A 243793-nucleotide genomic window follows, 5' to 3' on the forward strand; every position below is an offset into this window, starting at 1 on the left:
AAACCTTCTCCCCAGTGGTGTGGTGGAAAGACCAAGAGTTCAGGAATCAAGGACCTGAATGCAAATCCTAACTTTGCCTCTGAATAAGCTGTGTTACCTAAGACACAGTATATAACCTCTCTAAGCTTCAGTTTCATCACCTGTAAGGTGGGGTTAAATAAAATTTACCCAATAATTCTGTAATGATTAAAAGACAGGGAAAGCCTCCATCAGCAACGTGTCCACTGTGGAAAGTCACCGTCTTTCCTCTCCCAGTCCCCCTGGTGAGGGTCTCCCCAACATGCTCCCAGTCCTGCATCCCTGGAAACAGAAACCCAGCCTCCCTCCGCCTCAGACCCCCAACTGCGCGAACCTCGGGAAAACTTGATCTCGGACTTGGCCGACTCCATCCGACTCCCCCGCCCCCGCCCTGGTCCCCGCCCCTCCCGGTCCATAATGCCTCTCGCCCGTTTGCAGGTCGCGTTTTCCGTAATAACCTTTAATGCGGCTGGCCGCGGCCCAAATGTTCGCGATGGAGCGCTGGGCCCCGCGCATCAGATGGACGATGAAGTGTTAATCATCCCCCAGGGAGCAGTCCCGCGGAAAGTCGTCATTAATTTCTCTGAATTACACCAATTCCGAGACATTCTTTATGGACAGACAGTGCGGGAGACAGTTATATGACAGGACTTGCTGTGCTAAGCAGATGTGGGAGAGATTGCGTCGCCCCATGAATACTAAACAATCGCTCGGAAGAAACCCCACCAGCTTCTGCTCTCAGAACTGGGAAGCCGCCCAACACACCCCCACCCTAATGGGCACACCCAGCAGGTGCCTGGGGCTGGAGCAGGGAACAGGATCGCACCCCTACCCCAGCTTCTTAAGCGGCCTACTCAACGCCCCTCCAGAGTCAGGCCTCAGCCTCAAAGTGGGAAGTGGCTCTGAAGGTCTGCTCCTCACCTTCCTGGGACCCTCCAAGGACCCACAAACACCCTAGCTTTCTGTATCACAGCCTTTGCTCCCTACATTCCTTCCAGAGCCTGACCTGCTTTCTGAACTGCTGTCTGTCATCCCCACTCTGAGCCTCCTCTGGCTCTCCTTCCACACAACTCAGCACCCTAACCATCTCTGAGCTTCCATCAGGCATTGCCCCATCCTGGTTCTTCCACCTCCCCACCCCACCCCATATCTCTCTACCACTCCATCCTCCTCCATATGCTCCATCACTCCACCTCCCCGTCCATCTCCAGCTCTCTGACACTCTCATCCTACCCACTTCCCGCTCTGCCCGTCTCCTCTCCTCGCTCACCTCCCCAACCCGATAACCTGCTTCTCTTGCCTACCTCCCCAAACCACCACCTCCCAGGGAGGTCTGCTTTCGCATTACCTCCATCTCTGCAACCTGCTGCATTCTACCATTTTGCCCCATTTCAAGTTATTGCCCCTACATCTGCTTTCACATCTCTGCCACTCTTCAGAATCTAGAGGGGAAGGGAAAGGTTCAGAGCCGAATAAAACCAAAGTCCGCATCCCCAACCCCCCACCTTGCCCTCCTCCCTCTCTTCCTTCTGGCAGACAGGACAAGTGTAAATGAGAGCTTAAGAGACTTCTCCCCACAAGTGAAGCAGTGGGCGGGAAGTGGGGGAGGTAGAGGGTGACCAGGGAAAAACCTGCCGAGGCAATTCGGTCACACCTGAGGGAAGCCCCGCCCACTAAGGCGCGCCCCGCCCCCTCCTCTGCGGCCTCGCGAAGCCTGGCCAGCCCACAGCTCGCCCCGCCCCACGTCTGAAAGGACCCTGGGCATCGCTGGGACCTCGGTCGCCCAAAGCCACTCCTCCTCAGGAGAAGGCAGAAGGCAAAGGAGGACTGTTCCCCCCTCAGGTGGTCCCACCACCCTCGCCTTCACTCGGGCTGCAGGGAAGAGCCCCCCGCTGCTCCTAGCTTGGGATTGGGGGAGAAAAAGGAAAGTGCGCAGCCTCTGCGCCTTTTCTCCTCGCAGATAATTTATGTCTGAGAGCCGAGCAGATGGCGGGTAATTTAGCAATTACCGTGTGCAGGAATAGGACTCGCGCCTCCACACGGAAGCCGCAGCCGCATCTTCTTTTCTGCCCGTTTTCTCTATTCTGTCTCCCCTTCCCCACTCCCGCCACACCTTGCTGAATCCCACCGCTCAAGGGGAGAGGATATCCTTCCCTTTTCCTCCTGACCCCTTCCTGGATCGGGCGGAGGATTTCTGCCTCAGGAAACGAGGAGAGCTGGCTGCTCCCTGGAAGTTCTTCCGCTCCTCTCACCTTAGTCTTTCTTGCTGCTATAAGTGACCATATTGTCCTGGGAAATTGTGAGGCGCTCTCCCAACCTTCTCCCCTCCCCCTGTTTCTTGAGGTTTTTCATGGTATTTCTTCCAGGTATCTAGGTTCCACATCCCAGGCTTCAGAAAACACTTCTGGGCTCTTAAGATAGACCCAGGAGCTGAGGAGTCTGAGTCTCTGTCTGCATGGGCAGCAAGGGGGAAAGAAGGCAGTGGTTATGAAGATGAGAATAAGGAGAGGGCCTTTTGGAGTTCTGTGCACACAGTGAGCGTGTAATAAGTGTGAAATGGCTGATTGAGAAGCTGCACTTAGTGAGCTAAGACTCACTAAGGAGGGTAGCCTCCTGAGGGAGGGTAGAGGGGACAGGAATGAAGCTGGAAGGGTCTCAAATGTCTCCTCCCTGTTCCACTCCCTTCCTCTCTGGGCCACCTGGAGAAAGGATGCTCTAAGACAGGCCCCGAGCCTGGAGACCTCACTAAGCTGAGGGAGCTGTCCTCCCCTCCATCCACCTCCGCCAGCCCAGCCCAGGACTCCAGGACACCCACCACTGAGAGCCCAGGCCACTGTACCCCACATACCCTCTCTTCAGCCAGGGCTCCCAAGTCTGTGACCCAAACCCTGCACACCAGCCTGATGCCCCTATTCTGGCAGAACCTTAGGTGACCTCTGGGCTCTGAACAGCTGGGCTCTTGGGCTTTGAGACACCCCCACCATCAGCTCCCCCAGATCCTCCTCATTCCTCGACACCAGAGGAGCACTAATTAATTAGCGTGTGCAACCAGCCATGGGCACGATCTCGTTACCCACCACAGGGACCCGCTGTTAACACACCAGACCCCTGAGACGCGGGCACACACTAATTACACAGCCAGCAGCTCAGCTAATCACAGCTCCTAGTGACACTGTGGCTCACAGAGGAATCTCCAGCTTTTCTCTCCACTCCCCACCAGCTTCTCCCCACCACCCCTCCACCCCCTCCACTTCCCACCCCCCCTACCCCCTGCTGTGCTCCTGCCTCCTAGAACAGGAAGCTGGAAAGGAGGAGGTAAAGACTGGTTAGAAAAAAGTTGAAACTTTCTGGAAAACAGGAGGCCAGCCATGGAGCAGCTGAAGGGAGAGTGGGGATGAAAAGTTGGGAGGGAAAGAAAATTTTCCTACTAATCACTTTGGGCTATAAACAGCCACTGTGAAATTAGTAACTACAGCAAGAGAGAGTGGTGGTTAGACTATAAGAAGGACTTCCTGAGAAGGTGCTCGGGTAGAATTGGATCTGGGAGAGAGCAGCTTTCCCAGAGGCAGGACACGATGGCCACTGAGGTGGAGGAGGATGGGAGAGAGGGGCAGTTCCAGGAACTCAGGTATTGGACTCCATCCTGTCTCCAGTTACAGTTCAAGGGTACAGAGAGGAGGCTGCCTCACTGCAGACACAGATAGACGGCTTCCCCACACACACGTCCCATTGACTTTGCCATTCTGCTGTCACTCCACAGCTTCTCCAAGATTTAACATATTGACTCTTCGAGCTGCAGAAAATTGAATTTTCTTCATTACGACTGTCTCCCGACAAAAGCAGCTCATAAATTCTCCCATCTTTTTCAGGCTTCCCACCCCCTCACCACCCACCATTTCTCGAGGGGATTCACATATTTGAACACATGGTTCACATAGGTGGAAAGACAAGGCATAACCAGCATGCTCCAGAGACATACCTCCCACCAGGACCATCCCTTACTGCCCATGACCAGAAGCGGCCTACACCCAGGCCAAGCCGTTATGCTCAGGACAGAGGGCGCATGGGTTCCAAACCAGGGTCCAAGGATGTGATACTCAGTGCCCCATTGCGCAGATACAGTTGGTCCATGCCAGGGGTCTAAAAGGCCCCATGCCTCTCCGTCACACATGTACTTCTCCTGTACCCTGACAGCACTCTCACAGATGTCATTCCCGCAACAGATTCATACAGCCTGCCATGCAGTATTCACGGCAGGTTCACATCTGCGCTGCCTGGGCAGAGCTAAAAGTCCCTCCCCACAGCATCAGAGCCCTGTGCACGGTCCCACCAGGGCATAAACCCACAAGCAGGAAACATGCACCAGCTCACATGATTTGCACAGACACAGAAAGAAGGGGAACATCTCCCAGGACCTAGTAGGGCATCTTCCTTCACACCCAAGCAACCAGTGCTGTCTCCTCCCAACACTGCCCCAGCCCATCCCTACACTAAGGGAGTCCTCCATGGACTGCAGCCTAGTGTCCACCCCAAGGTCCAGATGACCCTTCCCACTATGGAGGGTGGGGTTGACACTGGTTTCCCATTCAGGGTGCTCCCTCTCCATCTGATTTTCCTTCACTTTGGCCCCAGCAACAGAATTGGGGGAGGGCAGGGCAGAGTAGTAGTTCCTTTTGATACCTGTGCCAGTCTGGCAGCTGAGGCTATAATGGATGGGCAAGAGGCCAGGCTGATGGCCAGCACCATGTGGCTCATGCCCAGGGCCAGATTGGGGCGGGATGTAGTGGGCTGGGTGCCCAGGCACTCCACCCTCCAAAATGCCACACAATCTGTGAGAGGAAAGAGACAGAAAGAGGGACCCAGATAGATACAGACAAGGACACTCCCTAAGACCAGACTAAGCCAATCTCTCCCCTCATCCTGGCCCCTCAACAGCTGCTCCCTCCCCCACAGCTCTGACCCAGGCGAAAAGGGAAGTTCCCCTGAACTGGCAGGAGGGAGGCCAGCCAGTTCTTTCAGGTAAAACGAGTCCAACCTTACACAACAAGAATTAGGGGTTTGGGGTGCAACCAGAAAAGAGAAGGACAATTACCAAATTAGGAGAGTGGTTGAGACTTGAAGGGGGAGTCTTTATGCATTTTTATGTGCGCTAATTAATGTGCAAATGTTATGAAGTGCAGAAGAATATTTATTGTCTTTGTAATCCCAACCTGCTCCTAATGGTATTTACACATACACACACACTCTTTATTTCATCTATGATTGACTCCTGTTTCTGAATTTCTGAACCACCCTCTGCCTTCTCCTTTAAGAGCATGTCTGGAGCAACAGAAAGATTGCCAGAAAGGCCTAGCTCCATAATACAAAGAATGACTCTCTGGAGACCAGTAAGTATTTCAAACCATCTATGTCCAGAAGGAGAACAAATTCCTCCACCCAGCCTCACCCTGACACCTGCTCCTTCCAACAAGTTCCCCATCTCAAGGAGGAACTCCCATCTACTGAGCCAAGAACCTGTGATTAGTCATGACTCTTCCTTCTCCCTGGCTTAGGGATAGGACAAGGAAGATTTTTTAAGCTAAAAGTCAAGCTTTTTTAGAGTCACATTCCACTGGCATCCAAATGACTTCAAAAATCAAAATGTCCTGCCTACCTCTCCTTTACCCTCACACCTTGTCCATGAAACCTCCTAAATAACTTTTCTGGGCTGCATCAGATGGTAAAGAATCTGTCTGCAATGCAGGAGACCAGGGGTTCAATCCCTAGGTTGGGAAGATCCCCTGGAGAAGGAAATGGCAACTCATTCCAGTATTCTTGCCTGGGGAACCCCATGGACAGAGGAGCCTGGCGGGCAACAGTTCATGGGGTCGCAAAGAGTTGGACACAACTGAGTGATTAACACTTTTTCACTTTGAGGTATGCTGGATCTTAGTTCCGTGACCAGGGATGGAACCTCTGCAGTGGAAGCACAGATTCTTAACCACTGGACCACCAGGGAAGTCCCTTAATAACTCTTGAAGCTACCCACTTGGCTCCATTCTCTCTGGCAGATGAGGAGCTCTCAGCAAGATGCCTCCTTACTGCCTCCTTACTGCTTTCCCAGGCTCCGGGGTTAACCCTCTCTATTCTCATGGCACTGGGGAGGCCCAGGAAGCTTAGAGGACATTCCCACCCACACAGTTTCCCAGAGAGAAGTATTTTGAAACTGCGAGAAAGGTTATAGAATTGTCAAGTGCATGAAATCAATGACTAAAATTTTGACTGTAACACAGCTTTGTTTACTTTGTAATAGTGTAAAAATTTTCAAACTTTTCAACAGAGTATAAAAATCATAAAAACTATAGAAATAACTCCTTCTTGAGGGGAAAAGACCACTTGTATCACTAGTCACCTTGGGGCCTGATGCTTCACCAACGTTTGAAGTTCTTCCCAGAGGCTTCTTTTCTTCCAGGACAACTCTTACCAAATCTTGAATGTTGACTCAACCCCATGTTGATGCAAAGTGGAAATGGCACATGGCTAAATTTGACCCCCAGCCCCTTTGCAGTGAGGTGAGGCCATAGAACTGGTTATCACCAATGGAATATAAGCAGAAGTGATGTGTTACTTCTGGACTGAAGAGGTTAATAGTAGTTATAGTTTCTCCACATGGTTTCTCTTCCCCATCTGCTTGCTGGATGACACCTGGGCAACCTGAGGCCACATAGTTAAGATAACAGATCCACAGCATGAACAGATCCAGATTCCCGAGTTACTTGACCATAGACATCCACATTGGACTATGTGATACCTAAGTCTTTATCATGTTAAGATGCTGAGATCTGGGGGTTGTCTGCTACAGCTGTTTTATCTAAAGTACAAATTAAGGTAACAAGGCTGAAATAGCAAGAAACCAGGCCTAAGGCACCATAGAATTTGCATTGTAATGGACGTAGAAGGTAGAGGGGAGCACTTGGGATTCAGAAATTCTTTATTTCGGGAGTGTGCTTTGCAGCATGCAGAATCTTAGTTCCCTGACCAGGGGTCAAACCTGTGATGCCCAAAATAGAAGCGCAGAGTCCTAACCACTGGATCACCAGGGAATTTCAAGGATTCAGAAATTCTTGATTTGAATACTATACCATCTCTGTGACTCTGGTCAAATTAGTGTTTTAGTATTTTTGAGCCTTGGCTTCTTCACTGATAAAAATTACATAGTAATAAACAGGGGCTTCCCTGGTGGCTCAGTGGTGAAGAATCCATCTGCCAGTGCAGGACACATGGATTGGATCCCTGATTCAGGAAGGTGCCTTGGAGCAACTAGACCTGTGCACCACAACTACTGAGCCTATTCTCTGGAGCCTGGGAGCTGCAACTACTGAATCCCACGGACCCAAGAGCCTGTGCTCTGCAATGAAAGAAGACACCACAATGAGAAGCCCACACACTGCAACTAGAGTGTAGCCCCCGCTCACTGCAACCAGAGAAAACCCCATGCAGCAATGAAGACACAGCACAGCCAAAAACAAATAAATAAAAATTTTAAATTACATAGTAATAATACAACCCACTTCACAGTATTGATTGTGAGGATCAAATCAGTCCAAGAAGGTAAAAGGCCTTTGAAACCAGAAAGCTACATTGTCATTGGCTATTATTCCAGCTGTTGACACATAATCCTTATTTTAAATGTTTAATAAATAACTATAAATGAATGAGAATAAATGTATAGGTGAGTTCTCAGAGCCACATCTTCTCACCACTAATAAAGGAAGGACTGATGTGATGTGACATGAACACTTTCAGATTAGAGTTGGTCTGTGCATCAATAGAGTGAAGGGGAGCTCCAGGACCTGAATATTACCGAGAACCCTAGACCACCCTTCCACCTATCCTGAAGAAATAGCGCCAAAGAACTAAGAGGACAAAAGAAAATGGGCCAAGGGTCCTAAAAAGAAGTCCAAACGAATCCAACTTTGCCCTAAAATAATGCTAATATTTTCCTGCTGGTGTAGACTGATTGTGTCCACTCAAAATTCATATATTGAAACCCTAAACAGCAATGGAGTATTTGCAGATGGGGCCTTTGGGTGGTAATTAGGGTTAGATGAGGTCATGAGGGTGGGGCCCTCATGACGGGATTAGTGCCATTATAAGAAGAGATCAGAGAGCTTGTCTTTTCTCACTCTCTTCCATTTGAAGACACAGTGAGAACTCAGCTGTCTACTCAGCAGGAAAAGAGTCCTCACCAGGAACCAAATCAGCTAGCACCATGATCTTGCACTTTCCAGCTTCCAGAAACATGAGAAATAAATTCTTGTTGTTTGTGCCACTCATTCTATGGTATTTTATTATGGCAGCCTGAGCAGACTAAGCAGCAGACTAAGCAGACTAAGACACCTACTTCCCACAGAGTCCACAGTTTGGATACACTAGTAACAGCCTACAATGTCTGATGCACCAGCTGCTTCTGTATGTTTGTAAAGCACCCAGCAGAGCGCCTGGCACTGGCAGGCACTCAGTAAATACTAGCCATTATGATTTTCTGAGAAAGCATCTTGTTATAATGGAAAAAGTATGGGTTTCAGAATAAGATTGTTTTTTGAGATCTTGAGCAAGTTACTCTCAGAGTTTCAGATTCTTCATCTGTAAAATCTGACAGCATCTTGCAGGGTTTTGTGATGATTCAGTGGGTGAAAGGACTTTCTTACACCGTAGGCACTCAACTAGTGGTAGCTCCTCAAAGCATTCCAGGAGTACAAGACTACCTTCCATTCAACATTTATTATGTATCAGGCACTGGGCTAGATGGAGCAATGCCAGAGTTAGGACTTTTACCAAAGAGAAAAGAGACTTTAAACTTCAGGAATATAGGATTCATTTTGTAGCAGCTCCTTCCACAGCCTCTAGAAAGCCTCCCCAAGAGCACGGCAATCTTCCCCCAGCCCAGTCAGAAGTCAGCCTGTATTCTGAAAACACCAACAGTCCCAAGATCTCGCAACCTCACTCAGAAGGATTCTTCAACCCCTACAACCGTAATTTCCACTGGTCTTTTTTCTTTTTTTTTTTTTTTAAGGTTGCACTTGGTCTTCACTGCTGTGCACAGGCTTTCTCTACTTGCAGTGAGCAGAGGCTACTCTTCTTTGTGGAACACAGGTTCTAGGCGCACAGGCTTCAGTAGTTGCAGCTCAAGGGCTCTTTAGTACAGGCTCAGCAGTTGTGGCACATTGGCTCTGTTGCTCCAAGGCACGAGGAGCCTTTCCAGATCAGGGATCAAACCCATGTCCCCCGCATTGGCAGGCAGATTCTCATCCACTGTACCACCAGTGAAGTCCAAATTTCCACTGGTCTTCACAATATTATTCCCTTTGTTAAAAAAGTCTCAGTGACTAACTTCTTACTCCTAATGGGAATCAAGTCCAAATCTCTTAACCTGATGGAAAAGACTAGCTACTATAAAACATAAGGCCCCAAATGTTAGTGCTTTAACAAAATAGAAATTGATTTTTTTCCTCAAGTGAAATCCAAAACACATGTTCCTGATTCAGTTCAGTTCAGTCACTCAGACCCCATGGACTGCAGCACCCCAGGCCTCCCTGTCCATCACCAGCTCCCAGAGTTTACTCAAACTCATGTCCATTGAGTTGGTGACACCATCCAACCATCTCATCCTCTGTCTTCCCCTTCTCGTACCACCTTCAATCTTTCCCAGTGTCAGGGTCTTTTCAAATGAGTCAGTTCTTCCCATCAGGTGGCCAAAGTATGGGAGTTTCAGCTTCAGCATCAGTCCATCCAATGAATATTCAGGACTGATTTCCTTTAAGACGGAGTGGTTGGATCTCCTTGCAGTCCAATGGACTCTCAAGAGTCTTCTCCAACACCACAGTTCAAAGGCATCAATTCTTTGGTGCTCAGCGTTCTTTATAGTCCAACTCTCACATCCATACATGACTACTGGAAAAACCATAGCTTTGACTAGACAGACCTTTTGTGGGCAAAGTAATGTCTCTGCTTTTTAATACACTGTCTAGGTTGGTCATAGCATTTCTTCCAAGGAGCAAGTGTCTTTTAATTTCATAGCAGCAGTCACCATCTGCAGTGATTTTGGAGCCCCCAAAAATAGTCTGTCACTGTTTCCATTGTTTCCCTATCTATTCACCATGAAGTGGTGGGACCAGATGCCATGATCTTAGTTTTCTGAATGTTGAGTTTTAAGTCACTTTTTCACTCTCCTCTTTCACTTTCATCAAGAGGCTCTTTAGTTCTTCTTCGCTTTATGCCATAAGGGCGGTGTCATCTGCATATCTGAGGTTATTGATATTTCTCCTGGCAATCTTGATTCCAGATTGTGCTTCCTCCGGCCCAGCGTTTCTCAGGATGTACTCTGCATAGAAGTTAAATAAGCAGGGTGACAATATACAGCCTTGACGTACTCCTTTCCCAATTTGGAACCAGTCTGTTGTTCCATGTTCAGTTCTAACTGCTGCTTCCTGACCTGCATACAGATTTATCAAAAGGCAGGTCAGGTGGTCTGGTATTCCCATCTCTTGAAGAATTTTCCATAGTTTGTTTTGATCCACACAGTCAAAGGCTGTCAATAAAGCAGAAACAGATGTTTTTCTGGAACTCTCTTGCTTTTTTGATGATTCAGTGGATGTTGGCAATTTGATCTCTGGTTCCTCTGCCTTGTCTAAATCCAGCTTGAACACCTGGAAGTTCACAGTTCAGGTACTGTTGAAACCTGGCTTAGAGAATTTTGAGCATTACTTGACTAGTGTGTGAGATGAGTGCAATTGTGCAATAGTTTGAGCATTCTTTGGCATTGCCTTTCTTTGGGATTGGAATGAAAACTGACCTTTTCCAGTCCCATGGCCACTGCTGAGTATTCCAAATTTGCTGGCATATTGAGTGCAGCACTTTTACAGCATCATCTTTTAGGATTTGAATTAGCTCAACTGGAATTCCATCATCTCCACTACCTTTGTTTATAGTGATGCTTCCTAACTTGACTTCCACTTGGCCTCACATTCCAGGATGTCCGGCTCTAGGTGAGTGATCACACCATTGTGATTATCTGGGTCGTGAAGATCTTTTTTGTATAGTTCTTCTGTGTATTCTTGCCACCTCTTCTTAATATCTTCTGCTTCTGTTAGGTCCATACCACTTCTGTCTTTATTGTGCCCATCTTTGCATGAAATGTTCCCTTGGTATCTCTAATTTTCTTGAAGAGATTTCTAATCTTTCCCATTCTATTGTTTTCCTCTATTTCTTGCACTGATCACTGAGGAAGGCTTTCTTATCTCTCCTTGCTATTCTTTGGAACTCTGCATTCAAATGGGTGTGTCTTTCCTCTTCTCCCTTACCTTTCACTTCTCTTCTTTTCACAGCTATTTGTAAGGCTTCCTCAGACAACCATTTTGCCTTTTTGCATTTTTCTTGGGGATGATCTTGATCCCTGCCTCCTGTACAAAGTCACAAACCTCCATCCATAGTTCTTCAGGCACTCTGTCTATTAGATATGATCGCTTGAATCTATTTCTCACTTCCACTGTATAATCATAAGGGATTTGATTTAGGTCATACCTGAATGGTCTAGTGGTTTTCCCTACTTTCTTCAATTTAAGTCTAAATTTGGCAATAAGGAGTTCATGATCTGAGCCACAGTCAGCTCCCAGTCTTGTTTTTGCTGACTTGTATAGAACTTCTACATCTTTGGCTGCAAATTATATAATCAATCAACCTGCTAATTCCTGATTAGCAGACAGTTCTTTGCCAAGTAGTGATTCAGGGATCTAAGTTCCTTCCAACCTGTAGCCCCACCATCTTTAACGTTAACCTTCGGATCACTGTGCATAAGGTCCTATGCATGAAGCTAAAAAGGAAAGAACATGAAGGGTCTCCCTTGGGAGGTTTCATAAGCCAGGTGGGAAAGTGCAACACATCAGAGAGAAACCAAAAAATGTGGTCCATCTTTAAGTCCAAGAAAAAGAAGGAAAGAGATTCTGATAAATACATAGGAAGCTCTGTTTTACCTGGCATTCAGGGTTCTCCACACCCTGGCTTAAACTTACCTATCATACTTGATACCATTACCTAGACATGTGCATTAGTCAGCTTTGCTGCTATAACAACCAATCTCAAAATCTCAGTGACTGACAGCAGCAGAGATTTATCTCTAACTTATGTACATGTAGGCCAGCTCTTCTCATCAGGGACTCAGGCAAGAGAAACAGCCCTCATATGGAACATGCCCATTGTAGCAGCAGAGAAGAACAAGAAAGTATAAATTCACATGCTCAAACATGGCATGAGTCACATCTGTTCACATTCCATTGGCCAAAACATGAAAAATAATCAAGTCCAAAGTCAGTGAAATGAGGGGACTTCCCTGGTGGTCCAGTGGCTCCATGCTCCCAAAGCAGGGGGCCCAGTTCAATCCCTAGTTGAGGAACTAGTTCCCCCATGCTGCAACTAAGAGTTCTCAAGCCACAACTAAGACCTGGTACAGCCAAATACAAAAAGTGAAAAAAAAATTTTTTCAGTGATGGCTCCTGGTTTAAGGGTTCCTGAGTTTTTGTTTTTGGTTTTTTTTTTTTTTTTTGGTGAAGAATTCTTATTTTTAATCCAAGTATTGACATCAAAATGGTTGAGGGCGGGGAGGCACCCAGACATGTCCTATATGATTGAAATGTCAAGAAATGTCAAACAAACAAACGTGTCATCGCTTAGTCGTGTCCAACTCTTTGTGACCCCATGGAATGTAGCCTACCAAGCTTCTCCATCCATGGCATTTTCCAGGCAAGAGTACTGGAGTGGGTTGCCATTTCCTTCTCCAAAAAAAGTAAATATTAAAAAAGCAAAGTCAATAAGATGAGACATATACTCCATCTACAGGAGATACTGCAAGCCGCATGGCAATGGGCAGAGGAGAAAGTAAATAATTTCAAATAATAAAGTCAATCTAATATGGCCATCTTCCACCTAGAGTACCTGACAGACATTACTAATTAATCCTAGCACTCTTTCCTCAGAATCCTCAACTCAACATTTTAGGCAGTCATTACCAATAATGTGAGTTTGGAGGGGAAAAGGTGTAATTGATGTGTAGTTCTCAGGTGACTTCCTTGCTGTGCTATGCTTAGTCGCTCAGTCGTATCTGACTCTTTGGGACACCATGGACTGTAATCCCCCAGTCCTCTGTCCATGGGGGTTATCCAGGCAATAATACTGAAGTGGGTTGCCATGCCCTCCTCCAGAGGATCTTCCCAACCCAGGGATCAAACCCAGGTCCCCTGCATTGCAGGCAGATTCTTTACCACCTACCACGGAAGCCCATGTGACTTCCTAGGCTCCAGAAAAACTTATACATTCCCACTGCTGTATCTCTGCTTCAACCTGGCATAAGCTTATCCTTTTCAGATTGCATTCAACAAAATTTACTGAATACCTAGCACACTACCTGACACACCTATTTGCTGAATTAATGTTTCACATCACCTTGCACCGTGTACACAAATGCCCGGTGAACACTTGTCCACTGAATAACAGCACTGTTCATTAGAACAGAGGGAGTTAGTACCCCGGGAGTTCCTAGGGTGGTAATATGGTGTATTGACTAGTTTTGCTTGAATCCTAATTCTACCACTTACTAGTTGGATGACCCCAGGTAACTCCCTTAAATTGTCTGTGCCTCAATCTTCATCATATGGAAAATGTAAAATGGGGATAATAATAATGCCTATATATAAGACTGTTGTATTAATTGGAAAAATCCTTATCATGGTTTCGTTGTTGCTATGTTCAGTCACTAAGTCATGTCCAGATCTTTGCAACCCCATGGACTGCAGCACCCCCGGCTCCTCTGCCCTTCACCATCTCCCAGAGTTTGCTCAAATTCATGCCCAGTGATGCTATCTGACAATCTAATCATCTCATCCTCTGCTGCCTCCTTCTCCTTTTGCCTTCAATTTTTGCCAGCATCAGGAACTTATCCAGTGTCGGCTCTTGTATCAGGTGGTCAAAGTATTGAAGTGTCAGCTTTAATATCACTCATTCCAATGAATATCCAGGGTTGATTTCCTTTAGGATTGACTAGTTTGACCTCCTTGCAGTTCAAGGGACTCTCAAGAGTCTTCTCCAGTACCACAGTTCAAAAACATCAATTCTTCGGCACTCAGCCTTCTTTACGGTCCAACTCTCACATCCATACATGACTACTGAAAAAACCATAGCTTTGACTATACAGACCTTTGTCAGCAAAGTGATATCTCTGATTTTTAATATACTGTCTAGGTTTGTCATAGCTTTCCTTCCAAGGGGCAAACATCTTTCAGTTTCATGGCTGCAGTCATCATTTAAACACATCGTAAACACCAAATAAATGAAGTTATTATTTCCAGCTCCAGCTAAAACTGAGTTTTCCTATAAGCCTTTATTCTGGGTGGAAGACAAAAACCAAGAACAACTGAGACTTGAGTCCCTGGACAGGCCTCATTCTGCATCCACCCCAGGACCTTGAGCATCTCAGCAACCAGCAGCTTGTTCCCTAACTCATAAATCCTGACTAATGACACAGACATGTCACTTAAATGTTTGTGAAGCCCAATGACTTATTGTTAACTGCTTGGACATCTTCAGATGAAAGGCACCCAAGGGCAAGCACCAGATATCCTTATCAGTCATAAAAGCAAAATACTACCCTCAAACTTGGAAAAGGCAGAGGCTCCATAACAGTGAACGAGAGAATTAAAGCAGGCACCCAGAAAGCGCAAATCAATTCTTAGAATGTAATTCCTTTATACAGAGACAGAAACAGAGAGATCATTCTGAATGTCTCAGAGTATTGGAGGGTCCAGAACGCACAGGGGGAGCAGTATACCCAAGTCTTTAACAAAACTCCGGGTGCGGAAGGAGTGTGAATCCTTCACCTCTCCTAAACAAAAACAGGAGCAACAATATGTCTCTTATCCTAAATTTAAGCCAGTTAAGAGGCTTGGGCAAAGTAGTCCCCTAAGTGATTTTTTTTTCTGAATTGTGGCCCGTCCTGAACTATGCCAAGTTTCCTTTCCAACGTGAACTTCATCTTCCCCCCTTCTCCCCCAACCACCACGTTACACAATGGATCCTCCTGGACCTAGAGGCCATTCCAGGGATGCCAGGCCAGGATTGTATTGGCAGACCCCTGGCACTGAGACCTTAAAGTTGGGGGGAAAAAATCGTCAGCGGTGCCCAACATATAGTTTTTGCAGGGGCTGTCCCTGATGTTTAGGCAGAGAAACGACTGCCACAGATATTAGCTTCCTATCCGATAAATGGTAGGGTTGCCGTGCTGTAATAGCAAGGACACTCGGAGTCGTGCAATCCTACCATCTCATAGCTTTGATACTTTAGACCGGTTCCGTAACCATTCTGGGCTTTGGCTTCTTCATCTATAGAGAGTTGATAACAAAACTTCCTATCTCACATGTTGTGTTAAAGGTAAATGAGAGAGGAAATAAAAGTAAACAACAGGGCATACCCGAATGCTTCGGCCGGCTCTAAAGTATCATACCAGGAGCGTTAGAGCCGTAACTCCTCCCCACCCCCTAAACACGCACGTTACCAACTAGCAGTCGCCACTAATATAGCCTGCCCCCTCCCAAGGCATCTTGGGCCTTGAAGTCCTTTGGTGGCCACACCCTCGTTGGCTGCAGTGGAAGTGAGAACTACGCCTCCCAGGATGCAGCGGTAAGGCAGCCACCACGGCCGCCCTCTACTCCGCCCTCCTTGCGCACAGCCTCCTGGGATATGTAGTCCCGGTTCTGCGCCGCTTCAGTAGGAAAAAATGCACAGGGGAACCACAAACCCCAGAAGCACTCGCGCCCACCCATCTCCCTCCCACTCGGAGTCCGAGTGCTGTTTTTGTTGTTGGTGAAAGGTGAGGGAACAGCTGATCCGTCTGTGGGGTAAGAAAACTTGGCCTAATTTGGGGGCGATCTTATGGGGGGTCACCCCACTTTCCAATCTGTGAAAGGATCATCTAAGGGAACCGTAGAAGGGGGAGCAGGAGCGTTTGAGCGTTAACACTTTCCGTACTGGAGAAGCCATCCCCACTGTTTCGGGAGTTCTTGGTCTCATGGGGGGCCTGATCACGGGGGTTCCCTCTGACGGTTCTTGCCTCCCTCTCAATCCTTCTCTATAAAGCTTGATACGCTTAAGGGAACTCGAGGGAGGCTGAAATCTGCTCGTTCTCGGCCCAGCAAGACTTGGCCCCACAAACCTTCCCTTTCCCCTTACCCCCTACGCCGTTCCCCCCGACCAGTCCAAAGGCCTTCACTACGCTGGATCCGTGGGGAGGGAAGCCTTCCAAGATGTAGAATGTCAAAGAACTCTAGAGCCCTACAGCGTGGTGGGGGGATGGGGACACCACTCCCCCATGCAAACACCTGAATCCGGCTACACGTACACAGCTTGGGTGCCCATAACTCTCTTTCAAACCTGGGGGATATTTCCAGCTGTTATGAATTTTGTGGGGAATATTGTCCTGGGTGCACAGGACAATGTCTTTGAGAACAGTTCAGCCCCTTTTAAGAAAGCCAGAATTGTATTGAAGGGGAAAAAACATAGACTAGTTTCCATTAGGGATTTTTCAGAGATGAAAATAAAGAGACGCCTCTTGTTGTCAATTAAGTCTCAAGTTTGGAGGGAGAAGTAGCTCCTTTTTATAGAGCTGGCCCATCTTCCTTTCTCTACTGAGTTTCTGTCCCCTTTTAAAGTCCCTGCCCACCTGACTTAAGCCTGGTGTGGGTTTGTGATGTTTGAGGGTGTGCACATGACTAGTGGCTGTGGTTGGTTGGACGCCCATCATTGTGGTTGACACAGGACTGAGTTCAGTGGGCTGGAGATGAGAGTTGACGAGGGCCATCTCACAGTCCTCCGCGCAGAATTCTCTTGATTATTGTTACCTTTCCTCACTCTACCCTCAGATTTTCCAGTGAACTCTCCTCACCCAACTTAGAACACCTTTTCTTCTTAATCCCATCCTATAGCATGCCTCCAACTACCAGTCCAAGAAGATGGAAGGGTTCAGACATTTAGAATTGAGGCTAAGGGGAACAGAGAAAATGAGGGGGAAGGGGAAAACTGGAGATGGGTTAACAGTCAAACCAGTAGGTTTCAAGCCCTGCTCGAGACCTGAAGAGAAGAATGTGAGGTTCTTTTTGAACTGTTTCTCCTCCTCACAACATTATGTGCACATTTCCCCATCTCAAGGCCCCACACTTCGAGGCTGTCCCTACTGGGGGTGGGGCTTTTCTGGCTCCAGGCCCCCACATTCCATCTCCCCACAGCACCACGTTCCTGCTGAGTGTTCCACCTCACCCTTGAAGCAGCCGCCTCCAGAATTCTTTACTTTCTGGAGTAATAATTGAGGGAGAGAACCTGTATTTCCTTTCCCTTTGTCTCTTGGATGAGAGTACAGGCTATTATTATTATTATTATTATTCATGGCATGAGACAGCCAAGAGATGAGAAGAAAGGGTGAGAGTTCACAGGCTTCAGGATTGGTCAGCCACATTCCAGCTCCAAAGACTGATTGTTACTTTCAGAGATGGTTGCTGTTTTCAGGTGTCACAAGTCATTTCTGGATACAGCTGGAGTGAGCAAGGAGACATGCTCAGGATGAGGGGGCCCCCCCCGCCTCAGCTGGAAGTTGAATCTAAGAGCCAGAAGATGTGAGGGATGGGGTGAGGAGATGGAGGCTGGAGAATTTGGAATATTCAAGGCTATTAAGAGATGGAAAAGGAAGGACTAACTGAAGGAAGCAGAGTCTAGGGTACTGAGGCTTGGTCAGTGGGCTGTGAAAAGGGAGCAGAAATTAGATCTTAATTCTAGGAAAAGTCTATGACTCAGAGGGTGCAGTGTGATACAAGATGTGTACCAACAGCAAAGGCCAGACCTATGCCCTAGAAGCAAAGATTGATACCTTTAAAGAGTCCTGTAACTCACAGGGGTTGGAAACCAGATCCACCTTCATCTACAGGGGCAGAGGCTGTGGGTGGGTAGGGACAGAGTTGTGGGGCAGAGAGGTAGAGGGGAGAGACTTTTTAGGATATTAAATCTTTGTTTCACAGGAGGGCAGATAGCTCGAGACCAGAATGGAAGAGTCATCACTAAGCCGGGCACCATCCCGGGGTGGAGTCAACTTTCTGAATGTAGCCCGGACCTACATTCCCAACACCAAGGTGGAATGTCACTACACACTCCCGCCAGGCACCATTCCCAGTGCCAGCGACTGGATTGGCATCTTCAAGGTATCCCTAGGTCCCCTTCGGGCTCAGGTTTATGGGCCATGAGTGGTGTGGAATAAGGGGAACGACTTGGTTTCTGGATCCTCAACCTCATAATGATGAGGAAGAAGGGGAAAGGATGTCAGAAATGGCAAAGGCCATCTGTGCAAGCAAAGCCCACCTCCTCCCTATCTTAACCTTGCTCTCTCCTGACACATTAGCATCCCTCCATTTTCCCTGTCTCTCAGCATCCTTGCCACAGCCACACCATCCTGCCCGCCCCCCGCTCAGCCCCTCAGCCCTTTGCACCATCTGGACCTGGGAGGTGCCTCACTACATCCCTCTCCCACTGTGGGCTCTGACAGGTGGAGGCTGCCTCTGTCCGGGATTACCACACATTTGTGTGGTCTTTGGTGCCTGAAAGTGTTACTGATGGTTCTCCCATCCATGCCAGCGTCCAGTTCCAAGGTACAGGGAAGAGGGGAAATCGGGAGGGAGGGGTCAAAGGGATGGAGTTTGGAAGTGGGTAATGGGCTCACCAGATATATTAATAGAATCATGGGAACAATAAAGGGCCAATAGCCCTGCCTCCTGAAAAAAAAGGAGGGAGCTCCTCCTGTGGAATTAGGAGGTAGGGAAGAGGGAAAAGTGGCTTCATATATTAACAAGAAGATGCTCATTAGATTCTGAAAGCTTCAAATCTCAGCTCTAATACTTATAAGCTGTTTGACCTTGGGCAAATTACTTACCCTTTCTGTGTCTATTATCTTAACAGTAAAAGGGGATGCCTGGCTTACAGGAACAATATGAAGATTTAAAATGATACAGATAAAGCTGTTAATACAGTGCCTGGCACATAATGGGTACTCAAAAAAATGATAACTAGCATTGTTACTAGGTTTCCCTAGTGGCTCAGTGGTAAAGAATCACCTGCCAATGGAGGAGATCTGGGTTCAATCCCTGGGTCGGGAATATCCCCTAGAGGAGGAAACAGCAAGCCACTCCAGTACTGTTGCTTGGGATATCCCATGGAGAGAGGAGCCTGGCAGACTATGGTTCATGGGGTCGCAAAAGAGTCAGACATGACTTAGCAACTAAACAACAACAGCATTGTTGTTCTTGTTGTTGTTGTTATTAAGGAGGGTAGGTTTGGGCAAAAGAGGAAAGAGGGCTAGGCAGAAAGGAAGGAAAGAGTATCCCAGGGATCAGAAATAGCCTGTGGGAGATGGAGAGGAGAGAAAACAGTCTATAGAACAGGGAGCAAGAGACTGGAGCCAAAGACAGTGGATAATAAGACACACCAAGGGGAAGAGGGTCTGCTGAGCACCTGAGGGCCTGGCATCATATTGGGGTCCGGGGTCTGTACTTTTCCCCACAGCCAGCTACCTGCCCAAACCCGGAGCCCAGCTCTACCAGTTTCGCTATGTGAACCGCCAGGGCCGGGTGTGTGGGCAGAGCCCCCCTTTCCAGTTCCGAGAGCCACGGCCCATGGATGAACTGGTGACCCTGGAGGAGACCGATGGTGGCTCTGACATCCTGCTGGTTGTCCCCAAGGCAACTGTGCTGCAGGTGAGAACAGAGCAGCAGGGCTGTTCTGGGCGGGGGCGCCCCCTCCCGCTTCACCCCGCCCTGGCTGTAGCCTCAGCTGCAGACCTCATTGGGGGGTACACAAAGCCTTGCCTACAGGAAAGTCTCAGTCCAACACAGTCACACACACGTAGGATAGGAGAGCAGACCACCCACAGGCCAGCATCACTCAGTATTTCCTAAGAACTTTTTGAACCTCCTTCTCCTGGGGCTGCATCCTTCCCTGGGCTCTAGAGGAAGATGCAGAGGGTGGAGGGAGGCCCCTTGGGGAAGGAACATTCCGAGGGAGGGAAGGATGAGACCCACTTGCAGGATGAGTGAGGAGGGAGAGCAGATCGGTAGGGCCCCAGACCGGTGGAGCAGCTACCCATGTGTGGCCCTTCAGCACTTGAAATATGACTGGTCTAAACTGAGATGTTCTGTATGGATAAAATACACACTGGTTTTTGAAGACCTATATTAAAAAAAGAATGTAAAAGATCTCAGTAATGGTTTATATCAATTCCATGTTGAAATGGTAACATTTTGATCGACTGGATTAGATGAATGAATTCCACCTGTTTCTTATTATTTTCCTTAAGCGTCTACTAGAAAATTTTAAGTTATATATGTAGCTTGTATTATTTTTCTATTGGACCAAATAGAGAAGGATTAGGGAGAGGAGGCAGATGTTAGCAAGGAAGACTTCCTGAAGGAAGGGGAAAGAGGGCCTGGTGGGGAGGACGTCCATGCCCCCGACAAGAGGACAGGCCTGAGGAAGGCTCAGAAGGTGGAAATGAGTAGTTTGTGATTTACACAAACTCCTGCCCTCTGGAACCGTCTAAACTTACGGAATCACCAGAAGGATGGGAAGAAGATGCTCATATCTTACATAAGTCAGCGGTGGGTGAACTCCTACCCAGTTGCTGTTTTTACATTCATTTTTCTCATTTAAACCTTCCAGCAATCCAGGCTAGGGGATCACATGACAGATGAGGAGAGAGACTCAGAGAAATTAAGCACTTTGTTAAGAGTCACCTAGCTAGTGAAAAAAAAAACGTACTGGAGATTTAAACGCACATCTGTCTGACTCCAGAATAAATGGGGTAAAATTAGGGGAGCCATCCCTTTTGTCTGTGTGGATTGAGAAAGACTTCTGCCAGGTGAGGAGTTCCTGCTATTGGTGGGCAAAGAAGGGGCAAGGCCTCAGGGAGGAAAGAGAAGAGGAGTGGGCAGTTAAGAGTTTGGGGAGCCCGTGTGTGATGGGCGATGGGCAGGATTTGGTAGCACACCAGGCCTCCCTGACTCTCCCCTTAATAGCCTGTGCTGTTGTAACTTCCCCACCCTGACACCATCTGCAGAGTGGTGGGGACAGGACCTTGGAATGGGCGCTTCACAGGCAGAACCCAGCTTCTCATCCTGTCCCCCGTAGAACCAGCTGGATGAGAGCCAGCAAGAGAGGAATGACCTGATGCAGCTGAAGCTACAGCTGGAGGGGCAGGTGACAGAGCTGAAGAGCCAAGTGCAGGAGCTTGAGAAGGCTCTGGCCGCAGCCAGGCAGGAGCATGCGGAGCTGGCAGAACAGTATAAGGTGAGAGTTGGGCCGGTGGGGGGAAGGTCCTGGCTGCCCATCTGGGGTCCAAAATCTAAACCCAGTAAAATGAAGACAGTGAAAGGGAGATGTTAGTGGGCTCTTAAGATGGTTCTGGCATTAAAGATACAGGCTGAAGGGGTCAGAAGTAGTAGTAAACTGGCTGTGATGGGAGACTTGTCCCAAACTGGTAGTGAGACTCAGTTCTCTGAGTCAGAGGAGTGCTGAGATAGGGTGGAGGTGGCCATCTTCACTGGAAGGGGATGTTCCCTTACAGTTTCTTCTTCAAGGAAGGTGACCGGGTAGAAGAGTAGATAGTCAAACTTAGGAATTCTCCTTCTAAGCCTTTAGTCCACGCATTGCAAGGTGAGTCTCAGCTTCTCTCTTCTTCTTGGGGAACCTTAATCCCAGGGGCTTTCCCGGTCCCACGGGGAGCTCACAGAAGAGAGGGACATCCTGAGCCGACAACAGGGAGACCATGTGGCCCGCATCCTGGAGCTGGAAGATGACATCCAGACCATCAGTGAGAAAGTGCTGATGAAGGAGGTAGAGCTGGACAGGTGAGGGGACCCCTTCCACCCCCATCACTTCCCTTCGCTTCCTGGACCCTCGAGCCTCAGCCTCCTGTGTCAGGCAGGCAAGACCTGCCTGCCGGTTTCTCTTTCCCTTCTCAGCCCCACTCAGGGTATTCCAATTCCTAAGCTATCTCTGTCTGCCAAGCTCTCTTCCATCTTTCCTAACCTATTCTGTATTCCTTACCTTTGGAAATAATCATTAGTATTTATTGTGCAGCAAAGGTGAAGCAGGAGCTAGGAGTGCAGGATTTGGAAGAACGGAATGGATAGAATGTTCCAGGCAAGATAAGAGAGGATGGATTTCAGATTTTACTTCAGCAAAGCCTAAGATTAGACTCTGTTCTCAGTATTAGGAAATGTTAGAACTGGTGATCCCGAAATGTTATGGGATCTTTGCCCTGAAAACAGGTACAAATCAGAATCTTAGCATTGGGAGAAATGTAATGTATTTAAGAGGGTATGTGAGGGAAGATCACTGCCTCAGAAGGTGGCCTCTTTATCACAAAGCTGTCATTTGTTTTATCTCTTGTGTCATATTTACTCTCCTATAGCTTTCCTGATTGGTCCTGGTTTAGACCTCTGGAGCCACATAGAATAAATTTCTATCTTCTGCTAGACAACTATTCTCTCTACCAGATAGCACAAATATTGGCCACCTCCCTTGCCTCTCCTTCAGATTTTCACCGGGAGAAACACTTCTTTCATCAAATGACATAATTAAGTTTCCTTCATTCAGTGCTGGTAGATTTAATATCTTTTTAAAAACTCTTTGGAGAAAAGCAGCATGCTATCCAAGACCCAGAGTAAAAAGTGAGTTGGCCCCTAAGGCCTCTTCAGTCTAGGATGTGTTAGTCTTGCCCCAGGGAGATACTAAATGTCTAGATTCTAAATCATGGAATAGAAACGTTGGGATCAAACCAAGCATCTGGAAAAGATCAGGGACCGTCTAGACCAGGGGTCAGCAAACTGTGGCCCACATGCCAAATCCAGACTACCACGTGGTTTTGTATAGGCCACAAAACCAAGAAGGGTTTTGACAATTTTTAATGGTTGAATAACAAAAGAAGAGTTATATTATGTGACATGTGAAAATCAGATGAAATTCAGATTTCAGTTTTCATAAGTAAAATTTTATTGAGACAGCCAGGCTCATTCATTTACATAGTGTCTGGCTTTTTCCACACTCCCGTGGCAGAGTTGAGAGGTTGCCACAGAGTCCACACAGCCTGTAGAACCTAAAATACTTACTCTCAGGCCCTTTACAGAAAACACCTGCTGACTTCTGACCTAAATCAAAAGTTTATCATTAATGATGACTGGCCCCTGTCTACGAAAAAGTGGATTCCAGTCTCAATTGAGTGCAAACAACTAGGAAGTCATCAACAGAGCTTCCCTCAAAGTGATACACAGAGGGGAAAGAACAACTGTCTATTCCTAGACTGTGCTCTAAAGCCAGCAATCTCGGATACTTGGGGCTTAGACCTGGATTATTTTGTGTTGGGAATTTGGGTGTCCCAGAGAGGTGGAGCTCTGGGCTAGACAAGCCCCAGCAGAAGAGCTAATGACAAAGTCTGAGTCTTTGTTCTTTCTCTGGAAACTGATGAGTCACCTGACATTGTGTCCACCACTCACAGGGTTAGAGACACGGTGAAGGCCCTGACTCGGGAACAAGAGAAGCTGCTTGGGCAGCTGAAGGAAGTGCAGACAGACAAGGAGGAAAGCGAGGTAAGGGCTCCAAGCTGGTTTGCCTTTTCAGTTGTCCATCCGTTGTTTTACTGTAAACTTACGTCTGTAAATTCAGGTGTATAACATTTCCTTATTAAATGATGAAAGCAATTAGATAATTTTGGTGGATACCAAACTTTGAAATTGGAGGTTGTGGATGACTGTTTTGTTGGCCTCAGCAGCTCACCTGTTTAAGTATCGTGGTGGTTATACAGTATTGAGTACACCTTGAGTCTCACATACAGACCAGTACAAGTGATCATTTTTAAGCTTCTGCCTTGCAATCTCAGTTCACTCTTCAGGTCAATAGAAAATACAGTTGAAACTTTATTAAGAGGTTTTCACAAAAATGAATTAACCTGGAAGCACATGTCAGTGCTTGGGGATCTCCAGTGTGCTAACATGTGAGTCTATGCATTGTTTTCCAACATAATTTTTCATAATTTGGAAGAAACTGAAATCAAATATTTAAGCTTCCAAATGGCTTCATCAGAACCCTAGGCTTCTGTGGGAGATGGTCTGAAAACCACTTGCTTAGCAGTGAAGAGTAGGTAGAATTTGAATGGACAGAGATGAGAGGGAGGCCATTCTAGGAACAGAGGAAGACATGAGCAAAGGCTTAGAGTTGAGAATACACAGGGCAGTTGAATGTGTGGGTAAACAGTTTGAAGTAAGACCTAAGTCAAATTGGAGAGGTTCTTGAATTTAGTCTTTATTCTATAAGCAGTGAGAGGCATTGATGATATTTTAAGTAGAGGATATGTTGTACTTAAAGAATGTTCTTAGAGACTATTAATCTGGGAATCCCTTGGCAGTCCAATGGTTAGGAGTATGCACTTTCATCGCTGAGGGCCTGGGTTCAGTCCCTGATCAGGAAACTAAGATCCTACAAGCTGCATGGCATGGCTAGAAAAAAGAAGACTATGAATCTGATTGCCTTGTGAGATTATTCAGTGATCCAAATGACCAGAGCCTGAGCTAATGTGGTCATTGTCATGGTGACAGCAGAAAAGGGAAAATGGCTGTGAACAAGGTGAAGGATAGAGAAGCATCCTTCCTATGGGCTGCTAGGAAGAGAACAGAACCACACATGGCACCAAGGTGTCCAGTCTCAATGACTTGGGAAGTAGTACCATGGACAGAAACAAGAGTGGCAAGGATGGGGGTGGAGTGGGAGGAAGAATATGGCGAGTGTAAGAGCCTACATGACATCCAAGTTGAGTTTCGGTCTGAAAGGGGAGCAGACATGAGGCATGGGATGCCTAGATTCACATAAGACAACCCCAGGCTGTGCCACTGGAGATGGGACGTTCAGGATTGAGTTGTTTTGTGCTGCGAACCCAGGAAGGGCTGGCCAGGGCTGAAGGCTTGAGTTTGTGTTAAATCTGAGGAGTGGAACCTTGGCTTTTCTCATCACAGAGGTCCATCTGCCCGGTCACCCCAAATATATATTCCCTTTCCTTACCTCCTCTCCACCTCCTCCAGGCTGAGCTCCAGATGGCACAGCAGGAGAACCGCCGCTTGAATTTGGAGCTGCAGGAGGCCAAGGGCCGGCAGGAGGAGCAGAGTGCTCAGGCCCAGCGACTGAAGGACAAGGTGGCCCAGATGAAGGACACCCTTGGCCAGGCCCAGCAGCGGGTGGTGAGTGAAGCCCCTGGGCAACAGGAAGTAGCGAACGTTCCAGGGCAGGTTGTAAACAAATTGGGGGAAAGGCATGGCTCAAGACTAAAGAGCCCAGTCCTGAGATCCTGATGCCACGGGGGAGAGGAAGGAACCCAGTTGTCTTCCTGGCTCAACAGATGACTCCTGGGAGCCCTGATTCCATCTCCTCCTTTCTCCCGAGGCTGAGCTGGAGCCCCTGAAGGAGCAGCTTCGAGGGGCCCAGGAGCTTGCAGCCTCGAGCCAGCAGAAAGCTGCCCTTCTTGGGGAGGAGTTGGCCAGCGCAGCGGGAGCCCGGGACCGCACCATAGCCGAGCTGCACCGCAGCCGTCTGGAGGTGGCCGGAGTCAACGGCAGGCTGGCCGAGCTCAGTCTGCACTTGAAGGAAGAAAAAAGCCAGTGGAGCAAGGAGCGGGCAGGGCTGCTGCAGAGTGTGGAGGTAGTGGGATGGGGGATCTGCAGGCTCCTGGACACTACCGCCCCCACCTCAGTGTGGTCAGATCCCCTGGGGGGAGAGAAACAAGGGTGAGAACCTTCATGGACTTAGGGGTGGGGAGGGCCCATGAGGGAGGTATTTCACTGTCCCAGTATGGCCCCTCCTTGCAAGGAGTGTCCAGTTCCTGATCTTCATAGCACCTCCCTTTGTTAACATCTTGATTCAGATACATGTTCCAACCTAGGCCCCAGCCCTGCACGATACCCATTCCTACTCAGCAAGGCGCCTTGCTGTCAGAGCCCTTCCTTCTTTTGGGGAATGGGGAAGGCAAGAAGGGAAGATGTCTCTAAATGGCTCCAAAACATTCAGTCCAATAAAGAAGAGACACAGTGAGGAGTGGAGCTGTTACCAGGGCATCCCTTACCCTTACCCTCCGTTTGCCTCTTCGGCACCTCCAGGCGGAGAAGGACAAGATCCTGAAGCTGAGTGCAGAGATACTTCGACTGGAAAAGGCAGTGCAGGAGGAGAAGACTCAGAGCCAAGTTTTCAAGACTGAACTGGCCCGGGAAAAGGACTCTAGCCTGGTGAGGCACCCAGCCTCCCACGAGCCCCAGGCGAGGGCCTCCCGGGGCATCAGCGCCCCTTCCACAGCCTTGGCTGTGGGCTCAGAAGCGCTGAGCACTCACTTCCCTGGTGGGCAGCATTCCACTTGCAGGCCTCCCCTCCCTCATTGGTCGGAAGCCTGCCATGTGCCTTTCTGCTCTTGGCACACATTCTGGGCCCAGTGGGGATGACTCAGGAGAATTCTAGGGTGGCCCTTCTCTGACCAAGGCCTCTGCACCCCAGTCCAGAGGCAGTCCTCCCAGTCCCCACTTGGGAGGTGGAGGCGAGGACTCAGGTGAGTCTCCTGCGGTTGAGACGGGGCACTCGGAGGAGGAGAGTCAGGCCTCCTGTGTGTCGGGGCAAGCGAGGAGCGAAGGCATGAAGAGTCGTGTTTCCATGTTGTGGTGTCCAGGTTCTAGGAGGCACATTCTAGTCTCCAGATTCCATCTGGCCCTTTCCCCCCAGGTGCAGCTGTCAGAGAGCAAGCGGGAGCTGACAGAGCTGCGCTCAGCGCTGCGTGTGCTCCAGAAAGAAAAGGAGCAGCTACAGGAGGAGAAGCAGGTGAGAGCCCAGAACCCAGCCCCTGGATGCCTGAGTGGAGGGCCCGAGGGCTAGGAGCTTGGTGTCTTCTTGTCATCTCTTGGCTTAGAGATGGACATCAGTAAGAAGGGCCCAGAGGCTAAAAACGGGACCATGGCTCCTCTTAGAAGCCCACCTGGCAGGACAGAGGAGGGTTGCTGGGGGAAGAGGGTGGGCGTTGGGGGTGGGAATCAGCCTTAAACCCTCCCACCCTTTGATGAAGGCATCAAATTCTGAGGAGCTCAGAGATCACCCTGGACCAGGGGAAGGCTCTGTGGGGCTGTCTGGTTCATACCTTCTCAGCCTCTCACACTTCTCCCCTCTTCCAGGAACTGCTGGAGTACATGAGAAAGCTGGAGGCCCGCCTGGAGAAGGTAGCCGATGAGAAGTGGAGTGAGGACCCTGCCACAGAAGACGAGGAGGCCGCCGTGGGGCTGAGTCTGTACACCCGCAGTCTTGTGACCCACCCCCCCGACCCAGCTCTCCCTCCCCGTGTTGGGAAAACACCATGTGCCTCCCTGGGAGCAGCCTTTGCCCTCCGTGTTTTGCCTTCTTCCTTCCCAGACCCTGGTCCCCAGTTTATTAACTATATTTCTCCTCCAGAGAAGCCAGAGCTGATACAACCCTCTTTCTTCTCTGCCTGCTCCCTCGCCTGCAGGCTGCCCAGCGGCTCTGACAGACTCAGAGGAGGACGAGTCTCCAGAAGACATGAGGCTCCCACCCTATGGGCTGTGTGAGAGTGGAGACGCGGGCTCCTCCCCTGGCCCGGGGCCACGAGAGGCTTCTCCCCTGGTGGTCATCAGCCAGCCAGCCCCCATCGCTCCCCAACTCTCAGGGCCAGCTGAGGACAGTAGCTCAGACTCGGTGAGCAGAGAGGAGAGACTGAACAGGGGCAGGGACAAGGGGTAGGCCCAATCCCAAGTGGCCCAGCCTCCAGAGCAGCTTTAGCTTCCTGCTTTCTTTGGAGGAGAAGAGGCAGGCCCAGGCTGTCTTTAAGGCCACCCAGTAGACACCACCCCAAAACCCAGTCTGACCCAATAGCTCACTGCTGCCACCCCCTCTTCACATACCCGTTCTCTTCCTGTGCACCAGCCCGCATCCAAATGTGTCTCCTGGGACTTCCCTGGCAGTCCAGTGGCTAAGATTGCTCGCTCCCAATGCCCATGTTCCATCCCTGGTTGGGGAACTACATCCCACATGCCATGATTAAGACCCAGTACAGCCAAATAAATTAACAAACAAACAAAAAAAACATGCTTCTCATGCCCCACTCTTACTACAGCCCTCTGTTAACAACCTCGGCCTAGTCTGCTCTTCCCTTACCTGTCCCAGCACTCTGCTCCCCCCGTCTTGGGACACTACCCCAAGACTCAGCACTATCCCTTTGGTGCCCAGGAGGCTGAAGATGAGAAGTCAGTCCTGATGGCAGCTGTGCAGAGTGGGGGTGAGGAGGCCAACCTGCTACTTCCAGAACTGGGCAGTGCCTTCTATGACATGGCCAGGTGAGTGCTCAAGGGGGCAGACAGCAGGGAGGATGCCCGTGGAGAGGGCATCCAGATGAACAGTCCTCATGCCCTTCCACCCCTCCCCCTTCTTGGCCCCAGCTAAGAAAAGGAGGTGCAGTTGTGTTGACACAGTGACCCACCGCCCCAAATCATTGGTGCCTTCAGGCAGTCCTCCCCCATCCTGTCAATGCACGTGCACACTCAGAGGCCCTGCCTTTCGCTGGCTTCTGTGTTGTTCTAGCACCATCTTCCGTGGAGCCCAAATTGCCCTGCATCCCCTCTCTCCTGCCCCTACCCTTTCCCCAGCCACCAGGTAAGTGCCTAGGCTCTGTCAGGGGTTGAAGGGAGGTGACCAAGGCCCCCAGGGACAGGAACAGAGAGAAGACTGGGGTCCAGCATCCATCTGATCACCCCTTAGATGCTGCCGCTCCTCTCTGACTCCCCTGGTCAGTCCTTTGGGTGGGGGATTCAGGTATCAGATTGTGCCCCCGCTGCCTTCCCTTTTCCCCCCGCAAGTCAAGAGGGGAAGGCAGGGAGGCAAGAGAGGTTTTATCATCCAGCCCCCAGCTTCGCCTGGATATGAGAATGGGCTCAGGGCAAGGAGGAGGTGATGCTGTCATCCTTCCAGGCTGGAGCAGGAAGATGAAGGACGATGTCAGAGTCATTTTCAGCCTCATTAGGCAGCAGACGGAGATGGAGGGAGGAGAGCAGGAGGTTGGGGGAAGGGCTATGTACCAGAGCAACCATCAGGGACTAAAGAAAAGAGGGCTCGGGGGAGCCGGGAAGCTAAGGCTTCCAGTGCTGTGGGGAGAGGGACACTGTGAGAGGCTTGGAGAGGACATTAGGAACAGGGTCATCTGGAAGCCCACGTGTGTGGGTCCCTCTCCCTGAGGTCTGAAAGCCAAGAAGGCAGCAGAGCATGTTGACCCTCTCCTTTCCCCTCTGTCTTTCTCTAGTGGCTTTGCTGTGGGTCCCTTGACAGAGGCCAGCACTGGGGGCCCTGCCACCCCGCCATGGAAGGAGTGTCCTATTTGTAAGGAGCGCTTCCCAGCCGAGAGTGACAAGGATGCCCTGGAGGACCACATGGATGGACACTTCTTTTTCAGCACCCAGGACCCTTTCACCTTTGAGTGACCCCACCCCGCACTCCCAGTCCACACACAGACACACACTTACACACATGCACACACTCACGCATAGACATACACTTCGGTTTCATGCCTCTTTTCCAACGCCCTCGGCTCCATGATATTCTGTTGCCTGACAACCGCTCCCATGTGGTTTCATCCCAGGCTCCCCAACATCATCCTCTCCCAGCTGGCTCTTCTGTCCAGGCAGGAGTTCCTTCTTGGAAGTAGTGGCTGACTTTACTCCCTGAAAACGGTTTTGGAGGAACCAGGATGGAGGAGGCCTTCTCTAGGGGGAATGGAATCACCCCCTCCTGGCCCCGGTTGCTTCTGTTAGTCACACCAACCACTGCACCACCACCACCACCACACACACTCACACACTCACACTCTCTGATGCCCCAAAGCCAATTCCTGGGGCACACCCCCACCCCTTTTGTTCGGGGTCTGTGTTTGTTTACCTGAGTTTTCTCTGGGGCCTGCATTGACATCATGACTTCTTTAGGTCTCTTCCGGTTCTGAGCTTCTCTCGTTCCTCCTCCTGTTCCCCTGCTGCCTTCCGTACCCCAGCCCAGCCTTTTCCATACCATTAGATATTAAGTTTGGAGGTTTCTTTTTTATTTTTGAGGTTTTCTGTACTTTATCTCCTGTCCCTCTCCACCACCATCCCCCAGGGTCCTCACATGGAAAGAAATAATGTACTTGTGCCTTCTCTGAGGGATGGGGGAACAAATGGTCCCAGGTGTCCCCACTTGCCAGCCCTCTCTCGCTCACCAGGTCCCCCCTCAGCAATAAGAGCTCCCCCCCATTGCCCTCCCCCTGCCAGTAGTTGAACAAATATATTTATATGATATGTATAACTATTCTAATAAAATGTGTTCTTATCATGAGGTGTGACTAGAGAAAAGACGCTCAAGACCTCTGGCTCTTAGACCTCGGTGGAGGGAAGAGGGAGGGAGGAAGGGCCCCCCCACCCCCAGCCCCATGCCTTAGGGAGGAGGCTGGCAGTATTTTTCCATGATGCTTCCATATGCTGGCCACCAGTGGGAAGTGAGAGAGGAACGTTTGTCTCAGATGGGGGTCTGGTTGGGGAACACTGCAGTGCCGGAGGGGGCAAGCCGACGGGGAGGGGAGCGTTGTTCCGAGGTGGAGCAATATGGGACCTGGGATATGGGCTGAGGTGTGTGTCTTGAAAGTAGGGTGAAGTTTCCACCACTGAGACCTTTACTCTCCAAAGCAGCCTTCACTGTACCCGAGCCAAAGGACAGACATTACTCCCAATAAGAGTACACCTCTTTGAGTATCAGCTTGGTAAAAAAATGTCCTAAACCTCCTACCTCCAGAATTATTTGAATTTCTCCCAACCCTGCCTCCCTCTCTCCCTCTGTTGCAATCCTCAGATACCAGTATGCACATGCAGACTCTACAAACACAAAAACACATTCATCCACCCTAACCAGCTTCACAGGCTAGACAGACACACACGCAGCATCATAAAGCATGAATTAAGGACCCACGTGCTCACCAAGGCTCTCGGCAGTACCTGGCATTAGCCGTGTCTACAGCCCACTGTTCTCCACTCCAGTTGCTCCCTTATCAGCCACCCTCCATTCCCTTCAGGGCCCATGGATGGGCCACCCCCACCATTCCCTCTCTGCATCCACCTGAAACCTCCTTGCCCACCCCCTTCCAGCCCCACCTGGGTGACATCTTACATCCTTCCTTCTCTCACGTTGCTGTCTCCTAGCAACCCCATCTCGTTCCCTGAATCCCTTCCAAGGAAATTAGAGATAATGGATCTCTCCTCTCTCCATCTCTACTCCTCTTTATTGATCCTCCTTTAATGAAAGTTAATTATAACAATGATTTAATTAATAGAATCCCTCTCTTCCTTTATTGCTTCCCGTATTAAGACTATTAATAAATACGAGCTGGGCTGACAGAGGCATCCATCACCCGCCTGGGATTCCCCCAACCCTCCTTTTTCCCTCCCCCTTATCCCCTCCCTCTCTTGGCCTATAAACTTGCCGGGGTAGTGGGGGTTAATCAGAGAGGAATTATGAGCCAACATCCCCAGCAGGAGGTGCATTTAATGAAATCACTTGTGATTTATGTCTGGGGGAGGTTGGGGAAGGAAGAATCTGGAACCCAGACATCCTGCTTCTAGAAGGGTACCCCCCCCCAGTGCAAAAGAGGAGGAAGGGAAGCAGAAAGAGGGACCCAGGGCTTTACTGCCACCCCACAGCCCCTGCAAAGCCACACACACCCTGGCAGGAGCCACATGGGTAGCTACACAAGGCCATTGACACAGAGGCTGCCAGACGTAAAGTGCTTCCTAGGAGTGTAGTGTAAGTTTCACTCTTTCCCACCTCCACAGCTACATAGGTCATTTTCATCTCTTTCCCTTCTCCCCAGCCCAGTTCTGCTTCACCTTCCCAATCTACTCCGCACTTTCCTCCTTCATGAGGCCCCCCAGTCCCTCATCAGACCCCTCAACCTGGGCATCTAGAAATTTCCAGCCCCTCCTTTCTCTGCCCTTAGTATGTTTTCTGGTGTGCAGTCTGGACCTTCAGACTAGGAGTTCCCTGGAAATGTAGAACAATTTCTCTTCCTCACTTATGATTTGCCTACCCCAGCTGCCAGTGCCTGACACCGGGTGCTCAGGGGAGAGCAATTGACTGCACAGGCAGGGAAGGAAGACAGCTGGGTTCCCATCAGAGTTTTCTCCTACTCACGGTGTGGTATTTGGCAACTCAGCCTTCCTACTGTTCCCCTCCTGTAATGGATCGTCTGTCTTCCTCTGCTTCCCAATACTCTTGCAGAAAGTGATGGACCTGAATGGGCTCAGACCAGGTAGCAGCAAATAGGAACTCAGGTGTCAGTATTTCGTGAGGGATGAATGAGTCCAAACATCACTCCCCCCTTACAGAACCTCAGTGGCTGCCTGTTACCTACAGGGATGCAATGTGTGCCAGTCGGGGCACTTCACCAACTCGCCTTTCCATTTCCCACCCTACCCTAAGGAACCCTGGACTCCAGTTTTACAGAACCACTCCACAGAAATAGGCACTGCTTTTGTATGCCTCTGAGCACATGCTTTCGCCTCAAAACACACCTCCTCGTGAAGCCTTTCTTCATCCCCTTCATTATCCTCTGAGGTACCACATGCTAGCACTTTGTCAAAACTCACTATATCGTGTCTGCAAGTTTTTCTTCTCTCTCGATGATAAGCAGCTTGAGAGAGGGGGTACTTAATTAATCAAGACTCGAGGAGACAAAGCTTCCTGTGGATAATGACATGGGGGCTGAGTCTTAATCAATGTGTACTTGTTAGCTTAGTGTGTGCAAGGCAGACAGGACAAAATGGTGAAGACCGAACTCACTAAGAAATCCCAACCTTCAACGCTAAGAAATCTTGATTCTCACTTAACTCTGAATTGGATTGGATGTGACGTGGGAAGTGAAGCTGGACAGATGGATCATAGACATCTACTTGTACATATCCTCAACAAATCCTCACTGAATGCCTACCATGTGCTAGGTGCTGTTCTAAGCACTAGGAAGCTGCATGAACAGACAGGAATGTGTACGCTCAAAGAGCTTACACTCTATTGCAAGATCATGAAAGTCCAAAGAAACCAATTAGGAACCCACTGTAATAACCCAGGCTACACCATTGAGCCCAGAACTAGGGAGTTTCCTGGTTGTCCAGTGGTTAGAGCTTGGCACTTTCACTGCAGTGGCCCATGTTCAATCCCTGCTTGGGAAACTAAGATCCCAAAAGCTGATCAGCAAGGCCAAAAAACAGTGAGCACTGAACTTAAGCAGTGTCAAAGAGGAAAAGAGGCAGAATTCTTTAGAATGCAGAATTAGTGGGACTTGTTAATAATCAGATGTGGGAATTGAACAGAAGTCCTGTTGATCCCAGGTTTCTGCTTTCAGTGACCAGATAACCAGTGATGCCATTCACCAAATTAATAATACAAATGAAGAAATAATACATTGAGGGGAAAGGTTATCAGTGCAATTTTGCCTTGTTGAATTCCCAGTGTCTTCAAGATCTTTCAAAGGAGACAGGACTCCAGTAGACAATTGGATAGATATTTAAGTCCAGAGCTCAGGAGAGTTTAGAGCAGAAGACAGAAACTTAAGATCTTTGTAAGTAAAGATGATACAAGTGAAGAAAGATTACCCAGGCCTCCCTGAGTGTAGAGTGAGAGGTCAGAGGACAAACGGCAGCACTCAGGAGACCATCAACATGGAAGAGAAGGATGGGGAGTGCTAAGCCACGGAGAAGAAAGAAGAATCAGAGAGGTAGGAAGCAACTCAGGGGAGGTGAGTCAAGGAAAAAGGCCACAGCAGCAGTGCAACAGAGAAGCCAGGGAATGCTTCCCTGGAAACAGCTGGTTTGACAGCCAGGAGGTCACTGGCAACTCAGCAAGAGGCACTTAAGGAGAGTGTTGCAGGTAGAAGTAATTGTACAATTGGACTTCACAGAGCCTGAAACAGATACCCTGCAATAGATATGCCATTCTTCTGACCCATGGGAACTGGGGACATGTCTCTAGTCTCACAGAAAAACAAGGACTCCTAAGTCAAGGTGTAAGAACAATCAAGAGTGGGAACCAAGATGTCTGGATCCCCCATCAAAGATTCTGCTGCCTGTGGCCAATCAAGTTTAGGCACTCTCTAAGCCTGCACTGCCCACTTGGTGGCCACCAACCACATGCCACTATTGAACACTTGATTTTTTAAAATTTCTTTTGTTTTTTGGCCTTGCAGCATGAGGGATCTTATTTCCCCAACCAGGGATAGAACCTGTGCCCCATGCAACAGAAGTTTGAGTCCTAACCACTGAACCACCAGTGAATTCTCCACTAAAACACACTTGAAATGTGACGAGTATCGACAGATTTGTCAACTGCAAATCGCATAACAAATTTCACATTTAACACCAAAACGAAACAAATTTAAAATAATGTTATATTGACTGCATGTTGAAGGGATATAATATTTTGAATAGACTGGGTTAAATAAAATGCATTATTAAAGTTAGTTTCACCTAGTTCTTTTTTAAATGTGGCTAATAGAAGGTTTTGGGCTTCCCAAGTGGCACTAGTGGTAAAGAACCTGCCATCCAATGCAGGAGACGTAAAAGATGCCAGTTCAATCCCTGGGTCCGGAAGATCCCCTGGAGGAGGGCATGGCAACCCACTCCAGTATTCTTGCTTGGAGAATCCCATGGACAGAGGAGCCTGGTGGGCTATGGTCCATAGGGTCGCAGAGAATCAGACACAACTGAAAGTGACCTAGCACGCATGCAGGCACTAGATTTTAAATTATGTATGTGACCCATATTAAAGTTCTACTGCACAGCATTAGTCTAAGCTCTGCCACTAAATAGGACCCCTACAACATGGACATCCCTAAATTCACCCAGCCTTCCAACAGCCCTCCTAGCAGAAAGAGAAATGCCTGGAATCCCAAGATTGCATTCTGTGGGTACTTGTATGTCTCATGCTCCCAATGCCAACATCCATGGCAAGAGATTCTAGTGTCCAGTACCCCACCTCCCAGTTTCTCTGTGCCTGTCCCTTCTTCTCCAGATAACAGTTGATAATCAGATAAGAGCAGAAATGTCCTATTGTAACTCTCAGAAAAGTAGATTTTTTTCCCCCACCTAAGAGTCCCAAATTTCTCTCCCAATGTTAAATTTAAAAGCCATGTCTTCTGTTTCCTCCATTTCTCAACTCCTTCTTTGCCTTTCTGAAACCTTGGAAATCTCTCAAACTGGTAGAAACATAGTGTGGTAGCAATTACCAGGATTTAGAGATCTCTAGGAGAAGGCAATGGCAACCCACTCCAGTACTCTTGCCTGGAAAATCCCATGGACGGAGGAGCCTGGTAGGCTGCAGTCCATGGGGTCGTGAAGAGTTGGACACGACTGAGCAACTTCACTTTCACTTTTCACTTTCATGCATTGAAGAAGGAAATGGCAACCCACTCCACTATTCTTGCCTGGAGAATCCCAGGGACGGGGGAGCCTGCCGTCTATGGAGTTGCACAGAGTCGGACACGACTGAAGCAATTTAGCAGCAGGCAGCAGATTTAGTTTGCCGTATTTCCTAATTACGTGACCTGGAGTGAAACACCTCATCTCTCTGAACCCTTATCTGCAAAATGGATCTGTGATGATTATATGCGATCAGCTGTGTAGAACACCTTGTGCAGAGCCCTGCCCACAATAGTTACTTTGTAACTTGGGGTTTCTCACTTTGCATCTTACCCCTGAATATCTGGAGAACTAGGAAAAGAAACAGCAAACTCAGTTTCATGTATATGGACTAACAGAATCTTAAAACCAAAAAGGGGCTTAGAGATATATTTCCAGCTTCCCATTCAGTGCAGAAATTGCCTGGACTCCATCCCTCATTGGTAGTCATCCAACCTCTGCTTAAACGTCTCCAGGGGCCATTCACTGGTTCACTCAATAAACAAGAACAAGGCACTGCGGGAGCCACAAAGAAGGGCAGACACAGCTCTCACTGTTAAAGAGCCTACTTATATAATAGCAAAAAGGATAGAGAAATTACTATCACATAAAATAAATGTTAGTATGTGCCAGTCAAGGTGCATACAGAGCCAACAACCTTACAGGTTAATATATGTGCAACAAAGTGTAGTTCTAATGTTGAAATCCCTCCTAAATCCCAGACCTCAGTGTTCCCATTCATTTCATGGAAAATGAAGCAAGATCCTTCCACATTAGATCTTAGGTCATTTGCTTTTTTTTTATTATTTTGTTTTTGGCTCTGCTGGGCCTTCATTGCTACATGCGGGCTTTCTCTAGATGCAGCAAACTGGGCTTGCTCTCTAGTTGCACTGTGTGGGCTTCTCATTGCAAGGGGCTTCTCTTGCTGTGGAGAACGGGCTCTAGGCATGCAAGCTCAAATAGTTGAGGCATATGGGCTTAGTTGCTCTGCTGCATGTGGGATCTTCCCAGATCAGGGATCCAAACCGTGTCCCCTGCATTGGCAGGTGCATTCTTAACCACTGGACCACCAGGGAAGTCCCATGGGTCATTCTTAAGGAGGACACTTTTTGTAAAAACCTTTAAAATTCCAGGAGGGTGTAAACATGGAAAAGGCTAGAACAGATAAATGGTAGCACAGGTGTGGGGAGAACTGCAAGATCCTCCGGCCTCTTCTGTCTCAGAATTTCTAGGAATCCCTAGATGTCGACCCTAGATGTACAGTCCCTTACGTACTACCAGCAATTCCTGTCCCCCTGGGAAGCCCTGTACATCCCCACTCTCAGAGCTCATCCAAATGTCTTCCCGTGTGCTCTTTTTTTCTTTTTCATCCCATCCCTCTTACATTTTTTCATCTTTCATCAGCATCTCTATGATTTTCTTTGTGTCCATCTCTGCTTCAGTCTGTCCCTCTCATTATTTTGATTTGGCGTATCTGGTATTCTCAAGGTCTTTCTGTCTCTCAGTCTCCCTCTCTTTTACTCTTTCATCATTCTCAATTTCTTGGTTGGTTTCCATTTTCTGTCTCTGGCCTCGCTTTCTCCCCAGCTGCCGCAAAGCCATAAACCCAGCCGGCCCTGCAGCAGGCAGCCGCCAATCACCGGGCTCCAGGAGTTGCGGGGAGGGGGCTGCAGAGAGAAGGGGGCTTGGAAAAGCTGGGGCGTTGTTGCTACAGCATGGGAGGGGAGAGGCAGAAAAGAGCAGAAAGATGCCACTCCCAGAAGGCGACCACGGCTTTCCTGCAGGGAGCAGACGCCTGACCCCTCTTTCTGTTGGGAATCAGGGTACCTGGGTCCTTCCCCTGTACTCCCCAAATTGTGATTTCTCATCTAAAACCACAGGTCACAGAGCACTTACTCCACCAGAGATTTGCCTCCTCCTTCATTTTTAGGCTGTCCCAAGATGATGGAGCTAAGGGACCCTGGGAGTCTCAGGATGTTTGGGACATACGTTACATGAACATTGGGACAATAAGTGGATGATCAAGACATGGTGCTGGGAAGGCGCTGAGAAGAGGCAGGCTCTTAATTGGCCACGGGCGAACCAGAAGGTTGGGCAATCCAGGCTCCTTACCTGCTACCTGCATCCCCAAAGCAGGACTGACAGCCTGAAACTCTGGTCCCTAGTCAAGGCTGGAATTGGGCAGTTTAGGTGCTATATAAGGAGCAACTATCCAGCTCATCAATAGGAAACTACAGGGCCTGGGGAAGGGGAGGGGTGCTAGAAAAGGAAAGCAGAAAAGAGGAGGGATTAGCGAGAGATTTTAGGAGAAGACAGGAGGAACATTCCGTTCTGTTCGGGCCCAGCGAGTGGTAATTCCTGGTGTGCCGGCGACCCCTGCTGGCTGCGCACCTCGCTGCCGGGGAGAAGAGAAGGAGCAGCCGGCTTCTGTGGGTCCCAGCGTGGGTCGAATAAGACACTGCGTTTTGTGAGTGTATCACTGTACAGCGGTCGCAGTGCCTGTTGCACCACCTGCGATTATATGTGGGCACCCCTGGGTGATGGCAGTAATGTGACCGAGCACAAAAGTCACAAAGTTCACGCTTTGAACTCCTGGCTCCCCCTCAGGGAGTCCAGACTGGAAAGGGGGAGGTCTCTGAGCCCCACAGACGCCTCACTAACGTCATGTCAGTGTGTGAACCCACTCGTTGAGGCTCTGCGGGCATCAAAGTAAAATTTACCTGTCCGAGTTTAGGGGGGAAAGTGTGGGCTTACCTAGGTTAAAATCCTGATTCCCTGTACTAGCCATCTAACCTCAGGCAAGTTACTTAACTTCTCTGAGTCCAATTTCCTCACCTGAAAGGCATGTTAATACCCATCTCACAGGGTAATTGTGAGTGTAGCCCAGTGCCTGGCAATGGAAAGCGTTTAATAGATGCTAATTTTCTGCCTCCCTTTTTCTTTACCTCCCACCCCCAAGATGCGGCAGGGATTTCAAAAGGCAAATGAACTGAGGATATTGTTGACACTGATGATGGTGGTGGTTTATATTTACATCACTCACGCAAATCATTTTAAACATTTTTAATACGTGGCTTTTTTCCTTTTTATTAGCCAAGCACATCATGATCGTGTTTTATTGGGATAGAAATATCCTGATGATACGGCAGGTACGTAGAAGGACAGCCTTATGAAGTGATAACAAGGCATGACAAATCTTTCTTTATTGTGATACATTTTCATTACTCAGGTTAATCAGGAATTACCCATTAGAACAAGGGCTTAAGATAAGTACATGACAGTCATCTGTGCAGATCAGAATCTCCTGATTTTCCAATGGGTATCTAATTGTTATTGCTGTTGTGGGGGGATGATTAATGCTTTGATTGAACTGGTCTTAAAACATTAGAATAACTCGAGATACAACAGGCAGTTAGAAACAGTATATTCTGAATTTAAAAGAGGATGGATTTCAATTCTACTGAAAAAATGTCTATCCATTACAGCTGTCCAGTGACAGAGGGCAAACTGCTCATGAAGTAAAGAGCTCCTTCTGGGGAGAAGTACTGAAGCAAAAGCTGGCTGATGCCCTGGCAGGCTTACTGTGAAAGAAATCTGGGCTGCAGAGGGAGCCTGGATAAGAGGCCCCTTGAGGTGCCTCCACGAATACACTGCCGTGCATAATGAATACTTAGCTCTGTAGAAGTGTTGTCCCAAATGACATTACTGCCATACCCAAGGCCATTGTTTGTCACCATGGGGTGGGATGGAGGGATAGTGATAATAACAACTATATGCTTTTCCTGTTCAAGACTGTTCTTCCCAAGGAAAGTCAAGATTCCAGATCGTTCCCTCTTTAACCATCCCCACATTCCTCTAAATCTTTTTTTTTCTATCTTCAAATATCTTAAAGAAATTTTTGCTTTTTTAAAAAAAAAAAAAAAGACTTTTTTCATCTTTTAGTTTTCTGCCTCCAAGAGGTGGGCAAGCAATAGGTGGGGGCAGAGGAGGAAACAAACATTTATTGAGATCCTATTTAGTGCTACTGTCATTTTTGCGTTTAAGAAAAGTGTGTATCTGCTCTCATGCGGGTTAAACGTGTGTATATGTGAGTTAGTCGCTCAGTCGTGGCCAGCTCTTTGCGACCCATGGACTGTAGTCCACCAGGCTCCTCTGTCCATGGAATTCTCCAGGCAAGAATATTGGAATGGGTTGCCATTCTCTTCTCCAGGGGTTCTTCCCAACCCAGGAATCAAACCAGGGTCTCCTGCATTGCAGGTGCATTTCTTTACTATCTGAGCCACCTATAATCTTTTGTAAATGTGATGGGGCCACACATTTTTTTTTTTTTTTTTTTTTTTACTCCAGGCTTCTCTGTGGGATTTTGGTTATCCAGCTGCCTGTGGGAGTATCTGTATGCAACTCCTCCAAGGATTTCAATTCCTCCTATGTGTACACAGGAGTTATTCTTCTGGCTTCAGGATCTTTGTGCAGGACACCAGCTTTGTCCCTATCCTGGGCACAAGGGTGTTACCATATCAGGACTCCTGCCTCCTCACATTCCGTGTGTGCATGACTTCCTTTTCCATCTTTGTCACAGTGCACACAGATCCCTGTGCCCAAGCTCCGCCACATGAAGCCATGTGTGTCCCACAACCCCTCCTTCCACCTCTGTGAAGAGTCCTTGGCACCCTCCCTTCCTGGCCACCCCCACTCCCCACTTTCCATGCCAGGAGAGATCTAATTACACAGAAATTAGTACAGAGAAGGATCGTTTGCTTTTATGGCATCAGCGCCAGGGCAGTTGTAAATCTGGGGCTGCTGCTGCAACCACCTCTGGGCACTGTGCATGCTGTAGGGGGGCTCTCACCTCTGTACCCCACTTTGCTCCATCTCTGCCCAGCTGCCCAGGGCTCTAACCCTGCCCAGGACCCCAGAGCCCTATCATATACCCCTCTCAAAAGGAGGAGGAGACCTGTGAAAGGGGAGGGGTCAGTCAGAAGATGACACATACTAGCTGCTCAGTAAATGTTCCCTGAATGAGAGAAGGGTTAATCCTAGCAATGCTAACCACCACTAGGTACCCAGCTCTGGTGGCCAAGGGCTGACTATTCCTACTATTCCTACTAAGATTTCTCCCAAAATATTTAACACTCACTAGAGAGTCTTCCCCACCTTCTTATAAACTCAGATGAAGTTTATGGGCCATCTTGGCTTCCACTTTAGAGCTCTTGAACTCCTTCTCAGGTAGTATCAGATAATGAAAACAGCCCAGTTTACTATCTAAGTGATCTTAATTTCCACACACATACACACACACACACACACTCACCTGAGCCTTGGTTTCCTCATCTGTGAAATGGCAGTCATAAACCTACCTTTCAGGTTGTTGCGAAACATCCATGAGAAAGCACTGAACCAACAGGAAAGTGGTCTACTAATTGCTATTATCACCACTGATTTCTTGTGAGCTAACGCTTCCATTTTCTCACCACCCTTAAACTAGCCTTTATCCCAACCAATGCTCACACAAGTGCCACCACACAATTTGGCTCAATAGGGTATGCAGGCAAGGTTGTGTTCAACCTAGAATGAATGTTTCTTTGTGTTATGAGTCTTGTCTGGACCCAGGGGTGAGGACAGGTGACTCCCACAATCCTTGGGTACCTGTAGACACTGTTTCACCTGTAACCAACTTTCTCCAAGCTCTTACCTTGACAATGATTATTTTGAGCTCCATTATTCTCATGGAAGTTATGAATTTGTTCCTTGGAGTACCTGTGAGTACTGGGTAGAAAGAATCAAGGACTTAAGGAATTAGGAGAGAGCAGGAACAGGGGAATCAGGGTGGTGACAGAAGACTTTAACCCTAAAGAGGGAGTAGCAAAGACAGAAGCCAAAGGTCCAGGCTTCCAACTTCCTCCCAACACAGTCTCCAAACCTAGGGACTTGGGGCCTCCTCCCTCTGTTCTCTCCTACTCTGATGTCTCCAGCCCAGGGCACTCAGTCAGGAATTTCTGACTTTCTCTCTATATGGATAACCCTGGAAAGCTCTAAATGGTGTGTAGGCCAAGAAGTGAAGGCCAAAGGAAGGAAGGGGTATTCTGCCTTTCTCAACCCAGGTCTGTGCAGATCTCCAAGCACCATTTGGACAAGACCCCCAGTTTCCATCAGTCAGGGGCAGGGAGAGCAGGCTGGAGAAAGCTGAGGCACATCATTGTCTGCGTTCGGCCTCTCACCCCATGATCTGCGTCCCAGGGAGGGTGAGGATTCGGCGTGAAGGGCAGAGTGGCGAGGGGATCTCTGGCCCCCGCCTCCCCCCACCCCCAACCCCAACTCAGGCTGCAGTCTCTCCTCGTTGTAGCAGAGCGAGAGCAAAGGGACGGGCAGTAAAGATGAGTGATGGCGCGGAGACAAGCAGAAATACACCATCATGAAAATGCTAATGACTCCTTGCTCTCTTTCTTTATGGTTGGAGTAATACAGACTTCAATCATAAAAACAATCTCCCAACATTTTAATGGGCTCCATCATGCCCGCACTTGTCGGTATATTTGAAGAATAAATCACCCTCCCCTCTCGGAATGAATTCGCTGTCAAACTCGGCTCCCTCGGAGAAAATGGATGGGGAGCGAGGATGGAGGTTTTTTGGGGGGGAGGTGGGGGAGTCCTCTCCCTCTCTAACTCCCTTCTAAACTAGGCTTTAGACTGTTGTGCGAGGCGCCTGGATCCTGAGAGGGAGGAAGGGGGCAATTGGGAATTTGGTGGAGCTGAGCCCGAAGGGAGGGTTTGAGGCAACAGGGGGCAGGGACTGAGGGACTCTACACGGAGAGAAGCCGCCCCTTGGATGGACATGGAAGCGAGAAAGGAGCAAAAACTGTCATAGCATTGGACGGAAGGGGCAAAATCTTGATAGAGAACCGAGAGAAGGCAACAAAAATGCAAAAAAGCATACAAATTCGCCTTCTTTTTTGAGAATTTCTTTCCGACTGAGCCTCAGACAGAGGCGCTGAGGGGAAAGTTTGAGATATCGCTTTGGGGGAAGAACAGGGAGAGAGGCAGAAAAAAAGCCCCGGAGTTCTGGCTCTGAGCTTGCAGGTTTCAGTGCAGTAAGCCACAGGTCCACGTCGCAGAGAAGGCGCTGAGAAGTCCCCTATCATTCTCATTTCCATACAGGTGGCCGTCAGCCAATGAAAACTTAGGATGCGCTCACCGCCAGCAGCCAATCCCAGTGAAGGATGAGCCGAACTGCTAGGCCTAGTTGCATCTTGATTGGTTGTGATGTTGCTAGGCAGAAATGAGGTCCCGGAGATCGCTGCGGGCAAGACCGGAGAGACAGGTGGATATGAAAATATCTGCAAACCTAGACTCTTGGATTGTCATTTTTCTTCCTGAGCTCCTTCATTCTTAAAGGATTAATGGGGTCAGGGGAATCACTCTTCCTTTTCTCCTCCGCAGTGGGACAGAGCCAAATAGTTACCGTTTCCCCAAAACGCCTTCAGAGAAATCTGGCTGCTTCGAAGGTCTTCTAATCCAAAAAAATCCTCAGGAGGTATTCCAGCCTCATACTCAGTCTTCCCATTTAGGAAGTCCTTTCTGAGGCCTACCTTCAAGCCTCCCGGCTGTAGTTTGTGAACCATTTTCTCTAACATGATCAGGAAACGAGAAATCCTGTCCACGTTCTTCTTTCACACCGCAAGACTCAAAGAGCAAGAGATTTCCCTACAGAATGGCCCCTCCACCACCACCCAAGGATGCCCTGCAGACCGCGCCAAGGTCGAGGCGGCCATATAGTGGCTATATAGTGGCATTCTCAAACCTGTGGTTTCTGCATCTTTATTTGCATCTCATTTGCATCAATGCCGTTCTCCCGCTACCCCCAAACTCAACCGCCTCTGCCCGGCCTCGGCCCCCCTCCCCTCCACCTTACATCTGCAGTTCCCTCTCCATGTGCCTGACTCGCCCCCTCCTCCTCACTCTACCCCCTCTCACCAGTCCGCTCGCCCCCACCCCGGTGCACCCCCGCCTGCAGCCTCCGCTGCTGGAGACCGGGCTCCGGAGCCTCCCGCGGCTCCTGAGTCACAGCCTCCCGGGAGGCAGGAGGGGGCAGTGGGGGGAGCGGCCGGGGCTGCCGCCGGGAACTGAGAACCCGCTGGTCTGAACTAGACCGTCCGCGAACAATATGCCACCATTTAAATCTGAACGCGCGCCAGCCGCCGATTGTGATGTTAATTCGGGGATGATTTAGGGGGGCGGGAAGGAGTTGGGACTGGCCGCCTCTCTGTCAAAGTGCTGTCCGGGGGCTTAATACTTGTAATTGAAGCTGATGAGGACTCTGTCTGTTTCCACTGATAAAAAAAAAAAAAAAAAAAGCAGGGAGGGAAAAAGAGCAACTAAATTATGGGGCCGGGAGAAAAACATAATTAATCAAAGGTTTGAACTGTCGCCGTGTTCGAGGCCCAGTAAATCTCGCCCGGCCGGGGCCTATTGAGGCCGGAGGATAAATCTGAGCCGACCGGTGTTTGCCGCCCCTTTCTGTTTGCCTCTAGGTTTGCACGTCAATTAATTCGATAATTGGATTTGAAGAGCTATCAGGAGATTATCGAGGGGGAGCTAGGAGGAGTGGATGTGGAGGAAGGGGCCCGGGGATGGCAAGGAGGAGGCGAGAGAGACGGCGAGATCGGTGATGGAGGGACGCAGAGAGCGGGCCTGCCCAAAGAGCACCTCACCCAGCTCGCCACCAGGAGACCCCGGGAAAGGCAGCCCGGGTGTGCGTTCCCTCAGCCACGGTTCCCAGCCCCGCTCGCGCGCACCGCTCCCTCCAAGAAACTTTCCCAAATTTTCTCAGTACTGCCCTTGTGCCAGCACTCGTTTTCCAGCTCTTTCCTCCATTTAAAGCCGTGGGTGCCCCTGCGTGAACTCGTTTGTCATTGTATGTTATGCTGGTTTGTAAACAAAGTTTAAGTGTTCCCTCCTCTGGTTCATCCCTTCTGACCCAGAGATCTGCCTCCCAGGAGGTGGGTACCAGGACGTCCCTTTGAATCCTTTTTAAATGACAAAACAGGATTTTTGTCTTCACCAAAATTTCTCTCCCACACTCACAGTTAGAATTATAACCTACAACCAAAGTTAACTTCTGCTTAAGGAAGACATCTTTACAAACCCATAACACACACAGGAATACATGCAAAACTGACAGAAGCAGAATTTTTCAGAAATTAAGCCCTTCAATAACCTCAGGAGGATACCCAAAGGGGTGCATTCATCTCCTAGAAGAAAAGTGATTCTCTCTCTGTGTTGCTTTTTAGGCTTGGGTTTGGGTTTGGGGAGTGATCTTGATTTGATATTTGGGAGCACGAGAAGGTCAGAAGAGAAATGAAGTCTGCCATCCATTCTGTGTGTTTGTGTGTGTGAGAGCAAGAGAAAGGGAGAGAAGGGGTGGGGTGGCCGGGGGAGAGATTGATTTCTCTTTAGGAGATATTTGTCCCTGTTCTCTGTAGAATTTTATGCAGGGATGGAGAAGGTTGGGGGAAATGCATCCAGGAGAACCATGCAAATGATTCTGGAAAACAACAACAGGAGGAAATTGGAGGCAGGGAAGGAAGTGAGGGCAGGGACATAAAAACCATCCTGCCAGGTTGCCTGGGAGTAAAGAAGCTCTTGGAAAGGACACTAGTAGGCACCCCAGTCAGAGGCTGCCCTGGTGAGAACAACACACAGCTACTCTTGATTCACGGACGAGAGAGGCTAAGCAGGGGCAGCTGAGTCAAATAACAACATGAGGGGTACAGCAAGCCAATTTTTATTTAAGCATACCAATTTAAAACAGTGATGCCAGCTAACCAAGCACAGTTGTTCAGATAATTATCCTTTGTCTGCATACAAGGGAGGAAAAATTCCAGCTATGAAGGGACAAAATGGAGGATTTGAGCAGCTTCAGTTTCTATGTGGAGGCTCCTCAGAGAAATCGACCTTTCAAATCCACTCATGCCTACTCTTTCATGATACCTGGTCTCAATCTCTTGCCTGTGTTGATCAATCTCCACACACAGAAATGAATCAGACCTACCACCTTCCTTTTGATTAGTGCCTGGTTTTGGCTGTGTCCTCTGAATGGATTCATGATAACAAGCATCCTGAATACTGGGAAATATTTTTACTTAACTAGGAGTTGAGGGATGGAGTCACAGGAAGAAATTGGGCTCAAGGGTCCTTCTGCAGTTCTATAAGCTGCAGCCATGAACCAAGACATTCAAGAAGTCATCAAGGTCTTCATATATAATGTCTCAGAAAAGGATGCTCCAGTTATGAATAACACAACATCACAAGCTGCCTCTTACACACTACGAGGAGATGAAAGATGAGATTTAGGGGATCACAACCAGATTTAGGCAATTGATACTGGTGGAGAAGCAGAGGACTTGAATTCAAAAGAATAGGCTTTAAGATTGGTGATCAGAAGGGGCCGAAGACCAGAGAGCTGAGATGATTTCTGCAGGTCACACAGCAAGCATACAGCAGGGCGGGCTGAAGAACTCAGCTCTCCACTCTCCCAATTCATCGCCTGGACAGCACAGACTTCCTAGATTCAAGTTCTGTCTTTTCTTGCTTCCTAGCTGTGCCTGAGTTTCCTCTTCTGTAAAGTGGGATAATAATCATATCTACTTCATAGGGTTGTTGTTAGGATTTAAATAATTCATGTAAAGAAATCAGCAAAATATCTGGCACATAATCAATATTCAATAATTACTGTTTTTTATTATGAAAAATGGACACAGTTCTCATAATTCACAACCTGAATGACACAAATTGGCAAAAGGTATTCACCAATGCCTGTAAAATGCTTTGTGTTTTAATCACTAGGCCTTAAGGAAAGGAGTGAACACTGCCTTGAAAAGACATTAGGCTCTCTGTTTTGATGCCTCTAGAGAGCACTTCTCCCCTCAAACGAGTCTCACACCTTTAAGTCTGTGAGAACTGGTTTCATATAGGAGGGATACACCTGGAACAGCTTGCAGGGTTGTTATCCAGTAATTTCATTAATTCATTCATTCATTCATTGAATGCCTAGTCAAAAAGCAGCATAGTTCATCAATTCATCAAACCTCTACTGAGGAACCATTATGTGTTCAACACTTTTATAGGCAGTTATTAAACCATGAGTCCATTACTAGCTCCACTAGTGAAGAGGAAATATATATATATATTTCATTTTTGTATCCCCAGCACCTGAACCCCAGTTTAGGCACATGGTAACTCAATAAATGTATATTAAGTGAATATATAGACACTATGGGAAATGGAAGAGAAATAGAAATATAGTTCCTTCCCTTAATAAGCTTAAACCCTTGTTGAGGAGACAAGACTTGCACACATAAAAGGATAAGTGAACAGGACTTTCCTGGCAATCCAGTGGTTAAGGCGTGAGCTCCCACTGCAGGGGGCAGGGGTTCAATCCCTGGTTGAGGAACTAAGATCCCACAGGCCACTCTGTCAAATAAATAAATTCTAAAAAATTAAAATAATTTTTAAAGGATAAGAGAACAAGACTAAACATATTAAGACCATGAATAAATTCCAGGTGATATAGACCAGGGGCTTTCCAGGCAGCACTAGTGGTAGAGAACTCACCTGCCAATGCAGGAGATATAAGAGATGCTGGTTTGACTCCTGGGTGGGGAAGATTCCCTGGAGGAGGGCATGGCAACCCACTCCAGTATTCTTGCCTGGAAAATTCCCCTGGACAGAGAAGCCTGGTGGGCTATGGTCCGTAGGGTCCAAAGAGTCGGACACAACTGAAGCGACTTAACCCAGCACAGATACAGACTAGGGAGCTCAGAGGAAGTGGGGAGGGTAATACATACCATGGAAGGAGTGAGCCTGAAATAAAGAGTAGAATTTAGAACAGCTGAGACGGAGAGAAAGGGCATTCTAGCTGCAGGAGTAGAGAGAGTGACAGCATGTGGTAAGAATCTATGCATGTTACACAACAACACAAGATCAACTTAACGAGAGGGCCAGTCCATGTCTGAAAGATGGAAACCATCTGTGTTTTCAACCATGTTTCTCTGACCATTTTCCTGGTCTCCAAGAAATTATGTTTGGATTTTCTATTATTTTTCTTTTTCTTTTCACACCTTCTTCCCCTGTCTTAACATGAAAACCGAGAATCGAAACAGTAACCAGCTGCTACTGTCAGCAAAACAAACAGATTGTAAAAGCAATTACGCTATTACCATTTCTCATTCATCTACACACAAGACAACTGACTCTCCCTCTTTCCCCCACATGGCCCCAGCCTGAGCTGGGATTACTGCTGCCTAGATTGTTACTGTTTCCTTTATAAACTCCTTTTTCTTGGACCCACTCCTCCCAGAAAAAAAAAATTTACCTGGAACAAACTTCATATTTTCCCCAGCCTCCATGATTAGTTTGAGGGAAAGTGGTGATGAGTGAGAAGAAAACTGTAAACTGGGGAGGGGGGAGGGGGCATTAAATACCAGGTGCTCTGCATATATTATTGTTATTTAATTCTCACAATAACCCTATGAGGTAGATATTACTATTGCCATTTTACAAGAAAGGAAACAGACTCAGAGAGTTTGCCCGGGTTCAAAGAAGAGTAAATAAACATGAGAATACAGGTTTGAACCCAGTCTGTATGATTTCAGAGTCTATGCCCTTAGACCAGGTAAGAGGGACCTCTACCCTGGGCGAGTTTTAGAGGGTCTCTTCCTCTTGCAGGGGGAGGATAACTTTAGGCCAAGGGGGTGTGCCTACCCAGAGCTCAGGCCTGCCGACTCCTAGAACATGCTCCAGTAGCCAGACTGTCCTGCCAATTTGCCCCAAGCCGACTTCCAGGACCTCTTCCTGGGGTTTGATTTCCTGAAAACACAGAAGGAGCTGCTGGAGAGCCCAGCACCAGCCTTGTTGGTGTGGAGTTTAGAGGTGAGGCTGCCCCCAGCACGCACTTTGGTGTGAGGCCCCTCAGGTAGTGGGATAGAGCAAGGAACAGAGAGAGAACCCGAGGTCAGACTGAGGCTGGAAGAGTCCCAGGATTCTAAATGTAAATCTTCCAGCTGATATTGATATATTTGTCAAGATAAGAGGGTAGAACATGTTTTATTTAACAGTTTGTTAGCTTTGATTTATAACTTGTACATATTTAGACATTTGGTATGTAGGCTATATTTTTTATCTTGCCCTGGGCCTCACAAGTATTAGGGGTTGGCCTGCTCATCTCACTCTAACCCTCTGACTCTTTCCCAATCAGGGAATGGCACCCCAGTGACCCAGGCCAGGGAACTGGGCGCTGTCTTCACCTCTCTCACCCCCTTCATCCCCCATAACAATCAATCACTGAGGCCCATTGGTTCTTCTTCCTAAACCTCTTGAGCTCTGCCTACTTTTCTCCATCCCGGCTATCACCTCAGAGTTCAGGCCACTAACATCTCCCACCTGGATCCTAATGACAGCCCCCTAGAGCACTCCCTGTCCCCAGTCCTGCCCCCTCTCATCCATTCTGCACACTAGACCTACAGCGATTTTTCTAAAATGCAAATCTGAGCTCATGCTCTGGTTTAAATGGCTTCTGGCTGCTTTCTGGATAAAACCCAAATGGCTTGAGTTTGATGTTCAAGATCCTTCAGGATCTAGACACTAACAACCAGTCTCTGCACCCTGTTGCACTCACAACTATTCATTCTGACCACACTGAGTTTCTTGCCCTTTGTGGAAGAGACCACTTATCCCTCTCTTCAAGCTTTGTCCTTACTGCTCCTTCTCTGTGGAACATCCTTCTACTTCCTCCCTTTCCAGGTTCTTTGAGTTTCTTGTAAATGTCACCTTATCTTGGGAGCCTCCCTTGACTACTAGTTCTCAGGACTGAAATATATGTCCTCCCTATGCGTTCCCACAGCATCCAGTGCTTATCCGTCTTAAAACACTGTCAAATTGTGTTGAAATTATTTGCCTTTTGCTTCCCTATATTCCCTGATAGGCTAAAGCTTTTTAAGGGCAAGTACTCTATCTGATTCACCATTCAATCATTCACAAAATTTCTTTTGAGAGCCTGTTAAGTGCCAGGCACTTTTCTAAACGCTGAGGATACAGTGGTGACAAGGTCTCTCAACTAGTGGAGCTTATCTTCTAGTGAGGAAAAAAGCAATAAAAATAAAACTATGATAAGTGCTAAAAAGAAAAATGAAGGAGGATAATGAGATAAAGAAGGGAAGATGGAGGAGTTTCCTGGTGGTCCAGTGGTTAAGACTCTGCGCTTTCAACCATCTCTGGTTCTGGAATTCAGATCTCACAAGCAGCATGGCCAGAAAGTTAAAAGGGGCTGGGGAGTGGCGGCTATTTGAACTGACCACCACTGGGGGTGGTCAGAAAAGCCCTCTCTAAGGAGGTGCTATTTGAGATGAGACCTAGATGAAATGAGAGAGTGAGCATAACCTAGGAGAATGATCCAGGTGGAGGAAACAGCAAAGGTGGTTCCGAGGGGAGACAAGTAAGTGTGGTGTGACTGAGGGTCAATAAGAGCCTAGTGTAGCTGAACTCTGAAATTTTTTTCTATGAGAACTGGAAAACCATTGGGAAGCTTTAAGTTGCATGATCTGATCTACATTTCAATAGATCACTTTAGCTGCTTATTAGGTGGTGAGTAGACCATGGCAAGACCAGACTGGAAAAGGCAGAACAGCTAGGAGGCCATAGTAGTGGTCCACCAGGAGATGTCACTGGCTTGGACCCAGATAGATCTTGGAAGTGGTGACTGGTGAGCAAGTGTGGAATATATTCGTATTCTCAGAGTCTAGCATGACGTCTGGCTAGACAGTCAATAAATAGTTGATGAATGAATTAAGAATTAATTAATCCAAATAAATGAGGACTCTGAGCTGGAACTGAAATCATCCATCCTTTAAGCCTCTACTAAAATCCCAACCCTGCTAAAAACTGGAAGTAGACAGCTGATACTGACAAAGAGTCAGGACTAGGCTATATATATTTGTTAATTCCTAAAAATCCACAGGGAAATGACAAATAACCCAATAGGAAAATGGGCAGAAGACATATATGAATAGGCATTTCACATAAGGAGAAGCATGAGTGGCCAATAAATATATGAAAAGATGCTCAACTTCCCTAATAATAAGGCAAATATAATTAAGTATAAATTCAAATCACCATTTTATATCCAATAGATTGACTAAATACCAAAATTGGTAAGGATAGGGTAGCAAGCAAAACTCTTATATACTTTAGTAGGCATAAATGTTGGAAAACAGTTTGACATTATCCAGAGAGGTTGAAAAATTCATATGCTTCAACCCAGCAATTCATATATATGTACCCTGAAGAAACTCTTACCCATGTATACTAGGAGAAATGTTCTGAGCAGCATTGTTTGTAGTGGCAAACAGCTGAAAACAATCCTAAATACTCTTCAACAGGGAAATTAATTGACAAATTGGTGGGCTATGATATAGCAATGAAAGTAAACAAACTATAGCTACCTACATCAGCTTCAGTGAATCTTAGAAACATAATGTTGAATGAAAAGAGTAAGTAAAGAAGGATACAAGTAATATTATATCACTTTTAGAACAGTAGGGGGAAAAGACCAAAATAAGCAATATGGTAAAAATATGAGGAAAAATCTTGAAATGATAAACATAAAAGTCAAGGATTACTTTACTATAGGAGAGATGCATGTGTTGGGGGGCGGGGGGATGGCTCAGTGGTATTAGTATTTTTTTTTCTTTTCCTAAACTGGGGGTCATCTAATGGATGTCTATTTTATTATTATGCTTTATAATTTATATTAAAGTCACCTCTGAGGAGGCAAGGATTTTTGTCTTATTTTATTCACATCTGTGTTTCCAGCACCTAGAACAGCACCTGGCACATAGTAGGATCTCCAAAAATATCTATGGCATAAATTATATTCATTAATCGCATTCCTTTATGTAATTCAAATACTTTAAATTTTCTTAAAAGAAGAAAAAAAACTACTTTTTAATCATAGTGCCCCCTTGATCATTCTAAATGGAAATCATACTGCTTCCTCAACTCCTATAACCCATATAACCCATTAAACCTTGCTGCAAGTTATAGTTATATATGTACATGTTTTTCCTAGTGATTATTAACTTATGAAGACAAGGGACTGTGCTTTCTCCTTTTTTATTCCTAATCACAATATATGGTACAGCACCTTACATACAGTAGATGCTCAGTTAATACTGGTCGAATACTTAAAGTCACAGGAGGTGAGGGCAAAACAGGCAGAACAGATCTATGCTATTTACATTTAAAGCCGAAAAAGAATTCAATAGTCAGCAAGTGTTTTCCTACAATGTGCAGTTAAGAAAACTGAAGTCCAGAGAGGTGAACTGATTTTTTTCAAAGTCACATAGTTAAGAACGGTCCCAAATTTAGGGCTTCCCTGGTGGCTCAGTGGTGAAGAGTCCACCTGCCAATTCAGGAGACATGGGAGTAATCTCTGATCCAGGAAGATGCCACATGCCTTGGAGCAACTAAGCCTGTGGGCCACAGTTATTAAGCCTGTGCTCTAGATCTGCGGAACCGCAACTCCTGAGTCCACATGCTGCAACTACTGCGCCCATGTTTACTATAGCCTGTGCTCTGCGACAAGAGAAGACACTGCGACGAGAGAGTAGCCCCCGCTCTCTGCAACGAGAGAAAACTGAACAGCAGTGAAGACTCAGCACAGCCAAAAATCAACCAATTAATTATGTTATTTTTTAAAAGATATTCCCACATCTACATTCAGATCTCTAACTTTCAGTCTTAAGCTCTTTACAATGTATCAGAATGACCTTTTTCTTTTTTTGATTGGAGTATAATTGCTTTACAATATGTTAGTTTGTGCTGTTCAAGACAGTGAATCAGCTATATGTACATACATATCCCCTCTCTCTTGGACCTCCCTCCCACCTTGCCCCTTCCCACCCCTATGTCATCACAGAGCACTAAGCCGAGTTCCCTGCGCTATACAGCAGGCTCCCACTAGCTATTTCTTTACACAGGGTGGTATGTGTATGTCAATGATCACAATGACTTTCATTTTCTGTTTTGTCTCTGTGTGTTCTTTGGCTTGGGAGACAATAAATGGCAGGGACCAAATCTGTTCACATAAATACTTAATCATAGTTTCTAGATAAATACGTAGAGCATGTATAAGTTCACCTTATAAATTTAAAAGAACTTAGGTTCTTCCCAGCAAAAACTTGTCTGGCCTTCTCTCACCAACGCTTCCACTGATCCCTGTCTTGGAATCCTGGATAACCATGACACTTTTTCTTCTTCCATCTACTGTTTGGTTTTTTTTTTTCTCCAAGAGTAGGGAGGTTTACTGATGGCTCACAATCCTGTTATTCTGGGGAACTGATTTAGCAAGAGAAAATAGAAAAGTCCATCAGTCAGTGCCTACCAGTCCCAAAAGCTTGAAATTAACAATCTCAAATAAATAGAGGAACATAGCACCCAAGAATAGTCCTTATGGCAGTGTAAAGTTACCACCAGCTTTAGAAAACAGACTGCTTATCAGAAAGAGAATCAGGAGAGTTAATATCAGATGGAACCTTACGGATCACCTACTTCTCCCCCTGATTTTTCCAAATGGGGACACTGAAACTTTGACAGATGAAGTAACTTGCATAGCTACTCAGCTAGTTAGTAGCAGGGCTGGGACCAGATTCCTAATCTCCTGCCTCCAAGACAGCTGTTCTTCCCATGCCACACGCTGGCAACATGTGCCTCTAACAAAATGCATCATAAAGTAGCCTCCTCTTAAACCACCAGAAATGAAAACCAAATTATTCAAATCCATCCTCTTTGGCTATTTTTTTTTTTCCTTTCATTTCTCTGTGTCCTAGTCTCTCTCTTTTTACCACTCTTCTGTTTCCCTCTGTGAATCCTTCTCTCTGTTTGGGTTTCAAATTGAACTGTAGCATGCCTGCATGACTCTCTTGATTTTTCTTCTCTAAGCTATTGTTTCCAGTCCAAAGGCAAATATGCATAAACCAGTCAAGACTCTTTCTTGGTGACCTTTGTGGAAAAAGAACTCTCAGAATTTCTATATGAAAGGTGCTGGACCTCCCTCCTAGCCTCTCCAGTCAATTAAAATGAGTCTCTGGCCCCCCTGAGGGTTGTTAACCAATCCTAAGAAAGAAAAGATCAATCTCATTTCACCATCATCACTGTGCAGGGAGGTGGCTAACCAGTCAGAATCTGCCACTAACAGTCCTTAGAAAAACTGGCCAATCAGGCCAACCTTGTTACTTGGTCTGGTAGGAAAAGAAAAGGATTGATTGGAAAGGATAGTTCTGGCTCCACACCCTTTCCTTTCTGGACCCTAGTTTTCCCTCAGTAAAGTGAAGGAAGAACCCTTTCCCAAGCCCTTGGTTAAGAAAATCCCTAGACCCTTAGCTAATGTTCTCTTGGATTATATTTTGCTGTCTTCAAATTCACCCCTCTACACATACCTCCAACCACTTTTTGTAGTCTCATGCCTCCAGGTTTAATGTCTGGTTGCAAATCTGGTAGCCCTGGGAATTCTCAGCCCTCCCCACAGATCCCCACCCACTAACCTGTCAAGTAACTCCTTTGTGTGATTTATGTAGGTAAAAAAGTTCAGAAAGCCATAGTTGAGTTTCTTTCAGGGGCTATCATTGCAAGAAGCTGGCAATAAAGTCTCTAGGAAGCAGAGCAGAACTGAGCTGCAATGCTCCCAACTATAACACTACTACTAACACACACACACACACACACAAATGTTATTATATTACTAGCATTTATTGAACAGTTACTAAGTTCCAAGCTCCTTGCTAAAAGCTTCAGGTATCTCTGCACAGTCATGTTGGCTCTTTGCAACCCCATGAACTGTAGCCCTCCAGGTTGTTCTGTCCCTGGGATTTTCCCAGCAAGAATACTGGAGGGGGTTACCATTTCCTCCTCCAGATGTCCTGACCCAGGCATGGAAACTGCGTCTCCTGCATTGGCAGGCAGATTCTTTACCACTGCACCACCTGGGAAGCCCAAAAGCTTCATGTATATTATCCCAATATTTGTTGCTGAGCAAGCATTATTATCGGGCTTCTCAGGTGGGGCAATGGTAAAGAATCCACCTACCAAGCAGGAGACTTGGGTTCGATTCCTGGGTCGGGAGGAACCCCTGGAGAAGGAAATGGCAATCCACTCCAGTATTCTTGCCTGGAGATATCCCACAGAGTAGCCTGGCCATCTACAGTCAAAGGGGTCAGATGAGACTTAGTGACTAAACGACTATGAAGAATTATCATTCCCAAATTACATAAAAGAAGATAGATATAGAGGGGTTAAACAGCTTGCCCAAGGTCACACAGCAATTTGGGAAGCCAGGTGTATGAATTCAGAGCCTACCACTGAACGGAGGTAAGGGAGAAATAAACATATCAGACACAGGCTCCTTCTCCAATTCTCCTTTGGATTGTTAGAGATATCTGAGAGGGGTCTAAACTGTCGCAACAAACAGCTGCAACAACTGGCTAGTGGTGGCGGCTCCTACGAGCTGTGGAAGTTTTGCCCTGAGGATGTCCAGCCGCGGGCTAAAAGGAATTCAGTGTGGGCGGGCTTGAGGTGTCTGGGGACCTCAGGAGATTTATTTTTTTGCCAACTGCTTCCAGGCATGAGGTATCTTAGCTCTCAGACCAAGGATTGAACCCCCACCTCCTGCATTGGAAGCTTGGAGTCCTAACCGCTGCACCGCCAGGGAAGCCCCCCAGGAGATATTCTTGTAGCCTATTTTTCCTTTCTCCTCTGAGCATCTCACCCTGTGCCTGGCACCGCTTGGGACCTGGTAAATACCTGTTGAGTGATTCCCAAGGATACCAGTTCCATTTCTCACCTACCCGCAACCTCACCCCGAGTCAACAACTGGAAATGGAGAGCGATCTGGGCATTTCAGGGGAACCAGTGAGATTCCAAATTCTCGAGCTGGAATCTTAGATTTAGGAAAGGCGGGAAGTCTCCCACCCTTCTCCTCCTCGCCCGCTTCTCCGATTTCTCCCTACTCCTTCCCCTCCCTTTCAGAAGCTCAGGGCCATAAAAATGCAGATGGAGGATCGGTGTGAAATAACGGGCCCATATAAATCCCTCTGCCGCCCGCCTGCAAGATGGATTGGCCGCATTGAAATTCCTCCGCGAGGATAATTAAACTCGGGGCCTCATCCGGGCAAAATTACATTCCTGTAATGGCGTCGCTCGGGGTCCCGGGAAATTGCTCCGTGGGCTTTCAGCGGCGGTTTTTATCGCCGGCCGGGGTGTGCCTGGCTGCGGCTCGCCTCTCCTCCGGGACCGTAAAGCTGCTGCCGTGATTTATCCTCCCCTTCTCCCAAATCCGATTAAATGGAGGAGCTCGGGGCCGGGGCGCCGCGGGGCCCGGGAGCCGGGAGGGGGCGGCGGGAAGGACGGGGCCAAGGAGGGGAGGACAAACGGCCCCTCAGAGGGTGGCGGATTTGGCTTTATTTACAGCCGCGGCCTTCTTTTAATTTTTTTATTTTTTATGGGGGTTTGGTGAGCTTTCCCCGTCTTTCTCGTGCTGCGTTCAAGACGATGCCTGGACGGCCGAGGTTTGGACGCGAGGGGAAGTGGGTAGGCCTTGTGGACCTCCCTCCAAAGGAACAGGTCAGACCTATCTGGGACATAAAGCAGCCTAGAAGAAGAGGTGAGGGCCAGGAGGCCCCCTACTTTCTCCCATGGGGAAAGGACGAGCAAAAGGGGAAGAAGCTGAGGGGCCTCCATAAGAGCACGTCCTGGGGGTGGGGGACTGCTTATCTTAACTCGTGTAGATGAAGCCTGAGCAGAGGCCCTGGCATGCCTGGTTTGACCTCCCAACCTCACTGCTGGTCTCTGATGCCCTCTATTCCTTGACTGTCTCAGGCCTCAGGAAAGAATGCTTAGGGTCAGGGCTCTCGAGCCCTAATCATCTTTAGCCCCTATCTTCTGATTCCCTGATGCTGATTTTCTCATAGTTGATCACTGGAATAAGAAGAGGGAAATAAAAGTGAAGCCACTAGAGGCTGCTACTGCTGCTAAGTCACTTCAGTTGTGTCCGACTCTTAGCGACCCCATGGTCCGCAGCCTACCAGGCTCCTCCATCCATGGGATTTTCCAGGCAAGAGTACTGGAGTGGGGTGCCATTGCCTTCTCCGAGCCACTAGAGGCAACTGGGGCATTTTTCTGACTATCCGCCCATTGAATCCATAAATCCTGGGTCGGTGGCAACAGGCGTCGGGAATCCTGTGACCTCATTTTCCTTCTGCTAGATTTTGGACATTGAACCCCATTTCGATTGTATGCCATTTAACACTGAAATTCTGGACAGTTGGGTTTTCTTCTCACCGCCCCCCACCCCCCCCCCCCCCCCCCCCCCCCCCCCCGCAGTGTGATCGCGCATGCTTGGAAAAGAGAAGCAAATCCAAGATCCCAGCCGCTGTGCTGAGCAAACCGCAGGCCACGTTACGGATCGGCTTACACTGCGGAGTGTCCTCATTTCTCAGGCTCGGCCTGCAGTTTCTCCTCTCAGACGCCAGGTGGAGTGACTGGCTGGCTACCGCCACAGAGCTGGCAGGCGGCGCTGTGGTGCCTGGGCCGACCCTCAAGTTTGTGATCTCTCTATCCTTGGCGGAGCGACTCTTTGGTCCGGGCCGCGCCTGCGCTGAGCCTCCTTTTCCTATTCCCGCCCCTCCCCGCCCCTCTCTGTCTTCTCTGCACTGGGAGCAGGTAAGGCCTTGGGCCCTCGCGCCCGTGTTGCGCCGCGCACGCGCGCCGGGCGCCCACCTCGCGTGGATGGTCTGAGGCCCTTACCTTGCGTGCTCCCACCTGGGTCCTCACGCCCTCCCTTGCCCCCGTATCCCCGCGCGTCAGGGCTGCCCCTTCCTCGTGCCGGTGACCTCCAGCCGCGCGGGCCTGGCGCCATCTTTGATGTCTCGTGGGGGGGGGGGGGGGAGGGCGCCTGGGAGCTGTCGAAAGTCAAATCCCAGAGTGCTCATTTTACCTGTCGCTTGCAAACGCTCTTTTCTCACCCTTTTGCCCTTTCAGAACTGTCCCAACCCCCAGACTCTCCCCTCTAATTTCTCCTTTCTCTTCTCATCCTGACTCGTGCTTTCCTTATTCTGAAACCTCCAGACTTTTGGCCCCAGGATCTCAAGTGTCGAGCAGTGGAGATTGGTGGATTGTCTAAAGCCACCAGTCCCTCTAGGCAGCACCCCTCGATTTAAAAAGTAAACCATGAAAGTGGTAGAAATGAACAGCACAGCCAAAGCACCCCCTACCTTCAGGCTGTGGACTGGGAGAGAGCTATAGCAGAAAAGAGGCAGGCTTCTTTGGTACCGCGTATCGTCTCCCAGTGACGTTCTCTTCCTTCCACTGCGGTGAAGCGGAAAAAAACAAGTCGTGGGCTTTGTGAAGGTTTTCCTTTAGAGGCAACAGGCCTAAAAAGCGGAGGGGCCAGCATGGGGTGCTACCCACTTGCCAGGTTTCCTGTCAAGGGGTTTACTGAGAGTCCCCAGACTCTGCCCTCAAGAGGAAAGGGTTAAGAAAGGGAACGATTAAGTAGCAGCCCTGTAACTCCCTGGCTGACCTCCACTGAGGAAGAAACCCATGAACCTGGGTAGTGCTGTTCCCCAAGGTGATATTGGTTAACAAGTGCAGACTTGGCCAAGTTTAGGTGGCCAGCAGAGGGATCACCGCTTCCTGCAGACTTCCTTCAGTTCCACATCAGGCTCTTCCCATATGTTATTTCATTTAATCCCTCTAAGAGCTATATTTTAAAAATGATGATATTGAGGTTTTGTTGCCTTGGGGGAAAAAAGTCTCCTTTTTTTAAGCTTAAAAGAAATTTTGGATTTTTGACCTAAGAAAACCTGAACAACCTGGCAGCAAAATTGGGTTAGACTTACATATGGGCAGAAATCAGAGTTCCGGAAAGGACAAGAGTTGAAGACATCCATTAATGTAAAAGTAACATTCTGGAACCAGAAGTTAATCTGGGAAAGTATTAGTCCAGCTCATTCAAGGAAGTGTCATTTAACAGGCCTAAGTAATCACTGAGTATTTCAACCTGTAGCATATTAGAAAGCGTTAAGAGTGAGAAGAGTTCAAATTCTTATTCTACCACTGCCATAGTTTTAAAACTTTTTAAGACCACGCTCTCCAAGTACCTAAGAATCATTTGGGAAGCTTCACTGAAATATAGAACGTTATTATTGTTTAGTCTCTAAGTCATGTCCCACTCTTTTGTGACCCCATGGACTGTAGCCAGCCAGGCTTCTCTGTCCATGGGATTTCCCAGGCATGAATACTGGAGTGGGTTGCCGTCTCCTTCTCCAGGGGATCTTCCCCACCCAGGAATCGGAATCAGACGCCTTATCCATTAGGCCCCACCCAGGAATCGAACCCGAGTGTCCTGCACTGTCAGGCGGATTGTTTACTGCTGAGCCACTAGGGAACCCCAAAATAGAGTACTTGGGCCTTATTCCCAAGGAGAATCTTGACCCAGAAAGCCTAAAGGTGAGACCGAAGAATATGCATTTTTTGTTTGTTTGTTTGTTTTTCTTTCTTGGCCACAGTTCATGGTCAAGGGATCTTTGTTCCCTGACCAGGGATCCCTGCAGTAGAAGTGCAGATTCTTAACCATTCCACCATGGTGGAAATGAATACTTTTAACAGTCATTGCTAATTAGAGTAATGACAGATTTCCTCCTTGATCTGCCTTATCTGGTTAATTAACATAGGAGATAAGTGTTTTGACAAATGCTTCCTCAGTCTGTCAGTTAAGTAGCTTAGTGTCTCTTTGCAGCCCCATGGATTGCAGCACACCAGACTTCCCTGTCCATCACCAGTTCCCGGAGCTTATTAAAACTCATGTTCATTAAGTCAATGACGCCATCCAACCATCTTATCCTCTGTCATCCCCTTCTCCCCCAGCCTTCAATCTTTCCCAGCATTAGGGTCTTTTCAAATGAGTCAGCTCTTTGCATCAGGTGGCCAAAGTATTGAAGTTTCAGCTTCAGCATCAGTCCTTCCAGTGAATATTCAGGACTGATTTCCTTTAGGATAGACTGGTTGGATCTCCTTGCAGTCCAATGGACTCTCAAGAGTCTTCTCCAATACCACAGTTCAAAAGCATCAATTCTTCAGTGCTCAGCTTTCTTTATAGTCCAACTCACATCCATACATGACTACTGGAAAAACCATAGCTTTGACTAGACGGATCTTTGTGGGCAAAGTAATGTCTCTGCTTTTTAATATGCTGTCTAGGTTGGTCATAACTTTTCTTCCAAGGAGCAAGCATCTTTTAATTTCATGGCTGCAGTCACCATCTGCAGAGATTTTGGAGCCCCCAAAAAATAACAGTCTATCACTGTTTCCATTGTTTTCCCATCTATTTCCCATGAAGTGATGGGACCAGATGCCATGATCTTAGTTTTCTGAATGTTGAGTTTTAAGCCAGCTTTTTCACTCTCCTCTTTCACTTTCTTCAAGAGGGTCTTTAGTTCTTTGCTTTTTGCCATAAGGCTGGTGTCATCTGCATATCTGAGGTTATTGATGTTTCTCCCGGCAATCTTGATTCCAGCTTGTGCTTCATCCAGTCAGCATTTTTCATGATGTACTCTGCATATAAGTTAAATAAGCAGGGTGACAATATACAGCCTTGATGTACTCCTTTCCCGATTTGGAACCAGTCTGTTGTTCCATGTCTGGTTCTAACTGTTGCTTCTTAACCTGCATACAGATTTCTCAGGAGGAGGGTCAGGTGGTCTGATATTCCCATCTCTTTTAAGAATTTTCCATGGTCTGTTGTGATCCACATGGTCAAAGGGTTTGGCGTAGTCCGTAAAGCAGCAGATGTTTTTCTGGAACTCTCTTGCTTTTTCGATGATCCAGCGGATGTTGGCAATTTGATCTCTGGTTCCTCTGCCTTTTCTAAATCCAGCTTGAACATCTTTGACAAATCTTTTGACATGTTTTGACAAACGTTTCCTGGTAATTCAATAAGAGGATTGCTAGAGGCCCTTTCAGAGTCTTGGCCTTATGCACATATCTTCCAAGAGTCTTTTTTTTTGGGGGGGGTGGGTGGCTTGGCTATATGGCTTATAGGATCTTAGTTCCCCAATCACGGATGGAACCCATGCCCCCTACAGTGGAATCTCAGAGTCCTAACTACTGGACTGCTAGGAAATTACCCTGATAGTCTTAAAGGGCAACATTTTTAGATCCAGGAAGTGAAGGCTTGAGAAGAGTTCCTTTTGGATAAGAGACTGAGGGGAAACTTGGGCAAAAGATGCTGGGAAAATTCATCTACAGTCCCAACTCGTGAGGCTATGGAAGGAGATAACATGTCTTAAAGCTGGGACCAAGTGGCTTCTTGTTCAGACCAAGAGAAGTCACTTGATTATAAGGAAATATTGGAAATTGTGTGGAGGAAATCCTGACTTCAGGGTTCTCATTCCATCTCTGCTAAGACTTGAGGTCAGTTACTGCTTTCTGGGCCATTTAAGTTTTCCAGAGCACCTACTAATACAGCTGTCTTTTGATGAGCAAGAACAACACTTACACTGCTGCTTCTGTAATTGCAGCTTTCCTGCCACAGCCCTCCATCCCCTGAAAATGTACGCTTGCGCCAAGTTCGTCTCCACCCCCTCCTTGGTGAGTACCCACCTTTCCCAAGAAAGTTTTTAAGGAGAGGTGTTTTGTCTTTTGCTTCTCAGACCTTATGCTTCACAGTTGGGCCCTTTGCCTTGCTAGCCTGACGAGACAGTGAATGCTTCCTAGGCGTTCCTTGCCTTGTGTCCCATGAAGGCCAATTGATTTTTCTCATGCAGTCATAACAGAAGAGCATAAATGAGCATCTAGGCTAAGATCAGGTTATTCCTATCAGAAACACTGTGTCCTTGTAAACTGGAGCCCTGCCAGAAATGGTAAACATGAAATAAATTGCCTAAGTCAGACTGAGTATGCACTGTGTACAGGATTTTGTCCTGAGTGTCAGAGAGCTATAGCTAGGAGTTCCTCTGGAAGCTTAAATTTGGGTGGGAAGCTAAAATACACATAGGAAAAATATTTGATTCAAAAGCAACAGGATGGAAGAAATGAAAGAGTATTTGATAGTGGAGGCAATCAGTTCATTCACTCATAAGTGAAAAGGAGTGATGCTGTTAGTTGGTATTATTTATTGAGCACTTGCTGTGCCTGGCATTGAGTCTACCAGTTTATGTACATAATCTTATTTACTCCTCCAGTCAACCCTGAGATATGTTATTCCCATTTGATAGATAAGAAAGCAGGCTTAAAAAGATTTACATGACTTGTCCTAAGATCACACAAGTCAGATAGAGCTAGGATTTGAATCTAGTTATATATGACTAAAGCCTTGGCTGTTAACCACCATGTTGTCTATCTTGGAGACGCTGGCTTGGAGTTAGAAAAGACATCCAGGAGGGGGTACATTTTCAGTATAGGTCTTTGTGCCTATTTTCCAGAACAGTGTGTTCAGGGAAAGATGTTCCAGTCATTCACTTCCTTCTAATGAGCTGGCCATTACCAGTATATGTGTAGATTTTTTATTGAGTGAAGTAAATGCTTTAAATGAATGATTCCAGATTCTCTTTTGAGATTCCAATTTAAGTTCTAGTGAATAAATGGGGCATCTCAGTAATAATTTGCAGTAGTTCTAAAACTCCTCTCCACAGCCTTTCTTGACCTTCTTGACCTTGTATTATTCCGGCTAGATCAGGAGAACCTCTACACTATTGAGCCGATCACTGTCTGCAGTGGTGGTAAGACGACCAGAGACACTGACAGATGAGGTACCTTACGAGTGGGACTGGACCTGTGGGGAGGGGTGAGGGTGGGGATGGGGTGGGGAAGGGAGGGTTACCTAACAGAACCAGTAGGGGGAGTGCTGAGGACTCATGATACCATATACAATGTGATATATTCCCTAATGTTCCAGCTTTTGCCATTGGCAGCACATGCCCCTGTGTGCTGCTTGTAACTCCCATTTTACTTGATCTAGTGTACTGACTTGAGTTGGGAGCATGTAGCCCAGGAAGATGATCTCAAGGCATCAGGAACAGGCTAGGGCTGTAGTCTTCCATTTCTAGACTGTACCTGAGTCATGAAGATATTTGACATCCACCTCTTTCATTTAAAAGTTCTGCTTGGCAGTAGAGTTTTCTGGGGAGTTAAAAGACTATCTATTTGGAGGAGAAATGATGGGAGAAAGGGATTAAATGGTACCGAAGTTTTCCAAAGCAAAAAAAGGATTTCCTAAAAACTTTCTATCTGCTGCTTCTTCACAGAGCCACAGCAGCTTGGCAGCAGTCCCCCGTCCCCTGACCACCTCACTTACTCCTAGCCGCAGCTTCCAAACCAGTGCCATTTCAAGGGACATCGACACAGCAGCCAAGTTCATTGGAGCCGGGGCTGCCACAGTAGGGGTGGCTGGCTCTGGAGCTGGAATTGGGACTGTGTTTGGGAGTCTCATCATTGGTTATGCCAGGTAAGATGGGCCCTCCACTGGCTCTCTGCCGTGCTTCCACAGGTCTGGGCAGAAATATTTGGGGTTCTGGAGCTGTAGTATCCTATACAGTAGCCACTAACCACATAATGGTATTCAGATGTAAGTTTTAACTAAAAATACACTGACTTAAGTTTTGTACATTTTCAGTGTAGCTCAGCAGCCACATGTGACTCGTAGCTACCATTTTGGAAAGTTCTATTGGACAGCTTTGGTTTAAAGTAGGAGTCAGCAAACTAAGGCAAGAGGTCTGTATTTGGGCCTGCTTGGTTTTGTATAGCTGAACTAAGAAGGGTTTTACATTTTTAAAGGTTCATGAAAATAAAAAAGGTAACAGGTTGTATGTGACCCGCAGAGCCTAAAATATTTGCTGTCTAGCCCTTTACAGAAAAAGTTTGCCACGTCCACCCCCCAGTCTAAAGCCTCAGCATAGTGGCTCTGCTACTGTTTTTCCCTGTCCCCGGGAATTCCCTTATCACTCCTGGGAAAACTGCTTCTGCATCCAGCCCCGGTGCTCCCTGACATTTGGGAGTGTTTGGTCCCCAACAGCTCTGGGCAACTCAGTGTTAGAGCTAAATTAATCCTTCAGAGACCTGCAAGTTCTCTCAATGTCTTTGGGGAAATAAGTTTATTTTTTAGGATTTGTATGAAATGAGAAACTTCTGTGTCCACAATTCTGTTAAAAGCTAGTGTTGCTTCACTTTATCCATCAAGTCTTCTGGAGGTGACAGTAAGGGAAATAGAAATTATATATTGATTTTCAGAATTAGGAGTCCTTTATCCCATTTTGACTCATATTGTCTAAATATGACGCGCCCCCCCCCTCCCGCCCCCAGGCGGTTTGCAGCCCAAAATCTTTTGACTATTTTGAAATAAGAGAAGTTATTTGTCCCTCTGATGTCCTTGTCCACTAGAATAGTGTTTTTCTAATTGTGTTACATAAAGCCCTAGGGTTCTGAGGGTACACCCCAGAGACTCTTAGAGAATGAAGGGGAGACCAATCAAACAAGACTTCCAGTTCCGCCACTCCATCACACTTTAGCTGTTACACGTTTTGTCTTATGGGGTTCTACTGCTTAAAGTTTGGAAATGCTGCTCTGATAGACCCTGCCTCCCAGAGATATCTTCCATCCTGGTTGAACCCTGGATAGTTAAGTGTCCAGACCCAGGGAAGATGTGGTGATACAGTGGAGGAGGTAATGTTTGTACCTGGGCTGTGTTACAGAATTTTGGATTGTCCCCTCCCCCATTCATCTCTGTAGAGACCTTGATGGGTCAGAGCAAGAAATGGGGCATGATGGTGTCACCCTGAGAGACCCGTTACCTGAAATGTTAGCTTGAAATAGATTTTCCCTGAGCCCTCTTTTAATGTTTGTCTTTTTCTTTATATGGACTAGAAATTCAGTCTTCTCTCTTCCCCTCCCAGGAACCCTTCTCTGAAGCAGCAGCTCTTCTCCTACGCCATTCTGGGCTTTGCCCTCTCGGAGGCCATGGGGCTTTTTTGCCTGATGGTGGCCTTTCTCATCCTCTTCGCCATGTGAAGGAGACGTTTCCACCTCCCATAGTTCTTTCTCCCGTGTCTCGTCTGCCCCGTATGTTTCTTTTCCTGTACCTCCCCAGGCAGCCTGGGGAAAGTGGTTGGCTCAGGGCTTGACAGAAGGAAGACAAATAAATACTGTATTAATGAGATGTTTCTTGAGTCTCCTGTGTATATTTCTTTTCCACAATTGGCTGAATGCCTTGGTGAAAGTATAAGGCCAGAGGTTAGTGATGGTTTTAAACTCAACGTGGATCTGGGCTCACTTAGTTTTCATTCTCTATGTTGGGAAAGCTTTATTCAAATTAGTGCTCCTTTTTAATAATTTTCACTTGGGATAGCCTGTTACCATGGAGAATTGGGACAGAAGCAACATACAGTGCCGGTTTAAAATTTTGACTAAAGTGGTTGTCTGTTTTCACTGCCACTATCCTGGCTGATGTCCTCATTGCCACCCACTGGTCTATTGCAATAACCTCTTAATTGGCCTTCTGCCTGCCATCTGTACCCTCTGGCATTTACTTCTACCCACCACTGCCAGGTTAATCTGTAAATGTAGGGCTGGTTCTGCCATTGACCAATTCAAAAATAGTCTGATTCAACTTTCTCAGCTTATGTCTTATTCCCATTACACTCTACCCAAAGTGGACTGTTTTGTCATTTTTCACTTTCCTGCTTTCCTGTCCTTACGTATCTGCAGGCCTTGAACTTTGTCCATCTCTATGTTTTCTTTGCCTGAATCTTTAGTCACTTTCCTCTTTTTTTCAAACTTTCCCTGTTACCCTGAAAGACTTACTTTAAATGCTACCTCTTCCATGAAGCTTTCATCTGGTTTCCCTCTACTTTCAGTCAAACGAGCATTAGTCCATTTAAAGGACTATAAAGCATGCTGCGTACTTTATAATGCTTACTGTGTGTGATAAATGTGGGCTTATGTACACGTATGCACAGATGTGTGCCTTCTGAGTTAGATTGTTAGTTTCTTGAGGCAGGGACTCTGTCATACTCGTATCCTTAGAAGTATCTTAACATGACACATCTCAGCAGTATCTTAGTTAAATTTTCAATTTAATTGTCTAAACCAACCACCTCACTTCACAAGTGACAGAACAGACTTTGAGATATCAAAGGACTCTCCCAAAGAATATTTATTAGCAGAGCTTGAAAGGGAGCAAGGGTCATGTCTCGTAGTCCAGGGTGTAAGACTACCACACTGTTGGTCTAGTTCTCTTCCAGTGTTGCTGGTGATTGCTGTTTTCTCAAGCCAAAAAGAGCAGAATAAGCAATGATAAGCCTTTTTCCTTAAAAATGCCTCAAGAGGGACTTCTGGACAGGGGTTAGTATAAAGGTAAAGGATTATTATTTTCTCAAGGCTAAATTTCAGGGTCTTTCCTGGTGGTCCAGTTGTTAAGAAGCCACCTACCAGTGCAGGGGACACGGGTTCCATCCCTGGTCCAGGAATCTGACATGCCTTGGATCAGCTAAGCCTGTGTGCCACGACTATTGAGCCCACAAGCTGCAACTACTGAAGCCCATGCTCTGCAACAAGAGAAGCCACTGCAATTAGAAGCCCGCACTCGCCACAACCAGAGGAAGCCCACATGCAGCAACAAAAACCCAGTATAACCAAAAATAAATAAAAAATTTAAAAAATTTTTTAAAGGGCTACACTTTAGAACTGCCCTGATGGCGCAGTGGATAAGAATTTACCTGCCACCGCAGGGGACATGGGTTCCATCCCTGGTCTGGGGAAGATTCCACATATTGCAGAGCAATAGAGTGCACAAGCCACAACTAGTGAGCCCACACGCCTAGAGCCTGTGCTCCTCAACAAGAGAAGCCATTGCCGTGAGAAGCCTGAGCTCCGCAACTAGAGAAAGCCCAAGCAAAGTAACAAAGATCCAGCACAGCTAAAAATGAATTTTTTCTTAAGTCTTTTTTGAAGAAAAAGGTTAAACTTCAAGTAAGACTTACCTTACATATGCTTGAAGTTGGGTATAAAAGTCCTTTCATGATCATGTCGATGATCATAACACTTTTTTTTTTGGTTCAATCAGTAATTAAAGCCTAGAGCAGACACTTGACCCCACAATAAACTGATGCTTAGGAAGCAGGTCGCCTCAAATTATTCACCCTGTCCTTTTGCTATTGTCATCAAGGATTGAGTGGGATCCTATCCTCAATTTGCTTCTAGATTGCTATACTATTCCAAAAAACTATACCCTACTGCACTTTGGGGCTCTAGGTGGACCTCACAAGAATAGCTCCTCCAGCCTTAAGTAGGTACAAGATATGTACATGTTTGGGGATGATGAATAGTGCTCTCTTTGGTTTGTTCACGTAAGTTTGAACCTCTGGTAAGGGCTTCTTTGCCAGTTCTGTTACCAAGTAATCAGATCAGAATCATCTGTGTTTTATTTTTCTCCTTGGTCCTTTCTTTGGGATTAAAACTGACTCCTTAACAACTCAGGTGCTTGGAGAGAGCACATCTGGTGGCCCACGTGTTCTTGTTCTCTCTGAGGTGAATGATGAGATGGTGCTGCAAGAAGCTTGGAAGCAAATTTCTTCAGAAGGAGTCGAGGCAACCAGGATCCTCTTAGTTTCAGGTCCCAAGAGGTATCTATTGGCAACCCAAGTTGCCAACAATTTGGAGTGGAGGAGTGCTTTGTTTTAGTAGAGACAGGGTCCAAGAGCAAATTTTCTGAAGATCTTTCCAGTTTTGATAACATGCAATCAAAGCTTTCTATTTGTCCTTGTAATTTCAAAAAGATTGCATGATTTGAAATTAGATGTTATTGTAATCTTTCTTCTGCCCTGGGCCACTGTGATGGTGGTCAGATCACTAATAAATAACTCTAGGTCTTCAATTTCTCCCTATCTATTAAATCAGGATAATAATTTTCATCCAAAGAATTAAGTGCATGCACACAAAGGTGACTTTGGGTATTTGGAAAGGATGGTGCCTTGAAAGATCAATGTATATTGATTATAATTTGCTTTCTCATTCTCCATGAAACTCAGAGCCTGTTACAGGCATTTTACACAGTTTCTTCCCCTTGTGGTTGGCAAGTCTGGCTATAAAGCACCTGGAGGAAAAAAACCCCAGGGATGCTGAAGGCAGCAAGTCTTGGTTTCCCTCTTTCTTTTTTTAAATTTTTATTGGAGTATAGTTGATTCACAATGTTGTTTTAGTTGCAGATGTACAGTAAAGTAAATCAGTTACACACATACATATATCCACTCTTTTTTATATTCTTTTCTCATATAGTTGGTCCCCTCTTCTTACATTTCAGTTTCCCCAATCATCGGTTGTGTTTCTTCAGTACCAGGCAAAAGTGTCATCCTAATTAGAAAAAAAGGATGTTCTTTGAAAACCATCTACATGCTAAATAGTAATAATGAGAAACCCTGTTCCAGCTTGCCTTCCAGGATGGATTTGTTAGTCTGAGATCTTCTTGGGTCACCAGGATGAAAAAGCAGCTCAGGAACAACCCTGGTGTTTAGCTGAAGTTGGTACACAGGAACATAGAGGCTGCTCTGTGTCTTAATCTTCATTGAAGAGAAATGAGGTGAAGGGATGGATATCTACCTTGAATCCTGAAGTAGAATATGTAAGAGGAGTACAGGGGTATTATCCTGGTCCTCCGAGTTTTGAGCAATGAAATTCTCTCTTAGTTGAGCCATATCTAAAAAGATGCACTTTCCAACATGTATTCTTAGGACAAGCTCTTGGAGGGCTTGGTGTTGACACCATTTGATGAGGAAAAACTGAAGCTTGGCAAGAGTTTTTTAGTGCCCAAGCATTCCTTAAAATGTCTATTATTGACCATTTACCTTAAGCCACTGTGGTAGGACGTTGTGACCAAAGTAGCCGCTCTAGAGGCAGCAGAAGATACAACGGGCAGGACACCATGGATGAGGTCAGGACTCTCATCGCAAATGCTTGGCTTCTCTCTTTAGTATATTACTTAGAGTTTATTCCCACTTCCTTCTCCCCCGCATCCCAAAAGAATTCCCTTTCATCTTTTGAATAAATGCTGTGGCAGGCAGAATTTCTTAAATGACCCCCTAAAAATACTCTAATCCCCAGAACCTGTGAATTTGATTAGCTATTGCACCTGTGGTAATGTTTGGGTTTTTTTTTTTTTTTAACTTGGCTCATAGAGCAGATACTTTATTGAAAAATTTATTGGTTATTACTACCAGATAAGAGGCAAGATAAAACCTACTTCTCATTTGCAAAAGAGTATAAAGTCAACTCAAAATGGCTGTGACAAGTGTGTATGTTATGTGCCTTTATTCCAACTCTTGCCAAGAAAGCTTTTTTTTCTTTGGACATTTTTGATGGTTATAAACCAAAAAACAAAACAGGAAACAGTACTGATAAGGACAGGGAAGAAAAATAGGTTTAAAAATAAAAATAGGGATATTCAAAATGATGGCTTCAGTTCTATCTCAATAAGGCTGTCTAAAGACAGCTCCGGCAGCAGTCAGCAGTTCAGGTCGATCATACCTTCTGGACTGGTGGTGGTTCAGTCCCCACAGTCCTGGAGTTATAAGGCAGCAGACTGCAACCTTGAACCTCAGTGCAATTGAGGAGTGCAAGCATACTATTTTCTGTTGTTTTTAAATAATGTGACAACTCCCAACTGAATAACAACCAATATCTGACACCGTGTCTGAGATGCCACTTATACTCTGCTGTAAAGGACAGTTTTGAAACACAGTATCTGAAAGTTGGATAGAAGTCATTCCTCTCCTCCCTTCAAAGTAGGCCCCGCACTCCATGGATGGAGGGGGCATGAGCCTGACCAGAGGCTAAGAGCCAAGGAAGCAACAAAGCAGGAACCCAGAGAAGGGCCTGTATCCCAGTCCTCAGTTCTGGTCCAGTACACAGTGAAGACCCACCAGGCAGCCAGAGACTTTGAAAGCAGAGAGGTAGTCTTGTTTTTTATTCAATGAGTGATCTATGCAATTGCCAAAGCCACTATGTACAGAGAAGAGTCAGGGAACTTTATTTCTTGGTCTCTTCCTCCTGGGACAGAGTCTTAATAATTTCCTCCTTCTTGGCCTGAAGCCACTCCAAGGCGCTTGCGGGCTTCCTTGGTCTTAGACCTGCAGGCCTCAAGCCTGTCCCGCCAGAGGCTTCTTGCGAGCCTTGTCTGCCTTCAGCTTGTGGATATGTTCCATGAGAATCCGCTTGTTTTTGAACATGTTACCCTACACCTTCAGGTATAGGCTGTGATACATGTGGCAGTCAGTCTTCTTTGATTCACGGTATTGTCTGAGCGGCCAGCGCAGAATTCTCATCCTCTTCGTCCAGGTTACCCTCTGGGGCATTCAAGCATTAGCAGTACCCTTTCACTTAGCTATGCCCATATGCCTGCCTTTCCAGCAAGCCAAGGTGTTTTTCTGGCATCAAGCCCGTGAATAGACAGTCACAGGCTTCCGGATGATCAGCCCATCTTTGATCAGCTTCTGGATCTGCTGGCGGGAGTTGGCATTGGCGATTTTGTTAGTCTCATTGGGGTCCAACCAGACCTTCTTTTTGCCACAACGGAGGACACTGGAGGCAAGCCTCTTGTGAAGCCTGAGCATACTCATGGCTGTGGCCACAGAGGTGAAAGGAAAGCTGTGGTAATGTTATATATGGCACAGCTGACTCAGATAGGGAGATTACCTGCATGGGCCTGAACTAATCAAGTGGCCCTTAAAAACAAAGAGCTTTCTCAGACTAGTGGCAGAAAGAGAAATCAGATTTGAAGAAAGGATTCGATACACTGTTATTATTGGCTTTGAAGTTGGAGGGCACCATATGCAAGTGACTTCTTACATCTGAAATTGACCCCTTAACCAACAGCCAGCAAGGAAATGGGACCTCAGTCCAACAAGTGCAAGGAACTGAATTCTGCCAACAGCCTGAATAAGCCTGGGAAGTGGATTCTTCCTTACAACCTCTAGATAAGAGCCCAACTCAGTCAACACCTTCCTTGACTTGGGATCTGTGAGACACAAAACAGGAAACGTGGGCTTCCCAGGTGGCGCAGTGATAAAGAACCCGCCTGCCAATGCAGGAGACGCAAGAGACGCAGATTCAATCCCTGGGTTGGGAAGATTCCCTGGAGGCGGAAATGGCAACTTGATCCAGTGTTGTTGCATGGAAAATTCCATGGACAGCGGAGCCTGGTGGACTACAGTCTGTGAGGTTGCAAAGAGTCTGACATGATTGAGCACACACAAACAAGAAATGTAATCAAACCTGCCTGGATTTTATGATCTACAGAAAGTAAGATAATAAATGGAATTTGTTTTAAACCACTGAGTTTATATAGTTTATTATGCAGCAATAGAAAGGTAACACAAGTGCAATTTTCCAGTCTGCAAAAGGAGTGTAGTTTCATCTGAATCTTGCGTTGAAAGGAATTCTCAGGTTGACTTATCTGACCCTCTGCCTCCTAACTTCATTGACTCTAACTTAGCTCAAGAAGGCAAAGCAAGGAAAAATCTTTTAACTTTATTTATTTACTTACTTATTTGCCTATTTATTTATTTTTTGGCAAGACCATGTGGCATGCAGGATCTTAGTTCCCTGACTAGGGATCAAATCTGTGCCTGCTTGGGTGGAAGCATGAAGTCTTAATCACTGGACCACCGAGGAACTCCAGGAAAGACATATAAGCAAAAATTGTATGCCTATAGCTATTTTTACTATAGCTATTTCATTTGTGTGAGGTAGGTATTTTTCTCCGGTTTTAACAAGTGAGAAAACTAAGACTCAGATTCAAGAATGATGACTTTGTTCTAGAGATTACCTAGGTGGAAACTGATAGAACAGAATAGAAACCATGACCAGAGCTCCTTGCATTATGCCACACCATAAGGTGTGGGGGCCAGGATATCATTGAAGGAGAGGGAAAGATGAATCTGGACAGTTTTTTTAGATTTCTCAGTAAAGGAAATTGATCTGTTTTTCTTATAATTATCATCTCTGTGGTTAGCTTGCAGATAGGTAGCATTTGCCTACCCTTGTGTTCATTTTATCCACTGCTGGGTAACTTTCTGGCCTTCTGGATAGGCTCAGTTCTTACCCCAAGATAGATATTTTTTAACTATTGTGGATTAGAACCTTCCAGGAACTGCACTGCTGCTTTTAGAGAAACCAACTCTGTAGATCTTGCTGGGGAGGGTGGTGGTAGGGGTGGTGTTTGGGTGTATGTTGTGGGATGATATCTATGCCTAACAGATTTCCATCCCCATTGCAACCCTAAGGCTTTTTGATCCACTTCTTCCAATATCTGGAGCAAGGACTTTTAAGTTTCCAAAACATAGCTGCAAAGGGTAACAAACACCTAGCCCATAATTCCCTCAACAACAGGAGGATAGTCAATGGGGATTTAGCTCAGGGAAAATCTGTACAATGCAAAAACTCATAAAATTTTCAAAAACAGCTTAGCCTATGGAGTTGACCAGATTGAAAGTCCCACAATCCTGGGTTCAAGTCACTTTTGGTTAATTCTTCTTGTGCCTCAACTCCTTCCCTTTTGTGAAATGATAGGCACATTTTCTTGAGATGTGCCTCCTAGAGGTGACATAGAAATAAATGAAATTAGATTTTAAAATTCTTGCTGAAGGGAATTTCCCTGGTGGTCCAGTGGGTACGATTCTGAGTCCCCAATGCAGGGGACCTGGGTTTGATCCCTGATCAGGGAACTAGATCCCACTTGCCAAGACTAGGAGTTTACATTGCTGTAACTAAAGATCGAAGATCCTTCGTACCACACCTAAGACCCAGGACAGCCAAATTAAAAAAAAAAAAAAAAACTCTTGTGGAGACCTAGATCTTGTAAATTGTCTTTATCTCTTCTGTTTCTTAGTTACCAATTTACCAGGAGTAATTTAACACTAGGACTCTCTGCCAGGGCTAAAATTAGATTGCACCACTCTGGGGCTTCCTTTTCTCCTTCTTGCTTTTGTTTTGGGGGCTGGAGGGAAACATATGTGCTGCTGGAGTTAGTAAACTAAAGACCACAGAAAACTTTTCCTGATAAAAAAACATTGTTTTCATCCTACCCACCTTAATATCCTTTTAAAGAAAGAATCCAAGTCTGCCTTGGATTTTGTCTGTTTGATTCACTCCTAGATATGGACCTGGGACAGCCTAGGAATCCCTGGGGAGTGAGAGAGAGAGAGAGAGAGGATAAACAGAATTGGAATGGAGACAAGTTAGGCTCTTGATTGCTCCAGCCAGTCTCCCTTTCCCAGCCAGACGGGCTTTCCACCACCAAAACTGTAAGGTTCTCTGTCACATCACAAAAGGGTCTGGAGTTATTCCTGTGGGCTGACATCTTTTCTGAGGGTGGAAGGCTTCAGGTGTCGGACACCTTTCTTGCCCAGGGGTCTAGGGAAAAGGATCAGGCAAGGAGGGAGTCAATCTTTTCCAACTGTAACCTAGAGAGAAACGGAACAAATTCTTCACCAGGGAAGACTGTGTAAACAGTGCCTTTGGCTGGAGCCATAGAGTTGGGGAGCAAAGAAAGAGATCTTTGTTCTCCCCTACCCCAGCCGGAGCACAATCGTAGAGCTGGGATTGTTTGCTTTGGCAAGAGACTCCCTGCTTGAAAGGACTAGGCGTTCCAGAGACTGGTGAGGCCTCTGTTAGGTTTCCCTTATGGAGCTGAGAAGAGGACAACCCCCAGCCTAAATCTTTTACCTAAGGAAGTGAGCTGGGAAACCTGGAGGCTTAAGGCATCTGGCCCATTCTTCTCCAGCTTTGTTCACTTCTTTCCTTCCCAACGTTACCACAGCATAGGATGTTAGTTAACCTCAACCTTCCTGCCTTTGAGGGTGTTTTTGGTTCTTGTACTAGTGTTCCCAAAGAAGCTACATTTTCACAGAATGCAAGACAATCCCAGGGCTCCTTTCTAAGGAGTCCAACAAGAAATAAGGATTCCAAGATCACCTTCTCCAACCTGTTCCTTTTAGGTTGTATTGCACATGCCCCTTATAGTTGTAGTCAGTCTTTCCCAAAATGTCCAGAAATGTCCCATTTTCCTTGGATAGCTTTGTTGTTGAGTCGCTCAGTCATGTCCAACTCTTTGCAACCCCAAGAACTGTAGCCCACCAGACTTCTCTGTCCATGGGTTTTCCCAGGTGATGATACTGGAGTGGGTTGCCATTTCTTTCTCCAGGGGATCTTCCCCACCCAGGGATAAAACCTGTGTCTCTGTGTCTCCTGCACTGCAGGTGGTCTTTACCATTGAGCCACCAGGGATGCCCAGTGGGTAGCATTGAAAGAAAGCTTAGCTGCTCTGTCGTGTCCAACTCTTCGTGACCCTGTGGACTGTAGCCTGCCAGGCACCTCTGTCCATGGGGATTCTCCAGGCAAGAATACTGGAATGGGTTGTCATGCCCTTCTCCAGGGGATCGTTCCAGCCCAGGGACCGAATCCAGGTCTCCTGCATTGCAGGCAGATTCTTTACCATCTGAGCCACCAGGGAAACCCAAGAATACTAGAGTGGGTAGCCTATTCCTTCTCCAGGGGATCTTTCCAGGAATCAAACCAGGGTCTCCTGCATTGCCGGCGGATAGCATTAGTGTCTCACAAATGTAAAATAGTATTTATTCAGTGCTAGGTGTTCTACAAACCCCATATCATTTAATCTCTGTGACCATTTTATCAGGTAGATACAATTGCCCCTATTTTACAGATTAGGATACTGGGGATTAGCAAAATAAAATAATTTGCCCAAGTCACACAGATGGTGTATTAGTTTGCTAGGGCTGCCGTAACAAAGTACCACAAACTGAGTGGCTTGACAGAAATGTATTCTCTCACAGTTCTGAAGGCTAAAAGTCTAAGATCTGGGTGTTGGCAGAGTTGGTTCCTTCCGAGGACTATGAGGCAGAGTCTGTTCCATGCCTCTCCCCTATCTTCTAGTGGTTTGCTGGTAATTTTTGGTATTCCTTGACCTGTAGATCTATGCTTTCATATTTAGATGGCATGTCTATGACCAAATTTCCCCTTTTTTATAAGGACACCAGTCATATTGAATTAGGAGCCTGTGTTACTCCAGTATGAACTTATTTTAACTAATTACATCACACGATGACTCTATTGACTAAAAAGGTCATCTCTGAGGTATTGGGGGTTAGGACTTGGACATATGAATTTGGAGGGGGACACAGTTCAAGCCGTAGTAGATGGTAACTTGCCATGCCAAGATTTGAACTTGGGTCCCTCTGATTCCAAAGTCATTTGTGTTCTTTCTGCTGTACTATGCTGCCACCTAAAAATCAGAAAGTTACTCAAAATGTCTTCTGCTTTCCATTATCTCTCATCTTTGATCCAAACTCTATATGGTTGCTGCTGGTAATCTCTCTAATGTGTAGATTTGATCAATCATTCTCTTACTTAAAAATCTTTTAGTGTGCTCGCTTCGGCAGCACATATACTGGAGTTGGAACGATACAGAGAAGATTAGCATGGCCCCTGCGCAAGGATGACACGCAGGTTCGTGAAGCGTTCCATATTTTTAAGAAGAAAAAAAAAAAAAAAAAAGAAAAAAAAAAAAATCTTTTAGTGACTCCCAGTGACTAACTGGATAAGGACCAGACATTTTATGGTGATAAAGAAGGCCTTTCTTTGATGCCTGTCTTATAAGCCTACTTTTCCATCACTCTCTCTTCCTATCCAATCACCATAAACTCCAACCATATTGACCTATTTGCTGTTTCTCAAATACGTTATGCTTATACACTCCTTCAGTTCTTGACTTCATTCATCACCTCTACCAATATGTCCCTTTTTGCAGTTATCATCATTTCAACTATTCAGACAAAAAAAAACAACTGTAGGCTCACTTTATTTTTAAATACTTTTTCAGCTGCACTGCACTGCATGTGGGATTTTAGTTCCCCATCCAGGCATCATACCTGTGCCCCCTGCACTGAGAGTGTGGAATCTTAACCACTGGACTGCCAGGGAGGTTGGGCTCATCTTTGATTCCTCTACTTCCTTCACTCTATACATCCATCTCCACTGTCATCACCCTAGTCTCAGCCACCATCATCTCTTACCTGTACTACCAAAATGACCCCTTAACGGTCTCCCTGCCTTCATTCTTGACCACTCCATAGTGAAATGATTACTGAAAGTGAAATTGGTGTTGGTATTGTGATTTGTATTCTTTGTGATTTATAATCACAGTTCTGAAATCATGATTCATATTCTTCTGAATAACACCACTAGTGGCTTACCATTAGACTTAGAATCAAATCTGAAGTTGTCACAATGCCTGTTAAGTTTTCACAAGATCTTGTCTCTATCTACCTCTCCAACTTTACCTCAGATTACTCCTCTCATCTCAATAATCTATTTACAATTGTGTAACAAATTACCCCAGACTTACTGGCTTAAAACAACAAATATCTATTATCTCACAGTTTCTGTGGATCAGGAATTCAGAACTGGCTTAGCTAGTTGCTTTTGGCTCAGAATTTCTCATGAGATTGCAGACAAGAAATTGGCCAGGGCTGCAGCCCCTGTTGACTCAAGGATTGGGGTTCAAGGATCTAACTCCAAGATGTCTCAGCTAAATGGTTGTTAGCAAAAGGTCTCAGGTTCTTATCATGTGGGCTTCTCCATAAGGCTGGTCAAGGTCCTTACAAGATGGTACTGTGGCTATTTCTCAGAAGTCACACACTGTCAGTCTGCCATCATTTATTTCTTAGCAGTGTGTCCCTAAGTCAGTGCAGACTACACTAAAGGAGAAGTGAGGCATGTCAAAGAATTTGTAGATAATCAATTCTCAGCCTTCTGACTAAGATCAGGTGTAGAATTTGTGGACACATTTTAAAACTGCACTTATTCCTATAGGTGATTATTTTTTAATTCAGACCTAGTAAGGAATGTACATACAATAAAGTTCACCATTTTTTGTTTGTTTGTTGTTATTATTATTTTTTCATTTATTTTTATTAAGTTCACCATTTTAAAATGTGCTGAGTTTTGGTGATGTGTATAGTAATACAATCATTGCAGTTGAGATATGTGCATTTCTGTGACCTCAACATCTTCTCTTATGCCCCTCTGTAGTCATTCCCCTCCATCACCACCACAGCCTCAAACAACCACCGAGTTGATTCTTGTCCCTATGGTTTTGTCTTTTCCAGAATGCCACTAAACGGTATCACGCAGCATGTAGGGTTTTGTGTCTGTCTGCTTTCCCTTCACAAAATGCTTTTGAGAGTCATCCATGTTGTTGCATGTATTATTCCTTTTTGTTGCTGAGTAGTATTTCATTATATAGATGTACTATAATTTATGTATATATTCACCAGTTGATAGCCATTTAGGTAATTTCCAGTTTTGAGCTATTAAAATAAAGCTGCCGCAGGCATTCATGTATAAGTATTTATGTGGGCATATATTTTTATTCCTCTTGGGTAAATAACCAGAAGTGGGATTTCTGGGTTATATGGTAAGTGTATGTGGAACTTTATAAGAAACTGTCAAACTGTTTTCCAAAGGGAGTATATCATTTTACACTCTTGTCAGCAATGTGAGTTCCAGTGGCTCCTCACCCTCGCCAGCATTTCGTATTATCTGTTTTTAATTTTAGCCATTCTAATGGGTATATGGTAATATGGCACAGTGGTTTAATTTGCATTTCCATAAAGTCTAATGATGTTCAGCATCTTTTTATATATTTGTTGGGTGAAATGTCTATTCAAACCTTTTGCCCATTTTAAAAATTAGATTGTTTTCTTCTGAGTCTTGAGAGTTCTTTTTGTATTCTGGATAGCAGTCTCTATCAGGTATATGTTTTTCATACATTTTCTCCCCATCCCTGGATGTTTTTTTCATATTTTAAACAGAATCTTTTGGAAGACAGAAGTTTTTACTTTTGATGAAGTCCAAATTTATCAGTTTTTTAATGGTTTGTGGTATTTGTGCCCTAGATAAGAAATCTCTGCTTAAGCCAAAATTATAAAGACTTCCAGTTATATTTTCTCATAGAAGTTTTATAGTTTTGGGTTTCATATTTAGGTCTATCACCCATTTCAAGTTGACTTTTTTATGTGGTGCAAGGTATGAGTTGTCAATTCCGCACCACGTGGGATCTTCCGTTGTGGCTCACGGACTCTGTAGTTGTGTCACACAGGCTTCTCTAGCTGTGCTGCACAGGCTTAGTTGCTCCACAGTATGTGGGAATCTTAGTTCCCACACCAAGGATTGAACCTGAGTACCCTGCATTGCAAGGCGGATTCTTAACCCCTGGATCACCAGGAAGTCCCTATAATAAATCTCTAAATCAGGTTGTGTGAGTCCTCTAACTTTGTTTTCTTTTTCAAAAGTGTTTTGGCTATTCCAGGTCTTGCGACCAGCAACTCTTGCATTTGAGTGCCCCTCTCTCTCCCCATCTTTTCATGTCTGACTCCTTCTTGTCATTCAATCCTCACCTTAAATGTTTTCTCCTCGGAAAGACCTTCTCTTACCATTTTCAGTTTAGAATGGACACGCACTCACACACTGTGTAACACTGTCACATTACCCTCCTTGGCGCCCCCACCACTGGAGTGTAAGCTCCACAAAAGCCTAGCTCTTCCCCTATTCGTTTATCACTGTATCTTCAGAATTTAGAACAGTACCTGCCATAATACAGATTCTTGATAAATATTTATTCAGTGAAGGAATTAAGTCCTTTGAATATGTTTAATCCTCCACCCTCCAAATCTCATATTTATCCACTAAAATATCTCAGTCAAAAGCCCAAGTTTGTGATCTAACTCTAGAGTTTGTTGTCCCTCTTTGTGTCTGCATATATATTTATGATAGTACTTACTATTCATACTATCATTATATATGTACATGTCCATCTTGGCCACAAGACTGTGAGCACCTATGATACAGTAGCCACTCAATAAATATTTTTTTAATGGATGAATGAATGAAAGAAATATCCTACATTATGGATTATCTTACAGTTTATCTTTCTACAAGGTGCATGCTAAATCACTTGGGGCAACTTAAAAACTAAAACAAAAGCACACATACACAAAATTGAAAATAAAAATACCATAAAGGACCACTCAATATTAGATGTAAGTAATAAAAACTAAAAACTATTTACCAAGTACTTACTATGTGCCAGACAGGAGCAGACCCAGTTGAGTAGGGCCTGCAGTTTATACAATTTGGGGATTCTCTTTAAGAAAAAGAAAAAAATTATAAATATAAAATTTTAAAAAATAAAATAAAATTAAGTGCAAGGCCATGGAGGTAGCCTGTGCAAGTGAGATTCCCTGAAACTTAAATGTCTAGTTTTCAAGGCAAATCCACTTCTAGTGCCAGACACTGTTTTAAGGGTATTGCTTAATCTGCTTAAACAACACTATGATATAGAATTTCCATTTTAGAAATGAAGATGTTGAGGCCTAAAGAGGCTGAGCAATATAATAATAATAAAAAAAAAAAAAAGAGGCTGAGCAGTTTTTGCAAGGTCCCACTACTGGTAAATATGAGAAGGCAGATTGGAACCCAGTGTGGGTTCAGAGCCCATGCTCTTTTGCACTGCTGCCTTCCTAAATCAGTGCGAAATATTTATCATCCATTATTGGTCCAGATCTGACATCTCCCATCTAAGATAATTCTCAAATCTTAAAACTGACTCAGTATAACAAAAGCTGCAGAGCGTGGCTTATCTATAAGTGTCTGAGTCATATTCTTCAGCTAGAATAGAATCCTGTACTTCAGAGCTTAGTCAAAGATGAAAGAGTAATACTGAGTGGTAGCTCTCTTGGATCCAACTATTCTATTATTTTGTCTCCTAAATTTGCATATCTGGTAATCTGAAACATAGTTCTTTAGGCTATAACTATGTAAATCATTAAAAATATCACAGACATCTGATTAACCATGCCCAGTTTAATAAAACCTCATTTTCTTTTGGCCACAAGTAAAAGAGCAGCCATCAAGATTCCTGTGAATGACAATCAGCAATCAAAATGATTAGAGGCTTTTTTTCCCCTTAGTTAAGAAATAATTATGAGCCTGCCTATCTTCTTACTTTCCTTCCTTTCTTCTTCCTTCCTTCCTGAATAATTCAGTCTAAAAGCCATTAGGTGGGGAATGTAGGAGTCCAGCTAGAATGAGTAACAGCAGTGGCTCATTGCAGTATATTAGAGCCTGAAGAGGGTAAAGAGGGTTCCGATTCCATGTTTGGAAACCATGGTGGGAGCCTGGCATGGAGCGTTGGAGCTGAAGCAGGCATCTGTGGTTGGGGAGAGGGACAGGCAGCAACAGCAACAGAAAAATGGTAATATATAAGTGGGGTTGGCCAAATAAATATATTGAGGACAAAGGGAGCCAGGTTTCTTCTGCCAGATAAAAGTCTCAACTGTGGCAAAAAAGAAAATCAGAATGAACCCTGTAACATTGGGTTAGAATTAGAGGTATCTGTGTAAAATGCATATACAAAAAATATTCCCAGGTGGCTCTGGTGGTAAAGAACCCACCTGCCGATGCAGGAGATATAAGAGACACCAGTTAGATCCCTGGGTCAGGAAGATACCCTGAAACTAGGGCACAGCAACCCACTCCAGTATTCTTGCCTGAAGAGTCCCATGGACAGAGGAGCCTAGTGGGTTACAGTCCATCGGGTTGTAAAGAGTTGGACACGACTGAAGCAATTTAGCACACACACACATATACACATTTTCCCCCAATTCAGTTCACTGAGAGGACTTGGGAATAATGATACCCCAAAGTATTGATCTATGGTTTCTAAATACTAGTTCTCCACTGAAAAGAACCATTGCTCCAGGGGAAAATGGTTGTTCCAGGGTCTGGGGAGGGGAAATACAAGATGAACCTGAAATATGTGGTTGTGCCAGGACAAAATGTGGAATGCTCAAATAATAATGGGGACGTGTCACTTATAAGATCAGTCACAGAGGTGATGTACAGCATAGGGAATAGTCAATAATATTGTAATAACTTTGTATGGTAACAGATGGCAACAAGACTTATCAGGGTGATCATTTTGCAGTATACAAAAATATCAAGTCACTATGTTGCACACCTCTAATATAATATCGTGAGTCAATTATAATTCAAAAAAATGGTGGGGACATCATTTCAAAAGGATGTAAAAGAGAGCTTTAAAGCAACTATTCCAAATTTTAAAAAGTTAAAGAAAAAAGAAAAGAGCTTGAAGGGGCTCCCACTGGCCAAATCTGTGATAATTTGAACATCAAACTAAATAATAACAGTAAAAGATTATAATCCACTGAATAAAACAGGAATCTGTGAGTCATTCTGATAGTAATAATTAATAAACAGAAGGGAAGAAGAAAAAGCTTTTCTCAGTAAAATGACAACTAATTAATGTAGAAGCAATGATAGAGTTAGAAAATGCCATTTAGAAGCCATCAGTAATAATTAAGCCACAAAACACCAATGAATACTAAACCAAATGAAAATTTGATGAGGGGTAGGATATTTCCATACTCTCAAAGTACTTTCCCACACAATACTCATTAATTACAAAAGGGAAAAGAATAATTTTACAGTGGAGAAATCTGGAAGACATCACCATAAGGGATGAAAGTTACTAACATTACCATTAATGGGACAAAACAAAGTAATATACAGGCTACTAGAATGCAATTAGAACATCACTTCCATTGTAATTCCTGACAAAAATGAATAATCTGAATAGAATCATGAGGAAATATCAGACATACTTGACTGAAGAACATTCTACAAAAAACTATCCTATAATCTTCAAAAGTGTCAAGGTCATGAAAATCAAGAAAAGACCAAGACAAGTTCTATATTGAAAGAGAATAACTGCAACACATGACCCTTTTGCACTGTGCTACCTTAGTAGCACAAAAAAAAAAAAGGGAATCCTTTTGCACTGAGGAATATTTTTTGGACAACTGGCAAAACTTGAGCAGGGTCTGTGGGTTATATGGTAGTAGTATGTCAAATATCAATTTCCAGATTCTGATGGCTCTATTGTGGCTGTGTAGGAGATTACCCTACTTGATAGGAATCAGACACTGAAGTATTCAGAGCTGATGAAACATCATGTCTCAAATGGTTCTGGGGGGAAAAAGTTATTTGTACCATTCTTGTGTTTTTCCCTTAATTTTGACATTTAATTTAGAACATCACTTCTTTTACTATTCTTGTGTTTTTCCTTTAATTTTGACATTTAATTTAGAATATCACTTTTGAAGATTATAGGATAGTTTTTTGTAGAACGTTCCACAGTCAAGTACGTCTGATATTTCCTCATGATTCTATTCAGATTATGCATTTTTGTCAGGAATTACAATGGAAGTGATGTTCTAAATGTCCTTTGAATTTGACATTTAATTTCAAATGTGAATCATTTGAAACATATAGAAATATACCAAGAATTATAGAGATGTCTGCTCTCACCAGGCTTCCCTGGTGGCTCAGCTGGTAAAGAATTCGCCTGCAATCTGGGAGACCTGGGTTCGATCCCTAGGTTGGGAAGATCCCCTGGAGAAGGGAAATGCTACCCACTCCATTATTCTGGCCTGGAGAATTCCATGGACTGTACAAAGAGTCAGACACGACGGAGCGACTTTCACTTTTCACTGCTCTCACCGTTTGTACTCAGTATCATACACAAGATTCTAGTCAGTGCATAAAGAAAAAGAAATAAAAAGCATACATTTTAGAAAAAAAGTAAAACTGTCATTTTGCATAGGTAACATGATTACTTTTACAGGAAATCCTATGGACTCTACCAAAAAACCAGTAGACTTAAGAAATTAGTGAGGCTCACAGGATATAAGATCAACATGCAAAAATCAACTATTCTTACATTGGATTGGCCAAAAGTTCATTTGGTTTTTTCCATAAGACCTTTTTGGCCAACCTAATACATTAGCAAAAATAATCAGATGTTGCCACCCAGCAGAGTATAACTGAGTCTCACTGTTCTATCAAACCAACTGCTTTTAGATGGTAGAGAACATGGTAAGACCAGTGAATTCCATGAGCATGGACCCATTGCTGCACTTATTCTGCTGCGAAATGAGTTCCTTGATCAAAAGCAATACTGTATGGAATCCCACAACAGTGGATTAAACATTCCATAAATCCATGGATGGTAGTTTGGGCAGAAGCATTGTATGCAAGGAAGGAAAAATTCATATCCAGAGTGTCTATTCCAGTAAAAACAAAATGCTGCCCCTTCCATTGTCCAGTGTATTAAACCTGCCACCAGGTATCTGGCTGATCACCCTGAGGAATGGTGCCATAATGGGTGCTCAGCAATGGCTGTAGTCAGGTTGGCTTTGGTGAACGGAAGTCCATGTTGTTGAACCCATGCATAACCTCCATCCCTGCCACCATGGCCACTTTGTTCATGAGCCCATTGAGTAATTACAGGAGCAACTTGGGAAGGAGGCTGACCGACATCCAGAATTATTAAAATCCTTCTCTGCTGAGGTCATCCTTTGGTGACCTTTCACAATGTACACAGATATTTCAACTTTTTTTCTGCCTATTCAAAGAAGTCTGAATACATAACTTTGTTTTTCTTTCTTTCTTTCTTTTTGTTGTTGTTTTAATTTTTTTGATCGGGCCACATGGCTTGCAGGATTTTTAGTTCCCTGACCAGGGATTGAACCCGGGCCCACGGCAGTGAAAGCACTGAGTCCTAACCACTGGACTTCCAGGGATTTCCCTGTGTACGTACTTCTTCCCTAAATTTCCTTGTCCCCAATTTTCCACTCATGTTCCTTCCAAGTCCCTGACCACCTGGCCAAACCATTAACCACAGCCCGTAAATCGGTATATAATCATATGCCTGGCCATTTCTTCTTTCAAGCATAGTGAGCAACCAGGTATACTGCTTTGAGTTCTGCCCACTGGGAGGATTTCCTTTCTCCAATGTCCTTCAAAAGTGTTCCTGAAAGGGGCTGTAATACTGCCACTGTCTACTGCAGCCTGATACCTGCATATCACATAGAACTATCTGTAAACCAGGCCTACATCTTTTCCTTTGTCAAGTGATTACAGGGTACTCTGGATGAGGCCATAGTTTCAGGCTGGGAGAGAGATGGCAGTGTAGCAGGAGTGGGGATCATGGGCATTTGGGCCACTTCACATAACTTACTGTGCCCTCAAGGCCTGGTCAAGCCCAATCTCATATCTACTACTTCCATCTGACAATAGAGCACTGTTGTGCACACACAACTTTCTCACTTAGTGGGCCAGATAACACCCAGTTCATGATGCTGGGCAGCTGAGGTTACATGGTAACTTGGTTGCTCAGTGATAAGGACTCAGTCTCTGGTAAGGTCCAATAGCAAACCAAAAGCTTTCTTCGAAAAGAGGATTTATCTGCAGAGATGGCAGGGCTTTGCTCCAAAGTTCTAAGGTGCTATAATGCAATTCACCAACAGGAGCCTACCAAAAACTCCAAAGAGCATATACGCAACCGACACACCAAGCACCGTTGGGTCTGCTAGATCATGTGGCCAAGTGCGAGAGCAGCTTGCACAAGACCTGTTGCAGAGCCTTCTTGGGTTCTGGGCCCCTCCCTCCAAACTAGCAGCTTTTGAGTCACTTTGGAACACATCCAAAGGAGAAATATTTTGCCTCCAAAATTCAAAGAGGCCCACACTAAGCATCGTTCCTCTTTATTGGTTGCAGGACAGGCCAGACGCAACAACTTACCCTTCATTTTGGAATGGATATCTTGATATGCACCACACCACTGGATCCCTAAAAATTTCACTGAGGTAGAAGACTCCCGAATTGTCAGATTTATTTCCCACCCTCTGCCATGCACATGTCTCACCAATAAATCTACAGTAGTTGCTACCTCTTGCTCACTACGTCTGTAAACATTCTGTCAATGATGAAATGAACCAGGGTGATACCTTGTGGAAACAAATGACCTTCAAGATCCCTGTGAACTAAATTAAGACATAGCATTGGAGAGTTAATATCCCCCTGAGGTAGCACAGTGAAAGTGTATCACTGGCCTTGCCAAGTTAAAGCAAACAGCTTCTGGGAGGCTTTGTTGATAGAGAAAAAGACATTTCCCAGATTAAGAGTTGTGTGTTAATTTGCTAAGGCAATGAAACTACAACTCCTCCTGCAGTTACAATTGGAGGGATCACTGGGTTAAGCCTATCCATTGTCATTTTCCAAGATCCATCTGTCTTCTGCACAGACCAAATAGGCAAGTTATATGGGATAATGCATCCTGGAACTGGATAAATAAGCACCGGATGGGTTTGGGGAAACACTGGGCCTACTGTGAAAAGGACCTAAGCTAAATCTCCATTGATCACCTAACTTCCTACTCTGACTGGTTGGCCACAGTGATGTTTGTGTTTGAGTTGAGTTTCTTGAAATTAATGTCAATTCAGTCAAGGCACAGTAGTCCCTGAAAGGTCTGATTATTTTCTTTTCCCCAGTGCAGTCCTCCTGGTAAAAGGCTTTAGGTCTCTTTGGGGAAGGATGAGAGAAAGATTAACAGTATGAAATTTTTGATAGTGTACCAGGGTGCTTCCTCAAGGGCAGGAACCAATCCTCCCCTTCATTCGAGTGGTCCCAAGTCTGTAAAGTAGCTCAAGTGTGGGAACTGATTGAAGGGCAATGACTCTGTTTTCAGGATCTCCAGGTTATGTCTTCTTTGCCTAACCTAGAACTTTTCTCTTTATACAATTCAAGTAGGAAATTTAGTAGGCTTCTTATCTATTTCACTTCTAGGAATGCCATGATCAACTAGCCAATGCCATAGGTCTATAAGAGTCAGACTATTCAGACTGCTGCTTTGACTCTGCTATTCACTATGGTAACTATGCCTACCTTGCCTTTGGTGTTGAGTGCTGCCACTTGGCCCCTGCCACCCTGAGATCCAATTACTCCCACCATATTTAGGTTTCCCAGTTCAGTGACTGCAATTCCCACTGTAAGGTCTGGCCTACAGAGAAGAGTGATCACAGATTCCAAGGATTCTGGGGCTCCCTTCACAAATTTCTCACAGTATTGTTGAAAGATCTGTCTTCTGGGGACTACCCTGGTGGTCCAGTGGTTGAGAATCTGCCTCGCAATGCAAGGGACACAGTTTCGATCCCTGTTGAGGAACTAAGATCCACAAGCCACAGAGCAACTAAGCCCACACTCAACAACTACCAAGCCTGTGGGCTGCAATTGGAGATTTCAAGTGCCACAATGGAGGATCTTGAGTGCCACAATTGGGACACGGCACAGCCAAATAAATAAACAATTTTTTTTAAATGTATGTCTTCTGGATCCTCCCACTATGGACAAGTCTTAAATGACAAATTCAGTCTAATATTCCAGTTTCCCTAAGCCTTTGAATCTCTTTCTCTACATTAAACTAAGGCATATCTGGTTATTCTAATTTGCTCACTATGGGTCATCTTTTGGTCCATATTTTAGACAACAATCAAAGAATTTGTTACAATCCTTTCTAATTCCCCTTGCTGCAACATTAAATGCAGACTCTCTGCTTAGTGTGGCCCTGTCAATAAATTTGGCCTGATCCAACTTTAGATTCCTTCCACCATTATTCCACACCATTGGTATATGTAGTTCCTAGCTTTCTGTCTGCCTAAACCAAAAAATTCAAGTAGTTCTTCTGGAGTATAATACATCTCCTCATGGGTCAACTTGTTACCTCATCTGCAGGGGTCTGCTAGGACTTGAGTTTAGTTACAATCCAGAAGTAAAGAGCATGACAGTTGAGTCTTGAGGAGAGTCAGCCTTGTCTTACATGGTGAATGCCTCAGGAGCAATCATTACAGTTTCCTCAGGCAATGTAGGATTAGCCCCCTACATTCCATGACAGTGGAAGACCAATATCACTGTGTGTGGGAAGCCACTTCTGCTGGGGGTGGGGAGGTCTCTTCACTGGCAAAGAAGACTCATCAGAATTTAAGGGCTCAATATCCTTACCTTCATCAGGTTTTTCCCACATACCCCCATCCCATCTTAAAGGACCCCATTCTCTCCCAATCAATGCCCCACTTTAACAACAGATACTCTGCAAAGCTGGGAATCCAACTTGAGTTGTAATTCAGTTAGTCACAGAAAGAAATTCTGGATTTGATTTTCAGCCGTCTCAACCCAGCTTCTCTGAGACATAAGGGTCTCCTTTAGGGTACACACAGAAGCCTTCAGTCTTATATGCAGTGATTGAACTGAAAACTTAAATCTCTGAGCTCATCCTTTTCTTTCCACGTTGTCCAGTAGCAGGAGCAATCAGGCAACTTCATTATATTTGTTAGTTTTCTTGAAATGTTTGCCATGTGTAAAATAGACAGCTAGTGGGGAAACTGCTGTATAGTACAGGGAACTCAGCTCGGTGCTCTGTGGTGCATCCCACCCTCTTAAGGTGGGATGGGGGTGGTGGGAAGGAGGTTCAAGAGGGGAGGGATATATGTATACAGATGATTAATTTACTTTGTCATACAGCAGAAACTAAGAAAACATTGTAAAGCAATTATACTGCAGTAATAAAAATTTTTAAATAATAATAAAAAATGTTTGAGGTGTCACATACACAGTCAACCAGCTTCTTCTTTCTCTCTTTCTTTTTCAGTCAGGCTGTGCATATGGGATCTGATTGTTGTGTGTGTGTGCTCAGTCATGTCTGACTCTTTGGGACCTCATGGACTGTAGTCCATCTGATTCCTCTCTCCATGGGATTCTCCAGGCAAGAATACTGGAGTGAGTTGCCATTTTCTCCTCCAGGGAAGCTTCCCAATCCAGGGATCCCATCCATGTTTCGTGTATCTCCTGCATTGGCAAGTGGATTCTTTACCACTGTGCCACCTGGGAAGGCCTATGGTATACAGGATCCAAGTTCCCCAATCAGGGATCCAACCTGCACCCGCTGCAGTGGAAGTGCAGAGTCTTAACCACTGGACCACCAGGGAGGTCCTGCTCCTTGGTTCTTGTAAGTAGTTGATTAGGACTATCTAATGTAGATATTTTCCATATGCCTATTGACAGCAGACATCACAAATTGTCAGTGCTCACTTTCCTATTAGTAATAGAGTCATTAGCATCTATCAATCTAATCAGATTAGAGAGTCAGTTTCAGAAACCTCAGAACCAATTCGGAACTCATCCTTAACATTATTTATTTATTTATTTTGCTATGCTGTACAGCTTGCAGGATCTCAGTTCCCCAACCAGGGACTGAATTAGGGCCATGGCAGTGATCACCTGGAATCCTAACCATTAGGCCACGAGAGAACTCCTTCATCCTTATGTATGAGATTTATTATAACATGTACTAAAATAATTCAGTACCAGTAATTTGATTATTTGTTGATTTATTATAAATAAATAAATAATTGGCTCATACAATTGTAGAGGTTGTCCCACAATCTGCTTTCTGCAAACTGGAGACCCAGTCCAATGGTGTAGTTTGTTTCCAAATTCAAAGTCCTGAGAATCAGGAGAACAAATGGCGTAAGATCCAGTCCAAGTCTGAAGGTGTGAGAACCAGGAGCGCCCCTGGTGTGAGTTCTAGTCCATGTGCAGGGGAAGGCTGATATCCCACCCAGAAAACAGAGCAAATTCTACCTTATCCTCTGTGTGTGTGTGTGTGTGTGTGTGTATGTGTGTGAGCTCAGTTGTGTCCAACTCTTTGCAACCCCAAGGACTGTAAGCTGCCAGGCTCCTATGCCCATGGATTTCTAGGCAAGAATACTGGAGTGCCATTTCCTTTTCCAGGGGATTTTTCTGACCCAGGGATCAAACCCGGGTATCTTCTTTACCATCTGAGCCACCAGGGAAGCCTCTGTCTTACCTTACCTTTGTTTTATTCAGGCCTCAGTGGATTGGATGAAGCCTGCTCACGCTGAGGAGGGCAATCTGCTTTACTCAGTCTACTGATACAAATATTAATCTCATCCAGAAACACCTCACAGATACACCCAGAATAATGCTTAATCAAATATCTGGATACCCTATGTCCCAGTCAAACTGACACATAAACTTAACCAGACAAAAATCAACAAATTGGATTTCATCAAAATTAAAATCTTTTGTTCTTCAAAAGACACTGTAGGGCTTCCATGGTGGCCCAGTGGTTAAGAATCCATCTGCCGAAGGAGGGAACCTGGGTTCAATCCCTGATCCGGGAAAATTCCACATGCCATGGGGCAACTAAGCCTGCGGACCTCAACTATTGAGCCTGTGCTCTGGAGCCCGCAAACCTCAACTATTGAGCCCGTGTGCCACAACTACTGAAGCCCATATGTTCTAGAGCCCCTGCCCCACAAGAGAAGCCGCCACAATGAGAAGCCTGAGCACCGCAACTAGAGAGTAACCCTCACTTTCCACAACTAGAGAAAGCCCTTGTGCAGCAACGAGGACCCAGCACAGCCAAAAAATAATTAATTAAAATTTTAAGAAGACACTATAAAGAAAAAAGGAAGGCAAGCCACAGACTGGGGAGAAGTATTTGCCAAACACATAGCTGAAGAAAGATTTGTGTGTAAACTATTGTAAATAACCCTCATAACTCAAGAAGCCAAACAACATAATATTTTTAATTGGCAAAAAATATGAACAGATAATTCACCAAGAAGACATGTAAATAGCAAATAAACTCTTGAAAAGATGATCAACATCACTAGTCATTAGGGAAATGCAAATTAAAACCACAATGAGCTGCCACCACACACATCTTAGAGCCAATGGAACTTTTATACACTCCTGGTAGGAATGAAAAATGTTACATTCAATTTGGAAAACAATTTGAAAATTTCAAAAAATAAATCACATCTAACATATGATTCAGCAATTCCACTCCTAGGTATTTCCCAAAGAAAATGAAAGTATATGTTCACAGAAAGATTTGTACACTAACTGCAGTGTATCCAAATAATGGAATACTGCTCAGCAATAAAAAAGAATGAACTACTGGTACATGCACCAGTATGGATGAATCTCAAAACAATTATGCTGAGTGAAAGAGGCTGGATTTTTAAAAAGAGTACATACTGTATGATTTTGTTGTATAGAATTCTAGAGAGTGAAGGCTAATCTATCCTAATAGAAAGGTCAATGGTGGCCAGAGAATGAGTGGGAGTGAAACTTTTGGGGGTGATCTTTTTCTTGTTTGCTTTTTAAATTTTTTGGCTGCACTCCATGACTTGTTCAATCTTAGTTCCCCGATCAGGGATGGAACCCAGTTCCAAGCAGTGGTCTTATCCACTGGACTGCCAAGGGATTCCCTGGGGGTGATCTTTATGTTTATTATCTTGTTTGTGGTGGTGGTTTCATGGGTGTGTACATCTGTAAAAATTTATCAAATTGTATCATTTAAATATGTATAGTTTATTTTATGTCAATTATACTTCAATAAGACTATTTAAAATGCAAATAATATAAACTGATATAAAGTAAACATATTAATAAATCATAAAATATTCCAGGTACAGACACAACTCTACCTATCAGTTCTTCCCCCCTCCTTCTTAGACACATATAATCACATTATAGAAGTTATTGTGTATTATTCATGTGTATTTTTATACTTTTATAACAAATGTAAATATCCAAAAACCATACATAAATTGTACATGATATCATTTAGCACATTTAAATTTTATGGTTATAAACAGCATTTTTTTAAGCAGTGTTTTTTTCAACTTGCTTTTTTCACTCAACGAAAACATGTTTTTGAGACTTGTCCATCTTTGTGAGTGAAAGTGTTAGTCCCTCAGTCATGTCCGACTCTTTGTGATCCCATGGATAGTAGCCCAACAGGCTCCTCTGTCCATGGGATTCTCCAGGCAAGAATACTGGATTGGGTTGCCGTTCTCTTCTCCAGGGGATCTTCCTGACCCAGGGAATGATCGTGGGTCTCCCGCATTGCAGGCAGTACTTTACCATCTGAGCCACCTGGGAAGCACCCCCCCATCTTTGTAAATGTAACTGTTATTCATTCATTTTAACTGCTCTATGGTAGTCCATTTTCCCATTGAGAGAGAGTTTCCAGCAGTGTAGCTATGAACATAGTATGCATGTCTCCTTGTGCACAAGAGTAAATATTTCTCTAGGGAAGATTCCTCCAACTGAAAATACTAGGTAATGGACTATATGTATCTTCAGCTTTATGAAATATTGTCAAATTGTTCTCCAAAGTAGTTATTCCAAGCATTCCCACCAGCTATATTCTTACCAACACTTATTGCACTTCTCCAAGTTTTCATCTGGCAAATAGTATGAAATGGAATCTCATTATTTTAATTTTCACTTCCCTGATATTAGAGAGATTGAAAATCTTTTTAATGTTTAGCATCCATTTGGGTTTCCCCCTCTGTTTTCCCCTTCTTATCCTTTGCCCAGTCTATTTTTGTACTGTGGTGTTTATGCTTTTTAAAAAAACGAATTTCCATGGACTTCCTTCGTGACACAGCGGATAAGAATCTGCCTGCCAACACAGGGGACATGGGTCCGATCCCTGGTATGGGGTGATTCCACATGCTGCAGAGAAATTAAGCCTGAGTACCACAACTTCTGAGTCCAAACACCGGAGCCCACAGGTCACAACTACTGAAACCCACATGCCCTAGAGTCTGTGTTCTGCAACAGGAGAAGCCACCGCAATAAGAAGATGTGAGAAAGAGTAACCCCTGCTCACCACAACTAGAGAAAGCCTGTATGCAGCAACAAAGAGCCAGTGCAATAAAAAATAAAATTTTAAAAATTAATTTCTAGGAGTTCTTTATATTTTCTCTATGCTAATCCTTTATGTGGAGTGCAAATATCTTTTAGCTTGTGATTTATCTCTTTACTTTGTTTCTGGTATCTTTTGATATAGAGAGTTGAAGTTTTTTTAGTCTTTTACTTTATGCGTATGCTTCATAGTTTTCTTCAGGATTCATTCCCTGGGGTTTCCTCTGTGGCTCAGCAGTAAAGAATCCTCCTGCAATGCAGGAGATGCAGGAGACTCAGATTCGATCCCTGGGTTGGGAAGATCCCCTGGAGGAGGGCATGGCAACCCACTCCAGTATTCTTGTCTGGAGAATTCCATGGACTGAGGAGCCTGGCAGGCTATAGCCCATAGGGTCACAAAGAGTCAGACATGACTAAAGCAACATCACACACACAGGATTCAGTCACTATCACGTTGTCATAAAAATATTCTCCCATATTTTTTTCTGAGATAAATCCCAGCCTCTGTTACTTCAGTTCTGTTCAGTCGCTCAGTTGTGTCCGATTATTTGCGACCCCATGGACTGCAGCACGCCAGGCTTCCCTGTCCATCACCAACTCCCGGAGCTTGTTCAAACTCATATCCTTCGAGTCAGTGATGCCATCCAACCACCTCATCCTCTATTGTCCCCTTCTCCTGCCTTCAGTCTTTCCCAGCATCAGGGTCTTTTCCAATGAGTACACACACAGGATTCATTTGCTATTGTGTTGTCATAAAAATATTCTCCCATATTTTTTTCTAAGGTAAATTCTAGCTCTGTTACTTGCTAGCTATGTAATCTTGGGCAAGTTTCTTAATCTTTGTGGGATTCATCTTTAAAATTTAAAGAGTTCTCATCTTTAAAATGGGGATGGTAATAATGTCTACTTTGTAGAGTTGTTCTTAGGATTATTCATCTGTATGAGGCAGGGACACAAAGATGTTACTTTTAAATTAGGATGATATGAGATGGGTTTATTTACAGAGATATGGATAGATAAAGGGGAACCATAAGAGATAGTACAATATCCTGAGGATAGTAACAGTAGTTATAACACTGAGGCCCAAAGGGTAGGGTAGGTGGTGGTTATAGGAAAGGGTAGAGTAGGTAGGTGGTGGTTATTGGAAAGATAGTGATCTCAGATCTAGGCATAGGGTAAATCTGAAGCAATTTGGCAGGGAAGAGCCTGTGAAATAGGTACTCTGACTCTGTGTCCTTCCATCCTCCAAATGTCCCTCCTCCTTATGCATGGGCTGAATCCAGAGGGCAAAGGAGTCCACTGATGTCCATACTAGATACTGAGAAAAAGGTGCAGAGTGGATCTAGAGAAGCAAATGAAAGATAATGACATACTTTCAACCAGAATTTATTGATTGCCAACATGAGCTAGGTACTGTTCTAGGCACTAAAGAAAGAACAATAAACTCCATAACAAAGTCCATAACTTTATGAGCTTAAACATCCTAATGCTGCTGCTGCTGCTAAGTTGCTTCAGTCCTAATGGGAGCAGAAAAACAATAAATATGAGTAAATATAGTGTCAGGTAAGTGCTAGGAAAATATAAACCAAGATGAGGAGGATAGAGTGATGGGGTATGAGGTGTAGAGTTGTCAGAGGAGCATCTCTGAGGAGATGTCATTTGAGCCATGATTTAAAGGAAGTAAGGGAATGTGCATACCTGTAGAAAAATGCAGGACCATGCTTGGCAGCCTTAGGAAACATGAGGAGGTTGTGTTGTTGGAAAATAATGAGTGATTAGAGAGGAGAACGTGGTGATGATTGGTGGCACCCTGGATTATTTTGAAAGTAGAAAATTTTTTGCCTCTACGGGATTTGTAAAGATATAGGATGTTGAGAAAGACGGACATGAAGGATGACTCTAAAGAATTTGACTTTAAAACAATTGGAAGGAGTGACATCAGCAAAAATGGTGGAATAAGAATCTCCAAAAATCTACTCTTCAATAAAAGCAATGAGAACACTGGCATAATTGTCAGGATCAACTTTTCTTAAAACTTTGGAAATTAACCAAAAGTTTGCAACAATGAAGGGAGAGTTAAAGCAAAAAAAAAAAAAAAAAAACAACAAAGACAACTTCAGTAAGAACAGTGAATTATGTGGCATTTTAATTTGTCCTATTTGCATCTTCACCTCCTCCAAGCTCCATGATAACCTTGAAAACCAAAATCCTGCAACCACCGTAAAAACCAGCAGGCTCATAGCCTCGTGGAGAGGGCAGAATGGGGCTGAAGCTCCTTCAAAGCCTCATCCTCAGAGAACTGTCATTATTCAAACTGCTTGGTGGTTCTCTGGAAGATCCACTCAAAGCTATCTTTATTTGATCTGACTCAGAGCTTGCCTCACGCAAACAGCCTGTTTCCTGGAGGCATTTGTTTAAAATAATAAGAGGCAATTTTTCAACATTACAGCTGCCTGTTGTGGTGGAAAGCAGTTGAGGTAAAAAGTAAATAAATAAATAATAGACTACAAAAAAATTTAAAAGGAAAATCTGAGGATTATAATATCTGCTAGGGCTTGGAATGTTCTGACATGTTCCTAGGAGTCTAGGAGGCCATGCACGTTCGTAAGTTTGGGTGCACGGCCAGGAAAGACCTTAGAAGCTCTTAAACTCTCACCACTGACTAAACTTGAGGCTCTGTACAAGTAGGAAGTGAAACTTAAGGTAGAGTTGTGAACTGCCTGGCTGAATGTTGAAGACAAACCCCAATATGAATTCAGAGTCCCTTGCCAAAGACAAGTGCCAAGGTTCCAGGCATTTAAGAAAATCTCTGTCAACTAATTACCTGACTGCTAGGCTAACTCCGCAGAGGCTTCAGAGAATACACATGACAAAGAATACAGAATTTACAGAATTATTTCAGAAAATCCTCTAAAATAAACAACTACCAACACCAAGCAGCATCAAAAGAGACCTTGGGGGAGGGGAAGAATCTGATTTTTATTGTTGCCACATTATATTATTTTAAATGTCCAGCTTTCAATAAAAAAATATGAGATATTCAAAGAAACAAGAAAATACAGATTATACAAATAAAAAAATGTAGCCAATAGAAACTGTGTCTGAGAAAGATCAGATAATGGACTTACTAGACAAAGACTTTCAATCAACCATTTTAAACATATTCAAAAAACAGATAAAGAACATGTGATACACACATACACACACACAATGGTATACTATTCAGCCTTTAAAAAGATTGAAATCTGCCAAATGCAACAATATGAATGCAACTTGTGGGTATTATGCTAAGTACAGTAAGACAGATGGAGAAAGACAAATGCCATATGATTTCACTCATATGTGGAATATTATACATATATATATGAATAAACCAAAAAAACCAAACACATTGATATGGAAAGAACAGAGATTGGGGTGGTGGGGCACAGAGAGAAAAATGGGTAAAGGGGGTCAACTCTATGGTGACAGTTGGAAACTATACTTTTGGTGTGAGCACACTGTTGTGTACAAGGAAGTCAAAATATAATGTTGTACACACAAAACTTATATAAAGTTGTAAACCAATGTTACCTCAATTAAAAATAAATAAAATATATTCAATAGCTAAAATAAACCATGTCTACAGAAATAAATGAAAGAGAATGTCTAACCAATAGAGAATATCAGTGAAAACATAGAAATAATTTTTTTAAGAACCAAATAGAAATTCTGGTGCTTAAAAATGCAATAACAAAAATAAAAACATTCACTAGAAGGACTCAACAGCAGATTTGAGCAAACAGAAGAGAGAACAGTGAATTTGAAGGCAGGTCAATTGAAATGATCCAGTCTGAGGAACAAGCAAAAACAATGAAGAAAAATGACCTGTGATATGCCATCAATTGTACAGCAGGATGAGAGAAGAAAAAAATTACAGAAAAAAATATTTGAAGAAATAATGACCAAAAATTTCTCATATTTGATGACAAAACTTAATGTACATATCCAAGAAATTCAACAGATTCCAAGTAGGAAAAATTCAAACAGATCCTTACTTACACACATCATTACCACACTGTCAAAAAGCAAAGATTGAATCTTGAAAGCAGCAAGAGTGACTCACCACATACATGGAATTCTCAGAACAATTTCTCATCAGAAATCATGGAGGCTAGAGGCAGTAGGGTGACATACTCAAAGCACTGGAAGAAAAATACTTGCAAACAAGAATTTTATATCCAGCAAAGCTTTCCTTAAAAAATGAATAAGAAATTAAGACATACCCAAATAAACAAAAATGAGACAAATTCTTCACTAGCAAGCTTGTCCTACAAGAAATACTAAAGGGAGTTCTTTAGGCTGAAGTGAAAGGTCACTAGACAGTAACTCTAAGTCACGTGAAAAAATTAAAAGGAGCAATAAAGGTAACTATGTAGGTAAATATAAAAGATGGTATAAACATAATTTTTGTTTGTAACACTGTCTTTCCTATAACATTTAAATGATAATTATATAAAATAATAATCATGAATCTATATTGATAATCATACTGACTCTGGCAGTGAAAAGCTCAGTTCTCGTCTTCTTTGATGAAAGAATTCAACAAAGAGACCAAGATTGTGAAAAAGATAAAAGTGTTTATTAGAAGCATAGTATGTGTGGAAGAACCCATGGGCAGGCTTGGAGTCAGTTATGCACCATAGGGCGGCTTAGATTGCTTATTATACAGGGGCAGTTTTCCGGGTTGTTTCTGGCCAATCATTTCCATATTTGGTTCTGGTGTGCATACTAATCTCTCAGCTAAGATGGATTCCAGTAGCATCTTCTCCCTCCTTTAGTCCTTCCCCTAGACTGAGGGCCTTCTCTGAGCATGTGTTGGGCTGGAAAATCCACAAGAAAGCACCCAATCAGGACCCAATGTTTCCACTGTTATACCATCTTGAAGCATCAGCAAGAAACCAGCTATAGCAGCTCAGCCTGGGGAAACTAGTTGCAGCTGTTCGGCCTATCTATCCCCTACCTCAGTACAATGTGGAGAGATGTAATTTGTATGACAATAACAGCACAAATAGAGACTATCAATGAAAATATATATGATTACAACAACAAAAGGAGAAAGGAAATAAGAGCAAAGCTATATAAGAGCAAAGACTTCATATGCTATTGAAATTAGGTTGGTATCCATCCAAACTTGATAGTTATAAACAAATAACCCAATTAAAAAATGGGTAAAGGACTTGAATAAACATTTTTTTCAAGAAGATGTATAAATGGCCAATAAGCACATGAAGCAATGTTTAGCATTATTAGCCATTAGGGAAATGTAAATCAAAATTACAATAAGATACAATTTCACATCCACTAGGATGACTAGAATCAGAAAGATGAATACAAAAAGTGTTGGTTTTAGGATATGGAGAAACTGGGATCTTCATATAGTGCTGGTAAAAGTAAAATGTTGCAATTGGTATAGCAGTTTCTCACAAAGTTAAACAGAGACATAGATATGATCCAGCAAGTCCATTCCTTGGTATATATCAAGAGAATTGAAAACAATGTCCCTGTAAAAACTTGTAAATGGATGTTCAAAGTCATATTATTATAATAGCCCCAAAGTGGGGACAACCCAAATGTCCATCAGCTGATAAATAGATAAACAAAAATTGGTATACTGGGGACTTTCCTAGTGGTCCAGTAGTTGAGACTTTGCCTTCCAATGCAGGGGGTGTGGGTTCGACCTCTGGTCAGGAATCTAAGATCCCACATGCTTCTCATCCCAAAGATATAAAGTACTGATTGATACACATTACAACATGAATGAACCTTGAAAACATTATGGAAAGTGAAAGAAGTCACAAAAGGCCACACATTATATTATTCCATTTATATAAAATGTCTGTAATAGGCAGGTCCACAAAGACAGAAAGTAGGTAGACTTGTGGTTGCCAGGGTTTGATGAAGGTGATGGGGAGTGACTACTAGTGAGAATAGGGTTTCTTTGGGAAGTGATGAAAATGGTCTAGAATTAGATATTGGTCATAGCTGCATAATTTTGTGAATATACTAAAAATCACTGAATTGTACACTTTATTTTTGAAATATAGTTGATTTATATGTACACTTGAAAGAGATGAATTTGGGGAGTTTCCTGGTGGTCTAGTGGTTAGGATTCAGTGCTTTCACTGCCATGGCCTGAGTTCAATCCCTGGTGAGGGAATTGAGATCCCACAAGTTGCATGGTGCAGCCAAAAAAAAAAAAAAATGAATTTTATGGTATATGAATTCTATCACAATAAAAAAACACAACTGGAGTGGTAACTTTTACTAAGACAGGGAAGATTAGGGAAGGGGTCCATGTGGGAGAGAAAGGAAGATTTTGTTTGGCACACAATAAGTTTGAAATACCAAACTTAGACATCCAAATCAATTTGTTAAGTAGGCAGCTGGAAATATTAGTCAGCCGTTCAGGGGAGATATATGGATTGGAGATATACATTTGGAGAAAAATGAATACATGTAATACACATATAATGGTGCCTGGAACATAGTAAGATCTATAAACATTAGCTATTATATTATTTTGTATGTATAGAGTAGTAATCAGTTGGCCAAGCAAAACTTGTGGAATCGCTTCTTCTCTGATTTGTAATGCCACCTCTGTTATACACAAATATCCATATACATTGAGGGTCTCTTTCTATCATTGCATTCCTTTAAGTAGGAATTGTTTTAGGAGAGAGTCAGTTGGAAGCCAGAGCTTCCCTGGTGGCTCAGTAGTAAAGAATCCAACCTGCCAATGAAGGAGATGCAGGTTCAATCCCTAGGTCAGGAAGATCCCCTGGAGAAGGAAATGGCAATCTACTCCAGTATTCTCGCCTGGGAAATCCCATAGACAGAGAAGCCTGGTGGGCTATATAGTCCATGGGAGTTGCAAAAGACTTGGACATGACTTAGTGACTAAACAACAACAGATTGGAGCCAAGACTACTCTCAACTTCTCTCACTTCACACAAACACAAGTGACTGTATATTTCTGTTTCACCTTTGATTGTTTGTTCAGTTGCTAAGTCATGTCTGACTCTTTGCGATCCCATGGACTGCAGCACACCAGGCTTCCCTGCCTTTCATTATTTCCTAGAGTTTGCCCAAACTCATGTCCACTGAGTCAGTGAAGTCACCCAACCATCTCATCCCCTACTACCCCCTTTTCCTCCTGCCTTCAATCTTTCCCAGTGTCAAGGTCTTTTCCAATGAGTCATCTCTTCACATCAGGTGGCCACAGTATTGGAGCTTCAGCATCAGTCCTTTCAATGAATATTCAGGGTTTATTTCCTTTAGGATTGACTGGTTTGATCTCTTTGCAGTCTAAGGGACTCTCAAGAGTCTTCCCTAGCAGCACAATTAGAAAGCATCAATCCTTCAGCCTTCTTTATGGTCCAACTCTCACGTCCATAAATGACTACTGGAAAAACCATAGCTTTGACTATACGGACCTTTGTCGGCAAGGTGATGTCTCTGCTTTTTAGTATGCTGTCTAGGTTTGTCATAGTTTTTCTTCCAAGGAGCAAGCATCTTTTAATTTCATGACTGTAGTCATCATCCATAGTGATTTCAGAGCCTAAGAAAATAAAATCTGCCGCTGTTCCCATTTTTTCCCATTTATTTGCCATGAAGTGACGGGACTGGATGCCATGATCTTCGTTTTCTGAATGTTCAGTTTTAAGCCAGCTTTTTCACTCTCCTCTTTCACTTTCATTAAGAGGCTCTTTAGTTCCTCTTCGCTTTCTGCCCTTAGAGTGGTATCATCTGCATATCTGAGGCTACTGATATTTCTCCTGGCAATCTTTTTTTTTTTTTCCTGGCAATCTTGATTCCAACTTGTGATTCATTCAATCTGGCATTTCAGCACGATGTACACCACATAGACGTTAAATAAGCTGGGTGATAATATACAGCCTTGATGTACTTCTGTCCCAATTTTGAACCAATCCATTGTTCCATGTCCGGTTCTAACTATTGCTCCCTGACCTGCCTACAGGTTTCTCAGGAGGAAGGTCAGGTGGTCTGGTATTCCCATCTCTTTAAGAATTTTCCACAGTTTGTTGTGATCCACATAGTTAAAGGCTTTAGCATAGTCAATGAAGCAGAAATAGATGTTTTTCTGGAGTTCCGTTGCTTTTTCTACGATCCAATGGTTGTTGGCAATTTGATCTCTGGTTCCTCTGCCTTTTCTAAATCCAGCTGGTACATCTGGAAGCTCTTGGTTCACTTACTGTTGAAGTCTAGCTTGAAGGATTTTGAGCATTACCTTGCTAGCATGTGAAATGAGCATAACTGTACAATAGGGAGAAATCACCTGGATTCTGTCTACCTTTCAGAGTCTAGGAAGATAAATGAGATCCTAGGCAGGAAGTTCAGAAAGTTGAGTAATATAAAGCTGAAAAAGGAAGTTACCTGAGAGAAAATAGATTCCATAGGTAATATTTTGAGTTAACTCTTTATAATTACATAACATTTTAAAAGTTGTTTTTTTTTTTTTCAGTTGTGGTTAAAACACACACACACACACACACAAACCACATAATACAAAATTTACCACCTTGGTAACAACATGAGAAAATTTTAAATACAGCCTTTACATTTGATGTTTCACCCAAAATCTTCCCAAAGCTGTCTCCTCATAGTTCAACTCAATACAAAGGTTACTTCTTCAATGAGGTCTCTCAATACAGAAGTAAAGTTGCTTTCCTACTCTTGGTCACTTTCTCTCTCATTACCTTGAAGCATTCTTCACTAACTGAAATATTTATATTTATTAACTGTCTCCCCCTCCCCAGGAAAGGGCTTCCCAGGTGGCTCATTGTAAAGAATTCTCAGGTTCTAACCCTGGGTGGAGAAGATGCCCTGGAGAAAGAAATGGCAATCCACTCCAGTATTCTTGCCTGGGAAATTCCATGACGTAAGAACCTGGAGGGCTACAGTCCACCTGGTCTCAAAGAGTCAGATGTGACTTAGTGACTAAACAACAACCACCACCTCCCCACTAAAACTGTAAATTCTACCAGAGTAGAGACCTGGTCTGTCTACTCTTCTCCCCATGCCTAGTTCTTTGTACACAGTATGTTCTAAGTATTTGTTAAAATACTTTCTGAATAATAAGTATAGTGCCTTTTAATACCAAACAAGTTTCATATATCTTATCTCATTTGATTATTACAACTCTGAGTAAAATGGGATTGCTGGCCCCACTGTAAAGATACTCAAAAGAAAATGATAGAACTCTCCACCTCCATATACAGCAACCCCCTAACCCCATACACACACAGAGCAGAGACTATGGCTACAGTGATGCTATTCTACGTGCCAAGAAGAAAATGCAACTACTCAACTGTTTGGAACACTGAATCACCTTGTGTAGCTGTTTTCGGTTTTTCCCCCACTTTTAAAACTTAAAAAAAAAATTTTTTTTTTTTGCCGTCCCGCAGGGCTTGCAGGATCTTTGTTCCATCCCGAAAGGTTGGAACCCGTGGCTCCTGCAGTGGAAGCGCGGAGTCCTCACCACTGGTAGGCCAGGTTAATTCCCTTCCCCCGTTCTTTAAAAACAAAAAACAGCTTTATTGAGGTATATAACCTTGTCTTGTTTTTAAAGTGCGCTCTTTTGTAATAATCTAATTCTCTAGTATGAGAATACTTTGGACCTCCATTACTACAGGCACCTGTAAGCATTCCCTTTCCTTCTTTTCCCCTTACACTCCGCAGTCGAACACGTGTGAACAGCGCCTAGGGAACTCGCTCAGCCTCGCTCCCCAGCCCTGCCCACCGAAAGTCCCGCCCCTTCTTTTTCCGGAGCCCGGCCCCTCGGCTTCTTTCCGACCTGGCTCGGCGGATCTCGCCCTTCCTCCAACCCCTCTCTACATCTCGCGAGAAGTGAGAGAGCCTGGCCGGACGAGAGAAAAGTATCTGCTCCGCTGAGGGGGGAAAGAAGGAGCTGGAGATAGATTGTGGGACCGATCGCGGGCGGGCGGGAGGCGACGGAGCTACCAGAGGGTGAGTCCTGTTAACATTAACTAGACCATGTCCTGACGGGCGTCTCCCCGTCAACTCTGGTCAATCCCAGCGTCCCAGACCGGGGTCTCCCCTCCCAGTATGTGTTGGACGGGGGCGCTGAGGCGGTGGCCGGGCCCTGTCTGAGGAAGAGGGTGGGGCATGGAGTAACGCCGACCAATAAGAAAGAAGGAAGCTACGATTGGCGGCGGCGAGCACTAATGGGAGGTCATCTTTACCTTGCGGAGTGACGCCCCACTTCTCTCCCTCCTCCCGCCTCCTTCCTTTGGGGGGGGAAGGCGGGGCCAGAGGCCTGAAGTGTGGGGAGAACTTGGGGTAAGTATCCCCGGGGGGCACAGGGCGTGGCAAGGAGAGGGGAGTTGAATCCTGAGGGAATGGAAGTCTAGTGGAGCCTGGAATGGGGTGGAATGGGAGAAAGGGAAAGGGTACTAAACTGGTTGAAGACCCTGGACTTCTCCAAAGAGTGGGGTTAGAGGCTTGGCATTGGAAGAGTTAGGGGTAATAGGCAGGAGGTAGGGTTGAGTAGGTGAAAACATAGCATTTGGTTTTGCTGGGAAGATAGGGAGGAGTAAGTGGAAGTGAGAGCGTGGCATTTCGATTGAATTATAAGAAAAACTATCAGGGACAAGGTATCAGAGAGAAAGTATGGATATGAAGAAAATTAAGTGAATGAGTTTAGGAAGATTTAATAGGGGTGGGTGTAGTGGCCAAAAGGCATCACTTTGGGTAGGGTATGGGGGAATCCAGAGGGGTAGGAGAGGTATTTGGTTGGGAGACGGCTGATATGGACAGGTGTTTAGCTTAGGTATCAGAAGAAGTCTGAGAAGTGATTTTAGAGCTTTTGGTGAATACGGCATCCAGTCTGGTAACCAGCCTGCAAGAAAGCTGAGATAGTGGTAAAGAGAAAAATAAAACACTTTCATCACTTCTACTCTGATTTCCTTTCTCCGTCTCTTCCTCTTCCCGACTTCATCTGTTCCTCAGTTCAGGGATGGGGCTTGGGACTTAGGTGGCCAAGTCGAAGCCCCATGGGGAGTTATATGTTGCTCTGAATTGCTTGTTATGTTCTCTGTCTGGGGTGTTTACTACCCAGGGCACCTCCTACCCAGATCCCGCGTTGCTACTTTTCCTGACTCTAAAAGTTTGTTTTCTACTTACCAGAGGGTGTTTTAGTACCTCTGAGGGTTGTGTCATAGTAAGTGTAGTTTTGTAGGGGTACGCAGAGTTTTCTCCATAAGCTCACTTGATTCCTATGTTTAAAAACTTTGCAGTAGTGTAAGTAATTCTTGCAGAGACATCGGTCTTTATAGGTATTCTAAGCACAGAAAAATGTACTATACTGAAGTTTGTTTTGTTAATTGTTTCTTTCCCATTTGAGTTGCTAAATGGATGGTTGCAGTTGGTTTTAGCTAGCTTGTGTTTTTTTTTTGGTTTATGTTTTTTTTTAAAGTGGTGTAAATAAAATGGACACGTATTTCAGGAAAGTGAAAAATTTTCAGTTTCTTCCTTTGTGTCCAGATCAGAAAGCTAAAGATTTGTCATAATATCTTGGGGGCAAGGGTTGGGGAAATCAAACACAATTTGTACTTAAACATGGAGGATATAAGGTAAGTGGAGACTATTGCGAAATGTAACATGTCAGTAATAAAAGAAGCTAAAGAAAAGTCTGGCAGCTATACTAAGTAGTCTTACCAGTTCTTAATTCTATACAAAAAAGGGACAAGTCTTTGCCCTTTGATATTTGTTTATTATTTAATAATGAGCTAGTACAGTCAATTAATAACTTCTTTACTGTTGCATAGATTTGTCTTTTACATACCTTTTCTTCTTTTACTTTTGGAAGCAAAATGACATCTGAAATACCAGTAACGGTGTTATATGAAGAGAAACCAGAGTATGTTGCTTTGTATTAACCTTTGGTTTTCAGCGACCATTTGTCCTCCTGGCCAGGAAGTTACCCCTACAGCACATTGAGACTAATTAATTACTGTCCTTATAGCATTAATTACTTAATTGGGTTCCAGTATTTCACATTCAGAGCATTGCTATTGGATATTTGGACATTTTCACAGTTTGCCTGGCAGTAGCACAAAGAAATATCCAATGAGAGAGCGAAGTTCCTTATTGTATTCTTCCATCCTAGAATTTGTGATGGCTTTGAATTGGGCACTGTCTCATTAGTGTTACCACCTAGCAGAAGGCTAGAGAATAATAAACACTGCTCATCTTTAAACTTGTGGATCAAAGGGTACAACCTGTGATAGTTTCAGTGTTGTAACTTTTAAACATTTTTGCTTACCATGACTTTAAAATGTTAATAGATACTGTTGTATATCTCCTTTCTCTTCCCTCTCCCTTTCCTCTCCTCTCCTTTCCTTTCTCACTTGCAGCTCAAAATGAAATTTGTTTTTTCAACCAGCTCTCAAGCTGGTGCTTTAAGTCCCTGGCTCTGCCTGAACACAGCTGCTCTGAAATTCTCACAAGTTACTGTTTTGTACACGTCAAGAGTGAGTTTTCCTAGGCTGCAGTAGGAGGGAGTCAGTGATAACAGCCTCCTCCTATCCATGTCTGATGAGGAGGAACCTTTTTGAAAGGAAGTTTTAGGTGGAGCAAATAGCATTGCCATATACATGTCTAATAAAAACAGCTCTCTTTTTGAAAGAGAGTTGGCAGGCTGGCATACAATTGTCCCTTATCCCTTAATAAAGGTACTAAAGTTAAGGTGCAAGTGTTTCTTTGAGAAAAACAAATGCAGCATTCATTTAAAAAGAAAAAGCATTGTTTCTTTTGTTGTTGGTTTCTCTGATTGTGGTACTATGATTTTAGAGTTCATGGGAAAAAGTCTTCCATTTCTAGAAACATGACAAAATGATTTTTAATCTTCTCATTTTTGAATGTTGCTTTCCCCTAGCAGGCCTATTTTTAGGATCAAGTATATTCTTGAAATGTGGAAATACATCATTTTGGAATGTTTGGTGGATGGTCTTTTAACTTCTGAATGCTGTAAGGAAGCGACCCCTACTTCACAGATACCCTGTTACATTACTGGAGCTCTACTTTTAGAACATTCTTTACATTGTGGTGCTCTTTCCTCCTGCCATCTGAAGCTACAATAAATAAACCTAATTCCTTGTCAACATGGTAGCGCTTCAAATGTCTGATGACAGCTATGTCCTTTTAAAACTTCTCTCTTACTGGGGTAAATATCCATATTCTTTCAACCATTCCTTAAGTTACATTTTAAATAAAGTTCAGCCTCCTTGTCAACTTAGTTGCTTGAGTTTTTAGAATTTCTTATTTAGATTTGAATATAACCTTAGATATAATCTGATCAATACAAAGTACAGGGGCGAGTAGGGCTTCTTTTTTCACTGCACTCAATACTTCCTTTTTAAAAAAAACCCACAACATTGATTTTATTTATTTATTTGGCTGTGCAGGGTCTTAGTTGTGTGAGCTCTTAGTTGCATCATGTGGGATCTAGTTCCCTGACCAGGGATCAAACCCAGGCCCCCTGCTTTGGGAGCAAGGAGTCTTAGCCAGTGGACCACCAGGGAAGTTCCAGTACCTCTGTTCTTAAAGCCTAAGATCACATTAATTTATATAATTAATTTTTAAATTTCAGTTGAGGAATTTGCATTTATCCCTATCTATGTTTTATGTTTGAAATAAACTATAGCACTTGTGAAGAAAAAATGTACACATACATACACATGTGTATGTATATTATTGTTGTTTAGTTGCCAAGTCGTGTCCAACTCTTTTGCAACCCACATGGACTGTAGCCCACGAGGCTTCTCTGTCCATGGGATTTCCCAGGCAAGAATACTGGAGTGGGTTGTCATTTCCTTCTCCAGAGAATCTTCTGACCTAGGAATCAAACCTGTTGTTTCCTACATTGCAGGTGGATTCTTTACCACCGAGGGAAGCCCATATATATAAATACATATTTAAATTATAGTTTATTAGTGTGGTGGTCTAAATTTGTCTTGCCATGTGCTGTAGGTAAAATGGTGCTTACAAATGAGATAAAACATCAGAAGACATCTCTAGGGACTAAAGACTTTATGTTGGCAGCCAACTTTCTTGTGTGTTAATTTTAGCCTGATAGTTGAATTTATGTTTGAGCAATTTTAGCTGATAAATGCAATTTTAAAGCATCTTCCTCTTTTGGGGTTTTAATTTTTACTTTCATTTTTAGAAAATTGCAAATTCTGTATGGAAATGTTTGTGTGGAATAAAGTAGCACGCTGTTAGGGACAGAATACATTTTCCTCTGATACATTCTCATCCGTCTAAAATTGTAATTATGAATTCTCCTAGAAAGCAGAAATATGGACTTGATGACCCCTCAAAGTCCTTTCCAGCCCAAAAATTCATAAGTAGAGGCTCAGATCAAGGAACTTACTATTGAAGAATCAAGAAGAAAAATAGAATGTAAAGAAAATGAAATGGTTCTACTGACCTAGTGGGAATGGATAAACAAAAAGCAAGGAACATAAATGGCAAGAAATAGTAATTCCTTTAAGCTAAAAGCAAAACAAAAGTCATCAAAAACAAATATTTTGCATTGGGGTCATTTTATGTCTTGAAATATTTTATCATGACATTTTCTCTTCAGAATTTCCCTGGTGGACACTGTGTTGAAAGAATGTGGTTGGTTTTTTTTTTTTTTTCCTTCTGTTAAATCATAGTATTTTGTTTCCTTTGGTTCTCTAGATCCTTTTGTTGAGAAACTTAAGGGGAAAAAAAAAATCTGAATAATATATTCACTGCCTGTATACAATGAAGCAAATTTCAGTTCAGTTTTGAAAGTAAACATAAACTCCATGGCTTCCTTGGAGAGGAAGGATGAATGTTAAAATTCAGGAGAGGTTTTATGAAAAGACAAATTTACTATTCAGTTTTTAAAACTTTTTAAGCAGACATCTAGGAAAGATTCCCAACTAAACCAGAGGTGAGCTACTACAGTAGTGTCATGAAGGAAAATAAAACTCATTACAAACTCACAACTTTGTTAGCTTCTTTTCATCTTTTCGTGAACTTAATCCTAAATATTTTCATGTGTTTGAAACCTGACTGTGCAAAAAGTTTCTCTAATTCAGTACTGCATTTATCCTTAATAAATATCAATTTGTGAAAGTCTAACAAGAGCCAAGATTTAGCTTGAGAAGTTACTTTGTGAGTTTACGTCTTGGGCTTCCCTGGGAATAGTTTTGTTCTGCCATAGTCTCACCTCCTCACAAAACCCAACTTGTTTTCTTTGAGTGAAGTTATTTACTAATATCTTCTTATCTGGTCTAGTACTTCTTTCTGACCTAGCAGACAAAGAGATTTATGTTTTAAATTGGTCACATTTTATTTGGGGCTTAAAATTTACCATGTAGGAGAAATGTTACTTTTTTTCAGATTAAAAAATAGAGTATAACCATTCTTTTTGAAATAGGAGTATGCCTGCCTTTATTATAAAAACAGGATGATTTATTGAATATAACACATGATTGCTATAAATGATTTGTGTTGTCACCAAGTTTCTTGCCAGTAATGTTTATTTAAGCTTTATCAAACTTAAATAAAACCAGGATTTAACATGATTTTTCTGGTATTTCTGGTACTAATATGTCTTTTATAGCACCATTTAATTTTTTTTAAGTTTTGGTCAAGCAGTAGTTTGCTCATACTTTACATATCTATGTTAGGGACTTTTGAAAGTCATTGAACATTGCAATACCCTAGATAGGTCACTGTGTTGCCAGTATGTGGACAGTATTAGAAAATAAATTTTTTTCTTGAGAACTTTTAAGGGTCTCCATGATTATCATTGTGGGATATTATAGCTATTTCCTATCTGGGACCAAACTCACACCGGGGTTTAATATTAAAGTCTATCAGGTTTGTTGTTGTTTGCAGCCTATTTAAGTCCATGAAGATTTAAAATTTATCCTTAAGGATCAGTGTTGGCCCTTTGATTGCTGTTGCTTTGTTGTTTCAGGGAACACACTTTATCCGAAAATGAGTAGGAAAAAACCAAAACACAACACCAGATTTTTGACAGTCTACCAGTTTCCAGGAATTTTTTTACTTCTAAAATCATATTGAGGCCAAGCATAGATAGGTATAGTGTTCTCTAGTTATTTCTAACTCTGCTTCCTGCTATCACTTTAGCAAGTTGTTTCTTCTTTGTTTTTGCTTTATTAACCTTCCTGAGAATAGCTCAGAATAGTTCCTTGATTCCTCCAAAAGCCTGGAGAGGCTTTTAAAAAGTTCTAGTCTAGTAATTGCCTGTATGAAGCTGCTTCCATACAGCTTCTAAGCTTTGACCATGTGTTGCCTAACTTATGATTCAGCCTAATTCTCACTCCCATCTGTTTTCAGTCATTTGCTACAAAACTATTTGGTCTATTTAAACTGGCTCCTTTCTTTGAAACCTGTCGCTGCATGTCTGAGCCTGAAATCCAGAAATTAATTTTAACCTTCTCTTTGATCAATTCAGGGCACTCTACTGTTTATTTCTCAAACTGTGGGTCTCAAACTGCTTTTGGTCTTAGTATCCACCCCTCTATACTCTTAAAAATTATTGAGGACTCCAGAGAGCTTTTGCTTATTTACTGTATTTACCATATTAGAAATTAAAATGGAGAAAATTTTAAAATATTTTATATACTTATTTTAAAATAACAGTATAAATGTATCTATAGTTTTAAAAAGTTGGGGAGAAGAACATCAAATGTCTGGCTGATAGAAAACATCTGTATTCTTGTATCACCTTCTGCATTCAATCTGTTAACAATATGTTGTTTGGTTGAAGTATCTGAAGAAAACCTGTGCTTACACAGATATGTAATAGGAAAAGAAAAGATTCTTTCAGATAATTGTTGATAATCTTTCTTCTTTGATACTACATCAAAATCTGAAAAGTGATAGCTTCCTAAAAGTAGGCTGTTGTGTAGAATCTGATACCACATCTGTGAACTTTTAACACCCAAACTTATGTTGCCCCTTAAACAGGTCTTTTGCCCATGTATGTTCTGAATAACCATGAACCCTTTGAAAGGGTCTCAAGGATCTGTAAGGATCCCTGGAGCCCTCTTTGAGAACCAAACTTGAAAAATGCAGCTGTTTATCATGCAGGAGGAATATCCAACCATCTTAATGCTTCTCAAAGGGTGGGCTACTGACCACGTGCATCCGAATTACCTGGGGTGTTTTTTAAAAAGTGTCCATTTTGGGGCACCAAAGCCAAGAGAATCCAGGAGGCCTGGGGATCTGTATTTTTACCCTGTGCCTACATGAATATGCTAAAGATTGAGAACTATGGAGATAGCTTAATCATATTTTAAGAAAATTATTTTCTAAATGTTAAGAAGTAAAAAAAATTGGTACTTGAATAGTCATAATAAAAGTCCTTACTATCAAACACTCTGATATTTGTCATATTTGGGATATCTTAACCTTGTATTTTAATTAATAATAGTTATCATAATACCAGAAGTTGGCAAACTTAGGCCACTTGGTAAATATGTTAGGCTTTGAAGTCATGAGGTCTCTGTTGTAACTATAGCTCTGCCATTGCAACACAAAAGTAGCTAGCCAGAGACAACATGCAGAGAATGAGCATGGCTGTGTTCTCATAAAACTATCTATGGACACTAAAATTTGAATTTCATAGAATTTTCACATCACAAAATTTTCTTCCTTTGTTTTTTTTTTCAGCCATTTAAAAGTGTAAAAAGCATTCATAGCTTGTGGACCAAAAAAGACCAAGTGGCAGGCTGGGTTTGGCCCATGGGCTGGAGTTTGCCAATCCTTGACGTATACTCTAACTGGTTTATGAGTTTAAAAATTATTATGATAAAACATACTTATTGTTAAAGCCATAAACATTATTTAATTTTCCTAGACAAAAATAATGCTCCAAGAAACTGTAGTCCCTCAAATTCATGTTTCTGGACATTCATTTATATAAGAAACACTTGTGCGTAAACTTCGAAATGCACTATTCAGTTGAAGGTAGTCATACAATATGCAAGTTACTGTACAACTTTCAGGTATTACAAAAAGATACGGTGTCCATTTTCATATCTTCTTTGGGATGTGTGAGAACAGGTTACTAGGATTTAGTCCAACTTCAACTACTTGTCTCATCTTCTGCCTATTTTTTTTTTAACTCTCTTCCTCAGTTTTTCCAATTTGTTAGTTAGCCAAGTGCCTTATAAAAGGCTAATTAAGTTTATAGAAGTATACATGCTTTTTATGTAATCCTTTTGGGGCATTTGGTTTACCTGCTAATGAAATAATGTGTTAAACTATTGTTATGCTAAATAATACAGTGGAAAATGAACCCAGATTTTATGAACAGAAATTTCACTTCCTAAATAATCTACTGTCTAGTAAAACTTGAGTCTTCTATGGTGTCTGGGGTTAACATACCTTCATTATAGTCTCATATGTTTATTGGAATCTTTTCCTTAAGTCGGTGTTCTAGGTGTAATTTGAGTCACAGCAACACAGTGTCCTACTGTGTGGAGAGTAAAATGTTGAGACCGCTGCGGTGGAGCCCCGCAGTGTTGGTGCTCTTTGCTTAGCAGCAGCTAAATTATCTTAGAATCTGAAACTGGGTAACCAGAGTTATGTTCTTAGAAGAGAACTGTGTATAATTTTTTTCTTTTCAGTATCATGGGGCATAGAGCCTGTAGAGCTCTGTTTGGGTGTCTAAATGTTTTAGCTTGTTTGTAGCTCACTGAAAGACATTCGGTACCTTAATTTCAGCTCTGTTCCCTTTGTGATGAAAAGTTGGGCAATTTCTAGGTGTTTTAATATAAGTACTACTTTTTTTTTTTTTTTTTATAAGTACTACTTTTTATTGTTAGGCAGCATTCGTGGGTTTCTGAAAATGGATCCTTAAGGGTGACGAAGAAGGAATTATCTTGAAATGCTTGATTTACCCTGTGTATCAATCTGAGTTTCTACCACGTCTGTTTCTATTGATATATGATGCTGTTAGTTTATATTTTTAGAAAGCTTTTTTGGTAGTCCATTTTGAACTTAGTTGATTCTATGGTTCTGTTGCTTTGTAGTGTAGAGTGAACAACTTTGTACGATTTTTAAATACTATACTGTTAGTGATTTAGAATAGTCTAGCAGATACAAGCCTTTTTTTAAAAAACTCAGACATTTTTTAGTCATGCAAATCAGTATTCTTTTTATTATTAAGTTATATTATTATTTAACTTATTAGAAGCAATCTATGATCACTGTAGAGACTTTGGGAAACACTGCGGGTAGAAAGAAGAAAATACAATCATCTGGACTACTACTATCCAGAGATAACCATTGTTAACATTTGATGTTATTTCCCTCATCTTGTTCTGTGCTTATTATTTTGTTTGCTTTTTTATAGATTTGGAATTATGGTGCCTGTGCACGTTTGTATCCTACTTAATGTATAGCACTTAATGTATAGCATTTTCTCATGTTTTTAAATAGCTTTGAAAAATGTTATTATTAACAACTTAAATATATATATTGTAAGACAGATTTTTAATTTATATTTTTCCATCCTTTGTAAACATTTTATTTAATTCCTTTTCCTTTTTTTGTTATAAATATGACTGTGGTGAACATTTTCATATATAGGTTATCCATGTTTCTGGCTTTAGCCTCAGAATAAAGTCCCAAAAGAAGAATTATTTGTTCAAAGGATATAAAACATTTTAAGACACTTAATATAAACATTGCCAGATTGCTTTCCAGAAAGATTGTCCAAATAATGTACTCCCCAAAGTCTCATATTAAGGTTCCCTCTCTGCTGCATCCTTGATTAGCAAGCATTCTTTTATACTTGAAAATGTATCTTAAAATCTGTGGTGTAGGTTTTGTTTTCAAGGATCAATTAACTTGATGAATACCTCTCTTCTCTCCATTTTTAACACTCTAACCAAAAACTGTAGAACTTCTTCTATGTTATTTGTATGATAAGAACATAGAATTGATTGGGTGTAGTCACATAAAGTTCCTGAGGCACAAGGTAATTGTAAATATGTATTTAAAATAATGTCTTAAATATATATTGCTTTAACTACATAAATAATCTACATCGCAGTTGTCTTGTGAACCCAGCAGCTTTCTGCAAAACTTGGAAAGCTAAGTGTAAAATTTCAGCAAACTATACTAGAGTATTGACTTCAGATTAAATTAAAACATTGAACATCAACTGTGTTAAGAAAGGAAAAGCTTCCAGAAGTTTTAAACTGGATCTCTATATTCTATCCCATTGCCCTTTTGGTCACAGATAACACAGCCATTTTTATTCATGAAACTAAAGTAGTCCACTCCTTGTTACTAACACATTACCATTGCATTTCTTTTAGAGCAATTATCTGCTATTAATGTGAAATTATTTTTAACTTGCGTTTGTTTCATCTTTGTAGACTCTTAAGTAAGCCACTATGAGGGCAGATATCTTGTCTGACTCATTGTTGAATTTTGGAGCCTAGAGTGTGTTAGGCACCGAATAAAGGTGTTCAGTGAATTAATTAATTTTTTAATTTTAAAAGGAAATTTAATGATTAAATTTACTTTTTGATCCTAAAGATGAATCTTAGTTATTAGTTTCATACATCGCTTTCTCAAATATTTTACCAAGACCTAACCATCTCTTTTGTGCTCATGTATACTCTGGAATTGCTAGCAAAATAATTTGATAAATGATCTTAAGGAATAGGAGAAATAATAAGAGATCTAATATGTACACTGATCAACCTATGACTAATTGAACTTGTAAATTAAACCATCTTTCTTATCTTAACTTGGCATGTTTCATGCCAGATAATAGGATTCTTTGTTTGGCCAAACTTTAGTCAGGCTCCTGAACCTTCTTTTAGGCCCATCTCCCTTGTAAAATTGAATTTTAGCAAGAACCTTGCTAAGTCAGTTTAGCAAGAACCCCCTCCCCCTCAATATCTGTTCACGCTCATATCTGATTAGATTCTTCATCCTCTACCATCCCTCAGGTGATGTCTGATCACCCTGGCCTGTCTTCAGGAAGAATCTTGCTAGGTTAGTTTAACCAGACTCTTCCTTATCCCTTGTGTTTCCTCTTGGTAATTTTCTAGTCACTGGCCCCCACCCTATACCTTGGCTATAAATTCCCAGTCACTGATGGTGTATTCAAAACTGAGCCCAGTTATGTACTGAAGTCTCTTAGCTTCTGTTGCAATACTCCTAAATAAAATCTGTTTTTTACTGCTTTAACTACTGTCTAGTTCTGGGGTTTTTTTCACACAGATGAAAGACTCTTTTTTTGCAAAAGACTGTTGTCTTTATTTTTATGTCTACTTTGCCTGGCACTTAGTAGTTTCTTAGTAATGTTTTTGAATGAATGCATGGTAGTTAGTCTGAACTCCTTCTAGATTTTCATGAATCTTTGATGTTTATGGTGTATATGCCCTTCTCATTTTTTTGTACTTAGCAATATCTGCTTTTTGTTATTAGGAACCTAAAACAGGCCCTTGGGTGTGTTTGTACATGGCTTTTATTCCTTACCATGGCTTTTATTCTTTACCTAAAGTTGGGTCATCTTATTAACATCAGTTGGTTACTAAAGAAATGATCATATTACAACCAGTTCCAGAGAACTGACTTTCTAGACCTCAGTGACAGACTCCATCCTCATTCTATTTAAAAAAAGGATAGATATACATATATATACTTATGTATATACATTTTATATACATTTTAGGATATATTTCTGGCTCTGACAAAATTGTATAAGAAAGATTCTATTAAATAACCCCAATCATTAAAAATCATTCTCTAAACCTAGGATTTTCTTCACTTTTTTCTCTGTCAGCATTCAAATAACTTTCTCTCTTTTAAGTGAATACCAGTTTTTATCATTCGTGCATTCTGGTGAATCTGAGTGTGTGAGCCTTTTTCTTGGCCCCTAGGACAGCCCTTTTTTGCATCTTTGTTTTCCTGTTTTGAGATCTCCATTGAGAGCATTTCACTTTTCCTTGGAAATGTTTCTAAATATGTGTATCCTCTGGCTGTTATTTATTGCTTAGTTCTGTAAAATGCTTGAGTTTCATCCTGAAGAATAGATTGAGAAACAGACCACAGACTTGAGTGCCATGCCTGGACACATGATCTACTTGTCAAGCAGTACAGTTACAGATGGGCTATGAGTTAAATTCTAGTGAATGACAGCATCATCATTCAAGATTTCACCTTTTGTCTCAGTCTTTGTACTACAGAAATGTGTTGCTATTTGATTTTTGAGAAGGCATCAATTTGACCTTTCATAATTAGAGATTTAAGTATCAAAGAGGAATAAGCAATGGCATTCTTTATGTCCAGCAGTTGATACAACAGATTGGGAATGAAAGAGAAATTTTTTAAAGGATGCTAACTGGAAATTCGTTTTTAAGTGGGGAGACAGATCATTATCGTAGTTAAATATTTCATTTTTAAGAGAAATCAGTTTAAAGCTAAAAGCAAGAATGATGGAAATGAAAGAAGGCAAGAGACTGAGGGAATGAATTGTAGGGGGATTTCCCTGGCAGTCCAGTGATTAGACTCCATGCTTCCAGTGCAGGTGGCATTGGTTCGATCCCTGGTCAGGGAACTAAGATCCCATGTGTTGTGTTACAGCCAAAAAAGAAGAAGGAGAATTGTAGGTATTTAAGAGAGAAGGCCTTCTTCCTCCCATTGTGGTCTCCCTTTGGTGAAAATGGCAAAACCAAAGCCAACAAAATGGGAAGGAAGCAGGAAATCCTAGTTAGTGACTGTCAAACTTGAGTATTTAAGAGGCATGAGAATGCTTGCTTCTGTTACATTTTAATGCTTTTCCCCCAAACTTATTTTGCCCTTTTCCCCACTTTTAGAAAATCATAGTTTTTCATCTCTATTTCTTAGTAAGGGAGCCATGAAATAAAATTTGAAAACCATATATTGTGATGTGACTGTGCAAAATCAAAAATTTTGAATTCTGTGGTTTGAGGAAAACCATTCCAGTACTGTCCCATTCCTCAGCCAAGACCCTTTTTTCCCTCTAAATCGGTAGAAAACTGAGAAAACTTAGCCTCCAAAAACACAACCGAGGTAAAAAATTAGGAATCCTGCCTGGTTCTTTATGTTATATCTATTCTAGACCTTGTAGTTTGCTTCCCGGTTAAAAATATGTTAGAGGATCTTGTTGGAATAAAATTCTCATTTAGTGATTATATTAGGAAAGCAGGTTCTGGGACTAGGAAGTAGAATTATCTCTAGCACAGCAGTTGTTAGGAATTTTTCCAGAGATCAGTTGCTTTCCAGAAATGTTCTGAGTTTTCAGTCATAGTGGCATTGGTCTTTGGATGTATTTACTGTTATATATTGATATTTGTATTTATTTTTTGCACTATGATGTAGTTGTAGAAAGTGCTAAAAAATCATCATGTATTTAAAATAAACAAACAAACCAGAAAACCCCCTTGTCCTGGGGCTATGTGAAGAATAAAGCTCTCATTTTCCCAGTACCCAGTCATCAGCTTGAACTGGCCTCTCCCAGGAACAGAATTTATTGAAGCAATTTATCCTGGCTAAATGTGATATAAATCTGTGTACACCTATGTACATACAGGCTCTTTTCCATTACAGCAGTGCTGCAGCATCAGTTTCCTTCATAGTTAGACTCTGTTCCTATCACACTGAAGGATTACTAAGAAGCCCTTTCTATTTTATGGGGCACCCCACAATTTTAAACACCGATTAGTTGTGGAATTACTGATCAGACTACCAGAAATACGGGCTTCCAACCCCAGAGTGAGTCTTAACGGAGGAGGAGAGATGTTTCCACTCCCATCTGAGTTTTAAGCATGTTTTTAAGTTTCTGATTGCCAGATTCCATCTAGCACTTTAATATTTTATTTTGATGTAGACCTGACTGAGGTTAACCTGACATTTTGGTTTATCTTCAAGATAAAAATTCAGAATTTGGCTACAGTTCTGAAATCGTTTCTAGGCATATTCAGATTGTAGTTCTTCCTCTTTCATCTTCCCTTGTTCTTGTTCTTTCATACAGCTTTCTCTCTCGCAGAAGGATGTTTGAAAATGTCCTTGAGGGGTTTTATTTTAAAAGACTATTTTTGTGACCCTCCCTTTTTTCTCTTTTACTCCTTCAAAATACGGTATATCTTTCAGGAATATTTTTACTATGATTTATATTTCTAATCTATCCATCTCCATCTCTATTTTTATTCCTAGTTAGGATGTGAGAAATTTCCCCCAACACATTCGTTTGGAATTACTGTTCTTTAACAAAGAATTTTGATCAACATTTCAAGAGTTTAGCTTCAATAATTAAAAAACAGCAACAGTATAAACTCTGTTAATTCTTCAGAGAAACAGAGAGGATGGATGGTGATGCCTTTTAGTGCCATTTCTTTTATCCCCTGCAGCAGCTCACATCTGTTGGCTGCAACAGAGCAGTCCAAGAACTCTGGCCGAGAGCAGCACAAACAGCCGGAACATATTCACCCAGTAAACCCCCAAAGAGTCGACATTTGTTTTATTGCTGCTTTTAAAAACCTAGCCATAAATAGAATCAGGGGGGAAGGGCACCGATATTTCTCCATTTGCCACAGATGATTGGTGGGGGGAGAAGTAGGCTCCCCGTAGGGAGAGAAAGGTTTTATTTTTATTTTTTTTATTAATGAAAATCATTTCCCATGTAGCCCAATAGGATGGGTGCTTTGTTTTCTTTGGCAATAATCTGGGATAAACGGCCCTTGCCAGCAGTCTCATAGTTTATACACCAGGGAGCCAGATTATGGCCCTGTAAAATGGAGCACCCCTCCTATAATCCCTTAATTAATTAAATGACAAATTTTGGTCTTCTCTAGTTCAGAAATATGGCTTCCGCATCAAGCGTTCAGTGGATTTATTGACGTAGGGAACTACACTGGTTGTAATTCAACAGACTGGAGAAGTGTGTTATATTCTATAGCAGAAAGAGGGAAAATCTAGCAAAAGGTTTGAAATTCCTTGACTCTTCAGGTCTACATTTTTCTAATTAAAAGTTCAAATTGAGGCACAGTAGATCATATGCCACCTGTCTAATGGGTCTCCCCAAAGTAGCCTGTGTTTACAGCTTTGATAGACAGCATTCTTGGAACACCTGTTTCTGGGCTTGATATTTTTGAAGCACTTTTTTTTTTTTAAACTCCAGCGTATTTAACATAACTTTTCCCCCTACCTCCCCCTCCTCAGCTCCGCTCTGCTCTATGAAATATGGGAGACGACAGACCGTTTGTGTGCAATGCCCCGGGCTGTGGACAGGTACGTTTACAATATACTTTATTGTGAATGTCTCGTTGTGAATCAAAGTGGCTGTTTTATCACTAAGGCAAAGAGTTTAAAGCCGGTGTTTTACGTGATCACTGGAGGTAATCAGATCAGAGGATTTGCAGTGTGTAAATCCAGGTTATGAGGAAGTGTAGGCACTCTACTGTAATGAAATCTGCCTTGCTCTCTTTCATATTGTTATTCTACTGGTGTTTGTCTCCCAGCACACTGTGTTTAGGAATACATGTTGCTCTTGCACCCTTTCTGAAGCCGTTTATATAAATACAAAGCAAGTTTAGAAATATCTTCTCTTCAGCCTTCATGAATATAAAAGTCTGTTCAACATATTTGGATAAGTAGCTGAAAATGCACCCATTCATTGTGAACCTCTATTTGGCAGAGCCTATTTTGGATTTTGTAAATAAGAAAAAAAGAAGTTTCTTTTGATTATTGACCCAGAAAATCATTGTTAGCAGCTAAGGCAAATACCTGTCCAGGAAAGACAAATTCAACATAGAACCCAAGCTCTCACAGCAATATATAAACACAGGATTTCTCAGCCATTTTCCCTGTCTGATGCTGTTAGATGCCTCCTGTGTGTTAGCTGCCATGTCATGGTTTATATGAATATCATTATGTATCAAATAGTTTTTCATCATGTACTTTTTAAATAATTTTGTTGAAACTGCCTTTTTTTTTTTTTCATTTTTTTATTCAATACCTTCTTAACTCTTACTCCTGGACCCTCCCCTTCTGCCATGTTCCATAAAAGATGAAGAAAGGAATACAAAGAAAGTCTTATCAAGAAAGTTTTATTTCCCTCATGAGTTGATTTTCTGGAGCCTGAAGGGTTGAATTTCTGTTCCATTAGGAATATGTCCAGAGTTTCCTGGTAGCTCAGATTGTAAAGAATCTGCCTGCAATGAAGGAGACCTAGGTTCAGTCCCTGGGTCGGGAAGATCCCCTGGAGAAGGAAATGGCAACCCACTCCAGTATTCTTGCCCGGAGAATTCCATGGACAGAGGAGCCTGGTGGTCTACAGTTCACAGGGTCACAGAGTCAGACACGACTGAGCGACTAACACACATACACAGGAACAGGTCGTGTGATTGTCCAGTGACACTTACAGGTAGTATGTGAGATTGCAGACCAGTTCTATTAAACATTGTAAATACTTAGAGAAGTATAAAAAGAAAAGAGTAAGTTCCAGAGATTCCTAAGAATTAGAATTTGAGAGGGGGACGGGGTGGGTTGGTAACAAGAAATAGTCAGAAGGGCGATTCCAGATTCAAATAAATGCTAAACATTTCATAAAAGACTAAGAAAAACCAATATATTCTGAGTATTTATCATTGTAAGGTTTATATATGTATATAATTTTTTTTTCAATAGAAGCCACTTGGAAAATTAAATTTATTTCACCTTTCAGATGGCTTATTGAAGTACACACCTGAATCTGATTTATCCAAATTTTTGTGTGTGAATTTGTTGATAATTGTACTTACTGTGACTCCCATAATTGATACCTGGTACCTTTTTTTTACAGTACTTATCTCACTTACTTTAAAAGTCTGCACTTTTGATGAAAAGATTATTTTTCTTCATGAACTGTTTAAGCTGCTCAGTGCCCACTTAGATGTTGTATGCTTAGACTACCCAGACAAGGACTTAAATAAATAAATATGGAAGACAAAAATAAAGGAATACATAGGAAAAGCATCTCTTAAACTCTCTAAGAAAGAAAATATATCAATAGGGTTTCTTCAGGCTGTCTCATCAGAAAAACGTAGTTTTCACTGAAATTTGTGAGATCCCAGAAGGGTTTAGTTTTTGTTTTGCATTATTTTTGAACTAGAGGTAGGAAAACAGACTCTTTAGTTCTTTCTTGTGTTGTCGGGTTCTGTTTTCCATAAGCCTTTTCCTTCTCTTACTCCTCCTTCCCATTTCTGAATTGTTTGTTGGTGTTTGGGTTATTAGGATTCCTGTAACCTCTGGCATAGATTCTGAAGTCTTTTTTCCCCCTCTCAGTCAATGTCAAACTGAGGGAGATTGCTACCTTCTTTTGGATTCAAGTTACTTGTTTCATAGAAAAAAAGGATAAAAAGCTGTAACTTAAGGCTTTGGGGTAGCATGATTCATCCTTTACCTCCTTTGCATGTCAAAACTTAGTCATGTGAGACTGTAGTTCTTTAGTTATGTTTAGTCTCCTTTCAAGTTTCCCCCAATATCTAGTAACAAATAACTCTAGAGAGGTCTCTATAAGATTTACTGTGATTGCTTTATGTTATATAAAATAGTGAAAATCTGGCAGAGAAGATAAATTTGGTAAAGTGAACTACCCTTGGCTTGTTGTTCCAGCTTCCTCATATACCTTGAAAATGGTTTCATTCTGGAGCCACCTTGAGGCCTTCAAGCCCATTTATAATCGATCGTCATTGATTCAAAGTCGTTACTTCAGAAATGGAAGAATAATAAAAAGGTTATATAAGTCCCAGGAGAGGTAATAAGGACCATGGTAATTTTCACAAGGCATGTTTAGAACTCAGCAACCATAGAAACCTCAAAAATCAGTGGCTTCTACCAGTTAGAGGAAGCAGGAATGAAAGTAAATTATAATTCAAGAGATTTATGCATAAAACAAAACCTGTAGGAATCCTGTAATTATTTAAATATCTGTTCTCTGCCCAGGTTTTGCCCTGTATACCCCTAAACTCAGAAATCATCTTACACTTGAATATTAAGGGGAGGTGAAAGGAAAATTCACCTAAAATAGACTAGCGGATTATGCTGTCCACCATATAATCAAAACCAGCGGGCCTTCAATGGATACGTAAACATGTTTTGGTTGCTAGGTCTTTAATGGCTGTTATTTTTGGATTCTGTTCATGATCCACTTCCCAACAGTAAGTCTGATGTGACACAGCTGAGTTCTAAATACGCTACATGTACTTTTTAAAAAAAGATGGTTGCTGAAGGTTGTGTTCTTTGCATTCTTATCTGAAAAGACAGGTGATAGGGTTTTCTGAGCTCTCTCATTCCTCTTCTCCTGTAGAGTCTCTGTTTCCCCTGAGGCCTCATCACCCTCATGAAGAGGAACTTGGGGAAAGTAATATCCCTGCTAATATCTCTCTATGGAATGTGGTAGCAGTTATAGTTAGTAGAACTGCCTTTAGAGAATGGGTTAGTGTTGTTAAGGCAACAGAGCCCCAGATGCTACTATGTGGTAAAGGGCTGGTTGAATTTGAGGTGTTATGGGTTTTAAAATGTTTATAAGATAGCGTCTATTTTAAAATTCTGTAACTGTAAATAGCTTTGCCTCTGTTATTAAAATAATAGGAATACAGTTTGATGCTGAATCTAGGAAGTCTTATAAGTTTTTAAAGCTTTGAGGGGCACTTTTACTTGAAAGTGGATTATAAAATTGTTCTTATTGCATGTGGAAGCAGGAAAAATTACTACTGTGTCTGTGTCAGTAATCTTGAATTTGAGGTGTTACTTCATGTGGATACGGTTAGATATCCTAACCTTTTGGATACTTTCTGTCCACAATTTTTTTTCCCCCCCATGCCTGCGGGATTTTAGTTCCCTAACCAGAGATTGGACTTGGGCTCTTGGCACTGAAAGCATGGAGTCCTAACCACTGGACGCCAGGGAGTTCCTAGTCCATTTTTTTACCAAGTGTCAACAATTTCTGTATTCCTATACCTCCCTCTCAGGCACATGACACTGGTTTGCAGTACAAATTATGCAGATTTAAGTAGCCTTTCCGGTTACCATAATCAAGTCTTTGAGCAGAAGCTGGTTATATAAGCTTTTTACTTAGAATGTCTATTTCCTTAAGAACAGGAACACAGTTCCTCTGAGAAGATGCTATTAATGAATAATTAGTATCATCCCATTATTAGCCATTGAGAAAGGTTTCTATCATAACCACTCAGTATCAACTTTGTCCTTTTAAGGAAAAATCCTTTGATTGTTTCTCTGTCCATTGTGTCCCTGAGGGGCTGTATTCCCCCCACCCCCCCAAGGGTATCTACTACCAGATCTTCTCTTCTCCCAGAGAACATTTAGGTACAGGTTGAGAGTCTGTTCATATCTTTCTGAGACATGAAATGTATAACTAGCTCATAGACCTCGAGGGCTTGCTTTCCCTTTCTGAGGCCAAGGGTAGCAGTAGAGCCCTAGTTGTGGTGGGATGGAGGGCTGCTTCTTTACCTCCTTATCTTGTCATATAATAGGAATAATGTTTATGGTGCTGTAGTCCTGGCTTCACTTGGCATTTAACCAACCTCCAGTGCTGTTTATTACTTTGTATCCTCTGCCTCCATGAACATTATCCTTTAAATCTCTATTGCTTTGTAATATATGAGGCAACAAATAGCTTCTATGATTGGTTAAATGCTGGCATGCTACAAAGGTGTGTATTTTATTGCCTATATAACCCACATCTATAGAGATTATTCCTGTTATCCCAGCCCTCCCATTAAGTGGGCCCTACTGGTACTATGGGACTCTGGATTTTTAATTCTGTCCCTTTGGCAAGTTTTCCTATTAACTGGCATTGGCACAAAAGAAAAGCAGGGAAGAATGACTGGTGCTGTTTACTAATTCTTTATGTTAGGGGAGCATCTTGAATTAGAGAATAATATAGGAAAAAATGGCTCTGGTACGTAAATACCATTTGTGGTGATATGTGCTATCTTTACATGCTTCGACAGGTGAGGACAGTTTAAGGCAAACAAATAAGCCTTTTTTTCTCACCCCCTGCCAAGAGTTAAAAAAAATTCAAATTTTTATTTAATAATTCATATTTCCTTCAATAATTCATCCAGTTCCCATCTGGTAAGAGTGCCTGCATGCTGTCAGGCTGCTGAAAATACACTGCATTATACACAATTAGGCCAAACGCTAACCTTGTTTTTTGTAATAATATGTTGATTTTGTAATAGCTTTCAGTCCACTCTGAGAATGCTGCAGTTTTATGTAATCTTGTAATAGAAGTAGACCACTGTTACACATAGTAAAGAAAAAAACTGGGACTGGGATGAAAAAAAATGCAGACATGTTAAGAGCAAGAAATTAAACCCCAGTTTTTTCATGTCAGATCTGGCGCTCTTGACACTTGCCCTTAGAAACAAGTGGTTTGTTATTTTAGTTTTTTGTGTTATATTTGTTATTATGTTACTAAGAGCATAGTAGGTTAAAAGCATCCCTGTTCCAATGTACCACAAAGAGAGAATGTTATATGAATCTAATTGAAGCTATATTCAAGAAATTAAGGTGAAAATTTTCAGTTACTCACTCTTGTTTTTCCTTGGATATGACTTAATATTTGGAATGGGAGCCCAGAAACTGTTCTCTGAATTTTTCTGGTGGAAAAAAAAATCCTCTATCTGTGCATCTCAGTTCATCCTTAGTCAGGAGAAGGGGCTCTTTCCGAGTCCCTTCTTTTACAAACTGCTGAGTTTACCTACTGCCTTCCAGATCTGAGAGCCTGTCCTTCACTCATCCCTCTTTTGCCACCCCTGCAAAACACATACGTATTGCTAGGTTGTTAACTTACAAGATATTGTCAGCATTACATAGAATTCTTCATTCTTTTATCAAATACTCTTCCAGCTAATGAGGCAGATTGAAGAACAGTCAGTGTGCTCCCTCTGTCTGGTTAGCATGTTTCTTTAATGCAGATTGACTTGCTCAGCAGTCGCATTTTGTCTGAAGCCCTTGTTAAGGCCTACCCTGTATGTGGATTCATAACACATCTGTGTGTACATCTACAGTGCTGTATAAATAATAATAAGTAATCACCAGATGGCCTATAACTGCTCCTCTGGACCCGCTGGGTCTCTTGAAGCTGTTAGGAGAGTCTTCTGGCGTTTTGCTGGAGAAAACTTGTCATAGATTTATTTCTAAAAAAATTCAAACTCACAACTGGGTGTTTAGGACTAGATATTGCTGTCTGTGTTGTAAATATTTAACAGGCTTTGTACAATGACAAGTAAAAACGCCATTACTAACCACGCACAGTGGCTGTGGAGCTCTTCTTCCCTCCCAGCCATTTAGAAAGGAAACAAAATGCTGATAAATTGTGCATTATGAACAAGGTGCAGGAGATGTTCTCTGAATGCTTTTTCATGGGAGAAGAAAGAGAACTTCAGTGTTCTGCTCAAAGGGTGTAACTGGGCAAACTTAAGCTTTTTAACCTTATGCTGGTGACGTAAATGAAACAAAATGCCCCTTTTAAACTGGACTTTATAATACAAGAAATGCCTCTTCAGCTGAAGTTTGGTCATGGCCAGGTTTCAGTCTTAATTGTCTTTATAACTAAATGATAAATCCCTTTGAAAGGGTTATAGTTGCAAGTGTTAGTAAATGTTTAGCATTTAGCTAAAATTTTAGACTTTGGGTTATGTCTAGAATTTAAGGCATATGTTGTTTGTCCGTATTATTTATAAAGCAAAACATTTTAATTTTTGTCCTCTTCATTTTTCTAAAAAGGGTTATGTATTTTGTTGGGGGGAAAATATTATTCTGGTGTAGCTTGCTTATAATTTTCTATTCTATATCTTGTTATACTGGTCCCCTTCCTCCAGTATTTGTTCTGGGGTACTTGCTCAGTACAATAATACATGTTTTTGAAAACCAAAATAAAACTGACTACCTCTAAACATTAATGTTTTTAATCTTGTCTTACCATAAGGTAACATTAAAAAGCTTTTTTAAAAGTTGGGTATCTTTTAACTCTTCAGCTTAATTTTCTTTTGTCTATTTAACCATAGAGAGAATTCCTATAAATTATCACACGTGGCTGTTACATTCCAGTTAGGATGTATAGAAAGCTTTTCTCTTTTAAAAATCTCATCTCGAAGAAGTGACATACAAATTGTGAGGGAGAAATGCTGCTATTAATAGTTTATTGTAGATAGATTTTGCTTTTTAAGTCTTCACATAAGATTACCAGGTTAAGGAAAGGATTTCAAGAAGGAAAGCATCATGGAGAAAAGATGGAAGTTTGGGGATTTATCTCTTTGTGTTTTTACTTCGAAGTTTCTTTGTGCAGTGAAACATGCTGCCTAAGATTGTGCTTTGGTAAGAATCTGGACTATTTGCAATTGTCATGTGAAAGTACAGAGAGAATGAGAATGAATTTTGTGAAATTAGCCCATTCCCAGTCTGGCACACCATGTGCCCTGTGTGGCTGCCGATTCTGCTGGCAGATTGAAGAGCTGAACCAACTTCTGCTCTAAAGACTAAAATTGCCAGCCATCATTCCAACTTTTTTTTTTTCCCATTCCAACTTTTAAATCTTGTTGTTCCCATCGATAATGTCAGAATTGGAACACACATGGTTCTGTCTTTAGATCCCAGGTGAAATTTGCAGTTCCTTGGATTGGAAGGAGAGAGTTCTTTTTTTTTTTTTGCCTTTGAAAAACTTAAGGAGCTCTGCAAGGAAAGTCAGCAGAATAAATCTGCAGCTTTGCTGTGTACTTTGAGTCATTGTAGAAAGCCGAGTACTCTGTGAGGCATTCAGCAGATTGGCTGTCAGTGTTGTAGCTCTGCTTATCAAATACATAATCTCTCTGAGAGCCATTTATATTATTCCGGAGAGAATCATCCAATGGCAAAAGGAACGCCTCTTTTCTCCTCCCAAGGGTCAGATCCTCTTTCTATACTGGTCAATTACCCCTTGATTTTTCCTGAAAAATATCTCAGTCTACTGTAAAGATTGGCACTAGCACAGGTTGCAGACTCGGTTACAAAGCTCTGATTTCTTAGCCACAGGGAGAGGCATCAGGGTGACACTCATAAGTATGCCAGAGGCTTAATGGTGGTGGCTTTTCTGCTGAGTATCTCAGTCCCCGTATAAGCTTGGCTTCTCTTCTCTCTCTCTCTGAGGGAGATAACATTGGCTTTAGTGTTTTCCACATCAGTCACTATAAAAGTGCTGCGAGTGTTGTCTTTCTCAAGTCTCTTTCCTTGTCTTTAGTTATTGTCCTCTCCAGTTTGAAATCAAGCCCTATAATCTTAATTTTTTTACTTTTTTGCCTTCCTCTTTCACTGCTTATCTTGGCTCTTATTAGCCATTGTACCTGACGGGGATTATTAACCAATGTTTCCTCTAATTAAGAAAAATAAATAGGCTTTGTTTTTTTAGAGCAGTTTTATATTTACAGAAAAAAAAAGAAGAGAGTAAGGAGAATTCGCATATACCCCTGGCTTGTTCCACCTCTAACTTTCACATCTTGTATTAGTGGGGTAGATTTGTTACAACTAATGAGCCAATATTGATACATTATTTTTTAACTAAAGTTCAAAGTTTACGTTAGGGTTCACTCTTGTGTTGTACCTTCTGTAGGTTTTGACAAATATATGATAATATGTATCCTCCATTACTGTGTCAAATAGAATAGTTTCACTGCCCTAAAAATCCCCAGTTATTCCACCTATTGATCTGCTACCCTACCCCAGACTCTGCTAATTACTGATCTTTTTACTGTCTTCATGTGAAAGTGTTAGTCACTCAGTCCTGTCCGACTCTTTCGAACCCCATGGATTGTAGCCAGCCAGGCTCCTCTGTCCATGGAATTCTCCAGCAAGAATATTAGAGTGGGTAGCCATTCCCTTCTTCAGGTTATCTTCCCAACCCAGGGATCGAACCCAGGTCATCTGCATTGTAGGCAGACTGTTTATCATCTAAGCCCAGAATCTCATATAGAATCATGCCTTCCTCTGATTTTTTTAAAGTCGTGAGCAGATATATAACTGGGAATAGCTGGGAAACAGGAGGAGAGAAAGTTAAGCCATGTGAGGTCGTAGCCCTGAGGTCTCTCTCAAAGTACAAGAATCAAATCTAGGGAGATTTACGTGGTCAGCTGTACTGGGAGTCTCTCTGATGTTCAAGACTTGGCTTGCCTGGTGACATACTTACTGGTTCTACATATTGGGACTAAGAACTGGATGAATGCTGAATGGACTGTTTGGGGAGTCAAAGTATTAGGGCTGGGCAAGGTGAGAGGAAGTAAAGCCTATGGTTCCTTTTCATTTGTTGAAGCTGAGAACAATAAAATCTCTCCTCTCCCATTGGCAGCCTTATATTTGGTTGAAAAAAATCAGTGTACATTAACTTCTATACTTTAAATTAATTAAAGATTCATGTAAGTAAATATTATTTTAAAAATATGGGAGCTGTGAATCGCACTTAGTTTAACAAACACAGCTATAATATTGTCTACATAAAGTAATAAAGTGAAAGTGAAAGTCACTAAGTCATGTCCGACTCTTTGTGACCCCATGGACTATACAGTCCATGGAATTCTCCAGGCCAGAATACTGGAGTGGGTAGCCTTTCCCTTCTCCAGGGGATCTTCCTAACCCAGGAATCAAACCCAGGTCTTGCACATTGCAGGCAGATTCTTTTACCAGCTGAGCCAGAAGGGAAGCCCACATAAGGTAATAGATGTTTTTATTTGGGTTAGGGGTTAGTAGATGAGAACTGGCTTCCCTGGCAGTGCTAGTGGTAAAGAACTCACCTGCCAATACAGGAGATGTAAGAGATGTGGGTTCAATCCCTGGGTCAGGGAGATCCCCTGGAGTAGGAAATGGCAACCCACTCCAGTATACTTGCCTGGAAAATCCCATGGACAGAGGAGCCCGGCCAGCTACAGTTCATGGGGCCACAAAGAGTCACAAAGACACAGCTGAGCAGATGAGAACTGGCTTAGGAGGAATGGCCCCTGAGCAGAGGAGACATGACAACTTATGAGGATGTCAAAAATAAACAGATTTACTTGTTAGCTTTGTTTGGGCTATCTTGACTTCCTTCTGCTAAATACTAGTTGAGAGGTATAAATTGTGTGTGGGGTGGGGGGGGTCATGATGGATGGCTTGCAGAGTCTTAGTTTCCTGACCAGGGATTGAACCCTGGCCGTAGCAATGATAGCTCCAAGTCCTAACCACTGGACTGCTAGGGAATTCCCAAGAAGTATAAAGCTTTTTTTTTTTTTTTTAAGAAGTATAAATCTTAAGTCTTCCCTGGTGGCTTAGTCGATAAAGAATCTACCTGCAATGCTGGAGACCTGGGTTTGATCCTTGGGTCAGGAAGATCCCTCAAAGAAGAAAATGGCAACCCACTCCAGTATTCTTGCCTGAAAAATCCCATGGACAAAGGAGCCTGGCAGGCTACATACAGTCCATGGAGTTGCAAGGAATTGGACCCGACTTAGGGACTAAACCACCACCACCATAAATCTTAAGGGCACCAATAACCATTAGAAACAACTTAATTCTTTTTTGATAGAGACATTTCCTGCTTGTCCTGGTTTGGAAATTTTATTTCTTATTACTAGTATTTATTTATTTTGGCCATGCCTCCAGGTTTGCAGGATGTTAATTCCCTGACCAGGGATTGAACCTGTGTCTTTGGCAGTGAAAGTGTGGAGTCCTAACCACTGGACCACTAGGGAATTCCCATGGACATTTTAGGTTGATAAAATATGGGAGAAATGGAGTGACCTGATTTCTTTAGTTCTGGGATTCAAGTTTCCTGTCACTTAGAATGTTAACTCCATGGTATTAGGTAAGATCTCTTTTCATAGAGATACTAACTCTTTACCTTTTAGATTTGGCTACATATGAGACTCATTCTTGGCCTCAGCACTTATTTAATTTCCTTACTTGTTGAACTGAGATGACTTAATGGTAAAAATGAACACTAACCTAGGGTAGGCGCTATAGAATAATGTTCAGAGTTAACATCAGTTAGTGCAGGCCAACATCATATGTATGCATACATACATCTACAACTTAGAGGAGATATTGTGTTTATATAATTTACAGGGATTATGTGGAGATCATATGGGGGGAATGGGAGAGAACAAAAGCAAAGAAAACAGTTTAACTTTATCCATGTCTAATAACAGCAGAATAACAATAACTAAAGCTAACTGAGCTCTTACATACTGTGCAGAAGTAGTTTACAGATATTATTTTATTTAGCCTAGAAATCCCCTGAGGGATGTATAATGTTATCTTCATTTTACAATACAGAGGAGAAATTAAGGCTCGAAGAGGTTAAATAACTTGTACAAGGTCAGATAGTACTTTGTGATGGAGCTATAAGGCCAGACAGCCTTCAGACCACTTTTACTCGGATAAATTGCTTCCTTATTCTTTACCATAAACATGTAAATATGCACACCTAGCACAGAAGAAAAAAAAGAAGTGATGAGGGTTTTTTGCACTGGTCCAAATGCAATCACGTAAGTTTAAGTCCTAGCTGTAGTTTGTTACTGATCTAGATAGACATCTGGCTGCCATATCAGAGAGAGCTGGTTCACCAGCTGAGCTCTGCCTGTATGAAGAGATAAGAGTTCTTACTAAAATGAAGAGCCATCTCTGCAACTGCCTCAGCCTTATTAATCTGCGTTTTTTATCTGCCTGGGAATGCTGCTGAGATGTATCTAACTCTGTGAGGCAAACAACCACTATTTAGTAGCAGGGGCATGATTTTAGGATGGGAAAGAAAACTAATTCTTGACTAACCAGAAATGTAGATAAAACTAGAAAACTGTGACCTAAAAACCATAGCTTCAGCCTTCTCCACTAATAGGCCCAAAGATACACTGTGGTATCATCTTTGTGAATTGTAGACTTGGTCACTTCCTGTTTCATATTCCCTTCTTTCTCTTCTTAGTTTTATGGCTATAAGATGTAGAGGATGTGGAGAAGGAAATGGCAACCCACTCCAGTATTTTTGCCTGGAAAAGTCCATGGACAGAGGAGCCTGGCAGGCTGCAGTCCATGGGGTTACATGCCAGAGCATGTGTGCACAAGGGTGGAGGCAGATGGGTTGGTAGCAATAAAGTGGTAGAACTAAAAAAAAGATGCAGAGGATGGTATCTGGGTGTCTTGCTTTATGTAGTGCCATGTAGCAGTGGGGCTTTTGTTATTGAGGCTGTAGTACTATTTGGTAACAAGAGGAAACATGACTAAGGTAGAATCAGGGTATGATTTGGAGTGTATTACCAATGTAGTGAGATATGTGATCTGTCCAGTGGTTGATAGCTCATTTATTTTCTGACTTTTTGGAGGTATGATTGCATGGAAGGTCTTAACTTGTTGACTAACAGAATTCTTCTCCACTCAGATCTCACATTCTTTCCTTCTTTGACGTCATAGCACTTCCATGTATCTACTTTTTCCTTTTCTCTTATGAACTGTGGTGTGTTGATGCAGTGGACATTTTATCATTGGAAGTGGAATTACATAACCAAGTAGATACATGGAAATATTTATGTGAAATAATTTGTGATTTAAAAAATATATACATGAACACATAAAGGACCAAAAGAGATTGGAGAGTCTTATAGTTGATATTTTTAGCAAAGGTATTCTTTTTTTGTCTGAATGTCTTTATCCTTTACTGGAAAGTTGCTTAAAATGTACATTTCCTTCTTGATTCTGATAGTGATTCATTATATAACTGTGGACTATGTAAAACTAACTGCATTCAGCCGCAGGATATATCTGACTGGAGTCTTTTCTTTTCTACCTCTGACAAAGAAGTCAAATGCTTGGCTTCTGAGCTGAGAATGCCTTCCTTATTGGGCAAGGTCACAAACTATCAAAATGATAACTCTGGATGTCCAGAGATCTCATTTGTTTATTTTGTTGGATACCTCTGACAAGCCAGTGTGTGTGGATGCATGTTTGTGTGTTTGTGTGTGTGTCTGTCTGTCTCCTGCCTGTAGTTTCTGTAAAATTCTAAATACAAAGGAGAGGTGATTGAGAGCAACAACCTATCAAACAGAAACTGCAAGCTTGGCTCCTAAGAGGTTATCAGGTAGACGATGACAGCTTAGCAGGATAGATGATTAGATGATTATTTTTTAAAAAAGAAAAAGGCCTTACATTTTAATGCTAGCCTCAGTTACCTCCTTTTTGTATCTCTGTTCTCAAGCTTACTGACCAGAACAACAGCAGCAACAAAAATCTTTCACTGCCATAAGTTATTTGACTCAAGTGAAGAGAGTTGTTGAGATAGTTTTAAAGATCTGTTGTGGTGTGTAGGTGGAGATAGCTGTATAATACCAGAGTGGGCAAATAGTATTACAGACATTTGTCACTTAAGTGAGCATCATTTTTTTTTACACAGTGGCAATCTGTGTGCATTAATTTTTTTCACTGTGTTATGTTTATTCAGTTTCAGGTATTTCCTGGGATTAAGGAAGAGACTGTAGTCTGCTTAAACTGTATTGAAAGGGAACAGTAAAAGTAGTTACTGTAAAATTTTTGGGGGTCTATATGTCTACATATGTTCTATCAGGCATCATGTTAGATTCAGTAATTTGCCTATTCCCTCTTCAGTCTTTCTTTTTCCTCCCTTTTAATTTTTACCTAGATAATTGCAAAAGTGAAAAGGGGAGACTATTTCATCATTCTTTTAATTGTACTTTATATGCATTTAAAGCTACAGCCAGACAGGGCTTCCTGGAGGCTTAATACTTTCAGTTATGCATGTGATTGCTCAGAGGAGAGAGTTGTGTGCACACATATAGCAGCTCATGGCAGAGCAGTGGTTAAAGGTTTGAACATATTGTACCTTGCGGTCCTAAGGGAGGCATTTTGCTCCTCCATAGACAATAATCGGCTTGTCAGAGTCGAATGGCTTTTTGTTTTTTCTTTATCTAGTAAAATGCAGTGGGCTAAGCCTTTCTGGGAAGCAATTTCTTCCTCCACCACATGGACAGAAGGTCGTGGATGCTGTCTCTGAAACAAAGGGGAAATGGTGATAGAAAAATCAGTGGCTAGGACATAATTAGATTGGAGCTCTGTCACAGAGACAACAATTCTTGTTTGAAAGCTGGACTTTTCTGCTATGCCATGCTTTTCTGTCTTCACATTAGACATATAAGCAATGAGTATTCATTCTACTTCAGGCTTAATTTTTCAGGCTCTTTCCTAAGCACTCTGAGAATAAACTTGGAACAATTTACTTTTCTTGGTGGTTTCCAAAAATTTTTAAGATTGCTTTCCAGCAAAATTGAGAGGACAGTACAGCAATTCCCCATATACTCCCTGCTTCCCTACAAACGTAGCCTTTCCTGTTGTCAGCATGCCCCACCAGAGTGGCATATTTGTTTCAGCTAATGAACGTACACTGACACACCATAATCACCCCAAGTCCACAGCTCACCTAAGAGCTCACTCTTGTTGGTGTACATTTGATGGGTTTGGAAAATATATAATGACATATAGTCATCATTATATTATCATACAGAATAGTTTCATTGCCATAAAAATCCTCTGTGCCCCCTGAATGAGGGAATTCATTTTCCCCTTAGCCCCCCCTCCCCGCCCCCCGAGCAACCACTGATCTTTTTGGTGTCTCCAAAGCTGTGCCTTTTCCAAAAAGCCACATAATTGGAATCATATAGTATGTAGGTTTTTTCAGATTGTCATCTTTTACTTAATATGTGTTTAAGATTCCTTCATGTCTTTCCATAGCTTGGTACCTCAATTCTTTTTAGCAATGAGTAATATTCCTTTGGATGTACCACAGTTTATTTATCCATTTACCTACTGAAGGATATCTTGGTTGCTTCCAAGTTTTGGCAGTTGTGAATAAAGCTGCTGTGAAAATCCATGTGCAGGTTTTGGTGTGGACGTAAATTTTCAAGAAACTGCCAAATTGTCTTCCAAAGTGACTCTGTCCTTTTTCATTCCCACCAGCAGTGAATGAGAGTTCCTTTTGCTTCACACCCTTGTCAGTATTTGGTATTGTCAGTGATCCAAATTTTGACCAGTAGAATAGATGTGTGGTGGTATGCCTTTGTTGTTTTAATTTGCATTTTGCTGATGTCATACGATGTGCAGCATCTCTTTATAGGTTTTTTGTCTGCTATGTGTATATCTTTGGTGAGATGTCTGCTAAGGTCTTTGGCCTGTTTTTTAACTTGGTTGTTTGTTTCCTTAATGTTGAGTTTTTGTTTGTTTGTTTCTTGCTGCACTGGGCAGCATGTGAGATCTTAGTTCCCCAACCAGAGATCAAACCCACACCCCCTGCAGTGGACGTGCAGAGTCCTAACCACTGGACCAATAGGGAAGCCCCATCCTTATTGTTGAGATTTAAGAGTTCTATATGTATTTTGAATAACAGTCCTTTATCAAATGTGTCTTTTGCAAATACTTTCTCTCAGGCTGAAGCTTGCCTTCTCTCATTCTGTTGACATTGTTTTTCACAGAACACAAGTTTTTATTTAATGAAGTCCAACTTATCAATTATTCCTTTCATTGATCATGCCTTTGGTGTTATCTCTAAAGTCATTGCCAAACCCAAGATTATACCTAGGTTTTCTCCTATGTTATCTTTTGGGAGTTTTATTGTTTTGTGTTTCACATTTACGTTTATGATCCATTCTGAATTAGGTTTGCAAAAGGTTTAAAGTCTGTGTCTGTATTCACTTTTTTGCTTATGGATTTCAAGTTGTTGCAAAGCACTATTTCAGAACTATTTGTTGAAAAGATTATCTTTATTGTATGGCTTTTGCTCTTTTCTTTTAAAATGAGGTGTAATTGACATATAACATTATATTAGTTTTAGGTGTACAGCATAATGATTTAATATTTACATATACTGCAAAATTATGGCCACAGTAAATCTAGTTAACATCCATCAACTTACATAATTACAGAATTTTTTTTCCTTGGGATGAAAACTTTTTCTCTCTTAGCTACTTTCAAATATGTAATATATTAACTGTAGTCACCATACTATACATTAAATCCCCATGATTTATTTATAACTGGAAATTTGTGCCTTTTCACCCCCTTCCCCTATTTGACCCCCTTCACCCCCCATCTCTGGTAACTACCAATTTGTTCTCTATAAGTTTGGTGGGGTTTTGTTTTGTTTTAAGATTCCATATATGATTGGCTCTCTGTATCCATGGATATGGAATAGTGTTGTTCAGTATCTTTTCATGTATCAGTTGGCCATATGTATGTCTTCTTTGGAAAAATATTCAGATCCTCTGCCATGTTTAATTGAATTGTGTGAGGTTTTGCTATTGAGTTGTATGAGTTCTTTATATATTTTGGATATTAACTCCTTATCAGATATATATTTTGCAAATATTTTCTCTTATTCAGTAGGTTGTCTTTTCATTTTGTTGATGATTTTCTTTTTCATGCAGAAGCTTCTTAGTTTGTTGTATTCTCACTTGTTTTTGTTTTTGCTGCCTTTGCTTTTGGTGTCAGATCCAAAAAACAGTCACCAATATGGATGGCAAGGAGCTTATTGCCTCTGTTTTTTCCTTAAAGAGTTTTATGGTTTCAGGTCTTGGTCTTACATTCAAGTTTTTAATCCATTTTGAATTTTAATATTTGTATTTGGTATTAGATAGTGGTCCAGTTTTTACTCTTTTGCATGTGACTGTCCAGTTTTCCTAACACCATTTTTTGAGGAAACTCCCTATTCTCCCATTGTATAGTCTTGTCATAAATTAGTGATATATGCATGAGTTTTTTGGGGCTGTCTTTCATTGATATGTATGTTGGTTTTGTTTTTTTTTTTTTTTTTGTATTTTTTTTGTGTGTGTATGTTGGTTTTTATGCCAAGATCATACAGTTTTGATTACTATAGTTTTGTGATATGGTTTGAAATCACGGAGCATGATGCCTCCAGGTTTGTTCTTTCTCAAGATTTCATTGACTATTCAGATTCTTTTGTGCTTCCATACACATTTTAGGATTGTTCTTTTTGTAAGAAATGCCATTAGAATTTTGGTAAGGATTGCACTGAACCTGTATATTGCTTTGGATAGTATGGGCATTTTAACAGTATTAATTATTCCAGTCCATGAACATGATTATCTTTCCATTTATTTGTGTTTTCTTCAGTTTCTTTTGTCAATGTCTTAAGAGTTTTCAGTGTACAGGCCTTTCACTTTTGCGGTGATATTTATTCTTGGGTATTTTATTCTGTTTGATGCAATTATAAATGGTATTGTTTTCTTAATTTTTCTTTATGATAGTTCATTATTAGTGTGTAGAAATACAACATTTTTAATTGATTTTTTATCCTCATCCTTTACTGAATTCACTTTAAGAATTTTTTCGTGGTCTTTGGGGTTTTCTATGTATCATCTGCAAATAATGATGGTTTTACTTCTTCCTTTCCAATTTGGATGACTTTTATTTCTTTTTCTTGACTAACTGCTGTAGCTAGGACTTCCAATACTGTGTTGAATAAAAATGGTAAATGTGGTGTTTTGTTTTGTCCCTGATCTTAGAGGAAAACTTTAGCTTTTCATTGTTCAGTATGATGTTATGGGCTTGTCAAATGTGTGACCTTTATTACGCTGAGGTATGTTCCCTCTATACTCACTTTGTTGAGAATTTTTATCATAACTAATGTTGAATTTTGTCATATGTTTTCTGCATCTAGTGAGATGATGGAATATTTTTTATCCTTCATTTGGTAAATGTGGTATATCACATTGAATGGTGTATTAGATACTGAACTATCCTTGTATCCCTAGAATAAATCCCACTTGACCATGGTATATGATTCCTCTTAAGGTATTGTTGAATTCTATTAATATGGTGTTGAGGATTTTTGCATTTATGTTTATCAGGGATGTTGGCCCATAATTTTCTTTTCTTGTGATATTCTGGTTTTGGTGTCAGGGTAATGCTGGCCTTGTAAAATGTGTTTGTAAGTGTTCCCTCTTCTTTAATTTTTTGGATGTTTGAGGATTGGTGTTAATTCTTTGAATGCTTGGTACAGTTCATCTGGTCCTGGACCTATGTTTGTTGGGATGTTTTTGGTTACTGATTCAAACTCCTTACTGGTAAACAGGTCTGTTCATACTTTCTATTTCTTCATGACTCAGTCTTGGATACTTGTATGTTTTTAGGAATTTATCCGTATCTCTTAGGTTGTCCAGTTTGTTGACTTACAGTTGTTTGTAGTAGTCTCTTATGATACTTTGTATTTCTGAGGTATCACTTGTAATGTCTCCTCTTTCATTTCTGTTTGATTTTTTCTTGTTTTATTTAGTGCTTTTTTTTTTTTTTTTTTTTGGTGATTCTAGCTAAATGTTTGTCAATTTTGTTTATCTTTTCAAAGAACCAGCTCTTGGTTTCATTGATCTTTTTTATTGTCTTTTTAGTCTCTAATTCATTTATTTCTGCTCTGATCTTTGTTATTTCTTTCCTTCTCCTAACTTCAGGCCTTGTTTGTTCTTTTTTAGTTCCTTGAACTATAAAGTTAGGTTACTTGAGATTTTTTTCTTATTTCTTGAGGTAGACATTTATTGGTCTTAGCTTCCCTCTTAGAACTGCTTCTGCTGCATACCGTAAATTTCAGTATTTTATATTTCCATTTTACTTTGTCTCAAGGAATTTCTTTCTCTTTCAAGTCCTTTGTTGACGTATTGGTTGTTCAGTAGCATATGTCATTTCTACATATTTGTGAATTTTCTAGTTTTCTTCTTGTGACTAATTTCTAGTTTCATACCATTCTGGTCTGAAAATATGCTTGGTGTAACTTCTGTATTCTTAAATTTATTAAGACTGTTTTGTGGCCTAACATGTGATTCATCCTGGAGAATATTTCGTGTGCACCTGAGAAGAATGTTTGTGTCTTTGCTCCTTTGTTAAAAATAAATTAACTATATTTATATGGGTCTATTTCTGGATTCTCTACTCTGTTCCACTGATCTTTTAATCTGTTCTTTCACCAATACTACATCTTGATTACCCATAGCTTTATAGTATATCTTGGAGTTAGGTACTGTTGGTCCATCAACATTGTTCTTCTTCAGTAGAACAGTTGGTTATTTTGGGTTTTTGCCTCTCCATATAAACTTTAGAATCAGATTGTTGACATCCACAATAATTTGCTGTGATTTTGATTGGGATTGCATTAAATATATAGATCAAGTTGGGAAGAAATTACATCATCTTTACAAAAAATACCCATTTAGTTGTTCTTTGATTTCATTCATCAGAATTTTATAATTTTCCTCATGTAGATCTTTCACATATTTTGTTAGATTTATACCTTTGTATTTAATTTGGGGAGGTACTAGTCCTGGGTGTTCATTGGAAGGACTGATGCTGAAGCTGAAACTCTAGTACTTTGGCCACCACATGCAAAGAGTTGATTCGTTGGAAAAGACCCTGATGCTGGGAGGGATTGAGGGCAGGAGAAGAAGGGGACGACAGAGGATGAGATGGCTGGATGGCATCACCGACTCGATGGACATGAGTTTGAGTAAACTCCGGGAGTTGGTAATGGACAGGGAGGCCTGGCGTGCTGTAATTCGTGGGGTTGCAAAGAGTCGGACACGACTGAGCGACTGAACTGAACTGAATATAAATGGCATTGTGTTTTTAATTTCAAATCCCACATGTTTATTTCTGGTATATAGTAAAACAGATGATGACTGTATGTTAACCTTGTATCCTGGAATTTTTCTATAATTTATTTTTGGAGTTACTTTATTTTTGTTACTTCTTTTGGATTTTCTAGATGATCATGTCAACTGCAAACAGTTTTCTTTTTTCCTTCCTGATCTCTGTGACTTTTATTTCCTTTTCTTATCTTATTGCATTAACTGGGGTATTCAGTACAATGCTGAAAAAGAGTGGTGAGAGTGGGGGATGTCATTGCTTTGTGCTTGATTTTAGCAGAAAAGCTTTGAGCTTTTCACCATTTAGTGTTAACTGTAGGTGTTTTGTAGATGTTCTTTATCAAGTTAATGAAGTTCCCATATATTCTTGGTTTGCTGAGAGTTTTTATCATGAATTCGTGCAAGATTTTGTCAAGTGCTCTTTCTTTATCTATTGATATGATCATGACATTTTTCTTCTTTAGCCTGCTGATGTGACGGATTGCATTCATTAATTTTTGAATGTGGAACAAGCCTTGCATACTTGAAATAAATCCCACTTGGTTATGGTGTATAGCTCTTTTTATATATTGATGGATTTGATTTACTAACATTTTGTTGGGGATCTTTACATTAATGTTCATGAGAGAGAATGGTTTGTAGTCATATTTTCTTGTAATGTCTTTCTCTGGTTTGGGTATTTGAGTAATGTTGGCCTCATAGAATAAGTTAGGAGGTTTTCTCTCTGCTTCTGTCCTCTAGAGAAGACTGTAGAAAATTTGTATAGTTTATTCCTTAAATGTTTGGTAGAATTCACCAATGAACACATCTGGGCCTGGTGCTTTCTGTTTGGGAAAGTTGTTAATTGTTGAGTCAATCTGATTAAAAGATAGAGGCCTTTTCAGGTTGTCCATTTCTTCTTGTGTGAGTTTTAGCAGATTGTGTCTTTTAAGGAATTGGACCATTTCATCTAGGTTATCAAGTTTGTGGACATAGTATTATTCATAATATTCCTTTATTATCCTTTTAACATCCATGCAATCTGGAGTGGTGTCCCTCTTTGACATCTGGTACTAGTAATTTGTGTCTTCTCTCTTTCATGGCCTGTCTAAAGGTTTATCAACTTTATTGACCTTTTTAAAGAATCAGGTTTTGACTTTATTGATTTCTTGTTTTTTTATTTCTGTTCTGATTTTTATTAATTTTCTTCTACTTACTTTGGCTTTAATTTGTTCTTTATCAAGTCCATTGTGATCTGAGAGCAGATAGTGTATGATTATTTGTTAAGGTCTGTCTTAGTGAATGTTCCTTCCATGTGAACCTGAGAAGAATGTGTAATCTACTATTCTTGGATGAAGTATTCTATAGATGTCAATTATATTCAGTTGATTGATGGTGTTGTTGAGTTCAGCAGTGTGCTTCCTGATTTCCTGCCTGCTGGATCTGTCCATTTCTGATAGAAGAATGTTAAAGCCACCAACTATAATAGTTGGTTTATCTGTTTTTCCTATCTGTTTACCTGTTTTTCTGTCAGTTTTGGTGTCACATGTTTTGACACTCTGTTGTTAGGTACATATATACTAAATTTTTTTTTTTTTGTCTTTTTGGAGTATTTATCCCTTTATCATTATGTAATGCCTCTCTTTATCCCTGATGACTTTCCTTGCTCTGAAGACTGCTCTGTCTGAAGTTATTATAGCTCCTCCCCATTCTTTTGACTAGTGTTACCATGGTATTTTTTCCATTCCCTTCCTTTTTAAAAATTTTATTTCAATTGGAAGATAATATTTAAAATAACTTTACAATATTACAAAGAAATAGAGGAAATGCAAAGAAATAGAGAAAAACAATAGAATGGGAAAGACTAGAGATCTCTTCAGGAAAATTAGAGATGCCAAAGGAACATTTCATGCAAAAATGAGCACAATAAAGAACGGAAACGTAGGTATAGACCTAACAGAAGCAGAAGATATTAAGAAGATGTGGCAAGAATACACAGAACTATACAAAAAAGATCTTCATGACCGAGATAACCACAATGGTGTGATCACTCACCTAGAGCCAGACATCCTGGAGTGTGAAGTCAAGTGGGCCTTAGGAAGCATCACTATGAACAAAGCTAATGGAGGTGTTGGAATTCCAGCAGAGCTATTTCAAATCCTAAAAGCTGATGCTGTTAAAGTGCTGCACTCCATATGCCATCAAATTTGGAAAACTCAGCAGTGGCCACAAGACTGGAAAAATTTTCATTCCAATCTCAAAGAAAGGCAATGCCAAAGAATGTTCACACTACCACACAATTGCACTCATCTCACACACTGGGAAAGTAATCCTCAAAAATCTCCAAACTTGGCTTCAACAGTACATGGACCAAGAACTTCCAGATGTTCAAGCTGGATTTAGAAAAGGCAGAGGAACCAGAGGGCAAATTGCCAACATCTGTTGGATAATAGAAAAAGCAAGAGAATTCCAGAAGAATATCTACTTCTGCTTCATTGGTTACAGTAAAGCCTTTGACTGTGTGGATCACAATAAACTGTGGAAAATTCTTCAAGAGACGAGAATACCTGACCACCTGACCTGCCTCCTGAGAAACCTGTATGCAGGTCAAGAAGCAACAGTTAGAACTGGACATGGAACAACAGACTGGTTCCAAATTGGAAAGGGAGTACATCAAGGCTGTATACTGTCACCCTGCTTATTTAACTCATATGCAGAATACATCATGTGGAATGCTGGACTGGAGGAAGCACAAGCTGGAATCAAGATTGCAGGGAGAAATATCAATAGCCTCAGATACGCAGATGACACCATCCTTATGGCAGAAAGCAAAGAGGAACTAAAGAACCTCTTAGAGAAAGTGAAAGAGGAGAGTAAAAAAGCTGGCTTAAAACTCAGCCTATAAAAAACTAAGATTATGGCATCCAGTCCCATCACTTCATGGCAAATAGATGGTGAAACAATGAAAACAGTGAGAGACTATTTTCTTGGGCTCCAAAGTCATTGCAAATGGTGACTGCAGCCATGAAATTAAAAGACAGTTGCTCCTTGGAAGAGAAACTGTGACCAACCTAGAGAGCATATTAAAAAGTAGAGACATTACTTTACTGATAAAGGTATGTATCGTCAAAATTATGGTTTTTCCAGTAGAAATGTATGAATGTGAGAATTGGACCATAAAGAAAGCTGAGCACCAAAGAATTGATGCTTTTGAACTGTGCTGTTGGAGAAGACTCTTGAGAGTCCCTTTGACAGCAAGGAGATCAAACCAGTCAATCCTAAAGGAAATCAGTCCTGAATATTCATTGGAAGAACTGATGCTGAAGCTGAAGCTCCAGTCCTTTGGCCACCTGATGCGAAGAACTGACTCATCTGAAAAGACCCTGATGCTGGGAAAGATTGAAGGCAGGAAGAGAAGGGGACAATAGAGGATGAGATAGTTGGATGGCATCACCAACTTGATGGACATGAGTTTGAGAAAGCGCTGAGAGTTGGTGAAGGACAGGGAGGCCTGGCGTGCTGCAGTCCATGGGGTCACAAAGAGTAGACACTATTGAGCAACTGAACTGAATTGAACTTAAAATATTGTGGTGATTTTACAATATTGTAATTGTTTCTGCCATACATCATTATGAATCAGCCATAGGCATATACTCATCCCCTTCCTATCCCATATTTTGAATCTATATATGTCTTTATACTTATAGTGAGTTTCTGGTAAATAACATATAGTTGGGTCTTGTTTTATTTATTTATGTTTGGCTGTGCTGGGTCTTTAATCCTGCACACGGGCTTTCTCTAGTTGTGGAGAGCACAGGCTACTCTCTAGTTGGAGTGCAAGGGCTTTGCAGAGCATGGGCCCTAGAGTCTGCAAGCTTCAGTAGTTGCAGCATGTGGGCTCAGTAGTTGTGGCTTGTGGACCCTAGAGTGCTGATTGAGTAGTTGTAGCTGCTGCTGCTGCTAAGTCACTACAGTCGTCTCTGACTCTGTGCGACCCCGTAGACGGCAGCCCACCGGGCTCCCCCGTCCCTGGGATTCTCCAGGCAAGAACACTGGAGTGGGTTGCCATTTCCTTCTCCAGTGCGTGAAAGTAAAGTCGCTCAGTCGTGTCCGACTCTTTGCGACCCCATGGACTGCAGCCCACCAGGCTCCTCCATCCATGGGATTTTCCAGGCAAGAGTACTGGAGTGGGGTGCCATTGCCTTCTCCGAGTAGCTGTAGAGCACAGGCTTACTTGTCCTGTGGCATGTGGGATCTTCCCTGACCCAGAATTGAACCTGTGTCCCCTACGTCGGCGCAGATTCTTTACCACGAGCCACCAGGGAAGTCCAGGTCTTGTGTTTTGATCCACTCTGATCATGTCTTTAATTGATATATTTAGACTATTGACATTTAAAGTGATTATTGATTACTGATAGTTGGTTTAATATATACCATGTTTGTTATGCTCACAGTTCAGGTGGTCAGAAGTCCAAAATCAAGGTGCAGGCAGAGCCACACCCCCTCTGGAGGCTCTCAGGAGAATCCTTTCCTTACCTCCTTACCTCTTCCAGCTTCTGATGACTGCCAGCATTTTTTGGCTTGTGGCCACATCATTCCAGTCTCTGATTCAGTCTTCACATCACCTTTTTCTTTGTCTGTAAGCACCTCTGTCTTACAGCGGTGCTTGTGATGGCATTGAGAGCTCAATTGTATAATCCAGGATAACCTCTTCATCTCAAAACCTTTAATATAGTCATCGTATAGGTAACCTTCATGGATTCTAGGAATTAGGACATGGGCATCTTTTGGGGAGCTGTTATGAGTTGAATTATGCCCCTAAATATACATGTTGAAATCTTAGTCCCAAGTACCTCAGAATGTGACCTTATTTGAAAATAGGATCATAGATGTAATTAGTTGATAATGAGGTCATACTGGAGTAGAGTAGGTCTCCAATCCAGTATGACTGATGTCCTTATAAAAAGAGAAAATGGGACACAGGTGTATACCCAGGGTGTAAAAGTTGGAGTTACGCTGCCACAAGCCATGTAACACCAAAGATTACTGGTAAACCACCAGAAGCTAGGAGAGGAACATGGGTTGGACTCTCCTTTACATCCTTCAGGAGGAAGCCCTGCTGACATCTTGATTTCAAACTCTGGCCTCCAGAATTATGAGACAATAAATTGTTATTTAAGCCCCCAGGTTTGTGGTACTTTGTCAACTCTAGTGAGCTAGTATGGGAGCCATTATTGGCCTACCATGTTGTGGTAGTGAGTTATTACCAAAAAGTGGAAACTAGGAGTACTAGAGTCTTACTAACTCCTCCCTGACACCCACTGGTATGCTTAATGGCTTTTATATTTATCCTTTCTCTCCTACCTTCCCCTGACTAACATGGGCATGCTGTAATGTGATATGAAGGTTAACAGGATCCCATTACCACCTGCTGGTTTGTCTCCATTCTGTTTAATGGGAGGTAGGAATGGGTGGAGGTTCTATGTAATTGGAGCAATTTGTTATCATTTTAAACCACAATCAAAAATTGACTATTGGTTTTCACAAATGTCTCTAGTAAGAGGCTGTGTGTACAAAAAAGATCCATTGTTAAAATCAAGGTATTTCCCTTTGTGTATTTTGCTGGATACGTCCAAACTTGAGTAAGCCTGGGAACAGGTTTACAGAAGATAGTCAATGAATAATTTTCTCAATTTCTTCAGCTCTTCTCTTTAGCTTTTGTGGATTCAATTTAATTAAAAAAAATTTTTTGAATATCTGCAGCATGCTCGGCATAACACTAGATACTGTGACAGAAAGATGTGTAAGACATCTACGTACACACTATCTCATAGGGGAAGCAGACATAGAAATGTAGTTACTTGTAAGTATTCACAGGTATGGAGAGGTCTATTAGACATCAGGGAAGGTTTCATGGAGGAAATGATGCTTTAACTGGTTTTGAAAGATAAGTAGAAATTTGCCAGACAGAAGGTGGAGAAGAGTATTCCACACATAAGAGAACAGCATATACAAAAAAATGAAGCGGCATATCATGTTCAGAGAAACTGCATATAGTTTTATGTTGCTGGAGCACATATTGTGATGCAGAGCAGGAGAAGATGAGGCTGGAGAGGTTAGCAGGGGCAGTTTCCCCACTACCTGATGTTGTTGCTGTTTTGGATCACTGTGAAAGTCAAGTAGCATGTGAATAAGTGTTACTGTTAGGCAGCATAGATTCCATTCTTTTCCTCTCTCTGCCTGCCTGTGTTCTTTTATTATAGACATCTATTCAGTGGCCAGCATTCTAAAATTTATCTCTAATGTCTAAAAAGCAAACATTCAAAATTTAATAAGTTTGCCATTTGCCTGGTTTAATTTAAAAACTATTTAGACACAAAAATATATCAGCCAAATATGTCAACAAATTGGGGTAAGAAGTTTTTGCTGCATTAAATTAAGGTGGCAAAGCAGAATCAGTATACCTGTGTTGCAGGAAGGGGGACTCTTCCGGGGCCCAAAAGGTTAACACTCGGAAATGAATTATCCAAGGAGATACATGAGCTGACAAAGCAAGAGACTTTATTGGGAAGGGGCGCCAGGTGGAGAGCGGTAGGGTAAGGGAATCCAAGAGTACTGCTCTGCCACATGGCTTGCAGTTTTGGATTTTTTGGTGATGGGATTAGTTTCCTGGTTGTCTTTGGCCAGTTGTTCTGATTCAGAGTCCTTCCTGGTGGTTCACGCATTGCTCAGCGCAGATGGATGCCAGCAAGAAGGATTCTGGGAGGTAGTAGGACACGTGGCATGTCCTTTTGACCTTTCCCAAACTCTTCTGGTTGGTAGTGGCTTTTTAGTTCTGTGTTCCTTACTAGGACCACCTGTCATAAGATAACTCACTCAGATGGTTACTATGGTACCTGGCCAGGGTGGGTGGTTTCAGTCAGTGTCCTTCCCCCAACAACTGTAAGGTGGTTTATTCTAGAGGCTGCCAAACCATTTGAGTCTTTGTCTTTGCCCATTTCTTTATCAGCCTGTAACCTCTTCTGTGGTTGCTAAGGCTCTGGGCACTCAAGATTTGATAGCTTCTTTAAAACAAAATCGCATTGCTGTGTTTTGGAATTATTTAGACTGAGTGAGTGTAATCTTGTAAGCTTGCCCCAACAATCTAAGCACACTTTTAGAGACAGATATCTAGATATCTTTCTCCTTCTCCTCTCCCCACCATCTTTCTCTCTCTCTGTCCCTCAGCTTAATTTTTCTTTTGGCTTAACTGTTACAGTAGTAAGTTGTATATGCCCTTACAAGGCAGGGTTTTAGTTATTGTATACTCTGTTCTGTGACTCGTATATGCTCTGCTCAGCTCATTGTAAGCATTCAGAATCTCCTGTGTTTACAAGACGTGTTTCTGTTGGTTCAGTTTAGTCGCTGTGTCGTGTCCAACTCTTTGTGACCCCATGGACTGCAGCATGTCAGGCTTCCCTGTCCTTCACCGATTTTCGGAGCTTGCTTAAACTCATGTCCGTCGAGTTGCAGATGCTATCCAACCATCTCATCCTCTGTCTTCCCTGTCTCCTCCTGCCTTCAGTCTTTCCAGCATCAGGGTCTTCTCCAGTGAGTTAGTTCTTTGCATCAGGTGGCCAAAGTATTGGAGCTTCAGCTTCAGTGTCAGTCCTTCCAATGAATATTCAGGGATGATTTCCTTTAGGATTGACTGGTTGGATCTCCTTGCAGTCCAAGGGACTCTCAAGAGTCTTCTCCAACAGCACAGTTCAAAAGCATCATTTCTTTGGTGCTCAGCTTTCTTTATGGTCCAACTGTCACATCCATACATGACTACTGGAAAAACCAAAACTTTGACTTGACAGAACTTTGTTGGCAAAGTAATCTCTCTGCATTTTTATACGCTCTCTAGGTTAGGCATAGCTTTTCTTCCAAGGAGCAAGCATCTTTTAATTTCATGGCTGTAGTCACCATCTGCAATGATTTTGGAGCCCAAGAAATAAACTCTGTCACCGTTTCCATTGTTTTCCCATCTGTTTGCCATCAAGTGATGGGACTGGATGCCATGATCTCAGTTTTTTGAATATTGAGTTTTAAGCCAGCCTTTTCACTCTTCTCTTTCACTTTCATCAAGAGGCTCTTTAGTTCCTCTTCACTTTCTTCCATAAGGTTAGTGTCATCTGCATATCTGAGATATGTTTAGGTGTGTTAGAGTATTCTTTTTCCATAATGAAATTTTTTGTACCGCAAGAGAAAAACACAGTGTAGTAGATTTTCTTAACTTTAATGGTTAAGGTCCATACTGTTCACACTGCATGTTTGTCCTTCCACCCATATGTGTGAGTCCCAGGAATGACAACACATTTTTTTTTTTTTTTTACTGTGTAGGAAATTAAAAATTAAAAGTATTTGATGTTTTTTAAGAGCTCATAATATCCTAGTAAGAATTTGGGAAGAGAAATGAGATTGAAAAACATAAGTTTGTAATGTCAGTAAGAACTTAATAGGACTATGTGGTAATCATTTGACCCAAAAAGAAGCTTTCCTTGCTTGGTTAAGAACTAAATATGTTCCTTAGGGAACTTTAATGGTACCCCAACTAAGTGCCTACATCTGGAAAGTAGAATACTAAAAGGTCTACCATTAGGCAAGAGCTGTGGAGAAAGCAATTAACCATGTAACTGACACAGGACCAAGCCCTGCTGAATTGTCCCTGGGATTTCTCTGCTCTTAGGCACTGGTCCTTTGAAGTTTGTTGAGCATTTAATCTATCGAAGTAAGTAGCTGCCATCTAAAGAAAGATAATGGATCTACTGTTGTTAAATCTTTAGCATAGTTCCCAAGAGTACCCTGGTGTTTAATGAAGAGCCAGCCATTAAGTATTGAGGAAGAGGGGCAGCCAGGAATAAGAAAAGTTCAGACTCAACCTCCATACCTTAGTAATCTTCAACTGCTTCAGTTTCAAGAGCAGCATCATAGTACCCTCACTCTTACTGTTTTGTCCCTTCCCAAAGCCCAGACAATGTGTAGCCATTGTTTTTAAGGAGCCCGGGAGGCTATAGCTGATGATGAGATAGAATAATTTATTTGGAAGAAAAAAAAAGAATAATTTATTTGCTATACTGTGTGAAAGTGAAAATGGAATTCTGCATTAGGGTACAATTGATAAATATTCTTGAAGACATAGAGCAAGATATTTTATTGCATATTCCATATTCATGTCCCTTAAATAGAAAATGAGGAAAAATCTATATCCTGAAAATCATTATGTATGGGTTAGGAATGGTTTCAGTTGCTGGTACCTAACAGTAACTTAAAACTTTATAAATACATGTAACACAAGAAGTCTAAGAATTAAGGTGGAGCAGTTAAGCAAGGTTGTTGAAGACAGCTCTTTCTGCCTCTCTTCTCTGCCCTTTTTAGCTATTTTACCTTTCAGTCTCAAGTTTTGTTGCCTCACTGTCAGATAAGGAAGAAAAAAGGAATAGCACCAGGAATTTTCTTCTTCTAGCTTTCCCTTTTGTAAGGAAGTAAATGCTTTCCCAGAAATGCGGTCTTCTACCCCAACTCCCAGTAGTTTTCTGTGTCTCATTGGCCTGAACTGTATGACAGATTTAATCTTACCTGCATGGGTAACTGGAAAAGTAAGTATCTGGCTTTTCGGCCTTAGTGATGGGAGGCAAGGAAGAAGCATTGGAAATGAGGATTGGGTTTAAAAACTAAAACCTATTGGGGTTTAGAAGCTAATAAACCTACTGGGGAGTAAACCTATTCCCCAGACCCCATGCCAGTGCCCTACCTTCCCCCAAACAATAAGAGTCACAAAAATATCATTAAAAAGAGAGGGAGGGATTCTGGGAAGGTGGCAAAGTAGAAAGGACCAGGAATCTGTTTCCCCACTTGGGCAGCAGTTGCACAGGCAGAATATGTCTGATGTAACTATTTTAGAACTTTGGAGTCTGTTGAGGGCTTACAACTTCCAGGGGAAGAATTAAAGGGTAAATTGTGTAAATTGTGGCTATTTCTGTCAATTTTGGCTGCACACAGTAGCAACTACCTATCCTCCCACCCTTAGCCAGTGCCAGGCAGCTGTGCATGTAATTTGCACACAGAATGTGAGGGAGCTAAGATGGGCAAAAAGAGCCCTTTCTTCTAAGTATTAGGGCTGTATCTCAGGATGCTGATTGTTGCTCTGATCACAGAGGGGTAAACAGGTAACCATTTTGTTGAACTTCCTCGTATTGTTAAAGTCTAAGACATTCAGAAACAACCACATATATGTGGAAAGTTAAGAAGTGATTGTGCATGCCTGGGGAAAGGATCAGGAAAGACTTGAGAAAACATTAAATTTACACCACAGGCTGATCTGTGACGCAATGACACTCTACAACAATAAAAAAAAACAAAAAGCAAAAATCAGCAAGTTATGGGAAAGGGGAGAAAAAAAATCTGATTTCCAGAGTTACTGTTTTATTAGATTCAAGTAACCAGTGTTCGACAAAAAATCACAAGGCATACAAAGAAACAGCAAGGTATGGCCCATTCAAAGGGGGAAAAAAAATCAGCATAAACTGTCCCTGAGAAAGACCTGATAGCAGATCTGCTAGACAGAGACTTTAAAACACCTGTCTTAAATCTCAAAGAGCTAAAAGAAGATGTGGAGAAAGCCAAGAAAACAATGTATGAACAAAATGGAAATAACAATAAGGAGATAGAAAACCTAAAAAGAAATTCTGGGGCTGAAAAGTTCAGTTACTGAAATGAAAAACTCACTGGAGGGTTTCAAAGGCAGATTTGAGCAGGTACAAGAAAGAATTAGTGAATTTGAAAATAGGAGTTTGGGGAATTTCCTAGTTGACCACTGGTTAGGACTCAGTGCTTTTATTGCCAGGACCTGGATTTGATCCCTGGTTGGGAAACTAAGATCCCACAACTTGCACAGCATGGCTAAAAAAGGAAAATAGGAATTTGGAAGTTATCAAGTGTGAAGGACAGAAAGTCAGAAAGAATACTGACTCTTATCAGCAAGCAAAGCCTAAGGGATCCCTGGGATACCATCAGGCAGACCAGTATATGCATTGTGGGAATCCAGAAATAGAAGCAAGGAGGGAGGCAGGAAACAGAGAAAGAGGACAGACAGAGAGAAACATTAAGGAAATAATGTTTGACCACTTCCCAACCAAAAATCTCAAACTCCAAGGAAGGTGAATTGAATTCAGAGACCCACATCAAAACACATTATAAGCAGATTTTCAAAGTCAAAGAATCATAAGAGCAGCAAAAGAGAAGTGAACCATCACATACAAGGAATCATCAATAAGATTACAAGCAGACTTCTGATCAGAAATTTTGGAAGCCAGAAGACAGTTGACCAAATGTATGCAAAGTGCTAAAAGAAAGAAACTGTCAACCAAGAATCCTATATCCAGCAAAATTGCCCTTCAAAAATGAGAGAGAAATTAAGACATTCCCAGAGAGGTAAAAGCTTAGGGAGTTTGTGACTGCTAGACCTGACTTGCAAGAAATACTTGGGAGTCCTGAGAAGTGAAATGAAAGTATACAAGATGGTAACTCAATGCCATTGGGAGAAATATTAATAAGAATCTCTAGAAAAGTAAATACATGGGCAATCATAAAGCTAATATTATTACTGTAAGAATGAATGACTTGTAATTGCACTTTTTGTTTTCTGCATGATTTAAGACAGTAATGCATTTAAGGAAAACATTTCTATTGTGAAAGATAGTATTACTGTAACTTTGGTTTGTCAATTCAAATCTTGTTTTCCATGTAATTTAAGAGATTGATGCATTTATAATAAGAATTATTTATGTTTTGGGGGTTTGCAGTGTATAAAAGTTTATTTGTGTGACATAAGCAATGGAAAGAGATCATCAGAGAACTGTAAAGGAGCAGAGTTTTTGCTTATTATTGATGTTAAGCTGGTATAAATTCAGATTTGAGTATTAAAACTTCAGCATTTGAATGTAATCCCCATGGTACCCACAAAGAAAGTAGTTGTAGAATATACACAAAAGGAAATGAGAAAAAAATTTAGACTTTTCACTACAAAAAATAGACAAAAGAAGACAGTAATGCAGGAAATGAGGGGCAAAAAAACTATAAGGCATATGGAAGACACGTAGACAGAAGTAAGTTCCTCCTTATCCGGAATTACTTCAAATATAAATGGGTTAAACTTTTCACTCAAAAGACAAAGATTGGCAGGATGGCTAAAAACACGTGATCCAAAAAAGAATGAAATATTGCCATTTGCAACATGATGGATGGAGCTAGAGAATATCATGCCAAATGAAATAAGACAGAGAGACATGATATCATTTATATGTGAAATCTAAAAGATAATATAAGTGAATCTTTTACAAAAACAATAACAGACTCACAAACATAGAAAACAAACTTATGGTTACCAAAGGGGAAAAGAAGTAGGGGCATAAATTAGGAGTATGGCCTCAGCAGATAAACACCACCATAAATGAAACAGATAAGCCACAAAGATTTACTGTATATTGCAGGAAACTATTTAATATCTTGTAATAACCTATCATTGAAAATAATCTGAAAAAATACAACTGAATCACTTCTCTGTCCACCTAAAACTTACAAAACATGGTAAATAACTGTACTTTAATAAAAACAAAAGAAGCCCACATGATCCAACTATATGCTGTCTGTAAGAAACTCACTTGAGACCCAAAGACACAAACAGATTGAAAGTGAATAGATGAAAAAAAGATGCTCTATGCAAGTAGCAACTGAAAGAGCACAGTGATGGCTATACTGATATAAGAATAAATAGATTTTAGATCAAAGTGAAAGTTAAAAAAAAGTTACAAAAGATAAAGAAGGATATTATATATTAATAAAAGTTTCAGTGCAGTAAAAATATGTAATGACTGTGAAGAAAACTCTTAGAAGAAAAATAGAACAAATGCTTCATGATACTGGATTTGGCAGTGATTTCTTGGATATGACACCAAAGGAACAAGTAAGAAAAAAATAGATTGGATTTTATTTAAGTTAAATTTTTTTTATACATTTAAAGACAGTATCCACAGTAAAAAGGCAACCTACACAATGGGAGAAAATGTTTGCAAATCATATATCAGATAATGGATTAATACCCAGAATGTATAGAGAACTTCTAAAACTCAACAACAGGTCTTCCCTGGTGGTGTCCAGTGGTTAAGAATCTGCCTGCCAGCACAAGGGATACCAGTTCAATCCCTGGTCTGGAGAGATCCTACATGCTGTGCAGCAACTAAGCCTGTGCACTGCAAGTACTAATCCTGTGCTCTAGAGACTGTGAGCTGCAACTGCTGAAGCCTAGGTACTCTAGGGCCTGTGCTCCACAACAAGAGAAGCCACCGCAATGAGAAGCCCACACACCACAACTAGAAAGTAACCCATGCTCAGCACAACTAAAGAAAGCCCTCACACAACAATAAAGACACAGTGTGGCCAAAAAATAAAATGTAAAAATGTGAAAAATAAAACTCAGCAACAACAAAGCAACTATTAAAAAATGGGCAACACTCTTGCCACTATTATTCAACATAATTTGGAAGTCCTAGCCATGGCAGTCAGAGAAGAAAAAGAAATAAATGGAATTCAGATTGAAAAAGAAGAAGTAAAACTATCACTGTTTACAGACAACATGATACTATATGTAGAAACCTATAGGTATGATCAGAAAATTACTATAGCTAATCAGTGAATTTAGAAAAGTCACAGGATACAAAGTCAATACACAGAAATCCCTTGCATTTCTATATACTAACAATGAAAAATCAGAAAGAGAAATTAAGGAATCAGTCCCATTCACCATTACGATAAAAAGAATAACTAGGAATAAACCTACCTAAGGAGACAAAAGAGCAGAAAACTATAAGACACTGATGAAAGAAATCAAAGATGAAATAAACAGATGGAGAGATGTACCATGTTCTTGGATTAGAAGAATCAGTATTGTGAAAATTACTATATACTACCCAAAGCAATGTACAGATTTGATGCAATCCCTATCAAGTTCTTGCCTGGACAATTCCATGGACAGACCATGGAGTCGCAAAGAGTCAGACATGACTTGAATGGCTAACACTTTCACTTTTCACTTTCTATCAAATTGCCAATGGTACTTTTCACAGAAATAAAACAAAAAATTTCACAATTCATATGGAAACACAAAGACCCTGAATAGCCAAAGCAATCTTGAGAAAGAAGAATGAAGCTGGAGGAATCAACTTTCCTGAATCAGACTATACTACAAAGCTACAGTCATCAAGACAATATGGTACTGGCACAAAAACAGAAATATAGACCAATGGAGTAAGATAAAAAGCCCTAAGGTAAACCCTGTAGGCACCTTATCTTTGAGAAGGAGGAAAGAATATGCAATGGAAAAAGATAGTCTCTTCAATAAGTGGTGCTGAAAAAACTGGACAGCTATATGTAAAAGAATGAAATTAGAACACTTCCTAACACCATACACAAAGATAAAATCAAAATAGATTAAAGAGTTAAATATAAAACCAGAACCTATAAAGCTGTTAGAGGAAACCATAGGCAGAATACTCTTTTGATATAAATCACAGCAAGATCCTCTATGACCTACCTCCTAGAGTAATGGAAATTGAAAACAAAAATAAGATCTAATTAAACTTAAAAGCTTTTGCACAGCAAAGGAAACCATAAACAAGATGAAAAGACAACCTTCAGTATGGAGAAAATAATTGCAAATGAAGTAACTGACAAAGGATTAATCTCCAAAATACCCAAGCAGCTCAGGCAGCTCAATGGCAGAAAAACAAACAGCCTAATCAAAAGATGGGCAGAAGATTTAAACAGACATTTCTATAAAGAAGATATGCAGGTGGCTAATAAACACATGGAAAATGCTCAATATTGCTTATTATTAGAGAAACGCAAATCAAAACTACAAAGAGGTATCATCTCATACCGGTCTGAATAGCCATCATTAAAAACAAAAACTACCAATGGTAAATGCTGGAGAGGATGTGGAGAAAAGGGAACCCTCTTACACTGTTGTTATTTAGCTGCTGAGCCGTGGCTGACCTTTTGCAACCTCATGGACTGTTGCCCACCAGGCTTCCCTGTCCGTGGGATTTCCCAGGCAAGAATACTGGAGTGGGTTGCCATTTCCTTCTCCAGGGATCTTCCCAACCCAGAAATTGAACCTGCATCGCTGTCATTGGCATTGGCAGGCAGATTCTTTAGTGCTCAGCCACCAGGGAAACCCTGGTAGTACACTGTTTGTGGAAATGTAAATTGATACAGCCACTATGGAGAACAGTATGGAGATTTCTCTAAAAACTAGGAATAAAGCTACCATATGACCCAGCAATCCCACTACTGGGCATATACTCTGAGAAAACCACAATTCTAAAAGACACATGTACCCCTGTGTTCACTGCAGCCCTATTTATAATAGCCAGGACATGGAGGCAGCCTAGATGTCCATCAAAAGACAAATGGATAAAGAAATTGTGGTACATAGATATACAATGGAATATTACTCAGCCATAAAAAAGAACACATCTGAGTCACTTAGTGAGGTGGATGAACCTAGAGCCCATTATAGAGAGTTAAGTATGTCAGAAAGAGAAAAACAAATATCATATATTAACACATATATATGGAATCTAGAAAAATGGTATGATGAACCTATTTGTAGGGCAGCAATAGAGATACAAACATAGAGAAAGACTTGTGGACACAGTGGAGGAAGGAGAGGGTGGGATGAATTGAGAGAGTAGCATTGACACATATATATTTCCATATGTAAAGCAGATAGCCAGTAGAAATTTGCTGTAAGGCGCAGGGAGCTCAGCCTGGTGCTCTATGACAACCTGGAGGTGTGGGATAGAATGGGAGGTAGGAGGGAGGTTCAAGGGAGGGGGTGTATGTATACCTATGGCTGATTCATGTTGATGTATAGCAGAAGCCAACACAACATTGTAAAGCAGTTATCCCCCAATTAAAAATAAGTAATTTTTTTAACGGGCAAAAAGCCTTGAATAGACATTTCTCCAAAAAAGATATACAAATAGCCAACCAGCACATGAAAAAATGTTCAATATCACTAATCACTAGGGAAATGCAAATTAACTCTACAGTGATAACTACTTCACACCCATTAGAATGGATGCTTCAAGAACAACAAAAACCACCCAGATAATAGCAAGTGTTGTCAAGGATATGGAGAAATTAGAACCCTTGTGCATTGTTGGTGGGAATGTAAGACGGTACAGCCAATGAGGAAGACAGTATGATAGTTCCCTCAAGAAACTAAAAATAGAATTACTATTTGTTGATATATGATCCAGCAGTTCCACTTTTGGCTATATACCCAAAAGAATTGAAAGAAGAGATATTTATACAACTGTATTCAACGCATTATTCACAGTAGTTACAAAACAACCCAACTGTCCATTTACTGATAAATGAATAAAAATGTGGTATATACATACAGTGGGTTTTCATGCAGCCTTAAAAAAAAAATTATATAGTATGCTACAACATGGATGTGCTGAGTGAAATGTCACAAAAAGACAAGTACCATATGATTTCACTCATATGAGGTTCTTAGAGTAGTCAGAATCATAAAGACAGGAAATATAATGGTGGTTGCCAAAGAGTGGGGAGGGGAAAATGAGGAGTTACTTTTTAATGGGCATAGAGTTACATTTCTACAAGAGAAAGAGTTATGGAGGGTGGATAGTGGCGATGGGTGCACAATAATATGAATGTATTTAATACCACCGAACTGTACAGGTAAAACAGTTTATATGGTAAATTTTATGTCATATGTATTTTATCACAATTAAAAAGAGCAAGAGGAGGAGGAGAAAAGATTTACACTTCCTACTTTACTGTGATATGAGGGAATCCCATAGAATTGAGATGACCAGGATTTTCTAAGTATATTGAAACCTGAAGTAAGATTATATTTCTCAGTCCCATAAGAAGTAACATTCATAAATAAAGTAAAAATAAAATGCCTACTTTTATTCAGTTATAAAACTCACAAGAAATTATATTTGCCGTTCCCTTTTCTACACTGCCCAGTCCCTGGTTGGGGTTGGCCTGTATGACCTTTGGAGCTCTTTTCCCTTCTGCTGTGATTTATGAGGCACCTGGAACTTACTTGGCAAAAAACACTACCCATGGGGCTCATGATTTTTCACATTTGTCATAAACAGGAGGAGGGAACAGGAACAAAAATAAAAATGAGTGATCAGGTGTGGCTAAGTGTTTAAAACTTTGCATCATTCGTCTATATGTTATGGAATAATGCCTTATTGTTAATCCCAGATCCTAACAGTGAAAATCCAGCAATTCAGTGTTGACTATACGTTTGAATATTCTTTTTCCAAATGCCAACTGGTTTGTCAATTTGATTGTAATATACCTTTTCCTCTTGTCAGATACTCCAGGGCAAACTTTGTAAAGGGCGGAATCCAGTTCTTGACATGGCTTGACTTCTGTGTGTTGCTGATATTCTGCCCAATAAAATTCAAGTAATTGGGATCCTAAAAGAAAATGCTTAAAAGGATGTGGTTTAAACTACCACTGGTGGCTTGGGGAGTGAAGAAGGAAAAGGTTGCTGTTGATGAATTGATATTTTTTTGCATAGACCATTTTAGTTGGTAGTAAAGTTCAGTGAGGCCTTCCCAGGTGGCTCAGTTAATAAAGAATCTTCTTGCAATGCAGGAGACCCAGGTTCAATCCCTGGGTGGGGAAATTCCCTGGAGAAGGAAATGGCAACACACTCCAGTATTTTTGCTTGGAAAATCCCATGAACAGAGGAACCTGGTGGGCTACCGTCCATGGGGTCACAAAGAGTTGGACATGACTTTGCAGCTAAACCAACCAAAATTCAGTGATGGAATCAGATACCCAAAGACAGTAAATTGATCCACAAACCATGGCTTGAATGCCCTTTCATACAACAACAGTATAACTGCAATCACTGAAAGTGTCCAAAGTGCCTTTCTATAATAAAGGGAACCTGGTGTCTAACAAAATAGTAGGGGGATACGTTGATTCTCACTCATTTGCATAGTGAAATATACTTTGGAAATGGAGATGGAAAGGGAGCAGATCATTCTGAAAGTGTACCTGTTAAAGGTCTTAGAATCTAAAGGTGATAAAAGCTTTTCAACAGTTATTCTTATACCACTACATAAAACTTGACCTAATCACTGAAAAGGAATTTATTGAGTACCCGTTCTGTGCTCTCTGCTGAGTTAAGCCCCAAGATGGGGTTGGTTGGGAGGGTAAAGAATAAGTATGGGGAATTCCCTGGCGGTCCAGTGGTCAGAATTCAGCGCCATCACTGCTGGGGCCTGGTTCAGTCCCTGGTTGGGGAACTAAGATTCTGAAAGCCACTTGGCATGGCCAAAAAAAAAAATAAGTGTAGGGTACATTTTTAACCGTCTGATAGTTTATAGTCCACTTTAAAGGATAAAACTGTGAGACCATGTAGACTAGAATTCTAAATTATATGGTGCAGATTGTTCAAAGTACAACACAAGTTCAGGGAAGTTAGACTACTGAAAGTTAGAATCATTAGAGAAGCTTTCAAAAAGCAGTTGAATTTCACCTGAGCCTTGGAAGGTTATAGTATTTGGATAAACTGAGGCGAGAGAGGAAGGCATGTCTGAGAGTAGAGGGATTGTGTGTAGGCACAAATTGAAAGCAAGTGGATTTTGCAGTTCAGGAGAGACTGACCTGGATAGAAAGCACTAATGGAAGAATAGTAAGAGAAAACAGTATAAAAATATGAGAGGCCCAGAAAACTAATACATTTTTCCTTTAAAATCTCCTTTGGGAATGATTTCAGCCCCCTCAACCTCAGAGTCCAGAAATTCTTCCCAATGATTTAAATCCCTTTTGCTGTTGTTTTGACCTTTTCATGTTGTCTTAATTTTTGAAATTCTATTTGTTTCTTATTCTAATCCCATTAGGGTATTCTTGGTCCTCATTGGGCCCAGCCTTTAGTTCTATAGGAAAGAACTAATGTTTATAATAATATCAACTCCCCTTTTGAATGTTGATAATGAAAATACTCCCACCATTGTACACATGAATAAGAGTTTTCTAAGTTAGGGGTGCTTTGTCGCCCTTAATGAGATATGCTAGTTGGCATCTATTCAGCAAATGTTTATTAAGCATCCACTATATGCAGGTACTGTTCAAAGTGCTTGTGGTACTCCCACAAACAAACAAATGAGGATTCTTGCACTTGAGGGGCTTGTATTCTATCAGATGGCTTCTCTGCTAGGCCAACTATCAAATAATGTCTCTCCTCTAAAAGTTATTTCTTTTTCCAATAGACTAATTTAGTCAACTGCCAAAATCTTCTCTTTAAGACACTCAAACAGCCTTTCCCAAGCAGAAAATGTCTTAATCCACAGACAAAAGGATTTTCTTTAGGTACAGTTTGGTGGATCTTTTTCCTCCTCCCTTCAGTTTATATCCTTCATTCCCCTGACAACATTTTTCTCTTAGAATATTTTGGGAAGAAGTTTCCTGTTCTTATTTTTCCTCTATAAATTACCTTGCTCACACATGCAGCCTATGAGCTGCTGCTGCTGCTGTGGTTGTATTTATTTGTTGAATAATCCTGTGCTTTGAAATGATTCATTCAAGAGCCATGAAGCATTCAAAGCAGGATGTGTGACTCATTTCATAAACAGCAGCATCTTGAAGTAGAAAGCAGGAACCTAAGATTGAGTAAGGTACAAATGAAAGTTGTGGTGGATTGAGGTGTGTGTATTTAGTCCCTTCCCTTCTCCCTCTCCCTGTTTTCCCCAGCCTGAGTGATCTCTTGCATTGGGAATAGAAGCTCTCCAGTGAGGGGAGGAGTGTAACGCTGTTGGAGGTCTCCAGTTTGTTCTTTCAGAATAGTTGATCAAACAGTGTTTTCAGAAAGGTCAGCTATTCTTTCCACCCTGCTCAGCACCAATATCACTATACTCTAGAGCTTTCTACCTATAGTTATCCGTTTTCTCCTGCTTTTTCAAACTATTTTCTTTCATCAGGATATGCCTGAGTATAGATATTTTAATAAAAGAAAGCTATTCTGTTCATGAAGTGCTGCCAAACCCACAAACTTTGGAGAAGAGTATAGTTAGGTTTCAGCATAAGTGATTTTTAAGACTATCACAAATAGAAACTCAATTCCCTGATAGTTTAGGCATCCAGGACTCATTTCCTAGTAACTAAAGAGTTCTGACTTGCCTCCTTCCCCCAGTCTACTCTTCTAAAACAAGGAAAGGGACGTGAATTAATCATAGTTCAGGATATAAGAGCATTTTAAAATGTGAGGCAAATCCACATGGAAACTGGAGCTGTGGTAGCCAAAAACAACATTTCAGGAATGAATTTGGCTAAGGGTGGAGTGCACATTGCACAGAAATTTCATTGGTCACAAAAATTTACCAAGGACTTAGCTTAAAACTACTACATTTCTAATGCCTGTATGCTTATGCCTGGCTCAGAGTCAATAGACAAAAATTTATCTTTAGTTTGGGCTAAGCTCTCATTTGCCCTGAGCCTTCTCTTCAATTCTGTTTAGTGGTGCTATTTCAACAAGTGTCTGGGAAACTTGTCTTAACGGGATCAGGAAAAGAACTCTCTCTGCATTGACTTACTCAGAATTATTCTACAAAGAAAAACTAATTTTTAAATATCATACCTGTCTACCTTAAGATTTAAAAAGGGGAAGAGACGAAAGCTAACTGAATATATGCTGTATACCAGGTACTAAGTTTTATATAACTATTTCATTTAAAAGCTTAAGAAAAGTGGGGTATGAGGGGGCCTTCTGGGGTGCCTGAAATGTTTTATATCTTGACCTGGGTTGTGATTACACCAGCGTAGGCTTCCCTATGGCTCAGACAGTAAAGAACCTGCCTGCAATGTGGGAAACCTGGGTTCGATCCCTGGGTCGGGAAGATCCCCTCGAGAAGGGAATGGCAACCCACTCTAGTATTCTTGCCTGGAGAATTCCATGGACAGAGGAGCCTGACACACTACAGTCTATGGGATCGCAAAGAGTTGGGCACAACTGAACAGCTAACACTTTCACTTTATTTCTTTTCATACTTATATAAAAATTCATTGAGCTCTACACTTGAGATTTTTGCAGTTTATATACATCAACTTTTTAAAAATTTAAGGCTCCATTCACTGACATGTATTCCTGATTTCCAGTTCCCACTGTGCTTGTTCTTCAAACCATTACTAATTTTCTACTTAGTTCTGTTTATTTAGTCAGTTTGCTAGTAGGTGGGATTCCAGTTTCTCACTATAGGAAACTGGGTGAGAATGAAACTTCCTAGAAATGGAAAGTATTTTTTACCAAAACTATACCTTCTATGCCCATTCTAATACTAATGTCACTTTTCAGATTGACTTCCTCATAGTCCTGTAGTCTATTTTATGCTTTTTAAACTAAGAAAATTTTCTTTCTTGATTTTTTTTTTCCCTCTGTTGAGGAGTGAAAATCTGAAATAGCCAAAAAGCAAATAGCTGATGTGCTTTTTTGGTGTTCTCTCTTTGCTACTAACAAGGCAGTGCGTGAGAGTTGCGTTTAGTCTGTTCTTCTCCCAATTACAGTGCCTTCTGCCTCATCTTCCTGATTTCCTCTCCTGAGTATTTGCAGATTGTCAGTACATCAGCCATCTTCTGAAATGAGGTTGTGAGTTTTCTGCCTGTGTTTTTTCCTTCCAGGTTTCATATCCAAAAACATGTGTTGGCAGTTTGGCAAAGGAAACTAAAAAACAGGCTTTTTGTTTGTTTGTTTTTTCTTTTCCCTGTTATCTTGAAGCAGAGTTTCTCAGCAGAGACACAAATGACATTTTGGGTCAGATAATTTTTTGTTTTGGGGAGCTGTCCAATGCATTTCCCAGGCCTCTGCCCTCTATAGTTCACTAGCATTCCCTAGGTTGTAATAAGCAAATGTTACATTGCCAAATGTCCCCTGGGGGGCAGACTTGCCCCTAATTGAGAACCACTACCATAGAGTATAAACTGTATTTAGAGAAAAAGTGTTGGAGGGGAAAGAATCAGGTTTGGGGATTTCACTAGCAGTCCAGTGGTTAGGGCTCCAAGCTTCCACTGCAGGGGACATGGGTTCCATCCCTGGTAGGGGAAGTAAAATTCCACAAGCTGTGCAGAGAGGCCAAAAAAGTTAATTTGGAGGAAAAAAAAAAAAATCAAGTGTGGCACATGATTAAAATTCCCATTAAAAAAAAAAATTCCCATTAGATCTTCAAGCATGTTACCTAGATCAGAGCTCTCCAAAAGAAGAGTCACAAAATGCAAGCTACATAAGTGGTATTGAATTTCCTAGTAGCCACATTAAAAAGCAAAAATAAACAAGTGACATTAATTTTAATAATATATTTTATTTACACCAATATATTCAAAATATCATTTCAACATAGAATCAAAATAAAATTGAGATATTTTACGTTCTCTTTTTCATTTTTCACACTAAGTCTTCAAAATCCAGTATGTGTTTTGACTTAGTACATGCGTGAGTGCGTGCTAAGTCTCTTCAGGTGTGTCCAACTCTTTGTGACCCTATGGACTGTAGCCCCCCAGGCTCCCTCTAACCATGGAATTCTCAAGGCAAGAATACTGGAGTGGTTGCCATGCTCTCTTCCAAGATCTTCCTGACCCAGGCATGGAACCCATGTCTCCTGTGTCTCCTGCATTGCAGGTAGATTCTTTACCCACTGAACCACCTGGGAAGCCCTTGTGTATACAGTACAGGACAGTACATCTCAATTTGGACTAGCCACATTTCAAATGTTCAATAAACTCATGTGGCTAGTGGCTACCATATTGGATAGGGCAAATCTAAATCATCTTGGTCTCTAGCTATGGTGCAAATTAGCACATAGTACTTTCCCTCTCCCATTTATGCCAAGAAGCTGTCCTGATTTATTTATTTGGGCAAATAAGACTCTCACCTTTATTGTGTTACTATTTACATCTTCTCCCAAGGCATATAAACTGCCTTCGTGATCCAGTATAACTTAAATTCTTCAGTCCAATTTTGAATAATATCAACCCTCAGTTGTCTTGGAGATGGTTAATATCTACACATTTATTGAAAATTGTCATTTTCTACTCTACAACCAGAGTGAATATTCCCTAATTTGAGTGGCTGTTTGCCAGAACCTTAGTCATAGGTAAGAGCAAAGAACAAAGGAAGACTCACTAACTGTATAACAAATGAGAGAGCTGGATTTTTAAATGGGCAATAATTCAAAAAGGAAATCCTTTTAAGGAGCCCCTCCACCCATTTTATTTAATTCAATAGAATAATCTATTTTTAATAAGGTCAAATTTTTATCACTTAATAATTTTAGACTTTTTAATTGAGAAATTGCTTTTAAAGAGATGGTTTCCTAAGCATGTGGTTCAAGATTCACCTAGAGGCTTCCCTCATAGCTCAGTCGGTAAAGAATCTGCCTGCAGTGCAGGAGACCTAGGTTCAATCCTTGGATCAGGAAGATCCCCTGGAGAAGGAAATGGCTACCCACTCCAGTGTTCTTGCCTGGAAAAATCCCATGGGCAGAGAAGCCTGGTGGGCTGTAGTCTGTGGGGTCGCAAAGAGTCAGTCAATGCCTGAGCGACTAACAGTTCACTTCACAGAGAATTCTTGAGTTAACTCTTAAATATAACAAGAGAGAATATAAGGAACAATGAAAATAATAGCCAGATTGACATTCACTTTGATTAAAAAAAAAAAAAAGTTCAGGACTTCCCTGGTGGTGCGGCAAACAGGAATATACCTGCCAAAGCCAGGAATATGGGTTCAATCCCTAGTCCGGGAAAATGCCACATGTCATGGAGCAGCTGAGCCCCTGCACCACAGCTACAGAGCTGGCGCTCTGGGGCCCTCAAGCCGTATCTCTAATGAGCCCCTGGGCCACAGCCACTGACACCCATGTGCCTGAAGCCTGTGCTCCACAACGAGAGAAGCCCCCACTCTCCGCAACTAGAGGAAACCCGTGTGCAGCAACAAATACCAACACAACCAGAAATTTTAAAAACCTCAACATTCTTTCATTAAAAAAAAAAAACTTTAGTAAACTTTTATTCTCTTCCTTACTCTGGCCATACAAGAGTTGTGTTAGAAATAGCAGGGAGAGGTGACTAGAGCCAAACCGTGCCACTGCCCTGCTTCTTAAGCTCCTCCTTCTGCCATTTCGCTCCTCCTGTGAAGCATACTATCTGGTTTAGTTCGGAAGGATTCTTAGTTTTTGTAGTGTCATGACCCACAATGGCAGTTTGATGAAGCCTATGAACTCCTCCTTAGAATAATATTTTTTTTTTAGAATAATATTTTTAAATCAGTAAAATAAAAGACATTGGATTACAAAAGAAGCGATTTTTTTTAATATACAGTTATCAAAATGCTTTTAAAATATTTGATAATAGATGTGCTTTTTTAAGCATAATACTGTCTGTAAGTTCTAGTGGTAGGTCTGGTGACGATCATAATTTTGAAGTAGTGATGAGTAGAAAGGCTATTCTGAGATACCAATAATAACTGTAATGTAATATAAGAATATGTGCAATTTCTATGATGAATTAGGAATGCTAAATTTCAGAGTTTAGTGAAAATGAAGATGTAATTTTTTCCTATAATCACAGTTTTCAAAACGCTGTGAGACGCTGATGGATGGGAGATCCCTTTAGCCACGTTTAGTTCTCTTCAGACACCAGCTATTGGTTTGGAAAAAAATAAACTGCTCAATGGGGAATAGGGTGGTGTGAAGAGAGTAGGGTTGTGTAGCAGAGAGGAACAAGAACTAGAGAACAAACAGATCACAGCTATGTAGAAAAGTTGTAACAAGAAGAGGAGTTGCCTTTTAAAATACCAAATGAAAAGAAATAATAATAAATAAAATACCAAATGATCCTAACTAGAGCAAAGCCTAGAGATTTCAAATCTTTCTCCAAGCAGTTTTGGGTAAGCTAGATTTGTGATAGTAGAAAAGGACTTTTTGCTTGAAAGTCATTCTTCTGTATTCTAGAACATTGTGCCAGTTTTTTAAACTACCTACAGAAAATTTCCTTGGAGTACCTATAAATGTATTTTTGAAAAAAGATTATCATAACATCACCAGTACATTTTGAAAACATATACCTTCATCTGCTACTCTTCCTGTCCCTGTAAAGTGATTGTTTTTCCTCTTTTGTAGACTAGTTATGCTCATTTCCTTTTACTGAATACCCAGCAATCCCAAGCCCTCCACACTGATTTGTTTAACCTAGAAATGTCATACCCATGGTTCAAAGACTATTCCCCCCTTTCCCACTCCATCCTTTCCATAGGGAAAAATCTGTGACTGAAGAAGTTGATGCCTATGATAACTAATCAATGTCTGTGTTGCCTAAAGTTAACCAACGATGGAGAAAACTAAAGTTCTTGGCTAAATATCCACACACTGTTCAGTTTTGTCCAGGATCCATTGGAAAAAACTAAGACAGTCTTCTTTTGACTGTTTTACTTCTTGATTCTTAATATTTTTAATTGAAAATTCCCTTTACTCTTCAGGCTTGTAGGCCTAGCCTGGAAGGATTTTAGGTCTTAAGCTTCAGTTATGATAGAGCTTAGAGAAAATGTGGGGAAAGCTACTTTTAGGTAAAATAAAGAAATTTAAACAGTTCAGTATTGCTTTCTTTCCTGGATAGGTGCTAGGATGGAGCCAACTCCTGACTGGTTTGTAGTCAAGAAGAGCTGTGGGTAGAGAGCCAAAGGAATAGTTTTGGGGGGAAATGTGTATCTATCTAAGAGGACTAACCAATCATTATTTTTAGAAACAAAAAGACAAATAGAACCATGTTTCAGAGCCTAGCTAGTGAAAGAGCTGTGGAAAACTGCAGCATCCAAGCTGTTACTGTGTTGCAGGCATGTTTTAATGAAGGAACATGGCCAGGCAGCCTCAAAGGGAATTTTGAGGATATCATTCTTTTGAATTACTGCTGTTCATCTGTTCTCTTCACCACCCCCTTCTAAAGAAAGGGGGGAGCATAAATTACTGTCCAGTAACCCTGTCTTACTTAGTCATAAACTGAGGCAGACCTAGCCTCACATTTTCATTGTCCTTTCACCAAATCCCTAAATAAATAAAATCTCCATACCATCTCCTTTTTCCCTTCCCTCATCCTGCCTACAGGCTTCTCCCTACCCTAACAAAAAAAAAAAAAAATTTTTTTTTTGCTTGCATTTTTATTCTAGCATTATGTAGTCAACAGCATTGCACTGGCCCCTTTATGGCTGATGGAGCCCAGGCGGGCTGCCCGATGAAGGGAGACAGCATTTGGCCGATGGGGCTGGTGTGTGCCGTTACTGCTGGCCATTGGGCCTCTGTCCTCTACAGCTCCATCCTGGCTCATTAAAACCCTGAGCCAAATAGCTGGGCAGGCGCCTGCTGCAGCACTGTAGGGGCCAGGAAGCTAAATGGTTCTCCTAATCCTGCATAATTTATCTCTCTGTTAGCCCCTCATAAATAGTCCAGTTCAGCCCTACCATGGAGAGCTGAATTTCCTATATTTTTGTGATGACCAACTAGTACCCAGCCTTTCCCTTCTCCTTTCTTTATTATCATTATTAAACATTATTTTCCCCTTGCTTGCTACGAGCGAGCCTTAATGTTTTTTTCATTTGGAACCTCCTGCCTGGATCCCACTTCACCAACAATCTGTCCATTTCTCTCATTTGGACCTGGTATTACAGAGCAGTTGGTGCTACGGTCTTCCCCTTCCCCTCTCCTCCAGATTTCTAGTGCTTCATTTTCTCCTTTCCTATTTTCTCTTTTTTAACCCATCTCCTTTCCTTTTCCATCATTTGCATTTTTTTCTTCCTTCCCATTCCCTCTCCAGTCCCTCTTTCCAGGGACCAACCTTACTGTAGGATGTTTGGTAGGACATTTTAGAAAGGGCACTGAGTCACTTTTTTTTTTCTTCACATCTCTGTTTCTGTTTCGTTTCAGAGATTTACAAACGAGGACCACCTGGCAGTTCATAAACACAAGCATGAGATGACATTGAAATTTGGCCCAGCCCGAACTGACTCAGTCATCATCGCAGGTATTTGCTGCCCCAGAAGCCACGTGCCTTGATATCACCAGACAGTTAAGATTAATACCAGGGACCAGATGTACTGGGAGCTGTACTCCCCTTCTCCCATTAAGAGCCCTTATGTGATCTGCATTTAATCAGGAGAAAGGAACAGTAAAAGCTCCCAAGTTTCTATTGTGCCCTCCATTCTCTCAGTTTTTAATACAAGGTTGGGTTCTGCGGTTTTTGAGGTGGGTGTGTTGAGGTTTTTGTCTTAGCTGTTTTCAGTCTGTTCCCTCCTTGCCTTCTTTTTATTAAGACTTTGAAAGATTTACAGACAAAAGATGCCTTTGACATTTTTCCCTACCCACAGCGAAGGGGTGAACAAAAGAAAGCAAGGAAGTTGACCTAGTCTGGCTGCTTCTCTTCCACTGGGTGTCAGCTTTCCCCCAAGCAGGCAGGTTGTCAGTTCGTAAATTCAACTTCCCTTTATGACCGTGGACACCATTGAGGGCAAACAAGACGCTTAGTCAGTGGGACTTCTCTAAGCCAGCTTGGGTGACCTGGGACCTCTCACTGGCTGTGTGAGACACTGTTTTGCTTACCTGTGCCGCTCTCAAGGGAGCGTTCTCAGCAGCTCCTCTCAAACAGCGCAGCAGTTCTGTCGTGCCATCTTCAGCTAGACAGGCAGACAACGTGGGCTCTTTCTTTGATACCACAAGGGGTTCTGATTTAGCCTGAGTTAGGCAAGCTTACCTCAGTGTTTAACCAATGGAGAATTTAGTGATGATTATTGTACTGTATCAGTTAATAATTCAGGTAAGGCACAATTTCTCTGAGTGTGTGCGTGTTCAGTCATGTCTGACTCTTGGCAACTGCATGGACTGTAGCCTACCAAACTCCTCTGTCCATGGAACTTTCTAGGCAAGAATACTGGAGTGGGTTGCCATTTCCACCTCCAGGGGATCTTCCCAACCTGGGGATCAAACCCACATCTCCTACATTGACAGGTGGATTATTTACCTCTGCATCACCTGGGAAGCCCAATCTCTCTAAGTACTACTAGCCAAAATGCTGCTTGAGACACAGAGGAGAAAAGAGAGAACCTCTTCCCATAGTTCTGTACATGAAGGAAGGGGCTTGCCCTACAGATCTCCTGTACCTTGTTATTTGTTGACTATCTACTGTGTGTACCAGGCACTTTGCTGGTAGCTTGTGAATTGTAATTCCTGGAAAAAGACTTAAGTTGGGGACATTGTCATTAATGATCCTTAAGAAAGCCCGGGGAAGGTCCTTGGAAGAGTGGAGAGGGCATAAACATGTATGCAAGCAACACATACTTAAATTTATCATTGGGGCATGTATATATGGAAAAAATTTAAGTATTTTAAGTATAAGTGAGTAATACAAACAGCATCAGTACTCAGAGAATTATTATTAAGTGAAATTGGTCAAAAAAGTTTATGAAAGAGGTAAATTTGGGGCTTTTGAAAGTCCCTTAGACAGCAAGGAGATCAAATCAGTCAATCCTCAAGAACATCAACCCTGAATATTCATTGGAAAGGCTGATGGTGAAGCTGAAGGTCCAAAACTTTGGCCACCTGGTGCAAAGAGCCGACTCATTGGAAAAGACCCTGATGCTGGGAAAGATTGAGGGCAGGAAGAGAAGGGGGCAACAGAGGATGAGATGGTTGGATGTCATCACCGACTCAATGGACATGAGTTTGAACAAACTCTGAGAGATAGTGAAGGACAAGGAAACCCAGCATGCTACAGTCCGTGAGGTTGCAAAGAGTCGGACACAACTTAATGACTGAACACACACACCAAATTTGGGGCAGAGTTATCAAGCTGGAGAGGTTATTCCAAATGTGTGGAAATGCCTATGCCACCCTCCATGAGTGGGGAGAGAAAATGATACAGGACAGTCCCAAAGAGATCAAATGTTTTCCTGTTATTCTTTGCCTTCTGTTTCAGGGCATTCATCCCATTGCACATTTCAGCTATTGTTTCTAGTCTGGTGATTCTCATATCTCCAAATTAAGACCTGGTATCTCACGTGTATTTCAGCCCCTACTGAACACTTACTTGGCTGTTTCTGTTTTTGGATATTCATGTCAGTGACTGTCAGTTAAGGAATTTTTTTTGTCCCCAAAACCAGTTCCTCTGCTTTGATATTCAATGATATCAATATTCTCAAAATCTTGTATTGCTTTATTCTTTCTTCAATTCTGACCGCTGTATTCCTTTCTGTGCTTCCTGCCATCCACCAGCAGTGTGCTTGAATTCCTCCATAGTCTCCTAGCTGGCCTCCTTGACTGGTCTCTCATTCTAATCCATCTTGCATTCTGTTGAAAAGCCAGACTTCCTGAAATTCTTGTCCTCTGCTCAAAATCTGTCATTATCTTCCTATTTTCTCTTACTTTAAGGCTATTTTTATTTGGGTTTTCAAGCTTTCTATAGCCTTGCCCTGTGGTATTTGCCTATCTTTAAATGCAACTTTTATCCCTAACATGATTGTCTTTTGACCTGCACGTACCTTTTTCTCCTCATGTATTGGTGCCCATACCTGCTTCTCTCTGTGCCTTCACCTGCCTGACTCCTCTTATCCTACTAATCTCCTCTCTCCTCTACCCTCTGAAGCCATTCTTTAAGGCCCAGCTCAAGTCCCACTTGTTGAAATCTTTTCCAATTGCTCTGCCCTTAATTTGTCTTTATTTCTGTAACAGTTTTATTCTCTGCCATACATGGCACATATCTTTTGTATACTGTAACACTCTCTATATAAATTAATTTTATTTCCTCAACTAAAAAACATCCTCTTAGTTCTCTATGGCAAGAACCATATCTTCTTTTTGGCCCAAATTCCTATACTTCTATCTCTCCCCCTCCCCCAAATGTACACACAGTTTATACATATATCAGCAAAATACAGAAAGCATTCAATAAACACCTGTTGATTTCTCTGGAATTATCAGAGCAAGCTAAGGATTTTCTTATATACATTTTCTGGCTATTTGTTCAAGAATGGGAAAAGTTTATATGAGCCTCAGATCAGAGATCCAAAAGGCCCTCTTCTGCTGTAACCATGCCCTTAGCTGCCCTGTCCTGTTCCACTGGAGTTGTGATTTTTTTATGTGCCCTTACTGAAGTACTCTCTAAGTATAAAGGAATATTACCTCCACTCACCCAGGGATGGAGGGAAAGTGGCTTTATCGTTGGCCAACCAAAGCTGCCAGAGAACCTTTTAAAACTATTTTGGGAGGTTAGTGGTAAGTTTTCCAAACACTCTGATTCAGAAGAGGTTTTGTTTAAATTAAAAAAAAAAAAGGTTATGTTGTTTCCATGGAAAATCCCACTGGACTATTCCCAACTGATCATGCTAGGAGGAGTGATTTTAGCCCCAGGTCTCACTCCTTAAAATATTGTTTAAACATCGTTCTATCCCTATCATTCGGTTTAGTGGTTTGGAATATGAGATGAATCCCTGAGGTGATTAGCACTGCAAGGAAAACCGTCATAGTAGAGTTAGGACCAGAGAACAAGATTCAACTGACCTAAGAGAGAAAAGGGGCTTCCCAGGTGGCACTAGTGGTAAAGAACCCACCTGTCATTGCAGGGTATATAAGAGATGCAGGTTCAATTCCTGGGTCAGGAAGATTCCCTAGAGAAGGGCATGGCAGCCCACTTTAGTATTCTTGCCTGGAGAATCCCATGGACAGAAGAGCCTGGCGGACTACAGTCCATAGAATCACAGAGTCAGACATGACCGAAGCAACTTAGCACGCAAGAGAGGAAAACTAGAAAAAACAGGATGGGGAGAGAGAAGCTCAAATCTAAAATTCAAGTTGCTTGAAAAGTTCCCGTGGGTTACCCAGAGCCTTCCTCTTCCCAAGGGCAGAGGCAGTGTGCTGAGGAAAGATTTGTGCAGCCTCTGAGAGGATATTTTGGCTGGCAAATCTAAATCCAAATATCCTGGTTTCCGGAATTTGCTCTTGGTCCCAGGTCTCCATGCAATGAGGTCTATTGTTTGCAGTTTCCTTTTCTAGCTCACAATCTTGCTGTCTTGCTCCCCAGCCCCTAGATGTGCCTGGAATGCCTTCAAGAAGGTAACAGACTCTTACCTTAGTGACAACTGAAAAACAAGGCACTATTTCTTACTTGGTAGCTTTAGCAAGTAGACTCAGCCATCTGATCCTCAGTCTCTTCTCCTCATCAGATTTTAGTGTCCATCTGCTCACACCTACTCACTTCAGACCTAGCAGAGAATAAGTGTAAAGAGAAAATGTCACTTAACTGTACTTGATTTTCCGACCTAGAAGTTTCACAGACTCCACCTGGGTGGGCAGTTTTGTTTTGTTTTGGGGGTGAGGGAGCTGAAACCAGCCTCTGAGAGAAAGGTGGTTGCATATAGATAGTCACACAATGAAACATTGTTCTGTCGTCCCTCTGCTGGCCTTGAGGCAACACAGCACAGACACCCTCTGGTGGCCTAACACCAGTCTTTACTTACTAGGGCTCCATAAAAACAAATTTGCCAAAAAAAAAAACAACAAATTTGCCTAAACACAGAGATTCTTTCCAGACAGAAGAATAAAAATGTGTTCTTGATGTGCTCTCTAGTTTTAATTTCAAATCAAAACTAAAATAAAGGTTCCTTTTCTTTTCATGTCTACAGATCAAACTCCTACTCCAACTCGATTCCTGAAGAACTGTGAAGAGGTGGGACTCTTCAATGAACTAGCTAGCTCCTTTGAACATGAATTCAAAAAAGCTGCAGATGAAGATGAAAAAAAGGCAAGAAGCGGGACTTTGGTAAAAAACTGGTGGTGTTCAGATCTAGGCAACTTGCACTGTGCCCTGGGATAATTTGCATAATTGGTTAAAGCAACAAATTATGGGCTTGGTTCTGTCGAACCAGATAATACTCACTTATCCTTGTCAGCCATTCAAGTCTTCAGGGGGTCCAGGTGATGGATAAGCACAAGTGTTGGGTCTTCATCAAAAACCAGTTTTCTTGCCCTTCCAGTGGACATTGTTCAGTAATCTATTTTTTAAATTATTTTTGTTCTGAATATGTTGAAGATGTTTTTAAAAAAGTACAAATTACTCAAATTTTGTTATATAATGATTTTTTTTTTTAACCAAATCCCACTCTTTCCTGAGCTGATCAGACTTCTCACCTGGATTGTTTTATTCAGTCGGCCAATCAGTAGACGTTTACTGAATTTTGACTCTTTGTTTCAGTGTATGTAACTCCTACCTCCAAGTAACTGTAGTAATAATCAAAACATTAAGCTTAAGGAAGGATGTTCTTAAAAGCCTTTCAAAGGAGATCAGCCAGGATGGTGAAAGAACCAGAAATTAGGTGACTTTGGGAACATTTAAAGAAACCGATTTTTTTAAAAATTTTTTTCCTGCATACACATGTATATATATTTTATTGCATAGAAAGGATGATACTTGTCTCCTGTTTTATTTTCTTATTTTGATTTGGCCACACCCAGTGGCACTGGGGGGAGAAGGCAATGGCAACCCACTCCAGTACTCTCGCTTGGAAAATCCCATGGACAGAGGAGCCTGGTGGGCTGCCATCTATGGGGTCACACAGAGTGGGAAACGACTGAAGCAACTTAGCAGCGGCAGTGGCGCTGGGATGGTAGTTCACCAGCCGGGGATCAAACCCGTGCCCCCTGCAGTGGGAACGTGGAGTCAACCACTGAGCGCTGGGATGGTAGTTCACCAGCCGGGGATCAAACCCGTGCCCCCTGCCGTGGGAACGTGGAGTCAACCACTGAGCGCTGGGATGGTAGTTCACCAGCCGGGGATCAAACCCGTGCCCCCTGCCGTGGGAACGTGGAGTCAACCACTGAGCGCTGGGATGGTAGTTCACCAGCCGGGGATCAAACCCGTGCCCCCTGCCGTGGGAACGTGGAGTCAACCACTGAGCGCTGGGATGGTAGTTCACCAGCCGGGGATCAAACCCGTGCCCCCTGCCGTGGGAACGTGGAGTCAACCACTGAGCGCTGGGATGGTAGTTCACCAGCCGGGGATCAAACCCGTGCCCCCTGCCGTGGGAACGTGGAGTCAACCACTGAGCGCTGGGATGGTAGTTCACCAGCCGGGGATCAAACCCGTGCCCCCTGCCGTGGGAACGTGGAGTCAACCACTGAGCGCTGGGATGGTAGTTCACCAGCCGGGGATCAAACCCGTGCCCCCTGCCGTGGGAACGTGGAGTCAACCACTGAGCGCTGGGATGGTAGTTCACCAGCCGGGGATCAAACCCGTGCCCCCTGCCGTGGGAACGTGGAGTCAACCACTGAGCGCTGGGATGGTAGTTCACCAGCCGGGGATCAAACCCGTGCCCCCTGCCGTGGGAACGTGGAGTCAACCACTGAGCGCTGGGATGGTAGTTCACCAGCCGGGGATCAAACCCGTGCCCCCTGCCGTGGGAACGTGGAGTCAACCACTGAGCGCTGGGATGGTAGTTCACCAGCCGGGGATCAAACCCGTGCCCCCTGCCGTGGGAACGTGGAGTCAACCACTGAGCGCTGGGATGGTAGTTCACCAGCCGGGGATCAAACCCGTGCCCCCTGCCGTGGGAACGTGGAGTCAACCACTGAGCGCTGGGATGGTAGTTCACCAGCCGGGGATCAAACCCGTGCCCCCTGCCGTGGGAACGTGGAGTCAACCACTGAGCGCTGGGATGGTAGTTCACCAGCCGGGGATCAAACCCGTGCCCCCTGCAGTGGGAACGTGGAGTCAACCACTGAGCGCTGGGATGGTAGTTCACCAGCCGGGGATCAAACCCGTGCCCCCTGCAGTGGGAACGTGGAGTCAACCACTGAGCGCTGGGATGGTAGTTCACCAGCCGGGGATCAAACCCGTGCCCCCTGCAGTGGGAACGTGGAGTCAACCACTGAGCGCTGGGATGGTAGTTCACCAGCCGGGGATCAAACCCGTGCCCCCTGCAGTGGGAACGTGGAGTCAACCACTGAGCGCTGGGATGGTAGTTCACCAGCCGGGGATCAAACCCGTGCCCCCTGCAGTGGGAACGTGGAGTCAACCACTGAGCGCTGGGATGGTAGTTCACCAGCCGGGGATCAAACCCGTGCCCCCTGCAGTGGGAACGTGGAGTCAACCACTGAGCGCTGGGATGGTAGTTCACCAGCCGGGGATCAAACCCGTGCCCCCTGCAGTGGGAACGTGGAGTCAACCACTGAGCGCTGGGATGGTAGTTCACCAGCCGGGGATCAAACCCGTGCCCCCTGCAGTGGGAACGTGGAGTCAACCACTGAGCGCTGGGATGGTAGTTCACCAGCCGGGGATCAAACCCGTGCCCCCTGCAGTGGGAACGTGGAGTCAACCACTGAGCGCTGGGATGGTAGTTCACCAGCCGGGGATCAAACCCGTGCCCCCTGCAGTGGGAACGTGGAGTCAACCACTGAGCGCTGGGATGGTAGTTCACCAGCCAGGGATCAAACCCGTGCCCCCTGCAGTGGGAACGTGGAGTCAACCACTGAACCACTAGGGAAGTGTGAAAAGAAACTTTATTGGAACAAAATTGCAGTCTTCAAATAGTTGAAGAGTTTTTGTGTAAGAGAGGAGTTAAACTTACTGTGTGGCCCAGAAGTAGAAATAGGACCAGGATAGGAAGCTATCACAAGGTATGTCCAATTATATGGAGATCCCTTAGGATAGATATTGTGGAGAGGATTAAAATATTGGAATCACTTCAGATTCTGAGATGCTGTGATCCTGATTTTAACCTTTATATTCAAGATCCCTAAAGAATCCTTTAGTTTGGAAGATCAGAGGAAATAGTTCAAGAAGCAGAGTCAAAGAAAAATAGTTTCCATGGAATAAGGGGTTTGGGGGCAAAAGAAAAAGTCAGAGTTTACTCTATTTTGGAATTATAATTCTGGGTTATTAGTCACTACTTAAAATCAGATCTGTGTTCCATAATAATTCAGAAAAAATTCCAATATCTCTGTCTCAGAACATATACATATTAACACATGTACCTCCCATAATTGCACGGTGCAGTGAGGCATGGAATCCCATCAAAATACAGGAAAGCCAAGACTTAAGCAAAAATTTCCAGGGAGGACTCTTTCCCTCTAAGAGGGAGATAGCAGTGAGAGAGTTTATTCTTAGGTTGGTCAATAAGGAGACCAGGGCCCTTGAAGAAAGCTCTGAGTTGTTGTGGCAACAATCTGTTTCTACTGAGACCAACTTTCTTTAAGTCCAGAGCTAAGGATTACACAACAAAACAGCACATCTTGCTCAATGGTATGTTTTTCCTTAAACTCTGTATATAGTATATAATCATTATATAACAACAATGTATCTTTCTTGAAGACATGTTTCTCCTTAACAGAAACCTTCTGACTAATCCTATTATTTTAAGATTATGTTGTGGGAGTGGGTCTGATAAGACCTTTACAACCTGAAGATACTCTTTTGATCTATTGTTGGTACCAATTGAAGAAGTATATAAAGCCCCACCCAAACTAGTGATTGAGGCACTCATTGCCCACTTCTGATGTCTATGTCAGAAGCTGTCTCTTTTCACTGTAATAAAACTTCTGCTACACAAAAGCTCTGAGTGATCAAGCCTTGTCTCTGGCCCCGGATCAAAATTCTCTCCTCTGGAAGCCACAAATCCGACACCATTCACTATAAGCTATCAGCAGGTAAATCAAAAGAGTTTGTGCACAATTTTTCCATCCATCTTAAATTATAAGAATGAAGTGTTCCTATCACTGGGGGTCTTTCGAAGTTCTATAGCTTTCTATCATCTTCATTTCCTGTTATCTCCCACATATTAAAAGAAAGTGGCGGAAACTCAGTGGCATATACTTGTAGTTCTCATTTCAAATGGCAGAACTTGCCATGGTCTGCTCATCATTCTTTTTATCAGTCAGTTGCTTACAATCTGTGTGGTATAATTCTATTTTACAGTTTCCCTACTTCATCCTCCCTGTCATTTCTTCCTCCCCCCAAACAAAGAAATCAGTCAAACTGTTTCCACCAGGTTGTGAAGTATTTTAAACCAAACTCATTATAGGGAAATTCAAGAAAATTAGCCTCCTTTTAAAGGCTCCAAGTCTTTTCCACTGCCCTTTTAGCTCAGTTGACAGTTAGTCAGGCCTGTACTCACTGGGCCTCTCTTAGTGTTTCTTCTTGCTTGGTCAGGGGTGGTCTTCACCTCTTCTTGATGAGAAGCATAGGCTCAGTGGAAAATCATCTCCAGGAGTGTTTTATGAGCCCAAAACTTCTCTGAACCACAACTTTTCTAGGAGGTGCCCCTAGGAGATTTTAAACTTGTGGTTGTATTTACTTAGAGGCCTCTCCTTCCCACCACCCTCTGACTTCAGGGATCCAAGAATTAGCCCAGTTGGACCTGACATCGGTGTAGAAAAAAATGAGGGCAGAAATTGAAACCATCTTTGCTGTTGCTCATCCTTATCAGATTGGAGAGAAAGAACCATTACCACCTTCTCTATTGTAGTAGATACCAGATTATCTTCAATTTTCTCAAATACCAGAATTTCTAGTGATTAAGATAGCAAGGGATAAATTAAAAACAAGCTCCTCTTTCACCAAGCAGCCTAGGATGTGGGAAGAATAGAACAAAGAATCCACTTTGTCATGAAACTGAACTGCAATGCCAGCCTCCCTATTGTGGTGCAGTATCAGGGTCATCTTAGATGGTTCATTGTTCTCTTCAAAGCCACTTACGGCTCCCCAGTTCTGTGAGGTGATTGCACCACTGCCAGAAAAGTACTCTTTCCCTTCTGGTTTTCTCCGGTCCTGCCCCTAGGACCAAGTTCTAGTTTCTTTCACTGATCAAATGATCAGCCTTTCCTTTCTTTGTTACCCCAAAACCCTATCTTCCTAACTTCTAGCCTCTAGCACCAGATTTTGGGGTGAGAACACCATCAGGCATGGAGAGTTCCCAGAAAAGACAGTTCCTGTTTCATTGACAGTACTTTAATAGCCAATTTTATTTTGTTTGTGTTTGATAATTGGGTGACCTAGTCATTCTGATTGTCAGAAAACGTGTTCACAGCTCTCTAGTAGCCAACAGAACTGGTTGAGAATAGGAAGGCACTGGATTCAGGAATCGTACTTTCCTGAAAAATAATCATAGTATTTGATGGATAAATGACATCTTTGTATTTTCTCCTTTCAGGGTCTTCATAGGCATTCTAAGGTTTTTTTTCCCCTGCTTTCAGAATCTTTTTCAGTATTTATCCATGGTTAGGCAGCTATAAATAACTTCATTTTATAGTTGGGAAACAGAAACCCTGAGAAGTTAAAGGATTTGACCAGAGTTGTGTGTAAATCCTGGGTTCCATATTTCTTTGACTTTCAGTTTGGTACTTTGACCAAGGATTGAACTTAGAAGTATAGTCCCTCATCTTTTAACTGGAAAGAAATAGATTAAACCTGAAAGGAATCATGGGATTGAACTATGCTCATTTCTCTTTTTTAACAGGCTGCTTCTGGGCCCCTTGACATGTCTCTGCCTTCTACACCAGACATCAAAATCAAAGAAGAAGAGCCAGTGGAGGTAGACTCATCCCCTCCTGAGAGTCCTGCCTCTAGCCCCTGCTCCCCACCACTTAAGGAGAAGGTAAAGCTGTTTACCAAGAGTCATCTGAAACTTGAATTGATAGATGATGTTTTGATGTGATAGTGGTATAAACATAGTGTGATACAGAAGGATTGATTAGATTTAAATAAATGTTAATTGTTTAGAGGATTTATATAAATTACACCTATTCTCTGACCCAGCAACTCCACTTCTAAGTCTGTATGGAAGAGAAATTAGTGCATATGTCCACCAAAAGAAGTATATAACGATGTTCATAGCAGTTGTATTCATCAGTTCAGTGACTGAACTGAACTGTGTCCAACTCTTTGCAACCCCTGTGCCGCAGCGTGCCAGGCCTCCCTGTCCATCACCAGCTCCTGGAGTTCACCCAAACTCATGTCCGTTGAGTCGGTAATACCATCCAACCATCTCATCCTCTGTCATCCCCTTCTCCTACCCTCAATCTTTCCCAGCATCAGGGTCTTTTCAAATGAGTCAGCTCTTCACATCAGGTGGCCAAAGTATTGGACTTTCAGCTCCAACAACAGTCCTTCCAATGAACACCCAGGACTGATCTCCTTTAGGATGGACTGGTTGGATCTCCTTGCAGTCCAAGGGACTCTCAAGAGTCTTCTCCAACACCACAGTTCAAAAGCATCAATTCTTTGGTGCTTAGCTTTCTTTATAGTCCAACTCTCACATCCATACATGACCACTGGAAAAACCATAGTCTTGACTAGACGGACCTTTGTTGACAAAGTAATGTCTCCTGCTTTTTAATATGCTGTCTAGGTTGGTCATAACTTTCCTTCCAAGGAGTAAGCGTCTTTTAATTTCATGGCTGCAATCACCATCTGCAGTGATTTGGGAGGCCAAAAAAATAAAGTCTGTTACTGTTTCCCCATCTATTTGCCATGAAGTGATGGACTGGATGCCATGATCTTAGTTTTCTGAATGTTGAGCTTTAAGCCAACTTTTTCACTCTCCTCTTTCACTTTCACCAGGCTCTTTAGTTCTTCTTCACTTTCTGTCGTAAGGGTGGTGTCATCTGCATATCTGAGGTTATTGTATTTCTCCTGGCAACCTTGATTCCAGCTTGTGCTTCTTCCAGCCCAGCGTTTCTCATGATGTACTCTGCATGCAAGTTAAATAAGCAGGGTGACAGTATACAGCCTTGACGTACTCCTTTTCCTATTTGGAACCAGTCTGTTGTTCCATGTCCAGTTCTAACTGTTGCTTCCTGACCTGCAACAGATTTCTCAGGAGGCAGTCAGGTGGTCTGGTATTCCCATCTCTTTCAGAATTTTCCACAGTTTATTGTGATCCACACAGTCAAAGGCTTTGGCATAGTCAATAAAGCAGAAATCAATGTTTTTCTGGAACTCTCTTGTTTTTTTGATGATCCAGCAGATGTTGGCAATTTGATCTCTGGTTCGTCTGCCTTTTCTAAAACCAGCTTGAACATCTGGAAGTTCACAGTTCACGTATTGCTGAAGCCTGACTTAGAGTATTTTAAGCATTACTTTACTAGCGTGTGAGATGAATGCAATTGTGCGGTAGTTTGAGCATTCTTTGGCATTGCCTTTCTTTGGGATTGGAATGAAAACTGACCTTTTCTGGTCCTGTGGCCACTGCTGAGTTTTCCAAATTTGCTAACATATTGAATGCAGCACTTTCACAGCATCATCTTTTAGAATTTGAAATAGCTCAACTGGAATTCCATCACCTCCACTAGCTTTTTTCGTAGTGATGCTTCCTAAGGCCCACTTGACTTCTCATTCCAGGATGTCTGGCTCTAGGTGAGTGATCACACCATTGTGATTATCTGGGTCGTGAAGCTCTTTTTTGTACAGTTCTTCTGTGTGTTCTTGCCACCTCTTCTTAATATCTTCTGCTTCTGTTAGGTCCATACCATTTCTGTCCTTTATTGAGCCCATCTTTGCATGAAATGTTCCCTTGGTATCTCTAATTTTCTTGAAAAGATCTCTAGTCTTTCCCATTCTATTGTTTTTCTCTATTTCTTTGTATTGATTGCTGAGGAAGGCTTTCTTATCTCTCCTTGCTATTCTTTGGAACTCTGCATTCAGATGCTTGTATCTTTCCTTTTCTTCTTTGCTTTTTACTTCTCTTCTTTTCACAGCCATTTGTAAGGCTTCCTCAGACAACCATTTTGCCTTTTTGCATTTCTTTTTCTTTGGGATGGTCTTGATTCCTGTCTCCTGTACAACCTCCATCCATAGTTCATCAGGCACTCTGTCTATCAGATCTAGTCCCTTAAATCTATTTCTCACTTCCACTGTATAATCATAAGGGATTTGATTTAGGTCATACACGAATGGTCTAGTGGTTTTCCCCACTTTCTTCAATTTAATTAATATTCATAGTAGTCAAAAAACTGGAAGCAGTCTAAAGGTCTTTCAACAAGAGAATAAATAAATGGTGGTATATTTTAAAAATGGAATACCACATGGCATTAAAAAAGAATAGACTAATGATATATACAGCAATGTGGACATTATGTTGAACAACAACAACAACAAATTTTAGACACAAAAGTACATACCATGTGAAGCCATTTACATCAGATTCCAGAAGAGGCAAAACTGGGACTTCTCTGGCATCTGTTGGTTAAGACTCTGAGCTCCCAATGTAGGGGGCATGGGTTTGATCCCTGGTTGGGGGACTGACATCCCACACGCCATATAGCCAAGAAGAAAAAGTAAAGAAGAGGCAAAACTATTTGAAGATGATAGAATTCATCTTCAAACTCTTTGCCTCTTTTTTTTTTTCAATTTATTTATTTTTAATTGGAGGAAATCCTTTACCTCTTGAGGGAAGGTATGAATTAGGAAGGAACACAGAAGAATGTTCTGGGGTGCTAAAAATGGGCTTTGTTTTTAGTTTGCATATATAATTTTGTTTTATCCTTTAAATTTATATACTTTACTATATGTATATTGTACTAGATCATGTATGTTGTACTACTTCAATTAATAAGTGAAAATGAAAGATCACATAATTCATACATTGAACATTCAACCATTTAGAAAAAAAATCTTCCCATAGGAACATTTTTTAGTGATTCAAAGGAAATATTTATCAGAATTCTTAGTGTTACTTTTTAAAGCAAACACTTTGTGAGATATTATTTTTTATAAATTTATTTAAATATAGTACACATACAGAAAAGTGCAGAAATTGTAAGTATACAGCTTACTGAATTTTCACAAAGTTTACACGTATATAACCAACACCTTGAAAATACTATCAGAACCTCAGGAGTCTCCTTTTGCCCTCTTCCAGTCTCTACTGTGCTACCTGTGATTATTTAGTATCCACTGTGGATAGAGCATCTGTACCTCATCTTAACCTTCCTCCAAAACTAGTTTGCTAGCATCTCAAAACTATCCCCTCCATAAACACTGCACCTATCCTCCACTCCTCCTCTTTCCAGCAGCAGCCAGGTCCTAGAAGCTGCTTAAAGAGGTTTTCAGGGCCACCATGGGCACTGGCAGTCTAAGATCCTAATGAGTTAACAATGGGAAGCAGTTTGTTTTATCACAATATGGTCATTATTCAAACGTCCATAGCCCTTTTTTTAAGGGGTCTATAGGAGATACTGGATTGCCTTATCACCAGTCTTATACTTGTCTTTTCCCATTAGAGATCAGTGGACACTTGAGCATCAAGTTTAGAATGAAAGTACCTAGATCATGAAAAATTATAATGCTCATGTGATTTCCCTTTTGGTCCAGTGGTTAAGACTCCATGCTTCCACTAACTACAGGGGGTACAGGTTCAATCCCTGGTTGGGGAACTAAGATCCCACATGCTGCACAGCATGGCCTCAAAACAAACAAAAATTATATCACCCCTTAGAATTTATATGATACTGTAATGCTTCTACAGAGATTTCAAGTGGTCTTCCAACTGTCATCCCACTCATATCGCCATTATCCCTGGAAGGGAGATAACCAAAGGTCTTAACTCAGCAATCCTTCTGAATGGGTGAGGGATCCATGATCACCATGGAATCAGGTCATAACTTACCTTAGTAGCCTGAGTGCTCTTTCCAATAAATTTATACTAGATTTTACCAGCTCTGTATTTCCCTATAAGCAGCCCCTTAAAGTATTTTGTGATCTGTTGGTTCTTCTCCCCAGGATGTTGCCCCAAAGCCTGTTGTGATCTCTACTCCCACGCCTACCATCGTACGCCCTGGCTCCCTGCCTCTCCATTTGGGCTATGATCCACTTCACCCAACTCTTCCTTCCCCAACCTCCGTCATCACACAGGCTCCCCCATCCAATAGGCAACTGGGGTAAGTATAGAGAGCAGGGAGAAGCAGCAAAGCTTAAATCTCTTTCTTCTGTATGAAATTATTTTATAAAATAGAGACTGTTTCTGAATTCTCAAGGAAAACAAGTTACTGAAATTGTGTCTCAAAATGAATTTTTTTTACCCCATAAACAGAATCTTCTTTACCTTTTTGGTAGGCAAGCAAGTATTTATTTGAGCGTGTACTTCCTTAATTTGGAGGTTTAATACTTATTCAGCCTAAAAGAATCCTTCGAACTTTAGTGGTTGAGGTCACACAGGGAAGTAAATATTTAGTTCTTGGCCTCAATTTTATAGAAGTTTATGGAGGAACTACTGAATGAGGGCCTGAAACCCATTAAGTCATCTTTTTTTAAGTCTGGTTGTTCCCCTCAGTCCCAGTTAGGGTTCTTGGTCTTTGCTATTCCTAATTTTGTCTGTCTATTTGTCTTCACTCCTAGCATGGCCCATGCAGATTTCCTAATGGGATGACTTAAGATCCTGTCTCCAGGTACCCATGGGTTTAAGAGGTTGTTGTCAGGCTTCAGCCTCTGAAATCTTATTGTTTTCTAGACCCATTAAGGAAAATACAAAGGGATGGCTTCCTTCTTAGACAGAGTAGAACAAAACATGGAAAGGAACGGGAGTAACTTACTCAGATTTGGCTATCATATGACATAATTCAGCTTTGCAAAATGGCAACTTTGGGAGAAGTAGTCCTTGTCTAAGGCAGCACAGAGTTTTACATGCCAGTGGTAGGAATGTTTATTTATTTGTTCTAAACTCAATAGTTAGCTTCCCTCCCACTTGAATTCAGTGGTGTTTGCTTAATTTGCAAGGTGTAAAGATCTTGCCATTTCTCTCCATCTATAAGGTAAGGTAAGTAGTATTCCCTGCTTTATCTGCCATCATGAGGGTGTCAACATTTTACAGTGTTACCATAACTAGAAAAGACTGGGAAATCTGCTGTAATTACAGGAGGAAGATCATTGGCAAAAGGGTCTGTATTGTGAGCATTTCACTTCATATCTTCTGTAGGTCTCCCACCGGCTCCCTCCCTCTCGTCATGCATCTTGCTAATGGACAGACCATGCCTATGCTGCCAGGGCCTCCAGTACAGATGCCTTCTGTTATATCGGTGAGCTCTGTAGTTAGGGCAGCCAACCCTACCAACACGTGAAGCCCTCCCTTCCACCTGAATGCTCGTAAACACACATGAGCCCCAGGGAAACATGGGCTCTGGTCTGTATTAGTTGAGCATGGCAGCCTGCCCATACTTTTCACTAACCTCTGCCAATCCAGCACTATGGAACACTAGACAAAGGCTCATCTGGACCGTTGGCTCCTGGTCTAGGAATTGATCTTGCCAACCTGCTGATTGGCTTATTTCACTTGGCACTAACTACCTCACAAATTGCCCACCACTTTCCTCAAGATAAAGCCTCAGCCTTTCCCATAGAAACTGTCACAGCACTGAAGGAGTAGATCCCTTATCCTGTGGTGCTCCATGAGGGAAGGTATTTCCCAGACTTTCTGCATGCCCCATGGGCAGGGTGCATAGAACAGGCCCTAATGTGCCAGCCTCAAAAGCACTTCATTTGGGGAAGCTATTGCCCCACTAATAGCATTATGTTCCCTTCTGATTTTTCTTCCTTCTCTTGGTCCAGCTGGCCAGACCTGTCTCTATGGTGCCCAACATTCCTGGTATCCCTGGCCCACCAGTTAACAGCAGTGGTTCCATTTCTCCCTCTGGCCACCCTATGCCATCAGAAGCCAAGATGGTGAGTACATCCCAACCTGGAGCAATGCTGGCCCTTCTGAAAGAAGTGGTATCTTCTGGGGCTTGCAGAGCTAAAAGACCTACCCAGTTGTGGGGTCTGGAGAAGAATAGACCCTGATTCATGACTCTTATCTCCTCTCTTCCACCTTTAGAGCCTGGTACATAGGCCATGGCAGTGAAAAGAAGCAGCACAGATTGTTTGGATGGAACTCTTGCTGTTTCAGTTCCAGGGTGACAGATGGAGGGTGGATGAGTGGGCAGGAGAGCTGGCCAAGAGGTGAATAACTGCGTAACCAGCCCCTGGCCAGGTTCCAGGGTAGAGCTTTCATCTGGACACTATTGCTTCAACAACCCCCACCCTCCAACTGTGCCCAGGATGATAGTGAGGGAACAGAATAGGTATTTTAGGGGTCGGTCATGTGCACTCTCTCTCTCTATGTCATTTTCTTTTAATCCCTTTGTTAAGGGAAAATCAGTGTGGGAATTTTGTCTGTAAGGCCAGTAATAAAATCTAAGCCCACTTTTCTCACCCTTAATAAAATCTCACCCTTGACAAGCTATTTTTTCTTATCTTTTACCACAGAGACTAAAAGCTACCCTAACCCACCAAGTCTCCTCAATCAATGGTGGTTGTGGAATGGTGGTGGGGACTGCCAGCACCATGGTGACAGCCCGTCCAGAGCAAAGCCAGATCCTCATCCAGCACCCTGACGCCCCGTCCCCTGCCCAGCCACAGGTCAGTTAGACCCTTGGATGGGGAAACCAGCTTGTCGCTATTACTCTTTAAGTCATATCTTGTTTTTTCAAGGAGCAGGAAAATGAAGGAGGAATGGATTTCAGCCTTCTGGGCTTCGACTTGCACTTTGTTTCTTGTTGACAGTTTGACAGTAGCAAAATGCACTCTGCTTCATCCATCCTTTTGTTAGATAAAATGCAAGCAGACTGGATAATGCAGAACTGCCACAGAGGAGGTCTCAGTTTTTGTTTTCTGCTTTTTTGTTATTGCTACATGTGAGTGCTCTATCTGCAGAACCCTCTAAAATGTGACAGAACCTCATTTCAAGCTACTTTATACAACAGAGTCTCTAGTCTCTCCTATCTTAACCCCCACCAACCCCCCAAAAAACTTAACTGATTATATTTATACAAAAATCAGATACTAACAATATATTAATAAAATATGATGTCACAGCATTAAGATGGCTCAGTAAACAAACATACCCCGAAAAACACTTTTTCCTTATCAATTTAATCTCTCTTTATCAGGAGAAATTAAAGTCTTAAAAAAGCCAGAGAGATCTTCTTTAGAAGCCCAATTCCTTTTTTTCAAGGAGTCCTCAGTCTTACTGTTTCTCTGGAAACTGAGTGAGCCTTGGTTCCGTACTGTCTGTACGGGTTAGGTGACAGCAACCTGATGGCAGTTTGTAGAGTTACATCTGTGGCCCATCCCCTTTTCCTGATGTCACCACCTGCTTCATCAGTTACCACCACATGTCCTAACATTTAATGACCATATGCTGCCTTAAAGCTTGGCCAACAACAAAAGCTTTCATTTGAGTTTTCTTGTTAGAAGCTAAGCCTGCCCACCTTCCTGTAACCACTTCTGGTGCCAGTCCCTTCTAGAAATGGTAAAGCAGCAGCCCCCTTGCCCAAACTGTGCTGCTTCCCCTTGAGGAAATGACATGACTTCATTTTTAGTTACCACTAATTCCTTTCCTTCTTCTTCCCATGTTTCTCTTGGTCTATTCTCTTACCTCCATTCCCTGCATGTATTATTAAGTTGCCTATGAGAGAATAGGAATCCATCATTTCCTTTTTTCCATTCTCCTCCTCAATCACTAGTCCTTACATGTGTACCAGTTAGCTCAGGACAAAGAGCAATTTGAAAATCACAAGAGAATCTGTGTAAACTTCCCTTAGTACAGTGAGAAGCAGCAACCCCAAGGCCTGTAGCTCATTAAAATGAGTTTGAAATTTCTTCACTTTTTTTCTTTTGGGGGAGAGACTATTAATCTAAATAATTAAAATTATCTCTTCATTACCCATATTACTGGAGACTATGATTCAGTAGAGCCTGAAGTAGAATAAGATTCTGTTTTCTTATGAGTTTATGTTTATCCTCATGTACCTGATTTGAGCTCTGGCATTGGGAAACTACCAATATAGATGTTCTGTAATAGCAACAGATTCAGGAAGAATTTATTTTTGGCATTGTTTTACATTACATAGTTTCTTTTATACAGATGGTTGACCTTTCTATATTTTAATTTTGGCCATTATTATAAGATTGGTCTATCTTCTTTGAATACATACCAGCTAACAGAAAAGGAAGATGATTCAAAAGTGCTTTCGAAACAAGAGACATCAGCCTAAAGTTTAAAAATAAAAGATAAGGGCTTCCCCATCGGTCCAGTAGTTTAAGAATCCACCTTGAAATGCAAGGGACACCCATCTGATCCCTGGCCTGGGAAGATCCCACATGCCATGGGTCAGCTGAGCGTGTGCACCACAACTACTGAAGCCCGAGTACCCTAAAACCCATGCTCCACAACAAGAGAAGTCACCATAATGAGAAGCCCTCAGAAAGCAAGGGGCGAGTAGACCCCGCTTACCACAGATAGAGAAAGCCCACTCATAGCAACAAAGACCCAGCACAGCCAAAAATAAATAAATTTTTTTTTTAAAAAAGATGGTCTCAAAAAAAAAAAAAAAAAAGATGGTCTCAGGGGCTTCCCTGGTGGTCCAGTGGTTAAGACTTCACCTTCCAATGAAAGGGGTGCAGGTTTGATCCCTGGTCTGGAAGCTAAGTTCCCACATGCCTCGAGACCAAAGAAACATTTGGAAAAAAACAACTAAATTGTAGTAAATTCAACAAAAACTTAAAAAAATAAAAAGATGGTCTTAAATCACCAACTTGTAAAGGGATTTTAAAATGTTTTTCTTTAAAAAAAAAAATGTTTTTCTTTTTAAAAACAAACAGAACAAACAAAGCAGGAAGCAGGGACATTGTTGGGATGATTAATGACTGATTATAAATAAAAAGAATATACCAGGGGTTCCCTGGTGGCCTAATGGTTAAGATTCCAGGCTTTCACTGCCAGGGCCCAGGTTCAGTCCCTGCTCAGGGAACTGAGATCCCTCAAGCCTCATGGTACAGCAAAAAAGAATTTGCTAATTAATATATATCTCCATGATAGCTCATATCTCACTGATGGTAAAATCTCTTCTCCTTTTCTGGAACTTACAGCATGCAGTTGTTTGTCTATATTGCTTGGCCAAATCAGTAATTCTCCAATTTTTTATCCCACAGTCTCCCTGAAAGTTCTCCTGACACTTCCCCTGATTATAATTTCCCTGCCGACCATATTTCCTGTTAAGAAACAAAAAATGATCCTAGTTTCATTTTTGTCTGTCTGTCTCAGAAATAATCAGAGTTTCAAACTTATTTTGTCTAAGTATGGAACTGAGAAGACTGAAAGGGAACAGGAGGCAGAATGAGGAACTACTGCAAAAGAGAAGCTAAGGGCCATAGTGAGACTTGCTATGGTGACAGGCTGGTAGATCCTTTAACCAGATCTTTGCCAGATCTTACATCAGGTTTAATTTGGAAAGGATTGACATTCCCTTCAAGTAACTCTTCCTTCTGGGCAACAGGTCTCACCAGCCCAACCCACTCCTAGTACTGGAGGTCGACGTCGGCGCACGGTTGATGAAGATCCAGATGAGCGGCGACAGCGCTTTCTGGAGCGTAACCGGGCTGCCGCCTCCCGCTGCCGTCAAAAGCGGAAGCTGTGGGTGTCCTCCCTAGAGAAGAAGGCTGAGGAACTCACTTCTCAGAACATTCAGCTGAGTGTGAGTGGGTCCTGGGTGCTTATTAGGATTGTTGAATCTGGAAAGTGATGTTGAATCATGAGAAAGTGGGACAATATAGTAGAAGATGATAATTCTTTAAATTAAGATGGATTCAGAACATATGCCAGGAAGAATACAGAAAGAATGTCTTACCAGTCAGACTTGAAATCTCTTCCCTGGGAACTGGAAAGTTCACTCACCATCTAATCCCAAGTCTGCTACAGAATGAGTCATCCATAGACCCTTTAGGATGAAGGAAAATAGATGAAGTGCCCCAGGGTGCTCTGTTAAATCATCAGTAAAATCTGCCGGGTAGTGGAACACCTAGAGGGAAAGTATTTGTCCAGATGCAGCTTAATAAAAGAAAGAAAGGCCTCTCTGACCTTCTGAGATGGCCTAACTCTGTCTATGAAGTGTGTTTCTTCCCCGAATGAGCTTTCTTTCGCTTAAAAAAAGAAAAGAAAAAAAAACCACACAAGTACAAATAGAACAGTTATAATCCAGATATTTTCTTGAATATTTCCCTTCTTCTGATTTTTTAAAAATATTTAGTTACGCTCCCTCTCCCGCGCGATGGGGTGATCTTCTCTTCACGTCTTTGGATCGACGGGCCCTCGTGCCTCGAAGATGGATTTTCCTGCTTTTATCTAAATAAATAGAGCTGTAACACTGAAAAACAAAAAAAATGTTTAGTTACAAAGATAATATATTTATATAACATATATGTAGTATACACATACATACACACACAGAAGTAGAGATTAAAAATAAAGTCTCTCTTCAGTATGTCTTTCCCAGTCTCATTCTATTCCTTATAGATAAGTTTGTACCTACCAGACCTATATATGTTTCTAATATTTTTCCCATTTTTTAGCTTTTGTAGGGGAGCCAGGGAGGGACTGTATGTCTGTTTTAGCATAAAACAGTTATCTTCTGGAGATCTAGTCATGTATACATACAGAGAACCTACCTAATTGTTTTCAATAGCTGTACAGTGTAGCATTCTATAGTTTGGTTATAAGATTCAGATATTTATAATGTTTTTAACTTTTTGCCAGAACAGCAGTGTTGCAGTGTACATTGTATGCACTTGAGTAAATCGCTCTGTTAAATAGATTCGTGTAAGTAGGCTTTCCTAGTCGAAGGACATATGTATTATTAATTTTGGTGCAATTATATTTACCCTACAAAGGAGTAATTTTTCTGTGTAGAATTCCTACTATCGTTGTAAGCAGCTCCTGTCTGAATTTGTGGCTCTATTGGCTCTGGGCTATCTGAAGCCTTGCTGGATCTTTTCTAGATTCGAAGGAGAAAATCCAGGCAGCCTTCTGTCCTCACTCTGAGGATAGTCAGTGGGGCTTCAAGAGTGGAGCATGAATTTTCTTCATATTCTTTTCTTACCTTCCTCCTCAGAATGAAGTCACATTACTACGCAATGAGGTGGCTCAATTGAAACAGCTACTGTTAGCTCATAAAGACTGCCCAGTTACAGCACTACAGAAAAAGACTCAAGGCTATTTAGGTGAGTGGCTCACAACCTAAGCAATGTCAATCAGTCAGTAAACTGCATGTAATGAGTGTCTCAACTGTTTATAATTTTATAACCCCATTGTGAATGTTCTGGGGGGCCCAGAAACAGATGAGTGAGCAGCCTATGTAGAACAACCAGTCCTGCCAAAAAAATTTTTTGAAAACAGTATCCTAATTATCCTTTTGGAGATAAAGGGTAGCAATATATATTGGGTACCTGTTTTGTATGAGGTACTGGACCATCTTCCCAGTTCTCTCATGAAACAGATATTACTTCCATTTATACTCACTCACATTAATCTCTTACCTGAAGTTACACCGCTGGTGAAGTGGCAGAGTCAGGATTCACATCCAGCTCTTCCTTATTCCAAAGCCACCATCTTAGTCTAAAGAGGATATAACAGCAGATGATACCTTGGGGTTTGTCAAGCATTGAGATTTGGCAGTATGTTTTATCTTTCTATGACAGGATAATGTTGGTTTCTGTTTGTAATCTGTGAATACATAATATATGGCTCGGAAGAGCTGGTCACAGTCATGCTTGGGATAAGCACAATCCTGAAATTAAAATTACTGTGAATAATTTGTTTATGGACAGTAAAAACTAATAAATCATTTCCCTTTACAAATTAAATTCATAGAAATATTGGCTATCAAATTTTGATATATTGAATTATTTTTCCACTAACTATCTTTATCATTTCAAAGATATGTTCCCATAGAAAGAGAGTGACCACATCACCAATTTTAAACATCTCTATTTAAATTTAATTTAAATTAAAACTCATTGGAAAAGACCCTGATGCTGGAAAAGATTGAGGGCAAGAGGAGAAGGGAGTGACAGAGGATGAGGTGGTTGGGTGGCATCACCAACTCAATGAACATGAGTTTGAGCAAACTCTGGGAGATAGTGAAGGACAGGGAAGCCTGGTGTGCTGCAGTTCATGGGGTCACAAAGAGTCAGACACGACTTAGCGAATGAACAACAATTTTAATTTTAATGTGTACTTCAGAGTACAGTCATTCATCCAGCAGATATTGATTGAGCCTGTTCTAGGCACTGTTTTACATGCTGAGGGCGTAATAGGGAACCAAATAGATTAAAGTCCCTGCCTGTAAGGGGCTTATATTTTAGTGGGTGAGACAGACAATAAACGAGATAAATAGGTACAATATATATTATGTCAGATAAGAGTAAGTGCTTAGAAGAAAAAAAATAAAACAGGGAAGATGAATATGAAATGTTAGCAGCAGGGTTGAAATTTTAGATGAGGTGTTTTTTAACTTTTAAGGAATTGAGAGCTAGCCACGCATTAATATGGGAGAAAAGTACTGCAAGCAAGAGCAGCAACAACTGCAAAGACCCAAAGTGGGAGCATGTCTGGCACATTCTAGAATCATCAGGGAGGCTAGTGTGGCTGGATTGGAGAGAATGGGAACTAGAGAGTATTTGGAGATGAGGTAGGAGAGATAATAGGAGCATTTTTCTTTAGGGCCTCATCGGTCATAGAGAGGACTTCAGGTTTTGCTCTACTTTGGGGACCCACTAAAGGGTTTTCAGCAAAATAGCAACATGACTGATCTGACTTAGTTTGAACAGGGTCAGTCTGTTAGAGAGTGAGGAATGAATGGGCAGGAGCAGGCAGTCTGCTTAAGAGACTGTCACAGTCATGAGCAAAAGAGGATGGAGCCTTATACCAGTTGGTGGTAGTGAAAGTGGTGAGAAGGGATTTAATTCAGGATATATTTTGAGGTTACAGTAACAAGGTTTGTTGATGGCCAGATGGGACAGTATATGTGAGGGAAAAGAAGAATCGAAAATTGCACCCCCCAAAAAAATTGCACCAAATTGTTTGGCCTGAGCACCTACAGGAACAGAGTTGCCATTGATTGAGATGGGGCAAGTGTAGGAACAAGTGGACTGGATGGTGTATTAGGAGCTCAGATTTGAAAGCCTCTTAGGCTTGCAGGTGGTGCTGTCAAGCAGGCAGTTGTATGGGTCTGCAATTCCAAGAAAAGGTTGAAGGTACAACTTTGGCAGTCAGGAGAAGATGGTTAGTTTTTAAAGCCATGAAACTGAATGAGATGTTATTGTCAAGACAGAGTGCATAGGTAGAAAAAGAGAAGTTCCAAGACTGAGCCCTGGGTACTCCCAACATTTAGAGATCAGGGAGATGAGAAGGGACCTATAAGAGACACTGAGAATGAGCAGCCAAACAGGTAGGAAGAAAACCAGCTGAGTTAGCTGGGTGTGGTGTTCTGTAAGCCAAGATAAGAAGGTATTTCAGGAAGTTTAGTGATTAGCTATTTCGAATCCTTTTGATGGGCTAAGGAAGACAAGGACTGAGTATTTATCAGTATGAAGTCTATTCATAGACGTCAGTAGGGTTTCTATTCAGTCCCTACAAGAACTCTGACAGGTAGTTAGTCTTTGAAATCACTTGTTACAGCAAAGATATATTTAGTTCCTACTGGGTGGTGTGGACATTGCGGTGAGTACCTGACACAAGACCAGCGAGACTCTCCTATCTTTGAGAGACTCACAGGTAAGGTGAGCACAAGTGTGCCAAAGAGCCCCTAGACCAGAACTTCCTGCAGACAGGAAGCTTGTTTATTCTTTGTCTACCCCAGTGCCTGGCACATGGCCAATACTCGGTAAATCTTTGATGAATGAATGAAGTATGCTCTGAACGCACAAATGATGAAATAGTTAAATTGCCTGAGCATAACAAAGAGGGCTTCACAGAGGAGATAATATTTAAGTTGTGAAAGAAGACGCTGGCATTTATCAGGAGGTCAAAAATAAAATCAACTGTTGGAATTTGCCCTTACTCAACACATCTCTGTTTAAAGAGCCAGAGAGGCTATCCAACGTTTAGTGAAACTCCCTGATTGTTGAGCAACATGGGGATACCTTTGTATGCACCTCAGACACTTGTGTTTAGTAGTAAAATGTTATTGTCACTTTACGTGGAGTGGTATAACTCAGAATAAATGTGTTAAATCATTAATGCCTAGCTAGTTGACAGCCAGGAGGGTCTGACAGATCTCATGTAGTTGGTTGTGTTAACAGCCTTGGCCAAGGACTGGTCATTCATAACATGGTTTGCGTGTAGCTTGGTATTTATTAGGTTTATCTGTAGTGCAACTTCATGCTAAAGGAATATTAAAAATGACAGAGTGATTGTAGTGTTGTGAGCATTGATGAGAGTATAGCTTAAAACAAGAGAGACTCACCTTTAAAGAATGAACAACAAGAAGAGTATTCCAGTGGGTTAATGAATTATGCAGAGACCAAGAAGCCAAGTAGTGTAATTAACATGTTGGGGATTTGCTTTATTGGGATGAATAGGTTAATTTTGGCCTAGCTTACTTCCCTTCTCACAACTGGTAGTTTCCTAGCTCATTTGTGCCCTATAAGCCAAGATTCTGGGAAGTTTCTCCCCCTAAAAATATGGGCTTCATTTTCCTTTGGGGCCCTTTAGAATTATGGGGAAAGGTAGTTCTGCCTACTTCCACATTCTGATTCCTAACCACTTGCTCTGTTTTTGCCCTGCTTCCTGGCAGAAAGCCCCAAGGAAAGCTCAGAGCCAACGGGTTCACCAGCCCCTGTGATTCAACACAGCTCAGCAACAGCCCCGAGCAATGGCCTCAGCGTTCGCTCTGCAGCCGAAGCTGTGGCCACCTCAGTCCTCACTCAGATGGCCAGCCAAAGGACAGAACTGAGCATGCCCATACAGTCGCATGTGATCATGACCCCACAGTCTCAGTCTGCGGGCAGATGATGCCTCCCCTGGTGGAGAGGTCCCCAGCCAGAGCTCGCCCGCCCGAGAGCCAAGAGAGATGTCATCTTATCCTCTCCCATCTGCCTTGGACACGGCGATATGGGGGAGGGAATTGCGTGTTGTGAGTAATGGTCAGATGTGGGACTTTTCTCACACAGTCATGTACGTTGACACCTGTACTAGGAGCCTCCCAGCCCCAGAGCCACATAGATCATTCCCCCAGAGGGAAGTTTCTGATGTACCCACAGCCAAAGGCCTTTATGGATGGTCCGAACAATCACCCTGCCCATGCACGTGTACCTGTCTCTTAACACTAACGCTTGCACTTCTGAGATTCAGTTTCTCAGTTGCCTCTTGTCCCACCAAGCCATGGATGATACCTTCTTGATCCTTAGCAGCATGCCACTTCCTGCTCGGTAGAGGGAGGCTAGAGTTGACGGCATATCACTGTTGACCCATCCCTAGCCACCCCGTGGACTCAGGACTTTGTCTCCCAGTAGCTGCTTATTGGTCCCATTTTCCCCTTCATAAATTCTAGTTAAAACATTGACTTACAGAGAGTGTAAGGTTACCTCTGATGTATGAAATAGCAGTATTTCCCAGTTCTTCCATAAACTTTAGCCCTTCTCCCTACCAGCCACCAAAAACAAAAAGAAATGAAACCTTAAAAGTTCTAGTACTTTCTCATTTATTTCAGAGCTATTTGGGTACCTCGTTTTCTCTCTTGAGTTTTCCCAGTCTAGTGGTGGGGTCTTTTCCACTTCCCACTAAGCCTTATCAACCTCATCTATGGCCTTATTAGACACCCTCAGTAGCGAAGAGAAAACACCCAGGATCTGACTGGCTGATTCCCTGCCCCTCCCTGCTCTATCCTCCAGGACAGACAGGAACAATGTAGTTTTAAAGCTTGTTCCATCAGGTGACTGGATTGATGATGTTTTACAACAGTACACCAGCCAAAGCATACATACTCCTTTTGGTCATCTTTACACTCCTGTGTCTCTCTTCGTCCCCCTGCCTGCATCCCTGCCTCTGTCTCTCTTCTGTAATTAGTTCTGATGCAGCCCTCTGGAAGCTGTCATGTGGGGGTCTTTTGTGCTCCCTCACTCCCCTTACCCCCATCTCTCAGCCTCACATGTCTATCTTCTTTTATGAGCAAGGGTCTTATATGCACAAATAATCCTCACTGGATCTACCTTCTCTCTCTTTCACCAGACTCCAAGCCTAGCCTCTAGGTCTCCTGGTTCTGTAGTGTTTCTTTCGCTCTTTTCTGCTCTGTGCCCTCTGGATGTGATGCTTCTCTGTAGTCTAAGCCCCAGGACTCTGAGGCATCTGAGCGAAGGTCCAGAGTGGGTTTTCTTGGGTATGAGGTAGGTTGGAGGGAGGCGCGGGAAGGGGAGGTGGAATACTGATGTCCACCAAAGAGCCCTGTTTGTTGAAAGGTCCAACCTGCTGGGAAATTAGTGACTATTGCTCTCAGCCATTCTTACTTTGAAAAGTTGGGTTGCAGGGGGACATTTTTATCCCTCTTGCCCCTCTTTCTTCCCCATTAAGACTTCTCGTCTTCCTTTGGCCCTGAACTATGCAATTTCTACCAAGGCCATAGGAAGCAGTCCAAAGCCAGAGGCCTGTGGATAGATAGGTCAGCTTTAATAGCCCTTCAGTATGAATCCCTTCCAATTGTCCCAGAGCCACTTTCTGCCATCTGCCCATGCCAGTAATGTCCCTTTCTCTCTGTCTCTCTCTTTCCTACCTCCATCTTATACATGCATACAGAGTAACTGCCAGCTTCCTTTCTTATCTTCCAAAATTGGCTGTCAGAGAGGAATGAGGAAATGGTCTAAACTACAAGATCCCTGTCTCCTCAGACTGATAAACTGGTGAGCCAGCCAGATGACATGTTTACTGAATTTGTTTTTAATTTCCCCTCCTGTGTTCAGAGCTGGTGCTGAAGAAGCTACACCTGGTGAAGAGAAAGGAGAGAGAAACATGGTTTTCTCATCCTCCCCCACCTAGGACCCAACAGGAATAGCCCCTGAGGTGACTCAGACTAGCAAACGGCACGACAGATGGTCAGGATGCAGGTTACCACCTCCGGGGACTCTGCTTGCCTTTAAAACTTCACAGCCATACTTATGCTCAGGACATTTCCTTTAGATGGTTGCTCTCTGGGATTTTCTCCTGCCTTAGCTGTGTTTCATTTTTTTGTTATCTTGATTTCCTGCTAGCAGCCTTGCCCTAAAGCTTGACTGAGTTTGTGGCTCCTAAGGAGCCTTCATAAGACCCTTGGCTATTCTTCTTCCCCCTTTAGTCAAGTGTTCTTCAAGTTAAGAATCAGGTTGGCACTGCACATGTGTGCTGCCTCACTGCTTGACCTTGAGGGAAGTTGGAGTCCCTGCTGGTCTTCCCTGGGTAGGATGTCTAATTTATGGAGAGGGTCTTAATTTCTTAGTCCCCATGTCTAAGTCCTTATTTTATTTTCATCAGTGGGAAATTAGTCCTGGGGACCTGAGAGGCATTGGCAGAACCTTAGTAAAGCAGCAGTGAGATGCGGAAGGAACGCGACAGGACCTCCCCCACCCCATACAGCTCTCTTGTTGGCCCTTGGTCTCACTGAGAAGGCAGAGCAATTGCTTGAGCTGAAGCCTCTCCTCTAGTCAAGGAGAATGACACTTACCTTGTTACTGCAGCCAGCTGTGTGGCCGCTCGCCCCTGCTCCTTGCCTTCCAGACCCATCTGAACCAGAACAAACATGGAGGGTGTCACTTATTCCTTCTTAAGGACCATGGCCTTCCTATGGGCCTAAGGGAGGACACATTCTGAAAGGGGCTGGGAATGGGCTTCCCTGGTGGCTCAGATGGTAAAAAATCTGCCTGCAGTGTGGGAGACCCAAGTTCTATCTCTGGGCCAAGAAGATCCCCTGGAGAAGGGAATGACTACCCACTCCAGTATTCTTGCCTGGAAACTTCCATTGACAGAGGAGCCTGGCAGGTTGTAGTCCGTGGGGTCGCAAGGAGTCAGACACAACTGAGCAACTAACACTTTCACTTTTAAGGGAAGACATTTTCTGAAAGGGGCTGGGAATATTGATGCCTTGGGACTTTTCTAAGTGAACACAGGACTCAGGCCTCCCACTCGCTTCAAGGACACAGCTGCTAGAGACGCAAGGCCATAGAGGAAGGGGCCAGAACCAGGTCTTCTGGTTCACAGACTTTATGCCACATTGTCTTAAAGCTTGTTTAGAGTTGAAAAGTCTGAGAAAGCCTCCCACTCTATTAGGAAGGACGAGAAAGAATAGGACCTCCTTTGCTTCATCTTTCCCTGTTGGTTGTACGTCCCAAATCTGGCTTCCTTTGGCCTCTGCTCCTCTCCTTGGCCCAAAGCCCTAGACTATACACTCTTGGTGGCAGTAAGGAGGAGATGGCCTAGCTGAAATGCATTTTGCTGCCTTCCCATGCCTGTTCTGTTGTTCCAGTTCCTTTCCTGATTTACTGCCCTCCAGCACCACCCATCCTGGTAGACAGGGTGCTTAACCATAACAACGCCCCAACTACAGCCTGAACCACCAGGCAGACACCAAAGTATCCCTCCCCTGTTCGCTCACACTGCGAGGCTCCTTGAAAGGTGCTAGCCCTGAAATGGCTCTTCCCCACAAAGATCCCATTTCTCTCTTAACTTCCTTCCCACCCCCAAGTCATTATTTTTCAGTAATATTATACATTGTATACACAGGAAGGAAATGTACTCTTTTTTTTTTTTAATGTCATAACCAGTCTGTTTAGAATCCAGTCCTTCTAGCTGTATATCACATATGCCTTTGTTGATACGCTTTTTCTGCTTTCTTTAGACTTGTTTGACATGGGTGGAGGGAAGAGCAGGACAGGTGAGGCTCCTAAGGCAAATTAAAGGATCCTGTGCCCCCAATCCTACTTCAGCCTCCCACAGCCCTAATCATTCCCTTCGTCGTAGAGAACTGATTTTTCTGTTTCCGCATGCACACATGCAGGTGCGCACAGGCCTAAATGCTCACCACCCAGGGTCAAGCAGAAGTGAGCATAGATGGTGCTGGCCAACATCCCCACCCTCCAGACCAGTTCATTCGTCTCTGTTTGGGGTAAAATTCTTCCCCGGAATGAGAAGGGCCTGGGGAGTGTAGGACAGCTTAAGGCAGCTTACGTCCTTTGCAGATGCAGGTTTGTATCACAGCTGCTAGAGTTTCTGTTTTTAATGGGGGCTGGTAGCCTAGAGCAGTCTCATCAGCATTAACTTCTGGTGAGTGACGTTTTAGCTTTAAGAAATGGTTATGAGCACTAGTTTCACTGACTTTCCCCTAGGGCAGTGGTTCTCAGAATTTGGTCCGGGACCAGCAGGACCATCATCTGAGAACTTGTTAGACCTGCATGCTCGGGCCCCATTCCAGACATACTGAATCAGAAATTCTGGGGATGGGCTCTGACAAGCACTCAGAGCCATTCTCAGAGACGCTGACGTTTGAGAACCATTGCCTTAGGGGCAAGCTGGGAAATCCTTGTAGGGTGCACCATCCTCTGCCTTAGCACTAACATTTTTCCATTTTGTCCAATCCCTCCCTCCACTGCCATTAAAACAATAACAGCATCACTCATCTCAAAATCTAGATTTGTCTTCCTCTACTTACCCCTAAAACCTGTCCTGCATGGATCCGAACAGGAGTTGGCCCTACTCCCTTGCAGACGGATTACTCCATGTTCTTTGTTACATGAAGGACCAGCTGTCCTGTTCTCCCACCCACCCCACCCCCCAACACACCTTTCAGGCAGGGAGATGAGCCTCCAGCCCCAGCAGTGGAAGCCATAGTCTCCTGACATAGTATCTGTTGAAAAGAAAGCTGTGTGTATCTATGGTTATATCTCTGTTCATCTGTATATCTTTGACATGTAGCAACACCTCTCCATGTCATTAAGGAACTTGACTCTGGTCTGGGTTTCTCCAGTCCCCAGTGGTAGGCTTTGACAGGCAGGAGGTGCAGTGCTACAGGCTGTTTTGTTACAAAACTGCCTTCTCCCTTTCTCCCCCGACCCACTTCAGCATGATCCCTGTGAGCAGGTTCTCACAGTCTCCTGGGACGGGGCTGAGGCAGAGGCTTCGCTCTATTCTCCCTTCCCGTCCCGCCTCCTCTCCCCTCGCCACATAGCAGTTACCCCCAGCCATGCCTTCTCCCTCTCCCAACCTTGCCCTGACATATATTGTGCCTTATTTATGCTGCAAATATAACATTAAACTATGAAGAGAACCACTGTTCTGTCTGATGCTTCAATAATCGACAAGTCCCATTCTTGGAACTCACTGGGCTCTCATGCCTGTGATCTTCACTCTCCCAATTCTTAGGACAGAAAGGGCTGGCATTCGTATCCCTCCCTCCTATTTATGCAGCCTAGAGGAGGTGGGTGGTTTGTAGGAATTACATAACACACCAGAAGGCCCAGCTCTGTGCACTGCCCTGGGGACAAGGGCCCTCGGCATCACGGAAGCCCGCATAGAAAGAACCATGTGCTTTGTGTGGATGGAGATCAGATGATGTTGGAAAGCAGGTGACTTTCAGCATTCCCACTTCCCCACAATTAGAAAATAATAAGCCCTACCCTCAAGAAGTTTCCAGCATGTCCAGGAAGTGCACAAAGACTGAGACTTCTGTGATTCTGTGAGTCTATGAGTGTGGGAAGAAGCAAATCTAGAAATGAGAGGTGGAGTTTCTTTAGAAGCAGATAAGATAGTTCACAAGAAAAACAGGTAGTGCTCAGGAATTGTGAGGAGGTGTGGGGCAGTCACTACCAGTGTCTTGTACCTATGTATTCCTTGATACCACAAATGAGGAGGGTGAGCAGGCTGAAGAAGCGGACTGGGAGATAGCCAGCTGCCTCCAGGGGAGCTTCCGGGAGGAGAGGTGATTGACATGCTGTTCATGGCTGATGTTTGCTACAACTGACACAAACGGGGAGCTCCAGTCTCTGGGAGAGCAGGAAAGGCAGTGTGGTCTTCACTGTGGTCAGGAGCATGCGAGAATCCAGAGAGTGGGAAAGGAAGCTGCTGAAGGCCAAATACCAAAGCCAAGACTGAGGGGTTTTGGAGGCTGAGATGAAACTGAAAGCAGGACAATTTCCCAAGTTAGAAGAATTAACCCATTCTAACTTCTCGCCAAAGGAGAGACCCATCACCTCCATCCTGGACACAGGAACCAGCTAGAACAGCTCCTTTCTGAATCAGCCTCAGCTCAGATCCATTTGTAAGTGGTGATCAGAGAAATAACGGGATAAATGTGTTTGGGGAGCCCGCTCTGCTTGGTGGAGAACTAGATGCTTTGCATTCATCAAGTCACTTACTGTCCACAAGCGCTCTTGATAACAAGTAGTTGCCTCCTGTTACGGATGATGAGGTTTAGGTTGAGACACTTGACCGAGGCACACAGTGAAGTGTTAAGAGCTGGATTCAAACATTTCAACCCAGGAGCTGCTCTGCAGCACCCCACCCACCTCATACCCTGCTCCTCTGAACTTTGTCAGATAAGAACGGACAAGGACCTCAATATGGTACACAATCCATTTCCCATGGAAAACCATCTACCCATGGACTTGATAGTTCCTTCTAAGAAGTGGTGAAACTATAAGATACAATGATGATGAATGTCAGTTTCTGTGCTTTGGGACCATCCAGGAGACAAACCTTACAGAAAGGTGCACCCTAACTTAGGTTGCATGGATAGAAATGAGTATCTAGGCCATCCAGATCAAAACCTGCTCTCATCTACCTTTCCAAAGTGTGAGTTGGTTTCTAGATGCCTCACTTTAAAGAAAGGGAATGCGTCCCAACTCTACAGAGTGGAAGAATCGCAATCTGTCTTTGAACAAGGGAAAGGTTTGTAATGTGAGAGATGAGAGGTCCACTCAGAGTGGGGCAAACCCCTGGTGGAGGCCACAAGATGAAAGCCAACACCTTGCAAGGATGATTCTGTCTGGACTTCTCAGGAGATGGTAAATTCTCCAGGACCCGGATGTGCAAAGACAATCACAGCTAGTGTTGTAAGGACCCCTGCTCTATGTCAGGGTTACCAAAAGTGTCTCAAATAATGTTCCCCTTTGAAAGTGCTTCTTTTTAACGCTGCCACGTTTTAAGTGAAGAAACTTCACTTACAGAGAGCTAAGCATCTTGCCCAAGGCTGATTCATAGACCCTTTATGTCATGACACCTCTCTGGCATCAGCTAAAGAACCACACTGGTGGGGGTACTGAGGAAGGACTCTAGGATCAGAAGGCTGACTTGGAAGGGAATAGTTCCTGAGAGGCAGTGACTGATGTTTCCTAAGGAGGATTCTGCCCCAATCGGTCAGAGGCAGAGCCAGGCAGAGGCTGGACTGACTAGAGGGAGGTGGACAAAAACAACAATCCAACCCCAGTATCCTGCCCCTGCCTTCCTGGGGCTCTGAAGTCAGGGCCATTGAACTCTTCTCCAGAGAAAGGAAACGGCCAGGCCGACCGTGCACAGCCGCGACCACAGGGTGGCAGCAGTGCTTCAGCTGCCGAGCGCGGCTCCGGAGTCCGGAGTGGGGCTGGTCCAGGGCAGCGCTGGGTCTGCTACAAACATCTGATGCAACCTCCACTCTCTGGGGGCTCTGAAACCTCTTTGTCTCCTGTACCTCACTTTTCTCTCCACAGGCAAATCTCAGAGTACTGACTCCATTTTTAACCCTCCAAGAGGCGTGCCTCTTGGGCCAGGAGGGCCAGGAGACCCTGCCTGCAGCCTCCCTAGTCCCCAGATGGGATCACCCTGGCTCTTTACTCCTTCCTTTCCAGCACATGATGCCTAGCCTGACAGGGTTTTCTCTGTGTTTTATTCTACAAGCTAGCAAAGAGAGGAGGTGATCCATTGGAGCGCTCCAACCTGTTGAGGGATTGGGAGTTCTTGAAGGCCCCCCAGGGCTCTGACAAAGCATCTGCAATTAATGATGCTTCTTGAGCTCTGGAGACAGGATTTATGCATCTAATAAAGTCTATAACTCCAGGCTTAGGGGCTGGGACCGGAGGCTGAGAGCACGAAGTCCCACAGGGGCCGGGGAGGGGGGTCCCAGGCGGCTCTTAATGGAGCTGTGCATTTCCATTGCCTTCTCTAGATTCCGCCTCAGGCGGCTGTGGGAGGTGAGGAACAGGGGGACAGCAGGTATAAGAGGCGGGTGTGGCCACAGCAAGGCAGGTGGCAGCATGGATGCCAGGCAGGCAGCAGCGCTGCTGCTGGTGTTGCTGTTAGTCACAGACTGGAGCCACGCTGAAGGACCAGGGGGCCGGGATGGAGGAGACCAGATCTTCATGGTAAGTGAGCATGCCTGTCCCCTTCTCACCATTTTCCCGGACCTCAGCGTGAGACTTCTAGAGACGGAAATGGCAACCCACTCCAGTATTCTTGCCTGGAGAATCCCATGGACAGGCTACAGTCCATGGGGTCACAAAGAGTCGGACACGACTGAGTGACTAACAACAGCTTGAGACTTACACTCCAGGTTCAAATACTCTGGCTGCCAGGGTCACTGGGTCCTCACATCTGAGGAAATGACTCCTTAGCCTCCTTCAACTTGCCCTGGAGGTCACTCCCTTCCCCTTGTGATCTAAATGCCCAAGGCCCTCACCCATCTTCCTTCCCTGATGGCTCCATACCACAGGAGGAAGATAGTGGCGCCCACCCACCACAGGATGCCCAGACCCCCAGGTCACTCCTGCGCTCCCTGCTCCAGGCCATGCAGAGAACTGGCCGGAGTCCAGCCTTCCTGTTTCAGCCCCAGAGGTAAGTCTAGGAGGGACAGAGGCAAGGCCAGGGCTGAAGGGAGAGGAGTGGGAGGAGAGGAGGAAAGGGGGGATCTGGAAGGACCTATAGCTGAGGGTGGATCTCTCCTAAGGTTTGGCAGAAACACCCGGGGCTCCTGGAGCAACAAAAGACTGACTCCTCGAGCTGGAGAGGGGCCGAGTTCCCCCTTTTGGAGCCTGGCTGCCCCTCAGCGCTTTGGGAAGAAGTGACGCGTCATCCTCTGAGGTGTGCATGCGAGGCCCACACCCCAAAGTGCCATGTGTCCCCCGCAAATAAAGCTGTCTGGCTTCTGAATCCGTGTGCACGTGTCTGCATCTGCATGAGACGTGGGAGGGAGCCCCAAGACAAGAACCACAGCCTCCCCCACCTCCGCTAAACTCAACTCTCCAGGAACACAGGCGATGGTGTGCCCAGATGTCAGTGCACCCACCAGAAAGGCAAACATGGGGACGTGTGGGGAGGAAAGTGGGGGGGGGGGGGCGCACCGGGGACGTGACCTTGCACTAACCCCCTCTGAAGCTGACCACTCAGGGAAACAGACCAGGACTGAAGAATCCAAAAAGCAGCACATTTATTTGGGGCTCTAATAGGAGAGCCCCCAATTTCATTCCCCTTGGTCATCACCAGTTACATGACGGCAGAACTGGGGCCAGCTGAGGCCCTGTGGTCCCTGGCTCCTGGCCCTGTGCCCCCCTCAGCCTGCAGTCTGTGTCAGAGGTAGAGGTGGCACCTCCAGGGGGTACCAGCGCTGGGCGGGCGCACAGGCCGGGGGCAGGAAGAGCAGGGAGCGGAGGCTGTAGTTCATGAGTCCCGCCGGAGCTTCACTTGCTGCCCGCCATGATCTTGAGGTACTGCAGGGCACGGCGCGCAGCCTCGCCACGGGCGGCCTCCCTGGTAGCGGCAGAGCCATGGCACACAGTGGCCGGCTGTGTGGACAGCTCCACCAGGCACTGGCGGAGCCCGCTCAGGCTCAACTCCTCTGCAGACCGAGAGAAGAGGGAGGCAGTGTCGGGCAGGAAGGCAGCGCTGGGGCGGCCCATGTCCCTTTCATGCCCTCCCGAACCCTCACTCCCATCCGTACTTGCTCTGGTCTAGTCCCCACTGTCCCCCGGCCCCCGACTAGCCATACCAATATCCAGGTAGCTGACATGGAAGGCCTGCTCCTCAGATAGCTCACTGAGGACACCGCAGCAGGCAGGGCCCAGAGCGCCCAAAGAGCCCAGCGAGCAGCTGCGGAGGGACAGGATCTTCTCTCCCACCGAATTCCGCAGAGAATCCCAGGTGCAGCCTGGGCCCCGGTTCCGAAGTCCATCTAGGCGGGAGCCCACACCCTGACAAGACAGGGACAGGGGGAAGGATGCAGCCACGGGCTCTGAAACCAGGCACTGAAGAGACAGTCTATGCCCAAGGAGAGAAAAGCCCGAAGAATGCTTCCTCCTGTTTGAGCCCCACCTGCCAGGCAATCCCTGGATTGTTTGGTCGCTAAGTCGTGTCCGACTCTCCCGCAACCCCACAGACTATAGCCCACCAGGCTCCTCTGTCCATGGAATTTTTCAGGCAAGAATACTGGAGTGGGTTGCCATTTCCTCCTCCAGGGGATCTTCCTGATCCAGGGATCAAACCCGTGTCTCCTGCTTGGCAGGCGGATTCTTTACCACTGAGCCACCCAGGAAGCCCAACCCCAGTGTGGCCCCCTCTAACGACTAGACTGTGGACCAGACGGTCAGGCAGTCTTCCTTATTTCGATAAGAGAAGCCTACAGGTCCCTTGCCCTGGGCCAGCTCCCTCCCCCAAAGCACTCACCACGCAGGCCTACAGCTGAGGCTGAAAGGGGGCTCAAGGATCCCTGGGTCCAGAAGGAAAATGGGCAGAAGGAGGCCTGGGGCCCAGGAGGCTCACTTCCAAGTCACAGACCTGAGTCCTCAGTGCCCTGCCCTGGCATGGAGGATGGAGCACGGGGCATGGCCCACAAGCCACTCACAATGGAAAAGTGATCGTCTTCGGGCTCTGCCTCGTTCCCGTCCCGGGCATCCAGAGGCACTGTGTGCACTCGAAGCAGCATTTTGGCCGCTGCGTTACGCTTTGCCAGCTTTTTGGAAGTGCCACTGCCTGCACAGGGGAGAGGGCTGCTGAATGACGGTTCCCAATAGACCCACTGCTTCCACCCAGCTTAAACTCGGGCTGAGGGTCCCCTGGCTCAGGACCTGCCAGGCACCCGAGAACCTGGCCGGCCAGAAGAGGAGGGCAAGAAAGGGTGCAAGGAAGCAGCAGGCAAGCCAGGGTCTCAGCCAGGAGCGTAGAGAGAAGCTGGGAGCTGCCCGTGGCCAGGGCTGGAGTGCTGCGGGGTAGTCACTACAAGCACTCCCCTCCGCCCAGTTACCAATCTCAATGAAACGCTCCACTCGGCAGGTCATAGTAAACTCTTTGCGGTGGGCTGGCCCAGACTCCTGGGTCACCGTGTACTCAGGCAACCGCCAGCCTTTCTGCACCACCAGCTCCTTGGAAGGGAGAAACAAGGGTGCGCAAGAACGTGAGAGAGGCGTCCTCACATCCTCTCCCCCTCCCATCCTGGGAGTCTCAGGTTCCAGGTTAGAGGAGGAATAAAGGGAGGTGGGTGGGAAAAGCCCTCAGAACAGGGTAGCCACCCCCATCAGCTTCCCCCACAGCCCCGGGTACAAGCGAAGGCAGGCAGGCAGGCAGGCACGGGAAATGAGGGTGTAGCACACCTGCAGAGCACCGACCGGGTTGCACTCAGACTGCTGAGGAGAGACTGGGGGCTGCACCTCCATGGGGGAGCTCCTGAAGGACAAAGGGCCCAGGGCCAAAGCTGAGGGGGCTGGCTCCTTCTGCAGCTGCCCAGGAGTCCTCCGCCCTGCTCTTGTTTTCCCCACTACCATCTCCCTGCTCCCCACCAGGCAGGCAGCTGTCTCTCCAAACATCAAGCCCGCCCCCCCCTCCCCCTCCCCTTCCCCCTCCCCCCGGCAAGGTCTCCTCAGGTCCCAGGCTCATTTTGATTTTCTGGAACACTTGATCATCACCTAGACAGGACACTAGAGAGGAGGGTATATCCAGTCCCCAGAAACACCTGATGGGACTCAAACACAGAACCATCATGTGGCCAATTTAGAAGAAAATGGGACCAGCAAGACCTTTAACGTGGTCAAATACCATCCACATGGTACTGCCAGATTACAAATTACCTCCTGTCTCAACAGCTTACCAGCTGGTGCCAATTCTTCAAACTCTGGTCCCCAACTATTCCATCCTCTGTTCACTCTCAGACTTCCTCATGCCTGACCAGCCTGGGTCTAAGGGCTGGGAGGCCGGGAGCCAGGACCCCTTTCCACCCTCCTCAGGCAGTCAGGGGAGACAAGATACCTGGTTGGGACAGCAGATGGAACGGGAGTAGCAGCCGCTGAAGCTGTAAAAACCGGCACGTCCTCAGGCAGTGAAGAGTCTAGGGGAGAAAAAGAACTTCCCGAGGGGAAGGGGGCCTTTGATTCACACCCACATGGGGTGGTGGTGGGGAATAAAAGGTGGGGAACCCAGGTCCTCCTGACCTGCCCTCCCCTAAGAAAATCTCTTCCCACTGAAGCCAAAAACTCAGAGAAGCTCAACCACCAGTTCCACCTGAGATCTTTTGGTGTCAAACACTTGACGAAAAATACTAAAAAAAAGTGGGAAGGGTGTTTCTTCCTACCCAAGAACTGTGGGAGCAAACAACGCCAACCTGAGTGCGGAAGAGGGAACAACATCTTGCTGGAGAGAAGTATGTTGGAGAGCAACCCCCTCCAGCCTCAGCCTCCACCCCTCTCCCTCCCCAGGCCCAACCTGGGACCCAAACCACAGCCACAACCCCACACTGTGGCTGGCCACTGCCTCCCGGAATCCCTCACAGCAGCAGGAGCCCTGGAAGCATCCTGCTCGGGTTTCAGAGGAAGCTCTCAGGAAGCAGCCACATCAAGGCAGTTCAGTGTCACCAAGTGAAGCCTATGGGGCAGAGGGGCTGACGCAGGGGCCTGGGTTCCTGACAGAGCCTCTAGGATCCTCGGCCGTTCCTCCCTCACCTGCTGTCCTCCAGGGCTGGCTCCAGCATGCTCCCCCCTTTGAGGTGTTTGAGGGCCACCTCAGCTGCCTTGTGCTTGGCTGCTTTCTTGCTGGGGCCCTGACCTGAGAGAGGGGGTGTGGGCAATACTGGAGGTCACTAGAAGGATGGAAGAGAAACCAGCATCCCACAGCCTCTCTCCTCGCAGCCAGAGGGAGTCAACCAAGCCCCATCTCACCAACCTCCCCTTACCCAAGGCTGGAAGTGTTACTCTAACTGCTGGAAGGAAGGGCCCTTATCTTTCCACAAGTTCCCCAAATCAAGTCATGCCAGGTAGAACTGACTGTCCTTGAGGTTAGCCACCTGGAAGTTTTTTCTCTGCCCTACTGTCCTCTGGGGAGCACTTTCTTTCAATAGAGATTGTTGGGAAAATAGAAAAAATGTAGGCTCCATAGTCAAAGCCTGGTTCTGCCATCTACTAGGCTTGTGACCTTGCCCCAGCCCTTGAATCTCTCTCTCTTGGTTTCCTCACACTCAACATGAAAATACTACCACCTACACCACTGGGTTCGACCAAGGTTTAAGATTAAGTGGGAACTTGATTAAGCACCTAGAACCGAGTCCAGCACAGCAGGCTCTCACTTCCCCAAATGCTGCACTGAGATTTCGATTTACCTCCTTTTTCCTCTAGGATGACAACGATCTGCCCGATCACTGTGGCAGTCCTGCTTGCTCCTCTAACTCTCCTAAGTCCTAGGTACCTCCTCACAGACCTGTTCTCCCAATCCAGTCAGTGATTTTTCCCCTAAAATCTCTCCTTCCCTCACTGGTCTTGGAGAAGAGAACCATGAAGAGACTCCAAGCAATAAAGCCAATGGGGCCCTGTGAATGCACACCCCAGCCAGGCTGCCCAAGCCTTCCTCACCAGTGCAGCTGGTGTCGCCAACGGTGACCCGAAAGGTGAAATTAGGCTGGTGGGCTTGGCCCTCGGCTTTGAGAAGGTCGTACACGGGCGTCTTCCCTATTCTGGTCCCATACTCCTGCAGAAGGCTGATCGGGGTCTTGCCCGGGTTGGCTGCCAGCATTTGCTCTATACTGGGGGAGGGGCACAGACCCTTCATCACACCTCCCCTCTGCACCCACCTGGCCAAGCACTGCCATTATCAGACCCATGCACACTATGGGGGACATAGGGTCCAGGAAACCTCAGGCAGCCACTGGCTGGGTTCAAGTGGAGTAGAGGTGCAGGCTGGGAAAGCAGGGTCCACTGCCCCAGGGCAAGCGAGGAAAGCACTGTTCCTGTCTCAGTTAGGGCGGGGGATCCCGTACCCCAGTGCGGGTTGGAAGTGCATGTCCCCTGCACAGTGCAGGCCAGGAACCCAGTACCCACCAAATGCACTGAATGTCGGGGGCATAAAGCCCAGTGCCCCAGTGCAGTCTGGGAACCGGGCCAACCCCAACTAGCTAAAGCTGGAGGCAGTGGCCACTGCCGGGGTGCATGCCGGGAACCACGGCCCACTACCCCAGTGCTTGCCGGGAACAACCCGCAGGCCAGGTGCATGCTGGGGCCGCGCCGCTACTCCCTCCGCACGGCGCCAAGCTCTGCGCCCTGCAGGGATCGGTACCAGGCGGCTCACCTGGGCAGCCCGCAGCCCGTGGTAGTGCCGGAGCCCTGCTCCTCTTCACTCATTCCCTCCTCCGTCCCCGCAGGCGCCACCGTGACTGCAGCCTCCACGCGCCCCAATACACCGCCGACGAGCTAGGGCCGGGGCCAAGCCCCAAGTCGCGGCCGGTCGGGCCCGCCGCGGGGCATGCTGGGATATGGAGTCCCCCGCCCACCGGACTCTATGAGTCTCCATCAGGAGGGGAGCTATCCGCCCCACAACCCTCCGCGTGGTTCGTTCAGGCAGGCAGCACCGCCTTCTGGGAGGAGTGGACCCTTCCACTGTCGCTTCCCGAGTTGAGGATGGTTTTTTTGTTTTTTTGTTTTTAACAACGTCCCGCCTCCTTCCTTCCGCGTCTCCTCGCCCCGGGGCTCGGGCTCGGGGCATGCGTACGAGTAGAGTGGAAGTGGCTGGGGGCGGGGCAGTAAGGGCGAACACGAGCCTAGGAAGGTGGGGAGGGAATGCTTCGGGTACCGAGAAAACTACAGAACCCAGGAGCTCGAGCGCCATCTTTGTCGCAGCTGGGAGGCAGCATGCGCGAAAAGTTTCGCGGCATAATTGGCTATTCCCGATTTTACGTGCTCGCTCCAGGTGGATGGCGATTGGTTACCTTATCTAAAGGGGCGGGGACAAGGGAAGAGTCAACCCTCCTGACTCCGCCTCTTTCTTGAGAAAAGGTTGTGATTGGCCCAGGTGAGAGGCCGCTGTCGGTTGCTGACTCTTTGCAGTCTGGGAGGGTGGGCCCTGCCTGGACGCGGGAGGCGACTATTTTCTGCCCCTCTGAGCTGGGGCAGTTGTAAATCCTAGTGCACCTCAGTCTCAGTTAGCCCTCAGCCTTTGGCCTAATCGTCTGGCTCTCGGGCCTTCGTCTTACAGAACCTGCTTCTTTTTCCTGTGTTGTCCTTCACCACCCTTCTCATTAATTCTGCAGCCTGTCGATTTCCGCTTATCTTCTAAAGCCTTTTTAGAATGGACCTACACCTTTTCCCCTTACGCTAGGAGATACCCTCCGGGGCCTGAGAATCAAGCTATAAGGGACAAGATTAGAAGGACTAAGGCAAATAGTGGTCTCATTCCCTCTGCCTGTGGCCCGGGTCTCAGCTAAAGAGAGGGCAAGAGAGAATTCTGGCCTCTTAAGATTAATCGACTAATCTGTAAGGAACAGAACCCGTATTTTTGGGTCCCAGAGTTCCATTTCCTCCTTGCCAAAGTCTCACAGCCACTGACGTGAAAGATGTAGGGAAATTTTTGTGACCTTGTAGAGAAAGAAATTACGAAAAATGTCTGTCTGACTCTAATGAGGGTTCTGGGAATGGGTCAGAGACGAGATGGGCTTGCTCCGTGCGGGGCTAGAGGTCCGATGGAATCTTGGAATAAAAACGAGGGGTCATCCAGGAACACTGGAAAGGGACGGGGCGTTGAGCTGACTGGATTCCAATTGGTGGACCTGGAGTGGTGGCAATTAGGGAAAAGAAGACAGGCAAGATCGTTTGACAGGGGGAGCGATGCAAGAGCGCTGAGCGGAGGAGGGGGTTCCCATCTGAGGGGTTGCTGTCTCAGGGTATAGGAGGAAGCCTATAAGACCGGTCATAGGGCTTAAGGTCGGGGGTGGGATCGCTCCAGGTCACCGCCAGCAGGGAGGTGCGAGGACCAGACGGGCCAGGGACTAGCCTGGAGTGTGCCGGATGGCAGCAGCGGGCTCCTTTAAGAGGCCGTGGCTCCAGCGCAGCATCCCCCGCTCAGGGCGTGTCCGTCCCGGGGGGCCTGGGGCGGGGGCCTCGGAAGGAGCGGGAGTTCAAGCCGTGTGAGGACGGGGTTTGGGGTCGGGGGGTGGGGGGAGAAAGCTGGAACTGACACACCCGTGCACCCGGACACCTCACGAGCATCGGCTGTGACGGCGCCCCTGGTCCGGTCGAGGGCAGCGGGGGGAGGCGGGAAGGAGGAGGAGAAGGAGGAGGAGGCGGGAGCAGCATCCGGAGCCGAGCTGCTGCAGCGCCGCCTTTTGTGCTGCGGCCGCGGAGCCCCCGAGGTGAGAGCCGGGCCGAGTTGTGGAGGGTGGGGGGCAGGGATGGGTCTGGGTCCTGGGATCCAGGTACCAGGGAGGGTCGGGACGCAAGATGTGGCGGGGTGTGGGGAGGGTGGCGCGGGGATGCTGAGACGGGATGGAGGAACTGGGGACCTGGACCCGCCGCTTATGGGGATGGGAAGGAGGGGAACCGAGCCGAGGGACGCCGCGGCCCAGCTTGGAGGCAAGGGCCTCCAAAGCTGGAAAGGAGTGTATGGGATGGGGGTGGGGGGGATGATTGGGGGACAGACGTAAAGGACAGCGGGCAAGAGAACATCTTCCTCTCCTCCCACTCACCCTCAGGAAGGGGGAGAGGAAAGGAGGAGGAGGAAGAGTTTCAGCCCCACAGGGAAGGAGAGGAAGGACAAGGCCTCATGGGTCCCTCACTCGTCCTCCCCACCCCTCGCCCGCGCACAGGCACACTTTGCAGGCTGGACCTGAGGATTATAGGCAGACAGCACCTGTTCCTGGATGCCCAGGTGATGGTCATCTTCCCCTCCCCCATCCTTATATGGCTTTCTCCCTTCTCCATCTCCATCTGCTCTGGCTCCCCTAACCCATTTCCCCAGTCCAGGCCTTTCATGAACCTCTTGCCTTTCCCCTACACACTCCTTAAACTCCTTGCCCTAAAAATAAGCAAGAATCCTTTCCACAGAGTTAAAACTCCTCTAACCATGGCCTTGGCTAAGGGGTCAGAGTGTGCATGGACAGTGGAAGGAAATAGTGGGGTTTCCCTTAGAACTGAAGGAAAAGTCCCACCATTTAGCTCCCTCACCTGCTCCCTCTTGGGAGGAGAGCAGGTCAGGGCCTTAGGAAGGGGTGCACACGAGGTCCCTCCCGCACTCAGGGTCCTCTCAAGCCACAGTCAGTTCCTCCCTGTAAACACCATTTCCCTTCCAGCTCACAGAATGGACTCCATGGCTTTGAGAGCTCTGATTTTTCAGCCAGAGGGTCATACCTAGGGAAGGCAAGTAGGAGGGATTCAGGAAGGAAAGGACCTGAGTAAAAGCCCTGGGTCTTCCTGTCCAGACACTGAAGTGTCTCTGAAGCTTTAGGGCCTGCTCTCTCCTATCTCACACTTAAGGGTGGAAAAAAATTCTGCCCTCTCTAGCCGGCCACCCATCCACTCACTCACTATGGGGACCAGGGGATGCTGGGAAGACCAGTGGTGTGAGACACTAATGCCAGCACTTGTGAAAACAACAACTAAGTATCCATCCTGTAATTCAACCCAGTTAAGGGCAGGAGTCAAGAAGTTTACATAAAGTGGCTCAGGACTTCCTGGGTGTCCTTCCAGCTAAGGAAGGCAGAACCCATCTAAAATCTGACTGCTGTTTGTAGGTTCCTCCCTGACAGGTGATGACGTGCTACTCTGGCTTTGCCAGGAAGAGGACCCTAAATTCTAGTACCCGCTACCCTGGACTCGCCCTGTGACTTAGCACAGGCAGTTCCACCTTGCCCTGCTGGGCTGGGAGAAAGAAAGGATTAGGGAATCAACCCTTTCAGGAGTCCCTGTTGGGGCAGAACAGAGGATAGTGTGGAAATGACGCCAGCAGGGGACCCGGGAGCTTCACAATGGCTGGCCACAGACACTGGTCTGTCTGCTTCATTTGCTCCCAGAAGAACTAGGGGCAGCCGTGTGTTGGAGAAAGGTGATGAGGAGGCAGGGGTGCTTACTCCTGAGTAGACTAAGGATCTTCCTCTGGTTCCTTCTTTCTTTCTTCCGTTTTCTATCCCCTATGTTTACCCAACTCCCTCTCCATCTGTACCATCCCCTCTGCCTCTTGCTTTGAGGAGACAGACAGGGGAAAGAAGGGAAGGGACACCCTTTATAAAAAACCTACTGCTGCTTGTTAGGTGCTTTCCATATGCTAATATTTATAGGGAGCCTCCTGTATGCCAGGTAACAGGCCCACGAACTTTATTTGGATTATCTCAATACCGCTCATAACAATACTGAGAGTTAGTGTGATCATAATCTCTATTTTAGGCATGAGGAAACTGAAACTTAAAGAAGTAACTTGTTCAAAATAAAAAAATCAGTGGCCAAAGAGTTTAGGATTTGAATCCAGGTCTGTCTGACCTAGAGCCTGTGTTCTTACCCACGTGATAGCTTGCATTGCCACCGTGTGAATTAGTGAGCACTGTTCCCATTTAGAGATGAAGAAACTGAGGTTTGTTAAGTCTCAGGCAGGGACTTTGCAGGCGGCCCAGTGGTTAAGACTCCACGCTCCCAATACAGGAGGCACAAGTTCAATCCCTGGTCAGGGAACTAAGATCCCACATGCCTCATGCCACGCGGCCAAAAAAAAAGTCTCGTACTCCAGGTCACCCAGCTGGAGACTGCGGTCAAGAGCAGAGACAGGACCTCAACCAAGCCACTCTGCTTCTCCAGCCATCCATCCTCCCTCCCTATCTTACTGTCCAAGGCTGAGTGACAGAAATCGATAATAGACATTCTGTAATTTTTGTTTCTTCTTTTTCAACTTAAAATAGGTTTTTAAATTTCTTAATAAAATACCCACAATTCCATCTACTTAGAAATGGTTATACATTGGTATCTGTCCTTCCAGATCTTTTTCAATAGCACCTGGTTCAGAAACAATTTGTTTAAAATATGCAGAACTTCTTCCAGGCCCACCTGAAGTCCTGAGTAGCAGGGACCCCTGTGACCCACCATACCTTGCTCCTTGCCTCCCCTTCTCCTTACACCTTAACGGTAGGGCTGAGGGGTGATCCTGGGCCACGAGAGCCATGGGGTGAGGACAGGGTGCAGAGAAGGAGGCCTTCCTCCTCAGTTCAGAGGAGGTGGGATATAAGGATTTGCAGAGGAAGGACGGGGGGCTCTGGCACACCACTGCCATTGGGACCTGGTTCCCCAGGGACCTGAAAACAAGTTATGTCCTGGGGAAATAGAAGGTTGGAGACCCAAGTCTCCCTCCTGACCAGAGAGAAGAGACGGCCTCTCCAGACTCCAGAATCTACAGAGAAAGACGTGGTGTCCAGCCAACCAGAAAGACAAAGCCAGGAGCCCGGCACTGTGCTCATGGCATTCCCTACATCATCTTACTTAACCCTCCCTACCCCATAAGGTAGGGTTGGGAGTCCCAGAGGGATTATGGTCCTTAAACTAATTTGTGACAAAACCAAGGTTCTAGTTCTGATCTCTCCAAATCCAAAGCTGGTTCCTTTTTTCCTAAGCAGTACTGCCCCCTCCCAGCCCTTTCGGTACCCACTCTACCGGAAGAAGAGGTGGTGCTGGCTAGAGGTTTAGGGGCTGGACCTGTGTGAGGCTGGGGCCTGGAGTTAGGGGTGATCTCCAGTTTTACCCTGGCTCTCAGGGGAAGGCATTCCCCCCCTCAGGAGGACACAACAGAAAAGCTGTAGTTCTTTCCAGCTGAAAATAATCCTGGGGCCAGGACCATGGATTCTATAAGCAAAACAAAAGCTGCAGCCAAGTGGCCAGGAGCCTTGGCCAGGAGGGGTTAGAGTCCTTTATTCTCTCAGGATCTCAAAGCGTGCTCGGAGATAATTCCCCGTCCCAAGTCTTGGGTCTCCTTTCCCTGGGAAGACATTCCTTACTCCCCCACTCAAGAGAGACAGGGAATCTTCCTCCCTTTCCTGAGTGCAAAACAAGAGTCCAAGACAGTGGCGAGGGCTCATTATGGGAGCCCAAGACTTAGACAGATGGCCTGGCCTCTCAACTGAACCCCCAAGACAGCCAGACAAGCAGCCTGGCGTTGACATTCTGCTGTTAAACAGGAGGGAGAGAGAAAGGACTTAAAGGGTTGCCTTGCCACAGGCCTCCAGCCTCTCAGGCAGGAGAACCAAGGTGGGGGCAGGGGGAGGTACTCCCTGCCCCCACAGTACCACCAGCAAACAGAGAATCTGGTACCTGAAACTGATTTGGGGCCTCCCAGGGTGTCCAAAGAGCCTCTTTTGCATAATTTACAGACCACTCTGTGTCCATACCCAATCTGAAGCAGAGTTCTGCACAGTGAGCATTTGATAAATATGGTTGACAGAATGACTGACAGATCCACCCGCTCCTGTCACATCCCAGCCCTTCCCCCATGCTCTGCATAATTGATGGCCAGGGAGACAGTTCCCCTCCCCCAGGGTGACCGAGTGTCTGGGCCAGGGGCTCCTAGCCATGATATCCCCCTCCAAAGCCTCGGCGCCAAGGCCCAGCTGGGGGGCAGTGGGACACAGCTGGCAGGTCAGAGATAAAGGACACAGAGAGAGGGTGTGTGCTGGGAGACAGGAATCTCTCCTTTACTAGAATTCCCTGGGGCCCAAGCTCCGCCACCTCCACTCCCCTCACCACACACACGCACATGCACTCACTCCTTCAGGTCAATCTGTAAGAGCTGTCATTAGCCTGAGAACGGGGAAAGGGTGGGTTGAGCCTGGCTGGGTTCTCTCCCTTTTCTTTGGTCCCATCCACTACTTCTTCAGCTTCTTCCACTGCCCGAAAAGACAAACAGGTGAAATGGCTTCTCTCTCTCCCCAGCTGCCGGCCCTGGATACAGGAGGGCCCCCTGGGGAGACCTGGGCAGCTGGAGGAAAGATCAGCTTCAAGTGTCGTAGAGCGTGTCACCCTCTCTATGCCTAATCCTCCTGGTTGCCAACCACCAGATGAAGGCTGAAAAATTCCTTTAAAAAGCCAGGTGTTGTACCTACTTAGAACTCAGCTTCTAAATAGGAAAGGAATCGGGGAGGGCACAGATCTCCTGTTTTTGAAACCCCTTTCATTCAGCTCCTTTTTCCGTGTCCTTTGCTTCCCAAATCAGTTTTTCAGCCCATCCTTCTTAGAACTGCCTCTCCCTGCGTTTCACGCTCTTCTATTTCTCAGCTAGACAGGCCCTCCTTTTCTGGTCTGCCTTTCGCCCTTTCTCCTGCCCAGTCTCCCCGTTTTCCCATTTCCTGCTTTCTCTACGGCACCGCACCCTCAATGCCGACCCAAGTCCCCTCTCTTCACCACCACAGCTCTCCCTCCGCTGCACTCGGGGACGGGGGTGGACATGGGGAAGACGGGACGCAGAGGTGGTGGGTAGCTGGGGTCGGTGGTCCCTGCCTGCGAACCCGCAACCAGCACGTGGGCCAGCCCAGGTCAGGGGCGGGGCCCGGGCGCGGCCCCACCCCCGCGGTCGCCGCTCACGTGACTCCGGGCTAATCTTGTCCCGGTGACTTCACGCGCCGCCTCGGGTCCAGTCGTCATGGTTACGCCGCAGCGCCCAGCGCTTCCCCCAACCCGCTGCGTCCCTTCCCGGACCCCCTCCTCTCGCGGCCGGGCCCCCGCCCCGCCCCCAGCCCCGCTCCACGTGACGGCCAGGAAGGAGGTCGGGAAGGGGGAGGGGGCGCTGGGGCCGTAACCCCTTCCTCTCCGCTGCGAACCTCCCTCACTCTGGCTGCTAGCTGTCTGAGCGCCCCAGTTCCGCCAGCCCTCCCTGCAGACCCGCCCGGGCAGAGCGCCGGGAGCCCCAGACTTCGTTCTCAGCGGTCCAAAGGGGCGGCCGGCTTGAGGGGGCGCAGGCAAAAGCCCTGGGATTCTCCAGCGAATTGGCACGTTGCTTGGCCTGCCGTTTGTCTTACTATGTGCATCTCACTTCTTGAAGCCGCCGTTATCTCGCAGGATATGTTGGGGGTCCAGAGGCTGGAATTTCATCTTTCTGAGCCTCGGTTTTCTCAAGAGTGTAAAGAGACCTATAATAATACCTCCTTCCCTGGGAGCTAATGCTCGCGTAGTGTACATGTGGTCCTTAGGACGATCCTCGGATGCGTAGAGCAGTGGTTGCACCTAACTGGGCACCTTCATGCGCTCTGGATGCTGTTGGAAGCCCTGGGATCCCATGTTGCGTCGTAACTCTCAGGAGTACAGGCTCTCAAAGGAACCAGACGCCCGACCGCACTGTGCCTCCAGGATCATGGGAGCCATGATGGAGGAAGCGCAGCTAAGAAGGGACATTAACTCAGAGCATGGGGAGGGGGGCCACTTCCAGGATGAAGTGAGACTTGGAGGACAACAGATGGTGTGTGAGAAGCACCTTCCAGACTGAGAACGACTGGGCACTGAGCTGGAGCCTCATCCTAGCTGAAGTACTTTGGGCAGGTCATTCAAGACCTCTAATACCTCTGTCAAATGCGAGTAACTTACACGCCTAAGTTAAGAGATTTTAGGATTAAATAAGCTAATGAACCTACAACAGAGGCTAGTGTGGGTGGTAGCTTTCCGTAAGTGTGAGCCATTCTCATTAGGTGTCCTGACCCAAACACCTGATGAATCTAGGGAACAGTCTCAGTTCAGTATGGCCTGGGTATGAACAGCAGTGGATAGTGAGGCTGGGGAGGGACCAAGAGCATGGAGGTGAGGCTACAGGACCAAGGAGGGGCTACTAGAGGGTTTGAAGTAAAGGGGAGCTCCAAAAGGCCAACTTGTGCTTTAGAAAGATCCTTCTAAAGGGTGGTGGAGAATGGGGTGGAGGAGGGTCTTGGAAGAACTTGGGGAGACCATTCAAGGGGCAGTTGTCCTAGGTCAGGTGACAGCTAATGAGGCCTGAATTAAGGCAGTAATGTGGAATAGAGAAGAGAAACTAGTAAGGCATTGGTTCTGGTCTTTCCCGATGTGCCAGGCATAAGAATCACCTCAGGTGCTTGTTAAACACTTAGGTATTTGAGAGGCCTGGAAATGGTTACAAGAACTGAGCCCATCAGAGCTGCCAAGCCTCTCTGTGCATACATCCCCACCCAGGGAGTCCTTTTTATTGTAGATTCCTGCCACCCCTCTCCAGTAGTGACTCAGAAGCTCCAGTGCAGGGGGTCAAAGAGCAGCCCTACTATACTGAGTAGTTGTTAGGAATTTTGGCCTCCGAAATCCTTACCTCTCAGAATCTGGTAACTGGCAAGATGTGGTGGGAGATGGAAGATGAGATGACTTCTGGTGTCAGGCTGAAACATCTGCTGTACCTGAACGATAGCTAGTCTATCCTTTTGTGCAGTTGGAGAAATTAAGGCTCAGAGACAGCTTGGCTGAGGTCAGCTATCAACTGGGACAAATCTCCATTGATTGGAAAGCTAGGAAGTAGGGGATAGAGTAATGAAGAGGAAAGGAGATAGGCCCTTCTCTAACTGACCCCTGAGGGAGCAGCTGGACTAATAGGAGGGATAAGATGGGGTGGGGGGTGTGAGTAGGCTGCACAGCCTGTCCTGACAGTTTCTGCATCATCTGTGGACACTTCTACCTTTTTCCCTCTGTGTCTGTGCTGGGCACAGAACTGATCAGCTGTCACTTGGATCAGCCCAGGTGTGTAGCTGCGAGCACCTGAGAGAGAGACCCAGATGTGAGCCTTGAGTGTGCCTTAGGATAAGACTCTCAGCAGGATCATGTATCAAATGCATGAGTGTGAGGCCCAGGTGTATCACATGTACACAGGAGGGGTGGAAATGTCATCTGAGAGTGCCTGAGCGGCACAGTCTGAGCAGTGGCATCTGCGTTTGCTTCAGTGCGAGGGAGGCCTACCTGTTACTGTTAATGTGTGTAAGATTGAGACTCAAAGTAAAAGTTGTGTATCTGAAAGACCCTCCTACAACACATGTGTGCACCTGAGCCTCAAGTGAAAGAAACATGTTTTCCAGAGGTGATTACAGTAATCTTACAGGGAGAAGGGAACTAGTCTGTTACCATACTTGAGATTGGGACATACTTTCCCAGTATCTACCTGAGCAGGGCTGTTAGCTGTGTCTGCCTGAGAGTGATACTTAGGTATGTTGCCTGTATACCTGAGTAAGGAAGACTTAGGTTACTAGTAGATGCTAGAGAGGAAGCCTGTGTATCAGGTTTCCCAAGATGGGTCCCAGGTGAAACTTGGAGGTAGATGGGTACCTGAAGCTATGCATTACTTCTAGGGGTGTTCTTGTGTGCCTGGCTCCCCAACTCATGCCTCTGCCTCTATGTACCTGAGCTGGGCACCTGTGGCTTTGACACCTCCTCCCTCTTTTTCCCACAGGGCCCACCGCTTACCACCACACTGGGGCCCAGAGGCCATGGCCTGCCTCCATGAGACCCGCACACCCTCCCCTTCCTTTGGGGGTTTCGTGTCCACCCTGAGCGAGGCATCAATGCGCAAGCTGGACCCAGACACTTCCGACTGCACCCCTGAGAAGGACCTGACGCCTACCCAGTGTGTACTCCGAGACGTAGTGCCACTCGGGGGTCAGGGCGGGGGCGGGCCCAGCCCCTCCCCAGGTGGAGAGCCGCCCCCTGAGCCTTTTGCCAACAGTGTCCTGCAGCTCCACGAGCAGGATGCAGGGGGCCCAGGGGGAGCCACTGGGTCCCCTGAGAGTCGGGCGTCCAGGGTCCGAGCGGATGAGGTGCGGCTCCAGTGCCAGAGCGGCAGCGGGTTCCTGGAGGGCCTCTTCGGCTGCCTGCGCCCTGTCTGGACCATGATTGGCAAAGCCTACTCCACGGAGCACAAGCAGCAGCAGGAAGGTAGGCTGTGTCCATAAGGGGGCCCTTACCCTGTCTCCCTAAGCCTGAGATCTGTTTGGACAGCCACACCAAAGTCGCCCAATGACCCTTTTCACTGCCCCCCAGAGCCCAGGCCCCGCCCCTTACTTGTCCATCAGCCACTGACTCCCCAGCTTTATTTCAGGCCACCTCTTCATTTCCTCCCCTGTCCCCTCAAATCTAATCTTCTTGGCCCATTTTAGGTGCTTTTCTACCTCACCCTCCTTGAGTCATTTCAGCCAACCCCAGGCTTTCCCCCGTGCCTGACCACCCCAAGGCCCTGAGTGTGGCTCTCTGAGCCTATGGCACTGTACCTCCTGTCCACAGACCTTTGGGAGGTCCCCTTTGAGGAAATCCTGGACCTGCAGTGGGTGGGCTCAGGGGCCCAGGGCGCCGTCTTCCTGGGGCGCTTCCATGGGGAGGAGGTGGCTGTGAAGAAGGTGCGGGACCTGAAGGAAACTGACATCAAGCACCTGCGAAAGCTGAAGCACCCAAACATCATCACCTTCAAGTAAGGTCCAGGGCAGGGGCCGTGGTACTCTGCCCTCAGCGTACTCTGTTGAGGGCAGAGACCTACTTGGGTAGCAAGGGATCTTCCTGCAGTGGGTGCCAAAACGGCACAGTTGGGAAGGGGGTACCAGGTGTGAATCAAGGGGCTGTTGGGATGGCTGAGGCCTTCATCCCACTGTGTTCGGCCCCCAGGGGTGTGTGCACCCAGGCTCCCTGCTACTGCATCCTTATGGAGTTCTGCGCCCAGGGCCAGCTGTATGAGGTGCTGCGGGCTGGCCGCCCCGTCACACCCTCCTTGCTGGTTGACTGGTCCATGGGCATCGCCGGCGGCATGAACTACCTGCACCTGCACAAGATTATCCATCGAGACCTCAAGTCCCCCAAGTGAGTAAGCGAGCAAGCAGAGAGAAGCGTCTGCAGTCTCCATAGGTATCCCCACCCAGGGCAATGTGGCCATCTCCCTGCTTTCAGACCCTGTTCTAAAGTCCACATAGTCATGTCAGAAACCCTCCCCAAGTGACAGCCCTATCTCGAGAGGGCTGTGGTAAGCCCTCCGTTTCTGGGTGTCCCAAATGACTTCAAACAGTAAAAGAGTTGCTGCAGCTAGACGAGGCGTGTGGAGGGGCGCGGACCCCAGCTGACTACACTCTTTACCAGCATGCTAATCACCTACGACGATGTGGTGAAGATCTCCGATTTTGGCACTTCCAAGGAGCTGAGTGACAAGAGCACCAAGATGTCCTTTGCAGGGACAGTAGCCTGGATGGCCCCTGAAGTGATCCGCAACGAACCTGTGTCTGAGAAGGTTGACATCTGGTGAGGGCCAGGTTGAGGACTGAGGGTCGCAGGTGGCCAGCGGGTGCTGGGGAGAGGGTTGTTTCAGGGCCTGAGTGCATGTGAGATCGGCCTGCAGTAACCAGGGCCTCTGGAAGAGGCCCTCCTCCAAAGTGATGTCCCCTCTTATCCCTAGGTCCTTTGGTGTGGTGCTGTGGGAGCTGCTGACTGGTGAGATCCCCTACAAAGATGTAGATTCCTCAGCCATCATCTGGGGTGTGGGAAGCAACAGTCTCCATCTACCTGTGCCCTCCAGCTGCCCAGACGGCTTCAAAATCTTGCTTCGCCAGTGCTGGTAAGGACCACCTGGGAAGCAAGGGAGTATGGATGATGGTTAGCCAGCACCCAGGATCCAGACATCCAGGCCCAGAATCCTCAACAGGGAAAGGGGAACCGTGCTCCCAAATATGGCTCTCCAAGACCCTAGGATTCAGTGTGGATCAGGGGCACTAGGATAAAGAACTGAGAGAAGGTGGAGTGACCAACAGTCTGCAGGGGTGTATGTGACCTATTTCCTTATCTGCAAAGTAGGGACAGCAATATCTGATATAGAGGGTGCTTATGAAGTGCCAGTGAAGGACCAGCACAGCCGCTGAGCGTGGCTGGTTGGATCTCAGGTAGACTGCCTCAGAACACTCCCTGGAAGGCCAGGGCCCCGCATCCTTGTTTGGAACCTAGACCATGGAGGAAGGTGGGAGATTTCTAATCTTTCATTAAGCATTTCCTGAAGTGTTTTTTTAATGGAGTTACTCAAAAAGGTGTGTTTTGGCAAACAAGTTGGAAGACAGAATTAAATAGGTTTCCTTACTGCAGGACTTTGATGTACTACAGATTGTAACATGTTGTTACTAGTTGACCAGGGAATCATTTTGTCACAGCAAACATTCTAGGGTTGGATTCTCCAGGACCAGGACACACTTTGGGAAAGGGTGCTCTAATTCCTTCCTGAACCTCCCTGAAATGCCTCTCCCCCCAAACTTCATTCCATCTAGGAACAGCAAACCACGAAACCGCCCATCATTCCGACAGATCCTACTGCATCTGGACATCGCCTCAGCCGACGTACTCTCCACACCCCAGGAGACTTACTTTAAGTCCCAGGTGTGCTGTAGAGAGGAAGATGAATGCCCCAGCTCCCTCTCTTTGCAGAAATAATACCCTTTGAGGGGAGGCTGGGAAGAAGGGTGGCTGGGGATGGGTAGATCAGCTCTTCAAGGGCTGGGACCTGTCTTGGTTGATCCTGTGCCCCAATCCTTTAGGCTCCCACACACGTTTGCGGCAGCACAGGCACCTGCAGAGGCTTTCTACAGGTCTGACAGGTAGAGGGATGTCCCTCACTGCTAAATGTCTCTCCACCCCCAGGCAGAGTGGCGTGAAGAGGTAAAGCTGCATTTTGAAAAAATTAAGTCAGAAGGGACCTGTCTGCACCGCCTAGAAGAGGAGCTGGTGATGCGGAGGAGGGAGGAGCTCAGGTGTGTGCCTGTTTGGCAAGGTGACTTCACCAACTGCAGGGCCAGTAGAGCAGTTCCCAGAGACTGGGATCAATGATGGCAGCAGGTGAAGCCAGCTCACCTCTGAACACTTCTACCCATTTCAGACATGCCCTGGACATCAGGGAACACTATGAGCGGAAACTGGAGAGAGCCAACAACCTGTACATGGAACTTAATGCCCTTATGTTGCAACTGGAGCTGAAGGAACGGGAGCTACTCAGGTAACCACACATGCCCTCATGCACCAACTCCCATCTTCCTGAAGCTGTGCCTGACTCCCAGAGTCTACTGAGCCTTGGCCCAGCTTCCTGGTCACATGCCTAAGGTGTTTTGTCTTTAGGAGGGAGCAAGCTTTAGAGCGGCGGTGTCCAGGTCTGCTGAAGTCACACCCTTCCCGGGGCCTGCTGCATGGGAACACAATGGAAAAACTCATCAAGAAGAGGAATGTCCCACAGAAACTGTCGCCCCACAGCAAAAGGTAGGACCAACCAGAATTGACAAGTGCCATGATTCCAGAATGGCAAGGGGATGCTGGAGAGACAGATGTAGGGCTCAGGAATGCCAGGAAGATGATACTTAGGTGGGAGAGAGGTGCCTCTTATTGCCTAAGTAATGTGTTAAATCTCCAACTTGCACTTTCCCTCTCCCACCAGGCCAGATATCCTCAAGACTGAGTCTTTGCTACCCAAACTAGATGCAGCCCTGAGTGGGGTGGGGCTTCCTGGGTGTGCTAAGGGCCCCCCCTCACCAGGACGGAGTCGCCGTGGCAAGACTCGTCACCGCAAGGCCAGCGCCAAGGGCAGCTGTGGGGACCTGCCTGGGCTTCGTGCAGCTGTGCCACCCCATGAACCTGGGGGACCAGGAAGCCCTGTGGGCCTAGGAGGGGGACCCTCAGCCTGGGAAGCCTGCCCTCCAGCCCTCCGGGGGCTCCACCATGATCTCCTGCTCCGAAAGATGTCTTCATCATCGCCAGATCTGCTGTCAGCAGCACTGGGAGCCCGGGGCCGGGGGGCTACAGGGGGAGCTGGGGACCCTGGCTCACCACCTCCAGCCCGGGGAGACACACCCCCAAGCGAGGGCTCAGCGCCTGGCTCCACCAGCCCGGATTCACCAGGGGGGGCCAAGGGGGAGCCACCTCCACCAGTAGGACCTGGTGACGGTGTAGGGCTGCTGGGAACTGGAAGGGAAGGGACGGCGGGACGGGGAGGAAGCCGGGCTGGGTCCCAGCACTTGACCCCAGCCGCACTGCTGTACAGGGCTGCCGTCACCCGAAGTCAGGTAAAGTATGGGACGCGTCCTGAGCTCTTCCCATCCCTCCTCCCCATTGTCGCTCCCACAGTTCCTCATCTCTAACCCTTCCTGACACTTTGTAACCTTGTTTCCCTATCCTGAGTTCCTGGTCTCTTTCCTCCTCTGACCAGTCCGCTCGTCTCTTATAGAAGCGTGGCATCTCGTCGGAGGAAGAGGAAGGAGAGGTTGACAGTGAAGTGGAACTGACCTCGAGCCAGAGGTGAGTGACAGAGTTAGGAGGTAATGCATTCTTCCCTTTCCAAACTGCGAGGTCTAGTCAAGCTCTACCCTGGTTGTTCCCACAAACAGGTGGCCTCAGGGCCTGAAAATGCGCCAGTCACTCTCTACCTTCAGCTCAGAGAATCCATCAGATGGGGAGGAAGGCACAGCTAGTGAGCCTTCCCCTAGTGGCACACCTGAAGTTGGCAGCACCAACACAGATGAGCGGCCAGATGAGCGGTCTGATGACATGTGCTCGCAGGGCTCAGAAATCCCACTGGACCCACCAGCTTCTGAGGTGGTTACTGGCCCAGAACCCAGCTCCTTGCCCGTCCCACACCACGACCTACTCAGAGGGGAGCAGGTACGTCACACCAACTAGGTACCGACCAGGGAGGAGACACCTGGACCATTTGAGAGTCACTAGGGAGATAGATGCACAGGCCAGAGAGATAGGTCCTTAGCCTCTATGTCACTCTGTAGCTGAAGCTGTCCTCTCCCATACTGAAGATGAAGAGCAAATATTCACCTGGTAGAACCTAGGTTTAGAGTACTAAGGTTGCTTGCATGCTACCTATAAATTGCAACCAGGGGGAAATCCTGAAAGTCTGGTGCCTTGGAGAATGGCCTGAACAACTGGTATTTAGAGACAGTAAAATCACTAACTTGCTACTACAAAGATCTCGGTGGCGGATTCTGAAGGAATCTATTTGCCAAGATGCTGAGTCTCACCTCACTGCCTTTTTTACAGGGCCCTCCCAGCTCTGAGGACTCAGACTGTGACAGCACTGAACTGGACAACGCCAACAGTGGTGAAGCCTTGCGGCCCCCAGCCTCCCTCCCTCCATGAAAGCCACCCTTATCCCTGTACATAGAGAAATATTTATATAAGTAATATATATGCGCCACATAATCAATAAAGACAGGGCTGTCCCAGCCTTAAGTTGGGCTCAAGGGAGACTGACCCCTAACCAAGTCACCTGATAAACTCTAGGGACACTGGCAGCTGTGGAAATGAAGGATAAATACTGCCCTAGAGATATGGTTAAGGGCAAACTGGCCCCTTCCTGCTTCACCCCAATGAATTCAGCCAGTGGTGAGGCAACATGAAAGTCCAACTTGTTCCTCTACTTTTTCTGCCCAAACCCTAAGGAGCAGGAAAGGGGGCCATTTAGACTGCACTTTTTTTTGTTTTCTGTTTACTGTTTACACATTTTGCACTTGGGAGGAGGGAGGCTAAGGCTGGGTCCTCCCCTCTGAGGTTTCTCAGGTGGCAATGTAATTTCTTTGTCCCTCCATTTCTCTGCCCAAGCCCTGGCTTAGGGCCTAGGGGAGGCCAGGAGATTGTGAAAGCATGTGATGGCTCAGGCTGAAGAATTGGGGTGGTGTTTTAAGTCCCTACGTTTTATCTTGGTGCCTGACTGGGGTGGGGACTGTCATATTGTAACCCCTGTGAAAAACCTTGAAATATAACCACTCCATGCAGGCACAGCTGTTGAGGGTTTTCTTGGTGAATGAATGGGGTAGCTTGCATGGTTTAAGTAGGAGGCCTGGGCTTTGGAAATTACCTAAAACGCTGAATGACTTGCTCCTTTTATGCTTTAAATGATGCTAACCATTTAAGAGTACCAACCTAAAACCTGCATAAACAGGAGATCTATCTTTATAAAGGATTGTAGTAGGACAGACCTTAAAAACCACCCATCCTCATTAAACAGGAGAGTGATGTCTGGACAAGGGTGTAGGTATATTCCCAGGAAGGTGAATCCCAGTGAGACAAATTCTGCTGCTTCCATGTGTATGCGTGTGTACCCTTCCAGTGGGAAGTGCTTGCTTACACTTTGCAGACACATCTTAAACTGTAATCCCCGTTCTTTTGGACCAAGGGCACAGCCAGCTTGCTATAGCTATTATTAAGATCACTCTGCAATGCAGGCTCAAGGGCTACAGAAAAAGATGGGAGTGGTAAAACAGAAGAAAACATCTTCACTGGAATAAATGCTTATATTAAAAACCCAAGCAGGGTCCTTATCCTTTTGAGGGATAAAAAGTGCAAAAGTAACAGCAAGACACCAGAATAAAACCCACATGAAATCACTGTGGCATCCAGTTTCTATTCACAAAGAAAAAGCTCCAGTCCATCTTTTAATTTTTTTGAAAAATTCCTGACATTACAGAACTAAACTGAAATGTATTAATATTCCACTCTTACATTTCCATGACAAACAAAAAAAAAATTCATGAGCCAAAAAAAAAAAAAAAACAGGGAGAAGCTTATAAAACTAAATATGGATCTCAGCATTAACAGCTGAACAGAGAAAGGAATTAAAACGCTTTAATTAAAAAATCACGAGTGGATGATAAAGTGTGTAGAAACTGAAAATTTACAAACTATTTAAAACCTGGAATCGCTGACTGTTCAGAAACTACACAGATGGATCATGGGTGGTGGTGAACAGCAGAAAGGGATTATGGATGAATCTGCATTGTTCTAGCTGCTCCCCATGCCACCCGTCTCCGAGGAAAGCCTGTAACACACACACAAAAAAAAACTCGAAGTTAGTTTCCTGAGTGCCCGGCAGTACCTCACCTCCAAAACTTTCAGTCTGGTTGATTAAGATGTGAAGGAGTACATAAATCTGTTTCTGTATAAAGGGAGACATTCATTTTAAGATTTCTTGGGTTAACCAGTACCATGGTCCTATGTAACACCCCAGCAATCCAAGCTTCCTGGGCAAATCACCTCAGAACCATAGTTCTCTCTCAAACTATGCTCTTCATAGTATCTCTGTGGGATACGTTAATAAGCATTCTCTCAAAAAATACACCACACACACAAAAGCCTCCTCTTAGGGGGTCACAATACACAGAAACTTTACTGCCCAGCTTTATTTTGGCTTCTTCCAAACTGACAGAAACAGTTCTGGGTTTCTCTATCAATGTAAAGACTATTAAGAGATACTAGTGTTTTAAAAACCAAGTCATGTTAAAGAGGGAGCAAGTACAGTAAGTTTGGATTAAGAATTATACTCAACCTACAATTTTTAGGTCTAACTTTCAAGACTTGGAGTGGAAGTCAAAACCATTTTCACCAACTCCCTAGCTTGGTCTAAGAGCCCCCCAGTTTGTGGTCCTGTTAGGCCAAACTCTCCATTCAAATACATCTGGCAACAATGCCTGTTTCAAATAGATCATTTGAAGTCCTGGAATCCAGTTTGGAGTTTTGAAGGAAAGGTCTTTAGGTGTTCAGTGATCAGCCTGCTTCTCTGATATTATTAGGCAGCCAGCAAGACTTGGCTCCCATTTTGAAAAGAGCTAAATGTCTAAGACCCAGTCTCAGTTTTACCTTTTTCTTTATTTGGGGGGGGGGGGGGGCACACGTGAGGGCAGCGCATTTCAGGGCTTCCGTGGTGGCTCAGACAGTTTAAGGAATCTGCCTGCAATGCAGGAGACCAGGGTTCAATCCCTGGGTTGGGAAGATCCCCTGGAGGAAGGAATGGCAACCCACTCCAGTATTCTTACCTGGAGAATCCCCATGTACAGAGGAGCCTGATGGGCTACAGCCCACAGACACAACTGAGCGACTAAGCACCTAATAAGCACAGCACACCCTCACCTTGGGGCATGTGGAACTTCTCCATGCCCCCTGCAAAGGAAGTGTGGAATCTGAACCAATGGACTACCAGGGAAGCCCCTTACAACTTTATTACATAAAGAATTTAAATGTAATGGCATTCCTTCTCAAGAGAATATGAATACTTCCCCATCTGAATGTCTTCCAAAATAATGCAAATTGAAAAACTGGCCAAGGGGAAAGCCAGGAAACACAGAGGTCCTTCAATTACAAACTGCATATAGTTTCAAGTCAGAAATGATATTTTGACCTCAGTATAAAGGAGAACAGTTAGTTCTTAATAGGGGACAGATTCTTGCCAACCACAAAATGGGATGATCTAGGGCAACATAAAAAACAGACCAATAATCAAAGACTTAAGTGGGAACTGAAGGTTCAGGAAAAGAGCTGCTGCAAACAGATCTAAGACTTAAAAAGAATTGTCCAGAATTTATACCCAGTGTGGGCAGGAATTGGGGGTGGCAGGTAAAGAGAACAAAGAGAAGGGAAAACCCAACTAAAATACATCAAGGACTCTAGACAAGAAAGACCACATGGGGGAGCTGTAGGCTGCTAAAAAATTGAACACGAAAGACCTCTGGATGTGGTTTTAGTCAGCACTTTCAGGGGAAAAAAAACCTCTGACTTTCTTCCCAGCAATCCTTTAGGGAGTACTCATTAGGTAAAGAACTAGGTAAAAATTTAAAAAAAAAAAGGTTTCTAGGGAGAGATGGCATCAGCAAGCTTTTAAAAAAGCTTACTAAGGAGCGCTGCACCACATGATGAAGCATCATCTAACAACCAACAAAAGCCCTATCTGGACAATGAAATTCACCCCACTAGTCCTTCATGCAGATTTGTTTCCACTAATTCACAGCCCCAATCTAAGACTGAGGGGCAACAATAGTGTAGTTAATACACTATAATATAATTAGGTCTTTTAAACAATGTAAGCCAAAGGGGGATGTGGGAAAAGGTCACGGGAAAAAAATCTCCACACTGGTTCTCGTAAGCCCTAAGAGCATTGTACTTTCATTACCCTGACAATATACATTCAGGCTAAGTGGAGACTATTAGAGGCCTTCCACCATTTTACTCAGGGCACCTCTACTCTTATGGAGAGAGAACTGTGATCTTGGGATATAAAAAAGAATAAGGCTTTGGAGAAATTAGAACAATCTTAAGTGGATCAATGAGTTAAAGTTCATCTTACAGGTTTCCTTCCAAATCTAGGTCTTTAATCCTCTTAAGTATGACAGGGTTGGAGACAGAAAGGTTGGAGGGTAAAAGGACCTGTTTGAGTAATCAGAGTTGATTTAGGATAAACAGGCAGGATCTTGCCAAATTTGAGGCAATGTCACAGGTTGATTGTTTGAGATTTAAGTAATACTAGTTCAGAGGAATGCAGACAGAAGCTGGCAAACTTTATTAGACTTTTCCCAACTTGCCTCCCCATTCTGGGTAAAGAAAAAACTTCTTTCCTTCACAGCAGTCAACTGAAGTTCTTACTGTGGCAACTTTATTACAACTAGAAACACAAATCTGGCCAAGAAGGACAGCTGATAACTTAACCATGAAATAATTAAAAGAAAAAAAAAGTTAACGGAGAAATTTTTATTCATTAACACAGAGCCTAACACATTGTTATATTGCAAGGCAGAATAAAGCTACAAAAAAGTAACAGAATGAGAAAGAAGAGCAAGAACTGCGGCTCTAGATAAAGAATTCAACAAGTCAGACTCTGAAACAGGCACTCAGCAGAAATGGCCTAAACCTAAACACAGTTTACCATTGCCCCTACCCCCACCCTGTCATCCCCCCAAAACAGTAAAAAGGAAACGGTCACAAGCTCACAATTGTTTGGTTCTCACCAATATTAACAAAGGGAAAAAAAAACAAGAAATACTTGAGGGGGTGCCCCAAGATATAGGCCATCAGTAGGGAGAGAATCTCTGTTTCTCGCCTTTCAGTTTGTTAGTTACACATGGCACAGCAGAGGTGGTGGTGGTGGTAGCTGAAGCCCCGGTACCCTTAGCAGCAGACACAACATTTAGAGCCAGGAGAGGGATGGGTTTCATGCCAAGCAGACTGGAGACACAAGGGGCGGTCGGAAGAGGGTTGGGGAGGCTGGAGGGTGCGTCGGAGGTCCCCGCTGTGGCGAGCGAGGGGGTGGTGGTGGAGGAGGAAGAAGAAGAAGAAGGGGTGGAGGGTTGAGAGAGGTTGATGCTGAGGTGATCGGGGATCGTGACGGAGGCTGCCTGGGAGGAGGGTTTAGCGTTTTCTAAACTGTAACAGAGGAAAAAAAGGAACAAAAAAAAAAGGGTGGGTGGAAGGGAAGACCACAAAAGGGAAAAGTACAGGACAAAATCCGCTTCAGTTATCAGTAAGTGCCTCTGGTTGCCAATTAGGAAAACTTATATCAGCTTGTGACAAGCTTTTATTCTGTGTCCCACCCTCTAAAAATGTATACTTTGCCAAATTTCATTCCAATGCTATTGAGAACTTCTATGGTGAAGAAAAGGCTGACAGACTGAGAAAACACATCACACACTTTCATGTACCTGACACACTGATCCAACCCAAAGGCTTTCAAGTAGAAAATGAAAGAATGCTCATCACTTTCCAAACAAATGTTTCATCCACCAAGCACTTGTGAAGCTTAAATTGTTTTTTTCCCCTGTAATTAATATCAAAAATTTGTTTCCATTGCCAGTCAACTAACCAATATATCAGGATGGAAAGGGACAAGAGCCCAAAGTAGGTCACTGATTCCAAACTCTGTAGCATTTTTTCAATGAAAAATGCTGAAAACAGAAGCATAGATAAGCCTTATTTCTGGTGATGGGTGAGGAGAAAAGAAGCTTCTTTTGTTTAACTGACCATGTTTCTCACATAGACTTTACAAAACTAGAGAAGAGAAACTTCATGCACTGCTGAAAAACTCAGTTTAATCAAGTAAAAACATCACTTCTACTTCTAAGTAACAGTGATGACCTGTAGCTCCCAATGCCTGCATGGGTCTATGCCAGAACTGCAGGTATGTGCTGAAGTCTGTTGGACATCTTAAGGCACAAGACTAACTCTTCCAAAGCAGGGAGGCTCCTCAAGACTCCCATTTTGTCTACCTAAATCCAAGGACAGTTGCAATCCATAAAAGCTGCCAGAATCAGCAGAAACTAAAAGTCCATTACTAAAAACAGAAAAATCTTTCTTGCCTAGTATTCATAATAAAATCAGTTCGCTTTCTGTGTTCAAATTGGGCCAATGTGAGAAAATGAGTTAGCTGCATGCATGCATAGTCCCTGCTTGGTAATAAATCAAGTTTTTTAAAAGTTGTGACCCAAATCCACAGCTTGGACAGTTTCACGTAAAAAGGATGGTCCTGAAAAGAGTGACTAAATCAGGAAATGAAGACGGACCCAAGTTCTGCTTCCTTACGACTTAGCATCAACCTAGTAGAGGGGTCACGCAAGCAGGTTACATGGAAACACTGACAATATTCAGTGCACATCTACTCCAGCAGAGGCTTCCAGCTTCTAAGAACGTAATTCTTGCCTCTTATACAGCACCACAATCAGCAACAGGGAAACAAACCCTTGCAAACAGCAAGAAGATACAAAGCAGATCCAGGTACAGAAATCTTTTCTACACAAAGACAAGAAAATACCTCAAGGCATGAAGAAATATGATAAAAGTTGGAACCACTACTAGGAAACTGATAAATTCTTACGGGCATAAAAGACCATGGAATAAGTACATGGTCAGCGTAAGCATGGCAAAAAATAGACCCCATACCATACTTATGAATTCCTTTCCCTGCACTAGATTTAGGAACCCATAGAATTTGTCTGTACAAGAGAGACCAACTAGTTGTGACAGAGATAAACAACTTAGGTAAAAGTCTACATAAAAGGGATAACTAAGTCCCTTAGGGAATGGGCTGCTAATGCAGCTTTAAGATGTTAGTAAGCAATTAAGAACATGACTTAAGCACATGTGCTGAGAAAGCAAGAAATACAAATGTCTTGCAGGATGCCCACTAACTGTAACAGTGCTGCTACAACTGTGTGTGTTAACATTAGCTACCTTAGGATAAGAAAAGTAAAACCTCAGCAGGTGAATAAGGGATGAGATGAGATGGTGGGGGGTAAAGAAAATACTAAGCATTTCTAAAAATTTCCAATACCTGTACCTCTCCTTTCACACAAGCTCTAAACAATGGAACACAATGGCACAAATGGATGTGTTCAGAATAAATGGTAATAACTGCTTCAAAGAAACTATCTTGCTGTCATTATCCTTATTTCAATTAAGGGTGCTTGGGAGCCTAAACCCAGTGACGTATTAGTCTGTTTGACACCTACAGTGAGACCTACTTTTAAGTCAGTATAGATGCTCCAGCCAGAGCAGTCCTACAAAGTGAAGACATGCTCCATACCTTCCACTTCCCAAACCATCAAAAAGTCAAATGCAAACAATCCACTTCCCTTCCCCCAACCCCATGCAAACTCATTACAATCTGGTTACTTTCTCCCCTATACTAAAGGATGAGAAGTAGAGCTAGATACTTTTTCTTTTGCAATCTCTACCCTTCCCATTTCCATCCCCCAAAGAATCCCACACTTAATATTACAATGTAACTTTACCCAACACACACATTACTTGTGTTGGCATCAATAACACAAAAGATAGGGAACCCTTACCTGACATTGATTAGATATTGAGCCAGGCTAATGCTGGCAGCAGATCCAGTGATGGTAACCTGCCTATCAGTAGATCCTTCCACTGGGTTCGCAATTTTGATCTGCGCCCCAGACATCTGACGGATCTCATTGATTTTGGCGCCTTGACGCCCGATTATGCAGCCAATCAACTTAAGGAAGAAAAACAAGGCATACCAAATTAAGAGTTGCATGGCTAGGTCCCAGCATTCCACCCCACCCCTCAGGCTTCTATACCTCAGGCCCACAAACATGGCATTCAACTCTGAACTGAGTGACTCCTAGAACCATTAGCTCATTTCTTCAGAGTACTAACTCCAAAGACAAAATAAAGCAGTGCAAAGATGATGATAAACCTAGTTTACCAGGGCTAGGAATAAATGTAAAAGTATATTCTGTTTTTGGCAATAAAGATGCCTTAACTCATCCTGCCATGATTATTACTTTATTATAGTGATAAGGATTCTGGCTAATTTCCAACACTTTTGCCTTGGAAAAAAGTAAACAATTAGTCAACACTTGCACTCTCCAATATTGTAGACACTAATGATGTGATTACTGAACACTGATGTGGCCAGTGAGATTGACAGACTGAGTTTATCTATTTATTATTCTCAATTCAAACAGCTACACGTGCTTAGTGACTACCATGTTGGACAGCACAGATAACACCCAATGACCACTCCATTAGGGATTAAATATTCAGATTCTACAAGAAGCAACAGCAAATGGGAGTTTCTATTTGAGACAAAAAGCTTCCTTCTGGCTCAAGATAACTCACACAATATTTTCATCAATCTCCATCAGTTTTTATTTGAGATTTTATAGTTTTAAGAATTTTAGTGCCTGAACTCCTTTTCTTCCCCAAGGTGCTAAGAGGAGCACAACCTCTATTTTTACTTACATCGTTTGGAATGGTGAGTTCATGAGAAGTAGTCTGAGCAGATGCATCCAAACCTGCTAAAAGACAGAAGACAGCAAAGAAGTTCAAGGCACAGCATACAACTCCCACTGATTTGCACATTAATCTAACAGAAGGAAAATGAACTGGAAACCCAGCATTGGCTGTTGGGATTCATCTCTAACTTGGAAGCCTCCAAAGAGGAAAGAGGGGGAGAAGGGTATAGAAATAATGCTGGAAAGGTTCCTCTGTACCAACAAGAGGCTGATTTCATGCCATTTCCTGCAAAGCCCAGCCTATTAGGGTTTAAGGGGGTGGAAGCAAGGGGCAAGGGGATGTGGTATCAATTCTCAGGACCAAAATCTAACCAAGTACTCCTGCACTTCTCCCCCTTTCTGGTTGGATTTCCTATTGTTGTATCCCAATTTTATCTCACCTGATGCTATCACCAGCGCCACTACCATGCCTGTTACTGGGTACCATGGACTTTTGGCACACATGCAGAGTTGCTTTAAATATACCTATACCAGATTAACCAATCCCAACACCCTTACCCTAACCTACACTTAAAGGTCAGTGAGAATGAAATGGCAGTAAGGTGTGGGAATTTCACTTCTCCAAACTACTCCCTGTCCTTTGCTCAATAATTTGTTCTGATTTTTGTTTTCCAAAGAAAAAGAAAAAGAAAAAAAAAATCCTATCAGCAAACACCCATACCCATCTATATGACACCTGGACTAGACAAGGCCAGCTGGCTAACTCGTTAAGTCTAGTCCTGCTCTCAGCTGTGGCTGCTGAAACATTTTTAGAAGGGGGTAGGCCAGATCCATCAAGGGACCCTCAGGGGCACCAGGCCCACCCCCACTTTGCTCTCTCAGCTCCTTTTTGCCATGTGCATGTTCTGCTGGTATGTCATGGGCAGTGAAACAAGACTCCCACCAGTTTATTAATATAACAGTAGAATACTACAGATTTTTTTTTTTAATCATTACCCCAATAGCCTTTCACCTCTGGAGAGCTGGATTCAATGCCTGTTAAGATACAAGTGAAAATGAGTTTGGTGGTCTCATCCTAACCCTATCGGACAAGTTATTCCTTATATAGAAAAGCCCAAAAAAAACAAAACAAAACAAAACAAAAACACACTACACAAATGGATTGTTTCTACCCAGATCTATGAATAGCTGGTGGAGAGAAAGGGGGTGCCAATCAGATCAAAGGGGCAGCAATGAGGATGGGTTAGAAGAAACATCAGCCTACCCTTTGCCTGATAAGCATCCCCAAACCTCACCCCAAACCTTCCAAGGGCCTTTCTTTTTTTCTCTTTTAGAATAACTCACCCCAAATGAAAACCAAGTTAACAAACACATTACCTCCTTCGGTTTAGCCATAGAAAACAGGCAAGTTTAAGCCAGCAGGACGCTGGGTAACAAAGTTTGTTTTAAACAGATGTCAAATGGAGACCTTGGGGCTGGCCTCTGTCTTGTACTACACCTTACAGAAATCAACACTGAGGTATCCATACCACTGAATCCGGTGTTGCCGTGCGTCATGGGAAAATGAGACTGTTGCATTGCCAACTGGTGCAGCTTGGTCAACTGCAGGAAGGAAACAGAAGAGGTTGACGTTAGAAGAGTAACACAGTCAAAGCTCAAGCACATTCAACTTGGAAAATGTAAAGCTCCTGATCCCCAAAGTTGGCTACTACTCAAACTATGACAGAGGCTAAGGAATGGGGCTGCTATCACAATCCTGGGGACGGGCACAAGAAGGTGAGGGTTAGAAATAGAATATCAGTACAAAGAGAATATATGCGTTTGGGGTGTGTGAAAAGCAGCAGCACTGCCTGATAACCACCCCCTTGTGGGCTATTTAATGAAGGTGTTTGCAGCCATTGCAACAGTTGCCCCAGGGACAAGCACAGACAGGCTAGGTAAACAAACTGTGCAGTGGTGCTAGGGAAAACACACCATGCAGGGTTCCGTCAGTACTGGGAGGAGGGAAGGAAATGAGGGGACAGGGAGACTGCAAGGAGGAGAGATTAAAGGTAAAACCAAACTGGGTTTAGCAACCACAACCCTATGACTTCTACAGCTATTTTTCTTCATCTATATAAACTGTCCTGGCTGTTATAAAACCATCTCTCTTCAAGCCCCCTCCAGGGGCCTACCACTAACCAAAAGCCAAACTCAACTTTTCAAATCTAAAGCTCAGCACCTGAAAAGGTTAGTAAGGGCAGAGGGTAAGTGCAGCTGCAGAAGGAAATGCCCTTAAAAGTCTAAATACCAGCACTTTTTTAAATACCAGCACTTTTTAAATTGGAGTTTTTAGTGACAAGGAATTTCACTGAGTTGAATCCAAGTATTTCGCTTCCTAACCCTCCCTGTGTAAATAAGTCCCTTTCCCACCCCTCCAGATGCTTTTTACATTACCACCTCAGACTGAGGAGTACACAAAAGCGAACCCATCCTCCCACCCCCTCGCCCTCCCTCCATAGAAAGGACTTCATGCAGAGATGCACAGTCCACTGTGAATTTACATTGTGCCCTGGGATAACCAATGACGGTAAACAGTGGAACATTTCTCTTTCAGAGTAATCTGTGACACGGGAGAAAGTAGAATGTAATAATCTATTAGATTATAATTTCCAGGGATTAAATTTCAAAACAAGGTGCTACTTTTTCCTGATTAAAGATTATTTAAGGGCCAAAATAGAGTTCACCTTGTGAGGGAAACAATACTGCAAGTGTCTGAGACCCAACTCACTTCTGCCTACATGGAGAAAGGAGTGAGACAATTTTGGATGGGAGAGGAAGCTTTTCAAAACAAGTGAAAACAAAACTTACATCTGGCTGTGGAATGGCATACTGTCCTTGAATGGTATAGGCCTACAAAAGGAGGAAAACAGTTCCTATTAACAACCAGTCATGGACAGCCACCCAGTGGGGGGTGGGGGGTGGGGGTAGACAGATTTCAACTAGCCAGGAAGCCAGAGTTGAACTAGAGAATGGGGAGGCCAGGGGTTGAGGCAGTAGATGGTATCTCACAAATAAGTCAGACCCGAGTTGGCCTTCTTTAAACCCTAAACATGATGGCTTATTCCAGGATGCCTATAAAGGGAGCCATGTTCCCTGCAATCAAAGACAAAATAACACATTTGTTTCTTAACAAAAATGCGGGAGGTAGGATTAAACAATGCCTCGATTGCCTGAGCCCCCTTCTTTCTCCCTTTGTACAAGACAGCCTAGGAGGAAAATGATCTTTTTTCCTCAACCACCCCAACCCTTCTACCAATCACGGTGACATGTTTTATATCTGCACAAACCTACACGGCATGTTAAAACACTTCCCTTTTCCTATCTTATTTTTCTCTACATCTGCCTAATGACCTCAAGTGCACTGGAAGCTAGTTGGGTCCCTAGCACTAGGGAGCTGACCGTAGGAACACATATACAACAACAAAAATCTATGTTCTAGGTCCTGCTTTCTCCCACCTCCCCTCCATAAAAGGCACTTGCAGCTCCCACTATGCCCTCCTCCCCCCACACCATAACCTCCCAAAAAGGGAGCTGGGTCTTTAGGGCAATGGGGTGGGGGACAAGGAGAATCAGGAAGGGAAGAAAGGAGCAGCTGGTTAACAGGATGTGAAGCTTCTCACATCACAGTGGCCAGTACCCCCAAAAGTGTACCCAGGTGGGGGTGGGAAGGTGAAAATGGGGTAGGAGGAATAGGAGACAGGGAAAAGGGGTCGAACAAAAAAAGAAAAAAAAAGGAAAAGAAAAAAAAAAAAAAAAGAGAGTTGGTGTTACCATCTGGTGGGCTACGCAGCCTGTGTGAAATGAGGTGGGGGGGGTCAGTCCAGGTCCCCGTGGACAGGTGGTGTCCACAGCACAAAAATCACCAGCGCCACTGGCCCCCCGCGTGTTGGCAGTCTCGGCTGAGGCGGAAGGATTGAGTGAGCCTTGGAGACTGAACATCCCCTCTCACCTCTAGAGGTGGTCCCTCCAGGTCAGGGTTGAGGCACATGGACGGGGTGGTGTGGGGAAAGCTCGCACTGTCGCTGCCTGTGCTGTACCTGTCCTGTGGATAAATAGAGGATTTCAGTCTCCAGGGCTGTCAATCCGGCACCTTGTCACCAGCATGAAATTCACACAAAAAAAGTTGTTTAATTTTTTCTTTTCCTTTAAAAAGGAGCTCACAACACAATTTGAAACGAGCTGTAATCAGTGAATTTAAAAAAAAAAGTTACCTATAGTGGCAGATTTCACACTGCACAATTGGGACTATTTTCAGTAAGAATGAAGGAGTGGGGCAACAGAGCTGATGCCAGCTCCTGGTCATTGTGGGATTAAACTGAACCCCTATAGAGCCCACTTTGTCACAAAGGAACAAAAGACACAGGTTCACCTGTGGACAATGCATAAACTGCTCCATTTAAAAAGGCCCATGGGAATAATCCAAGACAGGGCCACTCATGGAAGAAGCTGCTGCAAGCTTTTAGAGTGGTCAACTGAATAAAGGGGAGGGAGGGAAGGAAAGCAAAGAGGTAAGAAGGGGGAGGTGGGAAGGGGAGGGAAGGAAAGGGAAATGAAGGCAGAATTGTAAACAGAGAGGACTGCTGCTGTGCAGTATGGACTCTAGATAATCCCAAGGGACCTGGAAGAATCCAGAAAAGTAGGAACTTATAGTTCCAGGGGAGACGGGAAAACACCTAAAGCTAAACCTCCCTGCTACTCTAACTCTGGGCCTTTGTTTATCCACCTAACTACCCAGACTCACAAAGCGCCCTTGGACCAAACCAGTTTGTACAATGCTAGTATTAAAAGGTACAAAACTGTGATATGATTAACTTCCTATGAAAGCTTCCAGAATTATAAGACAAACTAAGTTCCCCAAAACTTCAGTTTTTTGACAATTCAATAGAATGGGAATGAGATGGACTCTAAGAGCTTCCCCAGTTTACATACAAGATGGAATTAGGTGACTTATCTGCACTTGTTAACAGGTCAGCCCCATGTAGAAAAAGGCACGCTTGTACTTGTTTAGGCAGCTACCAAAATGAAGGTCACTATTTCATCCTGAATCCCCATATTTTAAAACTGACCTACCTATGCCTCAAACACTAACCAAAAAGCATAAAACTAACATGGTGCTAATCAGTGCCTTTTGTCATAGAACTCTAACTTCAGAATAAACCATGTACCAAGGATCCAGAGTTTAGGTGGATGAAGGAGAGAGGCCAAGGGGTGCTTCGGTGTTCTTACTCTAACACCAAAGGTCACAGCCCAACATGCTCTCCCCCTCTTAAGACACTAAACCCTTACCCCAGCTGATTTCAGTTATGCCATGTGGGTTCAAACCAGTGTTTGAGGTTAAGAGCCCAGGGACAACACACTGGAATTTGGGAGTGAAGGGGTAGGAGTAGGGGAGGTGAGGTGGGGAAAAGGGGAAGTTTGTAGGACACTCAATTTCAGGAGCCCCCAATTTGAGACCACCATCCAAGAACCTATTTCAGAGGTCCAACTCCTTACTGTGTTTTATTTAGACCTCTAAAGAACACCCCACACATGGAAAAACACGGATGGGGTGGGGATAGGGACAGCAGTGACATCAAAGCAATTTTATCTTTTCTTCTAACCCAACCCATCTTAAACTACTAAGTAGATTACCTCTTCCGAGTGCCTACAAAACTCCCAATGCCTGCTAATAATTAAATAAGGTGGCATTCATAGCTTTCTTCAGGACAAAAAATAAATAAAACTGAAAGCAGGTCAAACTATGGCCAGAGTACAGGTTTCAGCAAGCATGCAGAGTGGCCTGGTGTGCTGCTGGCAAAGTTGACATTTCAAATACAATCTTGTTCACCTTAGCCCACCAATGAAAAATTTCTTACCTGACCACCTGCAAAGATGACCGGAGAACTGGACGGCTTGGGCCGGTACGGGATGGTCACGCCCTTCGGGGGGGACTGGGAGAGAGTCAGAGGGGAAAAAAACAAAAAGAGATAAGGTTTCAAAGCTGCTTCAGCTGTGTGGCTTAAGCTCACACAGGTCAGTTAAATTAAAAACTTTATTATTACCACCCCCTCACCTACCAATGTTGTCTCTGGCTAGATCTAATCTCAAATCAGCACTTATTTGCCTTTAAAGCAGTAAGATGGTCCGTGGACTACACAGTTCACACTAATTCTCATCAAGGCAGATTCCCCTGTAATAATTTAGGCATTATTTCCATGTGTTCAAATTGTTCTAATTAACACGAAAAACCAAAACCTCTAGATGTACGCATGTACCTTTGAGTTGGTAATTACATTTTGACCTGACTAGGAAATAAAATCAAATAGGAAATAAAGCTCCCAAATTTTGAATCTAGGGTAATTCAGAACTTTCCATCAATCGCTCAATGATTCAATCAATAGTTCTACTTTCCTTTCTCACCAATATGGGATCAATTCCCTATGACAATTCTAGGAAGGTTTAATTCTCCATAATTTTATTATTTTTATTAATTGAATAGCATCCACCAGGACCTTGTAAGTCATTCAGAAACACTATTATGGATATTTTTAGTTATTATTGATCACTTTGAATAATCCTGCCTTATAACCCAGAAATTAATTTAAATGTATCAAAGCTGCATGTAGCCAAAATAAGGTAACCTGAAAGGCAATTTAACTTAGCTTCTCAAGACCCCAGATATATCTTTTGTCCTCGAATTCCAAGTAGTAAATCTTCCCCCTACCAACCCTGATAAAATTGCTATAAACCAAATGTTCACTGTTGCTTAAGTTTCTATTTTTGCTTGGACTATAAGAAAAGTCAAAGCTGGGAGAAGGAAAGGATGAACTCAGGGCACCTCTTCCCCACCCCCATGTGAGGCTTCTGACAGCCTCACCTAATTCTAGTCTGACTAAATATAGAGCAGTCTGTCTCCCTAAATCACCCTCCCCCCATTCTCAGCATGAGCCTGAGGGCTTACCTCCAACATAACCACGCAGATCTGTTTCACACACTCAATGATGGATTGCGGAATGCCAGCAATAGTGATGGCCCGCTCAGTTGAGTTGGGGAGCATATCCCCTGCCACTTGGACCTGAGCCCCTGTACTCTTTAGGGTAAAAAGAAATTTTAAAAATCAGAGAAGCAGATCATTCATACTATTTACATCTCCCTGCAGAAATTTTAGAGTCTAACCCAGTAAACATTTATCCCATCTCCTATCTGAGCCTTTTTATCCTCCTTTCCCTCTCTTCCCTTATTACAGATAAAGATTGTTTAATCATAGTTATAAATAAATTAGCCTCTGAAAGCTGAGAATAAGCCTGAATAACAGCCTCAATTTAACCTGCTCTTAAGAAAAAGGTCCTTCTAGACAGTTTCCTCTCATTTAATGATAGCTTTATGGGTCATCAAACAAAATATTCATAAATATCACCCACCTTTTATTCAGCAAATGTTTATATTAAGCCCATTCTATGTGCCAAGCACCATCCCAGGTACTTGGAATATATCAATGAGCAAAATAAAAATCCCTGCTCACATAGTATGTATAATAGCCTCCCAGATAGGTCCAATCCAAATAGGAGCCATTCAAATTTCATCCCAACATCCAATTCAGTTACTCCCAGATATAATAAAAGCTTCCATAATTCACCATTAACTTTCATAATTTTGAAGGGAGAATTACATCCCAATATACCTTCATTTCCTCCATGCTATTTAAGAATTTGGCCAAGAAAAACACTTGATGCTATTGTATATCAAATTACTAAGTTCTTAAGACATAAAAAAGGATTATGTAGCCTCATGGAAAAGTCACCAACAGGTCACATGCAATAGCTGGAAATTCTGGTGAACTTTTTTGATTTATTATTGAAATATATGAAATGTAAGAATAATATGCATATCAACCAAATTATAGACTTCTAGGACTATTACTTTAATAAAAATCATCTCAATAAATGCTAACTTTTCCTAGATAATAAAAGTTAATAAAGATTAAAAAAAATAGAGGAACCATATTTAGAATAATTTACACTAACAACTTACACTAAGAAAGAGCACAAATTAACCAACCTCTCGTATTTCCTTGATCTTGCAACCACCTTTCCCAATGAGAGAGCCACACTGACTAGCAGGGACCACCAGCCTCAGGGTGACTGGGGGTCTACTGGCAGCTGTGCTATTGGTCATAGAGCTGCTGATGTCCTACAAAAAGAAATTAGTCAAAAACACCACAAGAATATACAAGTTTAAACAGATCCCTGGCAACTTCTAACTGCCATAAAAGAACCTTTTAAGGGACATATTATGTCATGATCTCCACCAACACTGAAACATTGCCCCTGCCCCAAACCTTACTAAAAAGATAAAATGGTCTACAAATATCCTCAGATTTAGCCTTAAATATATGCTCCTTCATGCCAGAAGCAGTGTTCTTAGTAGACAGAAAACTTATTTTGTTAAGTAAAATATGAAGTTTACTGAGCAAAATAACTGAAGTCAAAATTAAACATTAAGAGAAAGATGAGACAATACAACCGAAATTCAAGTGACCAATTTTGTCCCCTTAAACTATATAAAGATTAAAAAATAGTGTACTTTTATTTATTCTTGTTTTCTTGGGATAAAATTGAAGCTGAGTACTTACCCCAATCACATCTGAAAAGTTGGTAGATTTTAAACTAAGACTGTATTGGCTTCAAAGCCCATAGTCTCTATGCTGCATCTTGTCTATATTTTAGTATAAGTGCTGCCGGAGTGAGCACTGCATCTTGTCTATAGTTAAATTTAGCCTTCTGAGAATTTAGCCTAATCTCCATGTATAGAGTATGTATGTATTTAGATAGACCTGGGAATTCCTCAGACATATGCCCCTTAAGTCAGGACCATGTTTCTTATTTGTTAAAATATGAATAGATTTTCTGAAATTTTTTAAAGCTACAAGCTCTGGATTAGCAAGGTCTTACAGGTCAAAAAGATAACATTTCTGATCTTGGCAAGCATAAGATTTCAGGCACCATTAAGGCATTAGCAGCAGCCCAGAAGCTCTCTTCTGCCTGCAGTATCAATTGCATTATTAGCAGCATTACTATAGAAGCGAGGAGGCGAAAAACTGGATGGACCGAGAGCAATGATTGCTCAGCACTGTAAGGCTGAGAAAGTTTAATAAACAAAAAAAATCCCTGTTACTGATATTTTGCTTCTGATAACCTATAAAATGTATTCCCTCCCCTCCAAGTATAACTCTGACAGTTACCAGGTTTTTTAAAAAATGTGTAACTGCCTACCTGTATTTATGGAGTATATTAGTGTTCAGCAGGGCTCCTAACAAAACCATGTTAATTTAGTTCACTCAACTAAGAATCAGGGGACATAATTATGAACACAATGGTGGCATAACTTCAAATTGTTGGTTAAGAAGTAAAAGATGCCATTTTTTCACATTTTTTAGAGTCCCTAATAACAAAGTATTTGGGTTGTTTTTTTTTTTAATTCAAGCACAATGTACACTCTAGTTTCAGGTGTACACATACTGTTTTGACATTTAAATTCATTACAAAATGATCACAGTAAGTCTAGTAACTGTTTGTTACCATACAAAGTTACTACAGTATTACTGACTATTCCCTATACTGTATATATAAACCCCAATGACCCATAATTGGGAAAATATGGAATGCTTCACAAATTTGTGTATCATCCCTGCACAGGGGCCACATCAATCTCTTCTGTATCATTTCAACTGTAGCACATGTGCTGCCAAAGTGAGCACTCTAATTATAGCTGGAAGTTAGGCATGCTGACCCCCCACCCCAGTCAAAAGTCCAAGTATAACTTATCCATAGTTCCACATTCACAGATTCAACCAATCACTGACTGTATAGTTCCACCGTACATATTGTATACTACTGTAGTACATATTTATTGAAACAATCCAAGTACAAGCAGACCAGCATAGTTCAAACTCATGTTCTTCTATGGTCAACGGTATTTTTCTAAACAACTGAAGTCACTTTTTAATTATAAATGGCCCAATTTTGGGGATGCTGAATGGGAGCAAAGAACCCATTTACAGAGCTTTATGATCTAGTCCGTTCTTCAATTTTAAAACCTCTTGGAAATCACTAAGCTATCAAGAAGCAATAAAAAATAAAGAACGAGGGGCAGGGAACAACAAACCTCTTCCAGTTTGTCAATGATCATAGCAAAGGCTTTGAAGATGGCATTAGTGGGTCCAGCCAAAGTGATAATCCTTTCAGGACAATTCCCTTCTGAGATGTTTATACGTGCACCACTCTGGATAGGAAACAGAGCCAAAAGGTTAACAGACAAAAAGATCTAAGCACAGACACACACACAAATATATCAATAATCCCTCTTAAACAAGATGGGCAAGAAGCTGCCTGTGTACATGATCCTGACGTAAGGCACCATCGACATCATTTTAAATACAGCTCCATATTTGTCCTCCAACAAACTACAGAAGCTGCTTTAAGTCTTGAATGCAAACTTCCTAAAACTACATTTCCCAGCATACTATTTGTCATTACAAATAACCCAAGCCAGAAAAATACCAGCTTCTCCTATTAAGATCTTCCCTTTTCTGAGACACATCCCTGGTGGTTTAGTGGTTAAGACTCCATGCTTCCACTTTAGGGGCATGGCTGCCCAGGTTGGGGAACTAAGATCCCACATGCCCAGTGTGGCCAAAAAATTTTAAAAAAAAAAAGAAAAAGAAAACCTTCCCCCTTCCAATCTCTCATTAAACAGCAACTTTGCTTTCGTTTTAGAAGTTTCTAACTTCCCAAGTTAACAGTCCCTGTTCCTCCATCCCCAGTAACTCACCTCCTCGCGCATCTTCTTAACTGATTCTCCTTTCTGAAAGGGGAAAAGTCACAAATGAGTTCCAATTATTACTTCAACCCAGGCTGACTAAATAGTAATTAGAGTTGAACTGATGTCTTACCTTTCCGATGATACTGCCAACTTCCTACAATGGAGAATACTAGTGTCAAATACAAGGAAACTTGGAAGCATTGGTTATCACAAAAAGTAATTTTTAACAATCCAAAGCAACGGAAAAACTAGGATTCATTGGGAAGGGGAATGGAAAGGTTTATTATTTTCTTTGCTCAAAACATAAGGGAAGCTTTCAAAGAACTGTGAAGAAATAGTGGAGTAATAAAGTGCTGTCTTTAATATAAATCATTTTTTAAAATATCAAATCCCAGTTCATCTTAAAGTTACCCAAAATTGTTTGGGCAGTGGAATCTACCTATCACAAGCTATAGCAACATCCATGAGAAAAATCTTATCATCCAGATAGTTTTGGCTCTAGCCTTTGGTTAAGCCTTTCGTGCTCAGTGGAGCTTCCTAGTAAAGTCTGTCCATTTTCCCACTACACTCTCATCTAGTCCACCAGAGGAGTGCTAAAGCCAGACTTCCCACAGAGCTAATCTGATGAGCTCCAAGATCCATGCCCTCTCTTCCTGGCCCCTCCTCTAGGAGTTACTATGACCCAATTTCCCAAGCTGTTGCATACCTTTCCATGCATAAGTAGCCGGATGGTGAGAGTGACATTTAATCCACCTTCAATCACACCGGTGTCCATGTCGAGCAGTGTTCTGAGGAGCTGGACTTTGAGTGGTCAAGTCTTTGGTCACTGGTGGGGGTGAAAGCCAAAAACTGAAATGCAAACATAACCAAAATCAGAGTAGGAAAACAATAGAAATAGTTCCCAATGTTAGTTTAATCATTATCAATGTTTTCTAGCTGACTCTTCCTTAAATGACAGTCTATCAGTTGGCAGGCTTGTATACATCCAGCACAACTGCATTAACAGCTCAGATTCTGTTACAAAGTATATAAAGCAACTTTCCAGTCTACTCTCATTAATGATAGGGTTTCCGCTGACTCTCAGGATGTGAAAGATTTCTTCAATTGGCAATGGTTCTAAGGGAACTGCTGAACGTGCACCAGTTGTCCTTCAGCAGAGTAAGCTTCAAAAGAATACAGAAACACCTGGAAATCATGAGGGCAAACCTCAAGCTAACTATACACTGAGGGCTACGACTTTTGCTTCCCTGTTAGGAAGCCATTCAGGTTGAAAACTACAAAGGACACATGTAAATGTTTTTATTGGCAGCAATTTCTAGGTAAAAAAATTAAGATGTATCTTCACCTTAAAATCCTGAATGTGAATACATGTCACCAAATAATTTTTAAAAGATTTAAATCAACAACCTCACTGAAAAAGGCATTATCTGAAATGCCTTCTATGCAGGCTGGGATCCATATTCCCCTTTGGGAAATGACTCAATACATTAAGTGCAGCCTGAGTCCTCTTTTCCCAACCAAACTTGATAGTCACTCAAGATCTGAATATTTTCCTTGTTTCCGCATTAACCTGTTACCACTCAAAGTCTTTATTCAAATTAATCCTAAATTTTCTTCCAAAGGAAACAATCAAAATGATAGCTGGTATCGCTAAAAATTTATTGTGGTTGTTTTAAGCAACAGCAGTAATAAGACTTTCCTACTGAGGCCCTTTGCCCACCTAAGCACGAAAACAATGCTACTAACATTTCTGCTTTAACTGATAAAACAATGTTTTTGAATATACTTCAGCCTACAATGCTTCCTTAGGATCTAACAGTGTTAGTTTTGAAAAGGACCTCCCCAAAGTGGTGAAATTTCTCCAGTGACATTTTTAGTATCCACCTCTTCAAAACAACATCAATGATCTCTCTCCTACAGCCGGTCTTCCTCCTTCACAAAACCAGCCACCTTTTTAACTTTGCTCTAACACAAAGCCATATCCTAATATCCTAAAAGTGTTAAGGGGCTGTCAGACCTGTATATGTCCTGTATATGGCAAGCTGCCCCATGGCTACCTCAAGCGTGTGATTACTTAAAAGGAAGGGTTCTGCATCCCCAAAGCACCTCATTCCCCCATTTTCAGAATATAATTGCTGAAAAAAATCCCAGAATTCAACACTTTCCACTCAAGGAAAAACAACTGTATTGGGGGTAGGGAGAAAATGGGAGTTGGGTCTGTAAAGACGACTTTAGTTAAGACATGGAAAAAATCTGGCAGTGTAATTCCTTATCCTCACTCACAGAGTAAGCAGCACTTTACAAATACCATGACAAAAGCAAATTCGAAAGGGCAAGAAAATTGGAAACCTATTTGAAGCCATTTAGGTACGACACAAAGGTGCATTTCCAACCCCAAACCACCCAAGAAATCCGTCATGTTTCTCTCCTGACTAGGAGAATGTAAGTGTACCCAATCCCAGGAATCCAGCTGTTAATCCTGCATCCATTACCCCTTCTCCTATAAATAGCTCGGTCTGGGTCTATATCGGCAGGCATTTTGTAATTTCAAAATTCGTTACCCCGAGAAAACGTCCTGAATAACTCGGTAACTGGGAGCCCGTCTACCTTTTCTTTAACTCCACAGCCCCCCTCCCCTTGGCCATCCAAGCATTTTCCACTCAAAAAATGTACCCCCCCATCCCTCCACTAGAAAAGCAGAGGAAAAAATAAACGGTTCGGTCGGGGGGGGGCGCTGCGATCCAGGGGGAGGGGCCAGACTAGTAGCGCCTCCTCGTGTGGCTGCGCCAGCGCCTGACCCCCGCGGGGAGCCGCGCTCACCCGCCCGGCCAGCAAGCCGGCCATCGCCTCCCCCACCCCCCTCAACCAACAAATCCACCGCCGCCCCCCCTACCGCGCGCGCGCGCGCGCCCTCCTTGACTCCTGCGCAGCCGCCACCGGGAAAAGGCGGGGGGAAGGGGGAAAGGCCTTGCGCGAGGCCTACTAGGCCTCGTCGGAGCCAGGGCCTCGCGTGAATGGCCGGCCAAGCAGAGTGAGGGAGCAGGCGCACACGCGGGACTACGCGAGGCCGGGGCTCGTGACGAGGACCGGAGCCCGGCTAAGAAAGATGGCAAGAGTAGAAATAGAGCCATAGCCGAGGGCGGAGGGAAAATTTTGAAGCTTACCTGCAGGCGCGAGGCGACTGAGGGGAAAAGGGGAGCGGGCGGGAAGGGGAAGGGCGGGAGGCCGGGGGCGGAACAATAGGGGCGGGCGGGAAGGCGAGGGGGGCCCCGCGGGCGGGCGGAGGAGGAAGGGGGGGGTGGAGGAGGAGGAGGAGGAAGGGGGAAAGAGACCCCGGGGCGGGTGGAGGGCGGCGGAGGGCGGGCGGGCGGGCGGAGGGCGGGCGGGCGGGAGAGGGCGCAGGCTGCGGCTGCTCCGGCTGCTGCCTCTGCTGGTCTGGGAGGGGGACGGGGCGGAGCGGCCCGCTTTCAACCCCGCGCACCCTCCGACCCCGGAAGCGCTAACCGCCCCGGGGGCCGGCGAGGCGACTGCGTCGTCCAAACCTTCCCCACGCAATGCAGACGGCCTCCCAACAGCCTAGAGCGGCTCCGTGGACAGCGTTGGCACCAGCGAGAGAACAACCGGTAGCAAATGGCGAAGGGCATGATAGAGCGGCAGCTTGGGGGCAGGGAGGAAACTAGTGGCCCCTAGCGGGCTGGTTAGAAAGCCCAGACGTTTAAATGCGGAGAGAGTTGGCAATCGCCATGGATAAAGCAGACAGGAAAATGGGATGTGTGAGGAGAGAGTACTGGGACAAACCCCTAGTCTATAGTAATACAAATAGGAAAAAAAGCTAATTTGCCACCTTGGAGGTCACTTTTACACCAACTCCTTACTCTGAAAATTGGTAATTAAAATGAAAGAAGCACCATTTCATCTAGGAAGAACTGTAGTTCATCTTTAGTCAATAAGGGAAAACTTTTTTTCAAGAATTCCATGTAAGGAATGTAGAGAAATTTAAAAATTACAAAATCATTCATTCTCCAACCCAAAATGAAATAATTGACTTAAGCAAGTGTCATCAATCATCAAAACTTTAAGGGAAAATTTGTTAGGGAAAAGGATACTAACCTGGTGACAAATATCACCACATGGATTATTTGCAAAAAAAGAAAAAAAGAAACCCAAAAATTTTAAATGGAAAGATCAGATAGGTCACCACCTTATCCAAGTGATCAAACTTTGTATCAGTAATAGTACAACTCTGACATAGTCCTTGATGAGATGCAATAAATACATAGCATTATCTATTAAGTATTCTTCTCAAGTGTTTAATCTTAATCTAATTAAACCTTCAGACCCAACTTGCAATTTACAGGAAATTTACAAGAAATCAAGGAAAAAATTAAATATATCATAGAGATAATCAGCAAATCCAGAATCCAAGACATTCAACAAGACAACCAGCCTGTTCTCATCAAAATGAAAATGTAATAGAGGGGCAGGAAAGAGGATAAATTCAAAAGACAATAATAATCAGATATAATGTGTGGATCTTATTTGGATTCTGTTTTTTTTTTTTAATAGCTATATAAAACATTTTGGAGACAGAGGAGGAAATTCAGACATGAATATTAGCTAATATTAGGAGGTATTGTTAATTTTCTTAAGTGTGGTAATGGAATTATGGCTATCCAGGAGTAATGCTGTTCTAAGAGGTACATGATGAACTATTTAAAGTGAAGGGTCATGATGCATGGAACAGACTTTCAAATATTTCACATTGTTATAGCAATAAAGCAAATTTGGTAAAAATGTTAACAGTTGTTGAATACAGATGGTAGGTTTATAGGTGATCATTGTACTGTTCTTCAAACTTTTAAAAAATAATTTTTATTTTTTAGGGAATTTATTTATTTATTTTTCAGGGAATCCCCTTTCGCTCCAGTGACTAGGACTCTGCACCTTCACTGCTGTGGCCCAGGTTCAATCCCTGGTCAGGGAACTAACATCCTATAAATTGTGTGGTATGCCCAAAAATAACAATAATAATTTTCACAATAAAAATTGGAAAAAATATGATGTGGAATGG

General features: G+C 43.7%; 7 protein-coding genes, 2 non-coding genes and 1 pseudogene across 46 annotated transcripts; 6 read left to right on the plus strand and 4 right to left on the minus strand.

Moving 5' to 3' along the window:
• The first annotated feature begins 15813 nt into the window (after positions 1-15813).
• CALCOCO1 (calcium binding and coiled-coil domain 1) lies at positions 15814-30519 on the plus strand. Its single transcript, XM_043882334.1, has 15 exons — positions 15814-15941; positions 18108-18287; positions 18629-18731; positions 19642-19832; positions 21262-21420; positions 21832-21980; positions 23630-23720; positions 25206-25361; positions 25564-25818; positions 26274-26399; positions 26884-26979; positions 27327-27435; positions 27656-27861; positions 28393-28499; positions 29459-30519. The coding sequence occupies exons 2-15, from the start codon at positions 18132-18134 to the stop codon at positions 29634-29636; spliced, it is 2082 nt and encodes a 693-aa protein (XP_043738269.1). The 5' UTR covers positions 15814-15941; positions 18108-18131; the 3' UTR covers positions 29637-30519.
• Positions 30520-57318: 26799 nt separating this feature from the next.
• On the plus strand, positions 57319-64875 carry ATP5MC2 (ATP synthase membrane subunit c locus 2). Of its 2 annotated transcripts, none has more exons than XM_043882343.1 (5): positions 57319-57386; positions 61244-61313; positions 62396-62473; positions 62969-63168; positions 64613-64875. In XM_043882343.1, the coding sequence occupies exons 2-5, from the start codon at positions 61275-61277 to the stop codon at positions 64725-64727; spliced, it is 432 nt and encodes a 143-aa protein (XP_043738278.1). In that variant the 5' UTR covers positions 57319-57386; positions 61244-61274; the 3' UTR covers positions 64728-64875. The 2 variants fall into 2 exon arrangements, with proteins under 2 accessions (XP_043738278.1, XP_043738286.1); XM_043882351.1 differs by lacking the exon at positions 57319-57386 and adding an exon at positions 61115-61136.
• Positions 64876-69737: 4862 nt separating this feature from the next.
• Positions 69738-70327, minus strand: LOC122678013 (annotated as a pseudogene).
• A 4823-nt stretch (positions 70328-75150) lies between these two features.
• LOC122686565 lies at positions 75151-75257 on the plus strand. The gene has a single exon (XR_006338832.1). It is a non-coding gene; the product is annotated as a U6 spliceosomal RNA (small nuclear RNA).
• Positions 75258-101332: 26075 nt separating this feature from the next.
• On the plus strand, positions 101333-194466 carry LOC122680718 (cyclic AMP-dependent transcription factor ATF-7). 9 transcript variants are annotated; one of them, XM_043882363.1, is made up of 12 exons: positions 101333-101477; positions 116745-116813; positions 163261-163357; positions 168006-168124; positions 173832-173969; positions 178094-178251; positions 179286-179385; positions 179915-180028; positions 180611-180763; positions 183682-183879; positions 185293-185401; positions 188977-194466. In XM_043882363.1, exons 2-12 carry the CDS (start codon positions 116766-116768, stop codon positions 189192-189194), a joined length of 1452 nt encoding a protein of 483 aa, XP_043738298.1. In that variant the 5' UTR covers positions 101333-101477; positions 116745-116765; the 3' UTR covers positions 189195-194466. The 9 variants fall into 9 exon arrangements, with proteins under 9 accessions (XP_043738298.1, XP_043738334.1, XP_043738365.1 ...); XM_043882372.1 differs by lacking the exon at positions 101333-101477 and adding an exon at positions 101489-101810; XM_043882379.1 differs by lacking the exon at positions 101333-101477 and adding an exon at positions 101844-102391.
• A 2563-nt stretch (positions 194467-197029) lies between these two features.
• NPFF (neuropeptide FF-amide peptide precursor) lies at positions 197030-198315 on the plus strand. Its single transcript, XM_043882438.1, has 3 exons — positions 197030-197533; positions 197881-198002; positions 198115-198315. The coding sequence occupies exons 1-3, from the start codon at positions 197306-197308 to the stop codon at positions 198230-198232; spliced, it is 468 nt and encodes a 155-aa protein (XP_043738373.1). The 5' UTR covers positions 197030-197305; the 3' UTR covers positions 198233-198315.
• Positions 198316-198570: 255 nt separating this feature from the next.
• Positions 198571-204099, minus strand: TARBP2 (TARBP2 subunit of RISC loading complex). 3 transcript variants are annotated; one of them, XM_043882691.1, is made up of 9 exons: positions 203706-204099; positions 202994-203163; positions 202091-202193; positions 201402-201497; positions 200750-200822; positions 200404-200521; positions 200005-200132; positions 199153-199354; positions 198571-199002 (listed from the first exon to the last, which is right to left on the minus strand). In XM_043882691.1, the coding sequence occupies exons 1-9, from the start codon at positions 203756-203758 to the stop codon at positions 198845-198847; spliced, it is 1101 nt and encodes a 366-aa protein (XP_043738626.1). In that variant the 5' UTR covers positions 203759-204099; the 3' UTR covers positions 198571-198844. The 3 variants fall into 3 exon arrangements, with proteins under 3 accessions (XP_043738626.1, XP_043738627.1, XP_043738628.1); XM_043882692.1 differs by lacking the exon at positions 203706-204099 and adding an exon at positions 203459-203598; XM_043882693.1 differs by lacking the exon at positions 202091-202193 and having other exon boundaries at positions 201402-201480; positions 203706-204062.
• Positions 204100-205407: 1308 nt separating this feature from the next.
• On the plus strand, positions 205408-220137 carry MAP3K12 (mitogen-activated protein kinase kinase kinase 12). 2 transcript variants are annotated; one of them, XM_043882455.1, is made up of 15 exons: positions 205409-205761; positions 213804-213977; positions 214077-214285; positions 214631-214814; positions 215006-215197; positions 215471-215629; positions 215784-215942; positions 216640-216748; positions 217010-217119; positions 217245-217361; positions 217481-217618; positions 217794-218418; positions 218580-218650; positions 218740-219013; positions 219401-220137. In XM_043882455.1, exons 2-15 carry the CDS (start codon positions 213841-213843, stop codon positions 219497-219499), a joined length of 2583 nt encoding a protein of 860 aa, XP_043738390.1. In that variant the 5' UTR covers positions 205409-205761; positions 213804-213840; the 3' UTR covers positions 219500-220137. The 2 variants fall into 2 exon arrangements, with proteins under 2 accessions (XP_043738384.1, XP_043738390.1); XM_043882449.1 differs by having other exon boundaries at positions 205408-205761; positions 213804-214285.
• Positions 220138-220743: 606 nt separating this feature from the next.
• On the minus strand, positions 220744-242157 carry PCBP2 (poly(rC) binding protein 2). 26 transcript variants are annotated; one of them, XM_043882593.1, is made up of 15 exons: positions 241887-242041; positions 239429-239571; positions 238853-238876; positions 238732-238764; positions 238066-238182; positions 235960-236091; positions 234863-234991; positions 233778-233852; positions 231872-231964; positions 230731-230772; positions 229410-229482; positions 228877-228915; positions 227888-227940; positions 226966-227135; positions 220744-221177 (listed from the first exon to the last, which is right to left on the minus strand). In XM_043882593.1, exons 2-15 carry the CDS (start codon positions 239495-239497, stop codon positions 221141-221143), a joined length of 1086 nt encoding a protein of 361 aa, XP_043738528.1. In that variant the 5' UTR covers positions 239498-239571; positions 241887-242041; the 3' UTR covers positions 220744-221140. The 26 variants fall into 26 exon arrangements, with proteins under 26 accessions (XP_043738528.1, XP_043738522.1, XP_043738514.1 ...); XM_043882587.1 differs by having other exon boundaries at positions 227888-227943; XM_043882579.1 differs by having other exon boundaries at positions 233778-233864.
• Positions 237552-237658, minus strand: LOC122686199. Its single transcript, XR_006338650.1, has one exon. It is a non-coding gene; the product is annotated as a U6 spliceosomal RNA (small nuclear RNA).
• Positions 242158-243793: the final 1636 nt, after the last annotated feature.

Source organism: Cervus elaphus, chromosome 3, assembly GCF_910594005.1.
Source record: "Cervus elaphus chromosome 3, mCerEla1.1, whole genome shotgun sequence".
NCBI classification, from domain to species: Eukaryota; Metazoa; Chordata; class Mammalia; order Artiodactyla; family Cervidae; genus Cervus; species Cervus elaphus.

What these genes read in the sequence shown, in the direction of transcription:
- CALCOCO1 (XM_043882334.1), top strand. Translation starts at nt 18,132, where the DNA reads ATGGAAGAGTCATCACTAAGCCGGGCACCATCCCGGGGTGGAGTCAAC. An exon ending in GGGAAAAGGACTCTAGCCTG is followed by an intron (nt 26,400 to 26,883) that starts GTGAGGCACCCA and finishes CTTTCCCCCCAG; the next exon opens with GTGCAGCTGTCAGAGAGCAA. An exon ending in AGGACAGTAGCTCAGACTCG is followed by an intron (nt 27,862 to 28,392) that starts GTGAGCAGAGAG and finishes TTTGGTGCCCAG; the next exon opens with GAGGCTGAAGATGAGAAGTC.
- ATP5MC2 (XM_043882343.1), top strand. Translation starts at nt 61,275, where the DNA reads ATGTACGCTTGCGCCAAGTTCGTCTCCACCCCCTCCTTG. An exon ending in CAGAGACACTGACAGATGAG is followed by an intron (nt 62,474 to 62,968) that starts GTACCTTACGAG and finishes GCTTCTTCACAG; the next exon opens with AGCCACAGCAGCTTGGCAGC. An exon ending in CTCATCATTGGTTATGCCAG is followed by an intron (nt 63,169 to 64,612) that starts GTAAGATGGGCC and finishes TTCCCCTCCCAG; the next exon opens with GAACCCTTCTCTGAAGCAGC.
- LOC122680718 (XM_043882363.1), top strand. Translation starts at nt 116,766, where the DNA reads ATGGGAGACGACAGACCGTTTGTGTGCAATGCCCCGGGCTGTGGACAG. An exon ending in CCATCCAATAGGCAACTGGG is followed by an intron (nt 178,252 to 179,285) that starts GTAAGTATAGAG and finishes TATCTTCTGTAG; the next exon opens with GTCTCCCACCGGCTCCCTCC. An exon ending in AGATGCCTTCTGTTATATCG is followed by an intron (nt 179,386 to 179,914) that starts GTGAGCTCTGTA and finishes CTCTTGGTCCAG; the next exon opens with CTGGCCAGACCTGTCTCTAT.
- NPFF (XM_043882438.1), top strand. Translation starts at nt 197,306, where the DNA reads ATGGAGCTGTGCATTTCCATTGCCTTCTCTAGATTCCGCCTCAGGCGG. An exon ending in GAGGAGACCAGATCTTCATG is followed by an intron (nt 197,534 to 197,880) that starts GTAAGTGAGCAT and finishes TCCATACCACAG; the next exon opens with GAGGAAGATAGTGGCGCCCA. An exon ending in TTCCTGTTTCAGCCCCAGAG is followed by an intron (nt 198,003 to 198,114) that starts GTAAGTCTAGGA and finishes ATCTCTCCTAAG; the next exon opens with GTTTGGCAGAAACACCCGGG.
- TARBP2 (XM_043882691.1), bottom strand. Translation starts at nt 203,758, where the DNA reads ATGAGTGAAGAGGAGCAGGGCTCCGGCACTACCACGGGCTGCGGGCTG. An exon ending in ACGGGCTGCGGGCTGCCCAG is followed by an intron (nt 203,164 to 203,705) that starts GTGAGCCGCCTG and finishes CCCCTCCCCCAG; the next exon opens with TATAGAGCAAATGCTGGCAG. An exon ending in CCATCTGCTGTCCCAACCAG is followed by an intron (nt 200,823 to 201,401) that starts GTATCTTGTCTC and finishes TTTGTCCTTCAG; the next exon opens with GAGCTCCCCCATGGAGGTGC.
- MAP3K12 (XM_043882449.1), top strand. Translation starts at nt 213,841, where the DNA reads ATGGCCTGCCTCCATGAGACCCGCACACCCTCCCCTTCCTTTGGGGGT. An exon ending in CCAAACATCATCACCTTCAA is followed by an intron (nt 214,815 to 215,005) that starts GTAAGGTCCAGG and finishes TTCGGCCCCCAG; the next exon opens with GGGTGTGTGCACCCAGGCTC. An exon ending in AAGGAACGGGAGCTACTCAG is followed by an intron (nt 217,362 to 217,480) that starts GTAACCACACAT and finishes TTTTGTCTTTAG; the next exon opens with GAGGGAGCAAGCTTTAGAGC.
- PCBP2 (XM_043882468.1), bottom strand. Translation starts at nt 239,497, where the DNA reads ATGGACACCGGTGTGATTGAAGGTGGATTAAATGTCACTCTCACCATC. An exon ending in GGCTACTTATGCATGGAAAG is followed by an intron (nt 238,877 to 239,428) that starts GTATGCAACAGC and finishes TCTCCATTGTAG; the next exon opens with GAAGTTGGCAGTATCATCGG. An exon ending in CGGCAACACCGGATTCAGTG is followed by an intron (nt 228,916 to 229,409) that starts GTATGGATACCT and finishes GTATCTTAACAG; the next exon opens with GCATTGAATCCAGCTCTCCA.